A 227,911-nucleotide genomic window follows, 5' to 3' on the forward strand; every position below is an offset into this window, starting at 1 on the left:
GCTTGGCTGGGGAGAAGATGGATGCGGTTAGGAGCCAGCGGTCCTTGGCCTCTCAGGGCTCCCTCCTGCTTTACCCAACTTGTGGCAATAAGTGTGGACACCCCCACGGGGAAATGTGGGGTCCCCACCCGGAGGCACTTACAAGGCTAATCACCAGATCCCTAAACTCTGGGCTGATTTCTAGCCTGGCGTGGCCCTCGCTCCTAAGGCCAGACCTGGATAGCCGGTGGCCACCTGGATGTCACCACCTGGGTGTCCTCTGGCACTTCATGCCCATCTGATATCTACATCTTCCTTTCAAACGTGCTGTTCCTCTCAGGAGCCCAAATCCAGGCTCAGCAAAGCCAGAGACCTGGGCAGAAGACGGTCTCCTCCCCTCCTCCCCCATAGGGTCTGGCACTTCCCAGGACTGGCCCCAGCCTCTGCCCTGGTCCTCCAGCGCCCATCTTCTTCCTCTGTGCATCGTTCTTGGCATCTAGAAGGTTTTATTTTTTTTTGTTTTTGAGACAGGGTCTCACTCTGTCGCCCAGGCTGGAGTGCAGTGGCACGATCACAGCCCACTGCAGCCTCAACCTCCTGGGCTCAGGTGATCCTCCCACCTCAGCCTCTGGAGTAGCTGGGACCACAGGTGCGTGCCACTGTAACTGGCCAATTTTTAAAAAATTTTCTTAATAGAGATGGGACCTCACTTTGTTGCCCAGGCTGGTCTTCAACTCCTGGGCTCAGGCAAACCACCTGCCTCGGCCTCCCAAATTGTTGGGATTACAGGCATGAGCCACCATGTCCGGTCTAGAGCAGTCTTTCTAAAAAGCAGATCTGACTATGATCCTCTCCAGCTCTAAAGCTTTCTATGGCTCCCCGGTGCCCCTGCGCCAACAGGCCAGGCCGTCGTCTTCAGGCTGGTTTCTCACCGCTTTCTACTCCAGCCCAAGGCATTACCTTTAGGGTCAGGCTGTTGCTCGGAGCCCTTCCTCTGCTTGGAACACCCCTCCCTGCTTCTTTCCATTAGTTGCTGTGCTCTGTGGGCCTCCCCTGGTAAGAGCCTGCCTGGCTCCCCAGTGCCCCAGAGTCAAGAGTCCAGACCCTCCACCTGAGCCTGAGGAGGCTGTGAGCCTGCCCCTGCCTTCCTCAAAGATACTGTCCCCCTCCCGCTGGCGACTCCTCTCTGTCTCCTGCCAGCAAGACCGTTCCACTCTGGGCCTCTGCTCTCACCATCCTCCCCTCCTTCCCCTTCGTGTCTGCAGACCCCTTGGGCTTGTCCCATTCTAGAAGCCCTCCCCAAAGCACCCCCACCGGAGGTGGGGAGAGACAGCAGGGCCCCGAGTCCCCTGCAGGAGGGGTGGGCACAGCCCTCACCTGAGCACGTGGCTGACCCAAAGCACATGGTGCTCCCCGGGGCTCTTCCCGCTCCCAGCCACCGTGGCCACAGACTGCAGCCACACGAAGCCCCCGGCGCGCTGCAGCCAACGGTAGTAACCAGTCATCACCTGACCCTTGTCCAGCACTGGGCCCAGCCCAGGGAGAGACGGGAAGGGGTGGGGTGGGGTGGGGACAGAGGTGAGACAGAGAGAGCCAGGTGGACAGGAGGAGACAGGTGGAGTGAGAGCAGGGGAGTGGGCAGGGAGACAGTAGGGAGAAGAGAAAAAGGTGAAAGCACAGAGAGGCAGAGTCAGAGAGACTGAGAGGCAGCCCAGCAGCGAGGCCTCTTGGGTGTTTTGGAGACCCCACAGCCCCCCTGACACCCCCCCACATCCTGAGGCATCGCTCAGTCTCCTTGCTGCTCTTCAGTGCTGAACGGAGTCCCTGGAGCTGTAGGTGCAGCAGGAGGGACTGTGGGCAGCCCTGAAGGACTTCCAGGGACCAGGGAGTGGGGTGCTCGGGTCTGGGGGGTGGTAGGCAGGCTTGGTGGGTGGAGGTGGGTCTCACAGTCCACATGGCTCTGGCGGATCCTGGTGGCGTCCTGTCCGTGGACGAACTGGTAGCAGCTGCGGCCCACCAGCTCTGAGGGCCCCAGGTCCATGTGGTCGCTGACTCTGGGGGGTGACAGAGAAGAGGGGAGGAGTCCAAGACCACGGGGTTGGGGGAGAGGCAGAGTTGGCTCCAGAGTCCCCTGGGGTTCAGACCCTTGCTGTAAAATGGGTGCAGTAACAGTGTTGGCAGGCGTGGTGGCTCACACCTGTAATCCCAGCGCTTTGGGAGGCTGAGGCGTGTGGATCACTTGAGGTCAGGAGTTCGAGACCAGCCTGCCTAAGATGGTGAAACCCTGTCTCTACTAAAAATACAAAAATTAGCTGGTTTTGGTGGTGCACGCCTATAATCCCAGCTACTTGAGAGGCTGAGGCAGGAGAATCACTTGAACCCAGGAGGTGGAGGTTGCAGTGAGCTGAGATTGTGTCACTGCACTCCAGCCTGACAGAGTGAGACTCCATCTCAAAACAAACAAACAAACCACAAAACAGTGTCTCTCCCGGGGTAGCTTTGAGTATTCACGTGGATGCTAAGTGGCAAGGCCTTAGGCACCCTGGAGACCTCAGAGCATGGGACTATTTCAGCACCTAATTTGCCTCCACTGCGGGGTGCAGGAGAGGAAAGGGATGAGAGATGAAAGACCAGAGAAATGGGCTGAGACGGGCCAAGACCTGCAGCCCCAGAAGGAGGGCCCGGACCCAAGACACAGCCCCTCTTCCATCCCCAAAGGCACCCCTGGGCTAGGCCTCCGCCCTGGTCCCCTGCCTTCCCTCCTCCCCATCACCCTGCCCCTCCACTGCTGTTCCGCCTCCCATGGCTCCCCAGTGCCCTACCCTGCAGACCCAGCACTCCCTCTGACTTCCCATGTACCCCCAGATCTCCATTGTGCCCCCAATCCACCCGCCACAGCCCCCAACCCCGGTACCTGCTCTCACAAGCAAGGATGGTGAGACCCAGGCTGAGACGGAAGACGATCATGTGTCCGTGGAGTGGCAGCTCAGCCAGGGGGGCCGGGGGCAACGTGTGCCCGAGGGCCACAAGGCCCAGGGCATGGGCCCGAAGGCGCCCAGTCACGTGGATGACCTGCTGGTGGTGGGCATGGTTGGAGGAGGGGCAAGGTGGGCCGGTGGGGGCAAGAGGACCATCACTGGGCTGGGTTCCCTCTGTCCCCCACAGGTGCTGGAGGACTGGACACTGTGTGACCCCCCAGTCCCATTTCCAGACCCAGTTCCCTAAGCCACTGGCAGCCAGGGAAGCCACCAGCCTGGTTCCCTCGGTCACCCTCAATCCGGGGACATGGCTGGCTGGAATACAGGAGCTTGACTGCTCACACCCACCTTGTACCCCGAGGCCTTGACGTGCAGCCCCCTCTTGGTGAGCGTGGATTTCATGCGGACAAAGAAGGAGCGCTCCTGGACCAGGGAGGAGGGGGACACCTTGGTGAGGCTGGCCTCTGGGACAGAGAGTGAAGGAAGGTTATGGGGTCCTGAAGAGGAAACACAGGCCACCCTGACCCTTGCAGAGCCAGCCAGACATACACACAAGATGTCCACTGGGCCACGGCCACACTCAGAGGCATGCCTGATGATTTTGAAAGCTCACGGGGCCAGTATGTGGGCTCCCCTATGTGGCAGCCATTTGCATCTTTCTTTTTTTTGAGACTGAATATCACTCTGTTGCCCAGGCTGGAGTGCAGTGGCGCAATCTTGGCTCACTGCAACCTCTGCCTCCTGGGTTCAAGTGATTCTTCTGCCTCAGCCTCCCAAGTAGCTGGGATTACAGGCACATGCTACCACGCCTGACTAATTTTTGTATTTTTAGTAGAGACGGGGTTTTACCATGTTGGCCAGGCTGGTTTCGAACTCCTGACTTCAAGTGATCTGCCCTCCTTGGCCTCCCAAGGTGCTGCAATTACAGGTGTGAGCCACCATGCCTGGTCCCATCCACGTCTTTTTTTTTTTTTTTTGAGCTGGAGTCTCGCTCTGTCACCAGGCTAGAGTGCAGTGGCACGATCTCGGCTCACTGCAACCTCCGTCTCCCCAGTTCAAGTGATTCTCCTGCCTCAGCCTCCTGAGTAGCTGGGATTACAGGGACGCGCCATCATGCCCAGCTAGTTTTTGTATTTTTAGTAGAGACGGGGTTCCGCCATGTTGGCCAGGATGGTCTCGATCTCTTGACCTCGTGATCTGGCCGCCTCGGCCTCCCAAAGTGCTGGGATTACAGGCGCGAGCCACTGCGCCTGGCCCCGTCTACGTCTTTCTAATGCGTAAATGTGCCCTGGCCCTCCCCTGCTCTGAACCTGCCATAGCTTCCTGAGGCCTTTAGAGGAAAGCCCACCTCTCATCCTCCAGGTCTCAGCACAGACTTCTCCAAGAAGCCCTCCCTGACCCTCACGCAGGGTCAGCCATCCCCTCTGGGTTCCCCTATCCCAGCCCTGCCCCATCTGGGTTGCCACTGTCTGAGGACAGGTTGGTCTCCCCTCACTGGACTGGGAGCCCCAGGTGGGTGGGGCTGGAGCTGTCATGGTCACTACTATGTCACCAGGACAGGGGCTGGCCCAGAACAGGGGATTGGGGAATAGCAACAAATAAGACTCACAAATCCAGAGCCTTCTGTAACCGCTACAAAACAGTCTTAAAAATATGCTCACACACAGATGACCCTGTGCCTAAAACTCAGGTACAAACACAGTCCCACTCCCCAACAGCCTGCACGTGTTGCAGACATCGCCCCACGCTTGCAAGCACAGCTGATGTCTCAGATGTTTTTGGTGTTAAGCAAACCCAAGATTGGAAAATCCTATTTACAGGATAGTTAGCCTCATAGGCCCCCAACATCTCAGAGCTAAAAAGAGCCGGCAGGGTAATCTGCAGCACCCTCCCTCCCATACACAGTGGGAGTGGAAATTTCCACTGGAGAGAAGGGTTAGGCGTGCTGACCCCAGAACAGACAGACCTGGGCTGGAATCCAACTCAATCACTTATAGCTGTGTGACCTGGGGCAATTGACTTAACCTCTCTGCGCCGTGCCTTAGTTTTCTGCTGTAAAATGGAGATAACAGTTCTTCCATTGTGGGCCTGTGCTTAGGATCTAATGCAAAAATTTTTTTTTTTTTTTTTTTTTTGGAGACGGAGTCTCATTCGGAGTGCAATGGCCTGATCTCGGCTCAGTGCAACCTCCACCTCCCAGGTTCAAGCGATTCTCCTGCATCAGCTTCCTGAGATGCTGGAATTACAGGCACCTGCACCACGCCCGGCTAATTTTTGTATTTTTAGTAAAGATGGGGGTTTCACCATGCTGGCCAGGATGGTCTCGAACTCCCAACCTCAGGTGATCCGCCCACCTCGGCCTCCCAAAGTGCTAGGATTACAGGCATGAGCCACCGCACCCAGCCTTTTTTTTTTTTGGACACGGCTCTGTCACCCAGGCTGCAGTGCAGCGACGTGATCTCCTCACTGCAACCTCTGTCCCCAAGGCTCAAGCCATCCTCCCACCTCCCAAGTAGCTGGGACCACTCCAGCTAATGTTTTTTTCTTTCTTTCTTTTGTTGTTGTTGTTTTTTTGGAGACAGAGTCTTGGACTTGCCCAGGCTGGAGTGCAGTGGCACAATCTCTGCTCACTGCAACCTCCATCTCCTGGGTTCAAGTGATCCTTCTGCCTCAGCCTCCCGAGTAGCTGGGACTCAGGCACACGCCACCATACCCAGCTAATTTTTTTTTTTTTTTTTATTTTTAGTAGAGATGGGGTTTCACTATGCAAGCCAGGCTGGTCTCAAACTCCTGACTTCCGGTGATCCACCCGCGTCGGCCTCCCAAAGTGCTGGGGCTACAGGTTTGCACCACCACGCCTGGCCTTTTTTGTAATTGTTGTAGAGATGGGGTTTCACTATGTTGCCCAGGCTGGTCTCCAACTGAGCTCAAGTGACCCGCCCCCCTGGGCCTCCCGAAGTGCTGGGGTTACAGGCGCGAGCCGCCGCGCCCGGCCCTAATGTAATTATGTAATGTAATTATGTATTTAAAGGCACAGCCCAGTGTATATTCCCAATAAGCCTGCCTTGTTATTTACCTAAGCCTCTCCCAACTCCTTTCAGCAGCCAGGGAGGTCTTTCCGTAGCTCGAATCTTTGGGAGCTTGGCAAGCTTAAGGAGCCAAGTCTCACCGCCTCAATTTATACTCCGATTCCTTTTGCAAAGATTCCTTCTACACAGTTCTAACTTCACTGCTATTTGTATAAACGCGGCATGGCTGGATACAGTACAGCTGGCGTCCCCAGATCTACCCTCAGACTTCATTCTTTAGGGGCCCTTAGAATTACCGATCTCGGGGGTATCTGCAAGCGAAGAGGAAGAGGAGGAGGAAGAGGAGACGGAGGGCGGGGTTGGTGGGCCGGGGGTCGGGGTCCGCAGCCCCAGTTGCTCCAGCACCTCTGAGTGGTCCCCAGGGTGAATGTAGTCGAAGACGCTGCTGCCCGTCATCTCCACCTGCCGGCGAAGGAGGGGAATGCAGGGGGCGGGTGAGGTGCGCGCGCTGTAACTCGCCCGCCCGCTGAGCTCAGCCTTGCCTCATTTGCCTGCACGCAGGTGCACTTCATGCCAGTGTGTTTTTTTAAGAAGAAAAAGAAAAATTACCTTTCAAACGGAAGATACAAACTTAGACTCTTCTCGCTTCATACCCAGTGATTAGTAAGGATTTTTCCCCGCCCACTCTATTAAGGGGCTGTGTGTGGGAGTGGGGTGTGGGTGGGAGGTGTCAGAGCCTCCGTTTACCCAACTCCTGCTTACTCACTGCCACCCCCATACAGCAAACAACTGTGCCCTGGCATGAATCACTGGGTGTCCCAGCAGGAATGAGATTCAAGATACAAACAGAGGAGTGGTTTTTAAGCTCTTAAAGAGTTAGAGCTTTTCAATCAGACACTTCTACATTCAATTCTACCTCGTAAATCTCTCTCCTAGCAGTGCCCTTCTCTCCCTGCCTCCCTCAATGCAGGCCCCCATCTTCTCCCCACTGTGTTTCTGCCCCAGCGTCCTCACTGGTCTTCTGACCTACAGTTCAAAGATGCCTCTGCAAGTTACTTACCTGACCACCATGGCTGCCATGACTCCCATTGCCCCTCAGCTTGGGGGTCACATCCTTCCCTCAGTCCGTTATCCCTCTGGGCTCCGCCCCCTCATTAAATCCTCCCCCACGCCAGCTTCAACAGCTTCAAGCCTTTCCTTCTTCTTCTTCTTCTTTTTTTTTTTTAGATGGAGTTTTGCTCTTGTTGCCCAGGCTGGAGTGCAATGGCGCGATCTCTGCTCACCATAATCTCCGCCTCCCAGGTTCAAGCGATTCTCCTGCCTCAGCCTCCCAAGAAGCTTGGATTACAGGCATGTGCCAACACACCTGGCTAATTTTGTATTTTTAGTAGAGATGGGGTTTCTCCATGTTGGTCAGGCTGGTCTCAAATTCCCGACCTCAGGTGATCTGCCCGCCTCAGCCCCCTAAAGTGCTGGGTTTACAGGTGTGAGCCACTGCCCCTGGACTTTTTTTGTTTTGTTTTGTTTTTGAGACGGAGTTTTGCTCTTGTTGCCCAGGCTGGAGTGCAATGGTGCAATCTTGGCTGACTGCAACCTCTGCCTCCTGGGTTCAAGTGATTCTTCTGCCTCAGCCTCCAGAGTAGCTGGGACTATAGGCATCTGCCAGCACACCCGGCTAATTTTGTGTTTTTAGTAGAGACTGTGTTTTGCCATGTTGCCCAGGTTGGTCTCGAACTCCTGACCTCAGGTGATCTGCCCGCCTTCGCCTCCCAAAGTGCTGGGATTACAGGCGTGAGCCACCACACCTGGCCAAGCTTTTCCTCCACTCTTCCTCCCTCCCGTCCTCTTGTCTAAATTTCCCTCCTTTTGGTGTCTTCCTCCTCCAGGAATCTCACTGAAAAACTACTCACAAGTTGCCAATGCACCAAATTTCCCAAATTTCCTATTTGTGAAAAATATTTGTAAAAATGATCAAAGTTGATAGCAATTTGTATTGGAGGGACTGGCAAAGCTTAAGGTGCTGTGAGATGCCAGGGCTCCAAGGATGGAGCTTTCAGTAGGTCTTCCTGCCCTCCTTTTTATTTATTTTTATTTTTATTTGAGACAGAGTTTCGCTCTTGTTGCCCAGGCCGGAGTGCAATGCCACGATCTCGGCTCACTGCACCCTCCACTTCCCGGGTTCAAGTGATTATCCTGCCTCAGCCTCCCGAGTAGCTGGGATTACAGGTGTCTGCCACCACACCTGGCTAATTTTGTATGTTTTTGTTTCTTAGCAGAGAGACGGGGTTTCTCTATGTTGGTCGGGCTGGTCTTGAACTCCCAACCTCAGGTGATTTGCCCGCCTCGGCCTCCCAAAGTGCTGGGATTACAGGCGTGAGCCACCGCGCCCGGGCCTTTTTTTTTTTTTTTTTGGCACAGCCTCACTTTGTTGTCCATGTTGGAGTGCAGTGGCTTCATCATGGCTCACTGCCACCTTGACCCTATGGGCTCAAGCGATCCTCCCATCTCAACCTCCTGAGTAGCTGGGACAACAGTGTGCCACCATGCCTAGCTAATTTTTAAGTTTTTTTGTAGAGATCGTGGGGGTGGGGGTGGTGGGGTGTCTCACTATGTTACCCAGGCTGGTTTTGAATTCCTGGCCTCAAGTGATCCTCCTGCCTCAGCCTCCCAAAGTGTTGGGATTACAGGCATGAGCCAGCGCGCCCGGCCTCTAAACCTTTAAAATTGTTAAGAAGAAACAAGTGTTGGCAAATATGGTGCATCTGGCCCGCCTGTCATTGGCAAACTGATCTTTCAGCGAACCTGCTTTCCTCAGATCTACTTGTTACTTTAATAGCCCCCCCCCTCAGGCTGGGCACGGTGGCTCACGCTGTAATCCCAGCACTTTGGGAGGCTGAGGCAGGCGGATCGCCTGAGGTTGAGAGTTCAAGACCAGGCTGACCAACATGAAGAAACCCTGTCTCTATTTAAAAAATACAAAATTAGCCAGGCGTGGTGGTGCATGTCTGTAATCCCAGCTACTCAGGAGGCTGAGGCAGGAGAATCGCTTGAACCCAGGAGGCGGAGGTTGCAGTGAGCCAAGATCGTACCATTGCACTCCAGCCTGGGCAACAAGGCTCACCTGTAATCACACTTGGAGGCCGAGGTGGGATCCGAGGTCAGAGCGACCATCCTGCCTAAATCCTTTGGTGGCAGGCGCCTGTAGTCCCAGCTACTAGGGAGGCTGAGGCAGGAGAATTGTTTGAACCTGGGAGGTGGAGGTTGCACTGAGTGGAGATCGCGCCACTGCACTCCAGCCTGGGTGATAGAGCAAGACTCCGTCTCAAAACAAACAAACAAAAAAACAATAGCCCTCCTCTGCCTTCGAGGATGAACCATGCTGGGTGCCGTGTGGGGTGCCAAGGAACACACTTTGGGGACCACAGAGATCCAGTCCATTTTTCTTGCTGCTATGGTGAGACCAGGAGAGAGGAAGGGTATGCATAGGCCTGGCAAGGGAGATGGTGGCTGAGCCAATTCAGGTCCACTGGGGGTCCCTTACCTGTGAGAGACCCAGATAGATGGAGACTGTCTCTGAGATGTAGAGGAATTTTCCTTCCTGGTTCAAGGCGAACACAAAGCCATCCAGGGACTAGAGCCAGGAGAGACAGGGAGGGGGAAGGGGATGACCTGGTGTCCCTCTGTCCAGCCGCCAAGTGGTAAGAGGTTCTGAAACCTGAGTCTCCACCTGAGGTGGACTTTTTTGGTGGTGAGGGGGCTTCAGTGGTCCTCGGAAGGGGCAGGGAGTGGGGGGATCTTGAGCATTCGGCTTCCCAGTCCAGGTACCCCCCACAATGGATGGATGCCGAAGAGGCTGCTGTTCTCCAGAGGCGGCCGCTAGGTGGCAGCAAGGAGCAGCAGGCAGGGAAGGGACCTCACTCACCTGCAAGATGTGACCTCCCAGGTGCTGCTCGAAGACTTCGGAGACCAGCGCTGCGGGGCCGCGGCGGCCTGGGGCTGGGGGCAGGCAGATGGAAGGATGAAGCCTGTTAGTCTGGCTGACCCTGCCCAAGGCAGGTCCCCCGGGAGCCAGTCTACAAACCTCCCTCTCTTCCCCGAAGGCTTGTAGGCATCTTGGGGTATCTGGGCACTCATGGGGGAGAGACCCGGGGCATGGGACACACAGGTGGGTGGGACAGTGAGTGACAGACTGACTCACAGAGACAGATGGGCCAGGGGGTGCATAGAGGGACTCATTCATTCATCCACCCATTCACTCACAAAAGCTCCCTGAATACCTACTCTCCCTATGTCCTGCACTAGGCATTGCTGGGAGTGCAACGGTGACCAGGACAGCCCAGCAACCCCCCTCCTGCTGGGCTCTCAGACCAGGGGCAGTTGAACAGCAAGCAAGAAACTAACATCTCTGCTTAAGGATCCCGTAAAAATAAATAAATAAGAAACCAACAGGCTGGGCGAGGTGGCTCACACCTGTAATCCCAGCACTTTGGGAGGCCGAGGCAGGCAGATCACAAGGTCAGGGGTTTGAGACCAGCCTGGCCAATATGATGAAACCCCGTCTCTACTGAAAATACAAAAATTAGCTGGGTATGGAGGCGGGCGCCTGTAGTCCTGGCTACTAGGGAGGTTGAGGCAGGAGAATCGCTTGAAACCGGGAGGCGGAGGTTGCAGTGAGCCAAGATCACGCCACTGCACTCCAGCCTGGACGACAGTGTGAGAGTCCATCTCAAAAAAGAAAGAAAGAAAGAAAAGAAACCAACAGGCTGGGCAAGGTGGCTCATGCCTGTAATCCAAGCACTTTGGGAGGCCGAGGCGGGTAGATCACTTGAGGTCAGGAGTTTGAGACCAGCCTGGCCAACATGGTGAAACCCGTCCCTACTAAAAACACAAAAAAATTAGCTGGGCATGGTGGCATGGGCCTGTAATTCCAGCTATTTAGGAGGCTAGGTGGGAGGATCGCTTGAACCTGGGAAGCGGAGGTTGCAGTGAGTCGAGATCGCGCCACTGCACTGCAGCCTGGGCAACAAAGTGAGACTCCGTCTGTTAAAAAAAAAAAAAAAAAAAAAGACAAAAAGAAAGAAACTAACAAATATGGAATTACCCTTTGTGGCCAGTGCTATGGAGAAGGAAATAGGTGGTGCAAAGTGGAGAGTAATGGGGTTAGGGCTGCTGAAGGAGGGGACATTTGAGCAGACCTGAAGGATGAGAAGGAGGCAGAGAGGAGACTGAAAGATAGAGACAGAGGGATATAAAGGAATAGAAGGAGATAGAGATTTTACAACTCAACAACAAAAAGACAATTCGAAAATGGGCAAAGGGGCCCAGTGTGGTGGCTCACGTCTGTAATCCCAACACTCTGGGAGGCCGAGGTGGGTGGATCACCTGAGGTCAGGAGTTCGAGACCAGCCAACATTATGAAACTCCGTCTCTACAAAAATTAGCAGGGCATGATGGCAGGTGCCTATAATTCCAGCTACTCGGGAGGCTGAGGCAGGATAAATCGCTTGAACCCGGAGGCAGAGGTTGCGGTGAGCTGAGTTAGGGCCATTGCACTGCAGCCTGGGCGACAGAGTGAGACTCCGTCTCGGAAAAAAAAAAAAAGGCAAAGGGCCAGGTACGGTGGCTCATACCTGTGATCTCAGCACTTTGGGAGGCTGAGGTGGGAGGATTGCTTGAACCCAAGAGATCGAGACTAGCCTGGGCAATGCAGTGAGACCCCCATCTTTACAAAAAATATATTTTTAAAAGTGGGCAAAGGACTTGAATAGATTTTTCTCCAAAGAAGATACACAAATGGCCAATAAGCACATGAAAAGATGCTCAACAGCATTAGTCATTAGGAAAATGAAAATCAAAACCACAATGAGACACCACTCCACACCCGCTAGGATGGCTACCATCAAAAAAAATAGAAAGTGGCCAGGCGCGGCGGCTCATGCCTGTAATCCCAGCACTTTGGGAGGCCGAGGCGGGGGGATCACAAGGTCAGGAGTTTGAGACCAGCCTGGCCAACATGGTGAAATCTTATCTCTACTAAAAATATAAAAATTAGCTGGGCGTGGTGGCATGCACCTATAATCCCAGCTACTTAGGAGGCTGAGGCAGGAGAATCCCTTGAACCCAGGAGGTGGAGCTTGCAGTGAGCCGAGATCACGCCACTACACTCCATCCTGGGTGACAGAGCGAGACTCCATCTCAAGAAACAAACAAACAAAAACAAAACAAAACAAAAAACACAGAAAGTAAGTGTTGGTAAGGATGTGGTGAAATTGGAACCCTCATACATTGCTGGTGGGAATGTAAAATTGTACAGCCACTGTGGAAAACAATTTAATGGTTTCTCAATAAGTTAACATAGAATTTTCATACGAGCTAGCAAATCCACTTCTACGTATGTAATCTATGTAATCAAAAGAACTGAAAACAGGCGTTGTAGCATGTACATGCATGTTCATAGCAGCATACTTCACATCATTCAAAAGGTGGAAAACACACAAATGTCCAGCTCATGAATGAATAAATAAAATGCGGAGGCCGGGCGTGGTGGCTCACACCTGTAATCTCAGCGCTTTGGGAGGTGGAGGTGGGTGGATCACCTGAGGTCAGGAGTTCAAGACCAGCCTGGCCAACATGGTGAAACTCCGTCTCTACCAAAAATACAAAAAATTATCCAGGTGTGGTAGCACGTGCCTGTGGTTCCAGCTATTCGGGAGGCTGAGGAGGGAGAATCACTTGAACCCAGGAGGTGGAGGTTGCAGTGAGCCGAGATCCCACCACTGCACTCCAGCCTGGGCAACAAGAGTGAAGCTGCATCTCAATAATAATAATAATAATAAATAAAAATACTAAGGCCGGGTGCAGTGGTTCACGCCTATAATCCCAGCACTTCGAGAGGCTGAGGTGGGCAGATCGCCTGAGGTCAGGAGTTCGAGACCATCCTGGCCAACATAGTGAAACCCTGTCTCTACTAAAAATACAAAAAAACTAGCAGGGCGTGGTGGCAGGCGCCTGTAATCCCAGCTACTCTGGAGGCTGAGGCAGGAGAATCCCTTGAACCCAGGAGGCAGAGGTTGCAGTGAGCCGAGATTGTGCCATTGCACTCCAGCCTGGGCAGCAAGAGCAAGGTTCCATCTCAAAAAAACAAAAACAAAAACAAACAAAAACTGAAAAAAAAAATAGAGATGGAGAGACAGAGGAAAAGAGATGCAGAGAGAGACAGATGGCAACTGAGACCAAGACAAAGTGAGACCTGTGCCCCCTGCCCCACCCTCCCTACAGTCAGGAGCTAGGACCCCGGACCTTGTGCTGGGGGTGGGCAGGGAACTGGGGGTCCCAGAGCTTGTCCCCACCCAGGACCCCTGGGTGACTCTGACCCTGCAGAGGACAACCCCCGAGGCAGCTCCGACCCAGCGCTGAGAGTGGGGAGCCCAGGAGAGACTCGGTGACCTTGAGGGTCCCCAAGTGCCTTCTTCCTATGGGGCTAAGGGGCCAGGTCTCCTGTCAGGCCCCAGCACTTCCCCTCCCTGGCTGTGTGCCCTGGGACCAGCCTCTCTGCTGCTCTGTGCCTCAGTTTCCTCGTCTGTCAAGCGGGTTTGCCAGGAGCGGTGACTCCCCAGGCTGGTTACGCATTCAGTCCACTTAACAGACAGAAAGGGCCTGGCTGGGGCCTGGCAGAAGCAGATGCTGCGGCACAGAGCCGGGACTGGTATTAATAGTGTGATTACTATTGTTATTACCCGACCATCAAAACACCAGGCGGCGAAACCCCGCCCCTCCCCCATGGGCGCGCAGCCCCCACATCCCCAGCCCCCTCGCGTCTGGGCTGAGCTTCCTCCTCCCAGGAGTACCCCACACCCTCCTGGCTGTTTCTCCCTGCCTCCACCTCCGCCTGGAGCTCCAGGAACAATTATTGGGGGGCTGGGGGGGGTGACGGGGACCCCCTCCCTCAAGATACAGCTCGGAACCAGCCGGGTGACAGGCAGGAACAATGCTGCCTGCTAATTGTCGCAATTTTCCCCTGTCATTTTTGCTAATTCCTTCATTTTCCCTCTCCCAGGATCAGCCTGGGTCAGACTGAACCGCTGCAATTAACAACATTAATGGGCACGTCGGGATTAGGGGGTGTGCTGGGGGGGGGCTTGGGGACCTGCTCTTCCCCATACACGGGTCCGGTCCCCCGTGAAGGGACCCCCAGAGTTCCTTCTGATCACTGACTGATGTGTCTTTTTACCCCCAGCCTCCACCTCCCGATCCCAACTCCCCGATGCCTCCCGCTGTTTCCTTCTCTCCCTCTCCCCTCAAAATGTCCCCACTCCTCTGTCCCCCATATTCAGCAGGAGACTTTTCACCACTTCCACATCCGCCCTCCCATGTCCAGAACCCAAACATCACTCATCCATTTAACAAACACTTGCTGTGATTCTTATCAGCCTGCTCAGTGTCCTCATCTCTTGCACAGAGAGGGAGCACGAGGAGCAGAGAGACGGTAGACCAGAGGCAGAGAGACGGGGACCAGGGGCAGAGACACAGGAGACCAGGGGTAGAGAGAAGGGAGACCAGGGGCAGAGAGAGGGGGACCCAGGGGCAGAGAGAGGGGGGAACTGGGTGCAGAGAGGGGGGACCTGGGGCAGAGAGAGGGGGGACCTGGGGCAGAGAGAGGGGGATCCAGGGGCAGAAGGCAGAAGCCAAGGCCTCTTCCAAGTTCCCAGATCTCCCCCGTCACCTGCCCTTCTCAACTGCCCTGAAGGGATGTGCTGACCCTGGGTCCTGGAGAGGAGAGGCTGGGGCTTCATCACCCAGGGAAGTCATGGAGAGGGGTCCTTCACATGCCCTATTGTCAAAGCGCCACAGGCCTGAGGGCTGCATGGGGGCAAGCACCACGAGGTGGGGCAGTGCCGGGTCACCTTTGCCTTTACTTTCCTCAGCGTCATCTGTAAAATAGGTCTACAGTGATAGAGTTGAATGGGCTAGTGCATACAGTAGGTGCCTAATACTGGTAGTCATGCCACCATTCTTTTTTTTTTTTTTTTTTTTTTTGAGACGGCGTCTAGCACTGACACCCAGGCTGGAGTGCAGTGGCAGGATCTCAGCTCACCGCAACCTCTGCCTCCTGGTTCAAGTGATTTTCCTGCCTCATCCTCCCAAGTAGCTGGGATTACAAGTGACCACCACCACGCCCAGCTAATTTTTGTATTTTTAGTTGAGACGGGGTTTCACCATATTGGTCAGGCTTGTCTTGAACTCCTGACCTCAGGTGATCCACCTGCCTCGGCCTCACAAAGTGCTGGGATTACAGGTGTGAGCCACTGCCCCGGCCGCACTTTTCTTTTCAGTATGACTACAGATAACATCAGGGCACCACTGCCTTTTCGGGTGGTTTCTTGGAGGCCGCCCTCTGTGTCTCTCACACCCACATGCATTTTAAGCAAGTCCCAGGGGTTGGACCTGACCATGTCACCTGTGTTTCACCACCCATGGCCCCAGCCCAGTCTAGCTGCCCTGGCTGGACCACCATGCCCTCATCCTCACTGGGCTCCTACTTCCGCCCTCACCACCTCTGTGGCTCCCCTCTCACTGTGGGTAACAGCCAAACCCCTACCACGGTGCATGAGGCTCTGTACCCAGCAAGCTGATCCCCACCTGCCTCAGGGCCTTTGCACCTGCTGTTCCCTCTGCTGAGTCACTCTCTTCTAGCTTTTCTCACAGCTGCTCCCACACCTCCTTGGAGCCTCAGCTCAAAGATCACTTCCTTGGCTGGGCTCAGTGGCTTACACCTGTAATCCCAACACTTTGGGAGGCTAAGGTGGATGGATCACCTGAGGTCAGGAGTTCAAGACCAGCCTGGCCAACATGGTGAAACCCTGTCTCTACTAAAAATACAAAAATTAGCTGGGCATGGTGGCGTGTGCTTGTAACCCAGCTACTTGGGAGGCTGAGGCAGGAGAATCGCTTGAACCTAGGAAGTGGAGGTTGCAGTGAGCCGAGATTGCACCACTGCACTCCAGCCTGGGTGACAGAGCAAGACTCTGTCTCAAAAAAAAAAAAAAAAAGTTACTTCCTCAGCAAGGATGTGCCTGACCTGTGAGCTAAGAAGTCACCCCTTGTCTGGGCACAGTGGCTCATACCTGTAATCCCAACACTTTGGGAGGCCAAGGTTGGCAAATCACTTGATCCCAGGAATGTGAGACCAGCCTGGGCAACATGGTGAGACCTCATCTCTATAAAAAATGCAAAAAGTAGCTAGGCGTGGTGGCGTGCACCTGTAGTCCTGGCTACTTGGAAGGCTGAAGTGGGAGGATCTCTTGAGCCTGGTAGGCGGAGGCTGCAGTGAGCAAAGATTGCACCACTGCATTCCAGACTGGGCGACAGAGCAAGACCCTGTTTCAAAAAAATAAAAAAACGGGCCGGGCGCAGTGGCTCACACCTGTAATCCCAGCACTTTGGGAGGCTGAGGCAGGCGGATCACCTGAGGTTGGGAGTTTGAGACCAGCCTGACCAACATGGAGAAACCCCGTCTCTACTAAAAATACAAAATTAGCCGGGTGTGGTGGCACATGCCTGTAATCCCAGCTACTAGGGAGGCTGAAGCAGGAGAACTGCTTGAACCCCGGAGAAGGAGGTTGCGGTGAGCCGAGATCATGCCATTGCACTCCAGCCTGGGCAACAAGAGCAAAACTCCATCTATAAATAAATAAATAAATAAATACATAAATAAAGATGTCACCCCTCCTTCCCTCAACTGCCACAGTCACTCAACAATTTAGTAAGCCCTCATTGTGTCCCAGATGCTATTCCAGGCTCAGCAACCAAGGGGCTGTTGGTGAATGACACAAAATAACAAGATAAATACAGAGAGTGTCAGATGACAATAAGTGCTATGGGAAGAAAGAAGGCCGTAAAAGCCGGGCGCGGTGCCTCACGCCTGTGATCCCAGCACTTTGGGAGGATAAGGAGGTCAGGAGTTCGAGACCAGCTTGGCTAACATGGTGAAACCCCGTCTCTACTAAAAATACAAAAAATTAGCCGGGCGCGGTGGCAGGCGCCTGTAATCCCAGCTACTCGGGAGGCTGAGTCAGGAGAACTGCTTGAACCCAGGAGGCGGAGACTGCAGTTAGCAGAGATTGCAACACCGCACTCCAGCCTGGGCAACAAGAGCAAAACTGCATTTCAAAAAAAAAAAAAAAAGCAATAGGGAATGCTGACATGAGATTTAGGCTGTCTCCTCTCCAGACTCAGAGGCTCAGGGCTAGACTTGAACATCTGCTGTCCCATTTCACAGATGGTGGACTGAGGCCTAGAGAGGCAGAGACCTAGAACCCATCCCTGTAGACCTACAGACCATGTATGATGGTTGAGAGGCGGCCTTTGGGGCCAGGTCATCTGTGTTTGAATCCCAGCTATGCGACCTTGGGCAAACACTTCTGTAATTTGGGAATCATAATAGTGCCTCCCTCTGAAAAAGAAAGTTATTTTGTATACAGGGCTTATCCCAGGATCTGATGCATGCATTCTGTACGATTACTATTATTGTTATTATTTTAGGTACTGGGTCTTGCTCTGTTGCCCAGGCTGGAGTGCAGTGGCATGATCACGGCTCACTGCAGCCTTGACCTCCTCAGCTCAAGCAATCCTCCCACCTCATCCTCTTCAGTATCAGGGACTACAGGCGGGTGCCACCAAACCTGGCTAATTTATTTATTTATTTTTATTTTTATATATTTTTTGAGACGGAGTCTTGCTCTGTCACCAGTCTGGAGTGCAGTGGCACGATCTCGGCTCACTGCAATCTCCACCTCCTGGGTTCAAGTGATTCCCCTGCCTTAGCCTCCGGAGTAGCTGGGACTACAGGCACATACCACCACACCCAGCTAATTTTTTGTATTTTAGTAGAGACGAGATTTCACCATGTTGGCCAGGATGGTCTCAAACTCCTGACCTCGTGATCTGCCCGCCTCGGCCTCCCAAAGTGCTGGGATTACAGGCGTGAGCCACTGCGCCCGGCCAATATTTTTATTTTTGTAGGGACAGAGTTTTGTTATATTGCCCAGGGTTTTGCTATGTTGCCCTGGCTGGTCTCGAACTCCTGGCCTAAAGCGATCCTCCCACCTTGGTGCCCCAAAGTGCTGGGATTACGGATGTGAGCCATGGTACCCGGCTAATTACTGAGGAGGGCATGGGAGTCCCCTCCCCTTCAGAGAGTGTGACCGGCAGTGCTCTGCTCTGTGGCTTCAGCTAAAACGCTGTCCTCAGCTCCTCCTCTGAACTATGGAAGCAGGTGCTTCGCCTCTTGTTAGGGACCCTGTAGAGCTAGAAATGCCCCTGACCCCCGATTTCCCAATTTTGGGACTATAGGAGTCCACGCAGTACCAAGCCCCCCCACACTGTCCTGACCCTACTTCCACTTGGCACCGTGGTCCAGGTGGGGTCGATTAAGTCCATGCTCTTCCACATCAGTGCTGTGACCTCAGCCAGCCCCTGATGCCTCTGAGCCCCGGAATGCCCATCCAGGTAATGGGGGGCTGGACGCCGCCGGGGCTCTCTTAGCCCCCCTTTCCCCCCTCCAGCTCGGGGACAATAGACAAGATGTTTATCCCCCGCCGGCGCACATGTTGTTCGCGGTAATGACAGTAATCAGCGGCGCTAATGCCGCATTCTCTCCGCGCCAGTCAATTCGCCTAATTACCGCCTGGGAAGCCGGATTATTTAAATTTAAATGGTGATTTATTGCGAGCTTAATCAATGCTATTTTCTCTCCCCCCCTCTTCCCCTGGGACGGGGCAGGAGGGGAATTGGAGCCCCTCCAACCCCACCCTAAGGACACCCTCTTCTCCTGGAGGGGTGGGGACAGGGGTAGCCTGGGGTGCCCTGAGACTTCAGATAAACACCACTCACACTGCCTTATCCTCATAACCTCAAAGCTGTAACCAACACATAAAATAGAAGTAATAATAATATAACAACACTTCTATGTCTCAATAATAAAGTCTGAGTAATAATAATAAGCTGAGATATTTATCTGTATCTTACAGAGTTTATATTTTTACATATTCTAGATTATATTCCTTTGCCTATTTCTTTATTGTGTCTTGGCCACTAGGATGCCAGCCGCTCCAGGGCAGGGACTTTTGTCTAGTTTGTTTCTCCTGCTGGATCCCAGCGCTCAGAAAAGTGCCAGACAGGCAGGAGATGCTCCAGAAGCGGCAGCCCCCTCGGCCCCTCTTCCACGCCCCGAACCCCTCCAGCAGCCCTGCAAGGTCACTGCTGATAACAGCATTGGCCGCATAGCGGTGGCTTGCTCTGAGCTAGGCACTTCCAGGGACTTTGCAAATATGACCTGGTTGATTCTCTGCTCAGCCCCCTGGGGGAGGTTGGACCGTTTTTTCCCACTTCACATTAAGGCACAGAGAAGTGAGGCGACCTGCTTGGGGTTGCAAAGCTGGGGCGTGGCTGCGCGGCGACAGGAACCCTGGAGCATCTTCCTGAAGTTCCGCATCTCATCCGCCACATCATACTGTCTCCCTCTTGCTCCTCCAGCTGGGGGCTCAGACTGTACAGTCCTTGCGTACCCGCCGGGGCCCCTCAGGTCTGGGTCCAGGGTATCTCGCCCATTAGCGAATGGGCGTCCCAAGCCAGGGTGAGTCCCCTCTGTCCCGCTCATGCAGCTGGGAGTTTCTTTGGTTTTAATAATGATTCCTCTCCTCTAATAAAAATATAGGAATAGCATTTACCAGTGACCACTAGCACTGCCAGGGCCTTGTTTAGGGCAGAATTCACGAAATCTTCCCAACCTCTTGCGCCCATTTGACAGTTTAATAAACTGAGGCTTGGAGAGCAGAAGCCACCTGATAGGAACACGCAAAGGTCCTGGCTGACTCCAGAGACAAGCATCTGGGCGAGGGCAGCTCCGCAGCTCAGATCCGGGCTGCAGTGACTCCGCCTGGAGGGCCCTGGGACCCTCGCCCCGCGCATGCGCACTCACCGAGGCCAGCTGGCGGCCCCGCGGCTCTCAGCCCCCAGGGCGGCGCCCCCAGCGCGGCGAACCTGCGCAGGCGGAGGTAGGTGACGCTGAGGCGCACGATGGAAGCCTTGTCCAGCTGGCTGGAGATGGCGCCGGGCAGCGGGAGAAGCTTGGCCAGCTCGAAGAACTCCAGGTTCTCCTTCCCGCGCCGCGAGCGCGCCGCGTTCCGGGACTTCTCCTTGCGCTGCGCCTGCAGGCTGGGCGGGCGGCGCGGAGGAGGTGTCGGCGGGGCCCCGGGGCTCAGGGGCTTGGGAACTGGGGGCGACCCCCGCCTCCCGGGGCCTTGGGAACGGGACGGGACGTTGGGAGTGGATTCCACATCTCTGGAGGTGGGAGCAGACCGGAGTGTGGATTCTACACTCCGACCCAGGGACAGAACCTCGAATGTCAATTCTGGGGGGAAGGAGGAGGAAGGGCGAGAGATTAAAGGTGTTGGGCGTGAATTCTGAGGACCCGGACTAGAAGCAGAACGCAGAGGACCGGGCTCAGGACGGTAGTTAACTCAAGGTAAGACCTTCTAGCCCTAAGGGGCGGGTCAGGGAGCTGGGTGCGAACTGCCCCTTGGCACGGGGACAGAACATCGGGTGTGAATTGGCCCTGGGGACACCTCCCCGGGGGCGGGGCCGCGATCAGGGGGGCGGGGCTTTGCTCACCACGGTCCGGACGGCGCCTTGACCATCAGCCCGGGTAGAAAGTCCCAGGGGACGCTGGCGCCGCGGCCTCCCACGCATTTGACCTCGCTTCCGCCGCCACTGCCGGGATAGGGGGCCGCCATCTCCGGGGGGGCTCGCTCAGGCGGGATCCGAACCCCGAGTCTCCTGCAGCGGGAGGGGGCCAGGGGCAGCGCTCAATGCCCTCGGGAGACCTTCTAGGGAAACTGAGATCCGTGCCGGGCTCAGGGTCCCAGCAAGGAGCTGGGGGGGGGGGGGCTGGGTGGTGCCTCAGTTTCCCCTCCCTGGAGGCCTCTGCTCCCACCCTAGCCGGCCGGGGCTGGCGCTCCGGGTGAGGACGTGCCCCGCCGCCGCCTCCCCCGCGCCGCCCGCCAGCGCGCCCGCCTCACGCCCGCGCCGGGCCGGCTCCCGCATACCAATGGGCGCACGCGGCGCGCATACGGATCGAACCGGCCCGCGCGCTGCGTGCCAAGCATGCCCAAGCCGGGCGGGGGGCGGGCGCCTCCCGGGCCAGGCACGCACGCCCCAGACCCCGGAGCCCTCTGCCCCGAGGACCCGCCCCCCAAGCCCATCCCCGGTGTCTGACTCCCCGGATCTGTACCCTGTTTTCTCGGCTGGGCTAAGGAGGCAGGGGGCAGAGGGCAGGGACCCCCGTCCTGTGTCCTACCTAGGGATCCCCCCCAGCCTCTCGGGGTGGCGCCACGTGTTCGGACCGCCACATCCCCACGACCACAACTTCCTCCCTGAAGACCCCGGCGCGCGAGCCCCAGCCCCGGACGCAGCCGCCACAGCCTCTGCCCCAGGACGCCCCCAGGATTGACCCGACACGCGGGGCCCAGGTGTCCTGGTCTCCTGATCCCCTAACGTTTTCACTTAGGTCTTCATTCCTCCAGGACCAGGCGTTCAGAACACCCCCTAACCCCAGGAACCAGGCCGCCCCCAAACCTCCCAGCCAGGTGTCCAGATGCCCCAGACCCCCGTGTCCAGGTCTCCCAACCCCAGATTTCTCCAGGACCCAAACATCCGTGCGTCCCTTCCCCCAGCCTCGGGATAACCTCGTCCCGACCCCCTAGCCCCCAGGACACTGGAGTTCCAGCCCCCATTCCTCCGGGACCCAGAAGTCCCTCTCCTGCCAGCCCGCAAGCTTCCCCTACCCGTAGGACCGCCAGTCCGATTACTTGGCCGCAGAGCAGGCTCCGGGCGCGGCGTGGGGCCGGCCGGGCGGCGCGGAGGGGCCGCTCCATAGACCCCGGGGCGCGCAGGGCGCAGAGGGACGCGCGGGCTGTGGCGCCCGGCTCTCGGCGCCCACCTCGGCCTCGCAGACTTGGAGACGCGCGGCCAGCGCGGCGGGCGGGGGCGGGGTCTGCCGGAGCCCCGCCCACCGCGTCTCCGCCCCCGGACCCGCCCCGCTCGCCTTTCCCTGGTAGGGGTTCCAGCTACCCTGGGGTCCGAGTTCCCTTGCCCCACGGTAACGTCGGGAGTCAGAATGTAGCACCTCGGATCGGAGCTTCCCCACTCCAAGAGAGGAACAGCGGAGTCCGGGCACTGTCTACACCCCTTCAGGAGGCACCTAGTGCCCCAGCAGCCCCTCGGGACAAGACAGGTACCCTGCACCCGAGCCCCATGTACGAGTGGAGACTCAGACGTCAGTGCTCCCTCCAGGGACACAAATCCAGAATTCGAGACCCTCCGTTTCCGGGAGAGAACTCCTGGGTGTCAGCACACTCTCGCCCCACAGGGCTGGGACTTCGCATCCAAACCCAACCCGCCTGACAAGGGGGACATACTCCTCCCTCGTTAGGGACCAGGATCCAGCTCTCTAAGGAGCTCCAGAGACCAGGATCCTGGCGTCTTATCTCCATTCCCCGCCGCAGGGACGGGAACCCTGACATCCAAGCTCCCCATTAGATCGTAAATGGGAACTCAGGGGTTGTAGCACCTCACACAGAGGACGGGGACCCAGGCGTCCAAGCCAGGCCTTCCCCAGTCTGATAGGAGGTCCTACAGTTCCCCTAGCTCCTTCCCTCCATGCAGCCCCCACTTCCCGTTCGCAGGGTGCTCCCTGGCCTGGGGGTCTCCAGGCACTTAAAAGCCTCTACATGACCTCAACATGGGGAATGAAAATGGAGCTGGGGGCTGGGCGCGGTGGCTTACACCTGTAATCCCAGCACCTTGGGAGGCCAAGGCGGGTGGATCATCTGAGGTCAGGAGTTCAAGGCCAGCCTGGCCAACATAGTGAAACCCTGTCTCTACTAAAAATACAAAAATTAGCCAGGTGTGGTGGTGGGCGCCTGTAATCCCAGCTACTTGGGAGGCTGAGGCAGAAAAATCACTTGAACCTGGGAGGTGGAGGTTGCAGTGAGCCGAGATCCCGCCACTGCACTCCAGCCTGGGCCAGAGAAGGAGAGTCCATCTCAAAAAAAAAGAAAGAAAAGAAAAGGAAAAGAAAAAGAAAATGGAACAGGGAGTCTTAGAAGAGGCATACAGTCAGGGGCTTGCAGGGAGCACGTGCTGGCCTTTGGTTGGGCAGATGGGGAAACTGAGGCACACACAAACACCCGTGTGCATGTGCTCACAAGAACACACAAACTCATTCATGGTCCTCATAGTTAACACTTAAGGGAGTGCTTGTTTTTTGCTAATACTTCATTTTATAGCAAGATTCTGAGATGGGCTGTGTTACTAGACCCACTTTACAACTAGGGAAACCGAGACATGGGGAAGTGATATAGCCTGGTGATAGTGGCCTCTCAGACAATAGTTCCTTATTTATCCCCAGAGAGACTTGCTAGGGTTTCAGGGCAAGGATTCAAGCTCAGATCATGGGCTCCTGTCTCCTGACAGCACTTCCTGGCTGGGCAGGTGCTATGCCAGCCATGAGAGGTGCACTTGTGCCATTAATTAATTATTTAATTATTCTTGAGACACAGTCTTCTCGCTCTGTCACCCAGGCTGCACGATCACTGTTCACTGCAGCCTTGAACTCCCAGGCTCAAGAGATTCTCCCACCTAGCCTCCTAAGTGGCTGGGACTACAGGTATGCACCACCCCACCCAGCTATTTTTTAAAAATGTTTTGTTGGCTGGGCGCAGTGGCTCATGCCTGTAATCCCAGCACTTTGGGAGGCTGAGGTGGGTGGATCACCTGATGTCAGGAGTTCAAGACCAGCCTGGCCAACATGGTGAAACCCCATCTCTACTAAAAATACAAAAATTAGCTGGACACAGTGGCGTGCACCTGTAGTCCCAGCTACTCAGGAGGCTGAGGCTGAAGAATTGTTTGAACCTGGAAGGCGGAAGTTGCAGTGAGCTGAGATCACGCCACTATACTCCAGCCTGGGAGACAGAGCGAGACTCCGTCTCAAAAAAAAAAAAAAAAAAAGAATAAGTTTTGTAGAGAGAGAGTCTTGCTATGTTGCCCAGGCTGGTCTTGAACTCCTGGCTTCAAGCAGTCCTCCTGCCTCGGTCCTCCTGCCTCAGCCTCCCAATGTGCTGGGATTATAGCATGAGCCAGGTCCCCCAGCCTGGGCTGTATTTATTTATGATTGCACATACACACGGATTTTTTTTTTTTTTGAGATGGAGTCTCACTTTCTCACCCAGGCTGGAGTGCAGTGGTAGGATCTTGGCTCACTGCAACCTCCACTTCCCAGGTTCAAGCGATTCTCCTGCCTCAGCCTCCTGAGTAGCTGGGATTACAGGTGCGTGCCACCACGCCTGGCTAATTTTTGTATTTTTAGTAGAGATGGGGTTTCACCATGTTGGTCAGGCTGGTCTCAAACTCTTGACCTCGTTGTGACCTGCCCGCCTCAGCCTCCCAAAGTGCTGGGATTACAGGCGTGAGCCACCACACCTGGCCTACACATGGATTTTGTGAGGTTAAGAGTCTAATTGGTGGTGTTGAAACCTCAGCTCTGCCATTTACTGCTGTGTGACTCTGGGCAAGTAACTCCACCTCTCTGGGCCTTCGTTTTCTCCCTTGTAGAATGGGAATATTTTAATTCTAGTACCCACCTCATAGCATCATAGTGAAGATAAAATAAGTTTATTTTAGAAGGTCTCAATGTGACCTCAGAACTGGTCCCTGAGAACCTCTTTGGTGTGCTGGGTCAAATTTTCATAGCGAGACATTTTCTGCCTTTTTCACTTCATTCTGTTGTCTGGTGGAGATTTCCAGATGCTGTGTGATGTGTGATATCACAACAGACCAAATGCAGAAGCAGCTGTGAGGTCCAGCCATCTTCTTCTTACTGTTTTTCTTTCTTTCTTTCTTTCTTTCTTTCTTTCTTTCTTTCTTTCTTTCTTTCTTTCTTTCTTTCTTTCTTATTTTTCTCTCTCTCTCCTTTCTTTCTCTCTCTTTCTTTCTTTTTCTTTCTCTCTCTTTTTCTTTCTTCTTTCTTTCTCTCTTTCCTTTCTCTTTCTTTCTTCTTTCTTTTTCTTTCTTTCTTGTATTTCTCTTTCTTTCTTTTTCTTTCTTTTTTTTTTTTTTGAAGTCTTGCTATGTTGCCCAGGCTTGTCTTGAACTCTTGGCCTCAAACAGTCTTCCCACCTCAGCCTCCCAAAGTGCTGGGATCACAGGCGTAAGTGCAGTGCGCAGCCCAAGGTCCAGCCATCTTCTATTAAGCTGGACATTAAAGAGATTTGCAAAAATGTAAAAGAATGCCACTCCCTTCACTAACCTTTTTTTTTTAATTGGAAAACACATTTTTCATAAAATATTTATGTTGACCTGTAATGGGCTTATAATTATTATTTTAATTTTAATTTAATTTAATTTTATTTTATTTTTCGAGACAGAGTCTCACTCTGTTGCCCAGGCTGGAGTGCAGTGGCGCGATCTCGGCTCACTGCAACATCTGCCTCCAGGGTTCAAGTGATTCTCCTGCCTCAGCCTCTCGAGCAGTTGAGATTACAAGCATGCACCACCATGGCCGGCTAATTTTTGTATTTTTAGTAGAGATGGGGTTTCACCATGTTGGCCAGGCTGGCGTCAAACTCCTGAACTCAAGTAATCTGCCCACCATAGCCTCCCAAAGTGCTGGGATTACAGGCATGAGCCACTGCACCCAGCCTAACTTTTACATTTTAATTTTTTTTTTTTTGAGACAGGGTCTTGATCTGCTGGCTAGGTTGATCTCAGACTCCTGGGCTCAAATGATCCTGTGGCTTCAATCTCCTGAACAAGAGGTGGGAGAGCCTCCCCCTCTTAAGAGGAAACTCAGCCGGGCGCCGTGGCTCACGGCTGTAATCCCAGCACTTTGGAAGGCCGAGGCGGGCAGATCACGAGGTCAAGAGATCGAAACCATCCTGGCGAACATGGTGAAACCCCGTCTCTACTAAAAATACAAAAAGTAGCTGGGTGTTGTGGTGGACACCTGTAGTCCCAGCTACTCGGGAGGCTGAGGCAGGAGAATTGCTTGAACCCAGGAGGCGGAGGTTGCAGTGAGCTGAGATAGTGCCATTGCACTCCAGCCTGGGCGACAGGGCAAGACTCTGTCTCAAAAAAAAAAAAAAAAAAAGGAAACTCAAGAGGCTCATCTGCAAATTCTTGCTCCACCCCTGGGAAGCTGGGCAGCCTCCTTCATCTCTCTGTGCCTCACTATCCTTATCTGTAAAATAGGAGACTCTAACACTATTTTCCATATAAATAAACAGCTGCTCCCATGTCCACGCAAACCTCAAAAATAGAATATTAGTGAAAGAAAGAAGTACGAGAATAATGAACTATAGAATGAGCCCATTCTGGCTGGGTGCGGTGGCTCACGCTTGTAATCCCAGCACTTTGGGAGGCTGAGGTGGGCAGATCACTTGAGGTCAGGAGTTGGAGACCAGCCTGGCCAACATGGTGAAACCCTGTCTCTACTAAAAATAAAAATAAAAAATTAGCCAAGCATGGTGGCTTATGCCTGTAATCTCAGCTACTTGGGAGGCTAAGACAGGAGAATCACTTGAACTGGGAGGCGGAGATCGCAGTGAGCAGAGATCGCGCCACTGCACTCCAGCCTGGGCAACAGGGCAAGGCTCTGTCTCAAGAAAAAAAAAAAAAAAAAAGAATGAGCCCGTTCTATAAGGTCTGAATGTAGGCACGATAAACGATGTATTACTTAGGGATGTGATCCTGGGTGGTTAAAGAATAATGAGGCCAGATGCGGTGGCTCATGCCCGTAATTCCAACACTCTGGGAGGCCAAAGCGGGAGGATCGCTTGAGGCCAGGAGGTTGAGACCAGCCTGGGCAACATAGGGAGATCGTGTCTTTACAAAATAATTTTTTAAAATTAGTGGGGTGGTGTAGTGCTGAATGTCTGAGGTCCCAGCTACTCCGGAGGCTGAGGCGGAAGGATCCTCTGAGCCTGGGAGGTTGAGGCTGCAGTGAGCCATGATCATGCCATTGCACTCCAGCCTGGGTGACACAGCGAGACCCTGTCTCAAACAAAACAAAACAAAAACAAACAAACAAACAACAACAACAACAAAAAAAACAGGCCGAGCATGGTGGCATGTCATGCCTTGTAATCCCAGCACTTTGGGGGACCAAGTCGGGTGGATCACTTGAGGTCAGGAGTTCAAGACCAGCCTGGCCAATATGGTGAAACCCCATCTCTACTAAAAATTCAAGAAAAGGCCAGGTGGGGTGGCTCATCCTGTAATCCCAGCACTTTGGGAGGCTGAGGTGGGTGGATCACTTGAGGTCGGGAGTTCAAGACCAGCCTAACCAACATGGAGAAACCCCGTCTTTACTAAAAAGACAAAATTAGCCAGGCGTGGTGGCTCATGCCTGTAATCCCAGCTACTTGGGAAGCTGAGGCAGGAGAATCACTTGAACCCAGGAGGAGGAGGTTGCAGTGAGCCGAGATCACGCCATTGCACTCCAGCTTGGGCAGCAAGAGCGAAACTTTGTCTAAAAAAAAAGAGCCAGGTATGGTGGTGGGCACCTGTAATCCCAGCTACTCAAGAGGCTGAGGCAGGAGAATCACTTGAATCTGGGAGGCGGAGATGGCAGTGAGACAATATCGCTCCACTGCACTCCAGCCTGGATGACAGAGTGAGACTCCATCTAAAAAAAAAAAAAAAAGAAGAAGAATGGAAGAAAGAGAATGAGTAACGTGAGATTTAGAAGAGTGGTTGAATCTAGGGCAAGAGAAAGGGGACACAGTGGGTGGGGCCAGGGGGCTGTAGCCTAGGTCTTAATGCTGATGGGGGATTCTTGGCCATTTCATTATTTTCTCAGGCAGATGTGTTTTGTGCACTCTCTTGTTTGTATCATGTAGTCCATGATTTAAACAAATAGGGAATGCAGCCTGGGCAACATGGCGAGACCCTGTCTCTACAAAAAAATTAAAGAATTAGCCAGGCACAGTGGTACTGCTTGTAATTGTAGCTACTTGGGAGGCTGAGCTGGGAGGATTGCTTGAGCCCAGGAGGTCAAGGCTTCAGTGAGCTGAGATCACAGCACTGCACGCCAGCGTGGGTGACAGAGTGAGACCCTGTCTCAAAAAAAATAAAAATTAGCAGGCGAGGTGGCTCACACCAGTAATCCCAACACTTTGGGAGGCTGAGGCAGGCAGATCATGAGGTCAGGAGATTGAGACTACCCTGGCTAACACGGTGAAACCCCGTCTCTACTAAAAATACTTAGCCGGGTGTGGTGGTGGGCACCTGTAATGCTAGCTACTCAGGAAGCTGAGCCAAGAGAATCGCTTGAACCCAGGAGGCACAGGTTGCAGTGAGCCAAGATCGCGCCATTGCACTCCAGCCTGGGTGACAGAGCGAGACTCCATCTCCAAAAAGTAAAATAAAATAAAAATAAAAATTAGGCCGGGCATGGTGGCTCACGCCTGTAATCCCAGCATTTTGGGAGGCCGAGGCGGGCGGATCACTTGAGGTCAGGAGTTCGAGACCAGCCTGGCCAACATGGAGAGACCCCGTCTCTACTAAAAATACAAAAAATTAGCTGGGCATGGTGGTGGGCACCTGTAATCCCAGCTACTCGGGAGGCTGAGGCAGGTGAATCGCTTGAACCCAGGAGGCGCTGCAGTGAGCTGAGATTCCGCCACTGCACTCCAGCCTGGGCCACAGAGTGAGACTCCATCTCAAAAAAAAGAGGGCCATGTGGAGGCGAAGGTAAGACCAGGGTTCGGGGTAACATCTCTATAAGCCAAGGGACGCCAAAGCTGCATAGCACACCCCCAGAAGCCATGGGAGAGGCCTGAGACTGATTCTTTTTTTTTTTTTTTGAGATGGAGTCTCGCTCTGTCGCCCAGGCTGGAGTGCAGTGGCACAATCTTGGCTCACTGCAACCTCCACCTCCCGGATTCAAACGATTCTCCTGCCTCAGCCTCCTGAGTAGCTGGGATTACAGGCAAGCACCACCATGCCCGACTAATTTTTGTATTTTTAGTAGAGACGGGTTTTCACCATGTTAGTCAAGCTGGTCTCAAACTCCTGACCTCATGATCCGTCTGCCTCGGCCTCCCAAAGTGCTGGGATTACAGACTGACTGATTCTCTTTCACAGCCTTAGAAACGACCAGCCCTGGCTGGGCACGATGGCTCAAGCCTGTAATCCCAGCAGTTTGGGAGGCCAAGGTGGGCGGATCACTTGAGGTCAAGAATTCAAGACCAGCCTCGCCAATATTGGGAAACACTGTCTCTCCTAAAAATACAAAAATTAGCCAGGCATGGTGGCTCACACCTGTAATCTTAGCTACTCGGGAGGCTGAGGCAGGAGAATTGCTTGAACCTGGGAGGCGGAGGTTGTAGTGAGCCGAGACTGCATCACTGCACTTCAGCCCGGGCAGCAGAGTGAGACTCCATCTCAAATTAAAAAAAAAAAAAAAAAAGCAACCAGCCCTGCTGACACCCCGATTGATCTCAGACTCCCAGCCTCTGGCAACTGCGAGAGAAGACATTTCTGTTGTTTCAAGCTGCCCAGTTTGCGGTCCTTGGTTTTGGCAGTCCCAGCAAACTAATACCGAGGAATGGAGAGTGACTGCTAATGGCTGCAGGCTTGCTTTTTGGGTGATGAAAATGTTCTAAAATTGACTGTGGTGATGGTTGCACAAGTCTGTGAATATGCTAAAAACCCCTGAACATGCTAAAAACCACTGACTCTGCTAAACACAACTTTAAACGCGTAAAATGTATGGCGTGGGAACAATCTCAATAGAGTGCTTATTAACAGATAAATAATAGGAAAACAAGCCCCAAGGCATTCCTCGTGGAGTTGTTGTCAGCATTCAATGAATTCATTCAACAAATATTTATCGGCCAGGTATGGTGGCTCACACCTGTAATTCCAGAACTTTGGGAGGCCGAGGTGGGTGGATCACCTGAGGTCGGGAGTTCGAGACCAGCTTGACCAACATGGAGAAACCCCATCTATACTAAAAATACAAAATTAGCCGGGTATGGTGGCGCATGCCTGTAATCCCAGGTACTTTGGGAGGCTGCGGTGGGAGAATCGCTTGAACCCAGAAGGCAGAGGTTGCAGTGAGCCTGAGCTGAGATGATGCCATTGCACACCAGTCTGGGGCAACAAGAGTGAAACTCCATCTAAAACAAAACAAGGCCGGGCGCGGTGGCTCACGCTTGTAATCCCAGCACTTTGGGAGGCCGAGGCGGGCGGATCACGAGGTCAGGAGATCGAGACCACGGTGATACCCCGTCTCTACTAAAAATACAAAAAATTAGCCGGGCGTGGTAGCGGGCGCCTGTAGTCCCAGCTACTCGGAGAGGCTGAGGCAGGAGAATGGCGTGAACCCGGGAGGCGGAGCTTGTAGTGAGCTGAGATCGCGCCACTGCACTCCAGCCTGGGCGACAGAGCGAGACTCCGTCTCAAACAAAACAAAACAAAACAAAACAAAAAAAATAAAAACCAGCCTGGCCAACATGGCAAAACCCCATCTCTACTAAAAATACAAAAATTAGCTGGACATGGTGCCGCACATTTGTAATCCCAGCTACTTGGGAGGCTGAGGCAGAAGAATCGCTTGAACCCCAGAGCCAGACTCTGTCTCAAAAAAAAAAAAAAAAAAAAAAAGGTCGGGCATGGTGGCTCATGCCTGTAATCCCAGCACTTTGGGAGGCCGAGGTGTGTGGATCATTTGAGGTCAGAAGTTCAAGACCAGCCTGGCCAATATGGCAAAACCCCATCTCTACTAAAAATACAAAAATTAGCTGGGCAAGGTGCTGCATCTTTGTAATCCCGACTACTTGGGAGGCTGAGGCAGGAGAATTGCTTGAACTCAGGAGGTAGAAGCTGCAGTGAGCTGAGATCACACCAGTGCACTCCAGCCTGGGTGACAAAGTGAGACTCTGTCTCAAGAACAAACAAACAAAAAAACAGAAAACCAAAAACCAAAACAAACAAAATAACCAAGCAAATATTATTTATTGAGCATCTACTATGTGCCAGGCTAGCAGACATCACAGATCTCCTGGGGCTGACGTGCATGCGTTGTAGCATGCTTGGTACTGTGTCATGTGTATCACAAGCCATAAATACATTTTAGCATTTATCACTGAGTGGGGTGGGGCTGGTCCATCCTTCTCTCTTGAGGTGGCAGAATGGGAATTCTGTAAATCTCGGCACTCCCCACCCAGTCTCTGTTCTCCGAAGGCACTACTTATTCACTCATCAAACATATAATGGAAAGAAAAGGCAAGGCTAGGCGCTGTGGCTCATGCTTGTAATTTCAGTGCTTTGGGAAGCTGAGGCAGGAGAAATGCCTGATCCCAGGAATTCAAGACCAGCCTGCTCAACATAGCAAAACCCCATCTCTCTCTCTTTCTGTCTCTCTCTCTCTCTCTTTTTTTTTTTTTGAGATGGAGGCTTGCTCTGTTGCCCAGGCTGGACTGCAGTGGTATGATCTTGGTTCTCTGTAACCTCTGCCTCCTGGGTTCAAGTGATTCTCCTGCCTCAGCCTGCCGAGTAGCTGGGATTACAGGCATACACCATCATACCTGGCTAATTTTTGTATTTTTTGTAGAGACGGGGTTTCGCCATGTTGGCTGGTCTTGAACTCCTGACCGCAAGTGATCCACCTGCCCGGCCTCCCAAAGTGCTGGGATTACAGGTGTGAGCCACCACGCCCGGCCGCAAGACCCGGTCTCTATGATTTTTTTTTTTTTTGACATGGAGCCTCACTCTGTTGCCCAGGCTGGAATGCAATGGTGAGATCTCGGCTCACCGCAACCTCCACCTCCCAGGTTCAAGCAATTCTCCTGCCTCAGCATCCCAAGTAGCTGGGATTACAGGCGTGTGCCACCACACCCGGATAATTTTTGTATTTTTAGTAGAGACAGGGTTTCACCATGTTGGTCAGGCTGGTCTCAAGCTCCTGACCTTGTGATCTGCCTGCCTCAGCCTCCCAAAGTGCTGGGATTACAGGCATGAGCCAGTGCGCCCAGCCTACAATATTTATTTATTTATTTATTTATTTATTTATTTATTTATTTATTTATTTATTGAGGCAGAGTCTCACTCTGTCGCCCAGGCTGGAGTGCAGTGGCGTGATGTTGGCTCACTGCAAGCTCCGCCTCCCGGGTTCACGCCATTCTCCTGGCTCAGCCTCCCGAGTAGCTGGGACTACGGGCACCCGCCACCACGCCCGGCTAATTTTTTGTATTTTTAGTAGAGATGGGGTTTCACCGTGTTAGCCAGGATGGTCTCGATCTCCTGACCTTGTGATCCACCCGCCTCGGCCTCCCAAAGTGCTAGGATTACAGGGTGAGCCACCGTGCCGGCCTCTTTTTTTTTTTTTTTAAAGAAATTAGCTGGTTGTAGTGGTGTGCACCTGCAGCCCCAGCTACTTAGGAAGCTGAGGTGGGAGGATCGCTTGAGCCCAGGAGTCTGAGGTTGCAGTGGGTTGTGATTGCAACATTGCACTCCAACCTGGGTGACAGAGCAAGATCCTATCTCTAAAAATGAAAGAAAGAAAGTGAGAGAAAGAAAGGAAGAGAGAGACGGAGGGAGACAGAGAGTTAGGAAGGGAAGGAGGGGAGTAGAGAGAGAGAGAGAAAGAGAGAGAGAAAAAAAGAAGAAGCCGGGCATGGTGGCTCACGCCTGTAATCCCAGCACTTTGGGAGGCTGAGGCAGGCGGATCACGAAGTCAGGAGATCGAGACCATCCTGGCTAACACAGTGAAACTCCGTCTCTATTAAAAATACAAAAAAATTAGCCAGGCGTGTGCCTGTAGTCCCAGCTACTCGGGAGGCTGAGGCAGAATGGCCTGAACCCAGGAGGCAGAGCTTGCAGTGAGCTGAGATCGCGCTACTGCACTCCAGCCTAGGTAACAGAGCGAGACTCTGTCTCAAAAAAAAAAAAAAAAAAAAAAAAAGAAAAAGGAAGAAAAGGGCTGGGTGAGGTGGCGCACACCTGTAGTCCGAACACTTTGGAGGCCAAGGAGGGAGGATTACTTGAGCCCAGGAGATCGAGACCAGCCTGAGCAGCATGGTGAAACCCTGTCTCTACAAAAAAATACAAAAATTAGCTGGGTGTGGTGATGCGCCCCTGTAGTCCCAGCTACTCGTGAGGCTGAGGCAGGATGATCCCTTGATCCCAGGAGATTGAGACTGCAGTGAGCTGTGATTCTGCCACTGAACTTCAGCCCTGGGCGACAGAGCAACACTCTGTCCTAAAAACAAAAAACAAGCCGGGTGCAGTGGCTCACGCCTGTAATCCCAGCACTTTGGGAGGCTGAGGCGGGTGGATCACTTGAGGTCAGGAGTTCAAGACCAGCCTGGTCAACATGGTGAAACCCCGTCTCTACTAAAAAAAGTACAGAAATTAGCCAGGCATGGTGGCGGGTGCCTGTAATCCCAGCTACTCAGGAGGCTGAGGCAGGAGGATCGCTTGAACCCGGGAGGTAGAGGTTGCAGTGAGCCAAGATCACACCACTGCACTCCACCCTGGGTGACAGAGCAAGACTCAGTCTCAAAAAAAAGAAAAAAGAAAAAAAGAAAACTGATGGTGAAAAGTGATTAAAACAAGGCCTGCTATGTCATAAGGGTCCAATGATTGTTAGCCTTTATTAATTTAATATTACTTGTATTCTTTTTTATTCTTTTTTTTTTTATGCAGGGTCTCACTCTTTCACCGAGGCTGGAGTGCAGTGATGTGATCACGGCTCACTGCAGCCGCCACCTCCCAGACTCAGGTGATCCTCCCATGTCAGCCTCCTAAGTAGCTGGGACCACAGGTTTGCGCCACCACTCCGGATTAACTTTTTGTATGTTTCGTAGAGATGGGGTCTTGCTCTGTCTCCCAGACTGGAGTGCGTAGCCCAATCGTCGCTCACTGCAGACTCGAACTCCTGGCCTCGAGCAATCCTCCCACCTCAGACTCCCAAAGCACTAGGATTACAGGTGTGAGCCTCCGTGCCCTGCCAGTACTGTTTTGCTAACATTTATGTTAACTGCATGCCCTTCAGGCCCACCTGGGAGGCAGGTTGGCCGTGAGCTTGCATGTCCTGAATCCCTACTTTCTTCCCTTCCTCTCAGCTCCTGCAAATCGGACCCAGTCTTGTCTCCCCAGTGCCCTCAGGACACACTTTGAGTTTCTCACCTGGCCCTGCAAGGCCCTGAGTGGCCTGTGACTGAATGGTGGAATAAATGGGTGGATGGATGCAGTGACAGAAACAGTAGCTTATTGCCCTGCTTCTCGGCCAGCTCCTGGGACACTTCGCTTCCAGCCCCATTTCTCAGAACCCGCCTCCTCCTCAGTCCCTGCTGCTTCTCCTTCTAATCTGGCCTTCTTCCTAAAAAGCCGCCATCTGGGCTGTCTACTCTTCCCGGGATGGCCATGGCCGGGCAGGGCGGCGCTCTGCTGACCCCTGGTGGCCGCACGGAGTAACACAGCGCATTCTCCACCAGGGCAGTTGGCCTGGAGCCCGGGAGCGAGTGCTGGGTGCTGGCTGCGGCTTGGGGAGCACAGCTCCTGCCCTCGTAGGTTTCACAGGAAAGTGGGGAAGACAGCGGATAATCAGATACTCACACTGTCGTATGCGGCAACCCTGGCGTCATCTGCACCTTCTCTCTCCCCCAGTCTCATGCCATCTTCAACAAATTCTGTCGCTTTTACCTTCAAGATACCTGGAATTCCCTGTTCTTTCCACTATCACCGTCCTTCTCTGGTCTAATCCGCCACCGTTTCACTCCTGGACTATCGCAGTCACCTCCTTGCTGGACTCCCAGAATTCAGGCTCAGTCTTAACTGATTTCTCCTTTAGCCTCAGGCTCCAATGTGACTCACTTGACACTCTTACTGATTCGTCTTTTTTTTTTTTTTTTTGAGACGGAGTTTCGCTCTTATTGCCCGGGCTGGCGTGCAATGGTGCCATTTCGGCTCACCTCCGCCTTCCGGGTTCCAGCGATTCTCCTGCCCCAGTCTCCCAAGTAGCTGGGATTACAGGCATGTGTCACCACACCCAGCTAATTTTGTATTTTTAGTAGAGATGGGGTTTCTTCATGTTGGTCAGGCTGGTCTCGAACTCCCGACCTCAGGCAATCCACTCGCCTCGGCCTCCCAAAGTGCTAGGATTATAGGCATGAGCCACCACGCCTGGCCCAAAAGACTTTTATTTATTTATTTTGAGATGGGGTCTCACTCTGTCACCCATGCTGGAGTGCAGTGGCAGAATCTTGGCTCAATGCAGCCTCAACCTCCTGCGATCCTCCCACGTCGACCTCCTGAGTAGCTGGGACTACAGGCACGTGCTGCCATGCCCAGCTAATTTTTTTTTTTTTTTTTTTTTTTTCGAGAGGGAGTTTCCCTCTTGTTGCTGAGGCTGGAGTGCAATGGCACAATCTTGGCTCATTGCAACCTCCGCCTCCTGGGTTCAAGCGATTCTTCTGCCTCAGCTTCCCGAGTAGCTGGGATTACAGGCATGTACCACCATGCCTGGCTAATTTTGTATTTTTAGTAGAGACAGGGTTTCTCCATATTGGTCAGGCTGGTCTTGAACTGACCTCAGGTGATCCACCCGCATCGGCCTCCCAAAGTTCTGGGATTACAGGTGTGAGCTGCTGTGCCTGGCCTTTTTTTTTTTTTTTTGAGATGGAGTCTTGCTCTGTCACCCAGGCTGGAGTGCAGTGGCGTGATCTTGGCTCACTGCAGCCTCCACCTCTCAGGTTCAAGCGATTCTCCTGCCTCAGCCTCCTGAGTAGCTGGAACGACAGGCAAGGCATGCACCACCACGTCCAGCTAATTTTTCTATTTTAAGTTGAGACGGGGTTTTGCCATGTTGGCCAGGCTGCTCTCGAACTCCTGAAGTCAGGTGATCCACCTGCCTCAGCCTCCCAAAAATGCTTGGATTACAGGTGTAAGCCACCTCGCCTGGCCTGCTCAGCTAATTTTTAAAGAATTTTTTCTGTAGAGTCGGGGTCTCACTCTATTGCCCAGGCTGGTCTCAGACTGCTGGGCTCACGTGATCCTGCCATCTGGAACTCCAAATTGCTGGGATTACAGGCATGAGCCACTGCACCCAACCAAGACAATTTTTTTTTTGAGACAGAGTCTTGCTCTGTCATCAGTCTGGAATGTAGTGGTGTGATCTCGCCTCACTGCAACCTCCGCCTCCCGGGTTCAAGTAATTCTCCTGCCTCAGCCTCCCAAGTAGCTGGGACTACAGGCACACACCACTACGCCCAGCTAATTTTTGTATTTTTAATACAGACAGGGTTTCACCATGTTGGCCAGGATGGTCTTGATCTCTTGACCTCGTGATCCGCCTGCCTTGGCTTCCCAAGGTTCTGGGATTACAGGCGTGAGCCACCACGTGTGGCTTTTTTTTTTTTTTTTTTTTTTTTTAGAGCAGTTTTAGGCTCATAGCAACTTTGCTTTTTGAAAACATTGTGCTGAAATATTTTTATGTTGATGACTGAAGTCTCTTTTGTGTTCCATTAAGTTTTGCAACCAAGGCAAGTGCTCCCAACAACTGAATCCTCGTTAACTCCTCGGTCCTGCCTGAATAATGGCCACATTCATTTGTTTACTGCGTTCCTTCCACTAGGATGTCAGCTCTAGGCAGGGATTTGTTTAATGGCTGTGTGCCCCAGCCTGAATGAATAACACATCGATAAAAGTACTTTTTTTTTTTTCTTTTTTTTAGACAGGGTCTCTGGCTCTGTTGCCCAGGCTGGAGTGCAGTCGTACGATCTTGGTTCACTTCAACCTTGAACTTCTTGAGTTCAAGCAATCCTCCCACTTCAGCCTCCCGAGTCACTGGGATTACAGGCATGCGCCACCACGCCTGCTTATTTTGTGTTTTTAGTAGAGATGGGGTTTCTTCATGTTGCTCAGGCTGGTCTCGAACTCCTGACCTCAGGTGATCCGCCCGCCTCGGCCTCTCAAAGTGCTGGGATTACAGGCGTGAGCCACTGCACCTGGCCCCAAGCTGCTAATTAAAAAAAAAAAAAAATTGTTTTGTAGAGACAAGGTCTCACTTTGTTGAACAGGCTGTTCTTGAATTCCTGGGCTCAGGTGATGCTCCTCTCTTGGCCTTCCACAGCACTATGATTACAAGTATGAGCCACCGTGCTCAGCTCAGAAAGTACTCTGAAAGAACTTATTTTTTTCCTTTGAAAGCAAAGAGAGTCTACGGCCATACACCCTGAACCCACCCGATCTCATCTGAAAGCAAAGAGACCCATCTTGGCTGGGGGAGTCAGGGAGGGCTTTCCCTGTGGAGGAGTCTGAGGAGCTGAAATCTGAAGGACAAGGAGAAAGTTAGCAAGGTGGGATGGCCTCAAGGGAGGACAGTCTTGGAGGAGGAGGGGACAATACTGCAAAAGGCCCGAGGTGGGCAGGCCCCAGGGGAGTTGGAGTGTCTGGACCAGAGTGCAAGGAAAGGCTCCTGGGAGGTGGGCGGGGTGGGGGGTGGGACCCTGTGGAAGAGTTCAGGCTTCCTCTAAGGGCATTGGAGATCCCTGGAGGATGTTACCGGAGGAGAGGCATGGCTAGATGTGAGATCTGATCTGCCCTCATGGAGACGGGAGTGGGTGAGCATGGAGGGCAGATGTCTTGGTGAGATCAGACAGGGCTGGGGTGCAGGGAGCAGGAAGGGGAGTGTGCTGGAAGGCAAAATGGAACTGGGAGGTGTACTTGGTTGACTGGAAGGGAGAGAGACACCCCAAGGAGGGCCCCAGGGTCTCTCTCTGGCTTGAGGGGGGATCCTGGGGAATGGACCTGTTTGGAGAAGGGGTCAGGAGTTTGGCTGTGGATGTGTCACAGTGGAGTCCCCAAGTAGAGTGTCATAGACAGGTGGATATGGTGTTTTGCTTGGAGCGGAGGTCTAGGCTGGAGTCACGTGGGAGAGGTTGGTTTACAGATGGGGCAAGTCAAGGGCAAGGTTGAGACCACTGCGTTCGAAAAACCAAATGAAGGCTTACCACACATAAGGCATCTTGTTGGGCCTCCTGGGGTGGCCTATCTGGGAGCCACAAAGCTGCCCCCCAAAGCTCTCAACTTGGGTGCTGGTGGCTGAGAGGCTCACGTTTAGAAAGCACACAAGGCTTGAAGATCAAGAGCCAGAGAAGGCTGAGCACAGGGGCTCACGCCTGCCCTCCCAGTGCTTTGGGAGGCTGAGGCGGAAGGATTGCTTGAACCCGGGAGGTGGAGGCTGCAGTGAGCCGAGGTCACGCCACTGCACTCCAGCCTGGGCAACAGAGCGAGACTCTGTCTCAAAAACAAAACAAAACAAAACAAAAAAAACCAAAGGAGAAACCCTGGAGTGCTCACGGGGAGTGACATAAAGCCCCAGCAGGCAAATCCCAGCTGCAGGGTGAATCCATGAGTAGAGAGGGTCAGTGACGTTTCTGGAGAAAGACTGGCTTTGAACAGGGTAGGATCTGATGGGCAGGCTAGAGGTTTGAGGAAGGGTGGATGGAAGGAATTTCAGGCAGAGGGAAGTGCTCAAAGCATAGATCTGGAAGCAGAAAGCAGCCAGCTGCACTCAAAGAATGAGACTAGGCCAGGCGAGGTGACTCACGCCTCTAATCCCAGCACTTTGGGAGGCTGAGGTGGGTGGATAACCTGAGGCCAGGAGTTCGAGACCAGCCTGGCCAACATGGAGAAATCCTATCTCTACTAAAAATATAAAATTAGCCAGGTGTGGTGGCGCATGCCTGTAATCCCAGCTACTTGGGAGGCTGAGGCAGGAAAATCCCTTGAACCGGGGAGGCAGAGGTTGTAGTGAGCCTAGATGGAGCCACTGCACTCCAGCCTGGGCAACAAGAGCAAAACTCCGTCAAAAAAAAAAAAAGACTAATTTTGACTGATGTTGGAGAGTTGGGTTAGAGGAGTGGGAGAGAAGAGCAGGATGGATCCAGAGCGTGGGGTTCTGCATGGATGCCAAGGAGCCTGGGCTATGGTCAGTAGGCATCTCCGTTTGTTTGCCTGCCTGGCTGAGGCCGTGGCAAACAGACGTCATCTCTGGTGCCAGCCCCTATTGATTGGCAGTGGCTGCCTGGAGAGGGGTGTGGCAGAGTGCGGTGATCAGCTAGCCATGTCTGATATGGGCACAGGCAGGGAAGGATGCATCTTGTATGCTGAATAGTTCACTCTTCTGCCATGAATATTGAGGGCAGGGAGGCTATTCAGTGTGTGGGGGTGTCTATCAGAGTCTAGTGAGCTTGAATTCAGGTCTAGGCTAGAAGGGAGGCAGAGGGAACAGCAGAGTCACACTCAAGTGACACTTGGGATCTTAGAAGCAGTCAGGGGTAAGGAGGGGGCCAAGGGTAGAGCAAACTTGAGCCTGGGAGACTGGAAAGAGGGAGATATTCTTAACAAGAGTTTTTTAGGGGGTGAGCAGAGAGGAGGTGTTTTTGGTGGCAAGGCTTCTTTGGGAAGCAGCCCACCTCCGTCCCTGGAGGTGCTGTCCTGGATGACGGTGGTGACAGTGGCTAACTCTGGCATAAAGCCTGGGTCTCTGACCCCAGGGCCAGCACCAGGGAGTGAGTGTGACCTTTGGCTCTCCCCCCTCAGAACTTCAGCCCTGACCCCTCCCTTGAGAAGGGTCTGAGGTCGGCCACCTCCGGGCCACAAGCCTGCTCATGACCCTGCCCCTGGAACTCCCCAGGCACTTCCACCCCCATCCAGGAAGTGAACCCAGGCGTCTGACTCCCGGTGCCACCTGCGTGGCCTCAGGCCGGACGGGAGTGGGAAGGAAGGTCAGGAGCGGCGCCTCTGGCATCCCCTCCCCACGCCTGCCTGCAGTTCCTGCAGCCATGGGGGTTTGTGGGAGGCACTTTAGGTGATGCTGAGAAACCACAGGAATGACGCGGCCTCCTGGGAAGCTGCGCTGGAGAGGAAAGCAGGTGAGAGCCGGGAGGGGGAGCTCGTGTTGGCCAAGACCTCTCCTGTGGGAGCCTCCTGCTTCCCACCCCCGGGTGCCTAAGCCTGTGAAACCCTGGTGTGTGCTGCACTGGCCCAGCAAGGAGGAGGCCCCCCTTCACTTCTCTCAGGTTTGGTTTTTTACAAGATTGATTTATTAACTATGATACAGATCACATAAGGCCTTTTCAGTTTTTTACACCATTCCCATTGAGACAAGTACAATACTTTGTAGCAAATACATGATTTTAAAAAACAAAACCAAACAAAAACACCTCAGTCAGAGATGCCTCAGCCTTCATTGAGGGCTGACCATGCACTAATCAGGTTGGAGCCTCAAAAAACCCACGATGTGTTTTTAAAAAAAAGTCTGGAAATTAAGCAAACATTCCTAACACCAGCTAGAGGATGTTCCGGTTAAAGCCCCTAAAATACAAAGAAATAATTGTTATACTTTCTTTACATACAGGTCTTCACTTTTGCTGCAAAACAGAATTTTGGGCACACAGCCAGACTACTAACACATTTCAATACCATTAATATGTTTTGTTTTTCTCAGAAACTCAAAATATTTGTTAATTCAACATATATAAAGATCATTTAACATGTGAAAATACAAGTACCAGAAAAATAAGCTGGCAGCAGCACTATTCCAAATTTTCAAACAAGTTTTATTTCCATACAATTCTGACATTTCCGTTTTTTTTTTTTTTTTCTTAAATGTACACAGGGAACATGATTCTTTTTATGCAAACAATAACTTAGGCCCTGTCATGACTACAGTGAAGTGTAGCATCGCTGCCGGCTCCGCCACGGGAGGGCTGGGGGAGGCCAGCCCAGGTCAGCAGTGGCTGAGGTGACCAACCGCCTCCTGCTCTGTCCCCCGCGCTCCGCGCATTGGCCACGCTGCACCGACCGCACCCCCACCGGACCCCCGACAGAAACTGCCCCCTTCCTGGGCCACTTTCTGACCTGGACACAGACGACGTGCTCCGAGGGAGGGAGCCCACCCCCGTTACACCTCAGAGCCACGGAGCCGGGGCCCGCTCCCCGCCGCAGCTTCCCCGGATCCCTGCGCTGCCTTCGGGAAAGCAGCGACTCAACCAGACCCAGCACCCCGCGCGGCAGGGGCCCTCCTGGCCACCGCACCCTACTTTTTCTAGCCGGCGCCCCCAAAGCAGTGGCTTCTCATAGGAAAGGACGGGAGGGGAGCACAGCTGAGGTGACTCTTGATGACAAGTTGCTGCAGCTGGCCTGCTGTGAAGTTTTATGTGTGTGTGTGTGTGTGTGTGTGTGTGTGTGTGTCCAGAATGCCTGGTGGCCTGCGGGGGTCTTTACCAAGGGGATGCTGGCTTGACCCAGGCCTCCTTTCCCTAAGAGCAGCAGGAGCTGACTGAGGCACAGGGTTGCCCCCATCCCCTTCTGGCCAGCAAGCTGCTCCTATGATGTCACCCTCTGTCCACCGTGACAAAGACAGATACATCCTGCAGAAGAATCTGGGTGGCAGTAGGTGCCCCGCCTCCAGCAGGAAGCAAAACCAAGGCGGTGGAGGCAGGAGAGCAAGGAGACAGACGCCCCGAAGCTCTCTCCCTCTTCCTCCCCAAACGCTAGGCAACGGGAAAGACGGGGATAATGCAGAGTAAATGTGTGCCGTGACACCCAGTGTGCGACACAAGCCAAGAATTCTAAGTGGATTCACGAGCCACGCCACTCAGCCTCGGGTCTTCCCTCCTCAGCCACCAGAGCCAGGATCAGTCTCTGGCTTTGCACCAAAGGCTGCTGTCCCCTCACATGGTGTCTGCGCTCTCGCTGGGCAGGGGTGGCTGCCCCACGTCCCCATTCTGGACAAGCCAACGCCCTCCCGCCCAGTGCTGAGAGCTGCATGCAGGTCCCATGAGCACCCTCTGTGCACACACCTTCCAGAACTTAGAGCCCCGATGAAAGCGGGGGTGGGGGCAGCACGGTCCCAACAATCCCCAGGGATGCTCCTCTGTGGCTCCCACGCAAGTGCCCATTCGGGCTGCACGTTGCCCTGACCGGACGCTGAAGCCCGGCCTGCCGCGACTGGCCGTGCCCCTCAAATGACCAAGATGTCCTCTAGTCCCTCAGCCCAGAGAGCAGACGAGAGGCTGAAGTTAGCGGGGGAAACAAGAGGAACCCTGCGGCTTCCTGTGCATGGGGGCTCCCTTTGGACATGAGCTGCCACAGTCCCTGCCTGCCCACCTTGGCTGACGGGGCGCTGCGTTGGGAGTGCCCCAGGCCTAGTTTCTGGTACTTCTGTGAGGGGAGGGGTAGAAAGCCCAGGTGCTCCTCCTCACCGCCCCCTCCACACTCCTGGGGAAGTCACTGGCCGCGCATACATCTGTGGAATCAGGGGCCAGGTGGCTTGGGACGTGGCTTTTGTGCTCACACAAAAGAGGTGGCAGTGTTAGCTCAAGCAGTGAGGGGGACTGGGCTGCTTTTGCCTGCGTTCACACAGGGATGGCCCAGGCCACCACCATGCTTTCCCTCCACCCCCAATTCCGTGAGGAGCTAACCAGGTGAGCATAATCGAAAAGGGGGCGGGGTCAGTAAATGGGGCCGTTTCCTCATCTGCTGGGGCCCAGGGCTGGGGGAGTTTGGGAACGTTTCTGCCAACCTCAGCTAAAACGAAACACAGATGTCACCTTCCAGCCAATCCTGGGCCTACAGGGCCAGGCACAGCTCCACCAGAAGAGACAAAAATTCATCATCCAACATTCACAGAAAACACGCCTGAACCCTGGGTTTGTACTCCCATTTGTGTTCCTCAAGAGGCGGAGGGAGCTCGGGAGCCAAAGGGCCACTCCCATCTCCAACCACTGCAGGCGGGCACGGGCAGGGCAGCTGCAGACGCCCGGGAGAGGTGTTCATCAGGCCCCCTGGAATATACCACAGATCCTATTTCTTAAAGTGCAACAAGCCCCAAAGGCTGTCTGGTGTGGGGCCCTCTGCACCCCGCTAGCTCTTGCCTGGGGGGGTGCCTAGTGTCAGGCTTCCTGGCCGCAGAGGCCACAGCCCAGCCGTGCAAGTTTGCGGTGCTGGGGGGCAGAGGTGGGCAGGAGAAGAGCTTTTCCTGGGGCAGTGGGAAGGCTGGGCTAGGGTGGTGGTGGATGATAGGCAGGCATGGTGCCTCTGGGCCAGCGAAGACCAGGAAGGATGCCCCTTCCAGGGCACCAGCAGACCGCCATTCCTTCAAAGTGCCCCACCCCGCCCACATCCCCATGAACACTCCTGCTGGTGGCCTCCATGGCTGGGATGAAACGATTCCACTTTAACACCCAACACACCAACCCCAACCCCAAGTGCACCTGGCACCTTCCAACTGTCCCCAACCCCCCAAGCGCCCACACACACTCACACACGTGCACACACACACCCACCCCACGCACATGCTCAAGTAGTGTTTCTATCGTAATGGACTGTGTTCTGGGGCAGCCCAGATTCCGGCCTGCACTGCCATCTCCCCGGCTGTCCCCACCAAGGGCTCGAACTCTCTTCTTGGGAAAACGGGGGATCTGGCGACTAGACATAAGTGGGTCAGTGGGACCCCAGCAGGCTCTCAGGCCACAGCTCCAGGCATCCTGATTTTGCTGCCACAAAGACGAGGGTCAGCTCCACCTGTGTGCCTCCCTCCCTCCTGGCAGAGGCGGGTACAGAGTGGAATCTTGAGGTCTGTAGTTTTCTTTCTGTGGTTTCTTCCTTTTTAATTATTGGAAGCGTTTTCCATTTTTTCTCCTAGTGTTCCTTTGTTTGCCAGGGAACATTTTGGGAAGCCTGTGGAGTGGGACGGTGGGGATGAAGCGAGGAGTCCCGCACTTTCTTGCTCCAGGCACAAAGCTATCCTCCGTTGTTCTCATCTGCAGGGCCAGCGCCCTCAGCAGGTACCTAGTGGTGGCAGAGCCGTGGCCTACACGTTCCCAAGGAGGCTGCCAGCGGGCTGTACCCTTACCTTGGGGGTGTGTGCAGATGGAAGGTGGGAAGAGACAGACCAACGGGAAGTGTTCTCTTCGGGGGTTGCCAGCCCCGCCCTGAATCTCAGAACATCCTCCTCCCCGGCAAAGGCCAGGGCACTGTCCCGACCATGGGCTCTGTACAAGCAGAGGGAGGCACCCGGAGGCTGGTGTGCGCAGCCAGGAGGGGTGGTGGTCCAGGGAACAGAGGGAGGGCACTGGGGCCGCTGCCTGCCTAGTTCATTCCTCAAATGGGTCCAAGTCAAATGACAGGGCCCCATGGCTGCTGCCTGCAGCCAGCTCAGGTCTGCAGCGCCGGGCTCAGGGTACCTGGCAGCCCGGCCGATGGTACCATTGGCTGGTGCTCCCACTGAGGTCTTGAGAAGGTGATGGGGAGAGCCACTTGCCCCTGCCTCTGTCCCCAGTGGACTTGGTTTTGTTCAAGGCCAAATGCCACTCCATCAGAGAGAGGACCGGTTCTCCGGTCGCCCCAGGTCTTGGTGGCTCACAGCGTGTGTTCGGCTTGAAGCTGGGAGGGAAGCAGTGGCTGCATTGGGGATTGGGGGGTGGGTGGAGGCGACTGTGGGGGCGACGGCTGACTTGTGACAGGCGTGGAAGTGAGGAAGGGGACGGTGGAAGCCACGGCGGAGGGGGAGCTGGGCCTGGCGCCGGGGGGCTCGGTGATGGGCCGATTGTAGAAGAAAAAGGGGCATTGTTGGATGAAGAGTTCAATGATTGTCTGGTAGGTGCGCGTGGCTGTGAGGGCGTCCATAGTGCTGAAATCGGGTCTCATCAAGGTGGGCCAGAAGCAGATGGAGAGGTTCTCACTAGTCATGAGATTCACCTTGTTGTTGTGGCTGACCCTGCGGGCGACACCAAACTCAATGGTCAGAACTGTGCAGGGCCCCACTTGGCCCCGAGCGCTCATGGTCTTCAGCACCCAGGCTGAGCCCCGCCTGCACACCCTCAGGTGGAGCAGAAAAGGCCATGCGCAGCTCTCTGTACCCTGCCCTGCCTGGGAGGCTGCACCCTCAGTGTCCTCGCCCCTCCAGCCCAGTGCCTCCACATGGCCAACCTCAGAAAGGCTGCCTGGAGCCCCGCAAACCCCTAGGGGTGGATGGACCACCTCAGGGACTCACTCTGCAGCCAGCCAAAGCAGTGGCGGTGCTCCAGCTGTGACGAGGGAGGGAGGCTGAGTGTCCTAAGCCAGAGCGCCATCAGATGCCACTCAGCCAGCAGACCTCCTCCACACACATGGAAGTTCAGGGAACAGCCACACGGCCTCCCGCCTGCAGCTGTGCTCCATGCTGGAGGCTGGCTGTCTCCTGCAGCACACCTCTGGAGGTGCGGTGTCCTGGTTCTCCCCAGCTGGGAACGTGAATGCTGAGAGAGGACTTTCAGGGACTCTGAGGTGTTTTTGATTCAGGAGAAGATTTCTGGAGCATCAGCACCAACCAGATCTTCTCTCTCTGCCAGCTCTGGGGCACAGGCCTACAAGAGGCCCCACGCCCGCTGGAGCTAAGTACACTATCTGGTGTTAGGCAGGTTTGGGGCCACATGGGCTGCCCTCAGACAAGAGCAGGAGGGAGGCCTGAGGATGGGTGAGAGGCAGAGGCTCTGGGCACTGAGCCCAGCTGGCACCATGGGAGGCCAGCCAGCATTCCTTCCAGGCCAGGGCCTGAGGCTTCTACTGGCTTGTGGACAGAGCCTTGTTCTGCAACGCACTGACCCTGGCTGTCAATTTTCAGGAGGAAAAACCAACCAGAAGGCCCTGCGACTTACTTGTTTAGGTGAGAGATGACATACTTGAAGACTTCGTGGTTTTCCTTTGGAAATTTCTTTAATACCTCCTTAAGGGCATGCAACTTCTGCTCCCGGTCGTTGATTTCTGAGGAGAGAGAAAACCAAAGCCTTGCCTTTCATGGCCGAGGCTGGTGGCCACCCCAGGGCGTGCTCTGTGATGGGCCTTCTCTGAGGGCAGCCCAGGGCTTTGGGATGACACTAACCCCACTCTTTTCCCCAAAGCCTGTGCCCAAGGCTGGCACACCTGGCAGTGGCACTGGCCCAGGGGCCTGGCCCACCTCTGCGTCCCAGGCCCCCGCTGAAGGGTGGCACTGTGTGCCTGGGGCTTCCTGGCTGGCCCCCACCACCCAAGACAGAACGATCCGGAGAGACTCTGCCATAAAGAACACCATTCTTTGCTCATCCGGTTGCCCCTGGAGACAGGCATCCCTACGCAGAAAGGCTGCTTGCTTCCTGACCAGATGGAGACGGGCGGCCGCTGCCACCCACCCACGCCAACAGACCTTCGAGGGAGGGAGTCGGTCATGAGACCAAGGCTCTGTCCTTTTCCTAGAGACACAGGGACCCTCCACACACCCCCGTTGGAGGGGCTGATGGAAACAGTGGGGAATTCTTATGCACTTTACCAAAGGAACTGCGCAGCCCCTTTTCCCCCAACGCCCACACTTTGCCTATCATGGAATCCTAATGTCCTGGGGGAGGGAAAACAACTGCCTGGAATGCAGCTGGTAACCTGTGCCAGGCCCAGTTCCACGAGTCCCCACAATCGTGTGAGGCAGGAACTCGTCACCCCATTTTGAGGATGAAGTATCTGAGGTTAGAAGTTGCAGAGCTGGGGCCGGGCGCGGTGGCTCACGCTTGTAATCCCAGCACTTTGGGAGGCCGAGGCGGGCGGATCACGAGGTCAGGAGATCGAGACCACGGTGAAACCCCGTCTCTACTAAAAGAAATACAAAAAAATTAGCCGGGCGTGGTGGCGGGCGCTTGTAGTCCCAGCTACTCGGAGAGGCTGAGGCAGGAGAATGGTGTGAACCCAGGAGGCGGAGCTTGCAGTGAGCCGAGATCGCGCCACTGCACTCCAGCCTGGGCGACAGAGCGAGACTCCGTCTCAAAAAAAAAAAAAAAGAAGTTGCAGAGCTGGGACTGGCTGTGGGGCCTGAGCCGTGGCCACTGGGCTTGACATCCCTGAGTGGGTGTGGCCCACCTTGGCTGGGAAGAGCATCGGGGCTGGTGAGGCACAGACGTCCCAGAGCCCACCTGGAGCCCAGCTGGCTAAGACAGATTTATCTGTGCAGGGAAAGATGCCCACATGTTTCCTTCTTGGACTCCAGGGCTCAGAAGAACCACAGGAGGGTCTCACGGAGATGGCAGCGATCTCACAACTGGCGGCTATGGGGGTGGTGAAGAGGGGGTCTGTTAAAACGCAGATGATTGCTAATGGGCTCGGGGGCTCAGGCTCCTTTGAGATAGATGATGGTGCCAGACCGTCTCCGCCGGAGACACATGTGTACCATTCTGCTGATGAATCCGGGAGGGGTGCGGACTCCCTGAACCGGGTATTCTTTTCTTTCTTTTTTTTGTTTTTTTGAGACGGCGTCTTGCTCTGTCGCCCAGACTGCAGTGCAGTGGCGCGATCTCGGCTCACTGCAAGCTCTGCCTCCTGAGTTCACACCATTCTCCTGCCTCAGCCTCCCGAGTAGCTGGGACTATAGGTGCCCGCCACCACGCCGGCTAATTTTTTTGTATTTTTAGTAGAGACAGGGTTTCACCGTGTTAGCCAGGATGGTCTCGATCTCCTGACCTCGTGATCCACCCACCTCAGCCTCCCAAAGTGCTGGGATTACAGGCGTGAGTCACCGCACCCAGCCCTGAACCAAGTATTCTTTGAGAAACCCATAGCTTCCTAGTCACCTTTGCAGCAGGTGATGTGCCCAGAGGGTCAGAGTTGGGGGAGTTGCACAAGGACCCTGGTGAGAGTGAGACTTGGAAGAGCAGACAGAATGCCAATGATGGGCACGCTGAGCAGGGAGGAAGGTCCTGTGGTGGTCTGGAGTCCAGATCCTGACTCAGATGGCCCTGGGTACAAATCCGGCCTCTTGCGTCAATCGTGTCACCTTGGGCAAGTGACACCTTAGGGTCAGTCTCCTTGTCTGTAAAAGGGGCTGTGGACAGTGCCTCCTTCATTCGGTGACACCTGGCAATTAAATGAAGAGTTCACAGCTGGACAGAAAATAAGGGCACCTGGGAGCCAGTCTACGCGCAGGAGCCTGTGGGGAAGGGAGGCTGCAGGGCTGGAAGGGACAGAGCTCCAGGAGCTCTCCTGGGCAGCCTAATGGGGATGAATGAAACCTGGCAAATCTGTGGCCTTGAGAGTGTGACTTGATAAGAGCAGTGTCTTGGTAACATCTGTCTATCAGAAATGACTAAAGAAGTCCTGGGAGCTACTTATTGGGCTATGAACAGCTTCATTTCTCTGAATCCACGGTTTAAGGGTTCCACCTCAAGGGCACATTCTTTTCTTTTTTTCTTTTTTTGAAATGGAGTCTCACTCTGTTACCCAGGCTGGAGTGCAGTGGCGTGATCTCAGCTCACTGCAACCTCTGCCTCCTGGGTTTAAGCGATTCTCCTGCCTCAGCCTCCCAAGTAGCTGGGATTACAGGTGCCCACCACCATGCCTGCTAATTTTTGTATTTTTACTAGAAACGGGGTTTCATCATGTTGTCCAGGCTGGTCTGGAACTCCTGACCTCAGGTGATCCACCCACCGCAGCCTCCCAAAATGCTGGGATTACAGGCGTGAGCCACCGCACCCGGCCATGGGCACACTCTTTTCTACGACCTTGAGTCTTCAAACAATTCATTGTCATGTTACAATAAAATGTTTCATAAACCAAGTAAACTGCTGTAGGGAGGACAGAAGACCGTATTAGAAAACACGAGCAGCATGTGTGTGGTGCAAAGCTTCACTTAATAAAATCGTCATGCCCCCTTCCAGCTGCTAGCTTGGCACAGGAGGACACAGGTCTCTCCGTAGGTGCCTGCACGACCCAAACACAGCTGTGTTTGTCTTAATTAGGCATCGAGTGGTAGCACCTTTACATAAGAGCTGGGTCTCATCTCGTCCTCTGGCTGGAGGCAGGAAACGGGGCTGGCAAAGCCTAGGTCTGCCAGGGATGCCTGCTCTCCTTCCTATCTGATGAGCAGCAAGGGAGGTGGTTTTGTTTCTTCTTTAGGGGGTGGGAAGGGGCAGGGGCGGGAGTTACAGAGCCTGCTTTGATAATAATTTAGGGGCTGGCTGGGTGCGGTGGCTCATGCCTGTAATCCCAGCACTTGGGAGGCTGAGGTGGGCAGATCACTTGAAGTCAGGGGTTTGAGACCAGCCTGGCCAACATGCCAAACCCCATCTCTACTAAAAATACAAAAATTAGCCAGGTCTGGTGGCGTGTGCCTATAATCCCAGCTATTTGGGATGCTGAGGCAGAAGGATCACTTGAACCTGGGAGGTGGAGGTTGCAGTGAGCCAAGATTGCGCCACTGCACTCCAGCCTGGGTGACAGAGCGAGACTCCATCTCAAAAAGAAAAAAAAAATTTAGGGGCTGCCCCCTAGAATCCCAGCCTCCTTCTGCATGTGCACCTCAGCCGAACGCCTAGTGAGGAGTGAGTGGCCAGTCTCCTCACCTGCTCCCCTCCCCACTGCCTGGTCCAGGTGCTCCTGAGTACTGAGCAGCACTAGGAGCTCGCTGGGCAGAGGTCAAGGAGGGCAAGAGGCCCTTCTGCTCAAGTCTGGCCCACACTAAAAGCAAGCTCGACTTTGTGAACATCCTTTGACTCAGCCCCATTCACGTCTTTCCTTAAGCAAAGCTTGCCCTCACCCCTCTAGGGCCTCTCTGCAGAGGGACCTACTCTAGGCTCCGGATACAGCCTCTTCACATGGCAAAGGCAGCAGTGGCTGCTTAGGTTTGGGTGCTGCCCGAGTGCTGGCAGGACAGCTTCACAGTGCTCTGTGCATGGCCCTGATCGTAGACCCGAATGGAAGGTGGGGCTGGGCGTTACCCATATGGCGGCTGAGAAACCCACTCCAGAGGCCAAGAGAAGGCCACAAGGCTGGTGATGGCGAAGGTGGATGGGACCCAGGCCTGTCTCCCAGCTCAGCCCATCTGCTCTGGGTCCCCGCCTCCCTGCACACGGCAGAGCCCTCTCTGACTGCAGTAATCCTCTGACAGGAAATGGGATGGGGGGCCTCCAGGGTGCTGGCTTCACCAGCTAGGACACTTTCTCTTTTTGAGATGGAGTCTTGCTGTATTGCCCAGGCTGGAGTGCAGTGGCACGATCTGGGCTCACTGCAACCTCCACCTCCCAGGTTCAAGCGATTCTCCTGCCTCAGCCTCCTGAGTAGCTGGGATTACAGGCCCGGCTAATTTTTGTATTTTTAGTAGAGATGGGGTTTCACCACGTTGGTCAGGCTGGTCTCAAACTCCTGACCTCATGATCTGCCCACCTTGGCCTCCCAAAGTGCTGGGATTACAGATGTGAGCCACTGTACCCAGTCACACTGTACCCAGCCTTTTTTCTATACCCACCCTCCCCTGACCCAGGACTGGGGGGGGCACCAGCAGTGTCTGTGCCCTGTGTGGCATGTTCAGCTGCCTGGCTGGAACCAGACACAGGTCCCTCAACAGTCCTCAGAGAGGGAGGAGGCGACTCTGACCCAGAGGCAGGTGAGCATGAGAAGCGCTGGGCTGAGCACGTGGGGATGGGCGAGGTTGTGCAGTGACAGCGCCCCATTCTTGCCTCGTCAGACAATACGAATTCTTTCATTCTCAGATTTGGGAGGCCCCTCCTCCTTGGGTCATTTGTTCATCCGCAGTGGGTGGGAGGAGCAGATATTTACGGCGGCCCGCTCTTGCCCGTATACTATTTTACACACTGGGGATGCAGTGGGGAACAAAAACCAAATTCCCTGCCGCTTACGGTCTAGTGGAAAGAGGGGAAAGGACCCAGTGGGTGCCTCTCTAGTCCAGGAGCTCTGGGCTGGCTCCTCGAGGCCTTCCTGGCCCCACCCGTCTCCCCTCCTGACCACCATCCTCATCCCCGGCGAGTTCACGGCGCCTCTGGCTGGCTGCTGCTTGCTGAGCATGGTGCTGATTGGGCTATCCCGCTCCAGCCTGGGCCTGGGTGTGGTCAAGCACAGACTCCGGCGGCTCCAAGCCAGGGGCCTGGGGAACAAGCTGGTGGCCAAGAGCCAGCCCAGCCCGTGCACCCTGGACACCTGCCCCATGGTGCTGCCGAAGGCTGGAGCCACAGTCTGTGTGGACCTGGTCACAGGGCAGCGGCACACTCAGGGGAGCCACTCACCATTTTCAGTGGAGCCCTGCTGTACAGGGACCCGCAGCTTCAATAGGTAGGCCGGCCCGCCCGGCCAGGTGTCTACACTGGCCAAAGAAACAGCAGGGGCAATGGGCTCCCTGGTGTCCCTTCTGGGACAGGGCCGTCAGGGCACCCAGCCCTGGGTGAGCTGCTGCAACCCGGACCCGCCACGGTACAGGTGCTCAGGGTGGCTTCTCCCCACGCCTGGCGTGTGCTGGTCTGTGGATTCCCAGGTCTGCTCGTCCAAAATTGGCATAACCTCCACCCCCTTCAGAGTTCCCTCAGGACCCAGACTGTGGAGGGCCCAATCCTCACATCCTTTGCTCCCTCAGCCTGCCCTTTGGGAGTCAAGACACTTAGTTTTTTCTAACAACAACCCATCCTGCTCCAGTGTGTGGTCAGGGGTAGACATGAGTCCAGGGGCGTGGGCTGGGAGAGACGGTGGCCTACGGAGGAGACCCCAGCCTCCACACTGCGCTCACCCCTTTGCTTGGTTCCGCTCCAGGCGGCTCTCTCTTGCTCAGGGGGCGTGGGCTGGGAGCTGCACCTCTTCCTGGGACATCCTACATTTGAACTTAGGGGCCATCGACTGAGACAGCAAGAAACGTCCAAGGGAGGCATTTTTGGGCCAGTTGAACCAAGATAGCCTGGACACAGATCCAGCAATTTAGTACAATAGAGACCCCAAGAACTCAGGAGGAAGGGGAGGGGACAGCCAGAGGACACAGGGACCTTACCGATTAGCTTCCCATACCTCTTACAGCACAGACACACCAGGCCTCACAAAGCCAGAATACTGGTCCAAGGTCAAACAAATTGGCGGCAGAGACCCCGTTCCCAAAGAACACTCCTGCCCTGGCTGTGCTGCGCCACTTGCCATCACTGGCACCCAGGCTGCCAACAAAGCTCTAGGCCTGGGTCCGCTGCTGCCAGCTCGGTGCCTGGAGGAAAGTCCCTGCTGGCCGCCGCTGACCATCTGCACGCCTGCATCGCCAGGAAAGGGAAAGCCCGGCTCAAGGTCACAGCCCTTCAGTGATCATGCAGGCTCGTCCGGCGTCGGCTCTCCCCACCCCAGGTGGTAAACAACTCCAAGGCCAAGACCTCACTCTGCAGGGCTCAGGATGGAGAATCCAGGCTGTCCTTCCCCGGACACATGGCTTTGCAATCACCTGTTGAATGTCCTGTCCCACCAGACTGAGCCGGGGACCGCATATGTGTGTGCCCACTGCCATCTGTCCCTGTCCACACGGGGCCTGGCTAGCTGTGAAATTAATGACCCCGTACGTGGGTGTGAGAAGCACCCCCATGCCCTCGGGCAGCTATCTGCACAGACCAAAGGAAGGCAGGATCCCAGAACCAGCAACGTCCCAAGGCAGCTGGTGAACAAGAGCCCAGAGAGCAGCAGGGCCGTCCCCTGGTAACCTAGGCTGCACTGTTATCTCTAGCCCCAGCAGTCTCATCTGTCAAATGGAAAGGCTGAGACAATGAGCTGGCATCCTGAACCATGTTCGGGTCACACATCCCCTTCAGCAATCTGATGAAAACGACTGGTATCTCCTTAGGTTAAAAAGACTGAATTTTGTGAGCCATTACAGGGAGTTAATGGGGACCCTGGAGCCACAGGTCCTTTGGTCCAGACCCTCTGGCTTGAGATGGAGCCAGCTTTAGCACCCCTTCCAGCACAAAAGCCATAGGACAGGGCCTGTGGACACCAGCTGGATGGGGTCGACTCCAGACAGGCAGGCAGGAGGGAGTCACAGAGATGGGGAGGCACTAGGCAAGAGCGACTCTTGAAGGTGGGGGTGGGCTACAGGGAGGAGACAGAACAGGTAGCACAAAGCCTTTTCCTCTGCCTCCTGAAACCCTGGCCCATCTCCCCTGTGAAGCCCTCTTCCTTACGTCTTCCTTGCTGGGGTTTGTGCACTTCAAGCTCAGCTTTGCTCTGTCTTCAGAGAACTTCATTTGCACCCATGTAGGCAGGGACTCAAGCCCCGGCTTGCCACTCCCTAGCGGTGTGACCCTGGCCAGGCTGTATCACCTCTGAGAAGCTGTTTCCTTCTCTGTAAAATGGAGATGTATTATAATACCATCTTCCTCAAAGGAAGATCAGTGGTGGGAATCAAATGCCTTGTGGAGAGTCGGGCCAAGCCGAGGCAGGCCACGCAGGCCATGGACGGTGCGGTTGCTGCTGCTGTTCATTTTTGAATCTCCCACGCGTCACCTTGAGTGTGGTAGGAAAATAACTGGCAAATAATCACAAACGTCTCTATTTTGCGGGTACCTTTTCAGCAGTGTTCAATATTGTGAAATTCTGGAGCTAACAAAACCATTTGCTAGTGACCTTGATATTTGTTGTGATGGGATTTGAAACTGGTTCCAAGGCCTGAACATATAGAGACACAATTGCTCTCAGGGATTAAGTAGAAAGAACTGGGCAAGTTGATGTAGCCATGGAAACCCCAGCCAGTCTGGGAAGAGCTACTTTGGGGCACAATCATCTTTTTTCCATAATATCCCTTAACACTACTAACTTTTGCACTGCCTAGTATCTGTGGCTCAGTTAAACCTGGCCCTGCAACATCCACAGCCCGGCTTTTCAGTCAACTGCTCTGGCCGGGAGAGGTGCCATGTCAGCAAGATCTTCTCCTCTCCCACCCGCTTCGGTCAGGTTCAAGACAACGGAGCCCCCGCTGAGTACCGTTGGAGACAGGAAACACACAACGGGAAGAGGAAGTGGGAAACCTCCACCCTTTCCCAGGCTGCTGCAGTAGCAGCGGCAAGAAGCCACCTCCTGAGCAGTGGAAGCTGGGTGGAAGCTGCTGTGGGAAGGGCGGCTGATTCCCTATCAATAGCATCTCCCGTTCCTGCCGGCCCCACAACACTACACAAAAAGATGCTGTGTCAGCAGTTCCCGCAGAAACAATGGAGTTCCGTCGGGTGGCAGGATTTCACGCACCTCTAGATGGCGCCAAGACAAGACAAATGCAGACAGGAATTCCCGGCTTCCAGCAAACTGGGTATCAGTCCATGCCTTCCTCTTTTCCTAACTTCCACTGTGAGACAAGCCTCCGTGGAAAGAAAGCTGGCTCCAGAATAGAGATTTCCCATGCGACTTCACATCTGTGCCTGCCTGGAGCCTGCTGGAGAAGCGACTGCTGGGAAAGCCTCTATCTTCAGACAGCAGGATCAGGGGAGAAGCCCGCAATGGTCTCCACCCGCTAACTCCCCTGGAGAAACCCTGACTCCCGTCTTCAGAAGGCAGGCTACTCTATGACCGTCCCAGGAGTACCACACTCTCCTGCCCCATCCCTGTGGGCTTAGATAGGGTCAGGAGCTGTGAACAATTCCAGTCAGCTGTCCAGAGTGTGGACAGAATAAGGTGAAGGTGGCATCCAGATTGTGAAAACAGACACCATAGGAAGTGTAGACCCTGGAAGGATGACCTTGGAGACCCCGCAGCCCTGTCACTATTGAGGCTCCGACAGTTCAGGGGTGGGCTTCCTACACACCTGTCTCCCTCCGATGCTACTAAGAGTCAGTGACCTAGGACTCGGGGCCATGCTGATCCATCACCTCCCTCAAATTTCTGCCTACACCATCAGCCTTGTGAATAAATTGTGCTTGTTTAAAGCTCCCTCTTTAGAGTTGGGCAGTGACAAGACGAGACTAATGTCTTGCCCCTGAGGAACACATCTCCTTTCCTCTTCCCCACCCTCTGGTTGCTGGATCATGGGTGGCTGTGATCTCTGGGCAGCTGGCAGAGACACTCCCTTCTGCAGCTGCACAGCAAGGGCTGCTGCTGGGTCTTGGCCTGCCAGAGGCACAAAGCAGGAAGGCTGCTGATGACTTAAAAGGTAGTGAGGGCCACATGGTGGGACGCTCTGAGAGGTCAGGCATCCTCTGTGGTACTACACAAAGTCCAGGGAAAGGCTGGCCAGTGAGAAGGCTCGCCCATCTGGACAAACACCTCTAGAGAGAGGCAGGCTGGGGCAGGAACAGCTGATGAGGCAAGGTGGCATGGCACACAGGATACCATTAAAACCAGAGGTGCTAATTTGCTACAGCATCAAATGATCACTTGGCCAGGGCCACTGGAGTCGTCTCTTTCCCTCCAGAGGCCGGCTTCCTAAGAGGCTGTAGGACCCTAGACCCGTGTTAACGTCATTACATGAGAGGTAGGAGAAGACAGGTAAGAAGAGGGGAAAGAAAAATAAGACCTACTATTAAATAGGTTGTTCACAGCCTCACTTCTAGGCCTTTCCGAATAGAATTTCATCCGCAGGTGTAGGGATGGTAACAATGGCAGGACACAAGGGGCAGGGAAGGTTAAGTCGACCACAAGCAAAGGAGCCAAGTCTGACACCGAAACCATGCTCTTAACTAATGAGAGTTTGGGGGAAACCTGCAACTCTCTTGGTGTAACCCCCAGATAAGCACCTAAGGTCTACAAGGGCAGGAGCCCAATTTGCAAATCCCATTGCTGTCATCTGGTTAATTCCCTTGGCCTCTGTCCTTCAAACCTCAGCTCTAAGAGCCAGTGTCCATTCTGAGGGCAGGACCTATTCTTCTAGTGCCGAGCCCTTTCTCCCTCAATCCGCCCAACACTGGGCTGCCGGTACTCACTGTGTGCTTCCACCAAGTCGATCTGCATGTTATAAGGGACCAGGGGGTCAGGCAGTTCTGAGAAAAAGCTCTTCATGGCACCGGCCACGGTATTCACTGTAAAGTCTTTCTCTGCCAGGTCCAGGTTGTGGTCTGAAAGGAAGTCAGGAGAGTGAGGCCAAACCATTCTAAGCCAGGCAGAAGCATCAGGACAACTCGGGGCTCGGGAGAGGCTAGAGAAACCTCAAGGAGCCAGAGACGGCCTCAGGACTGGCAGGGATTGGAGGCGTGGGACTTGTGAGTGCTAACGCTGAGTTCTGAGGTTCAGGCATGGGCTGGCCCCAGCACCTCTTCCCGAGACTGCTGAACTGCCCCTTCTACCACCCGCGGGGCAGGGGTGCTACCCCCACATGCTGGTTTTTGGTGCCAGGAGCTTGCCCTCATCTGGCTTTGATATGCTGTTGCTTCTTCCTTACTCCTTTCCCATCACAGAAGGAGGCTGCTTTCCTAAAGGGTGGCTCACTTTCCAGGTAGGTCACAAAGATGTTAGCAACCACTGTGACTGCTGCCTCCATCCTTGTCCCCTGTGGCGGGAGGGCAAATAGGCTCATTTTTTCTCTCTCTGGCCCTTCCCAGCCACCAGCACCGCTGACCCATGTCTTGCTTTCCTTCTCGTTGCATACATACTTCAGTGCATTCCTGATGATGAAGAAATCTCTACAGATGGACAGTACCAGGTTCCATTGTGTGGGAGGTAAGCTGGTACAGGATCTCCCGTATATACAAATGCATCCCACACTGGGGGCTCTACCCTCACTTTGGCCTCGTGTCTCCCACAGATTAGCAGGAGTTTCCCTGTTGTGTGGTTCCCTCTGCCTGCTGCTGGCCAGCTGAGCCCGACTGCGGTGCTGCAAGGTGCAAGGGCCGCCCAGCTGGGGAGTGGGTGTGGTGTCCGCTCTGGGTGGCGCCTCCTGCCCTGGCTGCTGATAGATGGGAATGTGCCCTGTTCTGGTGCTTTTGCTTCTGGCACTGGGGCACGTGGCTTCTCATCCCAGTGTGGGCAATTCCAAGAGGTAGTTTGGCTGCCTGACTTTAGGCCTCTTGAAGCTGGCTCAGCTTAGGAGAAGGGAGTCCCTGCCAAGAGCTATGTAACTTGGGTCTGTGTCCCAAGGGCTCAGCTCCTCACACGACGGTCCCTCACTTTCTCTGGTGTTGGGACTTTGTGAGGAGGGTAGATCTGAGGCCCTGGCAAAACAGGATCACATCTCAACCCGACTTGTATATCATGTGCCTGCAACTAGCTCTGCATGGGCAAACAGGTAAAACTCTTCAGTGTGGTGAGGGAGGCATGTGCCCGGGCAACCTGGAAGAGCATCTGTGAGTGGCAGTGTGGGGAGTGGCCTACATGACCCAGCTTTGGCAGGGATGGTGCTTCGGTTCACTGACAGGACCTGGTCCCCTCCTCCCCACTGCGGCCACACATGGTCTCTTTCTCAGTCTCAGCACCTCGTGGCTTTGGGTCTGTGCTGGCAGGAGTGCCCCGAAGCCCCACAGACAGTTCACCGAGTCAGCTGTGTCTGCCTTGACCAGCTCTGGCCTCGGACGCCTGGCCAGGCTGCACTTTACCTTGATCGAACTGTCTCTGCAGACTCTCCATCTCTGACTTGTTCCCGCTGACCCGGTAGATGCCCTCCGTGCTCAGTCCTGAGGAGAAACAGGCAGGGTCTTAGGAGCAGGAACTGGAGAGCACAGAATGAGGAGGGCTGGGCTCGAAGACAAGGAGAAAGCCAGGGAAAGTCCATGGGGTGCCCACCACAAGAGAGGAGCAGGCCTCAGCACACTCTCATTTGATTTTTCTAGCCCACCACAAGAGAGGAGCAGGCCTCAGCACACTCTCGTTTGATTTTTCTAGATGCTTCAACCCATCTGCCCGCCATTTTCTTTTTCACTTAAAAATTTTAAAGTATTTGTTTTTTGGTAAAAATGGAAAGACTATAGAAGCACAGCAGCTAAAGATAACTTCTGTTCATATTTTGATGTATACTCTTGAGTTTTTCATTTTCATTTAAAAAATAGAGGTAATATATATTTTAACCCAATCACTTTCACTTACAAAGTATGTTGTGAACTTATTCTAATCACTTCAAGTTCTTATTTTTTATATGATTTTAAAGACACCAAAGTATACGATCACTGTAAGAATAGTCATGCTGTTAATCATACAGGGTTGGCTGGGTGCTGTGGCTCACACCTGTAATCCCAGCACTTTGGGAGCCTGAGGCAGGAGGATCACTTGAGGTCAGGAGTTCGAGACCAGCCTGGCCAACATAGTGAAACCCCTTCTCTACTAAAAATACAAAATCAGCTGGGTGTGGTGGTGCGCACCTGTAATCTAAGCTACTCGGGAGGCTGAGGCAGAATTGCTTGAGCCTGGGAAGCAGAGGTTGCAGTGAGCTGAGATCGTGTCATTGCACCCCAGCCTGGGTGACAGGTGAGACTTTCTCAATAAAAAAAAAAAAAGAAAAAGTGATAGAGGGTTTTCCAAGTTTTTACTGTTAGAAAATTAACTTGTGCAGGGTGTGGTGGCTCACACCTGTAATCCCAGCACTTGGCTCATGCCTGTAATCCCAGCACTTTGGGAGGTCGAGGTGGGAGGATAGCCTGAAGTCAAGAGTTCGAGACCAGCCTGACCAACATGGAGAAACCCCGTCTCTACTAAAAGTACAAAATTAGGTGGGTGTGGTGGCACATGCCTATAATCCCAGCTACTCGGGAGGCTGAGGCAGGAGAATTGCTTGAACCCAGGAGGTGGAGGTTGTGGTGAGCCGAGATCACGCCATCGCACTCCAGCCTGGGCAACAAGAGCAAAACTCTGTCTCAAAAAAATAAATAAATAAAATTAACTCACAAGTATGTTTTTTTGACAACTAGTAAAAGCTTAACAGATTACCTGAAATAGGTATTTCTTACTTTGTGAATATCGTATTCATGTTCTTGTTAATTTTCCTAGTGGAGTGTTCTTATTTTGAACTTGAGAAAGTCTATGAATATTAAGTAATTATATCAACGTTATATATGTTTACATTTTTCCTTTTTGTTATCTGTCTTCTAATTTTGTTTATTGAATTTGTTGAAGTATATAATTCAAAAATTTTAGGCTTTCAAGACCAGTCATTTTCTTTATGATGTCTTCCTTGGTTTTTATGCTTAGAATAGGTTTTTCCTATTCCTATATCAGCTGTTGTTTTTTTCCTTCTAGTTCTTTCTATCAGTTAAAAAAATCATTTCATTCTGTGATCATTCTGGAACTTATTTGGTGTATAGTGTGATATAAGAAAAAAAGTAGTAAAAGTGAATTAAATACGTAAGTTAGAATAAAATATCAAGGGCAGGATGGGCTCCCACTCCCTCCCCATCCTACCCTGGGCAGAGGAGCGCTGTTCAGCTTAAGAGTGGATTCCAAGTTGTCTACTGAGTCCACTCGCCCTGTCCTGGGAATGAAGTCCACTCTGTGAGCCATCAAGATCTCAAGGACTTTGTCTAAAGGATAGTGAAGTCACTGTGAAAACTGACATGGGGTCTCATGGCTAAAGCAACCCCAGGTCCCTTCTGAAGACTGGCTTTGAACGACTCTGTCTTGCTGAAGGTGCACAGAGGAAGCACTGTGGGTGCTGCCACTGGACAACAGAAACAGTGCGGACAGTAGAGAGCACCGGGCCCTGGAGTCAGTCAGGCTTCTGAGAGCCATGTGTTGGTTGTTATTGTCACTGCTACCTCTGGAGAGACAGCCATCAGGCAAGATAAAAGCAACTGGCCTGCCTGTTTTCTGGGGTCCCAGACTTCTTGAGGCTTCAAGAACACTGGAGTAAGAGGCATCAATTCTCTGGCTTAAAAGCTGTTAATTGCACCAAGGCCCTTCCCCCGAGAGAAAAGAAGGTTAATGGATCAACCCCAGGGACATCCTACCAAGCAACGCCTAGTTACAAAGGAGCTGCCACTGCTGTGCTCACCTGGGAGGAGTGCTGGCACTTTCTAAACCAGAGTGGTCACACGCTGTGCACTGAGCTAGGGGTTTTGTCCCCGTCCACCATTCGCTTGTTTATTAAATAAACGATGATGCCATTTAATCTCCCACACCTCATGGGAAGAGCTATTGGGTGGGTAGAGAATACACATGAGAAAACTAAGATTCAGAAAGGTGAAGTCCTTGCCCCAGATCACAGCTGCTAAGGGGCAGAGTGGTCTAAGTCCGGGGCCTCTGCCACTGTCCTGCCTCCTTACTGTTCCAGAAGACACCTGGCTCAAGCTTCTGCTGCTTCCTATTAATCCACCAGGCTGGGGTGCAGACCACAGCACCCGCCTTTCCCAGAAGCAGCACCACACTTGGGTGAAGCCCTCTGGCCTAAGCACCAGGGCAGCTTTTAAGATGGCACACCCCTACCCCCTGTGCTGTCGAGACCCTGCTCACCAGCCCTAGTTAGTAATTTTTCCACTGACTCTTCTCAACTGCTCTCAAGACATATTTAAACTTCTACCTATTTCACATATGAGCAAGCCTTGGGTATGTGTCAGCAGGCTCAAGTCTTCATCTCCTCATTTGATAAAAACAAATAAAACTAAATCTAAGTTATTTTCCCTTTCCTTGAATATCAGCCCTCCATAATACAAAGAAAATGATAGGACAAATAGCACCAGTCTCAAGAGTCCAGAATAATGCAGCAATGTCACCGTTCCTGAGTCTCAGTGTAGAGAGGCAGTCTCCGAGCTGCATAAGACCTGGCCAGCCGAGGGCTGCACGTCACCTTCTGGTGACCCTGACCTTCAGCAGGACTGAGGACTGCTCTGCATTGCCTCCTAATGGCCACCGGCCCCAGCATGAGAGGGCAGGAGACGAACTGCAAATTAGTGATCTGGCAATTATTAGTGGTGTGGACCTGCTGAAACTTCACTAGATGGATCATCACACAAATGGAAGCACTGGAAAGCATGAGGCCGCACCAGAGCATCAATTAATCATCAGCTTAGTACTTCCTGTCATCTGGGCACATGTTTATTTTACGCAATCTCATTTGAAAATAGCAACCCTGCTGCTGTCATACACAATACCACGGCGTAATTCAGGAAAGGTAGCATTTGCTTGGCTAGTGCAATTTATCATAACTACTAATTAGACATCAATTAAAAAAAGATTTAAAAAACTGAGAGCAGGCTGCAAACACCACCAAGGCTGCAGGGAGCTGGCAACCCAGGTGAGAAATAGGACGCTGGAAAGAGCACGGGCAGCTTGCCAAAGGCCTGAGACCACAGCAGGAAAAGGGCTGGTGTCCTGGAGCAGAACCCCTGGCAAAGATGCTGGATATTAAGGCATTTGTGTCTGGAACACCCCAGTGTTCCTACATGGAAACACTCTAGGGGTGACTCTGGCCCACACCCGCCAGCGGCAGAAGTCAGAATCCTTACCAACAGTGACCTCCACCCACGATGTCTACTGCAGGCTCCCAAGTCCATCTGAGAAAGCCTCAACCTTAAACTCACAGGCATCCTTACCTACCAGAAATCTCCAAAGACCCATGTCACCAAAGCATAGCCTTGGCTGCAGGCCTTTTCTGTTTCTCTCCTTCTGTTTTAAAAGGTCTCCCTACTGGCTGCAATTATCTTCTATGTTTAAGTTAATCTTTGGAAATAGAACAAGAAAAAGCTCAGAACAGCCAAGATCACTATCTTCAAATATCTGAACAAGGCCATGTAGAAAAGTCTTGTTCCAATGGTTCTAGGGGACAGAGCTACAATCGAGAATGGAAATTACAAGGCTGGGTGCAGTGGCTCATGTCTGTAATCCCCACACTTTGGGAGGCCGAGGCGGGCGAATCACAAGGTCAGGAGATCAAGTCCATCCTGGCTAACATGCTGAAACCCCGTCTCTACTAAAAATACAAAAAAAATTAGCTGGGCATGGTGGCGGGTGCCTGTAGTCCCAGCTACTTGGGAGGCTGAGGCAGAAGAATGGCGTGAACCCAGGAGGTGGAGCTTGTGGTGAGCTGAGATCATGCCACTGCACTCCAGCCTGGGTGTCAAAGCGAGTGAGACTCCATCTCAAAAAAAAAAAAAAAAAAAGAATGGACATTACAGAATGGCAAATATTCTCTCAATATATAACTATTAACAGCCATAGCTGTCATTCATTGGAATAGACCCGAATTTTCGAATCTCCTCTCACCAGACAACCATCTGACTGGGGTACTGTTTAAAAAGATGAATACCTGGTCTAGGAAGCTAGCTAATAACAATAATGGTAAGCCATTTATCAAATGCTTACTCTGTATGAGGCACACGATGCTAAGTGCTTTCGTGCCTTTTCATAGCAGTTGAACCCCTCCAGACTGGTGATTATTATCCCATTCTACAGACAGGAACGCCGAAACTAGGAGGTAAAGGAACATGCAGAGAGTGAGTGAGTCGCACAGATGGGATTTGAATCCTGTGGGATTTTAGTACCTGAGTTCTTCTTCTATGATGCGCGAAATCACTATTTCTCAAGAGTGACCATGCAGCAGAGTCACCTGGAGGGCCTGTTACGGTGCAGGTGTGGGGGCTCCAGCCAGAGTTTTGGATTCAGTCAGTTTGGAGGGGAGCCCAAGAATTTTTTTTTTTTTTTTTTTTTTTTTTACACAAGGTCTTGCTCTGTCACTCAGGCCGGAGTGCAGTAGCACCATCTCAGCTCACTGTAGCCTCAATCTCCCAGGCTCAAGCGATCCTCTCACTTCAGCCTCCCGAGTAGCTGGGACTACAGGTGTGCACCACCACACTTGGCTAATTAAAAAAATTTTTTTTTGTAGAGATGGGGGTCTCACTTTGTTGCCCAGGTTGGTCTCAAACTCCTGGGCTCCAGCGATCCTCTTGCCATTGCCTCCCAAAATGCTGGGATTCTGGGTGTGGGCCACTGCGCCTGGCCTCAAAATCTGCATTTCTAATTCATTCCCAGGTGAGCTGCTGCTGCTGGCCAGCGAACCACACTTGGAGAACTGCCATTCTAGAAGATGTGCCAGAGCTCTAAGGCTCCAGAGAAGCCTTAGTCAGAACTCTTGAATTCTATGATTCAATAAAATCAGGGGTAATACACCAGGCAAAATAGATACCACATACTTTAGAAACAAAGCACTTCCAAACAGCATGACAACTGCTGCTTTTTATACGAAAACAAGCCCTTAGGCATTATTTAATCGTTTTTTTTTTTTTTTTTTTTTTGAGACAAAGTCTCATTCTGTTGCCCAGGCTGGAGTGCAGTGGCTCAATCTCGGCTCACTGCAACCTCCGCCTCCTGGGTTCAAGCGATTCTCCTGCCTCAGCCTCCCGAGTAGCTGGGATTGCAGGCGTGTGCCACCACGTCCACGTCTGGCTCATTATGTATTTTTAGTAGAGACAGGATTTCTCTATGTTGGCCAGGCTGGTTTTGAACTCCTGACCTCAGGTGATCTGCCTGCCCGCCACGGCCTCCCAAAGTGCTGGGATTATAGGCATGAGGAACTGTGCCCCACCTGAGCCACCACACCCAGCTGTTTTTTTTTTTTTTTGATGGAGTCATGCACGCTCTGTTACCCAGGCAGGAGTGTCGTGGCGTGATCTCGGCAACCTCCCCCTCCTGGATGCAAGCAATTCTTGTGCCTCAGCCACCAAAGTAGCTGGGATTACAGGCGTCTGCCACTGCACCTGGCCAAGTTTTGTATTTTTAGTAGAGGTGGGGTTTTGCCATGTTGGCTAGACTGGTCTCAAACTCTTGACCTCAAGTGATCTGCCCGCCTTGGCCTCCCAAAGTGCTGGGATTACAGGCGTGAGCCACTGCACCTGGCTCCTTTACAAAGTTTTCAGTCTTGGTCTTCCACAAAAATACTTTGGCAGGCCAGGCATGGTGGTTCCCGCCTATAATCCCAGCACTTTAAGAGGCCAAGGCGGGAGGACTGCTTGAGTCCAGTTCGCGACCAACCTGGGCAAAACAGCGAGACTCCATCTCTACAAGAAATAAAAAATTAGCCAGGCATGGTGGCATGCCTGTAGTCTCAGCTACTTGGGAGGCTGAGGTGGGTGGATCTTTTGGGCCTGGGAGGTGGAGGCTGCAGTGAGCCATGACCATACCACTGCACTTCAGCTTAGGAGACAGAGTGAGACCCTATCTCAAAACAAAACAAAACAAAACACCAAAAAATACTTTGGTGACATAGGAAGACTAGACAGCCCTCCGGTGCGAGCTGGTGGGGACTTCCCCTTGGACTAGGAACTGGTATTTTAGCCCTTCGACTGCCCTGTCAGAGCTGTGGTGGCTGGCCCTGCTCCTGAGAGGTGTCTGTGGCAGGACGGACACTAAGAAGATGGAGAGATGCCCCTCAGGAGCTTGGAAATCAACAGGGAAAATCACCTCCTTTCCTGGCATCCTGATTTTCTGAAATATCCAAACAGGTTTTGATCCTGGACCCCAGGCAGGCCCTTCTTAGCAGCAGTGCTGTCGGCCAGCATCAGGCTTCGCCTCTGCTCCTTCACACCAGGACTCAGTTCCTCCAAAGTTTCCTTTCTAGCAACACATCAATACTTCCTCCAAGATGAACTCAGACTTGCTTATTTTTTACTTTCTATATTTAGATATAGAAACTCAGCACTTAGTCCTTTAAAAAAATTTAATTGGCACTGCTAGTACTCTAAAACACCCCATGCCAGACAGGACTTAACTAACAACTTTTGTCGATTTTTCTGGAGGCTGGAAGCATCTAATAAACCATTCCCTTTTTCTTTTACACATGCAAGACTAAGTCTAAGGCAGGCTAAACTGCAAGGCCGGAGGGATGCTGAGCACTCAGGGAGAGAAGGAAACTCTTGAGCATCAAATTCAAACGGTCTTGAAGAGGACGGACCTCTATGGAAAGGTATGAAGCCCTTCTTTTTCATCCAATGCTAACAGTGTATCTATAGTGTGTCTTCTGAGGACCACACTGCGGCACTCCCCCAATCTCACCTCAATGGAAGATGAAAGGGTGAGAGGGCAGGAGAGCGTTTAGGTCAAAATCAAAGCAACCATGTCTCCATTTCCTTCTGTGGGTAACAGAGGTAACAGTTCTCACCTCATCCCGTGGTGGTATGTATTTAATGAGATCTTAGCACTTAGTGCTGAGAGAGTAGCTATTATCCTAATGATCTAAGTGGAAAGCTGATTGGCAAGTGGATGAGTACCTGAGGTCTGCTGTCAGGGAGACATGGGTTCGAATCCTGCCCCTGACTTCAGCTCATCTGACCGTACAATGGAATAAATGAGATCGTCTATGCACAGTCCACTGCACAATGCCTGACAGTATTCTTTTTTCTCTAAACTCTTAACAAGCCTCAACAATGGCACCTGCCTGTAGGCATGACCTATTCTGAGAGCTTGGCCAAAATAAGACAGTTTGTAGAAAAATATTTTAAAAGATGCATGGCTTTGACACCAAAGTGACCTCGGTTCTGATCCTGGTTCTGTCTTACAGCTAGGCTGGGTGTCTGAGAGTAAATCGCCTCTCCTCTCAGGGGCTTGGAATCCTCATCCAAAATGGGGTAATGACATCACTAATGAGTCTGTCAAGATGCTGTAAATATTATTATTTTTGAGATGACAAGAGTTTCACTCTTGTTGCCCAGGCTAGAGTGCAATGTGCAATCTCAGCTCACTGCAACCTCCGCTTCCCGGGTTCCAGCGATTCTCCTGCTTCGGCTTCCCGAGTAGCTGGGATTATAGGCGCCCATCATCACGCTCGGCTAATTTTTGTGTTTTTAGTAGAGACGAGGTTTCACCATGTTGGCTAGGCTGGTCTTGAACTCCTGACCTCAGGTGATCCGCCCACCTTTGCCTCCCAAAGTGCTGGGATTACAGGCGTGAACCACCTCACCCAGACAAGATGCTGTGAATATTAAGAGATTACGCAAATGAAAACAAGTAGTACCACAAATGGATGGCATACTGAAATAATCATAATAGTAACGACAATAATAGTTAACTTCCGACTGAGAATTTACTATATGTCATGTACCATTCTAAGCTCTTTACTAGAAATATCAGAGTGAATCCTCCCAATGATTCTTTGAGGTGAATATTACTTTTACTACCAATCTGCAAACAGCAAATGGAGGCTCAGAGAGGCTAAGCCATTTGCCCAAGGCCATTTGCCCAAGGAACTGGGTAAGTGGTGGAGCTGTGATTTGAACTGGCTAACATAACTCTCTGTCTCAGCTGATGGTACGTTTAAATGTCATGCTATTACCGCTCATGCTAGCTCCCTGTTCCCTTCTCCTTTAAATATGATATGTACACATCCCATAAATGCCAGATTCGTGATGGCTTACAAAGATTTTCCATTTCTCCCTTGTCTGTCTAGTCAGATGCACTCGCCTCTTCATCCACACTCTATTCAATGTTTTTTTTTTTTAGACGGAGTTTTGCTGTGTCGCCCAGGCCGGAGTGTAGTGGCACGATCTCAGCTCACTGCAACCTCTGCCTCCCAGGTTCAAATGATTCTCCTGCCTCAGCCTCCCGAGTAGCTGGAACTACAGGCGCCCGCCACCACGCCTGGCTGATTTTTGTATTTTTAGTAGAGACGGGGTTTCACCATATTGGCTAGGCTGGTCTCGAACTCCTGACCTTGTGATCCGCCCGCCTCGGCCTCCCAAAGTGCTGGGATTACAGGCATGAGACACCGCGCCCGGCCCTCAATTTTCTCTTCTATGAACTGGAGGGCGAGGATGTCTGGCCTGAGAAGAACGATGGCCTCTTCTTCATAGAGAAGGTTTCCTTGCTGTGTCTCTCCGCAGAAGCACTACTATTGAAATCACACGAGTCCCCGCAGCTCCCCCTGCTGCCTTCCTGCTCGAGAGGTACCTGGGTGGTTTTCTGGCTGCTCTCCTCCTTGAACACTCGGGTCCTCTGCCCCTTCCCTGCCCCTTTGTTAGCTGTCTTCCGGGTAATTCCCCTGTCAGTCAAGACCTGCTTCTTCCTGTGCCAGACTTTCCCCCCATGATAGAAGGCCACTAAAACTCTATTACGATGACTTGACTGGGTGTGAGTGCCACAAGCAGGCACTGTGGCTTTATACATTCCTGATGCCAGCGATGCGCACACGGCCATGTCATAAATCTCAGGGCTGAGGAGGAGGGAGGAGGTGCAACATCGCACCAGGTCTGGGGGATCAGATGGCTCTAGCATCTGGCTGATCCTTTAGAAGCTGCCTATGCATTTGCTGCCATGAACCGTCAAGTAGGACTTCTGGACCTGCTCTGAGCCCAACAGGGGGCTCTGTTCTTTTCCCTGACTTTCAAGAAAACGCGTATCTCAACAGCTGGGCTTAAGAAGGAACTTGAGGCCAGCCTAGAGCTGACACCCTGCCCATTCTGGAGGAAGAGCGTGGTCCATCACTGAGGTGAGCCAACTGCGCTCTGCAAAACGGGAGTGAACATTCAAAGCCAGGAGCAGCTGGGAGAGCCCTCCTGCCAAGAACGTGAGACGTCTTCGTGCTCTGAAGTGTGACTTTGCTGGCATGCCCACTCAGGCCCAGTGGCACTGGAGTGATGGCAGTGTGACTCTGAGGAGAGCTGGTGCCACCACTGTGAGGGATCTTACAGGCTAAAGAGCCACCAACAAAGAAACAGACCGCGAGCACAATACAGGTGTACTACATCCACCGCATACACACCCCCCACCACCACACCTGCCCCACCACACACACACATATCCTACCCCACACATACACCCCCCCACACACATACCACTTCACACACACACAAAACACCCGCTTCTTTTCCACAGCAGGCCCAAGTAGAAAAGCCCCTTGGGGTCACAAGCAGATTCCTCCCAAGCATTAAGGAGGTCAGAGGTTAACTTCCTTCAGGTTCCTGATTCCCAGTGGCCCATGAAAGGAGGCAAAGATGTCACCAATCACAGCCCAGTGTCCCTTCCTTTCCTGGCCTCTCTTCCCTAAGAAAGAATACTTTCCAGAGTCAGAAGCCTGTAAGCCTCAGGCAGGAAGGCTGATCCCAGTCCCTGCAATCTAGGATAAAAATCTAGAGTACAACACAAACTTCTCAACATGTGGCATCGGGGGCTCCCGTCACCAGGCTCGAGCCTGCCACCCTCCCCCTACACTTCACTGCAGTCTTGATGACCTTGCAGGGCCTCCCTACAGGTTGTTCCTTCCACTTTTACCTCTGTTCTGTGACTAAACAATGCTCCCTCCGAGGTCTCCCCTGACTCCTAAACTAAATTAAGTTCCCGTTATAGGATCCCAACAATTGCTTACATTTACGCAGTGCCGGCGCTCTGGGCCAAGGCCAGCCATAAGCATTTTACACGCACTGTCTCACCCAGTCCTCACACCAGCTCTGTGAGTTGTATTCTACCATTCTTCTTCTCATTTTATAACTGAACAAACTGAGCCACACGGCAAACAGATGGCAGGGCTGGGATTCACACCCGGGCAGTCCGATTCCAGAGCCCGTGTTTAATCAATCACCACAAGGCACTGCCTCCATGCTCTTCCTGGATAGCCCTGGGCACCATGTGAAAGTCGCTGGATAGCTGTGTGTTTAGCTGCTTAGTGCTGGTCCCCTGGTAGAGCCCCGAGTTCACGAGAGCAGGCAGAGTCCTCTCATCACCCGTCTGTGTATTGGGCTTGCACAGTAACTAGTACCAGGGAAGGCATTCAGTAGCTGTCTTCGGAAAGGAGGGAAGGAGGAAGAAAAGTGCGGCGTTTCTCTAGCTGAAGAGAGGGAGGAAGGTGACTCAAGCGTTTGTTCTCAAAGGGCCTGTGCTTTACCGGGGCCAACATGGAGGAGCTGCTCTCTAAGCGGCTGGAGCATCCAATTCCTACTTTCCTTTCCAGATGTATTGAGGTTCTACATTTGCCAAGAAGCCTTCTCCCTCCCCTTCTTCCCGGTGACTTCACTAGGAACGTAGTGGGTTCATTATTTCGCTACAGCCAGTCATGTGCTGCTGTTAAGTCTGGTCTCCAGACCTGGCTGTTAACTTTTACAGGGCAGAGCCACGGTTTGGCTGTGGCTGGGAGTCCCCACAGGGCCACGCCCCCTGCAGAAGTTGGCCACATTCTTGCTAATGGGCTGCTCTGTCGCCTTTTATCAGGGCTCAGCCTTCCCAGACTGACCTGATGTGGGTCTTAGACGTTTTTACAGCGAGTGTAACACGGAGGAGAAGAGGTCAGTTCATCTGTGCTTCACTGGCTTTGGTGAAATGAATAGCAAAAAAGTAGAGGTCAGAGAAACTGACAGGGGTTATAGAGGCGCGGGGATTTGCTGGGTGTGAAACCTCATGAACAAGGCAGCACAGAAGGTGTGTGTGTGAGTGAGACGAACAGACAGACACAGAGCAACAGCAAGAGCAAGGGCCACCGGAGCCCCCAGGTGATAATTCAATGGCACAGTCAGGCCAGCTCCACCAAGGGCCCAAGAAGGTCCTGCAGCCAAGAGTGGGTACTGCTCCTTGGGACCACTCTCATAGGACAGCCTGCTGTCCCTTTGTACCGTCCTGTTTGTACTGCCTTGGCAAATACGGCAGGATAAGCCATGGGCCTGATTGGCACGCTCAGGCCAGAGCAACCTGTCTGCCCGAGCTCCCCACCACGGAGAAGGCGAGTGCAGGCGAGTGCAGCCGGGACAGCCAGGCAAAGCAGCCCGCTGGAACCGTCTCGGGGCCTCGGGCCGCCACCCAGACTATTTCTGTCTTGGATGGAAGGGCAGGGTTACTTTGTGAAACAAGCTCTACTTCTCTTTGGCTGCTGGGCCGTCCAGGCAGTGTGCCAGGGCACACTGTTCTGATCAGGGCACTGGGGCCTGAGGAAATCCGCTAGCAATGCCGAGTCACAAGCTAAATGAACCCTGCTTATCTGGAACAGGCAAGAGCTGGCGAGCTGACTGCCTGCCTTTATGGCAATGGGGAATTTCTGGAATGCAAGTGACTTGTGCTTAACTTACAAGCAAGCAGAAAAACGGGAGGGTGGTGAAGAATGGTAGCAAAAAAAAAAAAAAAAAAAGGAGAAAGCTTTGTTTTAAAACTATTTGGACTGTGGGAAAGCTATTCGTTAGTAAAACTAGAATTACAGGGGGAGGGAGAGAGATTAAGTAACAGAGAGCCCCCATAAAAATCACAGCATATGAAACAGTATACTTCATATTTTAGCACTTTATCAATTCAAAGCAGTGCAAATACGGCAATTACTCACATAAAGCCTGTTGGTGTATTCAAGCTGTAACCATACCTATTAAACTGTTACAGTGATAGACGGGAGTATCTATACTGAAATTAGCTGCCTTCTCTGAAAGACAGAATTACAGAGATCTAAGCTCTCTGACTGCAGGGAAATAACTAACTGAATTAACAGCTCTTGTCCCGCCAACTCTCCTTCATGATAGCTCTAGGAACTGGTGGCTATGATGAATGTGGAGGGAAACATGGAGGTTTTTTGTAGGGTGGCTGTTTTCCAAGTGGGAAGGCATTTGGTAAAATTCTGAATCTGCTCAGTCCAATGCTATAAAACAGCTTCATCAGCCTAAAGCAGAGAAGACAGGAAAGGGGCTGGAACGTGGGCCTTTTCCATTCTGATGGGCTGTGAACGGCCTCTGCCAGAGGACTTGGGGATTTCTGTTTCCTCTTGTAAAAAGGGATTAGCATTACTTTGAGATTAATACTGTCCTCTGGCTCACGGCAGATTAGCTAATAAACCATGTATGGGGTGTAAAGTAAAGAACAAGCCCCACACAGGCCCAGGATTCTCACTGTGCTGCTGCGGCACACTGGCCCCTGAGCTCCCAGCCCCAGGCTGGGCCCTCCCTGGTGCTCCTTCCAGATGTAGAGGCTGGCAGCCTCCTCTCCTGCGCACCCTCAGAAGGGTGCAGGAAGGCCACCAGCAAGGTCTTAAATTTAGAAACCCTGCAGGAGGGGATGGGGCAGTGTAGTAGAAGAAGAAATATATATTTGGTTTTTGTCCCTGGCTCCTAGCACAGAGTTCCCCAAAGTCTTGGAATTTCCTGAGTGATAGAAGTATCTTTTGTTACTCATTAACAAGCCCCTTCTGGCCGGACGTGGTGGCTCATGCCTATAATCTCAGCACTTTGGGAGGCTGAGGCAGGCCGATCAGGAGGTCAGTAGTTCAAGACCAGTCTGGCCAACATAGTGAAACCCTGTCTCTACTAAAAATACAAAAAATCACCCGGGTGCGGTGGCACGCACCTGTAATCCCAGCTACTCAGGAGGCTGAGGCAGGAGAACTGTGTGAACCCGGGAGGCAGAGGTTGCAGTGAGCCGAGATTGTGCCACTGCACTCAGCCCAGGCAACAGTGCGAGACTCCGTCTCAAAACAAACAAGCCCCTTCCAACCAAACCTGAGTTTCATGATAATGAGGTTACTCTTGTGGGCCCCTAGATAGTGCAAGATATGGGGGCTGGTCTCCAGAAAAACCAAACCTTTATTAGAGGGTTGGAACTGTCAGCCCCACCCCCGACCTCTGGGGGTGAGGGGAGAGGGGCTGGAGATTGAGCTCAATCACCAATGGCCAATGAGTTAATCAATCATGCGGACATCACAGAAACTCCATAAACACCCTCAGTGACAGGGTCTGTAGAGCTTCTGGGTTGGTGAACACATCGAGGTGCTGGGAGAGTGTGTGTCCAGAGACGGCACAGAAGCTCCTGGTGAATCGCTGCCCTTGCATACATCCTGTCCCTTGCATCTCTTCCATTTGGTTGTTCCTGAGTTATATCCTTCATAATAAATCAGCAAATGTATGTTAAGTGTTTTCTTGAATTCTGTGAGTCATCCTAGCAAATTATGGAACCAAGGGAGGAATGGGATGGTAACACCAGACTTTGAAGGCAAGCAGGACAGAAGTGTGGGTAAACTTACTTCTGGTTAGTCACCCAATACTTGCAACTGGCATCTGAAGGGCAGTCTTGTGAGACTGAGCACTTGAACTTATGGAGTCTAATGCTAACTTTGGGAGTTAGTATCAGAATTAAATGAATTGCTGGACAGACACCCAGTGGTGTCAGAAAACTGAAGAAGTGGTGTTAGAAAAGATACACTTAGCTGGGTGTGGTGACACACACCTGTAGTCCCAGCTACTTGGGAAGCTGAGGTGGGAGGATTGCTTGAGCCTGGGAGGTTGAGGCTGTTGTGAGGTGAGCTGTGACTGTGCTACTACCCTCTAGCCTGGCCAACAGAGCGAGATTGTCTCAATTTTTTTTTTTTGAGATGGAGTCTCGCTCTGTCACCCAGGCTGGAGTGCAGTGGCACGATCTTGGCTCACTGCAGCCTCCGCCTCCTGGGTTCAAGAGATTATCCTGCCTTCTGAGTAGCTGGGAATACAGGTGCCCGCCACCACGCTTGGATAATTTTTGTATTTTTAGTAGAGATGGGGTTTAGTAGAGACGGGGTTTCGCCATATTGGCCAGGCTGGTCTCAAACTCCTGAGCTTGTGATCCACCTGCATTGGCCTCCCAAAGTGCTGGGATTACAGGCATGAGCCACTGCGCCCGGCCCTCAATTTTTTTTTTTTTTGAGATGGAGTCTCGCTCTGTTGCCCAGGCTGGATGGCAGTGGTGTGATCTCTGCTCACTGCAAGCTCTGCCTCCTGGGTTCACGCCATTCTCCTGCCTCAGCCTCCCGAGTAGCTGGGACTACAGGTGCCCGCCACCACACCTGGCTACGTTTTTGGTATTTTTAGTAGAGACGGGGTTTCACCGTGTTAGCCAGGATAGTCTCGATCTCCTGATCTCAGATCCACCCGCCTTGGCCTCCCAAAGTGCTGGGATTACAGGGATTACAGGCGTGAGCCACTGCGCCTGGCCAATTTTTAATTTTAATTTATTTATGTATTTATTTTTGAGACGGACTCTTGCTCTGTCATCCAGGCTGGAGTGCAGCGGCACGATCTCGGCTCACTGCAACCTCCGCCTCCCAGGTTCAAGCAGATTCTCCTGCCTCAGCCTCCCAAGTAGCTGGAATTACAGGTGCCCACTATCACGCCCAGCTAATTTTTGTATTTTTAGAAGAGACAGAGTTTCACCATGTTGGACAGACTGGTCTGGAACTCCTGACCTCAGGTGATCTGCCTGCCTCGGCCTCCCGAAGTGTTGGGATTATAGGCGTGAGCCACTGCACCCGACCTGTCTCAATTTTTTTAAAAAAGAAAAGAAAATGTACAGATTTGTCAGGAAGAAAAAAAAAATGCTCAGGTAGTCAAGAGAGGTTTAGAAGTAAATCTTCAGTGCAGGGGAACAGGGTTGAATACTATCTGCCTGTTTCCATTTCTCTGTGAGTAGCCAGGACTCCACCTGATCTGTCTTCTGTGGGCTTCAACTCACTACAGTAAAGGAAGGCAGTGTGGCTAGCAGGCAATGGCTCTGGGTTTGAATCCCAGATTCTGTCTTCATCCCTCTGAATCCCATTTTTCTTATGAGAAAATTGGAAATCAAAGCTATCTAATATGGTTGCTACGAGGCTTAATTGAGACTCATGGAAACACCTAGCACAGGGCCTGGCAATGTGAGCTCCAGCCTGGCACTTGGTACATATTATCTCTTTTAATATGCACAAGTACTTTGCAAGGAAGCTACTTTTGTCTTCATTTTTCAATCAAGGACAGGGAGACTCAGGAGCGAATGAACTCGCTCAGGGCCACACCTGTCATGCTGCCTGCAGACACTGCTTTCGTACCTCTCATGAAAGGCTGTGTGCCGCACACCTAAGTCTAAAGAAAGAGCACTTCCCAGTTAGATTAAGCAATCTGGGAGTTCACCAGCAGCTGTAGGAAATCAGCTCAAGAAATAGTTGGCCTTTTGTCCTGCTGTGTCCCATCAGGACAACACTGCAATTTGCTCTCAGTTAGTTATAAAGCTGAAAATATATGCATATTACTTATTCTAAACACTTAGCTGGCCGGGGGCGGTGGCTCACGCCTGTAGTCCCAGCACTTTGGGAGGCTGAGTGGGTGATCACCTGAGGTCAGGATTTTGAGACCAGCCTGGCCAACATGGCGAAACCCCATCTCTACTACAAAAATACAAAACAGGAGGCTGAGGTGGGGGATCGCTTGAACCCGGGAGGCGGAGGTTGCTGTGAGCTGAGATTGCGCCACTGCACTCCAGCCTGGGTGACAGAGCGAGACTCCACCTCAAAAAACAAACAAACAAACAACACTTATTAGCCATTTTCCATTTATAAGCTTGGTGGGTTTTTTTGGACAGCAGTTCTAGGAAAAACTGGGCTGATATTTTCTGAAGAACTGTGCACCACCCATCGAAGTGTTCTTAATATTGGGAATTATTTCTGCAATCACATAAAAACATAAGTGAGATGGATGTATGTGAGGCCACCTCTCTGTAGGGAAGGATAAAACTGAGGGAGTTGGCCAGGCGCGGTGGCTCACGCCTGTAATCCCAGCACTTTGGGAGGCCGAGGCAGGCAGACCACAAGGTCAGGAGTTCGAGATCAGCCTGACCAACTTGGTGAAACCCTGTCTCTACTAAAAATACAAAAATTAGCTGGGCGTGGTGGTGTGCGCCTGTAATCCCAGCTGCTCAGGGAGCTGAGGCAGGAGAATCGTTTGAACCTGGGAGGTGGAGGTTGCAGTGAGCCGAGATCGCACCATTGCACTCCAGCCTGGGTGACACAGTGAGACTCCGTCTCAAAAAAAAAAAACCCCCCCAAAAAAACAAAACAAAAAACCAAAAACCAAGGGAGTCATTACACCCTGATACCCCCCAGAAGTTTGTCTATTTTTTTTTTTTTTTTTGTGAGATGGAGTCTGGCTCTGTCGCCCAGGCTGGAGTACAGTGGCGTGATCTCAGTTCACTGCAACCTCTGCCTCCTGGGTCCACGCGATTCTCCTGCCTCCACCTCCCGAGTAGCTGGGACTACAGACGCACGGCACCACACCTGGCTAATTTTTGTATTTTTAGTAGAGATGGGGTTTCACCATATTGGCCAGGCTGGTCTTGAACTCCTGACCTCGTGATCTGCCTGCCTCAGCCTCCCAAAGTGCTGGGATTATAGGCGTCAGCCACTGCACCCAGCCAAGTTTGCCTATTTTTAGTTCATACCATGGAGGTGAGACACTGGAAATGAAGCCAGGTTCTACCACTCTAACACATGGAAACAGTTTGTTGGTTGCTATCGTCCCTGTGTGTTGTGTGAGTATACGTGACAATGACTGTCTGTTTTGGAGAGGATCCAATGGCAGGGGATGGGCACAGACAAGCTAGAGGTCAGTTATCATCACTTTGGGGCCCATGGACTCACAGGGAAGCTATGCGGTCTCCTGTCATGGAGAGCTGTGAAGAGAAAATGATTTGATCTAGGCTCAATCATTCCACTTCGAGTCATCCTTTAAGTCCCAACAACTCTACCTCACAGCCCTCCCTGGCCTCCTTTTGTAGGCTCTAAATGGTTTAGGGTGAAATCTTCACCCTTATTAGATCATAAATCCCTTGAGAACAAGGCTGCATCATCATCCCGGCTTGCTCTGGATCAGTGGTATAGTTTCCACAAACGCTGTGAATGGACAGTGATCTCTAACTTCTTCAGGGGAGGAGACGCCCCTCACTCTGATCACCTGATGAAGGGTATAGACTCTGCACCATCCACAGTGCATGTGTACACCTGGGTGTGTGTGCATACACAAAATTTCCGCAGTAATGTTGAGGGGTTCAGACTTCCATAGCCTATCCACAGACCTTAAGTTAAGCACCCCTACGTAAGGAACATGCCTGTTTGCACAGTCCTTCAAGTTAGACACTGCAGGGGTGTGAGTTTGCTCTCCCCCACGTTACCTGCTCTACACTGCACTGGGTTCCTCAAATCACAAATATTTCTGCAAACACCAAGGATGGCCCTTGTAGCAGCAATATCCCATAGCATTAAGAGTGGCTCACGCTTGTAATCCCAGCACTTTGGGAGGCCGAGGCGGGCGGATCACGAGGTCAGGAGATCGAGACCACGGTGAAACCCCGTCTCTACTAAAAATACAAAAAAAAAAATTAGCCGGGCGTAGTGGCGGGCGGCTGTAGTCCCAGCTACTCGGAGAGGCTGAGGCAGGAGAATGGCGTGAACCCGGGAGGCGGAGCTTGCAGTGAGCCGAGACTGCGCCACTGCACTCCAGCCTGGGCGACAGAGCAAGACTCTGTCTCAAAAAAAAAAAAAAAGAAGTGAAACACAGCTTGTGTGCAATATATTGCCAATGGAAATAGCTTAGGGCTGGGTAAGGAAAAAGAAAAATGTTGACAGACTTAAGCCAAGATGAGATCTTGAAGTGATCAGGCCCCAAGAATTCACTCTGCACCCCATGACTTTCTTTCTTTGTCCCAATCTAATTCAATCCGTGGAAAGAAAAATTCACTAATTCCTTCAATAGATACCCAAGTGCATACTATGGGTGACAGGTAATGGAAAGAAGAGACAGTCTTTGCCCCAATTCCTCACAGTTCAGTAGGGGAAACAGAGAAGCCAGGCGGTGGAGCAAAGGCAGCGTGGTGGCAGTGGGGCTGTGTGCAGGGGTCCAGCTCTCCTGGTGCTGCTGCCTCACTTGCCTTGGCAGGTGGGAGGGGGGTATTCACAGAAGCATTCCTAGGAAAATATAGAGGGCAGATGGAAAAACAAAGTCCCCGAATCCAGCGCAGTAACATTTGTAGCAGACAGATCCAGCAATGGCATGAGTAGATCTTCAGAGAACTTGGGAAAGACGTGTTGCTTCTCTGAGCTGATGACACCCCACAGAGAACAAGTCGCTGGGTGGTTATTGAGGGCAGGACTGGTCCAACCCTCTGCCCCTAGACCTCTGCAGGAGGCAAGTGTTCTCTAAAGGTCTGTGTGTCACAGCTCACGTGGGCTGGATGCAGACGTTCACTGAAGACACTAGTGCTGTCTCCCCATCCCCTGGTTGCTCCTGAGAGTGGAGCAGTGCCTCAAGCAGTCCTAGAGTGTATGAGCCACACAGGAGAAACCACCAGGCAGTGAGGAACCTTTGTCAGAGCAGGTCTCTTCTCCAAGGACCCACCTCAAAAAGAACACAGGCCACTGCAGACTCAGTGAAAAATTTTAAGTATTTGGCAAACCTGGAGTAAAACATCTATCCACCTATCCTCCATTTGTTATGATTATTATTTCACAACAGTTTTATTAAGATATAATTCACATATCGTACAATTCACCCACTGAGAGTATCCAATTTGATGGCTGTTATTACATTCAGAGTTGCACAAGTATCACCACAATTTTAGAGCACTGTCATCAACACCCAAAAAACTGTATCCATGAGCAGCCACTCCAAATTCCTCCCTTCTCGCAGCCCCTGGCAACCACTCATCTACTTCTTTCTATTTTTTTTTTTTTGAAATAGTCCTGCTCTATGGCCCAGGCTGGAATGCAGTGGTGCAATCTTGGCTCACTGCAACCTCTGCCTTCCAGGTTCAAGAGATTCTTCCACCTCAGTCTCCTGAGTAGCTGGGATTACAGGCACACACCACTATGCCCGGCTAATTTTTTGTATTTTTAGTAGAGATGGGGTTTTACCATGTTGGCCAGGATGGTCTTGAACTCCTGACCTGAGATGATCTGCCTGCCTTGGCCTCCCAAAGTGCTGGGATTACAGGTGTGAGCCACTGCACCTGGACCACTAATCTACTTTCTATCTTTATAGATTAGCCTATTCTAGATAATTCTGTGTAAATGAGATCATGGGCCATGTGATCTTGTGTGACTAGTTTACCTCACCTAGCGTAATGTTTTCAAGGTTCATCCATCTGTAGCACATCACTACTTTGTTCCTTTTTATGGCCGAATAATATTCTACTGTATGAATATATTATATCTCGTTATCCATTCACTCATCAGTGGGATATTTGGGTTCTTACCATTTTTGGGCTATTATGAATAATGCGACCTCCATATTATTTTGAACCCAAATTCTGAAGTGACCTACAGATATTTCCCCAAACTCAGGAAGGATGTGTGTGACACTTTGTGGCTGGCCTCCAGCCCAGGGACAGCAGGCTTCCCATTAGCCTTGCCGGTGGATTCCCTCGCTTTCTTCCCCCTTGCTTTGCTGACCCACAGCTCCTTCTGTCCAAGCCCATTTATTTAGATATCCCACCTAAACGTTTCACACGCACACCCTATCAGCAACACACATGCTGTGCCCCTACACTAAACACTGGGCATTTGCTCCTGCCCAGATACTGCCACCTTGCTCAAGACCTTAGTGTTATATGAATCTTCTTCCTCCTTCCTTTCTATGTATACAATTCCACATTTCCACCACTGAATGAAGCTTTTGAGGGGAGAGGTCTCTGGAGTGTTTCTATGCCATTCAGTCATTCATCATCATTTACTAGAGCCCTGTATGCTTGGCTTGGAGGAGACAATGAAGATGACCCAGTCCCTTCCCTCAAGGAACTTAGGATCTATTGAGGAAGGAAGACAATCGGAGTACAGTGTGCTACGTGTTCACTGGGAAAGCACAGGGCGTGACAGACACGGCGGGGAGCCCTGGCTCACAGAGCAGGTCAGAGAAGGACTCTGGGAGGGAGTCTCGAAGTGGAACAGCAAGGAAAGGCAGTGCAGGTGAGAAATATAATGGCAGCTTAAGGAACTGTGCGTAGTTTTAATCTGTGGGCTGAAGTTTAGAGTGAATGAAGGAAATGGCAAGAGGCAGGGCTAGACAGTGGGCAGGGACCACATCCTGCTGGTAAGTAGTAGGATGAAACTTCATCCTGGAGTGATACAGAAACACTGATGAGTTTTAAGTGGGCAAAGGCGAAGTGATCCCATTTATTTTGGAAAGATATTTGCAGCAGTGTGCATAAGGGACTGAAAGGACATGAGACCAGAAACAGGAAGGCCAATTACAAAGAGGCTACCACAGTAAACCACAGTAAAAGAAGAGGGTGAGAGACTAAACGCAGGGGCAGGGGCCAGGCTGAAAACACACTTAGGTGGTAAAAGCAATGGGACTGACTGCTGAAGTTGACTGGTGTGGGAAGGTAACAAGGGAGAGACCCCCTCCCCATGGAGGACATGCTGTTGACTCAGGTCAGCAGATTCTCTGGGACGAAAACCTTCAAATCCTACCTTCCCGCAAACGGTAACAGTGAGGGCTGACAAGCTTTCTCAGGAGTGAGAAAATCCTTCTTAATTAATGAAATCTTAAACTGAACCTTAAGGCTGAAGGATCCAGAGTACTGGTGGCCTGACCTTTCCCCTCCCCATGCAGAAGCACTTCCTTACAATTCTAGGGATCTGAGAAAAAAAAAAAAAAATCTGAAAAGCCCAGGCCAAGTCCAATTGCTGGAGGCTGACGTTCAAAGGATTTTAGGGCAATATGGCTATGTGGTCAGCACGGCCTCTCACCTCTACACCTGACTCTCATTCAGTCGACTTTCCACACCTAGACTATTCCTCCCAACCTGTTAGAGAATCCAGTGTATCTTTTAGGACAAGCCTCCATCCCAGACTCCAAGCAAGCAAGCTCCCTGACTTCTGCAGCACTAACCCCTGCAGCCTCATGGGCACTGGGCAAACTGACTGCGGAGAGATATTAATTTTCTCTTTGATGTGTGTAGTCATTTCCAATGGGGGCTGGCCTTAGGCTTCCTCAGGATCTTCTTGGCTTCAAAAATGCCTTGTACTTGATAGGCCAGAAATATTATTATAGACTAACTTAATACACTCGCCCCATCCCATCAACCCTAGAAAGTAAGACAAACTGTAATGACTACACAAGAAAAAAGAGAAGAGGAAAAAAAGCAGAAAGGTGTCATGACTTTGAAATGAAGGACCATACCTTACAAAGATGTTCAATTGCATTTTTTTTAGGGGGGGGACACGGTCTTGCTTTGTCACTCAGGCTGGAGTGCCGTGGTGCAACCATGGCTCACCATGGCTTCAACCTCCCAGGCTCAAGTGATTCTCCTGCCTCAGTCTCCCAATTAGCCAGGACTACAGGTGTGCACCACCACACCTGACTAATTTTCTAATTTTTTGTAGAGACAGAGTCTCGATATGTTGCTGGGGCTGGTCTTGAATTCCTGGGTTCAAGCAATCCTCCTGCTTCAGCTTCCCAAAGTGTTGGGATTACAGGCATGAGCCACTGCGCCTAGCCTCAATTGCATTTTATACATAAATAAAATAAAAATCTCAATGGAATGGTTAAAATGCACTAAACAAAATAATACCAAAAATCATAAATATTTTGCAAAGAAAGAAAAAAATACCAAAAATATCTTTAAAAGATCCAATAGAAAATATCACATATGGCAAATTGGAAGGTTGCAAAGTAGACCCCAGGGGCTGCTGGATGTACAAGTGAAGCTAGGTATTGAGGCTGGGGAGATGGAGGGTTTCCAACTAATACTTCCTTTATTGACTTGGTCTTGACCAGAGAAGACTAAGAGTCCTTCTAGGGGGCAATATGAACTGTCTTATTCATATTTTAGCCTCCAGCATCTAATGGAACTGACACATAACAGGTGTTCAATTATTCTTTTAGGATTGTAAAAACTAAACATTGTGAGGCTAAAGAATATTCTGACAAAGACAGCAATTATGAGAATGAAACATGGAGTTGAAAAAGATTAATTCAGGCCGAGTGTGGCAGTTCACGCCTGTAATCTCAGCACTTTGGGACGCTGAGGCAGGAGAGTCACTTGAGCGCAGGAGTTGGAGATCAGCCTGGGCAACATGGCGAAACCCCATCTCTACAAAAAATACAAGAATTAGCTGAGCATGGTGGTGTGCATCTGAAGTTCCAGCTACTCGGGAGGCTGAGGTGGGAGGATTACTTGAGCCTGGGAGATCGAGGCTGCAATGAGCCATGACTGTGCCATGGCACACCAGCCTAGGTGACAAAGTGAGACCCTGTCTCAAAACAAACAAACAAAAAACCCAAGAAAAAGACCCAGAGAAGAAATTGAATTTTACCGGCTATTAAAGCACTTTTGAGAGTAAAAATTTAGGAAACATGATTTTGGTATAAAAATAAGAAAGTAAAATCAGTAAAACAAAAGAAATCTTAGAAAAGACGCATTTTTTTTTTTTTGAGATGAAGTCTCACTCTTGTCCTCCAGGCTGGAGTGCAATGGTGCAATCTCAGCTCACTGCAACCTCTGCCTCCCAGGTTCAAGCGATTCTCCTGCTTCAGCCTCCTGAGTAGCTGGGATTACAGACACCTGTCACCACGCCTGGCTAATTTTTGTATTTTTAGTAGAGATGGGGTTTCACCATGTTGGCCAGGCTGGTCTCGAACTTCCTCGGCCTCCCAAAGTGCTGGGATTACAGGCGTGAGCCACAGCGCCTGGCCTAGAAAGACTCAATTTTAAGAACTGAATATTTGATAAAGTAATTGTCACAAAATATAGGGGAAGGCTATCAAAAGGTAGTACTATGATAACTGAATAAACATATGAAGGGAAAGAAATCACTTTAGATCCATGTATTTGGACAGGCTACCAAAGACCTACCAGGACTGTTCATTTCTGCAAGTTTTTAAGACTTTTGTTCTCTCTCTGGGTCCATGTTGGCTTGTGCCCATTTCTTTTTTATCAAAGGATTCACATATTCACCTTATTACCCTGGTAGAAACCCCTTCTATAAGCTCCAATGAGCCACATCAGCCCTTCTGCTGAACTGAAACTGCCCTATCAAGCAAATACTAGCCTACTTCAGAGGGTCAGCTGAAACCAGTTGAAAGTTGAGAATTATTTTTGTCAGTTTTTCAATGGGGGATTGGCCTATGGCGTAAAAGTAGACTTAAAGAATGATGCCACTGGCTGCGCATGCTGGCTCACACCTGTAATCCCAGCACTTTAGGAGGCTGATGTGGGAGGATCACTTGAGCTCAGGAGTTCAAGACCAGTTTGGGCAACATGGTGAGAACCCATCTCTACGAAACATATTTTAAAAAGTTGCCGAGCTTGGTGGTGCATGCCTGTGGTCCCAGCTACTCGGGAGGATCACTTGAGCCCAAGAGGTCAAGGCTGCAGTGAGCCATGATCACGCCACTGCAGCGCTCCAGCCTGGGTGACAGAGCAAGATCCTGTCTCAAAAAGAAAAGAAAAGAAAAAAAAAGTCACCTGCTCAGGTTCACAAAATAAGTTACAAATTTTAATTTTAATTTATAATAATCTTGTCCGGGCATATAATAATGACTCATATAATAATGAGTCCGGTGGCTCATGCCTGTAATCCCAGCACTTTGGGAGGCTGAGGCGGGTGGATCACCTGAGGTTAGGAGTTCAAGACCAGCTTGGCCAACATGGTGAAACCCCGTCTCTACTAAAAATACAAAAATTAGCTGGGGGTAGTAGCACTCACCTGTAATCCCAGCTACTCGGGAGGCTGAGGCAGGAGAATCGCTTGAACCCGGGAGGCGGACATTGCAGTGAGCCAAGATCGCGCCACTGCACTCCAGCCTGGGTGATAGAGCAAGACTCCATCTCAAAAAATAAAAAAATTAAAAATAAATAAAATCATCTCATCTCTGATGATACAGCATGGCATCTGCTGGCATTTATGAAGCAGTATCACAGCAATAAACCATTATTAAAGCATACTACGTGGAGGACACCGATTAAGTCCCATGGGGGATACAAAAATTAACAGCACTGTCGTGTCCTCTTTCGAGGTAACAGGTAGACAAGATAAAGGTGAAAAGTTAGATCACACTTAGATATAATAAAAGATAAGCTAAAAGTTAGGACCAGATGACTTCTAAACAGATGACACAGACAACTGGCATGGATGTCCACAGGAGGGAAGGCAAGGTCAACTCCAACAACGATGGTCATCAGAGAAGAGGCACGCTTTCAGATGGGGCTTGGAAAATAGATGGGATTTGCTGAGGCCGGTGTGGAGGAGTGAAGGCACAGAGGAAGGGAAGCAAAAGAGAAGAAAGTGATGAAAGTGAGGAGGGGCTTGGACTGAGGTCCCACACGGGAATTTTCTGCTGAGAGAGTGCCCATTTTTAAGGCACCCCACGCAGATGCGCTACCAGAACAAGCAGTCAACAGTGTGTGCGTGCCAGCAAGCACTCAGAACACAGCATAATTTCCAATCAAAGGCAACAGTTTTTGACCACAGGAAGTGCTCAAAATCATACTATGCTCTGAGTCACATAAGGTTTCCAGATAGAATCCCCACAGAAAAGTAAAGGAATCCTGGACGCTGAGAATCTCCCCTCAGGGTAGCACACCATGCAAACAATTCCTTGGAATTCACCACTCACCACCCTCCCAAAGCAGGCCCAGGAAGAAGGAAACAGAAATCTGCTTTATTTTTATTCTGAGCAAATAATTTTACTAAAAAAGATAAAATTTTCTGAAATAGGCTAGCCTGAAAAGGATTAGGAAGCGGCAGCAAAACAGGAAGGATGAGGATGCAGTGAGAAAAAGGACTAAGAATGAGAGTTTGAGGCCGGGCGCAGTGGCTCATGCCTGCAATCCCAGCACTTTGGCCGAGTGCGGGCGGATCACCTGAGGTCAGGAGTTCGAGACCAGCCTGGCCAACATGGTAAAACCTCATCTCTACTAAAAATACAAAAATTAGCTGGGTGTGGTGGTGCATGCCTGTAATCCCATCTACTTGGGAGGCTGAGGCAGGAGAATCACCGGAACCTGGGAGGTAGAGGTTGCAATGAGCCAATATCGCACCACTGCACTCCAGCCTGGGCGACAAAGTGAGACTCCATCTCAAAAACAAAAACAAAAGAATGAGAGGTTGGCCAGAGTAACAGAGAACCAAACTTTTCTCCATCAGAACCTTCCCCACCCTTGTCTACTGCCTGGGTGTGAGGCCTTGTGCTAGAATTTCTGCCCTAAACACAAGAGCATAAGCTATAAAACCAGAAATTCCATTTGACACATGAGCTGGCTCTGAGACTCTCCATTATTCTTCAGGGGCCTCAAGGTGAGAGACAACTGTCACACATTCACGGCCTTTCCAAGTGCCAACAGCATCACTAGCCAGTCTTGGCAAGGCAGGCCACGGCTCTGGCTTCTTGCACAGGCTCTCAGAAACCCTGAGCTGCTCATATGGCAAGACAGTGGGGAATCCCTTCAACTCCTGTGTTCTTATCTTTAAAATGAAAGAGTTGGGACTAGAGGCTTTTTTAAAAGCAAACTCTTATTGAAAGATAATACACATTCAGAAGTTTACAGAGAAGTGTACGGTGATGGATTTTCACACAATGACCACACCTGTGTAAACAGCACCCACAGATCAAGATACAAAACATCCCAGCATTCCAGAAGCCTTTCGTGCCCTCTACCAGCCTCTACTCCCTCCCCAAGGATATCCACTATCCCGATCCTTCCCTTCCCTTCCTTTCTCTTTCTCTTTCTCTCTTTCTTTCGCTCTCTTTCTCTCTTTTTTTTTCTTTCTCTCTCTTTCTTTTTTGAGGCAGGGTCTCACTCTGTCACACAGGCTGGAGGGCAGCGGCGCGATCTCGGCTCACTGCAACTTCTGCCTCCCCGATTCAAGTGATTCTCCTGCCTCAGCCTCCTGAGTAGTTGGGACTACAGGTGTGCACCACCATGCCCGGCTAATTTTTGTATGTTTAGTAGAGATGGGGTTTCACCATATTAGCCAGGCTGGTCTCGAACTCCTGACCTCAGGTGATCCATCCGCCTGGGCCTCCTAAAGTTCTGGGATTACAGGTGTGAGCCACCGCACCCGGCCACTATCCTGATTTCTAATAGCACAGGTAGTTTTTCTGGTTTTCTACTTTATAGAAGTAAAATATACAGTATGCATTCTTTTATTTCTGGCTTCTTTTATTCAACGTGTCCATGAGATTCACCCATGTTGTGGAGAGGTGGACTGGATGACTGTAAGGCAGCTGCAATTCTAACATATTACCTTTTTACCACTACCCTAATATACAGCTGAGGGAGGTGCTATACTGGAAAGCATTTTGGCAATATTCTTTAAAATATAAAATGTACCTATCCTTCCATCTGCCTGTTTCATTCTGAGGTATCTATCCTATAGATGTATTTGCATGCACATGTATGTGTGTGTATACATGTGTCTACACATGTATAGATAGCCAATGCAGTATTATCTATATTAACAAAAGACTGAGACGATGTCTTTTAACAGGAGACTGATTAAACAAATTATTATACAGCTGGCTGGGCGCAGCAGCTCACGCCTGTAATCCCAGCACTTTGGGAGGCTGAGGCGGGCAGATCACCTGAGGTCAGGAGTTCGAGACCAGCCTGGCCAACGTGGTGAAATCCCATCTCTACTAAAAATACAAAAATTAGCTGGGCGTGGTAGCAGGCGCCGGTAATCCCAGCTACTCAGGAGGCTGGGGCAGGAGAATCACTTGAACCCGGGAGGTGGAGGTTGCAGTGAGCCGAGATTGCGCCACTGCCCTCCAGCCTGGGGGACAAGAGTGAGACTTCGTCTCTGAAAAAAAAAAAAAAAAAAAAAGCCAAAGAAATACTCTCCAGTCAAGTTTTTCAAAGGCTGATTTATGCCTATCATTATAGGAAAATGTATGCAATACATTTTTAGGTGGGAAAAAGCAAAGCATAGAACAGCACATTCAGCATGGCTCCATCTGTATAAAAAGCAGCCCAGCACGTTATATCTATTATGTGTAGACACATATACAGAAAGCTCTGGAAGGTACAATTTAAACTCTTAATAGCAGGTAACTTTGAGAATGAGAAAATGACTTTACTTTTTACTTCTAACGATTCTACAATTTTTTTAAACAAAAATGTGTTCATTGCTAAATTACTTTTCACATAATACAGAAATACATGGAATAAACAGTAAAAGCCCTATTTTTTTCTCCAATCTGTCCTCTAATAAGAAACTGTCTTCTCTGTATGTAGACCAAAGAATGAAAACCTATGAAATTCTTCATATACAAAAGACCTGAGGAAGCCACCGGAATCTAGGGGTCTATCACCTACCATCTCATACATAAGCTTCCTGCCTGAATAACTATATTGGTCTACACTGGCTCCTGTGGCACCCACTGCCTGGTCTTGGAGGAGACATGTATTCCTTTTGCTTCTTAGCAGAGTGATATATATACCCAAGAAGATGGGTACCTAATGACAGATCTGACTGAAATGCTAATAAAATTACAGGCAGACAGAAACAGCCAGGGCTAATGGAGAGAAGGCAGGAAAGGGCATAAGCACACATCCCTCAACAAGACCAAGTTACTTTTTTCTTTCTTTCTTTTTCCTTTTTTGAGACAGGTCTTGCTCTGTTGCCCAGGGTGAAGTACAGTGGTGCAATCATAGCTCACTCTAACCTTGAATTCCTGGGATCAAGCAATCCTCCCACCTTAGCCTCCTGAGTAGCTGGGACTATAGGCATGTGCCACAATACATGGCTAACTAAAACAAAACAAAACAAAACAAAACATTTTTTTGTAGAGGCAAGGTCTTGCTATGTTGCCCAGGCTGGTCTCAAACTCCTAGGCTCAAGCGATCCTCTAGCCCCTCTGCCTCCCAACATGCTGGGATTACAGGCCTGAGCCACCACACTCGCACCTGGCCTCGAGTTACCTTTAAATGGCACAAAAGGAGCAGTTTCTAAAACAATGGTAGTGAGGAAGTTATCATCAGTAGACAAAATATAAAGACCATTTAAAAAAGGAGGTTTTTGGGTGGGTGCAGTGGCTCATGCCTGTAATCCCAGCACTTTGGGAGGCTGAGGTGGGTGGATCACCCGAGGTCAGGAGTTTGAGACCAGCCTGGCCAACATGGTGAAACCCTGTCTTTACTAAAAATACAAAAATCAGCTGGGCGTAGTGGCGGGTGCCTGTAATCCCAGCTACTTGGGAGGCTGAAGGAGGAGAATTGCTTGAACCCAGGAGGCCGAGGTTGCAAGTGAGCCGAGATCCTGTCATTGCACTCCGGCCTGGGTGACAAGAGTGAAACTCTCGTCTCAAAAAAATAAAAATAAAAATAAAATAAAATAAAAATACATAAAAAAGAGATTTTTGGCTAGGTGTGGTGGCTCACACCTATAATCCCAGCACTTTGGGAGGCCGAATCACTTGAGCACAGGAGTTCAAGACCAGCCTGGTAACATGGCAAAACCACATCCCTACAAAAAATACAAAAAAGTAGCCAGGTGTGGTGGTGCATGCCTGTAGCCCCTACCTGGGAGAATCACCCGAGCCCAGGAAGTCAAGGTTGCAGTGAGCCGTGAGATTGTGCCACTGCACTCTAGCCTGGGCAATGAAGTAAGACCTTGTCTCAAATAAATAAATAAAATTTTTTTTAAAAAAGGAGATTTTCTAGAATGCTAAATTTATTTTACTTAAACAACTGTACTTCATTTAAAAACAGCAGAATAAAGATTTTACCCTTTTTCCTCTGGAGAATCACACAAAAGCAACCAGGAGAATGAGAAACAGAAATATCACCTATTTGACAAAACTGGAGACATCTGTGACCTCAATCCCCAATATATGAGTAAAAACGACCAAATGCTGTAAAGGTCAAATGAGGGTGTGGGAAAGTGATGAAAGAGAATGCCTGTTGTTACAGATGTCAGAGAAGGCATGCAATTGCAGTTCTCAAAAGCAAATGCTTCACTACCAGGGTGCAAAACCATTGTTTCAAACAGTGGGAACTGGTTCAGGGACTCCTGACTGAGCCTTCCTCAGATCCCATCTGGTGTGCAGGATCATACATACAGGTCCAATGTGCAGGAAGTGGTCTATCAATGAGGTAGAGCAACAGAGAGCAACTGCCTGGAGCAGCTCTCCGATGGCCAGTTCCAGATGTCTGAGGAAAAAGCCTCGCAGTGTCATCCACATATAAAATATTTAAGGAACACTCCTGCTAAGCTAGGTCCCCCTCCCACAGTAGTTTTCTACAAATTTGTTAGACTAGGAAGGAATCTTCAAAGAGAAATAATTTTAAAAGGATCTGGCACACACTAAACCATGCACTTTTTTTTTTTTTTTTTTTTTGAGATGGAGTCTTGCTCTGTCGCCCAGGCTGGACTGCAGTGGTGCGATCTCGGCTCACTGCAAGCTCCACCTCCTGGGTTGATGCCATTCTCCTGCCTCAGCCTCTGGAGTAGCTGGGACTACAGGCGCCCGTCACCATGCCCGGCTAATTTTTTTGTATTTTTAGTAGAGACAGGGTTTCACCGTGTAAGCCAGGATGGTCTCGATCTCCTGACTTCGTGATCCGCCCGCCTCGGCCTCCCAAAGTGCTGGGATTACAGGCTTGAGCCACCGCGCCCAGCCTTAAACCATGCACTTAAAAATGATTAAGATGGTGGCCAGGCATGGCGGCTTGGGCCTGTAGTCCCAGCTACTCAGGAGGCTGAGGCAGGAGGATCGCTTAAACCCAGGTGTTTCAGGCTGCAGTGAGCTATGATCGCATCACTGCACTCCAGCTCCCTCCTCAGTGTTCTCACAGTATTTTGAACATAAGAAATCTCCCTCCTTCTCCACCTATTCCCCCATTCTCATTTCCTAACTCCTAATAGCAGAGACTATGCCCTATGCATTATCTTCTGGCCTGCTGGAGAGGCTCATTAAACATCCTCATTGCATGAATGCAAGAAGCACAGATCCTGAACTAACAGTCAGGTGTGTTCACCAATCACCTTGCCACTGTACCAAAACAGTTACTATGCCCAATCTCACAAATTTATTCATCCTATTTAGATGAATCAATCATCTAAGCCACACATTTAACAGTTTAGTTATTTATTTATTTTTGAGATAGGGTTTAACTCTATTGCCAGTCTGGAATGCAGTAGCGTTATCACAGCTCACTGAAGCCTTGAGCTCCCAGGCTCAAGTGATCTTCCCACCTTAGCCTCCCAAGTAGCTGGGACTGCAGGCACATACTACCATGCCTGGCAAATTTTTTATTTTTTGTATAGGCAAGGTTTCCCTATACTGCTCAGGCTGGTCTCAAACTCCTGGGCTCTAGTGATCCTCCTGCCTCAGCCTCCAGAAGTACTGGGATGGTCACTGGGCCCAGCCCCACTTAACAGTTTAAATCACACTTTTTAAAAATGACGAAGGATGGTACCACTTGAATAGCAGTGTTAGAAAGTCTGCTTTGGCCGGGCGCGGTGGCTCACGCCTGTATTCCCAGCACTTTGGGAGGCCGAGATGGGTGGATCACGAGGTCAGGAGTTCGAGACCATCCTGGCTAACATGGTGAAACCCCATCTCTACTAAAAATACAAAAATTAGCCGGGTGTGGTGGTGGGTGCCTGTAGTCCCAGCTACTCGGGAGGCTGAGGCAGGAGAATGGTGTGAACCCAGGAGGCAGAGGTTGCAGTGAGCCGAGAGATCGCGCCACTATGCTCCACCCTGGGTGACAGAGCAAGACTCCGTCTCAAAAAAAAGAAAGAAAGTCTGCTTTAAGAACAGCTAATGATAATTTGTAATTAGTAAGATGAGAGCTATACATATGCCTCAAATATTTAGAAACCACTGGTTAAACGTAGGAAGATATATGCATACATAAAATATTGTTTATCATCATCATGTCTGTTTAACAGATGAGGAAACTGAGGCTTAGACAGGGTAAGTCACTTGCCCCAGATCACACAGCTACTGGGTAGCAGAGCTAGGCCTGGCATCCAAACAGACTGACTCCATGTGGCTGCTTTTAATCACACTGATGTATTACAGTCTGAGCAGCCCTCAACCAAAATGCTTAGGACCAGAAGTGCTTCAGAATTTGGAATATTTGCATATAAATAATGAGGTATCTTGAGGATGTGGTTGGGTGTGGTGGCTCATGCCTGTAATCCCAGCACTTTGGGAGGCCGAGGCAGGAGAACTGCTTGAACACGGGAGGTGGAGGTTGCAGTGAACTGAGACTGTGCCATTGCACTCCAGCCCGGGTGACAGAGTGAGACTCCCTCTCCAAAAAAAAAAAAAAAAAAAGATATCTTGGGGATGAGACCCAAACCTAAACACAAAATTTACTTATGTTTCACATATACCTTATACACACAGCATGGAAGGTAATTTCATAAATTTTTTTTTTTTTTTTGAGACAGGGTCTTGTTCTATCACCCAGGTTGCAGTGCAATGGTGCAATCTCAGCTTACTGTGGCCTCTGCCTCCCAGGCTCAAGCGATTCTCTCACCTAGCCTCCCAAGTAGCTGGGACTACAGGTGCACGCCACCACATCTGGCTAATTTTTGTATTTTTAGTAGAGATGGCGTTTCTCCATCTTGCCCATGCTGGTCTCAAACTCCTGGGCTCAAGTGATCTGCCCGCATTGGTCTCTCTAAGCGTTGGGATTATAGGCATGAGCCACTGTGCCCTGGCCTCGTGCATGAAACAAAGTTTTGATGGTGACCACATGGGGTCAGGTAGGGAATCATGTTGGTGCTCAAAAATGTTCAGATTTGGGGCATTTTGGATTTCAGATTAGGGATGTGTGACCTGCATTTACCCTGTCTTATTATATGATGGTCATATACGGGTGTAGTATGCAGGCTCATTTTTACTTAAACAATACTTTCAAGAGGAAAAATATGACAATCATACAGCAATTACCATTTTTTAAAAAGGAAATTATTTTTTTCTTAAATGGTTTAAAGGGTTGCCCTGTAATCTAGTTTGTGTTATTTAAATGCTGAGTAAGTCCTTCCCTTCAAAGATCACTCTGATGATAAAGCATAAAGCTTCCTGCCACAAATACAGGAAGTATGAAATACTGCACTCCAGCCCGGGTGATGGAAAGAAACCCTGTCACAAAACAAAACAAAAAACATCGTATGAAATTACCTTCATGCTATGTGAATAAGGTATATATGAAACATACATGAATTTGTGAGGCTAAGATTAGGAAGATATTGTTGGTCTGACATAATTGCTGCCAAGAAGCCTGCTGAAAGGCTGGCTGTGTGGGGGCAATGGCGACTCCTCTCAGGCTCTGTCCGTCACAGAGAGGGTGATGTGAAATAATGCTTATCAATGTTAGCTATCCTCATCATTGTTGTTATTCAAACAGCTACTACCACATCCTTGCCATCTGATTATATTCATCTCTGCCCATTTAAAAGTTTTCCAAACTAGATGAACTTATCATTAATACCTATACTTACTATAATGCCCCACTATCCCTCCCCCGCTGGAGTTGTATCACATGGACGGGGGCGGCTTAGATCAAGGACTGTTGCGTTGAGTTCTGTTCAGGCTGGGTCTTTTGCCTTCTTCTTCTTCATCTAGTGTGATATTGAAACAATAAATATACAACCTACTTTTTCAAGTCAGACCCTGCCAGAACTATGCCTAAGACTATCTAAGGCTCAGAAGAATTTTGAATTTACCCAGATTCAGGGTCCTTCACTGGCTTCATGGGTTACGGAGAAGTAAGTGCTCTCCACAGAGAGCCCAGCCCCAGGAAGTGAAACACCTCATTATTGATTAAGCCCAAACGCTGGCTCCTGACAGCCATAACAGAAGAAAAGGTTTTCTGTTGTGGCTTTTAAAACAAAAAACAGATCACAGAACAGAAACACTGATTGTAGTTTCAGTTATCAGAAGCTTTGGACTATGTACTAGAAAGGTCTTGTTTCAACCAAATTGCAGCATACATGAAAAGATAAATTGTGTGAGTTTGTTTTTTTAAAACTGTTGGGAGGCTACGAATTTAAATAGCCAAAGGATGCCAGCCAAGAGTGAAAGAACGCAAACTGGGATGAAATCACAAGGCCTTGCACCATCTTTGTTTGAAAAAGTGGGATTCAGTTGTCTGATACCCAGTCAGCTTACATTTCAAACAGTAAACCACCTGGGAGCCAGGCACTACACAAAGGCGTGAGCTCATCTCTTCAGACCACGGCTCTCAAGTGGCATTTGTCCACGTCTTCGTCCACCTGTCTCAGCCCTTCTGACTTTCAGTTGCCTCAATTCCCATTTCTACTGACCCAATTGCTGTGTTCTGGTCATGTGGACACAAAGATCCCTGACAGAGGACTCTGGAGAGCTAGGTCTCATGGGGACACATGAATCAGGAAAGAAGGGGCTAGAACAAGAACACACAAGTCCTCAAGAGCGAGGACTGTTCTCCACAGAGCAGCCAGTTATTTTATTAAGCAAAGGCCAAGTCCTGTCCCTCCACTCCAAACCCCTCAATGGCTTCTTACCTCACTCAGAGTAAAAACCAAGCTCTTTCCCAGGAATGTCCTGGCCTCTGGATGTTTGCACTTGCTGTTCTCTCTGTCTGAAAGGTTCCTCCCCAGGAAATGGCATGGCTCCCTCCCCCATTTCCTTCAGGACCTTCTCAAAAGCCACTCTTCCCCAGCCCTCCTTATCTAAAATGTTAACGTTCACCCCGGACATTTCATACCCCACCTTTCCTGCTTCATTTTTTTCCTTCCCGAGCACTAATCGCTAAGGTTCTTTACATTTTACTTCTTATTATCTGTCTCCCCCCGGGTTATAATGTATGCCACACGAGGGTGAAGATTTTGTCTGTTTTGTCCAATGCTGTATCACCAGCATGTTAAACAGTGCATGGCACATAGTATAAGGTGCTCAATATATACTTGCTGAATACGTGAAAAAAGGACAGTGTCTTCACAGTCTTCTGGCTCTCTGGAGCCAGGCAGATAAATAAATGCACAAAGGACCACTTAAAGAGTGATGTAGGGCCAGCCATGATGGCTCATGCCTATAATCCCAGCACTTTGGGATCACTCAAGGTGGGCAGATCACTCAAGGCCAGGAGTTCAAGACCAGCCTGGGCAACACAGCGAATCCCCATCTCTACAAAAAATACAAAAACTAGCTGGGCGTGGTGGCACGCACCTGTGGTCCCAGCTACTCTGGAGGCTGAGTTAGGAGGATCACCTGAGATCCGGGAGGTCGAGGCAGCATGCTGCAAGCTGAGATCGCACCACTGCACTCCAACGTGGGCAACAGTAGGAGACCCTGTCTCAAACAAAACAAAACACAACACAACAAAACAAAAACAATCCTCATAGTCCTAATAGGGTGGGCATTATTATTAGCTGCATTTTGCAGAGGAAGAACAGAGGCTCAGCGATGTGAAAGAGTTTAGCTAAGGTAAGTGGCAGAGCTGGGATTTTTGTTTGTTTCGTTTTAGATAGTTTTCTTGTTAAGCACATGGAAATACTTTGCACATTTGAGAATTACTGACTTCTTACATGCTCTTTTGGAGAAACAGCAAATCATACATGTAATATAAACACAATTACAGATTATTTTGCAGGAACTTTTTTATTTATGGGGCTTACTTTTCATAAGATAAATAATAGTTCCTTCTTTCAAATCATTTTGACAATTTATTTGGAGGATCATAAATTTAAATTGAACAGCACAATTAATGTAATAAATGACACAATCATCCAGAACTTTGAGTATTCATAGTTTTAATATTCTATTCTAAAAATAATGTATTTTTTAAAATGGATGCATAATTATACATATTTACAGAATACATATGATATTTTGATACAAGGATACAATGTGTAATGATCAAATCAAGATGATTAGGATATCCATCACCTCAAATATATATCATTTCTTTGTGTTGGCAACATTTCACATCTTGTAGCTATTCTGAAATATACAATAAATTACTGTTAACTATAGTCATCCTACTGGGCTATCAAACACTAGAACTTACTCCTTCTAACTGTATTTTTATATCCATTTAAGCATCCTCTCTTAATACCCCATTCCCCTACAGTTGGGATTTTAAACCAATTGTACCAATTCCAAAGTCCATGCTCTGACCCGCCCTGCTATGACCTTAGGAATGCAGAAGGGAGAACAAGTCACGTGGGCTACTCTCCCTGGGGAGACACCCATACTGGGTCTTGAAGACCAGGAGCCTCTGCATGGGGGACTTGGCAAATGAAGGGGATGGCCAGCACAGGGGCCTGCCTAGAGTGGAAGATGCATCTTAGATCATTTCAATAATAACACCAACAACAGTAGCAAACTGACTACTTACAACCTGCCAGGTACTGTTATGAGGTCTCTAACATACTGAATCATCTCATGACTCAAAGTACCATCATTATCCCCATTTTATGGTCAAGGAAACTAACAATGGAGAAGTTAAATATTTGCTTGTAAGCAGCAGAGCTGGAATTTGATTCCAGATAGTTTGGCTCCAAGTTTGTCCTGTACATACTATACACTAGCAAGAAAAAAAAAGGCCATCAAAACACACATGGCACAAACATGCACATGCGCAGTCCCCAAGGGCACGCCTCAAAAGTCCTCAGGTGGTTTCTCTGGGCACATCCCACAGTTCCTTTCCGTACAGTTGCATTCTGTACTTTCCCCATCCCCGCCCCCTGTCCTGGATGTATTTGTTGCGAGGCTGTCTCCCAAAGGCCTGTGATCTAATGGCAAGCATTTTCCCCTGAAGACGCTAGCATCAATTAGTGGTGAAATTTAAATCTGCCACGCAGAAAGCACTCTACTCATTTACCCAGGCAAATAAGCTGCATCAGGGGGAAGGTCACAGCCTAAGTATTCTGGCAAAGGCCGTTTGATAGAGGGCTTCCATTTGCAGCTGAGGAGCTGAGGGTAACCTCTGACCTCCAAATGATGGAGACAAACTGGTCCACAGCTGCAGGGCTCCACATTCACCCTGTAAAGGGACTGGGGTAAGAGCCTCACTTCTTGACTCCCTCCCTTTCCTCTCCTCACAAACTGCCCACAAGGCTGAACCTTTCATTTTGGAGTCTTGGTGAAGACTTGTCTCACTGCTAGGTGTTCTTGTTGACACCTACTTCTCTGTGCCACAAATGGCCAGCATTTCATCAGAGAGCACTGTCCTATGATGGCCCGGCAGGTAAAAACCATGGGGTCATCAAGATGTGTGCAAACCACAGTCTCAATGCAAAACCACAGAGAGAGCCACAGCGAGGTAATGGAGCGCCAGCCAGGTCTCAGTAGATGGCAACGATCCAGCTGGCGCAAGAATGTGGTGACAGCTTTGGGGAACCCACATTCACCCTGCCAGAATCACTCCTTCAGCCCCGAAGATATAAAAACACACCACCACAAGCTCAGTAACACAGAGAGATCCCCTGACTGCCTCTGCCATCAGCCTCAGACATTATTATCCCTTCAGGGACTGATACATGCTTGGAGACATCATTTAAATCATTGTGTCCAACATGCTAAACTGAATTATTGAAAACTGCCTCCCTTCTAGGTATACACACCAATGTAAGTGCACACATATGTACACCAAAATTCATGTACAGGAATGTTCACAGCAGCACTATTCATAACTGCCCAAACTGGAAAGTACCCAAATGTCCAGTAAGAGCGGAAGAAAGAAATTGTGGAATATTCACATGATGAAAGTCTACATAGCAATGAGAACAAACCATCTACAATCACGCACAACCACGGATGAATTTATGGATTTAATCATGTAGCTGACTCTCATAAACATAATGTTAAGTGAAAGAAGCTAGGTACAAAAATGTGCATTTGGTATGATTCCATTTTTAAAATACAAAAGCAGGCAAAAGTATTCCATACCATCGGATGCCAGGATACTGGTTATCCTTGTTGAGGGATGAAATGATGAGGGGCCTTTGGGGGTGGCCGTCTTCTGTTTTCCTGACCTATGCGACCAGTGTCCAGATGGGTGTGCTTTTCTTAGTGTGTGTTATACTTCAAGGAGAAGTTTTAAAAACTGCCTACAGACACTGCCCAGTCTCATCCATTACTGTTTTGGGGAAATGTCCCATTGGGATTTCCATACCACAGCAAGTCAGTGACAGGAGCTACCAAAATAATGGCTAATGTTGACCGAATGATCACTATTTGCCAGGCACTACTCCAAGAACATTACAAACAGAATTTAATTGTCAAAAACTCCCTTTGAAAGAGTTGTTATTTTAATTCCCAATTTGAAGGAACAGAAAAATGAGGCTTAGACAGTTAAGGTATCTTGCCTATGGTTGGCCAGCTACTCCTGCATGGCAAAGGCGGGGTGTCAGCTGTGACTCCAAATTTCATGGGTTTAACATCTGACTAGGCTAGTGGAAAATGAGTTCATGGTACAAACAGAGAAGTCACATTAGACCCCCAACTCTTTTCTTTTCCACAACCCTTTTTTATTGAGTTCAGGCCACTTGTTTTATAAATGTATCATATTCTGGATTTGTCTGATTGCTTCTCCCTGATAAAATTCGGGTGAAATATTTTTGGCCAGGAGGCACAACACAATGTCGGGTTGATCCAGTAGAGATGCTGAGTATAACTACTTTGGTAAGGTGGTAATACCCAGATCTTTGCATTATAAAGGTGCGGTCCCCCTTTGTAACTAGTAGTTAATGTGCTGGATGATATTTTGAAATTATATAAACAGCTAGTTTCTTCAAAACTGTTCCCCAATGACTTCTTTTTTGTTTTGTTTTTAAAAATCAACTTCATTGAGGTATAATTTATATATAGAAAATTGTATCCATTTAAAGTATACCATCTGATAATTTTTTTTTTTTTGAGACGGAGTCTTGCTCTGTCGCCCAGGCTGGAGTGCAGTGGCACGATCTCGGCTGGCTGCAAGCTCCACCTCCTGGGTTCACGCCATTCTCCTGCTTCAGCTTCCCGAGTAGTTGGGACTACAGGTGCCCGCCACCACTCCTGGCTAATTTTTTGTATTTTTAGTAAAGACGGGGTTTCACTGTATCAGCCAGGATGGTCTCAATCTCCTGACCTTGTGATCCGCCTGCTTCGGACTCCCAAAGTGCTGGGATTACAGGCATGAGCCACTGCGCCTGGCCTGATAATTTTGAAATACGTAATACATGAGTGAAATGATCACAATTAAAATATGGAATACTTCCACCACCCCCAAAAGTTTTCTATTGTCTCTTTGCAATCGATTCTTCTTGCCATCCCAGCTTCCAGGCCACCACTGGTTGGCTTCACATTAGTAGGTTAGTGTGCATTTTCCAGAGCGTTCTAGAAAGGGAACCATGGTTCATGGTCTTGTGTGTCTGGCTTCCATAACTCTCAGCAGCATAATTTTGAGATGCCACTGTTGTTACACACAGCATACTTATTCCCTTTAATGAATGAGAAGTATTCCATTAGATGGATGGACCTACTGGTCTATTCACCTGCTGGTGGACATCTGGGTGCCTTCTAGTTTAGGGCCGTCATGAACAAAGCTGCTAGAAACAGCTGAGTACAAGTCTTAGTGTGAACATATGTTTTCATTTTTCTTGGGCAAATACCTAGAAGTGGGATGGTGAGTGTATGTTTAGTTTTTTTTCCTTTAATGTAAGATAACGTGTCAGAACAAGGTTTGAAAGAGGCACTTCTCACACATGAGCATGAAAACCCAATGTGATATGATACATAGGCTTTTGTCTACAGTTCTTGTTTCCTAACTCCCACAGCCCTTGTTATAGTTTTTTGTTATGATGTTGGGTGTGTTAGGCCCCAAGGGCAGGTATCGGGAAACACAATCTCTCTCCTGTCCTCCTGTCACCTGCCACAAGGCAGGACTCTAATCTTCCCCCACCTTTCCAACTGTGAGTCTTAAGACCCTCCCCTGAGAGGGTCCCACCCTATACCCTGGGGGAAGGAATGCTGATGTCATAAAGCTTCCATAAAACCCAAGAGGACAGGGTTCAGAGAGCTTCCAGATAACTGAACACAGGAGGTTCCTGAAGGGTGGCATGCCCAGGGAGGGCATGGAAGCTGCACGACCTTCCCCTGTACCTTGCCCTACCCATGTCTCTTCATCTGTATCCCATGTAATATTCTTTACAATAAACCAGTAAACATAAGCAAGTGTTTCCCTAAGTTCTGTGAACTGCTCCAGAAATTAACTGAACCCAAAAAGGGGGTCATGGGAACCCCAACTTGAAGCCAGTCAGTCAGAAGTTCCAGAGGCCTGCATTTGCAACTGGTGTCTGGGGATGTGGAGGGCAGTCTTGGGGACTGAGCCCCCAACCTGCAGGATCTGACACTATCTCCAGGTAGATGGTGTTGGAATAGAACTGGAGGACACCCAGCTGGTGTCCGGTGCCTGGTGTGTGGGGAAAGCACCCCACACATTTGGTCACAGAAGTCTTCTGTGTTGGTGATTGTTGTGGTGGTGTGAGGCTAGAGGAAAAATGGGGTTGGAGTTTTTCCCTGTACATCCACCCCATCATCACACTTATGAACTATAAAAGGATCTATTTAACTTTTTAATAAACTGTCAAAGAGTTTTCCAAAGTGACTCTGCCCTTTTACACTCCCTTCGACAGTGTGAGGATTCTAATTGCTCCATATCCTCACCAACACTGGGTCCTGTGTGTTAGTTTATTTCCCAATAATTTTAAAATCCAATAACGTTCCTTGTCTGATGAATTATGCATTCGTGTGATTATATCTATCTCCCCCACTCCCAGACACATGGGAGCAACTTGAGTTCAAAACAGTACCTAGCATATATAGGTGCTTAATTAATATAAAGTCAATAAATACTCGTTTAATGAACAAAATCTGCCATCCACCCCCACAAAAAAGATGGTAAGTGAATTAAGCTTAAAGCTATTAAAGAGTTATCTGGAAGTTTGTCTTCCTGCAACTATGTGATCCTCTCTCTGGGATTTCCCCACTCAACCAGGGACAAGAGGTCAAAGTTGACCTGATTATGTGTCCATCAAGGAAGTGCCCCTGGAAGGCAAATAAAGAAGGCACCATTTACATTACAGTCTCCTAAGTGTAGGCAATGACACCCCAAGGTGGGGCTGTGCAGACCCTCCAGCAAAGAGCTTTTGAAAATAAACGTGAAGCTGGGCTTAGGAGCTCATGCCTGCAATCCCAGAGACTAGAGAGGCTGAGGAGGGCGGATCGCTTGAGGTCAGGAGTTAGAGACCAGCCTGGGCAACACAGCAAGACCCCATCTCAAACAAACACATACACAAACAAACAAACAAAAAACAAAAACAAAACAAAACAAAAAAACCAAGCCAGGCATGGTGGCATGCTTCTGTAGTCCCAGCTACTTGGGAGGCTGAGGCGGGAGGATTGCTTGAACCCAGGAGTTCAAGGCTGCAGTGAGCTGTGATTGCACCACTGTGCTGCAGCCTGGGTGACAGGGTAACCCCATTTCTGAAAAAAAGTAAAAAATAAGAAAAAGAAAATAAATGTGAACTTCAGCTAAAATACTATGACAGGTAGGTGCTGCCCTGAGAGGCAGAGCCTGGGTTCTGCTACCGGATCTTATGCAGCACTCCTCTCAAGGTTTTTTTTTTTTTTTTTTTTTTTTGAGACGGAGTCTCGCTCTGTCGCCCAGGCTGGAGTGCAGTGGCGCAATCTCGGCTCACTGCAAGCTCCGCCTCCTGGGTTCACGCCATTCTCCTGCCTCAGGGAAGGGAATATCAATGCTGCCACCTTTTTTCCAGCCAGACTAACCCTGAACTTTACTGACACTGAGGTCCTCCCCACAGTGACAAAGGACTGAGATGTACCCTGACCCCTCCAAAGGGCTGGCTTCCTACCACACCCACGTTCTTAGAGCAAAACGCCATCTCTTATGGGATCATATATGACGGAGTGCCCAGAGCCAGGCCTAGGCCATATCAACGCTCAAGAAACATGTATGGAACAGAAAGTGGGGTGAGGGAACGCGAGGGAAAACCACCTTGGGCATTATTACTTTCAACACCTGCCAGGCCTTCCTTGACTTCAGACAGCTTTTCATTCCAGAGGGACTAACTGAAAGTCAGCTGCACTAACAAAACTGTGGCCTGGCAGTTATTTATATAGGATAGTTTGAATACATCATAATTCAAGAGAGAAGATGGGTGCCTTCTGCCCCAATAAAACTGCTTCTCCCCAGGCACAATTTCTCTTCTCGGCCCCTATAGCACTGGCTAGAGGTGTGGAGGGTTGGTCATCTCAGTAAGCAAACCAATTAAGAAAGGACTGGGGCCAGGGAAATCATTTCCTCACTGTTGCCACGTCTCCTCTCACACTGCCAAAAGCAGAGATTAAAAATCACAGAAACAGGGAACGAAGTCTGGCCTCACATATTATTCAAAGAAAGCATGCGTAGAGAATGCTATTTCTAGTTAAATAGCAAGTGAGGCTGAGGAGAGGCTGGGGGCCCGGGAACACATGCAGCAGAGCCAAGGCAAGTGGGGCACTAGGATTCTGTCTCCAGAACGCTGAGACCGTCCCGGGTGGGCAGGTGTGACAGACACTTGGAAGCTGCCTCAGGGGGTTCCTATGCTGTCAGATTTCTTGAATCCTAGGAAGGCTTGACTCAAATTTGGCCCTGAGACCCAGGATTTAAAACCTCAGTCTTGTGACCACCATGAGCTATCAAGAGTGTACTTTACCCTGAGAAATTATTCTCAGGAGTATTGTGAGCCAGCTCTAAAAGTAACCTCTCGCCCCATTCCAGAGAGGTACACTGAATTGAATAATTCTACTTCCTGCTGTGCATCAGAGAGCTCAGATGAGCTTGGCCAATGTTCTCTGTCATTAGGAGCCACACTGCTGCAGAAGGGAGCAGTGACTCCATTGCCTCAACCAATTTTCCACAAAGATGAAAACTGGAGGAAAAAAAGCATTCAAGCTAGAAATAGAAAGTTAGTCTGACTCCTAAGCTCCCCCTCAACCCCCGCCTCCCTCCCACTCTCAGTGGCGGTCCCAGAGCAGCTGTGGCAGTGACATGCCCTCATCCAGCCTTTCCATGTAACTGGAGCTGAGAGAGTGAAAGTCTAATATCCTATTAGCACAGCAAGCACAGAGGGTGTCCCTGGGCTGGGCTGGCCTAAAAGCATCTGCAGATCAATCTGAAAGCTATTCTACTCTCTGGTCATTTCTTGACCACGTTCTGATTTTCAGAAGTATGAACAAGGGTAAATGAACTGGTCAGAAAGCTCAGGAAAGAAGACAGGTGCAAATCAGAACCAATTTCCCTCACAATGTAGGAGCTAACCTGAGAAGGGAAAATATGGGGGAGGAGTCTCAACACAGTGCCCTGCTCGTAAACATCAGGAGCAGTAAATTGAGGTAAGAAAGTGATGATCCTTTTTCTTGTGATCTGTGTTTAGAAGGATTTGGCACTTTACTCACAAACTAAGGGGCTGGGAGATGCCAGTCACAGGAAACTGCCATGTGCCATCTCTGCAAACAAGGCTTCTCTTCCCACACTTCCCGAGACCCTCCTCTCATACCAGCTCTTGCTTCCTCTCCTCACATCAAAAACCAAAATGCAATTGGTCTGGAGGTGGAATTCAGAAGTGACGCTCAAGATACCATGTTCGGCTAAAACAAACAACGAGCTGCGGAACAGCACACAGATGATCTCATACTCAGACTTTTCAATGTTTTGGGGGACTAGCATTAGCAGGAAGCATAATCTATACATTAATGAGACGACTCCTGGAGACTGGGATTGTAAAGAATTTTCACTTTCTGTCCTACATATCTATAATGATTAATTTGTTTTACAGTGAGCAAGTATATTACTTTTTTTTTTTTTTTTGAGACAGGGTCTTACTCTGTCGCCCATGCTGGAGTGCAGTGGCATGATCTCAGCTTACTGTAACCTCAACCTTCTGGGCTCAAGTGATCCTCCTACCTCAGCCTCTGAGTAGCCGGGACTACGGGCATGGACCATCATGTATGGCTAATTCTTGTATTTTTGGTAGAGACAGGGTTTTACCATGTTGCCAGGGTTGGTCTTAAACTAATGGGCTTGAATGCTACTCCTGCCTTGCTGTCCCAAAGTGCTGGGATTACAGGCGTGAGCCATCATGCCTGGCCATATATTACTTTTGTAATCAGATAAAAAATATTTTTAGAGTGATGGGATAGTTCAAGTCCCGATTTATCAATGGCTATGCCACCCTTCTCCCCACAGCAAGGTTTTGGTCTCACTCGTCTTCTCCACTCCCGCGGGCCGTGCCCTGGCTGTGCAGACAGGTGAGTGGGCAGCGTCAAAGGCCCTGCGGCATAAATTTCTTTCCTATCCTCATCTTAGCAGTGCAAACTCCCAAGCCCTGCCTTCACAAGTGATGATGCAATGTTTTATTTTCCAAGATAAGCCTTAAAGTGCCAAGGTACATGAAATGGACACAAAAACAGGGACACAAAGACTTCTGACTTTGGACTGCTTTGACCAGGCCTGGCAAACAAGTTTCATTGGGAATGTCATCATCTCTAATCAGCTAGGACCCCCTGCCTGGAATACCACATGGCAACTGTGTGGTCATATGGCCATTCCCACCATGAGCAAGAGAGAGAGATGGGGTGAGAGGGCAGGTGGCAGCACCAGCTTTCCCTAAGCAAAGTGTAAGCCCACTGTCAGTCAGAGTTGGGGAAAACACTAGCCCACAATTCGTTCAATTATTCAATACAACCCTATGGAGCCCGTAAGCCCAATTCATACGTGTGCCCTGTCCGGAGAGAGAGGCAGCAGTCCCGCGTCCACCACATGCAGGGTGCTCAACCCCCTGCTCAGTCAGAGGCCACACTCGGTCTTGGAAGGGAGCCGAGGATGGTGAAGAGGTCCAAAGAGCACATTACATGAAGAGCACATTCTGCAAGACAACTGACTAGGCTTTTCAAAAAAGGTCATCATTGGCTGAGTGTGGTGGAGCATGCCTGTAGCACTCAGGAAGAAAAGGAGGAAGGATCACTTGAGCCTAGGAGTTAGAGGCTGCCGTGAGCTATGATTGCACCATTGTACTCCAGCCTCAGTGACATGTCTCTTAAAAAAAAAAAAAAAATCACATTATTAAAACAAGCCAGAGAGGACTGTTCTGCACGGCAAGGGCCTGAAGAGGCAAAGCCAAATGCAGTGTGACTACTGATTGAATCCTAGTACAAAAAGCTCAGCTATAACATATAGTTTTAAGTCAAATGAATAAATTTTAAAATGAACTGTATGTGAAATGATACTAATGAATTAATGGTAATTTTTTCTTTTCCTTTTTTTTTTTTTTTTTTGAGACAGGGTCTTGCTCTGTTGCCCAGGCTGGATTGCAGTGGTGTGATCAGAGCTCAGTGCAGCCTTGGAGCTCCTGGGCTCAAACGATCCTCCTGTCTCAGCCCTCCAAATAGCGGGGATCACAGGTGCACACCACTATGCCTGGCATGCATGCATGCTTTATTTATTTATTTATTTGGAGACAGAGTCTTACTTTGTCGCCCAGGCTGGAGTGCAGTGGAGCGATCTCAGCTCACTGCAACCTCTGCCTCGTGGGTTCAAGTAATTCTCCCACCTCAGCCTCCCGAATAGCTGGGATTACAGGCATGTACCACCAAGCCCAGCTAATTTTTGTATTTTTAGTAGGGATGGATGGGGTTTTCCCATGTTGTTCAGGCTGGTCTGGAACTCCTGATATCAAGTGATCACCCACCTCGGCCTCCCAAAGTGCTGGGATTACGGGTGTGAGCCACTGCACCCGGCCTCTTCTGCCTCATCTAAGAGGGCTATGTTAAAAAAATGTTGAACGCTAGCTTACCTCATACTCTGAATTATGTAAAAATAAATATATGTGTATATGCAGAGAAATAAGACTACAAGAAACATCTCAAATCATTAACGGTGGTTTTCACTAAGTAGGAGATCACGAATCTTTGAGTTCCTCTTCACAGTTCTTGCCGTTTGTCCAATTTCTACAATGAACGTGCTTTAATTTTATAAAGGGGAGAAAAAGTTTTCTTAGGAAATAAGGGTACACAAAGACATCCCTCCAATGCACGCTAAGCTCACAGATACCAGGTTTAATTTTTCTTCTGAAATTCCATAAAAGTACAAACTAATGCCAACAAGCGGAAATATATGGTCATTTTTTTCTTGAAGAAGAAAGATGAAAATGGAATTAAGGTGTTCCAGATTGAAAACCATTCAATCAATTTTTTTTTTTTTTTTTTAAAGAGACAGGGTCTCTGGCTGGGTGCAGTGGCTCATGCTTATAATCCCAGCACTTTGGGAGGCCAAGGTGGGAGGATGGCTTAAGGCCAGGTGTTTGAGACCTGCCTGGGCAACATAGTGAGACTTTGTCTCTAAAAAAAATACAAAAATTAGCCAGGCATGGTGGCACGTGCCTGTAGTCCCAGTTACTCAAGAGGCCTGAGGCCAGAAAGGTGAGGCTGCAAGTGAGCTATGACTGCACCAATGCACTCCAGCCTGGGCAACAGAGCGAGATCCTGTCTCTTTCTCTCTCTGTTTTTTAAGAGACAGCGTCTTGCTCTGTTGCCCAGGCTGGAGTGTGGTGGCGTGATCACAGCTCACTTGCAGCCTTGAACCTCTGGCCTCAAGCAATTCTCCCACCTCAGCCTCCAGGGTAGCTGGGACCACAGATGCGTGCCACCATGCCCAGCAAGTTTACAATAATCAATTAATGTATATGTTGTATCGGGCTCTAGGGAGACAAGGAGAACAGAGAATCCCGTTTTCAGGAAGGTGAAATTTGGCTAAGAACTACCAGGGAGGTTAAATTCAAAGCGCTATTAGGAGTAGGAGCCTCTTGAAGAATTAGGATAAGTTCCAGAGGCAAAAAGGAATGGGGGACAAATTTTAAACCACACAAGGGGAATGCCCTAAGGCAAAGAAATACTAAGAAATTCTGCTTGGTTCACATCCTTCTGATAAACTGCATTCTTGTAGAACAATTTTAAAATTAATACTTGAAGCAGTATAAACCAGAAAGAAAGGGGTGAAAGAAGGGAGAGGGAGAGGAAAAAAAAGGAGGGTGGGAAGGAGGGCAGGTGACAATGGCATAGTAACAGTCTTGCTGTTCCTGAGTCCGGGAAGGAGGATTATGAGTGCTGCCTGCATCTGGTAGGCAACAAAGAAGCAAGGATGGGTTTTCAGCAGATAAACTGTCATACCCATAGACTGGACTGGGAAAGTGGGTGATGGTGGGCAGCAGAGATGAAGTGGAGGGGACAGAGCAAAGGCATTGCTGCCCTGTGATATTCTGCCAGAAGTGCAAACCCAGAACCTGATCACGATGAAATATCCAAAAAACAAAAACAAAGCCAAGGCCAGGCATGGTGGCTCACGCCTGTAATCCCAGCACTTTGGGAGGCCAAGGCGTGTGGATGGCTTGAGCTCAGGAGTTTGAGACCAGCCTGGGCAACATAGAAACCCCATCTCTACCAAAAATACAAAAAAATAAAAAAAAAAAAGGAAAACAAAGCTAAGCTGAGGAACACCCTACCAAAGAACTGATTGGTGATTTTGTTTTTTTTGGTTTTTTGGTTTTTGAGACGGAGTCCAGCTCTGTCACCAGGCTGGAGTGCAGTGGCGCGATCTCGGCTCATTCCAACCACTGCCTCCTGGGTTCAAGCGATTCTCCTGCCTCAGCTTCCCGAGTAGCTGGGACTACAGGCACGTGCCACCATGCCCAGCTAATTTTTTTTTTTTTTTTGAGACGTCGTTTCGCTCTTGTTGCCCAGGCTGGAGTACAATGGTGCGATCTTTGCTCACCGCAACCTCCGCCTCCCAGGTTCAAGCAATTCTCCTGCTTCAGCCTCCCGACTAGCTAGGATTACAGGCATGCACCACCAAGCCTGGCTAATTTTGTATTTTTAATAGAGACTGGGTTTCTCCATGTTGGTCAGGCTGGTATCGAATTCCTGATCTTCCGCCTCAGCCTCCCAAAGTACTGGAATTACAAGCGTGAGCCACCGCCCCGGCCTAATTTTTTGTATTTTTAGTAGAGACGGGGTTTCACCATGTTGGCCAGGATGGTCTCAATCTCTTGACCTCGTGATCTGCCTGCCTTGGTTTCCCAAAGTGCTGGGACTACAGTCGTGAGCCACCGTGCTGGGCCAGATTTGACCACTAAATGTAACGTGTGGTCCAGGATAAGGTCCTGGACCAAAACAGTGTTTTGTCTGTTGCTATAAAGGAAGTTAGTGGGAAAACTGATGAAATGAGAATGTCTATAGATTAGATTACAGATTAGTATTAGATCAATGTTGATTTCCTAATTTTGATAAATGCACAGTGCTTCTATAAAAGAATGTTTCTGGGAAATACCCATTGAAGTATTTAAAAGTAAAAGTGCAGGCCGGGCATGGTGGCTCACGCCTGTAATCCCAGCACTTTGGGAGGCCAAGGTGGGTGGATCGCTTGAGGTCAGGAGTTTGAGACAAGCCTGGCCAACATGGTGAAACTCCATCTCTACTAAAAATACAAAAAAAATTAGCCAGGTGTGGTGGTGCATGCCTATAATCCTAGCTACTCAGGAGGCTAAGGTGGGAGGACTGCTTGAACCCAGGAGGCAGAGGTTGCAGTGAGTGGAGATCGTGCCACTGCACTCCAGCCTGGGTGACAGAGTGAGACTCCGTCTAAAAAAATTAAATAAGTAAATAAATAAATAAATGTAAAGGTAAATATCACACCTTCAACTTTCAAACATTTTATAGAGACAGATAAAAAAGAAATTAATATAAAACGAGTGTCAAAAAGATGAACACTGAAGCCAGGCATGGTAGCTCACGCCTGTAATCCCAGGATTTTAGGAGGCCAAGGTAGGAGGATCATTTCAAGCTAGGATTGTGAGACTAGCCTGGGTAATAAGTGAGACCCCTGTGTCTACAGCAGGGAAAAAAAAAACAGATGGACAATGAGAAAGCGCTTTGGGTACAGAATGGACTAAACAAAGCTACAGATCTGTAATAATTATGCAAAGTGCTTATTATTGAGATTCAAGCCTGGGGTGAATTATTTCTCTGGTTTCCAGAGAATACCTAGGAAATAAATACAAAGTCTTTGGTGGGCTTCAACTTAAAAGCTATCTTCAGGCCAGGCGCGGTGGCTCATGCCTGTAATCCCAGCACTTTGGCAGGCTGAGGTGGGCGGATCACAAGGTCAGGAGTTTGAGACAGCCTGACCAACGTGGTGAAACCCTATCTCTACTAAAAATACAAAAATTAGCCAGGCATGGTGGTGTGCACCCGTAATCCCAGCTACTCAGGAGGCTGAGGCAGGAGAATCACTTGAACCTGGGAGGCAGAGGTTGCAGTGAGCCAAGATCATGCCACTGCACCCCAGCCTGGCAACAGAGAGAGACTCCATCTCAAAAAAAAAAAAAAAAAAAAAAAATGCTATATTCGGCTGGGCACCGTGGCTCACGCCTGTAATCCCAGCACTTTGGGAGGCCGAGGCAGGCAGATCACCTGAGGTCAGGAGTTCAAGAATAGCCTGGCCAACATGGCGAAAATCCGTCTCTACTAAAAATACAAAAATTAGTTGGGCGTCATGGCGGGCGCCTGTAATCCCAGCTACTCAGAGGCTGAGGCAGGAGAATTGCTTGAACCTGGGAGGCAGAGGTTGCAGTGAGCTGAGATCGTGTCACTGCACTCCAGCCTGGGCAAAAGAGTGAGACTCTGTCTCAAAAAATATAAAAATTAAAATAAAATAATAAAGCTATCTTCCCTGCTTTACAACATCTTAAGTAAATATGAACACTGTCACTCAGCTTCACACGATGCTGCTGAAATTATCAGCAGAGCCTAGTAGGCTGTCCACACCACACAATACTTAATACCACTGTAGATAACATCAGAGTTACAAAGAACAGATAGGAAGGCTGTAATCCCTACCTTAGTTTCAAATTAGTTTAAGCCTGTGTTCCTGAGCCCAACTCCGAATGCTCAAGAACCCATCTTAGTGAAACTGGAAGGCCAAAGGGACACATGAGAGCTCAAATGAATAAAGCAAATGGTTTCAACACAAGTAAAACTTAATTATTTCAAGAACAATGCAAAAAAATTTTCCAAGACAGTCTACCTTTGCGATAGCATCAAGTTGTCAGAGGAGCTGCATAACCAGAAGATATCCCAAACATCCTAATCATTTTCTTACCTCAGAAAAAAATCCTATCAATACATGAGTCTCAGGCATCCAATCAATGCTGAGGGCTGTATTCATTTTACTAAACCAAAATGTATTATGTATCCACTATAGTACTGGGGACACAATGATAGCACAACCTTCAAGGAGTTCACAGACCTGCAGGGAACACAGGCGGGCAGGCAACTGACAGAGTGCTGATGCTCTGGTGGGTGAGGGAGCACAGAGAAAGCGCCCAAGCAGCCACAGCTGCCACCTTGAGCACAGAACAGCTCCTCCGTAGGCCAAGGCCTAATAAATGCCCAACGACAGCCTCAAAACTGCACACAAATGGAGAATCCACACATCTGACAGCTGTCGGGACTGCTCAGCTCCTTCTCCAAGAGCATCTCACAATTAACAACAACTGATTCCAGAATCTCCAGATGGCTTGACCCTCTAGTAAGCATCCTGTAGACAATGAAAGTTATAAACTGCTATGAGGTAATACTCTTACCTGTGGCTTCAATGTACTCAATACATCTTTCAATAAAAATGGGGATCGGCTTCTCTGGAGTCACAACAGTTGTTAAGGGCACCCCAAAATAGTTACTCTCCCAGGTTGCCTTTGTGATGGATGGCCGGGGTTTGGGCTTTGGTTTCTGTCCAGGAAAGAGAAAAGGAAGCACAAAAACAAAGTGAGTATCAACACGTAAGTTAAACATCAGTAAGGCTTCCAGACGGGAAGCAGTGGTATAACAACTGCTAGAAAGAATGTCAAGAAGTGGCTGGATGCGGTGGCTCATGCCTGTATTCCCAGCACTTTGGGAGGCCGAGGCGGGTGGATCACCTCAAGTCAGGAGTTTGAGACCAGCTTGGCCAACGTGGTGAAACCCTGTCTCTACTAAAAATACAAAAATTAGCCAGGCGTGGTGGTGGGCGCCCGTAAACCCAGCTACTTGGGAGGCTGAGGCAGGGGAATTGCTTGAACCCAGGAGGTGGAGATTGAGGTGAGCCGAGATTGCGCCACTGTATTCCAGCCTGGACGACAGAGTAAGACTCCATCTCAAAAAAAAAAAAAAAAGATTTCAAGAAGGATTAAAAAGACTCGCTTGGCTCATCTCATTAGTTTTAATTTTCTTTCTTCTGGCCTCTGAATACCACATAAGATGCCAGAAAGTCACACCTTGAGTATGAGACCACATTATTAGAACAAAGATGTTTATAAGAAGCAGGCCATGTTTATGTAATAAAATAACAATACGATGATTATCTACATCCTCTACCAGGGATGCACTGGAGTAAACAGGAAGTTTTCCAAACACCCTACAAGGATAATAGATGTTACATACTCAAAGATAGCTAAAATCTTTAAAAAAAATGAAATGGAAAACAGATTATTTCCTCTTTCTAGAAAAGAGAGCAGGCATTCTGCTAGGGCTGATAGACCCAAATGAGAATGTCCTTTGATACATTAGCTTGGGGTTAATTCTCAGTTGCATCCACATTAGGAAAAGGTAAAGTCAACTAATCAAACAAGACAAATAAAGAATTTTTTTGGTCTATTTTTCCCTAGTCACCTTCTTCAAGAAGTACTAGCAGCAGCAGCAGCAGCAGCAACCACTTGAGAACTTGCTATGCACAGACTAAGTTCCAAATATTATTATTATAATTTTGAGACAGGGTTTCCCTGTGTTGCTCAGGCTGGAGTACAGTGGCACAACCACGGCTCACTGCAGCCTGGACCTCCTGGGCTCAAGCGATCTTCCTACCTCAGCATCCCAAAGCTGGGATCACAGGCATGTGTCCAGGCTAATTTTTAAATTTTCTGTAGAGATGGGGGTCTCACTATGTTGCCCAGCCTGCCAAATATTATTTCTTTTAAACCTGATGACAATCTTACCAAGGAAAAAATGTCTCACACGCCTAAATGACACAACTACTAAGTGACTGCTTGGATTCAAATCCAGGAAGGTTTGTCCCCAAAGCCTATGCTCATTAACATGATTAATACTGAGATACTCTGCCTCAAAAGTATTCAGTCTTTTTATTTTGAACCTTAAATGGAGAAAAAATTACTCTAAACAAATGGTAAATTTCCTAAAGCCAAAGAAATACACTTGAAATTTTGGCCTTTTGTTAAAATATCTACTAAAAAGAGAAAAGTAATCAAATAGGATCAAGGTAAATTAGACCCAGGTGTATCTCCAGGAATTTAGTTTCATTTTCCAGTTGATGAAACCAATTTAGAAAAGCAGATTTACTCAGAAATGTGCACAGCCCACAAACCTAAAGTATTTAGGGATTTTACATAAAATCCACAGAAGGAAACAATGAACCGCCAGGCCACAGGCCACCTCTTCCCTCTCCTTCTCCTGCTCATCTTCATTCCTACCAGTACCCCTTTATATAAGAAAAAAATCACTTCCTGTTTAGTCTGAGATTCGTTGAGAACTTCCTGTGCAAACAAATAGCAAGAAAAAAAAAAGAACAGATCAGAATATAATGTACACAAGGAAAGAGCAAGTCCATTCCATTTCTGGGCTGCTGATTACTTCAAATGACAAACCAAAGGCAATGAGAATCCAATCTTCATTCAGCCTGCTACCTGACTCAATGTGGAGAATGCTATAATGTGAATGGATTCTGGGGTCCCAGGGAAGAACTATGCACTCCATAAAGCCTGTCCCCACTCACTATGAGATACCTGCTCCTCATAAAGTAGTGGCATAGCCTCCTAGGTTGGGGGGAATGACTGCTGCTTGCTCCCCTTATAGACTCAAGCAAACAGGCTCTGACTTCAGACTTTTTTACCAAAGAAGTAAGGAAAAGCCAATTAATGATGTATGATATACATTTACAGGAAATAATTTAACGAGTCTATACTGTGTCTCTAGCATCTTCTACTTATATGAAGTATAACATAAAGAATTTAAGGCTGGGCATGGTGGCTAATGCCTGTAATCCTAGCACTATGGGAGGCTGAGGTGGGCAAATTGCTCGAGCTCAGGAGTTCAAGACCAGCCTGGGCAACATGGTGAAACCCCATCTCTACAAAAAATACAAAAACAATTAGCTGGGCGTGGTAGCGCACACCTATAGTCCCAGCTACCTGGGAAGCTGAGGTGGGAGGATTGCCTGGGCCCAGGAGGTCGAGACTATAGTGAGCTGAGATCGTGCCACTGCACTCTAGCCTGGGTGACAAAGTGAGACCCTGTCTCGAAATAATAAATAAATAAATAAGAGGGCTGGCCAGGCATGGTGGCTCACGCCTGTAATCCCAGCACTTTGGGAGGGCGAGGCGGGCGGATCACCTGAGATCAGGAGTTCGAGACCAGCCTGGCCAACATGGTGAAACCCTGTCTCTATAAAAATACAAAAATTAGCTGGGCATGATGGCAAGTGCCTGTAATCCCAGCTACTCAGGAAGCTGAGGCGGGAGAATCACTTGAACCCAGGAGGTAGAGGTTGCAGTGAGCCGAGATTGGACCATTGCACTCCAGCCTGGGCGACAGAGCCAGACTGTGTCTCGGGGAGGAGGGGCGGGGTGGGGAAGAGGGGCCGAGTGCCTCTGTTTCACACATTGTTGCAACCAGATAACAATGATTCAAACAATGCTCTCCCCACTTAAAATGTTTCCTATTTTTTTAATTTAAAGTTTAAAAGGTTAAAAGTCGGAAAGTTTTATATTTGGAGTTTAAAAGGTTAGCTATACAATCTGAATAACCAAAGAGCATCTGTACTTAAATCACATTCATCCATCTTCCATCATTCAAGTTTTTAACAATCTCAAATCCTACAGAATATGCCTGTCGAAACTAACAGCGGTGTTCAATAAAACAGGCTTCCAAATAAATCGCTGTGAAGGAATAGAAATGGAAGCTGCAAAGAAGCTATTCCTAATCACCTTAAAGACTCCTTCTAACCATGGTTCTAGGAAACAGACAACAAATTTCAATCTTACATTCCCCCACCCTCTTAATACTAGGAACAAGACGATGCTGGTGTGTTCTAACAATCTAACTTACCCAGGAAATTTAGCCTTCATCAATTGAGTACTTTCTGTGTACCAGAACCTAGCATAAGTTCTTTTTTAGATAGGGTCTCGCTCTGTCATCCAGGCTGGGGTGCAGTGGCACTGTCTTAGCTCCCTACAACCACAGCTTCCTGGGCTCAAGGGACCCTCCTGCCTCGGACTCCCAAAGTGCTGGGATTACAGGCATGAGCCACCGCACCCAGCCAGCATAAATTCTTTACAAGCACTCCAGATTCAAAATATTTGTGGGTGTGGGTATTAAAAACTCCATTTGATAGAGGCCAACTCCTAGAAAAAGTCAGTAACTTGACAAGTCAGGTCTGTATGACTGCGAAACCTGTGCTTTTAACCACCACGGCTTATAATCTAGTGAAAATTCTTGAGATGGAGAGAACAAATAAATGGATGACTGACTAAGTGAATAAAAGCACACTAGCTGGGCTTGGTGGCTCATGCCTGTAATTCCAGCACTTTGGGAGGCTGAGGTGGGCAGATCACTTGAGGACAGAGTTTGAGACCAGCCTGGCCAACGTGGTGAAACCCCATCTTTACAAAAAATATTAAAAAAAAAAAATTATCTGGATGTGGTGACGCATGCCTGTAGTCCTGGCAACTCGAGAGGCTGCGGTGGGAGGACTGCTTGAGCTGGGGAGGTGGAGGCTGCAGTGAGTCAAAATTGCACCACTGCACTCCAGCCTGGGTGACAGCGGGAGACCCCGTCTCAAAAAAAAAAAAAAAAAAAAAAAAAGGCACACTGATCACCGATTATCTGGAGGACTTCCAAAGGTTTCTAAAGGTAATAAAGATCCACTCATATAAAATACCAGGGAACTTTAAATTGGCAAAGGGAATAATGGGGCACTCTGATAGCTATTTTCAAATAGCTATAGAGCTACCTATTGACTATAGAGCAGGCTTCTTTTATATGGCTCCAAAGGGTCACGTTGGGAGCGATAAGAGAGACGGAAGGCTAACTGAGACAACTGCTCCTATCTCTTTCACCTCAAAAGTCCAAGATTTAGTTCAATCCTTCCATTTACAACAGTGGATGTGGAGGGTAAGCTTTTGCAGTAGCATCACCCCACCTCCTTGCTGAGTGACTTGGATTCAATCTCACTCCCTCTTTTTTAAGACAAACTCTGGTTTACAGAATTTCAGAATACCTCCTTGAGATAACTGAAGGCTCTCTAGGGTGTCACAAAATTGGAACTCTTGCAAAATGAATTCTAAACCTTCCTAGTAAGAAAATCAGAGTTTGGGGTGTGTGCCAAGAGCTGGGCCAGACTGCTGATAGAAACAACACTTCAGGCATCTGAAGGGTTACTGGGCATACTTCTGATGGAAATGCCATTCTCCTGAGTGGCCTGCCAGATATCCCAGTCAGACATGTGTCACTCTTTAGGGAGTTATTGGGTGCACTTTCAGCAACAGGTCCTTGAAAAGGAGAAAGTGACAACACCCAACATCATCTTCTTCTGGAGGCACTTACCTATTAGCAGGCCGAACTGAAAAAAGCATCTAGACAGAGGAAGTCAGTCCCTGAGAACAATCTCCACATGTGTGCCTCTAATTTATTTATTTATTTATTTATTTATTTATTTTTACTGAAATGGAGTCTCACTCTGTCGCCCAAGCTGGAGTGCAGTGGCGCAATCTTGGCTCACTACAACTTCCGCCTCCCTGGTTCAAGCCATTCTCCTGCCTCAGCCTCCTGAGTAGATGGGATTACAGGCGTGACCCACCATGCCCAGCAAGTTTTTGTATTTTTAGTAAAGACGGGATTTCACCATGTTGGCCAGACTGTTCTCGAACTCCTGACTTCCAGTGATCCACCTGCCTTGGCCTCCCAAAGTGCTGGGATTATAGGTGTGAGCCACCATGCCCGGCTGCCTCTAAGTTTAGAGTCCAACTGGGTCAAAAATGGAATAGAGATTCCTTAGGAGTGGCTGGGCATGGTGGTGGCTGCTCTGCACAATTATTCAAAACTTCACGACCACTCTGCAAGGTAAGGGTTATTTAGACCCATTTTACAGTTGAGAAAACAGAGACTCATGGAGATTCACAGCCAGCACTTAGTGTACTGTGATCTTTGAACGCCAAAGCCCCATGCTCTTTCCCCTGCATGGTCTATCTCCTCCACGAAGAAATACCACTGCCATACACAAAGGACTGGGCCAGCCTGAAACACCTTCACCTTGGCCTTTTAGATCAACTTAAAAAAAATGAACAACATAGTCCATTGCTTTGTACCTCATAGTTTGCTTAAAAACACACCTGATTTTTGGTTTTGATATTAATCACAGCAAAGTTTATAAATAATAGTTTATGCCCGTGGTGCACTGGGGAGAAATGGTGCCTGGAAACTGCCTCTGGTCTCTCGGCTTTTCAGACACAAGGGCATAAAGAGGAAACTCCCAACTGTGGCAGAGTAGGAAGCTGCATCTGTCACTGCCTCTGCTCCCCACTCGGCTGTAAGCCCAGTCCACAGACCCTGTCCAAGTCCACTGCAGCAAGAAAAAGAGTAGAATGGAAGCCAAGGGATAGGTAAGAGCCAAAAGAAGGGCCTTCTATCAGCTGGGAAGATGGTTGGGTTCCAGGGCCTGACGTGCAGTGGGCACTCAATATATTTGCTGAACAAAAACAGTTTCTAATAATGTACTGGGCCAATGTTCCTTTCTATTTTCTCAAATTTAGCTGAGACGCAGACTATCTCTGTGGTACAGATTCTCGTTTCTCCTTACACTGTGCTGCTCACACTAGTGTGTGAGGAGGTGAGGCTCAGAAGGCCTTGTTCATACTTTGGCACTACTATATCATAAGCCTTTTAAAAACCGCCAGATGAAGTCCTAATTCCCTCTGTAGGTACTGAATGAGGTATAGTTATTTACGTACACATACAACAAATATTCTACTGGGCTAAGTTCCTAGAAGGCAATAGTCTTGGTTTTTTTTTTTTTTTTTTAAATTAATTTATGAATTACCCCAAGGCCACATAACAAACTAGCAGCAGAACTAATACTAGGACCAAAGTCGTCTCCCGCCCTCAATGAACTTCCAATCTATTTGGTAACAGAAGACATCCACAATAAACAAAGCTGATCTAGGTACCACATGAGCAAGTACCAGCTATGCAACAACGGAAAAAGTTAAGAATATTCTATCTTCTGTGGGAACAGCAGGGAGGGCTACTTACTGACCCTACGCTGTCAACTTCAAATATTCTCTTTTGGTCTCCATAAACAACCTTATACATGTAAAGTTACTTATCTAGATTTTAGAGTCAGAAAATATATTCACTAGAGTTGTACCATCTAGTATAGCCATTTAAACCTTTTAAATGCTTGGTAACATATCTAATAAAGGAAATAAAAAATGGAACCTAGCCTGTTGGATTCATTGCCTTTTTTTGTCTTTTTTTTTTTTTTTTTTAAAGTGCCTGGACACCAGCCCTAGTGATTTTGATTTAATTGGACTGGAAGCAGGTGGGGTGGTGGGGAACCAGGCATTGGTATTGGGTTTTCTGGTTGGTTTTTTGAGACAGCGTCTCACTGTGTTGCCCAGGTTGGTGTGCAGTGGTGTAATCATGACTCACTGTAGCCTCGACCTCCCTGGGCTCAGGTGATTCTCCCATCTCAGCCTCCCAACTAGCTGGGACTACAGGTGTGTGCCACCACACCCAGATAATGTTTTGTAGAGACAGAGTTTTGCCATGTTGCCCAAGCTAGTTTCAAACTCCTGGGCTCAAGCAATCTGCTAAACTTGGCCTCCCAAAGTATTGGGATTACAAGTGTGAGCCACCATGTCTGGCCTTTTTTTTAAAAACAGTTAACACCAGCCAGGTGCAGTGACTCATGCCTGTAATCCCAACACTTTGGGAAGCCCAGATGGGAGGATGGCTTAAGGCCAAGAGTTTTGAGACCAGCCTAGGAACATAGTGAGACCTCAACTTTTAAAAAATTTTTTTATTTTTTTTTTTGAGATGGAGTTTTGCTTATTGCCCAGGCTGGAGTGCAATGGTGCGATCTCGGTTCACTGCAAACTCCACCTCCTGGGTTCAAGTGATTCTTCTGCCTCAGCCTCCTGAGTAGCTGGGATTACAGGTATGTGCCACCAAGCCCAGCTAATTTTGTACTTTTAGTAAAGAGGGGGTTTCTCCATGTTTGTCAGGCTGGTCTCGAACTCCCGACCTCAGGTGATCTGCCCACCTCGGCCTCCCAAAGTGCTGGGATTACAGGTGTGAGCCACTGCGCCCGGCATTGTTTTATGTAAACAAAAAAACAAAAAAACAAAAGAGTAACAGGTAACACCACATACGGAATGTAGTCTGCAACATGGACAATGCCATCTGAATGAGGATGAGAATGAAATCAATACACAGAGCCCCAGAGGGTCACACTCACAGCTTGCCAAGTTGTGTGGTGGCATACTACGGACTAACTGTAACTGGTAGAGTCTTAGAAAATCGGGAAGATTCCATAAGTGGCATTACTACAGCTGTTCCCTAAACCACCTTCTTGCATTCAATATTCAACATCGTGCCTTTCTGATTGGCAATTATTCTCTTCTATTTCCAAAAGAGTTCCAAAAGGACCTTTTCAATTAAGTTATTTGCTTATGCTCCAAATGTATTCTTGGTTAACCGGTGCTCCCCCTTCTGGCTCTGAAAAATTCCACGCCCAAGTTTAAAAGAAAACCTGAAGGCAGATGTCTTCTTGCTGACAAAATCTATTATTAAAGCACAAATGCTTAGATATGGTCTCCTTCAAGCTGGCAGTTAATACTATGACTCAGTCACTCACCATCTTGGAGCATCTTTATTTAGGGATGAACAGGAAGGACCACAAAGTCCTGGCCTTCCTGCCATCCCTAATCCTCTTAAATAATGGGAAAAGAAACGGAGACATGTCATCCTATTGCAGGACCTAACTAAATCCAGACCATAGCTTTTTTTTTTTTTTTTTTTTTTTTTTTTTTAGACAGTCTTCCTCTGTTGCCCAGGCTGGAGTGCAGTGGCATGATCCCGGCTCACTGCAATATCTGCCACCTGGGTTCAAGTGATTCTCTTGCCTCAGCCTCCCGAGTAGCTAGGATTATAGGCGTCCGCCACCACACCTGGCTAATTTTTGTATTTTTTGTAGAGACGGGGTTTTGCCATGTTGGCCAGGCTGGGCTCAAACTCCTGACCTCAAGTGATGTGCCTGCCTCGGCCTCCCAAAGTGCTGGGATTATAGGTGTGACCCACCGTGCCCAGCTCAGACCATAGCTTTTTGCTCTATAAAGGCATGAAGTCTGGTGACCGCGGATCCACCCCTGAGAAGACAACTCGTGGCCAGTGTGATTGGGAGCCAAACGGCGAGGAGGGCCCACTAGTTCCAGGTACATTTTCATGAACACTTGCCTGAAGTTCAACACACACTGAATTTGGACTTTCCAGTGCTATGGGTCAGTTTTTATCGCTTGCCTCTCTCAAACGCTGTAGAAAATCCATTTGGAAGGCCTTTGCCTTATAAGCAAAGGTGATTCCCGACAAGCTGGAATAATTTGAGTCCCTACAAAGGTATTTCAGTATCACCAGGTGGTGGAGGAGACCAAGTTGGCTCAGTGAGGCATCAGCACAATTCTCAGTTCTTTTAAAAACAGATTTGGGTTGCCTATCGTAATTTTTTTTTTAAGAACAGGTGTGCTGTAAGCTAAGGCAGATAGTTAAAGATAGTCTATTTTTATCACCAAAAACACACTACAGAAGTTCTTCAGGCTTAAAATAAACTGAGAATCCAGTGACACCAGTGAGAAACAATTTTCTCAAAGTTCCAGTTGCTATTTCAATGTCTCCATGCCTTTTTTGTCCTCTACTCAACGAGGCTCTGAAGCTAGAAACAAACAGCACCATGCTGTTCTGGGGGGGCAGTGAGGAGAAACGGATTTTTTCAGATAATCAAAGATCTTTTGTTTGAATGAACAAATCGACTGGACTGATTGAGTGGTCTAAATATAGGCACCTGACTGTTGAATATTAGCAACTTTTCTGCAGACTGGATGATGAAAATCCACAGGAAGTGGAAGTCAGAACACCAGGGTTCAGAATCTCAGCTCTTCCACTCAGTGGCTACACTCACTTGAGCAAGGTTTAATCTCTCTGAGCCTTAGTTACCTCACCTCAAAATCAAGGATGAAAAACATCACCTCATTAAGACTGGGAGGAGGAATAAATAAAAAATTGATGTGAAAATGCCTGACATGTACCTGGCACACAGTAAGTATTCAATAAATGCACAAAAACACAAAACCCTTCACGTGGTAGCTACAGCCCTCTATTATTTGGCGTGGGTCCCCCTCACCTCTCCAGAGCAGCCACGCTAACTTCTTTCAACTCTTTGAACACATCAAGTTCTTTCAGCTCCATGAAGCTTCCATCCTCACTGACTTTGTCTGCCTCACACTTCAAAAGTCTCAGCCTTAAACATCATTTCCTTGGGGAGCTTTCCTGATACCGCAGTTTAGGTTAAACTTCCTTGTTACACAATTCCTTAGTATCCCGTACCTTCCCTCTGGTAATATTCAAAATGCATGCAAGTACATGTTTAAAACCTAACATCCCCAAGACTGTAAGCTGGATTAACGTCACTACCACACCTAGGGCACCTAGCACAATGTTGGGCATAAAACAAGTGCTCACTAAATGCCCACGCACCAAATTGCATGTCTCCTTCCTAAAAGAATGACTGAACTTCTGCTCTGGAGACAAAAGTACCTCGTTTAAAAGACACAATTTTTTCAGGAAACAGAAAATCCAAGGTCAAGTCAGTGTGCCCACCCCATTCTTAAAACCAAGGTATGTATTTGGTCTCAAAGCTCATTGAGTAGGACTATTTCTGAAGCACATACTAAGAGTCTTTCCTAGGCAGGTTACAAAGAGCTCATATTTCATCGCATTCAGCTTGTCTGTCAAAACTCAACATCCCTCCCAGGGGAGCAAGCAGTCCAATTCCCCAGCTGGTTTTTATTCACATTAGAAACTTTAACTCCATTCTAGGCCTCACAAAATGAGAGCTGTGTCCACACAAAGCCACAACAACCAGCCAATTCACTGAATCCAATGAAATAAGCCAATTCACTAGGGGGGGACACAAACTGTCAAACTGGTTACTTGGTGCCTTATAGACCAAACAATGCAGGATTGAATTGGTTAGCTTTTCAATAGGTTGTCTTGTCATGTGGTTGCTGCAGTGAGTGAAAGATTTTCTTTATCATTCTGTTTTGTCTTTTTTTTTTTTTTTAGCACCAAAATAAGAACACATCAGATAGAAGGGTAAATAGCCAATAATGTCTTCTTTTTAAATCCATAGTCAAACACACCAAATGCAGCCATTTCAGCATGACCAAAAGGCATACTTTGTGGAACAAGGTTCCCCAGCCTGTTTTTTGGCTTTAAAATAAGACCCTGCCGATCCTGATCTCGTCTTTGCAAACGCATGGCACTGGGAGACAGAGACCATGTGCAACAACAACTCTTTACAGACAAAGCCACTATTCATGGACCCTACTGAAGTGCAATCGTAGATTTTCAATTTCATTCAGCTGAGTGCGGAAGGCTCCCACTATGAGGGTGGGTTGCTAAATGGTTCAGCTGGGAAAAGCACCCAGAATGAGAGTCAGCTTTACAGTCTGCACTTTCATGAGGAGAAATGAAAGCGACTCCCTCACTCCGACTCCAGTTTTATAGTAAAGACCTAATCTAGCAAATCAGCCAAGGGCACTGAGTGATTTTTTTCTGTATCACATTGGTACCCAGAGCATAGCTTTTTTTTTGTTAGGGCGGTTGCTAGGGTAAGTACCAAGAAAGCAGCTCAGTAGTAATGCATGGGGTTAAAACTTCCAAAAGACGGGACAGATAATGTTGGTCCCTCAAGCCCTCAGCTAAGGACAGAAAAGGACAAGCTTTCTCCTTTCTCGGAATACAATATGCATATTTCCACCTTCAAGTCCTTCCTTACCTCATGCCACCGCTTCAGTTCCACTCATTCTCTGGGGTCTAGTTAAATGATGACAGCTGACACTTATCCAGCATGCACTATGCCTGGTGTTCATTTCTCACAACATGATCAGGAAGGTGCTCCCTCTTTTGCAGAAAGAATGTGGAGAAGTGACTCACATGCCCAAAGTCCAAGTAAGGAAGTGGAGGAGCTGGAGTTGACTGTAGCCCAGATTCCCAGAGCCTGAGCTCCTAATCACTACACCCTACTCTAACATAACTACCCCGACATGCCCACACACAGCCTTCCCTGGGCAGGCCACCTATTTTCAGTGGCTGTGTAGGTCTTGCTGCCTCAACTGGGTATAAGGTCTGGGCAAGAAGGGTCTGTGTCATTTCCCCATGGTGCCTGGCACGCAAGAGGTACTGAGTGTATTTTCCATTACCAACTGAAATCCTAGTGCCTGGCTGCCCCCTCCCTTCAAATAAATATTGTATTGCTTTGTCATGCCAATAAAAATCAAAGGCCAAATCCCCCACATAGGGGTTGGCTTGGCCTTCTCTCCCCTGATGGTATCTTGCTTTTCCAGTAAAACAAGTGCCAGTCTGTGTTCCGAACTGTAGCAATTTTAATAGGAGGTTTGCTCTAGTGGCAAAGGATTTGCTCATCTCTGCACTGGGATGACAAAGCAACTACCCTCATTTCAAAGCACCATTTTCCAAGGCAGGAAAAGAAAATTTCACCTTCTAGTCACTCTTTCCAAAGGATACTCCATAACTGACTTCTGGCACGCTATTGCTCTTGGGACAGAAGTATCATTTTTATTTGACTTGAAGAGGTGTGGCCCACATAGCTAAAGATAGACCGGAAGCCGACCACTTCTTGCACACTGACCCAGCAACCCGGGGAAGGAAGTCTCAGGTTAGGAAGTGCTCATTACCCGCATGAACACAGCTATCTCAGAGGCGCACTGTAATCAGCTGTTTTCTGCTGAGCCTCCACTACAGTGTGTGCTCTTTAAAGCCTGGCTTTCATGAGAATGTGTTTTTAAAGCATCATTTTCAGTAAGTATTAAAGATGTAGCTAGAAGTCAGAATATAGTTATAATTCAGTATGCTATTATGCCACCTTCCTAATTTCCAGGTGTGCAAACACCCCCACAAATTAGAAGACTGTCAGCATTTTTAAGCTGTTCTGGCAACAGTCTTCATTGGGAGAGGAGGAGGAAGAGAAGAAATGTTCAAAATGTTTGGATTCCAGTATCATTAAATAGGTGAGCTCTGGGAAACTACTGGAGGCAAGTCGGGCTGTTTTCTGGCTTCCTAAATAAGCAATGCTTTCCACAGGTTGGCCACCTACCAACCTTTGGAGGAGAAAACACTGGAGGCAAAGGACTCCACGTAGAAAAGCCAGGCAAAGGAAAATCAGACAGGAGGATGCCTATGGCATTTATTAATAGTCAGCACAGGTGGGGAGGGGAACAGAACCACTCTGCCCTTTCTCACACTGCATAGGTGAGAAAACTCTGGAAGCTCCTGGTCAGCGGTAACGCAGGAACACTCTCTACTACGGGATGTAGCATAAAGTGGATGCAATTTCCTTGGGAGGGTGATGGCACCCTGTTCCTTCATCTCTCGGGGCCCGCAGGGCTGCCAAACTGGCCTCTATATTATATTTTACAACAGAGTTGTCAGGATTGTCAGATCTCAAGACAGCCTGGATTCTAGAACCTTCTGATTTGGTAGGATTTGTAATAATAAAAAGTTTCTGGCAACCTTTCTTTCCAAAGGTCCCTGCAATACTTTTAGACAAGTAACTCTGTTCTCTGTTCTTTCATGGGAGGGAGAGTACCAAAAGCTTTAATGTGAAGAAATCCTTCTATACATCATAATCTGCTGGTCAAGGATTATTATGTAACACAGTTCTGTTGTGGCATGTCACCAAAATGTCTTTTTCTGATAAAATAAAGAGTATTTATATATATACATTTTTTTCCTTTTTTCTTTCTTTTTTTTTTTTTTTTTTTTTGAGACACAGTCTCCCTCTGTTGCTCAAGCTGGAATACAGTGGCGTGATCTTGGCTCACTGCAACCTCTGCCTCCCAGGTTCACACGATTCTCCTGCCTCAGCCTCCTGAGTAGCTGGGACTATAGGCACCTGCCACCACGCCTGGCTAATTTTTGTACATTTTTAGTAGAGACAGGGTTTCACCATGTTGGCCAGGCTGGTCTCAAACTCCTGACCTCAAGAGATCCACCCGCCTCGGCCTCCAAAAGTGCTGGGATTACAAGCGTGAGCCACCGCGCCTGGCCTATAAAGAGTATTTCAGTATTTCTAAATCAGCCTTGGCAATTGGGGGTGGGGGGGAAGAGTATTTCTCCCTACTCTAAATGGAAAAAAAAAAAAAGAAAAAGTTGAGAAACGCTTTTTCTTTCTCAAAGCCTAAACCCAAGGGGACAGAGTACTGCTTACAGCTCTCTGCCCTGGAGACTACAAACTACAATTCTACGCAGGATAAGAGACCTCATCTGCGGCCGGGCTGGTGGCTCACGCCTGTAGTCCCAGCACTTTGGGAGACCAAGGCGGGCGGATCTAACACGGTGAAACCCCGTCTCTACTAAAAAATAAAATTAAATTAAAAAATTAGCTGGGCACGGTGGTGGGCACCTGTAGTCCCAGCTGCTCAGGAGGCTGAGGCAGGAGAATGGCGTGAACCCTGGAGGCGGAGCTTACAGTGAGCGGAGATTGCGCCACTGCACTCTAGCCTGGGTGACTGAGCGAGACTCTGTCTCAAAAAAAAAAAAAAAAAAAGAGAGACTTCATTTGCTCCTGTCTCTACATATGACGAGTAGGCCCAATGTTTATAATGTATACAGTTAACCTTTTCTTTTCCCTCCCTGCACCATTTGTGATCCCTAAATAAAATCCGAGTTTCTAACTGATAACAGCAGCAACTCCCTTGAAGATAAAATAATAGAACTGGATGGTATTCCAATTTAACAAATACGGGACAGGTTTATAACTCAGTGGCAAGATTCTCTTTTTTCATTTATGTACTCAAAGACTCGTCACTGATTTGTGCGTGCAAATAATCATCCAATTCTTCACCAATCTCAAATGCGGTAACCTTTACAGATCAGCAAGGGAGGAAGGATCATTTAAGAGATGTATGGATGAAATGTTATGTTTAGCAGTGAGAGACTGTGGCAAGCAGTTTTGAGTTCTGGTGTTTCAGTGAAGGGAGAGCAAGTGTATTGTCACTGCGCTTGGCCACTTGTCAAGACACTGACAAGTTCTGCATTATCTCCTCATTTTGCTAATTAATTATTGTTTTAGGCAACAACAACTCAGACTATCTATCCAAAGTCCTAACTACTTGATAGCTGCCAATAGTAGTAGCTAATTGAGGCACTGCTTTTTTATGCTAAGTCAAATACACACACAGGGCAGTTTTTTTTTACCATAATAGGTTGTCCCTGAAAAATCATCAATCAACCCTCACCGAGACGCTGTACAAAATACTATGACTAATCCTAGACTGGTGTCTTACCTTAGTGTTCCTCCTTAGGCTGCGAAGAATATTTCTTCTCCGCGGGTCTTCGTCCGTTTCGTAAGGAATGACGGCATTGTCTCCTTTATAACCCTGGGATGCCTGATCCTCCTCTTTCTTTCGGATGGGCCCCAGTTCATCATCACTCCCTACGCTGAAGCTGGTCCGGTAACTAGCAAACCGCCCCAGCCGGGTGCATCTCGTCCTGTACAGCACTGGCTTGCTCACGATGGAAACCTTACGCCCTCGCTCTAAAGAGCTGGTGTCCATTTCACTGTCAGAACCATTCCCACTGCCGTTGGACTGGGCTTTGTTGATATTCCGAATGGTGATGATTTTGCCTTGGGTGCTGTCATGGGGCACGGAGTATATGTTTTCTTCTTCATTCCTTGGCTTCACCACAGCATCCATGGGTTCAGCATAGTCAGAAGGATCAAACCCATCCTGAGGCAGCCAGGGGCTAGAAGACACAGACTTCCTCTGTCCATCCCTATGGCCTTGGTCTAAATAAGATAGATCCCCCTTTGTAATTTCAAAATGGACAGGAGGCTTTGGTTTGACTGGCGGAGGTACTTTGTTGTTCAGTTTACTCTCAAAATTGCTCATAATGAAAGACAGCCCATCATTTCCCTCCAGTTCCATAGAGAGCTTAGAATGGTCTTTGGACAGAGAAGGCAGTGATGTGTCTTCTCGAAACAGGCTGTAAGATGGCTCGATATCTTCTTCCGAATCCTGCAGGTTTGAGTTGCAGAGCGGTGATCCTGCCCGGGGGGAGTTAAACACCTCTTCGGTGGTGCTACAGGCCTCGGCAGCATTATCATACATATGAGTAGCCTCGATTATGTTCTTTTTTTCCACCACATCTTTAAAAAACGGGTGAAAGATCTCAAGTTTATGCTGGGGTTGACTACAGGGGATGCTTGTGAACCTTCCGTCAATTTCTTGAGCAATCTCCTCCCCCTCAGTCAGCTGTTCCCTACTTAAGTCATTGTCCAGGACATCTACGGCGCCATCAGTGAGTGCTACAAGCTGAATAGGGATAATATCCTGCACTTCACAAAGAAAGGCACGTAACATAGCCAAAGAGGCCTTACGTTTGGCTGAATAAAAAACAATGTACCCATGAACCAACCGGCTCTTTCTGATGCTAAAGGAGGAATGGTATGAAAGAATAGACAGTTCAATCCGCTTCTTGTGCAGTCCGATTGGTAGTTCAAGTAAAACAGAGTTGTTGCTTCCACAATGAGAAGATTTACAGGTTTGGGACTGAAGGACAGGAAAAAGTATGTCATCTGCACTAAAAGGATCTCCACACATCAGACACATAACAATTCGCAGATCAACATCGGCCAAATCTTTGATGCTAGCAGTAGAACTGACCAGGTTTAAGTTACGCTTAGAGTCCAGGAGTCCCTTCAAAACTTGACTGATTTGCTTTTCATTAATGTTGCGTCCGTAACCAATGCCAGCAGAAGCAGGGTCGAGAAAGACACACTGAAGTTTGCTAGCAATTTGTTGACCTTGCTGTATTAAGCTATGCAGAGTCTCTCCACTGGTGTCTCCTCTCTTGTTAACCAAAATTAATGTAAGGGGGAGATGGACTAAATGATTATCCCGCCGGCCCAGCGTGGACTCTCTACTCTTCTCTATACTTTCCACTACATAGGATAGCGATTCCTTTGAATTGTAAAGGCAGAGACAGCCGTGGGGCTGAAATGTTGGCGTCTGGAAAGAGTTCACAGGAAGCCTGACATTCCCCTCTATTGGCCTCAGGGAAAGCTCATACATTTTACCATCTATCACATACTTGTCATCATTTGTACAAAGAGCTCGAATCTCATTGGCCAACTCTCGGGCAAGGCCGTCTTTGCCCAATATAACCAAGTTGATTCTATCAATGTTAGGGTCAGAGAGTGAATTTTTCTGATTCCGGTCAGACGGCCGGATAAACCGAGAACTAATCAAGTGCTCAATCTTAGCGTCCACACAAGCTGGGCAGCTGGGGCATGTCTCCTTTGTTGGGTGGTACACAAAATGAATGTGTTTCAGAATAAGGGCATCACGCTCTGCTTGGAGCTTTTGTAATGCTTTAAATCGCTGTTCCTCTCCCAGGACATCCTGAATAACACCCATCTTCTCCTTGCTGGGCTTAGCATCCAGCTCCAGTTCATAAAACAATTCTGAATATTCCAAAAGTAACTCCTGAAATTCTTCCTTTGCTTTATCTATAATTTGCTTTTGGTGTTTGCCATAAATATCCATGTACACAGATTCTTCCAGCCACTGGTAGAAATCCTCATTCATAATAAAACTACGGGCCTCTTCCCAAGGCTTTCCAGGAGTTATGAAAGGAGAGGTCTCCAGGTTTTCTTTAAACGCCCTTCTCATCTCAACTCTTTTCCTTTCGTTCCTTAGCTTCTCTAAGTGGGCCTCGTACAGCTGCTCTGCAGGGACGGTATCCATTAAATCAAAGGGAATCCGTTCGTTTTCCATGTTGTCAATGTGGCTGGTGGCATCCCATGGTGTCTCTTCAAGCACAACAAACCACTTCAAGAATTCTGGCTTGGTTTCTAAGAGCTTTTTGGCTTTTATGCAGCTTAGGTGGTCTATTTCATCTAGATTAGGTATAAGAGCTTCAAAAGCTAATGGCAGGGCTGCCAGGTACAGCTTTCTCCTACGCTCGATATGCTCATGCTTGAGGCGGTGGATGTGCTGTAGAAACAGCTTCTTGGCTTTCTGAGTCCCTTCCAGGTAGACATAGTCCTGGTATTCTGGAGAGGCCTGCATCTTTCGGCTGACACTCAGCCAGTTCTCATTGTGGTTTTTCACAATGCGACTCACCAGCCACTCATACTTGTCTTTTGCTGTAGCTATCTGCTGACTCTGCTGCTTGAGAGCTTCAAAATAAGGAATGATTTTTGTCTTTCCCCGACTTTTATCAATGAGTTGCACTAAGGTGCTGAAAGCCAAGTCCACGTTTACATTGGATCTCGCTGAGGTCTCCACAACCTGGAGGTTCTTTTTGCTTAAGGCAAAAGTATGTGCATCTCTAATGTACCGCTCAACACCTTCGTCACACTTAGTCAGGACCACCACTATGGGCTTTTTTGTTTTTGCAAGCTGATTGTAGAGATTGGAGACAAACTTGAGCTGGTCATCAAAGTTCCTATTCATGCCCCTGCTAACATCGATACCAAGAAGAAAACCATCAACCAGCAGCTTTCCGTCTGGCATTTGTTTCTGCTCAAAGTCCTGCTCCAGCCCCAGCTGATCAGTGCAAAAGTACATGAGTTTTTCAGCTGATGCGAGCTTGGTTGCAGCAGCTCTCTTGATATAGGGCTGCAGGGCCGTGCTTCGATGAGGTTGAAAAGTCTGATCATCAATAAATTCAGTCTGCTCCACAATGTGCATCTTACATTCCACACAATCCTCCAGGGAGCGGCTAACTTCTCCCCAGTAGAGAAAGTGGTCATTATTGACCACTCGCCCTCCAAAGTCACTGGTGCTGAGGACGGAGGTATGGTCCAAGTGAAACTCGTCAGCACTCGGGCGCACGAAGCGGTTGCACAAACAAGACTTTCCAATCCCACACTGGCCCTTTTCCTTCTCAGTCCCAGATAATCCCACCACACTGATGTTGTAGGTGGGAATTCGGACATCTTGCTTTCTTGCCATCATCATCGTCGACACATCCTGCCACGATCAGCCACTTCCAAGATCAGATTAGTGTTTCCAATGGACCAGACGGCTTCCTACATTATTAGTGGGGGTGGGCTGGACATGCAGCAAAAACACCAGGTCCCATAGTGTTGTATACCAGTATGGTCACTGTTCACCACCTCTCATCGCCAAATAGCCAACATTTCTTCCTAGATGGGGAAAAAAAAGAAAACCCATCAGCATCATAATTTTAGAACCAAATTTTAATCAATTAACTACAGTAAAAATTAATTTTTTATTCAACAAATATTTAGTAAACATCTCATGTGTCAGGCCTTGTGCTGGGTGAAGATACAAGAGCAAATAAGACTCACATCTATGTGTCCTCAGAGAGGTACAATCTAGTCCAATGGAGGAAAACATAAGTAAGCAGTGTGCTAAGTGCTAAAACAAGTGTGTGAGGGCTCCCCGGAAAAAGGGCTGATTCCAGGGTGAGGGCAGGACAGGGACAAGATGAGCCTGGAACATCTTTTTATGCAAGAAAAAAAACAATGGAGCATCTCACAAGGACACAGAAGCCAGCCTGAAGGGGCTCCCATTGGCCAACTTTGGGACAATTTGAGCACCAAAATAATTAAGTATGGTAATGAATTATAAACCCATTGCAAAAAACAGGAACCTGGGCCGGGCGCGGTAGCTTACGCCTGTAATTCCAGAACTTTGGGAGGCCAAGGTGGGTGGATCACCTGAGGTCAGGAGTTCGAAACCAGCCTGGCCAACATGGTGAAACCCCGTCTGTACTAAAAATACAAAAATTAGCTGGGCGTGGTGACATGTGCCTGTAATCCCAGCTACTTGGGAGGCTGAGGCAGGAGAATCGTTTGAACCTGGGAGGCGGTGGTTGCGGTGAGCTGAAATCGCATCACTGCACTCCAGCCTGGGCAACAGAGTGAGACTCTGTCTCAAAACAGCAACAACAGGCTGGGCGCGGTGGCTCACGCTTGTAATCCCAGCACTTTGGGAGGCCGAGGAGGGCGGATCACGAGGTCAGGAGATCGAGACCACGGTGAAACCCCATCTCTACTAAAAAAAATACAAAAAAATTAGCCGGGCGTAGTGGCGGGCGCTTGTAGTCCCAGCTACTCGGAGAGGCTGAGGCAGGAGAATGGCGTGAAGTGAGCCGAGATTGCGCCACTGCACTCCAGCCTGGGCGACAGAGCGAGACTCCGTCTCACAGCAACAACAACAAAACGTGGAAGCAATCCAAAGTATCCACCTACTCATGAATGGATAAGCAAAATGTGATATATACATGCAATATAATATTATTCAACCTTTATTTTTATTTTATTTTTTGAGACAGAGTCCTGCTCTGTAGCCCAGGCTGGAGTGCAGTGGTGCGATCTTGGCTCAGTGCAACCTCTGCCTCCCGGGTTCAAGTGATTCTCCTTCCTCAGCCTCCCCAGTAGCTGGGATTACAGGCATGTGCCACCGTGCCCAGCTAACTTTTGTATTTTTAGTAGAGACAAGGTTTCACCATGTTGCCCGGGCTGGTCTCAAACTCCTAGGCTCAGGTGATCTGCCTGCCTTGGCCTCTTAAAGTTCTGGGATTACAGGCGTAAGCCATCATGTCTGGCCTATTCAGCCTTTAAAGGGAAGGAAATTCTGACAACATGGCTGAATCTTGATTGTGCCAAGTGAAATAAGCCAGTCACAAAAAGACAAATACTATATGATTCCACTTATATGCAGTCAAACTCATAGAGACAGAAAGTAGAACAGTGGTTGTCAGGGGCTGGGGAAAGTTGGAATGAAAAGTTACTGCTTAATGGGTATACAGTTTCGGTTTTACAAGATGGAAAGAGTTACAGAAATAGTTGCATAACATGAAAGTATTTAATAGTGCTGAACTGTATAGTTAAAAATAATTAAAATGACAAGTTTTATGTTTTGTGTATTTTAACACAGTAAAGAAAAGATTGAAAAAAAAAAAAAGAAATGCAGGAAGGATAAACCCTCCCAAATAAAATATTTCATCAATGTAAATCTATAAAATCTATCATGTGAAAATATCTCCACTTTTAGGAAATTCACACCTTAGTATTTTGAGGGGAAGGGCCATAATGTATGTAACTGATCCCACTCCAAAAATTATGTATACAGAAAGAGTAAGAACACAAATGGGGTGGTAAATTGTTAACAACACGTGAATCTGAAAAAAAAATAGATGAATCTGGGTAAAGCATACAGGATATTCCTTTGTGCTGTTTTTACAAGTTTTCAATCATTTCCAAATAAAAAAAAAATTAACTGTGTAAATACGAGATGGATTCCCTGACAAGAATGCAAGCTCTGTGAGGCCTGTCCCCTGTCTAGTTCTATTCTGTGTCCTCAGCCTATGACACAGTGCTTGACACAAATATTCACTGAAACAATCAATAACTGAATGATGATTCAGCATATTAGAAGGTCCCCAAGCCCAGCCTTTCAGATTTGGGAAAGCCTTTCTGTAGGAAGTTCCATCTCAGGGGAGACCTGAAGTATGAAGTGCATTTAAGACAGAGGGACAGAGTGTGCACAGACCCTTCCCTCCGCGAAAAAAAGCACTGCCAGTTGGGAGAACCAGCTGGAACAAAGTGTGTGGGGGGAAAGAATGGTTAAGATGCATTAGCAAGGAATCAGGGACTAGATCAACCACTTTAAGAGTTTGGATTCCTTTGCCGGGCACGGTGGCTCACACCTGTAATCCCAACACTTTGGGAGGCTGAGGCGGGTGGATCACGAGGTCAGGAGATCGAGACCATCCTGGCTAACATGGTGAAACCCCGTCTCCACTAAAAATACAAAAAATTAGCTGGGCGTGGAGGTGGGAGCCTGTAGTCCCAGCTACTCAGGAGGCTGAGACAGGAGAATGGAGTGAACCCAGGAGGCGGAGCTTGCAGTGAGCCGAGACTCGCCACTGCACTCCAGCCTTGGTGACAGAGCGAGACTCCATCTTAAAAAAAAAAAAAAAAAAAAAGAGTTTGGATTCCTTCCTGAAGGCTATGGGGGACCACAGAATGTGGCCAAAAAAGTGGCACCTTAAAGAACCTAAAGTTTTAACAGCTTAAGTTAAACAAACTGTTATGGCTTACAGTCTTTAGCAACTTTCCAGCTACGACAGTTTATGCTGCACTGCAGTTTACTTAGACACTCCAGTATAACTGTGCAAGCACTGAACCTGCAGCCAAATGAACATTTTCCCAAGACAACCACAAAGAGGAGAATCTGAAATGAACAGAGCAATTTTCTTCTGAATCTCATTTATGTCTGTAGGAACCTAGCCTTGCCATGACCTCAATATGTTTTTGTGAGCCTATCGCATAAGAAATGCCACTGGAAGTCAGACTACCATGCATTATTCTGACTGACACCAGGGAGCAATGAATGGGAGAGTGCAATTGTCCCCTGTGATGATAACCTCAAAAGGTCACAGACCTTTTCCAAACATCCATAGCTTCCTTCCGATATCCCAGAAAGCCAAACCCTCTATAGAAACAAAATGTGACTAGATGTAGTATGCAAAAACTGACCATTTTAAAAAGAAAAATCTCAATGACTGTAGGCAACTGCCTCCAGATAACGGCATGTTCCTAAAGATGCCATGTTCTAGAATTCAGCAGGAACAAGCAGGGTATCAACGGGAAAGAAAAATAAACCTTTCCCATCCTCTACTTTTCCAGGCGATTGCTTACATAAACAAAATTACACGATGCTTATGAATATCTAAAGCATGTTTACACACATCCTCTGAAATACCTAAAGTAAGTATCTGTACAAAATCAATTACTCTGTAATATGCACATATAATTTTGTTTCAATCCATGAAGAAACTTAGGTTTAACAGAGCTTCAGACACGAGTGCTGATGAAGGGTTAAGGAAGTCATGGGTCCTCATCTAACAGAGTCCTTCTCTATCAATTCCTGACCCCAGGGTCTGTCAGGTCTTAAGGTTGCCAATCTTGAAATGCAACTTGGTAGCATTGGTCCTACTTAAAGTGACTGCTGCATGCAATTGGCAAGTCATCCCTTGTCTGTGACTCAACTGTTCTCTGTAAAGTGGGTCTGATATCTATCCCTTCACAGAAATCTGAAGGAAAAACAGAATAAAACACCAGCCTGCTCTCAAACCTCAAGAAATAAAGATACTGGCTCTATTTTGAAATGAACTAAAATGTATTATCCATTCAACACCTTGGTTATATTTTTTAATGGCATATTTTCAGTTATTTGAAGGATGCTAAAGAAAGCAACACTCAACTCTGAAAAATGTAGAACTGATTATTTTATTTTATGAGATGGAGTCTTGCTCTGTCATCCATGCTGGAGTGCAGTGGTGTAATCATAGCTCACTGCAGCCTCCAACTCCTGGGCTCAAGTGATCCTACCACTTCAGCATCCCAAGTAGGTGGGACTACAGGTGCAAGCCATCATGCCTGGCTAATTTATTATTATTATTATTATTATTATTATTATTATTATTTAGAAATGGGGTCTTGCTATGTTGCCCAGGCTGGTCTCAAACTCCTGACCTCAAGCAATCCTCCCACTCACACCTCAGCCTCCCAAAGTGCTGGGATCATAGGCATGAGCCACTGTGCCCAGCCACGACTATTATTTTTAAACCCAGAATGCTGCGGATCATTAAAATAGCTACAAAAAGTGAAAATCAGCTGGCATGGAAGTGGTTAATTTTGGGACACTTAGTAACTTTCCACTTGTTAGAAACCTAATAAGTTTCTTGGTGTAAGTATACTCTTCTTAACTTTGATGTCTGGATAATGCAGTTTTACTAGTTCCTCAATTGGACTGAATTACACGCTAAACAAAGACTGTTATAAATCTAAAAACATCTCAAACACTTGGTTTAAAGGAAATAACTTTAAGTGCTTGGTCACAAATACATTCAACTTTTCTAAGAGGTGGGTAAAAAAAATTAGCTGAGTCACTAAATTTAATGATCTGAAGGCCACAAAGAAAGAGAAAGTAGGAGACAGGGCATATCCAGACTTCACAATGTCTTTAGAGTTTAAATCTGATGGGAACCAGTGTTCTTAGCAGGCAACTAAGACACACAACAGAATCTGAATGTTCATTCTAATAATTTTCCAGTGCTAATCCTTTTTAAATGGAAGAGTTAAAACAGAGGGGAAAAAAGGATCCTTTAAAAATGGTAACTACTTTTTATCTTTGAGCTGTACAGAGATATTTACATTAGAAAAATAGAAACACAGGACTTCATAGTTTCCCATTTTATGCCAAGAGTCAACTACTTCAGAGAGGAAAATACTTCACAAGTATTTTGGTTTCTCAGTCACAAATACATGCTGTAATAAAACATAATGCAAATATCTACGTGCCTTCTTCAGACTGTCACCAAGCATCTAGAGTTGTTTGTGATTTGTTTAACCAAGACACAAGCTCCCTACCAGAGTGCCTCAACTGGAAGGTAGAAGGAGGGTGTTTTCTTTTTTAACACCTCTATGAAACACTCAGGGCAAGAAGTGGTAACATTCCCAAGATAGCACACATTTTTGTAGGACCTAGAAATGCCACCGTGATCCCAGATTTACTATGACTGGGAAAGTTCATACTGTCAACAGCTCTATCAGCATACGCCTGGAAGTGTGTGTATCACCCTTCCAACACAGCAACCTCATCCCCCTCTCCCCGAAGTAGGAAATGTTTGTGTGCTCCGTAATCTAGAATGCCCCCTAAGACATAAATCTTCCACCATTATCCATAATAAAAATTACCATCTCCACCTGAGAATATTCAACAACTTCTGAAAACACACTGAGTTTCAAATAACCACATACAGAACACCACCAGCTAATAACACTATAAGGAAATAATTTCATACAGAACTACAAGCAAAGGAAGTAAAATACTTGTTATCACAATTTTCCTTAATCTCAATAGGGGAAATAAATGGAAATATACGTCGTAACTAACAGAAAGCAAAAAAGCACTCTTTAAACCTCCTTAAAACCTCGTATTTCTCAACATCTTACATTTCTAAGTCTTCAAAGCTATGAGTTCCCATTAGCAGCTGGTTAAAATGTTTGCATTTGGTAGATACTTGAAAAGACTCAGTTGCGGGGTGGGAGGGGTGGAACAAGAAATATATCTACGTAGGAAGCACTTTCCATGTCAGGTAGACATGGACGTTTTCCAGAGGAATGTATTAATACTTACCAAATAGGCCAGGAAGGATGGGATACAAAAGTTTCAATAAGAAGAGAACACAACCAGGCACGGTGGCTCACGCCTGTAATTCCAACACTTTGGGAGGCTGAGGCGGGCGGATCACGAAGTCAGGAGATCAAGACCAACCTGGCTAACACAGTGAAACCCCGTCTCTACTAAAAAAAATAAAAAAAAAATTAGCTGGGCGAGGTGGCGGGCGCCTGTAGTCCCAGCTACTCAGGAGGCTGAGGCAGAAGAATGGCGTGAACCTGGGAAGCGAGCTTGCAGTGAGCCGAGATTGTGCCACTGCACTCCAGCCTGGGCGACAGAGTGAAACTCTGTCTCAAAAAAAAAAAAAAAGAAAAAAAAAAAGAAGAGAACACTGGCTGGGCACGGTGACTCATGCCTATAATCCCAGCACTTTGGGAGGCCAAGGCAGGTGGATCACCTGAGGTCAAGAGTTTGAGACCAGCCTGGCCATCATGGTAAAACTCCGTCTCTACTAAAAATACAAAAATTAGCCAGGCATGGTGGTGGGCGCCAGTAATCCTAGCTACTCGGGAGGCTGAGACAGAAGAATCACTTGAACCCTAGAGGCAGAGGTTGCAGTGAGCAGAGAGAGTGCCACTGCGCTCCAGCCTAGGCAACAAGAGTGAAATTCCATCTCAAAAAAAAAAAATAAAAAGAAAGAAAAGAAGGGAACACTATTCTCTGGCTTATTAAACCACTGAATTTAAGCAAAACATTTTCTTAAAACCCAATGCTTCCATTTTCATATTAATAAATGCTAAAGTAAATTTTCTTAGGGTTTTTGTTTTTCCTTTTGAATAAAGATAAATTAGAGAAGAAAAGTTGGAAGTGGAGTTCAAGGTCCTTATTCATCCAATTCATTCATCTGTAAAATCCAGATGAATTTAGAGAACCTTAATTAGTAATATGCAAAAATGATGTGTTAGGGCATTTAGGTGTAAAAGGGAATTATAATCTTTTTGAATCTGAGTGAGATATAGAGGGCATTTTCATTTTCTGTGTATGATTTGTCAGAATCTGAAGCAATACCCTTATTCTACTCATCTGTTTACCACATGAAGAGTATCTTACAGAAGGATTCCATCAAACTCAACAAGTACAACAGAATCTCTAAAGCTGAGTAAAACAGAAAGGTCCCCATTTGATAGACCTAGTTATACAGCAGCTAAATTCTCTCCTTTCTGCATATTTCAGAGTGTTAATCATTTTTGTATTACCATAATCTTTGGAATTAAGGACTGAACTGTCCATCACCCAAATCAAATGTACACTCACATAGCAAAGAAAATGTGATGAAACAAAAGGAATGGGTACTGTCTTTGCTGATGAGGATCTTATAATTTACTTGAGATACAATATTTACACTTAAAAAAAAATAGCCAAACCATAAGACAATAAATGGTATAGACCATTTCCTGGGATCCAGAGAAAGAAAAATCATTCAATCTGGAGTAAGTGGGAAAGGCATCAGGCAGAAGTAAAATTTGCATTGGTTCTTAAAAGACTGGCAGAGTTTGGAGAGGTGACATAAAAGGCATGAATAATAGTGACTAAAATGGGAAAGCACTAAACATGTTTTGGGACAGATTGACTGGAAAAGGGTTTCTAAGAATGGGAGACAGAAGATGAGATGGGCAGTCGGGGCTCAGATTATCAACAAGCTGTATGTTTACACTGAGAATCAAACATGAAAATAATCGAGCAGGGTGCAGTGGCTCACACCTGTAATCCCAGCACTTTGGGAGGCCAAGGTGGGAGGACTGCTTGAGCCCAGGAGTTCAAGACCAGTGAGAACTCTTCTCTACAAAAAATTTAGGCTGGGCACGGTGGCTCATACCTGTAATCCCTATACTTTGGGAGGCTGAGGCGGGTGGATCACTTGAGCTCAGGAGTTCAAGACCAGCCTGGGCAACATGGCAAAACCCTTTCTCTACAAAAAATACAAATAATTAGCTGGCTGTGGTGATGCATACCTGTGGTCCCAGCTACTGGGGAAGCTGAAGTGGGAGGATCACTTGAGCCCCAGAGGCAGAGGTTGCAGTGAGCTGAGACTGCACCACTGAACGCCAGCCTGAGCAACAGAGTGCAACCCTGTCTCAAAAATTTTAAAAATTGGCCAGGTGTGGTGGCTCACGCCTGTAATCCCAGCACTTTGGGAGGCCAAAGTAGGCAGATCACTTGAGGTCAGGAGTCTGAGACCAGCCTGGCCAACATGGTGAAACCCCATTTCTATTAAAAATACAAAAAAAAAAAAAATTCGCTGGGTGAGGTGGTGCATGCATGTAATCCTAGCTACTCAGGAGGCTGAGGTGGGAGGATGGCTTGAACCCAGGAGGCAGAGGTTGCAGTGAGCCAAGATCGCACTTCTGCACTTCAGCCTGGGCAGCAGAGTGAGACTCTGTCTCAAAAAAAAAAAAGAAAAAATTAACCAGGCATGGTGGCATGTGCCTGTGGTCCCAGCTACTTGGAAGGGTGAGGCAGGAGGATCGCTTGAGCCCAGAAGTTTGAGGTTACAGTGATCTATGATCACATCACTGCACTATAGCCTGGGTGACAGATACCATCTCAAAACAATATTAATAATCTCTTACCCCATTGAGTTATTTATTGTTGTACACTGTTACCTTAACTACTCACCCAACAAATTAACACGGTCTAAGGAGTTAATCATCTTACATAAACGAAAACTCCATTTGAATATAGCAATTATATTTCTACCTTCCCGTCCAATGCAAATTAAAATAACAACATTGAGCTGGGTGTGGTGGCTCACACCTGTAGTCCCAGCTACTCAGGAGGCTCAGGTGGGAAGATCACCTGAGCCCAGGAGTTCAAGGCTGCAGTACACCATTATCACATCTATGAAAAGCCACTTCACTCTAGCCTGGGCAATACAGGAAGACCTCACCTCTAAAAAACATAAAAATAAAATAATAACATTGTGGAGATGGTATGCAAAACCAGGATTTGCAAAGGGAAAAAAGAAAGTGACATTTGCCTAGAACAGTGTTGGTGGGGTGGTTGTTCCCATTAGTATAGGCTACATACACTTACTCCTACCCAATGTAAGAGGAAGATTTCCTCATAGCCACGGAATCTCACTATGTCCCTAGGGCTCTGGGTACAGGCAGTCTCTGAAATGGGTCATCTGGATCTTTAGAAAGACTGATTTCAGTGTTTGCCTATCTGGTCTTGAAACATGTTGTCTCATGCAACAGATTCTTGGATATTGATTACGCGCATTCAGCTCTCACTATACTCTCTATAAATTCAATGTGCGGCACACTCCAGAAGACCAAAGGAAACCACAAAGGGATCAGTAGACTTTCAAGGGCTAGTAATGCTGTTTTGAAAATAATCTGGCCTAAAGTTTTTTTGTTTTTGTTTTTTAAATATGGTCTCAGTCTGTTCCCCAGGCTGGAGTGCGGTGGTGCAATCACAGCTCACTGCAGCCTCAACCTCCAAGCCTCAGGCGATTCTGCCACCTCAACCTCAAGCTGGGACTACAAGCGCATGCCACCACGGCCGGCTAATTTTTTAAATTTTTTGGTAGAGACGAGGTCTCACTATGTTACCCAGGGTGGTCTCGAACTTCTGTGCTCAAGCGTTCCTCCCAAATCAGCCTCCCAAAGTGTTGGGATTACAGGCGTGAGCCACACCACTCTTGGCCCTAAAGTTAATTTTTAAAGAGTAGCTATGAAAGATTCTCTGACATTCCATTTATAATTTTTGCAAATGTCCCCTCCTGCCCCTCTTGATTTGTCCTCCCCACCTCCATGCAATCCCTGCTTAAAGGTTCTTCCGAATTCCAGGGTAGGAAAACAGAACTATGTTGCGCCGGGCGCGGTGGCTCACGCTTGTAATCCCAGCACTTTGGGAGGCCGAGGCGGGTGGATCACGAGGTCAGGAGATCGAGACTATCCTGGATAACACAGTGAAACCCCGTCTCTACTAAAAATACAAAAAATTAGCCGGGCGTGGTGACGGGCGCCTGTAGTCCCAGCTACTCGGAGAGGCTGAGGGAGGAGAATGGCGTGAACCCGGGAGGCGGAGCTTGCAGTGAGCCGAGATTGCGCCACTGCACTCCAGCCTGGGTGACAGAGCAAGACTCCGTCTCAAAAAAAAAAAAAAAAAAAAAAACAGAACTATGTTGCTACCTTACCATCCTAGCAGCCCACACTAAATACAGCAAGTAGCCCATTTTTCCCCTGCCACAGTTCTCATGCTTCCAGGCTTGCAGAACTCTACAGGCTGGTCCCAAAGAAACAGAATTTCTAAGCTATGTTATCCACAGGATGAAATCAAATTCCCCTGATGAATAAAGGGAGCCACTTTTAGCCAAAGTACTTCCTTAAGCTTTATCCTCAGCAGCTTTCTACCAGGTAACTATGGAATTCTAATTAAGCTATCTGATCAAAGTATAAGGCAAATATAAACAAAGACAAAATCAAAAGCTAAGAAGTCTTTCTCACTGATTTAGCATAATTTCTGAGTTACCTATATTAAGAAAAACAACAACAAAAACCAGGATTCTGATAAGCTGTAAAAATATTCTACGTCAAAGGGAATACAAAACCAAGGCAAATTTGAAATTGGAGGCACTCCAATAAGCCTAGGTATCACAGCATAATTACCATTACCACAGTGAGCTGAGATTCTTACCAAGTCAAGATACAAAAAAACAGCCGAGTCTTACCTTTGAAATTTCCTGGCATTAAGACCAATTTTCCATTGATTTTCAAGATGGTAAGTAAAACCTATAAAACTATTCCAGCAGTTGTTTCTAGGCAGTTATAATCTATTAATTTTTTTAAAAACTTCTCACTAGGAAAAAAGTTCTTTTTGAAAGAGCATTCTCTATATAAATGTCCCTGACGCAAGAAGAGTGGAGGCTGCGTCCAGCCAAATGTGCCTTACCAACAAAGGACAGTGCTGAAGAAACAGGCATTTCTGTCAATTGGGAAAAATGGGTCAGCTTATCTTCGAGTCCAACAGTAAGCCTTACTATTCCCTGATGGCATGTTAGGATAACATGAGGATTTCAGCCCATTATTTCTAATTATTCTTCACTACTCACTTGCATTATTCAGTAAACTGCCAGTCCTAAAACAGGCTATCGCAAGTAATAAAAGTTATACCACATGTATACCCTTCTTTTAAAACGGATGGTTGGCTTTTATCTAATGCACCTGTACTGAAGCTAAGGCCAGTCTAAGAAGCTAAGAAACAGGGCCAGTGGCTCACGCCTGTAATCCCAGCACTTTGGGAGGCAGAGGCAGGCAGATCACGAGGTCAGGAGGTGGAGACCATCCTGGCTAACGTGGTGAAACCCCGTCTCTACTAAAAATTAGCCGGGCATAGTGGTGGGCGCCTGTAGTCCCAGCTACTCAGGAGGCTGAGACAGGAGAATGGCATGAACCCGGGAGGCGGAGCTTGCAGTGAGCGGAGTTCGCGCCACTGCTGGACAGAGCGAGACTCCGTCTCAAAAAAAAAAAAAAAAAAGAAGCTAAGAAACAGAATGAATGAGGGCCGGGTGCGGTGGCTCACACCTGTAATCCCAGCACTCTGGGAGGCCGAGGTGGGCTCACACCTGTAGTCCCAGCACTCTGGAGGCCGAAGTCAGGAGATTGAGACCATCTTGGCTAAAGACCATCCTGGCTAACATGGTGAAACCCCGTCTCTACTAAAAATACAAAAAAAATTAGCTGGGCATAGTGGCGGGTGCCTGTAGTCCCAGCTACTTGGGAGGCTGAGGCAGGAGAATGGCGTAAACCCGGGAGGCAGAGCTTGCAGTGAGCCGAGATCGTGCCACTGCACTCCAGCCTGGTGACAGCGAGACTCCGTCTCAAAAACAAACAAACAAAATTTATTATAAAATATTTCTTATTAATATTTTTTATTAAGAAAAAAGATTCTTTTTTTAGACAGGGTCTCACTCTATCACCCAGGTTGGAGCCCAGTATGGTGTAATCACAGCTCACTGCAGCCTCAACCTCCCCAGGATCAGGTAATCCTCTCACCTCAGCCTCCAGAGCAGCTGGGACTACAGGGGTGTGCCATCGCGCCTGGCTAACTTCTGTATTTTTTGTAGAGATGGGGTTTTACCATGGTGCCCAGGCTAGTCTCGAACTCCTGGGCTCATGCGATCTGCCTACCTCAGCCTCCCAAAGTGCTGGGATTGCAGGTGTAACCCACTGCACCCAGCCAAAATATTATTTCTTATTCAAATATTTATCATCTGTATTTGAAAGCAGTGTTTTGGATTCCTGCTTTGAGACTAAGGAGACAGGATAGAAAAAGGACTGTTGGCTTTTATTTTATCTAATGCATCTGTACTGAAGCTAAGGCTAAGAAGCTAAGAAACAGAATGAATGGAACCAAGGAAAATACTAAATACAAAGTGGAGCTTCTGTTCTATTTCTGGACTTGGGTAGTAGTTATATTGGTATTCACTTTATAGTTGTTCAAACTGTACATACTTTATATACTTTTCTATACACTCTCCCCCTTCTATACTAGGCTCCTGCCTGGGGTCATGTCAAACAGGTGACTCTAATCCTGGCTGCATAGCAAGAGAGAAGAAATGCAGAGAAGCAGTGCCCTGGGGAGCCCTGGATGGAACTGGCAGGTTTTAAGACTCAACAGGTGGCATGTCAGACCTTTCAGCCTCAAGAAAGCAAGTCCAACTTGATCTGTTTCTGTTTATTTTTATGAGACAGGGTCTCACTCTGTCACCCAGGCTGGAGTACAGTGGCACAATCATGGCTCACTGTAGCCTTGATTTCCTGGGCTCAAGCAATCCTCCCACCAAGCCTCCCAAGTAGCTGGGCCACCATGCCCACCTAATTTTTTTAATTTTTATTTTTTGTAAAGACAGGATCTCACTATGTAGCCTAGGCTGGTGTAGAACTCCTGGGCTCAAGCAGTCCTCTCGCCTTGGCCTCCCAAAGTGCTGGAGTTACAGGTGTGAGCCACCTTACCTAGCTTTTGATCTGTTTTGTATGTTGGTGTCTCACGTTAAAAAAAAAAAAAAAAAAATGTGGCCGGGCACGGTGGCTCATGCCTGTAATCCCAGCACTTTGGGAGGCTGAGACGGGTGGATCACGAGATCAGGAGTTCAAGACCAGCCTGGCCAAGATGGTGAAACCCCATCTCTACTAAAAATACAAAATTAGCTGGGCACAGTGGCTCCCGCCTGTAATCCCAGCACTTTGGGAGGCTGAGGTGGGCGGATCATGTGAGGTTAGGGGTTCGAGAACAGCCTGGCCAACATGGTGAAACCTCGTCTCTACTAAAAATACAAAAAAATTAGCCAGGCATGGTGGCATGTGCCTGTAGTCCCAGCTACTCAGGAGGCTGAGGTACCAGAATTATTTGAACCTGGGAGGCAGAGGTTGCAGTGAGCTGAGATCGCGCCACTGCACTCCAGCCTGGGTGACAGAGTAAGACTCCGTCTCGGGGGGTGGAAAAAAAATACAAAAATTAGCTGGGCGTGGTGGCAGGTGCCTGTAGTCCCAGCTACTCGGGAGGCTGAGGCAGGAGAATCTCTTGAACCCTGGCGGCAGAGGTGGCAGTGAGCTGAGATCGCACCACTGCACTCCAGCCTAGGCGACAGAGTGAGACTCCATCAAAAAAAAAAAAAAAAAAAGTTTTAAGTTCTACTTTTAGTGGAGATGAGGTTTCACAATCTTGGCCAGGCTGGCCTCGATCTCCTGATCCACCTGCCTCAACCTCCCAAAGTGCTGAGATTATAGGCGTGAGCTACCACGCCCAACCTACAGTGTTTTTTTTTTTTTTTTAAGAAGTTCAAAAAACTTCATGGTTCAAAAAACCATTTAATGCTCAGACAGCCGGGCGCAGTGGCTCACGCTTGTAATCCCAGCACTTTGGGAGGCCGAGGCGGGTGGATCACGAGGTCAGGAGATCGAGACCACGGTGAAACCCCGTCTCTACTAAAAATACAAAAAATTAGCCGGGTGTGATGGCGGGCGCCTGTAGTCCCAGCTACTCGGAGAGGCTGAGGCAGGAGAATGGCGTGACTCCGGGAGGCGGAGCTTGCAGTGAGCCGAGATCGCGCCACTGCACTCCAGCCTGGGTGCCTGGGTGACACGGCGAGACTCCGTCTCAAAAAAAAAAAAAAAAAAAAAAGCTCAGACATTTGGTGTTCTAATTTCTAAGCTAGGCCAGGAGACAAGAATCAGAAAGAGCCTTGTAATCTGTCCCCTAAACCTTTTCTTCTCCTCCTCTCATTTGGTAAGCCTATCCAGATTAGTAACTACTGAGACAGAGAGAAAGGAAATAACTCAGCAAGACAGACATGAACCCCAGTCCAGAACCCAGGTCTCCTGACACCACCCCCAGCTCTCATCCCTCCACTCCCCCGCACTGCCCTGGCTGGAGAACAGGAACGCGGAGCATAGGCACATATGGTGGGAGACGCTGGGGGCAAGTCTGTGGAGGGCCCTGACATGCTAAAGACAGTCTGGACTTCATCCTCTGAGGAACCACAGGCTTCTGAGCAAGTATGGCTTGGTCAGGACCGGGCTGGAGAAGGGAATTCTGAGAGCGATCTGCGCCCTCTCCCCCGCCACCTCTGTCCTGCTGTTTCACTCTCATCCACTGGATAAACGCTTCCCATGTAAAGGCCAACTCCAACCTGGTCATAATAAGCACCAGGAAAAACAACTGCTTTACGATGGAATCATGGAAATGCTTACACAGTGGTGGTGTGAGATGCTCCTTTGAAAAGCCTTGTCAGGCCCAGTCTTTGTAATTTCACGGTGGCTCACAGGAAGCGCCTGGGAGCCAGATGCTTTCTGCCTGTGCTCAAGGCCATAATTTCCTTCCCATACTTAAACTGATGACCCTGTGTCTCGCTGACAGAGGAGTTAGCCAAGAGAACAGGGCAGATAAAGAAGAAGCAAAATCTGAGGAAAACTGGCTGATTTGAAAAAAATTCCTAAGATTCTTCTTGAGATGAACAACTAAGAAAACTTCCAGATGAACATGATCTGCTGTCTCTGAATGAAAGCCGCTGGAAGGCAGGCCAAGCTGGGAATGCTGGCAGCCAGCTCCCTCACGTCACAGATGCGGAAGTTGAAGGGGAGAGGGGAGGGCAGTCCCAGAAACTGCTGTCAGAGCTGTCTGTGCCCTAAGAAAGTCTTCACGCCCACTTCCCACCCCTATCCCAGTGCTATCTCTCCACACTCTGCCGAGATGATCACATTAATCAAGACCCTAGAGTCAAAGTGACTGGGAAGGGGTCAAAAAAGAATGACATCCAGCCAGTCCCATTTATTACAGCAATAATCTCCACCCCTCACTAAATGTATACTTCTATAAAATTCTGCTTGTATGTTCTATATGGCACCTAGCCACCACTCAACACTTCAAGATACATTTCAGAGAAAAAAAAAGGCGAATTTCAAACTATAAGTAACATATCCTGTTGGGGAGCCCAAAAATAACTAAGAAAACATTTGTGATCACACAAGGAACTGAATAAGTGCATTTTCTATAAAGTGCTAGCTTCATGATTTTCCCTTAGATAAGAGACCAAAATAGTAGTTTGTTCTTCCTTATCAATTGTCATTCCTTAGAAAGTGCTTGGCCAGTAATATCAGGAAGATCAATGAGTCATCTCTTATCACTGGTTTAGCCCTCAGACTTAAGAAGGAAAACAGGTCTGGCCTACTCTTCCATGACAGCTGTCCTAATTGCTAGAGGAAGTCACCTTGACCTCATATATTTGGCTGCTATTCAGAACACCATGTCTCTTGGTCCAAATTATCAAAAGCATACATTAGGTAACAACATACCTTTCTCAGTTACACATGCACAGAATGCCCAAGATAAACCCACTGAGTGGTTCCCTCCATGGCCTCACCTCCCACTCCCTGGCTCTGAATGGCCCTAGGAAGAGCACATAGCAGCTACTTTCTTTTGAATCGTCTTAAAATCAACGCACAACAACGTACATCACCATTATAAAAACCTTGTCAGCAGACCGACTCTGACTCCCACAGCATTTACTATGTCAAAATCTTATGGGAAACTTGTACCATAGCTAATGTGATTACTGTGTGCAGAATGAAGACAGGGTTTGGGGATGAGTAGGTGTCTCAACCCAGTTCCTTCACTATTGCATGTATCTCCCCAATGCCGCAGACCACTCCCCGGCCCCTGAATCCATCTGTGATTTCTGCTTTCTGCTCAGAAAACCCACTGTCAAGGCCTTAACTTAAGAGAGCCTGTCAGAGCCTTAGCTTTGCCATCTCTAACACCATGATACCTTCTGGCTATTATCGCTCCTCAAGGGTACAGGTGTGGGCATAGAAACATATATAATTTGTTCATACCAAAATGCGGTATCATACACACCAACCCTTTAGTCTTCTTCATTGAGGACATCATGGATTGCATTCAGATAAAGAGCCCTTTTTGCCCAGTGAAGAATCATACACAATGGAATAAGGTGGCATTTTTCTCGCTGTGTATGTCGGGGGGAGTTTTGTGATAACTTGTTGTTCCTTGAATGTAAATATTCCTCTACTGTCTTATTTAAAACATTAGAGGGGGCCGTGGTGATTAAAATATATGTGTCATGGCTTGTCAAGCCTCATGACTACCTGAATTCAAAAAACAGGCTGCTCAACTCCATTTTCCTTACTGGCTGTAACAGAAAGCTAAGCTCAGCCAGTTGAATCATGAGAGCTAAAAGCCAAGCGAGGTACAGCTGGGCTCAAAAGCTGTATGTCCACATTCCATACCGGTAAGGCAGCCGGGAGCAGATGGCACAGACCGGGCTACAGTGTGTTCAATATGGACTTCTCACACCCCTTTCTCCGCTCCCCTAACCCAAACCTGCATTCCTACAGGCACAAACCCCACTCCATAGTAGAATACAGTAACACCAGTGTTGTCTGGAGTCACAAAGTTTTATATATGATTGCTTCTAATTAAAGATCATTTGATTTTAAGAAGTTAATAAAAAGGCCATAAACCTGTATCATTCCATAAGAATGCCAAGAATGCTAAGTACCCAACTAATATTCTTCCAGAGTGACTTTTATTAAAGGCTGCCTCTACTACTTTGCCAACTAACATGTCAGGTGGCAGAAACATTCCCACCTATCACAGGCTACTCAACTTTAAAAAGCAAAGGTAAGTGAAAAGGCCTTCTTTAATCAAATCAGTTCAAATTCCTCCAGCAAAAAATCCTAGTACAAACAGACTCAAAAATGGCAAAATCAAAGTTTAAAAAGTCACTTACAGTGCCAACAAGTGATTCAGAAGAATTCTGAGAAAGGTAATATTAACATTTTAGTGGTAGAACACTTGGAGAGGAGCCAGGAAGCCTAGACTCTCTCCTAGCTAGGTCATTAAATCTTGCAGGGGGAGGGAAAGCATACACAGATAAAAGCTAGTTAAATGGCATCTCACAGCCAAGCTATCTTGACAGCTCTCATCTGTCAGCAGGATCACTGGACAATGATGTTCTTCAAGGAGATAGGTAAGTCTCTAGGGGCTAATGATAACCTAAGTGCATTCAATTATAATCAGAATGATAACAATCAATCCCTACCCTTGGAATGGGCACTCAAATTCAACAGCTGAGAAAGCCAACATATCTGCTGCCAGGGAATCTAGATCGCCTGGATCCCCACAGCCTCACGCGTTTCTTCACATGTATACTCTTGCTCTCCTAGAGCAGCAAGTTATCTTTTAAAGAACAGATTTGATCATTTTTTTGTGTGAGACACAGTCTAAGCTCTGTCACCCAGGCTGGAGTGCAGCTGCGCGATCTCGGCTCACTGCAACCTCTGCCTTCCGGGTTCAAGTGATTCTCCTGCCCCAGCCTCCCAAGTAGCTGGGACTACAGGCGCACGTCACCATGCCCAGCTAATTTTTGTATTTTTAGTGGAGATGGGGTGTCACCATGTTGGCCAGGCTGGTCTTGAACTCCTGACCTCAAGTGATCCACCTGCCTCGGCCTCCCAAAGTGCTGGTATTACAGGGGTGAGCCACCACGCCTGGCCTGCTCTTATATTAAACCCTCAAATTCTTATTCCCTATGTGATCTCATCTCCACCATTCTGCCTTTTTCTCACTAGCCACTGTAGCCTTCCTTGGGTTCCCTGGATGCCCTCATTTATTTATTCTCATTCGCCCATTCAATCATTCAACAAAAATTACTGAGCAAGCACCTACTACTGTGCCAGGCACTGTACTAGGCATGGGGATACAGCAATGAACAAAAGAGACAAAGATGCCTGCCTCATGGAACTTACATTCTAGCAGAGGGAAACAGACAATTACAAAGCAAACTTAGGTTAGGAGAGAAATAGAATGGGGAGAAAGCAAGCCCCGGCATGTGGTAGAGGAGTATACACAGAGCTGAAAGGGATGGCCAGAGCAGGTCCCATTGAGCAGGAGGCATGGGAGCAGCCATGAGGCAGGCAAGGGAGTTAAGAATCTGGGCATCTAGAGAGGCTGAGGCAGGAGAATGGCGTGAACCCAGGAGGCAGAGCTTGCAGTGAGCCGAGATCCCGCCACTGCACTCCAGCCTGGGCGACAGAGCGAGACTCCGTCTCAAAAAAAAAAAAAAAAAAAAGAATCTGGGCATCTAGGGGACAGCGTTCCAGGCAGCTGAATAGCAACTGCAAGGGCCCTAAGGCCGAGGAATGTCTTATTTTTTTTGCTTTAATTTCTATTTCTCATTAAATTGTTAACTCCAAAAAGATGGGGACTTAATGTCTTACCTATTCTGCTCCTCATGACCTCAGCACGACACACACTGCTGGCTCAATAAATACCTGCTAAATGGAATTAATGAATTAGTACCTAAAGAAAAAACCAAAAACCTGTCCGCAAGTAATTTAAGTGTTACCTCAAGTTATCAAGGCCCTGCAGAACTTGTTGCACAGGTTTCAGATTGGCTAATAAACGCCAGGCGTGGTGGCTCACGCCTGTAATCCCAACACTTTGGGAGGCCAAGGTGGGCGGATCACTTGAGGCCAGGAGTTCCAGACCAGCCTGGCCAACAGGACAAAACTCTGTCTCTACTAAAAATACAAAAATTACCCAGGTGTGGTGGCACATGCCTGTAATTCCAGCTACTTGGGAGGCAGAGGCAGATAATCACTTAAACCTGGGAGGAGGAGGCTGCAGTGAGCCGAGATTGCACCACTGCACTCCAGCCTGGGTGACAGAGTGAGACTCCATCTCAAAAAAAAAAAAAAAAACACCCAAAAAAACCCCATAAAGTTTATGATCAAAGTGAATTTAATGCCACTTTAAGGAAGATCCTAACAATACCATTATGAGTCTAACTTATCAAGACATTACCCCAGAGAGGTAAAAGCATAAAAAGTAGAGAACTAAGACCTTTTCAAGAGCATAAGGTAATCAACAAATTCAATTTATATAGAAAAATCAACAGAAAATCAGAATTCATTATTTATTCCAATTACTTGCCTCAAGCCATTGACAGATACATCAGTTAAAAGCTTGTTTTGAATGAACTGTTTCTCTCCAACTCCACTACCATAGCCTCAGTTCTTAAGACAGAAACAATTCATTCAAGACAACTTTGTCTTGAATGTACAGGTTTTTACCATAGTCCTCAAGCCCTTAAAGCTTGAGCTATCATAAGAGTTTCCTCATTGGTCTGTCTGGCTCAAATCACTGTGTAAAGTGCTGTGGGTTAATCTTCTTCGTTTTTTTTTTTTTTGGACAGGGTCTCACTCTATCACCCAGGCTGGAGTGCAGTGGCGCGATTATGGCTCACCACAGCCTCAACCTCCCAGGCTCAAGCGATCCTCCCGCTGCAGTTACCTGAGTAGCTGGGACTAGATGTGTGGGTGTGCTACATGCCCAGCTAATTTTTGTATTTTTTTGTAGAGACAAGGTTTCACCATGTTGGCCAGGCTGGTCTGGAACTCCTGGGCTCAAATGATTGCCAGCCTCAGCCTCCCAAAATGTTGGGATTACAGGCGTGAGCTACCACACCCAACCTGGGTTAATCGTAAGACAGTTTTTACTACCACAATCCCAGTCCAATTTGAACCTAACCTTCTTTTCTACCTTCATTTCTAGCTATCCTTCAAAAAGAACTCTATGGTCCAGCTAAGCTATTCTCTGAACATGCCGTGAGCATTCCTGCCTCCACATCACCACTCTGGCTATCCCCTTATTTGGAATGCCACTGTGCCTCTTCTCCACTTCTCTGAATGTTATCAGTGTAAAATAATGCCTTCTCTGCCCATCTCCGTTATGAGAAATGCATCACCCAAGCAATTACAGCATTCATTTGGTCACATGCGCCCTTCTACATTCTCCTCTGTATCAGCAGAACTGAAAGCCTGCACACTACATTGCCCAGACTCCTTTGCCAGCTGGCTTCCACAGTTAGGTTTTCAAAGGCTGGAGATTGGTTGGCAAGTGGAAGGATAACACCACTTTTTTCCTGTTACTGCTCTGTGTTGGGGAGCGGCGGCAGCAGCAGCAGCAGCAGCAGGAGCAGCAGCAGGAGCAGTGAGCAACTATGGAAGAATGCAGGCAACTACACACGCCGCAGTTTCCAGCACATCAGCGCAGTGCTGGCTTCTGGGTTCCTGGTAAACTGCAGCAATACAGCTCCAACAGCAGCAGCAGCAGCAGCAGCAGCTCATCTGTGCATGTAGGCTCCTGGGTTCTAGCCCACAGGCAGCTTTCTCATCTCTGGATAACAACCCTCTTCTCCATTTTGCTCCTCCCAAGCCTTTCCAACATCTTTGTAATAAATACCTTGCATTTAAATCCCTTCCTGCTGGAACTATCTAGAGTGGTTTCTACTTTCCTGATTGGACAATAACTGATACAATAACAGAGAATGAGGAAATAAAAACAGCAATATTAACTAAGATGGAAAATGAAATATAAAATGACAAAGGAATGAGGACTAGCAATTTTAAAAAATATCCCAGAAAATGAAATCCCAGAAAATTTCTCTCTAGGTATATTCCAATTAATTTTTGAGTTCTAAAAATGAAGATGCTAATTGGCTGTGTATTTAGTTGTTTTTCTTTTTAATTTTTTAAGAAAGTCAGTAAGTATATCTTTTTGACTAAATCGAGTTTCTGTGGAATTGGGAGAATCCTTCCTTTATGTTTCCTCAGAACCTTACACACAGAGGGCACTTCTTTTTGTTTTTTTTTGAGATGGAGTCTCACATTGCAGCCAGGCTGGAGTGCAGTGGCGCGATCTCAGCTCACTGCAACCTCTGCCTCCCAGGTTCAAGTGATTCTCCTGGCTCAGCCTCCCAAGTAGCTGGGATTACAGGCATGCTCCGCTATGCCTGGCTAATTTTTGTATTTTTAGTAGAGACAGGGTTTCACCATGTTGGCCGAACTCCTGACCTCAGGTGATCCGCCTACCTCGGCCTCCAAAAGTAGGCACTTCTTAGGTAACGTATCTGCCTGGTGACTGGTATAAGGCTTTGGAATTCACAGATTGGGAATGAAAGCCATGTAAATGGTCACTCTAATTCTAAAAAGCAACTTGAAAACAAATCTTATCCAAAGCACTCAGCAAAGGATTCCAAAGCCCTTTCAGCCCTGAAATGTAGCCACTGGTGATGGAAGGTGGAAGAAGTTCAACTGGCACATGGGGCAGAGATTTTTGCCTCTTCCTTGTCAAAGCTCCCCTTGACCCTGTAAAGGCTGTTTCTAAGTTTCTGTAGGACCTCTTTTTTTTTTGGTTAAAGATCTAGCCTGAAAATCCTATTACAAAAACTGCCTAGAACACAGTTTACCTTTCTTGGAAAGATGAAGAACCAAGTTAATCCAGAACACATTCAAATCCCCTGGCTCTTGAAAGTCTGAGTTTTCAACCTGCTTGGAGATCATTTAGACAAATCTCTAAGTCTTAACTAAAATTCATTTTCAGGTATTATATTAAGCCAAGATAAAGTGTTGGAGGTCGTAAAAAAAAAAAAAAAAAAAAAAGACAAAATAAACCCACTACCTTCAAGGGTTAACAACTACTAAAACTATACTTATGGCCCTTCATCACTGCATTTGCTAACCCAGCTTTCCATTAACAAAAAATGCCTCGTGAAATGGACACCTTGGAGAAAATAAGTGCATCCAGTAAGTGCACAAAGCAGCTTGACTCTTGCTGATTTCCAGGATGACTGATGAAAATGGGCCATCAGCTGTTGTCATTTTCATACTTCCTTTGACAACATGCTGAAGGCTGAGCGCGATGGCTCACACCTGTAACCCCAGCACTTTGGGAGGCTGAGGCGGGTGAATTGTTTGAGTTTAGGAGTTCAAGACTAGTCTGGCAACATGGCAAAACCCTATCTCTACCAAAAAAAAAAAAAAATTATCCAAGTGTGGTGGCGTGCGCCTGTAGTCCCAGCTACTTGGGAGGCTGAGGTGGGAGGATCCCTTGAGCCTGGGAGGTGGAGGGTGCAATGAGCTAAGATCGCGCCAATGCACTCCAGACTGAATGACAGAACAAGACGCTGTCTCAAAAGAAAGAAAAAAAAAAGACAACATGCCCAGTAGATAAATGCTTGAACATTTTTAGCTGGTCCATTATTACTTCTAAAAACCTTACCATAGGAATCATGCCCTACAATCCATATTAAGCATTTCTCACAGTAACCCAACAGAGCAGCTACTATTATAATCCCCATTTTACAGATGAGAAAACAGGCTCGCAGAGGTCAAGAGACTCGTTCAAGATCACCCAGCTTAGTATGGCCCCAGCCGCCTGCCTCTGAGGCCCACACACGTGGCTTAAACCCAATACTGCATTGCTGCAAAGCCAGAATGGACAAAAACAGCTGCTGCACAGCGTAAGCTTTCTGGAGAAAACAGAAGCTACAACTGCTCTAATCCACTTGCTCTTTTATCAAAGCCCTCCACTGTGAGGGAAACAGTCTCTTATGTACCTAGATGCAAAACTTCATAATATATTTCCCACAATATTTTGTATATGTACCTTATGCTGCTCAAAGTACTATTACAAAACTTGCCTTCTCAGCTTTTATTTGAGACAGAGACTTGCTGTTGCCCAGGTTGGAGTGCAGGTGCAGTGGCGCAATCACCACTCACTGCAGCCTTGACCTCCCGGGCTCAGGTGATACACCTCAGATGGGACTACAGGTGCACACCATCACGCCTGGCTAATTTTTTGTAGAAACAGGGTTTCACCATGTTGCCTAGGCTGGTCTGAGCTCCTGGGCTCAAGTGATCCTCCCACCTAGGCCTCCCAAAGTGCTTGGGATTACAGGTGTGAGCCACTGTGCTGGGCTTCCTTATAGCTTGTTTTTGAGACGGAGTTTCATTCTTGTCACCGAGGATGGAGTGCAGTGGCACGATCTTGGCTCACTGCAACCTCTACTTCCTGGGTTTAAGCAATTCTCCTGCCTCAATCTCCCGAGTAGCTGGGACTACAGGCATGTGCCACTACGCCCGGCCAATTCCGTATTTTTAGTAGAGATGGGGTTTCACCATGTTGGCCAGGCTGGTCTCAAACTCTTGATCTCAGGAGATCCGCCTGCCTCAGCCTCCCAAAGTGCTGGGATTACAGGCGTGAGCCACCGCACCTGGCCTTCCTCACAGATTTTTAAGCCCACCCGGGAAGGGTAAGTATTCTCTTCATTCCACAGACAAGGGCATTGGGACATGGAGACTAAATTATTTGCCCAAAGTCAGAGGATTCAATATGCTGTCTCCTCAATGGGACTACTGATATCACCCAAGCCTCACAGAAGAAACAGAATTTCTGCCAGAGTTAACCATAAAGACCATTTCTAATTGATGGGAAATGGTCACCTTTCAACTTCAGTAACTTGCAATTAAGGATATCATTTTACTTGCCTGAGCATTAAATTGTGAGAAAACACCAACTTGCACTTTTCTTAATTTCCCAAACCATAGAAGGGATAAGATGCCATAAGATTTTGCCCTTAAATTTCAGCTTTTTTTCCCCTCATCCAATTGCAAAAATTCATTTCTATTTACACAGAAAGTATACCTTTAAAAAAAAGTCACCAAAAAAATATGAAGTTCACTATTCTGGAAATACTCTTTTAAGGCTTCAGGAAAAGTACCTTTCCTACCAACTAGCAGTATTCACATAAATCCTAAGGGTCTGGCCCTCCTATAAGGATGATGGTAAGTTAAATACTATGGGAAGAAAATCAGTCTCAAATTTAAAGGAATTAAAATGCCTGTAGTAAAAATCAGTGAGTAGGTGAAAATCTAGAAAATCTATCTCTATTATCTCAATCTCAAGGACCGTTACAAAACAGCAGATAAGACATGACATGGGAGACAGCAGAAAAAGATACATGGCTTTCCTTTCACTAAAAGTATGGCCAGGCGTGGTGGCTTGCACCTGTAATCCCAGCATTTTGGGAGGCTGAGGTGGGCGGATCACCTGAGGTCAGGAGTTCTAGACCAGCCTGGTCAACATGGTGAAACCCCATCTCCACTAAAAATACAAAAATTAGCTGGGTATGGTGGCACATACCTGTAGTCCCAGCTACTCGAGAGGCTGAGGCAGGAGAATCGCTTGAACCCAGGAGGCAGAGGTTACAGTGAGCAGAGATTGTGCCACTGCACTCCAGCCTGGGCGACAGAGCGACTCCGTCTCCAGAAAAAAAAAAAAAAAAACCAGGATAGAGTATAAACCAAAGTCAATTACATCTAAAGTTTTTCAAAGGAAAAAATAAAAACTGCTCCAAGGAATGAGTCATAAAGTGATATTTATAAATCAAGAATATCTTAGAAATTTCACGTCAGCCGGGCGCAGTGGCTCAAGCCTGTAATCCCAGCACTTGGGAGGCCGAGGCGGGCGGATCACGAGGTCAGGAGATCGAGGCCATCCTGGCTAACACGGTGAAACCCCGTCTCTACTAAAAATACAAAAAATTAGCCGGGCGTGTTGGCGGGCGCCTGTAGTCCCAGCTACTCGGGAGGCTGAGGCAGAAGAATGGCGTGAACCCGGGAGGCGGAGCTTGCAGTGAGCCGAGATCGCGCCATTGCACTCCAGCCTGGGTGACAGAGCAAGACTCCGTCTCAAAAAAAAAAAAAAAGAAATTTCACGTCATTGATCCACTCTCAAAAACTAACCTCAATGTAAGAATCTCACTTTATCAAGTTATTTTTTCTAAGTTCACCAGATCTAAAGAAAGCTTGACTTTGTCCATGAGCTTCCAAGTAGTGTGGAAAATAATTTTCCCTGAAATCCACAGGCAAGGGATTGCATCCTAATTGCATCATTTGCTCTTTGTTTTGAGGATACTGGAGATAATTCTAAGGACAAGGGAGAGAGTTGTGCTTAAAAATACTCAGCCTAATCACAAAATGGAACCACTTCAAGAACAACTGCACCCTGAATTTATGGTAAAAAAAAATCCTAAATCAGTAGAGAAGTTTGGTTTTTCCCTGACAAGCAGCCTTCACCAATATGAAGCTGTATTTAAGAATAATGGCAGAGACAGTGTGAAATCTTAAAAAAAAAAAAAAAAAAAGAACAAACGAACGAACTTAAGGCAGAAACAAAATATCCATAAATAAATAGACTCCCCCCCCCGATACATTTTTCACTGGTGAAGATGATATTACAAACCTACATCCCAATCTAGCTAAGGGATCACTTATTGAAAGATTTAAGTCCCCAAATCTACCTAAACCCTGGGATCATTAGTTCATACTCCTATTGGTACAATTCAATTTTAAACTTTTAAAAAACCTAAGTCAAAACCAAGGGGGGCAAAACCCAGGGAGGAGAGAAGTATTCATAATAAACAAGGTAAGTGTGTTTTATAATCTTTAAAGTGCTTTCTCATTTGATCCTCAAAACAATCTCAAGCAGAAGTTGGTGCCCATTCTTCAGATGACAGAATCACTGCATTTTAAGGCTAGAAAGGACCAACTTCCCACCCAATGCTTCCCACTAGAAAAGAAGGGGTCTTGTCTGGTGGCTACCTACTATATTCCCAGGACCTAGAGTAGTACCTGGTATATGGTAGATGCTCATCAACATCACCTCTATTATATGTTCAAAAAGTCCAACCCAAACAGTTTTTGAAGGTGTTAACTCCAGTCCAGAAGTGATATGACCTGGCCAAGACCTTATGGCTGGCTACCTGTTCCCCACACTCCTGCTTCCTAACTCAGGGCAGGCTCTTCCCCCTACTCAGGTTGTCACTGAAACTCTAAGGGTTTCCCAAGCTCCCCCGCAGAATTCACTGGTATCTGAAAATTTTAACTTATATCCTTCTCCCTTACACAGGTATTTGTTTCCTTCATATGCATCACTCTTCACTTAGTTCCACAACCTTTTATTTAGGTGGAAAGGACCTACCATGTGCAAAGGACCATGACGGTGAAGGATCCGAAGTTGAGAGTCAGTGCTCTACAGGGAGTTATAAGCTGATGAGAACTCTAAAAGGCAACACCTGGAAGCTCTGATGCACGGAGAACTGGACTTACAAATGTTGGGACAAGAGACACTCTAGGTAGAGGGACCTCATGAACATACAAAGCCTGAACACAGTGTTCAGGAAAAAGCAAGTGGTCCGGCCTGATTGCAAGGTACAGTGCAGAGACGCCCCAACTCGGAATCAACCTACGGAAAGAACTATGAGGACAAGCAGCTAACAATTATTTAGGTGGTTTCTTACTTCTTACTTCCTCCTGATACCACTTTCCTTTATACTTGTCCCACCTACTCCTGGCAAAAAAAAAGCAGCCAACAAAAACTTCTGAATATTCTCCCTGTATCTTCATTACATACTTTATAATTTAGAAAAGTGCTGTCAGTAATATCTTATTATAATGGACAATTTCAGAATCAAAGGTACCAACTGTGGCTCCATACCCACCTAACAGGTCCATTAACCAATTTCTTTTTTTTTTTTTTTTGAGACAGGGTTTCACTGTTACCCAGGCTGGAGTACAGTGGCGTGATCACGGTTCACTACAGCCTAGACTTCCCTCCAGTGATCCTCCCACCTCAACCTCCCAAGTAGCTAGGACTACAGGTGTGTGCCAGCACACCTGCCTTTAACCTTTGCCTCCCGGGTTCAAGTGATTCTCCTACCTCAGTCTCCCAAGTAGCTTGGATTATAGGCGTGCCACCAGGCCTGGCTAATTTTTCTATTTCTTTTTTTTTTTTTTAGTAGAGACAGGGTTTCACTATGTTGGCCAGGCTGGTCTCGAACTCCTGACCTCAGTGATCTGCCTGCCTCGGCCTTCCAAAGTGCTGGGATTACAGGTGTGAGTCACTGTGCCCGGCCAACACCTGGCTAATTTTTGTATTTTGGGTAAAGACAGGATTTCATCACGTTGCCCAGGCTGGTCTCGAACTCCTGAGCTCAAGCAATCTGCCTGCCTCAGCTTCCCGAAGTGGTGGGATTAAGACGTAAGCCACTGCGCCTGGCCAATTAACCAATTCTTAATCTTTTTGCAGTTAAGAATCCCTTTGACAATCTGATAAAAACTTGAACACTTTCTCCCAGAAAATAGAATGGACTTACACAAAAAATTCAGGAACCCTGGATTAAGAACCTTTGCCCTGGCCGGGCACGGTGGCTCATGCCTGTAATCCCAGCACTTTGGGAGGCTCGGGCGGGCAGATCACAATGTCAAGAGATTGAGACCATCCTGGCCAACATGGTGAAACTCCGTCTCTACTGAAAATACAAAAATTAGCTGGGCGTGGTGGTGCTAGCCTGTAGTCACAGCTACTTGGGAGGCTGAGGAAGGAGAATCGCTTGAACCCGGGAGGCGGAGGTTGCAGTGAGCCGAGATTGCACCACTGCACTCCAGCCTGGTGACAGAGCGAGACTCCATCTAAAAAACAAAACAAACAAACAAACAAACAAAAACCTTGTCCTAGCAAAAAGCCTAACAAAAGTGGCCAAAAATGAGAGACTGAGCCACTGTTTCTAACTAGGAATTCCCAACTTCCCCATTCACATAAGTAGAATACTTCTTCTTCTGCGCAACATAATAATTATCCTTAATGAATAAATAAAGTGAGGGAATTCCTCCATGGTTTATAATCCTCACCTTCTAGTAACAATACAGCTTCCATTTATTGGGCTCTACTATGTGGCAGAAGTCCTGGAGGGCAGGTAACAGTTATATCCCCATTTTGTACATCAGAAAACCAAGGCTCAGAGGTATCAACTGACCTGGCCAAGGCTACCCAGATGGAAAGTGGCAGAGCTGGGTTTGGAACTCTGGTATTTTGATTTCCAAAGCCCAACTATCCTACCTCCCACCAGAGGGAACCTTATTACCATACTGACTGCTGGGAGACAGCAAAGAATATTGCCAAACAGCCACAACCCAATCATTTCCATCTGCTCTTCTAGTAAGTAAACAGTCCAGTCCAAGGGTCCAGTCCAGTATTACACACCCTCTGGGCACCCAATAAATACCTCCTGACTGACTAAGGGCAAAGAGAACCGTATACTGTTGTTGACAGAAAAGTAGAGAAATAGAGTCAATAGTTTCTAAGTGAGTTCCATTTGAATACATGTGTCACAGCTACAGCCTCAGTCACTGTCGTGTTTCCAACTGTACCTCTCCAGTTTGGCAAAGGCCCCAAACAACCTAATCTGTTACACCCTCTCATGCAAAGGTTTGCAACCCATCAATGAGGTAATGAGATGAATCAACAGTGAAATTTCAATGAAACATAGTCTAGATAACCTCTCCTGTGTTCCTGTTCTACCCTGTATATCCTCTATGACTTTGGCCATGACACTATATAATAGCTGTTCCCAGGAGACTAACAGCTACCATTTCTGAGCACTTATATGTGTATCACTAAAAGCCTCTAAGGGCCAGGATCCAGTAATTTCATCTCTCTATGACCACTGCCCAGCATGGGCCTCAGCATATAAATATATGACGAATGAATACTTGCACCTAGAAATACAGTAATCATTATTTCAAATAGACATTTTTACTAAACAATGACAGAAAAGATGAAGATTTAAGAGCCATAATACCAAGCTTCCAAGAAAGAAAGCTTACACACCCCTCCCTTAGATGTTCAACGATAGAGTTCTTTGCATCAAGGACCCCTCCAAATAAGTATCAGGGAAAAATAAAAGGGAGGTCTCAATCTAGAACAGTAAAGTAAAACGGAGACAAAATGAGGCCATGAGGCTCAGTGTTACTCTAAGCCAGTGGTTCTAGTCTTTTTTGGGTCATGGATTCCTTTGAGAATTTGATGAAATCTACAAATTCTCTCTCTGCAGAAAATAAACAGAACCAAAAATTCAGCATATACTCACTCTGAAGGCATCATAGACACTCCTGACCCAACCCCTTAAGGGTCTACAGAACCTCAAGTTCCTACAACCTTTGCTTAGAATCTGCATGTCTAGCCATGTCTCACTAGAGGCAACCCAAAACACTAACCATTTAGTTTTTCAGCGGTCACACTGTTAAAGGAAGCTGAAGCAATGGCTTTAGTACTTGTAATGTTTCACCACCCACCACAATGGCCTCTACTCTTCTTGTTTCCTGATTCATGTGGTTAAGCCAAAGTAACAAACTGTGGGGTGAGGATATTCTATTTTCCCCTACTAGAAATTAAGAAATTCAAAAGCAGGAGCCATGTCTGATAGTGCTATGTATTCCACCTAGGGAGGTGCACATTTTACATAATTAATTGCTGTTGATTGGTTTACTAAAGAACAGTTTTTTGTTTTTGTTTTTTTGAGATGGAGTTTCACTCGCCACCCAGGCTGGAGTGCAGTGGTGCGATCTCAGCTCACTGCAACCTCCACCTCCCAGGTTCAAGTGATTCTCCTGCCTCAGCCTCCTGAGTAGCTGGGATTACAGGCGTCTACCACCAAGCCTGGCTAATTTTTTTTTTTTTTTTTTTGAGATGGAGTCTCGTTCTGTCTCCAGGCTGGAGTACAGTGGCACAATCTCGGTTCACTGCAACCTCCACCTCCCAGGTTCTAGCAATTCCCCTACCTCAGCCTCCCAAGTAGCTGGGACTACAGGCACATGCCACCACGCCAACTTTTGTATTTTTAGTAGAGACGGGGTTTCACCATGTCGGCCGGGATGGTCTTGATCTACTGACCTCGTGATCTGCCCACCTCGGCCTCCCAAAGTGCTGGGATTACAGGTGTGAGCCACCACGCCCGGCCATGCCTGGCTAATTTTTTGTATTTTTAGTAGAGACAGGGGTTTCAACATGTTGGCCAGGCTGGTCTCAAACTCCTGACCTCGGGTGATCCACCCGCCCCGGCCTCCCAAAGTGCAGGGGTTACAGGCGTGAGACACCGCACCCAGTCTAAGAACAGGGTTTTTTGTTTTGTTTTGTTTTGGGACGGAGTCTCGCTCTGCCGCCCAGGCTGGAGTGCAGTGGCGCAATCTTGGCTCACTGCAACCTCCACCCCAGTGATTCTCCTGCCTCAGCCTCCTGAGTAGCTGGTACTACAGGCATGTGCCACCACCCCTGGCTAATTTTTTTTTTTTTGTATTTTTAGTAGAGACAGAGTTTCACCGTGTTAGCCAGGATGGTCTCGATCTCCTAGCCTAGTGATCCACCCACCTCAGCCTCCCAAAGTGCTGGGATTACAGGCATGAGCCACCACACTCGGCCAAAGAACAGGTTTTAAACAACCTACACATTATCTTTTATGGTAAAATGAGCTGTAAATTCACATAGTACAGGAAAAGATAATGCTACATAACTAAGCAGATTTTAAAAAACAAAATATTTTCCTAAATTGGATCCCTGGGACCTTGAAATGTAAGAATAAGCCTTACAAAATGTGCTTTCTAGCAGGGCGCGGTGGCTCACGCTTGTAATCCTAGCACTTTGGGAGGCCGAGGTGGGCGGATCATGAGGTCAGGAAATTGAGACCATCCTGGCTAACACGGTGAAACCCCGTCTCTACTAAAAATACAAAAAAATTAGCCAGGCATGGTGGCGGGCACCTGTAGTCCCAGCTACTCAGGAGGCTGAGGCAGGAGAATGGTGTGAACCCAGGAGGCGGAGCTTGCAGTAAGCCAAGATTGCGCCACTGCACTCCAGCCTGGACAACAGAGCAAGACTCCATCTCAGAAAAAAAAAGGAAAGAAAAAAAAGGCAAAGTACTAAGTACCACCACAATGGGGGTTCCACTCAGCAGGCAAACTCAGACAAGAGGCTGACTTCTGTGGGTCAGGGAAGGCTTCCTGAAAAAAATAAAATCTAAGCCAGAGACCTAAAGAATGAAAAGGAATTCGTCAAGCTGCATTTTTTGTTTTTTAGGTGATCTTTATGTATTTTGTATTTGGTTCAGTCGGGGAGGGTATAGCAGGAGAATACCCCGATGAGAAGTGTATGAAACGGCCCAGAAGCATGGATTTTGGGGAGAGTTAGTCATTCCACATGGTTAGAGCACTGAGTTGAAGGAGGGAAGTGGGCAGATAGGCAGAACTTCTAGAGGCCCTTAGAGAGAAGCCCTACTTATGAACATGCTCCCTTGGTGAAGTCACAGCCCTTGGAAGCTCTTGCTAGTCACAGCTTCTATTTTAATTTCTTACTCTGGAATAATTTTAGATATACAAAAAAGCTGCAGATGTTACAGAGTCCTCACATACCCTTCACCCAGCTTCCCCTAATGTTCACATAACCATGGTGTATTTGTCAAAACTAAGAAATTAGCACAAAAAACTAAACTACAGACTTTCAGATTTTACCAGTTTTTCTATTTATTGCCTTTTCTGTACCAGGATCCAATCCAAGATCCCACATTCCAATTAATTCAAAGGCTTTTAAAAATTCCTTTCTTTACTTCGGAGCACACGGTTTTATCATTTTCATCAGTTTCCATGTATGCTCCCCCACCCTCCATCTTCACCAACCCACTGAGAAGGTAAATACATCCTTTCAGTACCGAGTAGAAGGTACCAAAACCGATGATGCGGAGTACAAACAACTATTAGGGAGTCAAGAAAATTTAACAAAGACGAGACGGATGTACACATGCATACATACACCCACACCAGTTACAAAATGAACCTGGCCTAAGATGCTGCTTCCACTATCAAAGAGAAAAGAAACTCAAAATTCAAGCAGACACGTTTCTGCTTTTTCAGTTTTGCTAGTAGCAAATCCTTTTTAATCTCTCTCTCTTTAAAGATCCCAACCACCCCAAGAAGTCAAGACAAAATCACCTGAACACTCAATCCATCCTTAAAATTCTAGCAAAATCATCTGGGATTTGGGAAGGGAGAAAACAGTGATTCATCCTCTTTCCCACATTTTCACTAAGGACTCTTAAGCATCAGGATAGAAATTCAATCATATCACAACAATCATTATAAAGACACTTTAGCAGTATTAGTCATACTTCTTTCTGTTACATTTATAACCTGCATTCTAAGCCTCCTCCATCTCCTAAAACTCCCAAATCTACAACAACCCTGAGTAACGCCGGATCTCTAGAATCAAGGGTGAATCCTGTGCACAAATCACTGTAATGCTAATACAAACTGTCAATTTATCCTACAATTAAAAAATACAACTATTAACAATGGTTTTCCCTGAGAGGAAGACTTTAAGGAATACTTTAACTTTACTTGTATTTCAGCTAGTGAAAGCATTCAACAAATACATAAAGAGCACAGCCCTATGTCAGAACTAGAAGTAGGAAAAAAAGAAAAGAAAAAAAACCTCCCTTAGAGAGCATAGTCTAGATCTGCACTACTTTGGCCATTTAAAGTTAAACTAATAATAATAAAAATTTTAAATTTAGTTTCTCAGCCCCACTAGCTACATTTCAAGTAGCAACACGTGGCTGGTGGTTACCATAATGAATAACACAGAAAGTTATATTAGACAAGGCTGATGTAAAAGAAGACCTGATGCTCATTCAACCTTGGAAACAGAGAGGAGGCATTTGAAATGAGCAGCATTAAGGCAAGTACTCCAGGACGGATGACAACATACACCACTGGCCTCCCTGCAGCATCATGCAGTACCCAATCTCCAAGGCTCTTCCCCGAAGTCAAAAGCAAAATACTTCAAGGAGGCATTAGAGAAATGAAATGGGTGACAGGCTTTGATTGTACTTTAAGATAAGCTTAATACCCTAAAATTTAAAAAATCACATTACAGCCGGGCGCGGTGGCTCACGCTTGTAATCCCAGCACGTTGGGAGGCCGAGGCGGGCGGATCACGAGGTCAGGAGATCAGGACCACGGTGAAACCCCGTCTCTACCAAAAAAAAATACAAAAAAAATTAGCCGGGCGTGGTGGCGGGCGCCTGTAGTCCCAGCTACTCCGGAGGCTGAGGCAGGAGAATGGCGTGAACCCGGGAGGCGGAGCTTGCAGTGAGCCGAGATTGCGCCACTGCACTCCAGCCTGGGTGACAGAGCAAGACTCCGTCTCAAAAAAAAAAAAAAAAATCACATTATAAAAATCTATTTACAGCTGGGTGCAGTGGCACACACCTGTAGCCCCAGCTACTCAGGAGCCTGAGGTGGGAGGATTGCTTGAGCCTGGGAATTCGAGTCCAGCCTGGGCAACATAGTGAGAACTCATCTCTAAAAAGGTAAAAATTTTAAAAATTAAGATTAAAAATATCCAATTAGGACCTCATTAAAAAGGTGGAGGGGAAAATGGAACTGGAATTAACTGCTAGATTATTCTGGAAATCTTTAACAAGTAAGCTAAACTAGAGATCAAGAGGACAAACCAAAGAATGTACTATGCCCATCCAAATACCTTCCAGTGAGAGAAACATTTCCCAATGATCAAGGTTAGTATATGAATCACTGGCATTAACCCCACATTAATAAAAACAAGTAGGGCCAGAGAGAGAGGAGGGAGGTGGGCAGAAGAGAGAGCACACAAACCCAGACTAGTACATTCTAAGTGGCGGTAATTTATTATTCTCCTTCCTCTGAATCCTTCGCTTACATCACCTAGCATGTATGGCCTTAGTTTCCTATTCTGAATAATGGGTACAAGGATAGTACCTACTTCGTTGGGTTGTTATGTGGATTCCTTGAGTTAATACATGTAAAGTACATAATACAGTGCCTGGCATATAGAAAAGATTAAGGAAATATTTGCTATTATTATTGCAAGAGTCGCAAACTATCTCTGAGGATCTGGTCTCACTTGTCCAAAAGTAAAATGATTTCCCTAAGGGTGAGTTCACAGGGGAATGAGATGTTGTGTTAACTATAAGAAGGGGCGCTTTTGAAAAGTCCAATCCATCCTAAGCTGAAACACCTTCCAATTATGTCCTATGGATTATTATTCATAATGCCCAAAGCCATGGGGACAGCTGAAAGAACTTCTGCAAGCTTTAGGATTTAGATATAGACCCCTGGACCAGGCACAGTGGCTCAAGCCTATAATCCCAACACGTTGGGAGGTCAAGGCAGGAGGATCACTTGAGGCTAGGGGTTTGAGACCAGCCTGGGCAACATAGCAAGATCTCATCTCTACTAAAAATTTTAAAGAGTAGCCAGGCATGGTGGGTGCACACCTGTAGTCTCAGCTGAGGCAGGAGGATCATTTGAGCCCAAAAAGTCGAGGCTGTAGCAAGCCATGATCATGCCACTGCACTCTACCCCTTAAACCTGTAATCTTAGTAATTTGGGAGGCTAGGCAGGGGAATTGCTTGAGCCCAGGAGTTCAAGACCAGCTGGGGCAACATGGCAAAACTCCATCTCTAAAAAAAAATACAAAAGTTAGCCAGACATGGTGGCACATGCCTGTAGTCCTAGCTACTAGGGACACTGAGATGGATCATCTGAGCCCAGGAGGTTGAGGCTGCAGTGAGCTGTGAGCATGCCACTGCACTCCAGTCTGGACAAGAGATCCTATCTCAAAAGGAAAAAAAAAAAAAAAAAAAGGATATCATCCTTTTATAGATGAGAAAACTAAGGCCTCAAAAAGTTAAATAGCTGGCCTGTGGCAGCTTTCCTCAGTTTATGTTTAAAATGAGAATTATGGCCGGGCGCGGTGGCTCACGCCTGTAATCCCAGCACTTTGGGAGGCCGAGGCGGGCGGATCACGAGGTCAGGAGATCGAGACCATCCTGGCTAACACAATGAAACCCCGTCTCTACTAAAAATACAAAAAACTAGCTGGGCGTGGTGGCGGGTGCCTGTGGTCCCAGCTACTCGGAAGGCTGAGGCAGGAGAAAATGGCGTGAACCCAGGAGGCGGAGCTTGCAGTGAGCGGAGATTGTGCCACTGCACTCCAGCCTGGGCAAGAAAGCGAGACTCCGCCTCAAAAAAAAAAAAAAATAAATAAAATAAAATAAAATGAGAATTATAAGCATATACCTACATATGTCCCTATAAGGCAGCTAGTTTCCTGGGTAAGGGGTATCTTTTATTCTGGTTAGATCCTTTTTGTTGTTGTTTTTGTTGCCCAGGCTGGAGTGTAGTTGGCACAATCATTGCTCACTGCAGCCTCCAACTCCTGGGCTCAAGCAGTCCTCCTGCCTCAGCTTCCAAAAGTGTTGGGATTACAGATGTGAGCCACCATGGCCAGCCTAGATCGTACTTTTTATGAAATAATGGTGGGAATAATTTTTCTTTTTTAAATGCTCTCCTTGACAAAACTAAAAACTAGTAAACTCGTATAGGCATACTGTGTTTTTTTGAGATGGAGTCTTGCTCTGTCACCCAGGCTGGAGTGCACTGGCGCAACCTTGACTCACTGCAACCTGCGCCTCCCAGATTCAAGAGATTCTCTCGCCTCAGCCTCCCAAGTAGGTAGGATTACAGGAATGCACCACCTTGCCTGGTGAATTTTTTGTATTTTAGTAGAGATGGGGTTTCACCATATTGCCCAGGCTGGTCTCGAACTCCTGAGCTCAGGCAATCCACCCACCTTGTCCTCTCAAAGTGTTAGGATTACAGAGTGAGCCACCGCACCTGACCAGCATACTATGTTTTATTGCCATTCCTTTTACTGCACTTCAGATACTATGTGTGCATGTGCTTTTTCAATCGAAGGTCATTGGCAACACTGCCTTGAGCAAGTCTATCAGCATCATTTTTCCAACAGCATATGCTCACTTCATGTCTCGATGTCACATTTTGGTAATTCTTGCAATATTTCAAACTTTTCCATTATTATTCTATTATGGTAATCTGTGAGTAGTGATGTTTGCTGTTAATATTGCAATTGATTTGGGGCACCATAAACTGCACCAATATAAGACGGCGAGTTGAAAAAATGTTGTATGTGTTCTAACTGCTCCTCATCTCTGTCCCTGTTCTCTGAGACACAACCATGTTGAAATTAGGCCAACTGGCCAGGCACAGTGGCTCACGCCTGTAATCCCAGCACTTTGGGAGGCTGAGGGCGGGTGGATCACCTGAGGTCAGGAGTTCGAGACGAGCCTGGCCAACATGGCAAAACCCTATCTCTACTAAAAAAAAAAAATATATATATATATACAAAAATCAGCCAGGCATGGTGGCACGTGCCTGTAATCCCAGCTACTAGTAGGGCTAAGGCAGGAGGATCGCTTGAACCTGGGAGGCGGAGGTTGCAGTGAGCCAAGATCGTGCCACTGCACTCCAACCTGGGCAACAGAGCAAGACTCTGTTTCACAAAAAAGAAATTAGGCCAATTAATAATCCCACAATGGACTCTAAGTACTCAAGTGAAAGGAGGAGTCACATGTCCCTCGCTTTCAATCAAAAGCTAGAAATGATTAAGACTAGTGAAGAAAGCATGTCAAAAGCCAAGAGGGGCTGAAAGCTGGGCCTCTTGTGCCAAACAGCCACGTTGCTAAAGCAAAGAAAAAGTTCTTGAAAGAAATGAAAAGTGCTGCTCCAGTGAGCACACGAGTGATAAGAAAGTGAAACAGCCACAGCCATAAAAAAGAATGAGTTCATGTCCTTTGCAGGGACATGGATGAAGCTGGAAGCCATCATTCTCAGCAAACTAACGCAGGAACAGAAAACCAAACACCACATGTTCTCACTCAAAAGTGGGAGCTGAACAATGAGAACATATGGACACAGGGAGGGGAACATCACACAAAGGGGCCTGTCGGGAGGTGGGGAGCAAGGAAAGGGAGAGCATTAGGACAAATACCTAATGCATGTGGGGCCTAAAACCTAGATGACAGGTTGATAGGTGCAGCAAACCATCATGGCACATGTATACCTATGTAACAAACCTGCATGTTCTGCACATGTATCCCAGAACTTAAAGTAAAATGTAAAAATAAATAAATAAAATAAAGTGAAACAGCCTATTGCTGATATGGAGAAAGTTTTGGCAGGGTGTAGTGGCTCATGCCTATAAACCTAGTGCTTTGGGAGGCCAAGGTGGGACAACTGCTTGACGCCAGGAATTCGAGACCAGCATGGTCAACATAGGCTGATCGTGTCTCTACAAAAAATAAAATAAAAATTAGCCAGGGATGGTGGCATATGCCTGCAATCCCAGCAACCTGGGAGGTTGAGGTGGGAGGACTGCTTGAGGCTGGGAGGCTGAGGCTGCAGTAAGCGCTGAGGCTGCAGTAAGCCATAAGCATGCCACTGCATTCCACCCTGGGTGACAGAGTGAAACCTCGTCTCGAAAAAAAAAGGGAAAGAAAGAAAAAGTTTGAGTGGTCTAGATAGAAGATCAAACCAGCCACAACATTCCCTTAAACCAAAACCTAATCCAGAGCAAGGCCCTAACTCTCTTCAATCCAATAGGGCTGAGAGAGGCAAGGAAGCTACAGAAGAAAAGTTAGAAGCTGACAGAGACTAGTTAACAAGGTTTAAGGAAAGTAGCCACCTCCATAACATAAATGTGCAAGATGAGGCAGCAAGTGCTGATGAAGAAGCTGCAGCAAGTCATCTAGAAGACCTAGCCCACCTTGATGAAGGTGGCTACTATAGACAAAACAGCCTTATGTTGGAAAAAGATGCCATCTAGGACTTCTACAGCTAGAGAGAAGTCAATGGCTGGCTTCAAAGCTCCATAGGACAGGCTGACCCTTGTTAGGGACAAATGCAGCTAGTAACTTTTTAAATTGAAGCCAATGCTTATTTACTATTCTGAAAATCCTACAGGCCTTAGGAATCATGCTTACTGTATTCTACCTGTGCTCTATAAATGGAACAAAGCTTAGATGACAGCACATCTGTTTACAGCATAGTTTACTGAATATTTTTAAGCCCACCATTGAGACCTACTGCTTGCAAAAAAAGATTCTCCTCAAAATATTACTGCTCATTGACAAGGCACCTAGTCATCCAAAAGCTCTGATGGAGATGTACAAGATTAATGTTGTTTTCATGCCTGCTAACACAGCATCCATTCTGCAGCCCATGTATCCAGGAGTAATTTAGACTTTCAAGTCTTATTCCCTAAGAAACACATTTCGTAAGGCAACATTGCCATAAATAAAACATTTCGTAAGGCAACATTGCCATCCTTTGATGGATCTGGGCAAAGTCCCCCTTCTGAAAAGGATTCACCATTCTAGATCCTATGATCCCATTAAGAACATTCACTTGAGCTGGGTGCAGCGGCTCACGCCTGTAATCCCTGCACTTTGGGAGGCCGAGGTGGGTGGATCACGATGTCAGGAGTTCAAGACCAGCCTGGCTAACATGGTGAAACCCCATCTCTACTCGAAATACAAAAATTAGCTGGGCGTGGTGGCATGTGCCTGTAATCCCAGCTACTCGGGAGGCTGAGGCCAGAGAACTGCTTGAACCCAGGAGGCGGAGATTGTGGTGAGCTGAGATCGTGCCACTGCACTCCAGCCTGAGTGACAGAGTGAGACTCCATCTCAAAAAAAAAAAAAAAAAAAAAAAAGAACATTCATTTGAGAGGCCGAGGCAGGAGGATCCCTTCAGGCCAGGAGTTCAAGACCAACCCAGGCAATGTAGTAAGACTTCATCTCTTTAAAAAAAAAAAAAAAAAATTAGTCCAGCATGGCAGCATATGCCTGTAGTCTCAGGTACTCAGTAGGCTGAGGCAGGAGGATCCCTTGAGCCCAGGAGTTCAAAGTTGCAGTAGCTATGATCACACTACTGCATTCCAGCCTGGGTGACAGAGCAAGACCTCATCTCTTAAAAAAAATAAAAATAAAATAAAATAAAAAGATGATTTGTGATTCATGAGAGAGCTCACAATATCAACATTAACAGGAATTTGGAAGAAGTTGATTCTAACCCTCACAGACTGCTTTGAGAAGTTCAAGACTTCACTGAATAAAGTCACCACAGATGTGGTAGAAAGTGAACTACAATTAGAAATGGAGTTTGAAGATGTGACAGAATTGTTGCAATCTCATAATAAAACCTGAAGAGATGAGGAATTGCTTCTTTTTTTTTGAGACGGAGTTTCAATCTTGTTGCCCAGGATGGAGTACAATTGTGCGATCTCAGCTCACTGCAACTTCCACCTCCTGGATTCAAGCGATTCTCCTGCCTCAGCCTCCCGAGTAGCTGGGATTACAGGCATGCACCACCACGCTCGGCAAATTTTGTATTTTTAGTAGAGAGGGGGTTTCTCCATGTTGGCCAGGCTAGTGTCGAACTCCTGATCTCAGGTGACCCACCCGCCTCAGCCTCCCAAAGTGTTGGGATTACAGGCGTGAGTCACATGCCCAGCTAGGAATTGCTTCTTATTGGTGAGCAAAGAAAGTGATTTATTTATTTATTTATTGAGACAGTGTCTTGCCTCATCACCCAGGCTGGAGTGCAGTGGCGCGATAGCTCACCGCAACCTCCGCCTCCAGGGTTCAGGCAGTTCTCATGCCTCAACCTCCCGAGTTGCTGGGATTACAGGCATGTACCACCATGCCTGGCTAATTTGTGTATTCTTAGTAGATATGAGGTTTTACCATGTTGGCCAGGCTGGTCCCTAACTTCTGGCCTCAAGTTATCCATCTGCCTCGGCCTCTCAAAGTGCTGGGGTCACAGGGGTTGGCCACTACGCCCAGTGATTTTTTTTTTTTTTTTTTTTTTGAGACAGAGTCTGGTTCTGCCACCCAGGCTGGAGTGCAATGGTGCAATCTCAGCTCACTGTAACCTCAGCCTCCCGGGTTTAAGCGATTCTCCTGCCTCAGCCTCCTGAGTAGCTGGGACTACAGGTGCTCACCACCAGGCGTGGCTGATTTTTGTATTTTTATTTTTATTTATTTATTTATTTTGAGATGGAGTCTCATTCTGTTGTCCTGGCTGGAATGCAGTGGCGTGATCTTGGCTCACTGCACCCTCTTCCTCCTGGGTTCAATCAATTCTTCTGCCTCAGCCTCCTGAGTACCTGGGATTACAGGCACATGTCACCACGCTCGGCTAATTTTTGTATTTTTAGTAGAGATGGGGCTTCACCATGTTAGCCAGGATGGTCTCTACCTCCTGAACTCGTGATCCACCTGCCTTGGCCTCCCAAAGTGCTGGGATTATAGGTGTGAGCCACCGCACCTGGCCATTTTTGTATTTTTAGTAGAGACACAGTTTCTTCATGTTGGCCAGGCTGGTCTCCAACTCCTGACCTCAGATGAGGTCACCTCGGCCTTCCAAAGAGCTGGGATTACTGGCGTGAGCCACCGTGCCTGGCCCGCTCAGCAATTTTTTAAGATGGAATCTACTCCTGGTGAGGATGCTATGAACACTGCAGAAATGACAACAAAGGATTCAGAGTATTACATAGCTTAGCTGATAAAGTAGCAGCAGGGTTTCAGAGGATTGACTCTAATTTTGAAAGAAGTTCTACTGTGGATAAAATGCTATCAAACAGCATTGCATGCTATAGAGAAATCTTTCATGAGAGGAAGAATCAGTGAATGTAGCAAACTTCCGTGTTGCCTTATTTTAACAAACTGTCACAGCCAGCCCAACCTTCAGTAACCACCACCCTGACGAGTCAGAAGCCATCAGCATCAAGGCAGGACCCTCCACTAGCAAAAAGGTTATGATTCACCAAAGGCTCAGATGATCACTAGCATTTGTTAAGCAATAAAGTATTTTTACAGGAGGCTGAGTCCAGAGAATCACTTGAGCCCAGGAGGTTGAGGCTGCAGTGAGCTGTGACCACACCACTGCACTCCAGGCTGGGCAACAGAATGAGACATCTCAAAACAAAACAAAACAAACAAAGGAAGTTGGGGGAGCTGGGCACAGTGGCTCCCGCCTATAAACCCAGCACTTCCAGAGGCCGAGGTGGGCAGATCACTTGAGGCTAGGAGTTTGCGAGCACCCTGGCCAACATGGCGAAACCCCATCTCTATGAAAAATACAAAAATTAGCCAAGCGTGGTAGTGTGCGCATCTCTAGACTCAGCTACTCCAGAGGCTGAGGCACAAGAATTGCTTGAACCCGAGAGACAGACGTTGCAGTGAGCCGAGACTGCACCACTGCACCCCAGCCTAGGTGACAGAGTAAGAGTCTGTCTCAAAAAAATAAAAATTAGGCCAGGCGCGACAGCTCATACCTGTAATCCCAGCACTTTAGGAAGCTGAGGTGGGTGGATCACTTGAGGCCAGGAGTTTGAGACCAGCCTGGTCAATGTGGAGAAACCCCGTTTTTACTAAAAATACAAAACATTTAGCTAAGTGTGGTGGTGCGCATCTGTAGTTCCAGCTACTCAGGATGCTGAGAGAGACTTGCTTAAATCTGGGAGGTGGAGGCTGCAGTGAGCTAAGATTGCACCACTATACTCTCTAGCCTGGGCAACAAAGGAAGACTCTGTCTCAAAAAAAAAACTTAAAAAATAAAAAAATTTAAGCCAGGAGCGGTGGCTAACGCCTGTAATCCCAGTACTTTGGGAGGCCGAGGCGGGTGGATCACCTGAGGTCAGGAGTTCGAGACCAGCTTGGCCAACATGATGAAACCCCGTCTCTACTAAAAATTCAAAAAATTAGCCAGGCGTGGTGGCAGGCGCCTGTAATCCCAGCTACTTGGGAGGCTGAGGCAGGAGGATTGCCTGAACCCAGGAGGCAGAGGTTGCAGTGAGCTGAGATGGCGCCGCTGAACTCCAGCCTGGGCAACAAGAGCGAAACTGTCCCCCCTCCAAAAAAAAATTAATAAAATTAATTAGATTTTTAAAAAGGTATTTTTAAATTAAGGTATATACCTTTTTAAAGACATAATGCTACTGCACACTTAGACTACAGTATGGCGTAAAGATAACTTATTTTTTAATTTTTATTATTTTCTGAGATAAGAGTCTTGCTCTTTTTGCTCAGGCTGCAGTGCAATGGCGTGATCTCGGCTCACTGCAACCTCCACCTCCCAGGTTCAAGTGATTCTCCTGCCTCAGCCTCCTGAGTAGCTGGGATTACAGGTGCCCACCACCACACCCGGCTAGTTTTTCTATTTTTAGTAGAGACGGGGTTTCACCACTTTGGCCAGGCTGGTCTCGAACTCCTGACCTTAGGTGATCTACCCACCTCCGCCTCCCAAAGTGCTGGGATTATAGGCATGACCCACTGCGCCCAGCCAAAACATAACTTTTTTTTTTTTTTTTGAGGCAGGGTTTTGCTCGTTACCCAGGCTGGAGTGTGATGGCGTGATCTCAGCTCACTGCAACATCTGCCTCCTGGTTTCAAGCGATTCTCCTGCCTCAGCCTCCTGAGTAGCTGGGATTACAGGCACGCACCACCATGCCTAATTTTGTATTTTTAGTAGAGATGGGGTTTCTCTATGTTGGTCAGGCTAGTCTCGAACTCCCAACCTGAGGTGATCTGCCCGCCTCGGCCTCCCAAAGTGCTGGGATTACAGGCATGAGCCACTGCGCCCGCCCAAAACATAACTTTTATATGCACTGGGAAACCAAAAAATTCGTGTGACTGGCTTTATTGCCATATATGCTTTATTGCAGTAGTCTGGAACTAATCCCACACTATCTCTGAGTTATGCCTGTATTTATTTTCCTACCACTATATTCTTTAGCTGGTCTCTTAAAGCCAAGTCCAGCCACATGCTCATACCTGTAATCCCAGCACTTTGGGAGGCTGAAAAGGGAGGCTTGAGTCTAGAGTTCAAGACCAGCCTGGGCAACACAGCGAGTCCCCATCTCTATGAAAAATAAAAACACTTAGGCTGGGCATGGTGGCTCATGCCTGTAATCCCAGCATTTGGGAGGCCGAGGCGGGCAAATCATGAGGTCAGGAGTTCAAGACCAGCCTGGCCAATATGGTGAAACCCCGTCTCTACTAAAAATACAAAAATTAGCCGGGTGTGGTGGTGGGTGCCTGTAGTCCCAGCTACTTGGGAGGCTGAGGCAGTAGAATCACTTGAACTGGGAGACAGAGGTTGCAATGAGCTGAGATTGTACCACTATACTCCAGCCTGGGCAACAGAGCGAGACTCCATCTTAAAAGAAAAAAAAAAATTAAAAAAAAAAATTAGCTGGGCTTGGTGGCACGCATACACCTGTGGTCCCAGCTACTCAGAGGCTGAAGCAAGATAACTGAGCCTGTAAGGTAAGGCTGCAGTAAGGTGTGATCGTGCCACTGTACTCCATGGAGCGTGGGTGAGATCCTGTCTCAAAAAAAAATTAAAAAAAAAAAAAAAAAGACAGGCCCAGGTAGTGCAGCACTAATAATGACATATAGTAAGCATATTAACCAGCACAGTTACCCTATGAGTAAACACTACTATATTCTCCTTTTTAAGACGACGTGCCTAAGGCACCAAGAGTTTAAAGGGCCGTGTCGGAGGGTGCAGAGCAGGTAAGAGGTGGGACTGGGACTCAAACCTAGGCCATGTGTCATGATGAGAAAAAGAGTAACGAAGGCCTCAACAAATGTGGACAACTGCTATTTGGCCTATGACCTGGTGTTAACATTTAGGTGTATGAGACACTTTCTGATAAGACCTTCACACTATCTGCTACCTGGGGGCAAATTACGAGTTGTACAAAGACCAAGAGATAACACATCAATAGCATGTGCTGCTCCACGGATCCAAAATTTTATCACGCCGCCTTTGCAGCACTCTCACATGCTTGCTTACCTGAACATTTTAATTACCTAATTGTTCTCTTTCATTCTTCCAGCAAACTCAAAGGTTACCAACTTTAGCATTATGTTTACTCTTGGCATTTAGTTCTCAAAAAATAAAAATAAAAAGACTGTGGCAAGCAAAATAGGTATTTAAGCCCATTTTATAGACAGGAGAACTCAGATTAATAAATGACTTGTCCTAAGTCACAAAGTTGGTAAGATGCAAATGAAAACTAACAATAGGAAAGCTTCTTTCCTCTACATGGCTTGAGGAATCCCAAGAATCTGAAGACTGAAAGGCGACAGATTTCATCTATTCCAGGATTCTCTCATTCAGAAACTCATACCTTTATTCAACGAAGACTGAGCTCCTACTGACCTGTCAGGTCATGTTCTAGGTGATGTCACAGAACAAATGGAGGAACAAAAGACAAAAATCTCACAGAGGATCCAAAACGCTTTATTTTGCAATTTCTTCCTGATGTCTGAACGTCAACCTCCTTGAATTGAAGATCTGTTACTCTCCCCGACAACAGAAAGAATGATCAGTAAATAAATATTTAATAGATATATGTGTAGACGTCTTGTTAAATAAAAACAACAATAAAACCAAATGGGGTAAACTTTAAAATTATTGCTTATCCAAGACAAAATGAGGCCGGGTGCAGTGGCTCACACCTGTAATCCCATCTACTCAGGAGGCTGAGGCAGGAGAATTGCTTGAACCCAGGAGGCAGAGGTTGCAGTGAGCCGAAGATCGCGCCACTGCACTCCAGCCTGGGTGAGAGCGCAAGACTCTGTCTCAAAAAAAAAAAAAGTTCTTTCTCATAATAAGACGAAATCTGTCTTCCTAGTCAATGCATTCTTGCACTGAAATGCTTAGTCACACATAATTCTTTAAGATAACATCAAGGAAAAATAATCAGGCCACTGGCCTTCTAAATTTTTTACATTCTGGTAAAGAAACAGTGTGTTCCTTGTGTTACCTGTAAGGGAAGAATTGCTTTTGTTTTATAAACGGCATATAAATTCTCCCAGAGGAGGAGGAGGAGGCATGTTTTGTGCACTCTAAACCTTGTAGATACCTAGACCTCTACCTCTACCCTCTGGAACTACAAAGAACTAGTTTGTTCCCTCTTCTGCTTAACAAACTTTTGCTAAATTATTTAAATAAAATTAATTATAGACAGGACTTCAAAATAGGACTTTGGGAAAAAAAAATTTAATTAATAGCTTAGCCAGGCGAGGTGGCTCACGCCTGTAATCCCAGCACTTGGGAGGCTGAAGCGGGCGGATCACCCGAGGTCAGGAGTTTGAGACCAGCCTCACTAACATGGGGAAACCCCGTCTCTACTAAAAATACAAAATTAGCCCAGGGTGGTGGCGCATGCCTGTAATCCCAGCTACTCGGGAGGCTGAGGCCAGAGAATGGCGTGTACCCGGGAGGCGGAGGTTGCAGTGAGCCGAGATCGTGCCATTGCACGCCAGCCTGGGCAACAAGAGCAAAACTCCATCTCAAAAAAGAAAAAAAAAAGCTTAAATAAAATTAAATCTTATTAAAATGATGTTTTTGGCCCATAAAAGGGAACACATTACTAATTTTATAGGCATTCCTGACTTTGATCCATGGCTTTTTTTTTTTTTTTAAGAGTCTCGCTGTCAGCCAGGTGGGGTGCAGTGGCGCGATCTCAGCTCACTGCAACCTCCACCTCCTGGGTTCTAGCAATTCTCCTGCCTCGGCCTCTCAAGTAGCAGGATTACAGGTGACCGCCGCCAAGCCTGGGTTAATTTTTTTTTGTAGTTGTATTTTTAGTAGAGATGGGGGTTTCACCATGTTGGCTAGGGTAGTTTCGAACTCCTGACCTCAAATGATCTGCCCACCTCGGCCCCCCAAAGTGCTAGGATTACAAGTGTGAGCCACCATGCCCGGCCGGCTCCTTTCTCTTAAAACAAGCACACTTCAGGGGTTAGAAGGGAACCTTGTTCAAAGAGAACTAAGGGTTCAGCTCTATCCACCATGGAGTAGACTTGAATTCTCTTCATCTCTGGGCTGAGATCACACTGGGCAAAAGCACATTCTGGAAAGTGTAAAGTCCTTTCCAGACTTTCTGGAAAGCGTGTAAAAAAGCATTCTGGAAACTGTAAAGTTGGCCAGAGAAGTCAATAGAGAGCAGAGACTCTGGGCCAGACTGCTTTGGGGACCTACTAGCCATGTGGCCTTGAGCAAGTCCCCTCTCTGCAACCTCGGTTCCCCATCTGGAAGGTGAGAATACCACCTACCCCAGAGGGTTACTGTGAGGAGAATATGAGATAACATTTCGTAGTCTTCTGGTATGTAATAAGCAGTTCATTGTTATTATTTGGTAATATTAGTAATTAATTTGATTATTCTCTAAGAAAGGGTGAATGCCTTACCTTCAAAGGTACTAGAGTCCAACAGATCTTACCATGAATTTCTTGCTTTTCAGCTCAATTTTTCCTTCATATGTTTATAAGAAAAACCAAACACAATACAACCACACTACAAAACAAAAAACTTGTTTAATCTTCTTTTCCCTGAATCAGAAACAGTAAAATCATTGTGGAAAGCTTGGGAAAATTAAAAAAAAAGTTTTAATCACCCATAATCCTACAACACAGAGTTAACTAATAACACTTCAGCACATTTCTTCCACTTTTTCACATATATATTTTAAAATAACTGGACTCATGCTTTTTATAGTTCTATATCCTATTTTTTTCCCACATTTAATTTTATTTTGTGTGCACTTTCCCACATCAAGTATTCTCAAAAACATACTTTTTTAATGACTCCATAACCTTTCCATAAAGCAAACCATTCCCCTAAGGTTAAAACATTTAGATTTTTTTTTTAATTTATAAACATTCATATACTTAACATAGTTAACATCTCTTTTGTATACAATCTTGATTCACATCTCTATTTCTTGGTCCCTATAGATTCTTTTTTTTTTTTGGTGAGGCAGAGTCTCACTCTGTCACCCATGCTGGAGTGCAGTGGCATAATCTGCGCTCACTGCAACCTCTGTCTTCTGGGTTCAAGCGATTCTCCTGCCTCAGCCTCCCGAGTAGCTGGGATTACAGGCACCTGCCACCATGCCTGGCTAATTTTTTGTGTTTTTAGTAGGGACAGGGTTTCACCATGTTGGCCAAGCTGGTCTCGAACTCCCAACCTCAAGTGATCCGCCTGCCTAGGCCTCCCCAAGTGCTGGGATTACAGGCATGAGCCACCGCACCCAGCCCTCTATAGATTCTTATAAGTAGATCAAAGATTGTATGTTTCTTAAAACATTGCTGGGCGGGCATGGTGGCTCACACCTGTAATCCCAGCACTCTGGGAGGCCAAGATGGGCAGATCACTTGAGGTCAGGAATTCGAGAACACCCTGGCCAACATGGTGAAACCCCGTACCTACTCAAAAAAAAAAAATATATATATATATATATGTAACAAAAATTAGTTAGGTATGGTGGTGGGCGCCTGTAATCCCAGCTACTTGGGAGGCTGAGGCAAGAGAATCCCTTGAACCCGGGAGGCGGAGGTTGCAGTGAGCCAAGATTACACAACTGCACTCCACTGCACTCCAGCCTGAGCAACAGAGCAAGACTCTCTCTCAGAAAAAAAAACACAAAAAACAAAAAAACAACAACAAAAAAACAGGCTGAGTGCCATGACTCACACCTGTAATCCCAGCACTTTGGGAGGCCAAGGCAGGTGGATCACATGAGGTCAGGAGTTCAAGACCAGCCTGGCCAACATGGCAAAACCCCATCTCTACTAAAAGTACAAAAATTAGCCGGGCGTGGTGGCACGCACCTGTAATCTCAGCTACTGGGGAGGCTGAGGCAGGAGAATTGCTTTAACCTGGGAGGTGGAGGTTGCAGTGAGCCGAGATCATGCCACTGCACTCTAGCCTGGGTGACAGAGCAAGACTCCATCTCAAAAAAAAAAAACAAACAAATAAAACATTGCTAAACTACTTCCCTGAAAGTTCACACTAGTTTATAGGCCTGATAGTAATTTCAATACCAGTCCCATTTCACTCTCATCAGCAGTGACCACTCTCTCTTTTCTTTTAATTTCCAGGAAACAGAGATCAAAATAATCTGGAATTAACAACACGAGTAGAAAAGATCTGTTGTTAAAAGAATGCTTTCACACTTGTGATAATTTGTACAATGAAATCACTGTTATCCCATTCTTTATCAGGTATTTGACCCTGCCCAGATGGGTAAAGTTAGAAACATCCTACATGTTCACATTTGTATATTAAATATAAAGTAATAATTGAAGTGCCTTATATACAGACTCTCAAATAATTTCCGGCTCAGTAAGAACTATGTAGAAAAGGGAATTATGCTCCATCATATGAAAAAGGGGCTTGTACAACATGCAAAAAATTCAGAAATGGACACTTAAGATTTATGTACTTTTCTACATGTAGATTATACCTTAATTTTTTAAGAAAAAACTTAAAAGGGGATTTGTACACAAGAAAATATACACAACTTGTACATATATATAACATCAAATCACAACTACTTTAGCTAAGGCTGCCATTTTTTAAGGCTTTATGGTTGTTGAGTGGCTACTACTAGGTACATGCCAACAGCCAAGACCCACTCCACAGCAGTCAGGAGTCTTCTCTTCTTCCTCATTTATCAAAGGTTTTATCTACATTCCTCAGTTGACTGACCAATCAGAGGAAGAAATTTCTTTTTTTTTTTTTCTTTGAGAGGGAGTCTTGCTCTGTCACCCAGGCTGGAGTGCAATGGCACGACCTCAGCTCACTGCAAGCTCCGCCTTCTGGGTTCACACCATTCTCCTGCCTCAGCCTCCGGAGTAGCTGGGACTACAGGCACCCACCACCACACCCAGCTAATTTTTTGTATTGTTAGTAGAGATGGGATTTCACTGTATTAGCCAGGGTGGTCTTGATCTCCTGACCTCGTGATCCACCCGCCTCAGCCTTCCAAAGTGCTGGGGATTACAGGCATGAGCCACAGTGCCCGGCCCAGAGGAAGAAATTTCTTATACGTTGACAGCATTAAAAAAAGTATTCAAGCCAGGCGTGGTAGCTCACGCCTGTAATCCCAGCACTTTGGGAGGCCAAGGCGGGCGGATCACCAGGTTAGGAGTTCGAGACCAGCCTGGCTAACACGGTGAAACCCCATCTCTACTAAACAAAATACAAAATATTAGCCGGGCATGGTGGCGGGCGCCTGTAGTCCCAGCTACTTGGGTGGCTGAGGCACGAGAATGACGTGAACCCAGAAGGTGGAGCTTGCAATGAGCCGAGATGGCGCCACTGCACTCCAGCCTGGGCGACAAAGCAAGACTCCATCTCAAAAAAAAAAAAAAAAGTATACAGTGATTTCAGGCCATTAAAAAGGTTACCATAAAAGCAGCATCCACTAGCCTCTACCTATAACGTTAACAGGCATTTCTGAAAAATAAAGACCTAGTGATACATTTTATCACCAATCATTTAGGTACCCTATTCCCAGTGAAATAATTCCCTTGAAGTGAAAGCTACTCTAGCAGAAGATGCTGATTTCAAGAATCTAATAATCTTGTATTAATGCAGTGCTGACTTTCATTTGTACACAATCAATTTGTTACTGAACAAAGAACTCTTTTTAATTGCCCATGGCAATTAATGGTAATCATTTTCCTTTGTCTCATTCCTAAGTAGTGCAGGCTGCAAGAGATAAAGCCACAGTTTTGACCTTTCTTTTAAATGAAAATGGGGAAAAAGCACAATGCAATGCAAATACACACACACACACACACACACACACACACACACATACACATATAATTTTTTTTCTTGAGACAAGGTCTCACTCCATCACCCAGGCAGGACTGCAGTGGTGCGATCATGGCTCACTGCAGCCTTTACCTCTGGGGGTTAGGTGTTTAGGTGATCTGCCCACCTTGGCCTTCCAAAGTGCTGGGATTACAGGCGTGAGCCACCACGCTTGGCCAACCATATATATACACCTCAGGAGGCTATTAGCTATAACTAACCAGCATACTTTTAGACTAACATTTTTTTAAAATGCAAAAAGTTACTAAATAAAGTATCATGTCCGGATGTGGAGTCTCAGGCCTGTAATCCCAGCACTTTGGGAGGCCGAGGCACATGGACACATGAGGTCAGGGGTTCAAGACCAGCCTGGACAACATGGTGAAACCCGTGTCTGCCAAAAATACAAAAAACTAGCCAGGCGTGGTGGCAAGCACCTGTAATCCCAGCTACTTGGGAGACTGAAGCAGGAGAATCGCTTGAACCTGGAAGGTGGAGGTTGCAGTGAGCTGAGATGGCACCACTGTGCTCCAGCCTGAGTGACAGAGCAAGACTACGTCGCAAAAAAAAAAAAAAAAAAAAAAGTATCATGGTGTGCTCCACATAAATAACTCAAGAGAAGTATTTCTATCTGTATGTTTCTTTTAATTTTTATTTTTTAATTGTAAATTGGCAAACTGTAGTTGTATATATTCTATGTATATATTTTTAGTTGCCTAAAGAAAATCTCTCAATTTGTAGCTACCCAAATACTTTTCTACTTGCTGAAAAAAATGTAGATTTAAGGAGTCATTACATGACCAAACATCTCTACCTTCTTCCTGTTAGACTAGTTTACTTACACAGTTTTGTTACACCTGTGTTTGAATTCAGGTCAGACATAAAATGCTCAACTTTTCCAAATATGCTGGCTAAAAAGGCAAGCTGGTACTTGCGGTGTAGATTCTTTTCAAAATACTGTGATATGGAACCTACTGTGTGCTCAAATCTCTGAATATGAAAGTCTTCAAGACTATTAATACAGGATCGCATCCCAAGGAGCCAGACATTAATCAGAATAGTCTATTCAACATTTACTTCCCTTCACACTATATAGTTAATTGTTAACAACTGACTATAAATTCCTTAAGGTGATGAACTATGCTTATTCTTATACCCAGAGAGGCAGTGTAGCCTAATAAAATAAACAAATTTTGAAATCAGATCTGGATTCTTCACACTGACTTACTACTTATTAACTGTGTCATCATGATCAAGAAATTTACAATGCAGCAAGTATGCAGATTAAAGTATGCTGGGCCAGAGCCAGGTGCGGTGGCTCACACCTGTAATCCCAGCTCTCCGGGAGGCCGAGGCAGGTGGATGATCTGAGGTCAGGAGTTCGAGACCAGGCTGGCCAACATGGCAAAACCCCGTCTCTACTAAAAATATAAAAACTAGATGGGCATGGTGGGCGTGCGCCGTAATCCCAGCTACTCGGGAGGCCGAGGCACGAGAATCGCTGGAATCCAGGAGGCGGAGGTTGCAGTGAGCTGAGATCTCGCCACTGCACTCCACCCTGGGCGATAGAGCGAGATTCCGTTTCAAAAAAAGAAAAAAAAAAGGCTGATGAGGAGAGCATGCCCTCTAAGCATTTAAAGCTTGCAAATGGCCATTACAGTTGGTACAAACATCTCAAAACAAAACAAAACAAACAAACAAAAACTTTAGCACCTGTTTATCTTCTATCAACATGGATACAATGGGGGCCTACCAAGTACAAGGTATTTTGCTAGGTGTGGTGGGAAATCAAAGATAATATAAGAGGCTCCTCATCCTCAGGAGTTTACTGTCTATCTAGAGAGAGAGATGACAATCAAGTATTATTAGCCACAAAATAAGGCAGAATGCGAAGCAACTAGTATAATCCCTTCATTTTTCAACTGAAGGAACTGTAGTCTAGAGAAATGAAAATGATTTGGCTAGTCACACAGCTAGTAAATGGCAGGACTAGGGCTAGGACCCAGGTTTCTTCGACGTTCTTTACATCATAGGAAGCTGCCTCTCAATTGTCCAAATTCAATTACCAGTTTACTACAGTGGCCAGGATGAGGACATCATCCAAGTAAGAATGCAGAGATATCAGGAGAGCAAAAGAGGCAGGAAATACCTGCAGATCTATAATACAACAGTCACAACTGCTGCAAAGTGCATAAAAAGAAAATGTTCATTTCAATTAAGGAAGATGAGAGAGATAGGCAAGTCTGGCTATTTTCAACTAAAATAAATATTACTTTCCTGTAATGATACTTCATGGCTGAAAGTATCTGGTTCTCTGCTAATATATCAACTTAATGGCATTTCTCAATATCAGAGAAGCAAATAAATGAAAATTAGATTGACAGATGCCAAAAGTTATCTTTAAGAATTCTTCATAGATGAAGCCTGATAAAGCACTGGATCAAAAGTTAAACAGAAAGAAACTTTCGGGAAGATGAACATGAATTATTTGTTTGCATTTCTTAATGCCAGCAATACAAGTGCTGTTCAGACCATTGCTGTTTGAGAGCCTAGGTCAACAATGACTCAGCTTGAAAAATTCCATATTGTTTTTAAAAGAGGTATATGGTTTTAGTTATGTAGCTAATATAATCTGGATAACCCCATCCCCCTAAATTATAATTTCCATGTGAATGGTTGAAAAACAGGCAGTGTTTATTTTATATCTGAAAAAGTATACAACAAGGGTAATCCAGTTCATTTTACTGCATCTCCCAGGGAAAGAGCCCCCTACGCAGACTCTGGGTTACGGGACTTGATGACAGGCAGTTGGGGATTGGCAGGTGAGGGAGGAATCAAAGAGTAGCAACAGGAGCTTAGTCCTAAGCTCCAGCTCTAACTTGGTAAGTGACCCAGGAAAACAAGAATCTACAATCAGACCTGGACAGCACACCAGGCTTCAGACTAGGAAGGTGAAGCCCAGAGAGGTAAAGCAATTTGTTCAAGGTCCCAACTAATTAGGACAAGGCCTAGATCAGAAGGCAGGTCACTGCCCTTACATAAATCCAGTACTTTTCTGATGTGGCAGGAAGCCTGTCACAATGCCCTATGCCAGCCTTCCACTCCTCCATCTGTAAATGAGAAGGCTAGACTAGGCACTGATTTTCACACTGAGTTCCAATGAACGCAAGGTGTCAAAGGAGGTATTTCTGCTAGTCACCTTCTCTCTTCATGCAAAGAATCTCAATTTTACCTATTTTATAGATCGTGAAAAAGAAATCTTACCAACTGGACATCATGGATAGTGCTGTGACGAATAACAAAAGATTTTTTAAAAAAGGGAAAAACAGGCCAGGCACGGTGGCTCATGCCTGTAATCCCTGCACTTTGGGAGGCCGAGGCAGGTGGATCACTTGAGGTCAGGAGTTCAAGACCAGCCTGGCCAACATGGTGAAACCCCATCTCTACTAAAAATACAAAAATTAACCTGGCGTGGTGGCACATGCCTGTAATCCCAGCTACTCGGGAGGCTGACACAGGAGAATCGCTTGAACCCAGGAAGCAGAGGTTGTAGTGAGCTGAGATTCTGCCATTGCACTCCAGCCTGGACAACAAGAGGGAAACTCCATCTCAAAAAAAAAGTCACGATTACTGTGTAAATCAAGACATTTAGATTGCCAAGTGGTGACTGACAATAGTCATAGCAGATCACAGGAAGACCCTGCAAGAGGCCTAACACCTCTCAGGAGACCACAGTGGACCAAAGATGGGAAGCAGAACAGACTAGATGGAGACGAACAACCACTCCGACCTTTTCAATCTCCAACTATATTGACCTGACGCCTCACCTCCTCACATGCAGACTCACCAAACATCTATTAGGCTATGGTTTACTGTCACCTGTGCAGCCCCCACCCTTCCCAGGCTGTGTCCTTTGCCAAAAGTCACCATCAGGTCCATGGATCTGCCCATGAATCTGCACACCGACAACTTCTTTCAACTTCTTCTCTTCTGGATCAAGAAGAATGAGTATTTTCTGATTTGTCACTGTCCTAAATGCGTCAACCTTCATCATGCCAAGGAAAATGGCAGGCAGGTAAAAGGGTGGGCAGGGGGCACAGCCAAAGAAAGGTTAGTTGAAAACAAGATAACTTAAATGAGGAACTTTGATCAGATTAGTTTTTAAGTCTTTACAAAGATTTTCTAGGCAGGGCAAGAGCCCTTGAAAACATGTTACTACATTGAAAGCAGTTGTCTACCGCCATCTCCTGCTCCAGCCCCCCAACTCCAAATGGCATATTAACTGTGCCAGAAGGCCAAGGCTACCACCTCACATTTCTGTGGCATCCAATTCCATCATCAAAGCAAATGTCAATGCTGGAGTTAGGGCCTCTGCTAGCCTCAGAGAAATGTGACAGTCTTTAAGAACATCGGTTACCAGTCAAGGTGGAAAAATCAGCTCTTTATTCAGTGTTTCCTCTCTCCCTATAATGTAAACTTAGGCTTTTGGCATGCAGGACCTTTTCATGCTGCCAATGATATTAAAACTCTGGGACACACATTTAAGCAGTACTGCATACATAGTTGTTTTTATTCTTAATTATCTGTCACTTCCATATTAATAAAAAACAAAACAACTATAGATACCAACATGGATAACACAAACTCTAAGATAAATTCAGAAAATTAATCATGACACACAAGGCTAAAAATTCACCAACAGAAATGAACCAAAAATCTTTAAGTCAATAATGGTGAAAACCCATGCCATACATAGATCATTAAAATTACCAGATTCTGTCAGAAAATTTTAAAAAGTTCAAGGGACCATACAGATCTACTATTAGCCCTCTTCACTGTCTCATATACAAATGCCCTAATATTTGATGAATGGTCCAACTCTGTAGATGACAGTGAATGTTTTTATTTCAAATGTGTCCACACAGAATTATTTCTAAATAAGTACTAAAATAAACAAAGTTTTATCATAGCTCAGTTAAGAAAGTCCTTCCAGTAAATGCTCCTTCACAGTTGGATGGCTACTTTAATATACAATTGCCCTAGGCCACAGCAGGGAAAAAAATCAGGCTTTTGATTTACTTAAGAAATAAATAAACCTAGAACATGCAAAAGATCCCCTTTCCCAAGTTAAGGAAGGAAAATGGTTGGATAGATTTTCTGTAAAAACCACCTCTACCCCTGAATGAACTTCCTAAATACCCCCCACAACCATACAGTCATTAAAGAAAATAGCTCAGGAATGGTAGCTAAGATGCATTTCTCAGATAATAAGACTAAAAATCCAATCACATCCGCCAGTTCCTGGCACCCCTTTCTAACTCTACCCAATCAGGTCACTCAAAAAGCTTAAGGAATGTCAGGGCCCACCCACACACCCCTTGTACGGCAATGAGCCCCAGAATCTAGCATGGATCTGCCCAGAGGCACTCAGCTCCTGTGGCAGGGAGTGCCTGCAATACCAGAGGGCAGAAATCTGAGTGACACTTGGCACTCTCTTTCAACAAACAACCGCAAAGTGCTTTCCAAACCCAAGCCCTCACCATTTTGAAGACCAGGAAGCTGGAGCCTTTCCCCAGGCAAAGGTGAAAAAGAAATAAGCCCACCTTCCCCATCCCCTCCCCCAAGGTCACACTGCAAACCAGAGGCCATTAGGGAAAATACTGTAGCTTCCCTAGGTCCAAGTGTGGCCATAACCCCCGGTGGGATCGGGAGAATTTGAGAACTGGCATTTCCCCAGCTAGAGGTAAAACGAAATAACTTGTCAGCTGGGGGGGGTGGAGGGGAAGGACACTCCTAGGGGTGCTGGCTTAGAGGTGGAAGGGGAGAGAGGGTACTCTATGCAATGGCTCAAAGAAGGAAGGAGGGAAAATGAGAAAGAGAATAAAGATCTATGAGCAGCTGCAATCCCCTTTTCCAAAGGATACAAAGCTGCAAAGCCCAGAGATCGGAAGGGAGAGAGCAAACAGGAGAGGAAAGAAAATGGGGCAATGGAAAGAGCTCTACCTCCCCCCACACTACTAACCTAGTGGAAGTAGGGGAAATGGGGGAGACACTCCCAGACTCCAGAAAGCAGTAACAATCAACGAACCCCCACCTACTTACCCAGATCTCTCAGGATCCCTGGGGAGAGAACCCTCAGGGTTAGGGCGCAGAGAGAGAATCTGCAGTCTCAGAGACTGGAGAGCCTAAGGCACAATCCAGTCCCTTTGCCTCTGCAGCAGAGGGATGGAGAACAGAGAAAGACATGCCTGAAAGGGAAGTGCTCAATGGGGAATGGGTGAGCCACGGGTGGTGAGCTGCGAGGGGCAGGTCTGATAGGAACTAAATGGGAAGAGAAGGAGCCTGGCAGGATACAAGGGGAAAGAAAAAAAAGGGTGAGGAAGGAAACAAGTCCAAGAGGAACAGAATTGGGAGAGGGATATCAAAGGGGAGTGATAATCTATCACAGCACTGAGGCAGCTCCAAGAGGAAGGTAGGGGGGAATACATAGGAAAGAATGATTAAGAAGACATCTTAATGTCAAAATTGGAGTGAGAACTCCAAAAGAAAACAAGAGGCAGAACAGTGGAGGGTGGGCAAATAAAGCAGAGTGAAGGGTGAGGGCTGAATCAAAATGGTGGGGGGAAGAGAACGTCATGTGGAAAACTTAAGATTCGGGAGGGAACAGAGAGGAGACACAGTGACAAGAACTCCAGGGTTAAAGGACCGCTCCAAGAGAAGACGGCAATACAGACGTTAAAAACCGGTCTAAAAATATGCGGGCAAGTGGACAGCTCCGAAGGAGCCGAGCTGGGGAGGGAAACACTAAATAAAGAGGATGGGACAGAATTGAAAAAAACGAGGAGAAAGTGTAGGTACAAAATGGATCTAGGGGCAGGTCTGTGAGACGCATAACAGGAAGGGGATGGGTGACCAGCCCGTGAGGTATCAGAGGTATAGTGAGGTTAAAGGGCATGTCTAAGGGCTAAAACGGGGAGGAGAGGAATTGGAGCAAAGAGGGGACAGGAAGCAGTTTTTAGGCAGAGAACTGAAGGAGAGACAGGCCAAAGAAAGGAGAAGCAAATGAACGCAGTAGCTCAGAGGAGTGCCAAAAAGGAGGTGAGGAAGAGACGAAACCTCCAAGAGAACACGGGCTGAAACTGAAGGCAGTCTGAGTTAGGGATACATCATTTAAGTGAATAGCAAAAATGGGAGACCTGCAGAGTCAGAGAAGGGGGAGGAGGCTGCTTCCTGGGAAGGCAGAGTCAGAAGTAAGCAGGTGAGGGGAGCGCAGCAAGATCTGAGGTCGGGCAAGGGGCAGACCTGAGAGGCAGAAAGGTCTGGAAGAGAGGAAAGGGTCTGAATGGCAAACGGGAACAAGAGCTGAGAAGGGGAAGAGGCAAGCATGGTGCAGCCAAGTCCGAGGGGATCAGGGGAATGAGCTGGGGCACAGAAGGGTCAGAAAGCCAGCCGAGGGGCATCCCGGGGTGCAGCAGGCTCTGTGAGAGGGCAGACAGAAATGCGGGTAGTAGGGCCCACGAGGGAACGGGATTAAGTCCAAGGGGGAGACCTGGGGCAGCAGTGCCTGGTCGAACAGGGGTCTCAGATGGATCTCCAAAGGGTTGGAACCGCAGGTCCTAAAGGGACAGCTCCCAGTGTGCAACAGATTCTGAGACAGGAATAATAGCACAGCAGGTAGGTCAAAGAAGGGGCCGAGGACAGATCTGAGGGGTGGTGGGAGCAGAATCGAGAAGAGGGAGAAGGGTCACGGATCTCAAAAGTGGGAGCCACAATTAAGAGATGCAGAATGGTCAATGAGGAGAAGATGGGTCCCGGAGCACTGCAGAGCCCGGGAGGAGCGAAGGGCATTATGGAGGGGTGGAAGGGGGAAGGGGGGCGCAGAATTGGGAGCCGGTTGGCTGAAGTCGGGGAGGCTCCAAGGCAGACACGGAGATCCCAACGGGTCGGGGATGGGGGCGGCGGGGACAGCAGGGCTGGGGCGGGCAGGGGCAGGTCCAAAGGGCAGGAGGGCCCCACGGGCCGGGCCGACGCGCGAAGCGACGGGGACGGCGGGGCCCGGGGGGCTGGGGGGGGCCGCTCCTCCCCTCCCCCTCCAGCTCCTCCATTGTTCGCGGGCTCCGGGCCCCGCCGTCCCCGCCTCCCCCTGGACCCTGCAGCGGGGCGGTGCCCGGCCTCGCCGACCGGGACCCGAGAGCTCGCGCACTCACCAGCTGGGCGCCCTCAGCGCGGCCCCGGCCTCCAAGATCCCGGCAGCAACGACGGGGGCCCCGGCGCCATGTTCCCCTGCTCCTAGTCCAGCGGCGGCTGAGGCGGCGGCGGCGGCGGCGGCTCCGGCGGTGGGGGGCCGGGCGGACCCTCCCTCGCGGGTTCCCTCCTCCGCCTCCTCCACCTCCTCCTGCCGCCGCGCCGCGGCTCTCCCTCGGGGCGGGGGGCGGGGAGGGGAAGGGGGGAGGGGCGGGAACCAGGGGGAGGGCGGACCAGCCTCGCTCACTCCCTCCCTCCCTCCCTCCCTCGCAATGGCGGCCCCGGCGGCGCCTCCTTCCTGCGACGGCCGCTCCCGCGCGCGCGCGCCCCCTCGCTACTGCGCGTGCGCGGCGCGTGGACCGTTGCAGGGGGATAACGGCTCCTGGGCGCGCGCCGCGAAGGGACAACCAGCGAGGCAGTGGGGAGAGGTCAGAGCGCGTGCGCACCCGAGGGGCTCACTGCCACCGCCGCTGCCTGAGGTTAGGAACGGCTGCGGACGGTGCAGTGCGCGTGCGCCCCCAAAAATGCCACTACTGCGGCGGCCGCCGTCGCGACGAGGCGACCTGCAATCGAGCAGAGGGAGCGGGGTGGGCGAGGGCGCGTGCGCTGGGGGCTGCCAGCGGGCGCAGCTGCTGGCGCAGGGCGGAGGGAGTGGCCCGCAGGAGGAGCGCGCGTCTGCGCGCGCGTCTCAAGCAGCCGATCTACTGCCTCGCGCTGGCTCCTGGAGAAAACCGAAGGAGAGAGGCATGGCCCGGTTTTGGGGGTGGGGGGGCGAAGGGCGCGATCCCGCTCGCGCGGGACCTGACCAGCCAATGGGAAGCAACGGGAGGTGGATTTGCCGCGCGCGCCGCAGCCCCCGGGATAACGGAGGAGACCAGAAGGAGCGACGTAACGTGGGGCAGTGGGGCGGGGCTGAGAAGGAGGGAGCGCACCAGAGAGGGAGTTGATTGGAGGATATGGGAAGGCGTGGCCCGCCTCAGCCCAATCCGAGCCCTGCAACTCGTCGTCCCGGAAGAAGAGGCGGGGCTGGAGAGCGCGTGCTCTTTCTCCTGGCTGTGAAGAAAATCTGCAGCCAACGCGCGCGTCCATGCAACTTGTTTTTGGTTCTGTGATCGCCTGCTCCCCAGGAGAGGGAAGACGGCCTGGTCCTGTGTGCAGCCCAAGCCTGTCACTTAGCATTGTGCAAATGGCTACAAATCGAATGTCAATTAGGGCGCCTGAAGGGAAAAGAGTAGTGATGGGAGAGGGCACCGCTGTAACCCATGACTCCTCTGAACTGAGGAGGTGTTCCTCTGGGACTCCTCCGGAAGTACAGATCGTGGAAGATGAGCTTCTCGGGCGCCGAGCCAATATTTGTGGAATGCATGAAGAAAGGCTGTTTCCTATTACATTTGGCATTTCTGCCATCAGTCTCTTCATCTATAAAATGGGATAATAATCGTACCTCCCTCGTAAGGCTGCTGTGAAAATTAAATAGATTATATTTTGCAAAGCTCTTGAAATCATGCCTTGCATATAGTAAGCGCTCTGTAAGCGTTGATAAATAAAATTACAGGGGCTTGTTTATTCCATTAAGATTTTTATATTGGCCGGGCGCGGTGGCTCACGCTTGTAATCCCAGCACTTTGGGAGGCCGAGGCGGGCGGATCACGAGGTCAGGAGATCGAGACCACGGTGAAACCCTGTCTCTATTAAAAATACAAAAAATTAGCCGGGCGTGGTGGCGGGCGCCTGTAGTCCCAGCTACTCGGAGAGGCTGAGGCAGGAGAATGGCGTGAACCCGGGAGGCGGAGCTTGCAGTGAGCCGAGATTGCGCCACTGCACTCCAACCTGGGCGACAGAGCGAGACTCCGTCTCAAAAAATTAAAAAAAAAAAAGATTTTTATATTAAAGGATGTTTCCATTGACTTTTTTTTTTTTAATGTAGCACTTTTAGGGCCAGGCGCGGTGGCTCATGCCTGTAATCCCAGCACTTTGGGAGGCCGAGGTGGGCGGATCACTTGCGGTCAGGAGTTCGAGACCAGCCTGGCCAACATGAAACCCGGTCTCTACTAAAAATACAAAAATTAGGTGGGCGTCGTGACGGGCGCCTGTAATCCCAGCTACTCGGGAGGCTGAGGCAGGAGAATCGCTTGAACTCGGGAAGCAGAGGTTGCAGTGAGCCGAGATCGCACTGGACTCCAGCCTGGGCAACAGAGGGAGACTGTCTCAAAAAAAAAAAAAAAAAGGCACTTTTAATGCATTCAGTCTGATTTTTAGATGTTAGTGACTTGAAACAACAACAACTACTTTAAGCACTGCGGGGCTGCCAAATCGAGTGTGTGGACTGTCATTACAAACCATGATGTGTAAGGGACTTTTGAGATTACTTGAGGAGACACAGGAAAGACAAGGTGGGGGGGCAGTGAATACCTGATACCTGTACTTCAAATTAATGTCTTTATAACGCCTATGCAGTGTTCCAGGTCTTTTCAATCTTAAATTTGTGAACTGGCAGCACCTGGAGAACAAGAACGATTGGGCTCACTCTGGATCCCCCAAACCCCTTGGGAGCCCATCAGCTCTGATTTACCCTTCGACTCTCAGCTTGAAATCACCTTCTCAGGGTAGTCTCCCAGATTTGGGCTGATCCCTCGTTCTTTAATAATAAAAATGAGTACTTCGTGCCAAGCAACAGTCTTTTTTTTATTTTTTATTTTGAGGCAGAGTCTGGGATTACCAGCGTGCGCCACCACGCCCTGCTAATTTTTTTTGTTGTTTTCTCAAGACAGAGTCTTGTTCTGTCACCCAGGCTGGAGTGCAGTGCAGTGGTGCGATCTCAGCTCACTGCAACCTCCACCTCCCAGGTTCAAGTGATTCTTCTGCCTCAGCCTCCTGAGCAGCTAGGACTACAGGCGCCACACCTGGCTAATTTTTGTATTTTTCGTAGGGACAGGGTTTCACCTGTTCAGGCCAGGCTGGTCCCGAAGTCCTGGTCTCAAGCCATCCACCCACCTCAGCCTCCCAAAGTGCTGGGATTACAGGTGTGAGCCACTGAGGCTGGCCACAACAGTCTTTGTTTGTTTGTTTGTTTGTTTGTTTTTTGAGATGGAGTCTCACTCTGGCATCCAAGTTGGAGTGCAATGGTGTGGTCTCGGCTCACTGCAACCTCCGCCTCCCAGGTTCAAGTGATTGTTCTGCCTCAGCCTCCCGAGTAGCTGGGACTACAGGTGTATGCCACCATACCTGGTAAATTTTTGTATTTTTAATAGAGACAGGGTTTCACTATGTTGGCCAGGCTAGTCAACATTCTTTTTGTTTTTTGTGGATTTTTTATTTTTTGAGACAGGGTCTTGCTCTGTTGCCCAGGCTGGAGTGCAGTGGACCAATCATGGCTCACTGCAGCCTCAACTTCCTGGGCTCAAGCAATCCTCCTGAGCAGCTGGAACTACATGCCCTCACCATGACACTTGGCCAATTTTTTTTATTCTTTTGGTAGAGATGGAGTCTTGCTATGTTGCCCAGGGTGGTCTCAAACTCCTGGCCTCAAGCAGGCCTCCTGCCTCAGCCTCCCAAAACACTGAGCTTACAGGCATGAGCCACCATGCCTGGACATGCCAGGCAGCAGTCTAAAAGCACTTTAGACCCATTAACTCACTGAATCCTCACAACAACCTTATGAGTAAGTTATAAGGTACAGAGAAGTTACACAGCTAGTAAGTAGCAGCTGGTTTGAGATACAAACCCAGACAACTGGGTCACGTTGCTACACGTAGCATTTCTTCAGGGTTCAGGGTTTGCAGTTCTGTTTTGGATCCCAGCACTTTGGGAGACTGAGGAAGAAAGATCACTTGAGCCCAGGAGTTCAAGTCTTCAGTGAGCTATGATTGTGCCACTGCACTCCAGCCTGGGCCACAAGGCCAGACCCTGTCTCTAAAAAGATTAAATTAAGTTCTGTGTTGGTATCACCATTTTATGTGTGAGCCCTCTGAAGGAAGGGGACTCTGGCTAGTTCCAAAGTCTGGCCAATGACCCACAATTAAAACTTGTTAATAAATAAAAATGGCCGGGCGCGGTGGCTCACGCTTGTAATCCCAGCACTTTGGGAGGCCGAGGCAGGCGGATCACGAGGTCAGGAGATCGAGACCACGGTGAAACCCCGTCTCTACTAAAAACACACACAAAAAAATTAGCCGGGCGTGGTGGCAGGCGCCTGTAGTCCCAGCTACTCGGTGAGGCTGAGGCAGGAGAATGGCGTGAACCCGGGAGGCGGAGCTTGCAGTGAGCCGAGATCGCGCCACTGCACTCCAGCCTGGGTGACAGCAAGACTCCGTCTCAAAAAAAAAAATAAAATAAAATAAAAAATAAATAAAAATGAATGAGTCGGCCAGGCACAGTAGCTCAGGCCTGTAATACCAGCACTTTGGGAGGCTGAGGCGGGTGGATTGCTTGAGGCCAGGAGTTCAAAACCAGCCTGGACAATGTGGTGAAACCCTGTCTCTACAAAACATACAAAAATCAGCCAGGCATAGTGGTGCACGCCTGTAATCCCAGCTACTCGGGAGGCTGAAGCAGGAGAATTGCTTGAACCCGGGAGACGGAGGTTGCAGTGAGCCAAGATCGTGCCACTGCCCTCCAGCCTGGGTGACAGAAGGAGACTCCGTCTCAAAAAAAAAAAAAAAAAACAACAATGCTAAACAAGAGGGTGGTAGGCACTGGGGACATGGTAGCCAGAGACTACATGGTTGTCCTAGCCTTCTTTGAGATGCTAGCTCAGATGTCCCCTCTTCCAGGAGGCCTTCTCTGATGCGACAGGCTGGGTCAGCTGCTCCTTCCAGGCTCCCACAGTCCCTTTAGGTCTCCCGTCCAAGCCCTGGCCACCTTGGGTGGTCCATATCTGGTGATAGGTCTTTCCCATCGGACTGCAAGTCCCCTGAGGGTAGGGCCAGGGCTGTCTCAGTCATCGTCGATGTCTCTAGCACAGATCCAGGCACAAGGCAGGGGCCCAGGCATTGTTTTACTGCATGAACGGAACCATCAAGGGGTGCATTCCCAGCTCTGCAATTTTTTCCAGTGCGCAAGAGGGCGGATAGTAGTTGAGCAAGCCAACCACAGGAAGCGGGCTTCCCTGGGGGCAGCCGCCTCCGCGCACCCGGCTAGCCTCCACTCCAGGATAAATAAACAAACGAGTAAACAATTAACCGATGGAGAGAAGTGCTGACTGCCGGCTTGGGCCGTTGTCAAGATTTCCCAAGCATCGGCCTACGGGCCGAATGGCTGGAGGTCACATCAACGGGAGAGCCGCCGGGGTTGGTTGATAAGAGGAGGGCGTGGGATTCTGGACCTGTATTGGAAACCTGCGCAGGCAGAAAAATTCACAAAAGGATTTTGTAAAGAGGGTGGGACGCTGGGGTATACACTCTATTCATTCCTGAGAGTCTGAAAGAATCAGAGAGGGTGGGGACCAGGTCTGCGTGTGACGGAGGAGTCAGTGAGCCCACAGCGCCGCCTGCAAACGGAACAGGGGAAGCTGCAGCTGGAGGATGCCGCGGGGCTGGCCGAGCGGTGGACTCTTCAGCCATTGGCCCAAGGGAAGCCAATCACGAGGCAGGAACGGGAGGCGGGGATGCTCAGATTCACCATGGAATCCCAGTGCCTGGGCCCCTTGCTTAGTAGATAGACGCACTAAATATCTACTGGATGAATGCATAATAAACATCTATATATTTTTTTTAATTTGAGACAGGGTCTCGCTCTGTCGCCCAGGCTGGAGTGCAGTGGTGCAATCATAGCTTACTGCAAGCTCCTCCTCCCCAGCTGAAGGGATCCTCCCACTTTAGCCTCCGGAGTATCTGGGACTATAGGCGTGCGCCAGTGCACACGGCTAATTTTTATATTTTTTGTAGAGACAGGGCCTCGCCATGTTGCCTCGTCTGGTCTCGAACTCCTGGGCTGAAGTGATCGGCCCACTTCGGCCTCCCAAAGTGCTGGGATTACAGGCATGAGCCACCGCTACCAGCCAACCTCTCTCTCTCTCTGTTTTTTTTTTTTTTTTTTTTTTTTTCCTTGAGACAGTCTCGCTCTGTCGCCCAGACTGGAGTGCAGGGCGTGATCTCCGTTGACTGCAACCTCCGCCTTCCGGATTCAAGCGATTCTCGTGCCTCAGCCTCCCAAACAGCTGGGACTACAGGAGCGCTGATTTTTTGTATTTTTATTAGAGACGGGGTTTTGTCATATTGCCCAGGGTGGTCTCAAACTCCTGAGCTCAGGCAATCTACCTGCCCCGGCCTCCCAAAGTGCTAGGATTACGGGCGTGAGCCACCGCGCCCTGCCACAACCTCTCTATCTTTATAAACGTTTAAAATTGAGGCCGGGCGCGCTGGCTCGCGACTGTAATTCCAGCACCTTAGGTGGCTAAGGGAGGAGGATCACTTGAGGCCAGGAGGAGTTCCAGACCCTGTCTAGCAAAATAAATGAATAAATAATTGTTCCTTCGGGATTTATCTTTTCTATGTGTGTGCCATGTAGCCCCAAACAAGACTCGAAACCACTCAAGCCATGAGACTCCTGAGGGTAGAGAGAAAGTTGTTTTGATCTTCTCCCTATCTGTGTTCTTCTGCCCAGCACTCTGCCCCATCCTGGACACTAATCCTTGCTTGGTTAATTTCCACTCGTCTTTTTTTTTTTTTTTTTTTTTTTGAGAAGGAGGCTTGCCCTGTCGCCGCGGAGGCTGGAGTGCAGTCGGCTCACTGCAACCTCTGCTTCCCGGGTTCAAGCGATTCTCCTGCCTCAGCCTCTCAAGTAGCTGGGATTACAGGCGCGCACCACCACGCCCAGCTAATTTTTGTCTCTTTAGTAGAGACGGGCTTTCACCATGTTGTCCAGGCTGGTGTCAAACTCCTGACCTCAAGTGATCCGCCCACCTTGGCCTTTCAAAGTGCTGGGATCAGAGGCATAAGCCACTGCGCCTGGCCTTTATTTATTTATTTATTCATTTATATTTATATATATATATATATATATTTTGAGACGGAGCAGCCTGTCGCCCAGGCTGGAGTGCAGTGGCACAATCTTGGCTCACTGCAACCTCTGCCTCCCAGGTTCAAGTGATTCTCCTGCCTCAGCCTCCCGAGTAGCTAGGATTACAGGCATGCACCAACCATGCCCGGCTCCACTCGTCCTTCTGATCTCAGCTCAAATGTCACCCCTTCTAGGAAGCTGTCACTAACTCTTCAACTTGGCTAGGTGCCTGTTATGAGCCATTGTGGCAGCCAGCCTCCAAGATGGACCCCAGTGAGTCTCACCTGATATTTGCATTGCCTCCTGCATTGGACAGGGCTGATTAGGTACCAATAGAACATTGTGGAAATGACAGTGTCATAAAAGATCTGAGGCAAGGCCATAAAAGACATAGCAGCTTCCGCCATGCTCTTTCTTAGATCACTCACTCTTTGGGAAAACAGCTGCCATGTGAGGACATTCATATGTCCTTGTGAACAGATCCATGTGGTGAGGAACTGAGGCCTCTGGCCAATAGCCAGCATTCATTTGCCAACCACAGAAGCGAGCCACCTGGAACACAGGTCCTTCAGCTCCAGTCAAGCGTTCACGTGCCAGCCTGGAAAATATAGCAAGACCTCTTCTTTCCAAAAAATTTAAAAATTAGCTGGGCATGGTAGCACATGCCTGTAGTTTCCACTGCTCAGGAGGCTGAGGTGGGAGGATTGCTTGAGCCCTGGAGGTTGAAACTGCAGTGAGCTGTGATTACACCACTGCATGCCAGCCTGAGTTATAGTGCAAGACCCTGTCTCAGAAAAGAAGGAAAGAAAAACAAGATAGTGTTCTCGTGGCTGTAGCACTGGCTAATATCTTTTTTTTTTTTTTTTTTTGAGATGGAGTCTCACTCTGTAGCCCAGGCTGGAGTGCAGTGGCACGATCTCAGCGCACTGCAACCTCTGCCTCCTGGGTTCAAGCAATTCTCCTGTTTAGCCTCCCTAGTAGCTGGGACTACAGTTGCACACCACCATGCCTGGCTAATTTTTGTGTTTTTAGTAGAGATGGGGTTTTACCATATTGATCAGGCTGGTCTCAAACTCCTGACCTCAGGTGATCCACTTGGCTCTGCCTTTCAAAGCCCCTGGCTTTCTTTCTTTCTTTTTTTTTTTGAGACAGAGTTTCACCCTGTTGCCCAGGCTGGAGTGAAGTGGTGCACTCTCAGTTCACAACAACCTCCGCCTCCCAGGTTCAAGTGATTCTCGTGCCTCAGCCTCCCAAGTAGCTGGGAATACAGTCACACGCTACCATGCCTGGCTAATTTTTGTCCTTTTAATAGAGATGAGGTTTCACCATGTTGGCCAGGCTGCTGTTGAACTCCCAACCTCAGGTGATCCACCCACCTCGGCCTCCCAAAGTGCTGGGATTATAGGCGTGAGCCACTGCGCCGGGCCTTAAATTTGTTTATGTTATGTCATTTAAGTCTGTTTTTCGTGCTAGACTGTGAATGCTATGAGGGTGGGGGCAGTGTCTGTTTTCTTGCTGCAAATGCATCATTCATTCAACAAATGTTTACTGAACACCAGACTTGTGCCAAGTATTAAGTTGAACACTGGAGATCAGCACTGGGACTAAGGGGAGGCAAGTGATGTGTTGAGGGCACAAAATTTAATGAGGCACATATTCTCAGTCCTATGTAAGACAGGAATTGGCGTCTAAGAGTGAGGTCCTTTTAAAATTTTGCAACCTGGACACTTTGCTTGTGTCATCCTACTATCAACCTGGTTGGAGACAGAAAAGTACACAAGACAGAAATGATCTCTGGCCTCTTTTTGACCCTATAATATTCAACAATTATGTGTTGGTTATTCTGCCAGTACTATACCTTAAATTTACATAATTCTATAATACATTTTGTTTTATTTATTTAATTTATTATTATTATTATTTTTTGAAATGGAGTCTCCCTCTCTCTCTGTCCCCTAGGCTGGAGTGCAGTGGCACAATCTCGGCTCACTGCAACCTCCATCTCCAGGGTTCAAGTGCTTCGCCTGCCTCAGCCTCCTGAGTAGCTGGTACTACAGGCATGTGCTACCAAGCCTGGCCAATTTTTGTATTTTTAGTAGAGATGCTGTTTTGCCATGTTAGGCAGGCTGGTCTCGAACTCCTGACCTCCGGTGATCTGCCCGCCTTGGCATCCCAAAGTGCTGAGATTACTGGAGTGAGCCACCATGCCTGGCCTGCTTTGTTCTTATTAGGGCCAATCTCCCCTCAGTACTAATAGTAATAACTTTATTGACTGCTTACCATCTGTCATGTTCTAGGTAATGAAGATATAGTTATCAGACAGGGTCCCTGCCCTCAACAACTCACTACCTAATGAGAGATCTAGACAAACATGCACACATACTCATAGGGCAAATAAAATAATTTTAAAAATGTAATAAAGGCCATTTAAAAAACCAAACTAGGTTGGGCATGGTGGCTCACGCCTGTAATCTCAATACTTTGGGAGGTGGAGGAGGGAGGATCGCTTGAGCTCAGGAGTTCAAGAGCAGCCTAGGCAACATAGCAAGACCCTGTCTCTACAAAAAGTACAAAAAATTAGCCAGGTGTGACGGCATGTGTATGTAGTCTCAGCTACTCGGGAGGCTGAAGTGGGAGGATCACTTGAGCCCAGCAGGTTGAGGCTGCAGTGAGCTGAGATCATGCCACTGGGCTACAGCCTGGGTGACCAAGGGAGACCCTTTTTCAGAAAAAAGCAAAAACAAAGACACACCAAAAAAACTAAATTAACTGCTGACCAGGAGGGTTTTTTTTTTTTTTTGACAGAGTTTCGCTCTTGTCACTCCAGCTAGGGTGCAATGGTGTGATCTCGGCTCACTGCAACCTCTGCCTTCCGGATTCAAGCAATTCTCCTGCCTCAGCTTCCTGAGTTGCTGGGATTACAGGCACCTGCCATCACACCCAGCTAATTTTTGTATTTTTAGTAAAAACGGTTTCACCATGTTGGCCATGCTGGTCTCGAAGTCCTGACCTTAGGTGATCCACCCACCTCAGCCTCTCAAAGTGCTGGGATTACAAGCATGAGCCATCATGCCCTGGCCAGCTTAGAGATTTTTTTTTTTTTTTTTGGAGTCTCTCTCTATCGCCCAGGCTGGAGTGCAGTGGCAAGATCTGGGCTCACTGCAACCTTTGCCTCCTGGCTTCAAGTGATTCTCCTGCCTCGGCCTCCCTAGTAGCTGGGATTACAGGTGCGCACCACCATGCCTGGCTAATTTTTTGTATTTTTAGTAGAGATGGGGTTTCACCGTGCTGGCCAGGCTGGTCTCAAACTCCTGACCAAGTGATCTGCCTGCCTCAGACTCCCAAAGTGCTGGGATTACAAGAGTAAGCCACCGCGCCGGGCCGGGCCGGTTGAAATTTATGCTCTTAAACTGTTGTCTCCCGAGAGACACACGCAACATATTTTAAGTAAAGCACTGGCCTGGTGTGGTGGTGTCTCAGGCCCGTAATCCTGGTGATTTGGGAGGCTGAGGCTCGCTTGAAGCTGAGTTCAAGATCAACCTAGGCAATATATCTAGACCCCAGTCTCTATTTTTAAAAAAATTAAAGAAATCACTGGATGAGGAATGGAAAGACATTTTCTAGCTCCCCAGGACAGTTTTTTAAAATTTAAAACTACTATTCCCAGCATGCCCTTCTCCCCTGGGTGGGGGGCGGGGACCTAAGAGAACTACATTTCCCCGAATGCAACGCCTGCACCGCTGGTTCCTCAGCACTCGGGAATTGTAGTCCTCTGTAAAGATGTTTGTCCACAAATCCCAGCATGCACTTGGGATCTGACTCGTTTGGTAGGAAAAGGACTGGCTCTGACTCTTCACCCATCTTCACTCAGGCTGGCCCCATTGGTGAAACTACAACTCCCAGGGGTCTGTGCGCGAGAAGGCAGGCGGGTTTTTCTACCGGAAGTCCGCTCTAGCTCTGGGCCCTACAACTGCACCCTGAGCCGGAGCTGCCCAGTCGCCGCGGGACCGGGGCCGCTGGGGTCTGGACGGGGGTCGCCATGGTAACGGGGGAGCGCTACGCCGGGGATTGGCGGAGGGGGGCCCACGCGTAAATAGCCGAGGCTGGATCGGGCGCTGAAAAGCCCCTTCTTTGCCGCGGATGGTCTGGATCGGGCGCGGGCTCTGGGGATTGGGACCGATCCAGGGCCGGGAAGGAGGGCACAGGGCGGTGATTCTGCGCGCGGGGGTTACCAGGGGTCTCGCGGCGACGGGCATTGGGGGTGGTGTTCCAAGGGGAAAGGGCTGTGCAGGTGGGAGACGTTGCAGATGGTTGGAAGCTTTGAAACGGGAGGAAACTCGTGAGGCACAGTCTTGGGGGTAGCGAGAAGGCATTGGAGGTGGGGAAGGGGCGTCCCAAAGAGGAAGGCGCTCTGGAAGTGTGGCGGGAGCGCTGGGACAAGAACGCGAGATCTTGGAAAAGGGGAGGGAGATTTTCTTGATGGGAGGAGTGTCTAGAGACAAGGATCTGATTGCAGGTGGAGAGGGGATGTTGAAACAGGGGCAGGAGACTGCCTGTGAGACAGGGGTGATCTCAAGGAGAAGAGACCTGGCACAGGAAACCAAAAGGAGGCAACTGTAGGGAATGAAACTTAAGGGTCTGGGAAAGCGCTGTAAAAGGAGAGAGGACCTGGAGGTAAGAAGGACACTCGGAATGAATGGGGAGCAATTGAATAGGTCTTTCCAAGAGGAGAGATCTTGTGGGGTGGGGAGTAGGCTTGAAAGTGTGAGACCTGGGGAGGAATCTTTGTTGGGGGCAAAGACTCAACACTGGATTTAGGAGTGCCCCTATCCCCCAGGTTGGGGCTTTGGATCTAGGAAAGGGTTCTTTGGGCTGGAAGTTGGGAAAGAAAACGAATGGGAAAGAGTGTCAGAGCGGGGGCGGAGTCTCCTCGGGGAACAGGGTCCTTGGAGGCAAAATGTGACCTTTTGAAGAAGGGAGGAAGCCTGGGTGGGAGTGGGACAAGGGATGTCACCAATAAAAAGCCCATTGAGGCCCCAAGGAGGGGAACTGAGACTGAGAAAGTGGAGGTCAAAAGGGAACAACTCCAGAGGAGGGGGATTGGAGACAGGGAAGGTTGGGGGGCATCTAGAGGCGACAGCAGAGGCGTGAGGATGCAGGGATTCAGGACGGAGGAGACTTGAGATTCCAAATGGGAAGAAAACAGGGAGAGGTATACGAGGGAATTTGGGAGTAAGAGGCAGAGCTTTTTGTCAACTCTGTGGGTTTGCTTCTAGTTCTCCTAACTGTGTGAATATGTCTCCGGCTCTGCTCCCAGGCTGTGGCTGCCTGGTGTAGGTCCCCCAACGTCCCTTCCTGCCTGGGACCCCTGCCCTGCTAGGAAATGGTTTTCCCTGGCTCAGCAGAAGGAGTTCTTGGAAGGAGAGTGTAACATCCTGTTCCGGTCCAGTTTGGTTGGTTGGGGGAGGGAGGATAGAGTGTGTGGAGAACGAGGCTTAGGAAAGAGAGTGGACTCTCTTTCCTAAGAAAAGACTGTCAGGCTGGGGCAGTGACTCATGCCTGTAATCCCAGCACTTTGGGAGGCTGAGGCACTTGGATCACATAAGGTCAGGAGTTCGAGACCAGCCTGGCCAACATGGTGAGACCCCCGTCTCTACTAAAAATACAAAAATTAGCCAGGTGTGGTGGTGGACACCTGTAATCCCAGCTACTTGGGAAGCTGAGGCAGGAGAATCGCTTGAACCCGGGAGGCGGAGGCTGCAGTGAGCCGAGAGTGTGCCACTGGCCTAGGCGACAGAGTGAGACTCTGTCTCAAAAAAAAAAAAAAAAAAAAAAAATGGCTGGGTGCAGTGACTTGCGCCTGTAACCCCAGCACTTTGGGAGGCTGAGGTGGGCAGATCACAAGGTCAGGAGTTCGAGACCAGCCTGACCAACATGGTGAAACCCCGTCTCTACTAAAAATGCAAAAATTAGCTGGGCGTGGTGGCATGCGCCTGTAATCCCAGGTACTCAGGAGGCTGAGGCAGGAGAATCGCTTGAACCTGGGAGGCAGAGGTTGCAGTGAGCAGAGACAGTGCCACTGCACTCCAGCCTAGGCGACAGAGTGAGACTCTGTCTCAAAACAAAAAAGAAAAGAAAAAGACAGGACTAGAGGGCTCTCTTTCCTAAGAGAAAAGGCTCCCACAAGTTGGGATCGGGGGTTCAGAGCAAAGGCTTTGGACTCCCACCTCTGTTTTCTGGCTGTGAGACTTCCTTTCCCTGAATCTCAGTTTCCTCATCTATAAAATGGGCATAAGCATGCCTGTCTCAGACAGAAATGGGCCCAGAGCTTCTAGTGGAGTAAGCTTTGGCCATGGTTTTCTGAAAGTCACATAATGGAAAATATAATGCTGCTAAGAGCTGGTACTTATATAACACTTAGTACGTACCAGTCACTGTACTATACCTCTATGTTTTTGTTTTTGTTTTTGCTTTTTTGAGACCGCGTCTCACTCTGTCACCCAGGCTGGACAGCAATGGCGCAATCTCAGTTCACTGCAACCTCTGCCTCCTGGGTTCAAGTGATTCTCATGCCTCAGCCTCCCGAGTAGCTGGGATTATAGCCGCCTCCCCGCTGCCCCCCATCACACTTGGCTAATTTTTGTATTTTTAGTACAGATGGGGTTTCACCATGTTGGCCAGGCTGGTCTCAAACTCCTGACCTCAAGTGATCTGCTTGCCTCGGCCTCCCAAAGTGCTGGGATTACAGGTGTGAGCCACCGTGGCCGGCCAGGAATATCCTTTACTCCTCACAGTAAACTCAGGCACCAAAGTGGCACCAAAGTTAAGTCACGAAAGTGGCAGATGCTTTGGAAAACAATTTAGCAGTTCCTGAGAAAGTTAAACATAGCGTTACCCTATGACCCAGCAACCTCCCTCCTAGGTATATACCCAAGAGAAATGATCCATCCACACAAAAACTCATACACGAATGTTCATAGCAGTATTATTCATAATAGCCCTAAAACAGAAACAACCCAAATGTCCGAAGTACGTCCTTATCCATCCAACAGAGGATCACTCAGTCATGGAAAGGAATGCAGCTCTGCCGTTTGCCACCCCACGGATGAGCCTGGAAAACGTCACGCTGAGTGAAGGAAGCCAGACACGAAAGCCACAGAGTGCACAATTCCACTCATATGCAATGTCCAGAACAGACACATCCACAGAGACAGAAAGGAGACTCGTGGCTGCCAGGCCCTGGGGGGGACGGAGGGTGACTGCTAATGGGTGGGGAGTTTTTCGGTGAAGATGATGAAAATGTTCTGGTATTAGATAATAAATTAGATAGTGGTAATATTAGGTGGGGTGCGGTGGCTCACGCCTGATGCAGCACTTTGAGAGGATGAGGTGGGTGGATCACTTGAGGCCAGGAGTTCGAGACCAGTCTGGACAACATGGTGAAACCTTGTCTCTACTAAAAATACAAAAAATTAGCTGGGCGTGGTGGTGTGCACCTGTGGTCCCAGCTACCTGGGAGGCCTGAACCCAGGAGGTGGAGGTTGCAGTGAGGCAGGATTGCGCCACTGCACTCTAGCTTGGGCAACAGAGCTAGAACCTGTCTCAAAAAAAAAAAAAAGATAGTAGTGATTTTTACACAACTGTGAATATATACTAAGTGAATATACCAAAAACCATTTAACTGTCTATATTTTAAGTGAATGGATTTTATGGTATGTGAATTACATTTTAATTTTATAAAAAGTTAGGAAGCAAAGAGAAAAAAAGAAGTGGCAGAACTGAGACTTAGCCCAAAGGAGTCTGAACCTCAAACGTTTATTATCTACCACCTACCAGCCACCAAACTAAGTTTATAAACTTTTTTTTTTAACCTTTAAAAAAACCCTGGCTGGCTGGGCACGGTGGCCCATGCCTATAACTTTGGGAGGCTGAGGCGGGTGGATCACCTGAGGTCAGAAGTTTGAGACCAGCCTGGCCAACATGGTGAAACCCCATCTCTACCAAAAATACAAAAATTTTCCGGGCGTGATGATGGGCGCCTGTAGTCCCAGCTACTCAGGACAGTGAGGCAGGAGAATCGCTTGAACCTGGGAGGCGGAGGTTGCAGTGAGCTGAGATTGCGCCGTTGCACTCCAGCCTGGGTGACAGAACGAGACACTGTCTAAAAATTTAAAAATAACAAAAAACAATAATGAAAAAACCACCCTGGTGAGATGAATCTTCTTGGGAGACTTGTTTTGCTGGTGAGGAAACTGAGGCCTAGAGGGGCAGACAAGGCTGGGCACGGTGGCTCACGCCTGTAATCCCAGCACTTTGGGAGGCCGAGGTGGGAGAATTGCTTGAGTCCAGGAGTTTGAGACCAGCAACATAGCAAGATTCTGTCTCTACAAAAAAAAAAAAAAAAAGAGAGAGAGAGAGAAGAGGTGGTGGAGCCTGGGACTCGGGGCCCTGGAGCTGACTCCAGAGTTGGAGACTTGTGGAAGGGAAGTCACTCCACAGGGGTGCTGGAGGGACCTGGGATGGAGCATGTGGCCGGGCTGGCCTGGCTTGGGTCTGGGGAGCAGCTGAGACCCCTGGAAGTCAGGCAGCAGGGAGGCCCTGAGCCCTATCTCCCCTCTGGGTGGATGGGTGGGGCCGTTGGGCAGCGCCCAACACGCCCTCTCTGCCTCTCTCACTTCCTCCTTCTCCTGCTGCCCCCAGATCCGCTTTATCCTCATCCAGAACCGGGCAGGCAAGACGCGCCTGGCCAAGTGGTACATGCAGTTTGATGATGATGAGAAACAGAAGCTGATCGAGGAGGTGCATGCTGTGGTCACCGTCCGAGACGCCAAACACACCAACTTTGTGGAGGTGACGCCCGCTCCATGCCTCCTGCACCTTGCTGCTTCCTCGTGCCCTACTTTGCCACTCCCTGCCCAGCTTCTAGTTGCAAGAACCCCTTGGACCCTCTATCCATCCTATATCATTCGCTCAACCCGCTTTGAGCTTGCTTGCTTCTTCCCTTCCTTTGTTTGTACTTTTCATTGTGAAAAATCATAAACATACAGATTAGTACAATGAAAGAAAAGTATATTGGAGATTCATATACCTACTACCCAGATTTAATCAGTATTAATATTTTGCCTTTTTGTTCTGCACTATTATTATTAATTTTTTTGCCTACGATTAAAAAAGAATTTTTTTTTTTTTTTTTTTGCCAAATTTTTTTTGCTGGTGCGTTTTTCAAACTTCCTATAGAATGTTCAAACACAGAAAAGTAGAGACAATAGCCTAGGTGCAGTGGCTCATGCCTGTAATCCCAGCACTTGGGGAAGCCAAGGTGGGAGGATTGCTTGAGCTCAGGTGTTCAAGACCAGCCTGGGCAATGTAGCAAGACCTTGTCTTTATTTTTTATTTAATTGAATCGAATTAATTAATTAATTAATTTTTTTGAGACAAAGTCTTACTCTGTCACCCAGGCTGGAGTGCAGTGGCATGATCTCAGCTCACTGCAACCTCCACCTCCCAGGTTCAAGCAATTCTCCTGCCTCAGCCTCCCAAGTAGCTGGGATTACAGGTGTGCACCACAACACCAGGCTAAATTTTGTATTTTTAGTAGAGACGGGGTTTCACCATGTTGGCCAGGCTGGTCTCGAACTCCTGACTTTGTAATCCACCCTCCTCGGCCTTCCGAAGTGCTGGGGTTACAGGCATGAGCCACTGCGCCTGGCCTTTTTTGCCTATTTTTTTTTTTTTTTGAAATGGAGTCTGTCTCAGTCACCCAGGCTGGAGTGTAATGGGGGCAATCTCGGCTCACTGCAGCCTCCTCTAGGGTTCAAGCTATTCTCTGCTTCAGCCTCCCTAGTAGCTGGGATTATAGGTGCCCACAACCACGCCCGGCTAATTTTTGTATTTTTAGTAGAGATGGGGTTTCACCATGTTGGCCAGACTGGTCTTGAACTCCTCATCTCAAGTGATCCACCCACCTTGGCCTTCCAAAGTGCTGGGATTACAGGCATGAGCCACCACACCTGTCCCTCTTTAAAAAAATTTTTTTGAAACAGGAGCTCACTCTGTCACCCAGGCGGGAGTGCAGTGGCACGAACGTGGCTCACAGCAGCCTTGACTTCCTAGGTTCAAGCCACCCTCCCACCTCAGCCTCCTGAGTAGCTGGGACTACAGGCTTGTGCACTACCAAGCCCAGCTAATATTTGTATTTTTGGTAGCGATGGGGTCTCACTGTGTTGCCCAGGCTGGTCTCGAACTCTTGAGCTCAAGTGATCTGCCTGCCTCGGCCTCCCAAAGTGCTGGGATTACAGGCATGAGCCACTGCGCCCAGCCAGGGTGCAGGTTTAAATGGTTTGGTCAGGATGGCATTGCTGAAAAGGTGACATTGGAGCCAAGACCTGAAGGACGTGATGGGGAGGAACAAGCCAATGTCTGAGAGGAACGTTTCAAGCCAAGGGAACAGCAAGTGCAAAGTCCCTGGGGCAGGAGAATGCTTAGGGCATTCCAGGGACAGCAGGAACGCCAGCCAGGAAGGGGAGGAGATGAAAGAGAGAAGATAACAGGGTACTCTCTTGGTGCAGGGCTGCAGGGAAGACTTGGGCTCTTACTCTGAGTTAGATGGGAGCCGTAGAAATGTTGTTTTTGTTCTTTGGTGTTTTTTAGAGACACGGTCTTGCTCTGTCTCCCAGCCTGGAGTACAGTGGTGCAATTACAGCTCACTGTACCCTCCCAGACTCAAGCAAGCCTCCCACCTCAGCTTTCCAAGTGGCTGGGACTACAGGCATGCACCTCCCTGCCCATCTAATTTTTACACTTTTTTTTTCTTTTGAGATGGGTTCTCACTCTGTCACCTAGGCCAGAGTGCAGTGGTGCGATCTCAGCTCACTGCAACCTCCGCCTCTCGGGCTCAAGCGATTCTCCCACCTCAGCCTCCCGAGTAGCTGGGACCATTGGCATGTGCCACCAACGCCCTACTAATTTTTGTATTTTTGGTAGGGACAGGGTTTCGCCATGTTGCCCAGGCTGGTCTCGAACTCCTGAGCTCAAGCGATCCGCCCACCGCAGCTTTCCAAAGTCCTAGGATTACAGCTGTGAGCGACCACGCCTGGTTAATTTTTAAATTTTTTGTAGAGCCCCTGGGTAGGATGGAGCTGTTGTTATCTGAGATGGGCAGATGGGAAGGGCAGGTGGAGGTGAAGATCAGGAGGGAAGTGTTGGGGGTCAGGCCCCGAGTATCGTCCACATCCCAGCAGAGATGTCCAGGAAGAAGTGACGAGTCACGGTTCTTGGAGAGAGCTGGGTAGGATATGGAAACGGCATTTCTGCACATAGAGGGAAACCGAGGCCAAGGAACTCACCGGGGAAGTGAGGATAGACCGAGGAGAGCACCAGAGGGCCATGTCTGCAGGCAGAGAGACGAGGAGGGAGAGGAGAACCAAGAGACTGGGTGTCCCAGCAGCCAGGAGGGGGACAGGGTTGGACTTACCTCTCCAGGAGGAGGTCACTGGTGTTGTCACCAAGAGCAGCAGGTGGGAAGGGGGAGAGGAACTGGGTGTCGGGCGTTCTGGCTGTGTGGGCGCCTTGCTGCTAATGTAGTGGCTGGTCCTGTGCTGAGGGCTGGGGCCCGGGAGGGTTCAGTGAGGCCCAATGATCAGGGGCAGCCGGAAAGGCCGGCTGGGCAAATGAGAATGTTACAGAGGAGGCTGACCCTCAGGTCTTGAGTTCCTCCATGCCTCCAGGATCCAGGCCCGCCCATTCATTCAGTTGTTCCTTTGTGCGTATATTCACCTAATGTTTCTGTGTGCCTCCTCTGTGATCAGCCCAGTGCTGGGTTCACAGCGGTCACTGAGACAGCCTTGTGCTGCCTTGGGACTCGCAGCCCAGGAAGGAACACAAGCCTGTTCCTAGACAGTGACAACCAGAGTGGGCAGGACTGGGATTTAGGACCTGGCTGGGGGAGGGCACCTGACCCAGCCTGGGGGTCTGGAGGGCTTCCTGGAGGGGACTTGTGAGTGAAGATCAAAGGGAGGAGTAGGCAGCTGGAAGATACGGGCTATCCCTCTTGTTATTATTATTATTATTTGAGACAGGGTCTCACTCTGTGCCCCAGGCGGGAGTGCAGTGGTGCAATCATAGCTCACTGCAGCCTCCGCCTCCCAGGCTCAAGGGATCCTCCCACCTCAGACTCCTGAGTAGCTGGGACTATAGGTACCTGCCACCACGCCCAACTAGTTTTTTGTATGTTTTATAGAGATGGGTCTTGATATGTTGCCTAGACTGCTCTTGAACTCCTGAGTTCAAGCCTTGGCCTCCCAAAGTGCTGGGATGATAGGTGTGAGGCCCGGCACCTGGCCGTCTTCCAATCTCTGTCTGACTCGCACTGTCCCGCCTCCCGCTTTCCCTTATTAGCAGCCCTGTGAGGACATTGGTCCTGCCTGAACCATCCAGGATTATCGCCCCATCTGATGCTTCTTAACTTCGTCACAAGTTAAGAGACTGCAGAGTCCCTTTTTGCCATATAAGGTCCCATATTCACAGGGTCTGGGATTAGGATGTGGATGTCTTTGGGGGCCATTACCTGTGCCAGCCCTTTGCAGGGCGGCATGAAGGACACAGTGTGACAGCTCCAGCTTCCCCCACAGGCTCAGTCCAGTGGGGATACAGACCCATCCCTAGACAGTGGCGACCGGCAGTGGTCAGGCTGGGGCGGGGCAGGGGCGGTGCAGTGGTATGGGATGTTCAGAGGGGACACCTGCCCCAGCCTGCAGGATGAGAGAACGTGCTTCTCTGAGAGAATGTAGCTGGAGGAGAGATGGGGTCTGTGGCAGATCCCTGAGAAGCCTCGAAATTTAAAACAGGAAAGGAGGCTGGAAAGATGGAGCAGTAGCTGGAGGCGGAGGAGGGTGAGAGCCAGAAAAGCTGGATTCAAGAAGAGAGGAGCACTGATGATCAGTGTCAGCTCATTTACCCGTGGGTTATATGTAGGCCTTACTGTAATCACACCAGAAAACATACTCAGGCTGGGCTCATGCTTGTAATCCCAGCACTTTGGGAGGCAGAGGCAGGTGGATCATCTGAGGTCAGGAGTTGGAGACCAGTCTGGCCAACATGGTGAAACCTCATCTCTACTAAAAATACAAAAATTAGCTGGGTGTGGTGGCGCACACCTGTATTCCTAGCTACTCAGGAGACTGAGGCAGGAGAATCGCTTGAACCTGGGAGGTGGAGGTTGCAGTGGGCCGAGATTGCACCACTGCACTCTGGCCTGGGCGACCGAGTGAGACTCTCTCAAAAAACCAAAAACCAAAACAAAAACCCTGAAAACATGCTTGGAGTATAGCAATGAACAAGAGATTGCGCTGAAAAAATGAGTAAAAAGCTATTAGCTGGGTGTGGTGGCGCACCTGTAATCCCAGCTACTTGGGAGACTGAGGCAGGAGAATCGCTTGAACCCAGGAGGCGGAGATTGCAGTGAGCGGAGATCGCGCCACTGCTCTCCAGCCTGGCGCGTCAGAGCGAGACTCAAAAAAAAAAAAAAGCCGAGGACTGATGCTGGCACTCATAGCTGCCAGCAGGTGGCGCCACAGGTACACCCCAGACCTAGAGCTGCTGTTTTTTTGTGTTTTTTTGAGACAGGGTCTCCCAGGCTGGAGTGCAGTGATGGGAACATGGCTCACAGCAGCCTTGACCTCCCAGGCTCAGGCCATCCCCCCACCTCAGCCTCCCGAGTAGGTGGGACCACAGGCACACACCACCATACCCAGCTAAGTTTTGTATTTTTGTATAGACGGGGTTTCACCATGTTGCCCAAGCTGGCCTGAAACTCCTGGGCTCAAGTGATCCTCTCGCCCGGCCTCCTGGAGTGCTGGGATTTTTTTTTTTTTTTTTTTTTTGTAATGAACCTGACATTGAGAACATATAGAACTGAACTGGGATTTTCAGGTTTTGGCCAAAGACATTGTACTTTGCAACCCAGTATGCATATATGTCTCTGTCTACTTAACACACGCATAAAATTAGAATCCATGTCCCTGATCCTGGCATATTTGTTCACGGTGTGTGTCTGTGTTACTATGCTAACTGCGTATATCACATTTCAGTGAGGGCAGGACAAGGACCCAGGATCGTCTTGGTGGCAGTGGTGACCCTCCTCCCTGCACTGCCTATCACAGACCTGGCATAGAGTAGCTGCTCAGGAAGTATTTGTTAAATAATTGAGTTAATTAATTCCAGGCTAAGGAATGTGACTGTCTCCAGAGGTAGCAGGAAGTCACAGAAGGGAGTGGCAAGGTTGCATGGATGCTGTTGAACATGTCAGGCTCCCGCCCAGCCCTGGGCTTTTGCTATCTGCTTGGAACATTCCTGCCTATCCTCCAGGTCTCAGCTCCGATACCCCCTCCTCCAGGAAGCCCTCCCTGACTCCCCAGGATCAGAGGGGTTAGGCACCCTCTTTGGGTTCTCACAGCCCAGTCCTGTCCACTCTGGGGATGCCTGCCCCTGCTGCACTGTGAGCAGGGTTAGGGCTGTCTTGGTCACTGCTGTGACCCCAGCACAGGGCCAGGCACAGAGCTGGGCCTCAGGACCACGTATGGAGTGAAGGACTGAATGTTTTGGCCCCACTCTGTCTGGCATGTTGGGTCCTGGCAAGCTCCGTTGCTGACAGCCTCTCTGTTCTGCAGTTCCGGAACTTCAAGATCATTTACCGCCGCTATGCCGGCCTCTACTTCTGCATCTGTGTGGACGTCAATGACAACAACCTGGCTTACCTGGAGGCCATTCACAACTTCGTGGAGGTAGGGCGGGAGGGGGAGGTAAGGTGGGGAGGTGGGCGGGCAGCCCGGGAGTGGCCCCCAAGGCCTGGGAACCCTCCCTGGTCCCTCCTGAGCCCTCCCCTCTGTGGTGGCTGGGACTCTCCGTTTTTTCTTTTTCTTTTTTTTTTTTGAGACGGAGTCTTGTTCTGTTGCCCAGGCTGGAGGGCGGTGGTGCAATCTTGGCTCATTGCAGCCTCTGCCTCCTGGGTTAAAGTGATTCTCCTGCCTCAGCCTCCTGAGTAGCTGGGATTACAGGCACGTGCCACCATGCCCAGCTAATTTTTGTATTTTTAGTAGCGATGGGGTTTCACCATGTTGGCCAGGCTGGTCTTGTACTCCTAACTTCAAGTCATCCTTCTACCTTAGCCTCCCAAAGTGCTGGGATTACAGGTGTGAGCCACCGCACCTGACCTTTTGCCATCTCTTTGCATCAATCTTTGCTTTTGTTTCTCTCTGTGTGTCTCCTTGCCTCTCTCCCTGTCACTCTCTCTCTCTCTCCCCTGCCTCCCCCTTGTTCTCTTTTTTTTTGCTGTCTCTTTCTGATGACCTTGTTCCATCTCTGTGCGTGTGTGGCTCTCTCTCTGCCCATCTCTTACCATCTCTGCCTTCCTCTCCCAGGTCTTAAACGAGTATTTCCACAATGTCTGTGAACTGGACTTGGTGTTCAACTTCTACAAGGTAGGCTCCTGGTGAAGAGGAGGCTGAAGGAGCCGGAGGAGGGGGACAGGGCGGGGACCCGTGGTGCACTAGCCACCTGGAGCCTCTGCTGAGGCCTGTGTCCCAGCTCCAGGGTCATCAGAGCCCCAGCTTCCTGGGTTAGGGCCAGCATCCCGGGGGGCCTCATCTCAACCCAGGGTCTCCCCTCACACAGGTTTACACGGTCGTGGACGAGATGTTCCTGGCTGGCGAAATCCGAGAGACCAGCCAGACGAAGGTGCTGAAACAGCTGCTGATGCTACAGTCCCTGGAGTGAGGGCAGGCGAGCCCCACCCTGGCCCCGGCCCCGGCCCCTCCTGGACTCGCCTGCTCGCTTCCCCTTCCCAGGCCCGTGGCCAACCCAGCAGTCCCTCCCTCAGCTGCCCAGGAGGAAGGGACCCAGCTGGGTCTGGGCCACAAGGGAGGAGACTGCACCCCACTGCCTCTGGGCCCTGGCTGTGGGCGGAGGCCACCATGTGTGTCCCGAGTAACCGTGCCGTTGTCGTGTGATGCCATGAGCGTGTGTGCGTGGAGCCCCCAATAAACCTGTGGTCCTGCCTGGCCTTGCCGTCTTTCAGCCCTTGCCTGTCTCCCCTAGGAACCAGATACCTAGGATGTTCTGCCTTCAGTCCATCAATCAGTCAGTCAGCAAACGCCCCTCATTGTGCTGAGCAAGGTGAGGCACCCAGGTGTTCTTCAGACCTGCTCCTGCTCACCAAGGGCCCCAGGCTGGAAGGGGTGATAGGTTTAGATTCCAGGCACTTGCTACTAAAATAACAATACTCAGCTAATGCTGAAGGACACTCACCCTCTCCCAGGCATTGTTCTAAGCAATTGACATGTCTTACCCTAATTAAAGCTCACCAGATTATGAGCATGGGACTATTTTTTTTTTTTTTTTTTTTGAGACATGGTCTCACTCTATTGCCCAGGCTGGAGTGCAGTGGCAGGATCATGGCTCACTGCAGCCTTGACCTCCTGGGCTCAGTTGATCCTCCCACCTCAGCCTCCCAAGTAGCTGGGGCTACAGATGTGTGCCACCATACCTGGTTAATTGTTTTTTTGTTTTTTTTTTTGAGATGGAGTTTTGCTCTTTTTGCCCAGGCTGGAGTGCAATGGCGCTAGCTGGGCTCACTGCAACCTCCGCCTCCCAGTTTTTTTTTTTGTTTTTTTTTTTGAGACAGAGTCTCGCTCTGTCGCCCAGGCTGGAGTGCAGTGGCGCGATCTCGGCTCACTGCAAGCTCCGCCTCCCGGGTTCACGCCATTCTCCTGCCTCAGCCTCTCCAAGTAGCTGGGACTACAGGCGCCCGCCACCACGCCCGGCTAATTTTTTTGTATTTTTAGTAGAGACGGGGTTTCACTGTGGTCTCGATCTCCTGACCTCGTGATCCGCCCGCCTCGGCCTCCCAAAGTGCTGGGATTACAAGCGTGAGCCACCGCGCCCGGCCAGCCTCCCAGTTTTTTTGAGATGGAGTCTTGCTCTGTTGCCCAGGCTGGAGTGATCTCTTGGTTCAAGTGATCTTCCTGCCTTGGCCTCCCAGAGTTCTGGGATTACAGGCATGAGCCACCCCACCCGGCCAAGGACAGGACTGTTGTTATCCCCATTTTCCAAGTGAGAACATTGTTCCAGGAATGTTTCAGGAATATTAAAAGACTTGATCAGGCTGGGTGCGGCGGCTCACTCCTGTAATCCCAGCACTTTGGGAGGCTGAGGTGGGTCAAGAGATCGAGACCATCCTGGCCAACATGGTGAAACCCTGTCTCTACTAAAAATATAAAAATTAGCTGGGTGTGGTGGTGCACACCTGTAATCCCAGCTACTCAGGAGGCTGAGGCAGGAGAATTGCTTGAACCCGGGAGGCAGACGTTGCAGTGAGCCAAGATTGCGCCACTGCATTCCAGCCTGGGCAACAGAGCAAGACTCCATCTCAAAAAAAAAGAAGACTTGACTAAGGTCTGTGGCTAGTCAGTAGCCAAGCCAGGTTTGTTTTGAGCCAGTTTTGAAGCCAGGCGGGCAGCTCCAGAACCCTCATTTTTATCTGCTTACCCCGGTGGTTGTTGGAAATGTAGGCACTGGGCCTGGTGATTTGTGTTTCTTGGCAATGGCACTGCTGGCATTTGGGCAAGGACAATCTTTCATTGTGAGGCTGCCCCAGGAGTGGCTGGACTTTTGACTTCTACCCACCAAGTGCCAGAAGTGGCCTTCTGGCCATTGTGATGATAGAAGCCACCCCTGAGTGTTTCTAGGGCCCTCTGAAGTTAAGGGGCCCCCCGATGCCCACTGAGAGCAGAGCGTGGGGCTGCTGGCCACACCTATGCCTGGTGTCCTTCGCAAGCTGAGAACATCCCGGCCCCTGTCAGTTTCTTTCCTTCCTTCCTTCCTTCTTTCTTTCTTTCTTTCTTTCTTTCTTTCTTTCTTTCTTTCTTTCTTTCTTTCTTTCTTTCTTTCTTTCTTCTTTCTTTCTCCTTCCTTCCTTCCTTCCTTCCTTTCTTTTTGACAGGGTCTTCTTCTGTCACCCCCCAGGCTAGAGTGCAATGGCACAATCTCGGCTCACTGCCACCTCCACCTCCCAGGCTCAAGCGATTCTCCTGCCTCAGCCTCCCGAGTAGCTGGGATTACAGGTGCCCACCACCACTCCCATCTAATTTTTGTATTTTTAGTAGAGACGGGGTTTCACCATGTTGGCCAGGCTGGTCTCGAACTCCTGAGCCCAAGTGGTTTGCCCACCTCAGCCTCCCAAAGTGCTGGGATTGCAAGCCTGAACCACCGCGCTTGGCCTCTTTTTATAAGTATAAACTAGCGTGTTAGTTTTTTATTGCTGCTGTAACAAATTATCACAAACTTAGTGGCTTAAAACAACACAATTTTATTCTCAATGAAATCTGAAATGGGTTTCAGTGGGCTAAAATCAAGTTGTCAGCAGAGCTGTCTGGAACATCTAGGAGAGAATCTTGCCCTGCCTTTTCCAGCCTCTAGAAGCCGCGTCCTGCTCTTGGCATGTAAGCCCATCCTCCATCCTTCAAGCCAGCTGTGGAGCATCTTCCAGTCTCTCTCTCTCTGGCTCTGACTGATTTTCCTGCCGCTTGCTCTCACTGATAAGGACACCTGTGGTTACATTCGTCCCACCTGGATAATCTAGGATCATCTCCCCATATCAAGACCCTGACTGTAATCACAACTGCAAAGTCCCTTTTACTGTGTAAGACAACACATCCACAGGTTCCAGAGATGAGGATGTGGACATTTAGGGAGCACTATTATTCTGCCTGCCAAAGAGCAAACACTTGTATGTGTGTCTATACAAGAACTGGGGGCTGGGCGCAGTGGCTCACATCTATAATCCCAGCATTTTAGGAGGCCAAGGTGGCGGATCACTTGAGATCAGGAGTTCAAGACCAGCCTAGCCAACATGGCGAAACCCCAGCTCTACTAAAAGTACAAAAATTAGCCAAGTGTGGTGTTGGGCACCTATAATCCCAGCTACTCGGGAGGCTGAGGCATGAGAATCACTTGAACCCAGGAGGCTGGGTTGCAGTGAGCCGAGATCGTGCCACTGTACTCCAGTCTGGGTGACAGAGTGAGACTCTTTTTGTCTCAAAAAAAAAAAAAAAAGAAGAAGAAGAAGAAAAGAATTAAGAATTTGGGCCGAGCGTGGTGGTTCACACCTGTAATCCCAACACTTTGGGAGACCGAGATGGACGGATCACTTGAGTCCAGGTGTTCAAGACCAGCCTGGCCAACATAGTGAAACCTGTCTCAAAAGAAAAAAGGAAAGGAAAGGAAAGGAGAAGGGAGGGGAGGGGAGATTGGTTTTGTTAAGGCCAAAATCACACTCTGCTAGCTGGGTTAACCAGAAAGAGGATTCTAGCCGATGGAACAGCAAGTGCAAAGGCCCTGAGGCAGAACTTGCAAGAAGGCCAGTGTGGCTGGAACAGAGTAAGCAGAAGGGGGTTCGAGATGGTTCAGAGTGGGACTGGGGATGGGAGGGGAAGTCCGATCACACAGGGCCTGCTCAGGTTTATTCTGTGTCCAATGCCCGCTATGGAAGGATGTTTTGCTTTGGAGAACCTGGGGGATGGTGGTAACAGCTTTATTGGGATACATACAATTCACCCATTTATGGTATCACAATTCAGTGGTTTTTGTTATATTCACAGAGTTGGGTAACTATCATCACAACCCATTTTAGAATATTTTTATCACCCCAAAAGGAAACCTTATCCTTCAGCCATCACCCCTCAATTCCCCTAGCCCCTGGCAACCACTACTCCACTTTGTGTCTTATTGGATTTGCCTGGGCAGTTCATATAAACAGGGTCATTTAATATGAGGGGCATGGGACAGTTTTGTGCCAAATCTGATGTAAGAGTTCAAGAATTGGGAGCAGAGCCTGGGTGCAGTGGCTCCTGCCTGTAATCCCAGCACTTTTGGAGGCCGAGGCAGGCAGATCACCTGAGGTCAGGAGTTCGGCCAACGTGGTGAAACCTCGTCTCTACCAAAAATACAAGATTATCCGGGTGTGGTGGTGCATGCCTCTAATCCCAGCTACTTGGGAGGCTGAGGCAGCAGAATCACTGGGACCTGGGGGGTGGAGGTTGCAGTGAGCTGAGATCACGCCATTGCACTCCAGCCTGGGTAACAAGAGCAAAACTTCGTCTCAAAACAAAAAAAAAAAAAAGAAAAAGAAAATCTGCCTAACTAGCTACTGTAACACTTGACATGGATGAAGCTGGGAAACATTAAGCTAAGTGAAAGAAGCCGGACACAAAAGGCCACATATTGAATGATCCATTATAGGAAACATGCAGAATAGGCAAGTGTAGAGAGACAGAAAATGATGACGGGTTGCCAGGACCCAGGGGGGTACTGGGGTTCTTGCTTGTTTTGTTTTGTTTTTAGAAGACAGTGTCTCACTGTGTCTCCCAGGCTGGAGTGCAGTGGTGTGATCATAGCTCATTGCAGCCTCCACTTCTTGGGCTCCACTGATCCTCCTCCCTCAGCCTCCCAAGTATCTGGTACTACAGGTGTACATCACCATATCTAGCCAATTTTTTTTTTAATTTTAATTTTTTTTTTTTTTTGAGACAGAGTCTTGCTCTATCACCCAGGCTGGACTGCAGTGGCACGATCTCGGCTCACTGCAAGCTCCGCCTCCCAGGTTCATGCCATTTTCCTGCCTCAGCCTCCCAAGTAGCTGGGACTACAGGCGCCCGCCACCACGCCTGGCTAATTTTTTTGTATTTTTAGTAGAGACGGAGTTTCACCACATTAGCCAGGATGGTCTCAATCTCCTGACCTCATGATCCTCCTGCCTTGGCCTCCCAAAGTGCTGGGATTACAGGCGTGAGCCACCATGCCCAGCCAACATTTTTTTTTTTTTTTGAGATATAGTCTCTGTCTCCCAGGCTGGAGTGCGGTGGTGCCATCTCAGCTTACTGCAACTTCCACCTCCCAAGTTCAAGCAGTTCTCCTGCCTCAGCTTCCCAAGTAGCTGGGATTAAAGGTGTGCGCCACCAGGCCTGGCTAATTTTTTTTGTATTTTTTTAGTAGAGATGGGGTTTCACCATGTTGGCCAGGCTGGTCTTGAACTCCTGACCTCAGGTGATCCACCCACCTTGGCCTCCCAAAGTGCTAGGATTACAGGTGTGAGCCACCGTGGCTGGCTATATACTTTTTTTTTCTTTTGAGGTGGAGTCTTGCTCCGTCCCCCGGGCTGGAGTGCAGTGATGCAGTCTTGGCTCACTGCAACCTCCACTTCCCGGGTTCAAGGGATTCTCCTGCCTCAGCCTCCCAAGTAACTGGGACTACAGGCACATGCCGCCACGCCCAGCTAATTTTTGTATTTTTAGTAGAGACGGGGTTTCATCATGTTGGCCAGGATGGTCTCAATCTCCTAACCTCGTGTCCACCCCCCTCCCCATCCCAAAGTGCTGGGATTACAGGCGTGAGCCACCATGCTTGGCTGAAATAGACATTTTAAATAAACGAATTGAATGGTATGTAAATATATGTCAACAAAGATGTTACAAAACGAATGAATGACATTTACCTTCTAGTTGTGAACAGAAAAACAAACAACCAAAATGCACACGAATTTTTTTTTTTTTCGAGAGGGAATCTCGCTCTCTCTCCCAGGCTGGAGTGCAGTGGCATGATCTCAGCTCACTGCAAGCTCCACTTCCCAGGTTCACGCCATTCTCCTGCCTCAGCCTCCCAAGTAGCTGGGACTACAGGCGCCTGCCACCATGCCCAGCTAATTTTCGTATTTTGTTTAGTAGAGACGAGTTTCACCGTGTTAGCCAGAATGGTCTCAATCTCCTGATCTTGTGATCCACCTGCCTCAGCCTCCCAAAGTGCTGGGATTACAGCCGTGAGCCACCACGCCCAGCCACACGAATGTTTATAGTGGCTTTATTCACCAAAAACTGGAAACAACCTAAATATTCTTCAAAAATTAATAGAAAAACAAACTCTGGCCCCTCCAGGCAATGGAGCACTCCTCAACATTGAAAAGGAACGAACTTGGCTGGGTGCGGTGGCTCATACCTATAATCCCAGCACTTCGGGAGGCCAGGGCAGGAGGATTGCTTGAGGCCAGGAGTTTGAGTCCAGCCTGAGCAACATAGTGAGACCCCTATCTCCACCAAAAAAAGCAAAAAAAAAAAAAAATATCCTGGACATGGTAGGTATCGCCTGTGATCCCAGCTACTTGGGAGGCTGAGATGGGAGGATTGCTTGAGCCCAAGACATTAAGGCTTCAGTGAGCCAAGATCTAGCTACTGCACTCCAGCCTGGTCAACAGAGCAAACTCTATCTCAAAATAAAGAAATAAGGCCAGGCATAGTGGCTGACGTCTGTAATCCCCGCATTTTGGGAAGCCAAGGTGGGTGGATCACCTAAGGTCAGGAGTTCGAGACCAGCCTGGCCAACATGGTGAAACCACATCTCTACTAAATACAAAAAATTAGCCGATGTGGTGGCGCATCCTTGTAATCCCAGCTACTTGGGAGGCTGAGGCAGGAGAATCGCTTGAATCCGGGAGGCAGAGGTTGCAGTGAGCCGAGATTGTGCTATTGCACTCCAGCCTAGGCAACAGAGTGAGGCTCCATATCAGAAAAAAATTAATAAATAAAATACATAAATACATAAATAAATTTCATGCACGTACTTGTGAGGATAGAACTGTTTTTTTCGATGTCTTAGGATCACACCATACGTGGTTCTGCAGCTTGCTATCAGTGCATCTTGGAGGTGATTCTGTGTATAGTCTATGTGGAATCCCATTATGTGGGTGCACCATATGTTACTTAACCAGGCCTGTGTGGCTCCTGCTAATGAAGCTGAAAGAATGTCTTTGCCTATGCACGTGTTCACATACATATGGAGGATAAGTACCTGGAAATGAATCTCTGGGCTGAAGGGTACATGCATGTATCTGTAACAGGTCATTTGATAGGTTCAACCCAATCGCTCTCCAAACGGGCTGTGCTGATTTTCACTCTCCGGTAGCATAGGAGGAGCCCCTGTATTTCCATGTAGCTTTGCTACTGTGTGATCTCACTATTTTTATTTTATTGTGCCTGGTTACCAATGAGGTTGAATATTACTAGCCATTCATATTCCTCTTCTGTGTTGGTACAAACCTTTTGACCATTTTCCTCCTGGGCTGTTTGTCATCTTCTTGTTTATTTGTAGTAGCTCTTTATTTATTATGGATCCACAGTCTGTCATACATGTCACAAACATTCCCCCCAGGCTGCTTTTGTCTTTTGACTTTGTATGTGGTATCTTTTTTCAGGAAGAAGGGTTTAGTGTTTTGCTTTCTATTAGTCTTTCTTCATTGTATATTATGGCCTTTGGGAAGGTTTATCCAGGACGAAATGTTTATAAAAATAGAGCAGGCAGTTTATAAAAGAAATGCATGAAGGGAGAGACTAACGTCAGAGCTTCCGTCTTCCCCACTACATCCTGTAGAACGGGGCTTTAAGGAGATATTTCTGCTGTTCTTCTCCCTCCCATATTAAATACAATGATGTATATTAAATAAAAAGAGATGTTTTGTAGATAAGAAAACAGGTCTGTGTGTGTGTAAGAGTGTGTGTGTGTGTGTGTGTGTGTGTGTGTGTGTGTTGGGGCTGTGTGGACGACAGGGCGGTAGGGAGAGGTAAAAATGAAAGCCATCTGCCAAGGAACCTCATCTCCCCAGCCTCTGACTCAGTAACTCTCCACTCAGTAACTCAAGGAAACTTCTGGAAATGGGGAGGAAGCTCTTAATGCCTGGAGCTGGCCACCAGGGCATTGGGCACATTCCTGGATACCCGGAGGTGAGGGTGTTCACAGCAACTCAAGGACAAACTCGGTGGCCTGGACACTCAGTGTCCTCAAGAAGTGCTTGGTATTTAATTGCCTGGGGAAATGCATCTGTTCCCATGTGCGAATTGGGGAATCCACAGCAAAGGTGTTTGTGTGCCTCACTGCACGGAAACTGCATTTCACGTCTGAATTTTATGTCAAGAGAAAAGCTTAAAAGTACAGAACTCAGCCAGGCGCGTTGGCTCACACCTGTAATCCCAGCACTTTGGGAGGCCGAGGCAGGCGGATCACTAGATCAGGAGTTCGGGACCAGCCTGGACAATACGGTGAAACTGCATCTCTACTAAAAATACAAAAAAATTAGCCGGGAGTGGTGGCACGTGCCTATAGTCCCAGCTACTCAGGGGGCTGAAGCAGGAGAATCGCTTGAACCCGGGAGGCGGAGATTGCAGTGAGCTGAGATCGTGCCACTGTACTCCAGCCTGGGTGACAGAGCGAGACTCCATCTCAAAAAAAAAAAAAAAAAAAAAAAGAAGAAAGAAATGCAGCATTGACGCATGCTGCAACATGAGTGAACCTCGAAGACGTGATGCTGAGTGAAAGAAGCCAGACGCAAGAGGCCACCTAGCATAGGATTCCATTCACATGAAATGTACAGCACAGAGACAGATGGTAGATTAGTGGTTGCCCGAGGCTGGGGGAAGAGGAGAGCAGGGAGTGTTTGCTTAATGTTTGTGGAGTTTCATTTTTGGGTGATAAAAATGCTCTGGGCTGGGCATAGTGGCTCACATCTAATTCCAGCTTTGGGAGGCTGAGGCAGGAGGATCATTTGAGCTGAGGAGTTTGAGACCAGTGTGAGTAAAATAGCAAGGCCCTGTCTCTATGAAAATAAACAAGTAAATAAATAAATAAATAAATAAAATAAAATTCAATTAGCCAAGCATGGTGGCTCCTGCCTGTAATCCCAGCTACTTGGGAGGCTGAGGTGGGAGGATCATTTGAGCCTAAGACTTGGAGGCGAGGCTACAGTGAGCTGTGATCACACCACTGCACTCCAGCCTGGGAGACAGGCTATCTCAAAAAAAAAAAAAAAAAAAAAAAAAAAAAGGACTGGGTGAGTGGAGGGAACTTTGAGGACAAGTCAACAGGTGCAGCAAACCACCATGGCAGACATATACCTACGTGACAAACCTGCACGTTCTGTGCATGTATCCTGTTTTTTTTTTTTAGAAGAAATAAAGAAAAAAAAAGAATTGTGCATGTTGCTAACACATAAAATTGATGTATCTTCTGTGCTCAATGACTCAGTCTAGTGGCGGAAAAAATGACCCACATTCACAGTGTAACGTATTCTACAGTAGAAACCTATAGCTAGTGTCATTAAATAGGCATCAATAATTTATCTTTGTTAATTTTATGCTTTTTATAAATCTGAACTGTCAACTGTATGATTTCTTCCTCTTATAATAGATTTCATATTAAATAAAATGTAATATATCAGTATTTAATCTCCTAAACTTGATAACTATGCTATATATATATATACATATCTATATATATATACATATCGATATGTGTATATATATATAGCATAGTTATCAAATTTAGGAGATATATATATCTATGTGTATGTATATATATACATAAAAGTATCTTTGTTGATGGCATTAGAGGACACTGAAGAACAACATCTAAAAGATTATTATTTCTTTTTTTGAGACGGAGTCTTGCTCTGTAGCCAGGCTGGAGTGCAGTAGTATGATCTCAGCTCACTGCAACCTCTGCCTCCTGGGTTCAAGCGATTCTCCTGCCTCAGCCTCCGGAGTAGCTGGGATTACAGGTGCCCGCCACCACGCCCGGCTAACTTTTTTTTGTAGTTTTTAGTAGAGACGGGGTTTCACCGTGTTAGCCAGGATGGTCTTGCTCTCCCGACCTTGTAATCTGCCTGCCTTGGCCTCCCAAAGTGCTGGGATTACGGGCGTGAGTCACCGCGCCCGGCCGTGTTTGTTTTGAGACAGGCTCTCACTCTGTTGACAAGGCTGGAGTGCAGTGGCATGATCACAGCTCACTGCGGTCTTGACCCCTGGGCTCAAGCAATCCTCTCACCCCAGCTTCCCGAGTAGCTGGAACAACAGGTGCATGCCGCCATGCCTGCCTAATTTTTTTTTTTTTTTTTTTTTTTTTTGAGACAGAGTCTCCCTCTGTCACCCAGGCTGGAGCTCACTGCAAGCCCTGCCTCCTTAGTTCATGGGAGTCTCCTGCCTCAGCCTCCCGAGTACCTGGGATTACAGGCGTGAACCACCACATCCGGCTATTTTAAAAATATTTTTAGTAGAGATGGGGTTTCACCATGTTGGTCAGGCTGATCTTGAACTCCTGACTTCAAATCATCTGCCCACCTCAGCCTCCCAAGGTGCTGGGATTACAGGCGTGAGCCACCACCCTCGGCTCCTGATTTTTTAATATTTTGTAAAGACAAAGTTCCACTATATTGCCTATGCTGATCTCGAACTTCCTGGCTTAAGCAATCCTCCCGCCTTAGCCTTCCAAAGTGCTGGGATTGCAGGCGTGAGCCACCACACCCGGCAGAAGATGTGTTGGAGACAATACTCATGTGTATGGACAAAAAAACAAAAACAAAAATCTCCAGGACTGTATTTGTGACTAATTGTATAACAGGTTATTTTAGTTTCTCTTCTGTGGAAAGTGCAAAGCATTCCAACAAAGGGTTTTAAGGTAGATTTTTGTTTTGCACCCATGCTGTTGATGGCTAAATGTGTCTGATGATGATGTCGAATAAAAAAAAAAAACAAAAAACCTTGGAGGAAGTTTTGCTATAAAGAGAGAAGAGAAATAGTCGCTAGAGGAGGGTGTGAGATTGGGGGGTGTTTGGTGGGGTGGATGATATCACAGCAGGTTTTTGTTTTGTTTTGTTTTGTTTTGTTTTTTGAGACAGATGCCCAGGCTGGAGTGCAGTGGTGCAATCTCGGCTCACCGCAACCTCCGCCTCCTGGGCTTCAGCGATTCTCCTGCCTTAGCCTCCCAACTAGCTGGGACCACAGGCGCCTGCCACCATACCCCGCTAATTTTTTGTATTTTTAGTAGAGACTGGGTTTCGCCATGTTCATCAGGCTGGTCTCAAACTCCTGACCTCAAGTGATCCGCCCGCCTCAGCCTCCCAAAGTGCTGGGATGACAAGTGTGAACCACCACGCTCGGCTCACATCATCAGTTTTATGCTGATGGTGATGATGCAATAGACAAGGGGAAACCGGAAGATGCAGGAAAGAGATGGGGAGGGACGGAAGGGGCAGCTGGGATTATCCAAGCACACGAGAGGCATCTGGGAGGGAGGGGTGCGTGGGCGCCAAGGCAGGTGGCAGTGGTGTTGGTGCGGGGAGTTCTCAAAAGTCCCTACTCCAATGACTTCCTTCTTTTCAGTGAAATGGGGAGCAAGAGTGAGTCTCAGTCAGCTGAGAGTGACAGCCGCTCAAGTTGGTGCCCTTGAGACCACGCGGGTGGTGGAGCCTGTGGAGTGGGGATCACCTGTCTTTTTTTTTACAGGCTCACGCCTGTAATCCAAGCACTTTGCGGGCCGAGGTGGGCGGATCATCTGAGGTCAGCCTGGCCAGCATGGTGAAACCCCATCTCTACTAAAAATAAAAAACTTAGCCAGGCATGGTGGTGCACGCCTGTAATCTCAGCTACTTGGGAGGCTTAGGCAGAGGCTGCAGTGAGCTGAGATCGCGCCACTGCACTCCAGCCTGCGTGACAAGAGCGAGACTCCATCTCAAAAAAAACCAAAAAAAATTAAAAACACTCTGGGGCGGCAAACGAAATGTGGTGGCTGGATGGAGCCCTCAGGCCATGTGTTTGCAACCCTGGTGCAAGTGCACTAAAGCATAGGCCAGAGTCAGTTCTGGGCTTTTGAGGGGCTCCAGGGTTTAGATGACAGAAAGTCAAAGAGGAACCTGAGAAAGCCACCAAACAAGGAAGCTTCTCTTTTTTTTTTCTTCTTCTTTTTGAGACAGACTCTCTGTCGCACAGGCTGGAGTGCAGTGGCACGATCTCGGCTCAATGCAACCTCCACCTCCCAGGTTCAAGTGATTCTCCTGCCTCAGCCTCCCAACTAGCTGGGACTACAGGTGCCCACCACCATGCCTGGCCAATTTTTGTATTTTTAGAGACGGGGTTTCTCTCTCTCTCTCTCTCTCTTTCTTTCCTTCCTCTTTCTTTCGTTTGAGATGGAGTCTTGCTCTGTCGCCAGGATGGAGTGCAGTGGCATCATCTTGGCTCACTGCAACCACCAACTCCCTGGTTCAAGGAATTCTACCACCTCAGCCTCCTGAGTAGCTGGGATTACAGGCACATGCCACCATGCCCAGCTAATTCTTTGTATTTTTAGTAGAGATGGGGTTTCACCATGTTGGCCAGGATGGTCTCCATCTCCTGACCTCGTGATCCACCCACCTCGGCCTCCCAAAGTGCTGGGATTACAGGCGTGAGCCACCACGCCTGGCAAACTTTTTTTTTTTTTTTTTTTTTTTTTTTGAGAGAAGTCTCACTCTTGTCCTCCAGGCTTGAGTGCAATGGTGTGATCTCGGCTCACTGCAACCTCCTCTGCCTCCTGGGTTCAAACGATTCTCCTGCCTCTGCCTCCCAAGTAGCTGGGATTAAGGCGCCTGTCACCAGGCCTGGCTAATTTTTGTATTTTTTTAGTAGAGACGGGGTTTCACCATGTTGGCCAGGCTGGTCTTGAACCCCTGACCTCAGGTGATCCGCCTGCCACGGCCTCCCAAAGTGTTGGGATTACAAGGGTGAGCCACCGCACCTGGCCAGAGATGGGATTTCACCATGTTGGCCAGGCTAGTCTCCAACTCCTGACCTCAGGTGATCTGCTTACCTCGACCTCCCGAAGTTCTGGAATTACAGGCATGAGCCATTGTGCCTGGCGGTGTTATTTGTTTTTTGAGACAGGGTCTCACTCTATTGCCCAGGCTGGACTGCAGTGGCACTATCATGGCTCATTTCAGCCTTGAATTCCCAGGCTTGGATGATTCTCCCACCTCAGTCTCCTGGGTAGCTGGGATTACAGGTGCATGCCACCAAGTCTGGCTAATTTTTTGTGTTTTTTGTAGAAATGGTGGTTTCAAGGCTGGGCGCGGTGGCTCATGCCTGTAATCCCAGTACACTGGGAGGCCGAGGTGGGCAGATCACGAGGTCAGGAGATCGAGACCATCCTGGCTAACAAGGTGAAACCCCGTCTCTACTAAAAATAAAAAATTAAAAAAAAAAAAAAATTAGCCAGGTATGGTGGCAGGTGCCTGTAGTCCCAGCTACTTGGGAGGCTGAGGCAGGAGAATTGCATGAACCCGAGAGGCAGAGCTTGCAGTGAGCCAAGATCGCGCCACTGTACTCCAGCCTGGGCAACAGAACGAGACACAGTCTCAAAAAAAAAAAAAAAGAAAAGAAATGGTGGTTTCACCATGTTGCCCGGGCTGGTCTCAACCTCCTGGGCTCAAGTGATCTGCTCACCTCCGCCTCCCAGAGTGCTGGAATTACAGGTGTAAGCCACCAAGCCCAGCCTCAAGGAAGCTTCTGAACTGTTAGGGGGAGCTCCAGCTCTAGGCCCAGCAGCTTCCAAGGCTTTAAAGCATAATCCTATTTAATTTTGTAATGACGCTGTGAAGTGGCTCTTGGTATTAGCATTGCAATTTTGAGTATTATCTCCTCTTTGTAGATAAGGAAGATCATTTGCCCGAAGACACATAATGAGCAGATGAGACTGGAACCCAGATTTCTAGAGTGCTAGACTCTGTCTTCCCATTCACTTTATTTTTTATTTTATTTTATTTTTTTGAGACAGAATCTCACTCTGTCGCCCAGGCTGGAGTGCAGTGGCACGATCTCAGCTCACTGCAACCTCTGCCTCCCAGATTCAAGTAATTCTCGTGCCTCAGCCTCCCCAGTAGCTGGGATTACAGGCGTGTGCCACTATGCCTGGCTAATTTTTGTATTTTTAGTAGGGACGGGGTTTCACCATGTTGGCCAGGCTGGTCTCAAACTGTGGTCTCAAGTGATCCACCCGCCTCAGCCTCCCAAAGTCCTGGGATTACAGATATGAGTCACCGTGCCTGGCCCCTATTTACTTTAAGGGGAACAGATGTTTAAGAGAGATCTGTCTCTAAAAGGTAGGAAAAGCACTGGGCACGGAGCCTCATGCCTGTAATCCCAGCACTTTTGGAGACCAAGGCTGGAGGATTGCTTGAGCCCAGGAGTTCGAGATCAGCCTTGGCAACACACCAAGATCCAGTCTCTACAATTTAAAAAATAATAATAATAATTCAAAAAATAGAAAAAGAAGCAGCAAATAATTTCAGAGATGGACTGAGATTTATCTTTCTTTATTTTTTTGAGATGGAATTTCATTCTGTCACCCAGCCTGGAGTACAGTGGTGCGATCTTGGCTCATTGCAACCTCCGCCTCCTGCGTTCAAGTGATTCTCCTGCCTCAGCCACCCGAGTAGCTGGGATTACTAGGTGTGGTGGCACCACACCTAGCTAATTTTTGTATTTTTAGTAGAGATGGGGTTTTGCCATGTTGGCCAGCCTGGTCTTAAGCTCCTGACCTCAGGAGATTTATCTTATATTTAATGCAATTCCGATTAATATCTACCCCTTCTCCCCCCAAAAAAGTCTTTATACATTTAAGCTGATTTCCAAGTTTATGTAATGTTACGTGTTGAGGTGTGTCCCCCTTAAAAAAAGATATTTTAGACTGGGCGTGGTGGCTCACACCTGTAATCCCAGCACTTTGGGAGGCCGAGGCGGGCAGATCACCTGAGGTCAGGAGTTCGAGAACAGCCTGGCCAATATGGTGACACCTCGTCTCTACTAAAAATACAAAAAGTAGGCCGGGCGCGGTGGCTTACACCTGTAATCCCAGCACTTTGGGAGGCCGAGGCGGGCGGATTGCAAGGTCAGGAGATGGAGACCATCCTGGCTAACACGGTGAAACCCCATCTCTACTAAAAATACAGAAAATTAGCTGGGCACGGTGGCGGGCACCTGTAGTCCCAGCTACTCGGGAGGCTGAGGCAGGAGAATGGTGTGAACCAGGGAGGCAGAGCTTGTGGTGAGCCAAGATCGTACCACTGCACTCCAGCCTGGGTGACAGAGCAAGACTCCGTCTCAAAAAAAAAAAAAAAATTAAAAAAATTAAAATTAAAATACAAAAAGTAGCCGGGCGTGGTGGCGCGTGCCTGTAATCCCAGCTACTCGGGAGGCTGAGGCAGGAGAATCACTTGAATCCGGGAGGCAGAGGTTGCAGTGAGCCGAGATCAGGCCACTGCACTCCAGCCTGGACGACAGAGCGAGACTCTGTCTCAAGGAAAAAAAGAAAAACAGATCTGTTGGAGTCCTAACCCCCAATATCTCAGAATGTGACCTTATTTGGAAATTGAGTCTTTACAGAGGCAATTAACTTAAAAGGAAGCCATTATGGTGGGCTCTAATCCAGTATGACAGGTATCTTTGAGGAAGGGGAACTCTGACCAGGCATGGTGGCTCGTGCGTATAGTCCCAGCACTTTGGAAAGCTATGGCGGGTGGATCATTTGAGGTTAGGAGTTCAAGACCAGCCAGGGCAACATGGTGAGGTCCCCGTCTCTACCAAAAATACAAAAAGTAAGCCGGGTGTGGTGACGTGTGCCTGTGGTCTCAGCTACTCCAGAGGCAGAGCTGGGAGAATCACTTAAGCCTGGGGGCAGAGGTTGCAGTGAGCCGAGATCACACCACTGAACTCCAGCCTGGGTGACAGAGCGAGATCCCATCTCAAAATAAAAATGTAGGGGAAAACGGCTGGGCGCAGTGGCTCATGCCTGTAATCCCAGCACTTTGGGAGGCCGAGGCGGGCGGATCACAAGGTCAGGAGATCGAGACCATCCTGGCTAACACAGTGAAACCCCATCTCTACTAAAAATACAAAAAATTAGCCGGGCGTGGTGGTGGGCGCCTGTAGTCCCAGGTACTCGGGAGGCTGAGGCAGGAGAATGGCTTCAACCTGGGAGGCGGAGCTTGCAGTGAGCCAAGATCGCGCCACTGCACTCCAGCCTGGGTGACAGAGCAAGACTCCGTCTCAAAAAAAAAAAAAAAAAAAAAAATAGGGGAAATCTGGACACAGAGAGGCATGGACAGAGGGAAGATAAAGTGAAGAGACACAGGGAGAAGGTGGCTACAAGCCGAAGAAGAAGCCAGGAACAGATTCTCCCTCACAGCCCGAGAAGGAACAAACCCTGCTGACACCTTGTTTTGGACGTCTAGCCTCCAGAACTGCAAGACAAAAAGTTTCTGTTGTTTAATCAATCCAGTGTGTGGTACTTGGTTATAGCGGTCCTTGAACACTAATATATATAGGAAAACGAAGCTCTGAGAAAAGGGAAAATAATTTTCAAGACAAATATGAGAGAGGCTTGCCGGGCGCGGTGGCTCACACTTGTAATCCCAGCACTTTGGGAGGCCGAGGCGAGTGGATCACGAGGTCAGGAGATCGAGACCACAGTGAAACCCCGTCTCTACTAAAAGTACAAAAAATTAGCCGGGAGTGGTGGTGGGCGCCTGTAGTCCCAGCTACTCGGGAGGCTGAGGCAGGAGAATGGTGTGAACCTGGGAGGCGGAGCTTGCACTGAGCCGAGATTGCGCCACTGCACTCCAGCCTGGGTGACAGAGCAAGACTCCGTCTCAAAAAAAAAAATAAAATAAAAATAAGAGAGAGGCTTGACCAACCAGAAATCCAACTCATTATTCAGCCTTAAGAAAAGAAGAAAGCATGGCAGTTATCTGAGGTTAGACAAAGCATACCATCCCATTGAGGATTAAGGAAAAAAAATAGAATAAAGATTAGATGTGCATATTAACAGAAAAAAAAAAAACCCAGAGGGCTAGGTGCAGCTACTTGGGAGGCTGAGGCAGGAGGATCGCTGGAGGCCAGGAGATAGAGGCTACAGGGAGCTGTGATTACACTACTGTACTCCAGCCTGGGCAATGGAGCAAGGCTCTGTCTCAATAAATTTTTTTTTTTTTTGAGACAAAGTCTCATTTTGTTGCCCAAGCTGGAGTGCAGTGGCATAATCTTGTCTCACTGCAACCTCTGCCTCCTGGGTTCAAGTGATTCTCCCACCTCATCCTCCCAAGTAGCTGGGATTACAGGTGCATGGCACCACGCTGGGCTAAGTTTTTGTATTTTTAGTAGAAATGAGGTTTCACCATGTTGGCCAGGCTGGTCACAATTGGTTTTTTTTGAGACACAGCTTCACTTTGTTGCCCAGGTTGGAGTGCATGGTGTGATCTTGGCTCACTGCAACCTCTGCCTCCTGGGTTCAAGCGATTCTCATGCCTCGGCCTCCCCAGTAGCTGGGATTACAGGCACACACCACTATGCCCAGCTAATTTTTGTATTTTTAGTGGAGATGGGGTTTCACCATGTTGGTCAGGCTGGTCTCGAACTCCTGACCTCAAGTGATCTGCCCACTTTGGTTTCCCAAAGTGCTGGGATTACAAGCATGAGCCATCGTGGCCAGCCATAAATTTTTTTTATTATAAAATATTTGGGCTTTTTTGTTTTTTTTTTTTTAGATGGGGCCTTGCTCTGTCACTCAGGCTGGAGTGCAGTGGTGCAGTCTCAGCTCACTGCAGTCTCCGCTTCTTGGGCTCAAGTGATCCTCCTGTTACGGGATCTTTGGGGTATTGATTTTCTTCCCATAAACCTCCGTGGCTGCAGTGCCTTTGCCCAAGTTCTTGTCCTGTGTCCAGGAAGAATGAGGTACGCAGACAAGTGAAGGGTGAAGAAGATGAAGAGGAGTTTTATTTAGTCTTAGAACAGCTCAGAGTAGACTGTCAGTGGGCAGCTCCTCTCAGTAGGCAGGTCACCCCATCAAGTGTTCAGCTCTCAGCAGAGATGAGGCCCTGAAGAGGGTGGCTCCTCTCCACAGGCAGGTCATTCAGGTGTCTCTGCAGGTCTTTGAAGCTCTCAGTAGAGAGGGTAGCTCCTCTGTGCAGCTGGTAATCCCATTGTCTCTCTGTCCTCTGCCCTCTATCCTGCTCTGGTGGAGCCCAGGGCTTTTATGGACCTCAGAGAGGAGGAAGTACGTGCTGGTTGGTCCATGGGCCGCCATGGGTGGGCCCAGAGGAGGCACAAGTCCCCACTCTTGTCTGTGGGGTTGGCAGCCTGGCCCCCAGCCTTCAGGCCCTCCCTGGCAAGAAGGTGGGGCCTTACCAGGGACCCCCCCAACTTCTGCCCAGGAATCTGTCTGCCTCCTGCTGCCATTCATGGCCCCAGGACTGGACCCCAACCCCGATCCCAGATCAGAGCTGGCGCTGGGAGAGAAGAGAGGCCAGGCAGCAGGAGCAGACACCCAGGAGCCTGCAGAGATTGGGGGGGCCTTCCCGGCCTCTGAGAGTGCAGGCTGCAGAGAGGCCCAGGTCCTGAGCCTCAGAGGGCGGCCACAGCTGCATCCGGGGAGCTCCTGCCCTGCCAACTCGGAAGGGGCGGGGCTCCCACTTGTCCCCGGCTCTTGCCCACTCTGTGGAGCTGGAGGCCCAGGTTGGCAGCCATGGGTGGGCGGCTGCAGCTGCACCCGGGAGGGCAGATCCTGCCTACTCCTGGCTCCCGCAAGAGCACAGGAAGGCTCAATCCACAGTGGCGGTTTGGGCAGCTGCAGTGGCATCTGGGGAACTCCCGCCACAGCTCAGAAGGGGCAGGGCTTTCACCGGCTCCATGGAGTGTGTAGCCCCAGCCGCACCTCCTTGCTGCAGCTGGCGTAATGACAGCAGCCACTGCCATCACTCCTGCCTCAGTCTCACTAGTAGCTGGGACTACAGGCGTGCACCACCACACTAGGCTGATCTTTAAAATTTTTAGCAGAGACAGGGTCTCCCTATATTGCCCAGGCTGGTCTCGACCTACTGAGCTCCAGCTCAGCCTCCTGCCTCAGCCTCCCAAAGTGCTGGGATTACAGGTGTGAGCCACTGCACCCTGCCTAAAATAATTGTTTTGGTTTTCTTTTTGTTTGTGAGACTGAGTCTTCCTGTTCTGCACACGCAGCAGGAAATTGGAACTCTACCTCACAGCATACTCAAGAGTTGAAATATAACCTATTTGTAGTTATCAGCGACCTGGGTGAAGACACACCTGGCAGAAGGGTGTGGGAGCCTCATTAAACATGAGTGAGAATGAATTCCAGGTGGAGATAGGAGAGATGATTTATTTGCTAGCTGGGGAAAGAAGAGGCAGGCCCAGCCCAGAGGGAGAATGAGAGGCGGAAGATGACATTGGCTGCATGCCTGACACCTGCCTGAAGTTAACCAGGGTCAGCCCGGCCTTTCCTCCCCCGGGATGTCTCCAACTTGGCGGACGACATCCACTTTAATTAATACCACACAGCAGGACACTTCCTGTGTACATCTACACGCTAAGGGCCATGAGTAGCCTAATTTCCTTGAGCCGCAGAGAAACCATCGTCTGTTCAAGCATGCTGTCTGGAAACTTAGAAAGGGCTCACGACTCCTCTCTGCTTTCACACCCCACATCCCATCCAGTGGGAAATCCTGTTGACCTTCAAAATGCACCCAAAGTCGGACCCCCAAAGGCCGGGTGCCGTGGCTCTCACCTGTAATCCCAGTACTTTGGGAGGCCAAGGCAGGTGGATCATCTGAGGTCAGGAGTTCGACATCAGCCTGGCCAACATGGTGAGACCCCCGTCTCTACTAAAAAATACAAAATTAGCCAGGTGTGGTGGCACACGCCTGTAATCCCAGCTACTCGGAAGGCTAAGACAGGAGAATTGCTTGAACCTGGGAGATGGAGGCTGCAGTGAGCCGTGATCGCACCATTGCACTCCAGCCTGGGCAAGACACAGCGAGACTCCACCTCAAAACAAAAACAAAAACAAAGTCTGACCCCCCACAGCTAGTCTAGCCACGATCATCTCTCACCTGGACAA

General features: G+C 48.4%; 3 protein-coding genes across 12 annotated transcripts in view; 1 reads left to right on the forward strand and 2 right to left on the reverse strand.

Annotated features, from left to right (window-relative positions):
• Nucleotides 1–24,948, reverse strand: part of NPAS1 (neuronal PAS domain protein 1) — a 29,352-nt gene extending 4,404 nt beyond the window's left edge. Inside the window, exons 1-10 of one of the 3 annotated variants that reach the window (XM_032169364.2) lie at nucleotides 24,688–24,948; nucleotides 20,657–20,821; nucleotides 19,965–20,200; nucleotides 9,909–9,982; nucleotides 9,528–9,617; nucleotides 6,283–6,448; nucleotides 3,306–3,421; nucleotides 2,894–3,051; nucleotides 1,927–2,033; nucleotides 1,357–1,504 (exon numbers count right to left, since the gene is read on the reverse strand). In XM_032169364.2, coding sequence (XP_032025255.1) covers nucleotides 1,357–1,504; nucleotides 1,927–2,033; nucleotides 2,894–3,051; nucleotides 3,306–3,421; nucleotides 6,283–6,448; nucleotides 9,528–9,617; nucleotides 9,909–9,982; nucleotides 19,965–20,200; nucleotides 20,657–20,821; nucleotides 24,688–24,692 — 1,265 coding nt within the window. In that variant the 5' untranslated portion in view covers nucleotides 24,693–24,948. Of the gene's footprint in view, nucleotides 1–1,356; nucleotides 1,505–1,926; nucleotides 2,034–2,893; nucleotides 3,055–3,305; nucleotides 3,422–6,282; nucleotides 6,449–9,527; nucleotides 9,618–9,908; nucleotides 9,983–19,964; nucleotides 20,201–20,656; nucleotides 20,822–21,828; nucleotides 21,971–24,687 lie in introns of those variants that run through there. The other 2 variants (XM_032169363.2, XM_032169365.2) reach the window with 2 other exon arrangements.
• Nucleotides 24,949–44,328: 19,380 nt separating this feature from the next.
• ARHGAP35 (Rho GTPase activating protein 35) lies at nucleotides 44,329–185,225 on the reverse strand. Of its 5 annotated transcripts, XM_032169368.2 has the most exons (7): nucleotides 185,071–185,217; nucleotides 123,150–127,018; nucleotides 108,108–108,252; nucleotides 57,373–57,450; nucleotides 55,768–55,899; nucleotides 45,757–45,862; nucleotides 44,329–44,837 (listed from the first exon to the last, which is right to left on the reverse strand). In XM_032169368.2, exons 2-7 carry the CDS (start codon nucleotides 126,828–126,830, stop codon nucleotides 44,480–44,482), a joined length of 4,500 nt encoding a protein of 1,499 aa, XP_032025259.1. In that variant the 5' UTR covers nucleotides 126,831–127,018; nucleotides 185,071–185,217; the 3' UTR covers nucleotides 44,329–44,479. The 5 variants fall into 5 exon arrangements, with proteins under 5 accessions (XP_032025259.1, XP_058281807.1, XP_058281806.1 ...); XM_058425824.1 differs by lacking the exons at nucleotides 44,329–44,837; nucleotides 45,757–45,862 and adding an exon at nucleotides 47,692–47,971 and having other exon boundaries at nucleotides 185,071–185,224; XM_058425823.1 differs by lacking the exons at nucleotides 44,329–44,837; nucleotides 45,757–45,862; nucleotides 55,768–55,899; nucleotides 57,373–57,450 and adding an exon at nucleotides 92,441–92,715 and having other exon boundaries at nucleotides 185,071–185,207.
• A 147-nt stretch (nucleotides 185,226–185,372) lies between these two features.
• On the forward strand, nucleotides 185,373–208,163 carry LOC116478300 (AP-2 complex subunit sigma). 4 transcript variants are annotated; one of them, XM_058425833.1, is made up of 5 exons: nucleotides 185,373–185,586; nucleotides 200,807–200,956; nucleotides 206,773–206,886; nucleotides 207,523–207,582; nucleotides 207,776–208,163. In XM_058425833.1, the coding sequence occupies exons 1-5, from the start codon at nucleotides 185,380–185,382 to the stop codon at nucleotides 207,875–207,877; spliced, it is 633 nt and encodes a 210-aa protein (XP_058281816.1). In that variant the 5' UTR covers nucleotides 185,373–185,379; the 3' UTR covers nucleotides 207,878–208,163. The 4 variants fall into 4 exon arrangements, with proteins under 4 accessions (XP_058281816.1, XP_032025260.1, XP_058281815.1 ...); XM_032169369.2 differs by lacking the exon at nucleotides 185,373–185,586 and adding an exon at nucleotides 196,028–196,148; XM_058425832.1 differs by lacking the exon at nucleotides 185,373–185,586 and adding an exon at nucleotides 196,231–196,249.
• The last annotated feature ends 19,748 nt before the right edge of the window (nucleotides 208,164–227,911 follow it).

This window comes from Hylobates moloch, unplaced genomic scaffold (assembly GCF_009828535.3).
Source record: "Hylobates moloch isolate HMO894 unplaced genomic scaffold, HMol_V3 SCAFFOLD_12, whole genome shotgun sequence".
NCBI classification, from domain to species: domain Eukaryota; kingdom Metazoa; phylum Chordata; class Mammalia; order Primates; family Hylobatidae; genus Hylobates; species Hylobates moloch.

Bases quoted from the DNA above. Each gene is read 5' to 3' on its own strand.
- ARHGAP35 (XM_032169368.2), bottom strand. From the start codon at position 126,830: ATGATGATGGCAAGAAAGCAAGATGTCCGAATTCCCACCTACAACATC. The intron at 108,253-123,149 runs GTAAGACACCAG...TTTCCTGGACAG, and splicing joins GCCTAAGGAGGAACACTAAG to AAACCAAAGCCCAAACCCCG. The intron at 57,451-108,107 runs GTAAGAGTATTA...GTTTCTCCTCAG, and splicing joins TGAGTACATTGAAGCCACAG to GACTGAGCACGGAGGGCATC.
- LOC116478300 (XM_058425833.1), top strand. From the start codon at position 185,380: ATGGCGGCCCCGGCGGCGCCTCCTTCCTGCGACGGCCGCTCCCGCGCG. The intron at 185,587-200,806 runs GTTAGGAACGGC...TGCTGCCCCCAG, and splicing joins TGCCACCGCCGCTGCCTGAG to ATCCGCTTTATCCTCATCCA. The intron at 206,887-207,522 runs GTAGGGCGGGAG...TTCCTCTCCCAG, and splicing joins CCATTCACAACTTCGTGGAG to GTCTTAAACGAGTATTTCCA.